General features: G+C 39.4%; 2 protein-coding genes across 14 annotated transcripts; both read right to left on the bottom strand.

Moving 5' to 3' along the window:
• Positions 1-12,363: 12,363 nt before the first annotated feature.
• Positions 12,364-19,137, bottom strand: LOC114877208 (zinc finger CCCH domain-containing protein 28-like). Its single transcript, XM_029189493.2, has 3 exons — positions 19,045-19,137; positions 13,001-13,085; positions 12,364-12,700 (listed from the first exon to the last, which is right to left on the bottom strand). The coding sequence occupies exons 1-3, from the start codon at positions 19,135-19,137 to the stop codon at positions 12,552-12,554; spliced, it is 327 nt and encodes a 108-aa protein (XP_029045326.1). The 3' UTR covers positions 12,364-12,551.
• A 1,654-nt stretch (positions 19,138-20,791) lies between these two features.
• LOC114877207 (mediator of RNA polymerase II transcription subunit 12-like) lies at positions 20,792-225,674 on the bottom strand. 13 transcript variants are annotated; one of them, XM_029189480.2, is made up of 11 exons: positions 224,849-225,674; positions 209,657-210,910; positions 208,986-209,055; positions 208,724-208,920; positions 53,518-53,688; positions 52,163-52,243; positions 50,245-50,430; positions 40,224-40,442; positions 34,724-34,885; positions 30,348-30,389; positions 20,792-29,809 (listed from the first exon to the last, which is right to left on the bottom strand). In XM_029189480.2, exons 4-11 carry the CDS (start codon positions 208,907-208,909, stop codon positions 28,286-28,288), a joined length of 2,571 nt encoding a protein of 856 aa, XP_029045313.1. In that variant the 5' UTR covers positions 208,910-208,920; positions 208,986-209,055; positions 209,657-210,910; positions 224,849-225,674; the 3' UTR covers positions 20,792-28,285. The 13 variants fall into 13 exon arrangements, with proteins under 13 accessions (XP_029045313.1, XP_029045311.1, XP_029045315.1 ...); XM_029189478.2 differs by having other exon boundaries at positions 208,724-209,055; XM_029189482.2 differs by having other exon boundaries at positions 52,163-52,201; positions 208,724-209,055.
• Between the last annotated feature and the right edge of the window lie 9,823 nt (positions 225,675-235,497).

The raw sequence follows: 235,497 nt of genomic DNA, 5'->3' as shown, positions 1-235,497 counted from the left end.
CGAACGATCGCTCAAACACTGTATTCTATCGTGGAATGCCCTATAAGATTCATACTTCAGCGTGGAACAATGGTGTTCGCTTCTCTCAGCAGCAGGCAATTCGCGTTACCAAATCCATTTGGTGTGTGTTAATCGTGTAAAACTGCTAGGCGTTTCTCTCTCCTCTTTCTCTTCGCGTTTAGTTTGAACAACAACCATCTTTTTTCCTTTTTAAATTTGTTTTTACTAAATATATCACAAATCGCCGGTGGCACGCGCAGCCCTCGGATTCGCGCGACCGAAACACGGTCAAATTATTTATTCATCGAAGAGAATTTTCATTTCTATTTTTCGTCATTTCCACTGTAACCAGTGGGTGGTTCGTCGAGATTTTGGACCGTGTTCGGCACGAATACTCGGGCTACCACCGAAAAAATATAACGTTTAAACGGTTACGTGTTACAATAGTTACATCACTGTTGAAAAGACGGAGACCATTCGGTCCACGTCCTCAACGTACAGTTAGCTTTAAATCGTCGAACTAGTAATTTCTTTCTTTTCGTTTCATATTTTTTTTTATCTTTTTCATTTTTCTTTTAATTTCCCCGTATTTGTTATGCTGCCACAGAAGATTCTCTTTCATTTTTTTTATTTTTCTTTTTCATTCGATTGCCAACTGTTAAATATCTTTATAAATTTATTATCTTAAAAGTATACAATACGCAATAAGAATTCGTTAATTTAGCTTTACCTTGCTCTCGCATCGTCCATTAAGATCGAACGGGATTCGACTTTCGAATTGTTTCATTCGTTTCGTCGTCGTACCGTTCGTGATCAATGTGGTTTTTTTTTTTTTATTTTTTTATTTCTGCTCTTCTTTTTAGAAAACTTGTAGTCAAGGGGGCAGGGGGAGGACAATCGTGTGATGTCTGAAGGACATAACAGGGCCGGGGGATAGGACAGAGAAGATCAAGCCACGTTGAAAGGTGTACGACCAGCTATGAGGACTATAACACTGAAGTTCATTGTTTTATACAGGACGAGTCACAAGAAGTGGTCGGAGAAAACGTCGAACGATACGAGCTCTATTTTTCCTCATTTAACCATCTACCTATAGTGTTTACAATGTAGATAAAAGAAATGTGTATAAATGCAAAATAAAGAAAGAAAAGACAATACAGTTTTGTTTCAAGTTATTTGGCCCGATAAAATAATCTACGGTGATCGCTTAAAAAATTACAATTTCTAATACCATTCAAACGTTTCGAAACCTAAATTTATGACTCGGCCTGTATATCACAAACGACACCATGGAAAATCAATTATCTCAACGTTTTTAACCGAGCACCCTACGCATCGTTGACGAATTAAAGACGTTCCAATTTTCCGACTATACGGATTACAAAGTAGGCGACACTCTATCGGTAGAATTTCGTTCAAGGAACTTGATCAGCTAGGAACCTATCTTCGATAACGCCAGCAACGCGTATATATCCGCGTTCCCAAGAGAACAACGCCTCACCTTAATAGCTAAACTGTATACCGTTTGGAACTGTCACTGGGAAAATGTATCGTCGCTAAGTTGTTTATGGCAAAAGAACGTTCGTCTACCGTATAATAATGTTTAACTGGCTCTTGAATAGTACGATCGGTGATTATCATTATAGTGCAACCCTTCGACCTTTCACACCCCTTTTCAAGGATTTCAGCCAATTTGTTAAATTACTGAAAAACTACTAATTAGTAAGATTTTTAATATTAGAAATAATAGAATATTAGCTGCCACTTTGATAACAAAATAATTACTTTAAGAAAATCAAGGGTGAAATTATTAAATCGGTCATGTCGCCCCCCTAATAGAGTATTTAAAAAATATATAAAAGGTGATAATTAACAGAAAAGCTGTGAATATCAGATCGAAGGGATTTCGAGATTACTATATATATTTTTTTCTTTCAAATTTACTGCTCCTAATATCGAACGCGAACGCGTTTAAAACAGCAACGACGCGAGTCTCGACACCGAAGGGTATGAAAACTTCCTAAGCTGCCTACTACGACTATCGTGTTAAAAAGCGTAAATACCTGACGATAAATGTGTTACTTATATCAACAACCACATCCTATAAACTGTAGCCTAGCTTCACACACGCGTACGTTACGTGTACATGCAAGAAGAACATCGATTTAGTATTTAATTAATATATCGGGTGCGTACACGTTAAGAGGTTACAAGGGGAACAATGCAACAAGCGTTCTCGCAAAGGCGCTGAAGCTCTCACGTTTCAAGCTGAGGAAGCGTCGAAGCAACGAATGTCAAAAGCTGATTTACACGTTTTTTTAAAATTCATTTTTCATCATTACGGGCCTACCATTATACGAACGATCAGTTTAGATTAAATATACGATTTCAAGATTCTGCGGTTAAATTTCTTTTTATTTTTTATCATAACTACCATTTTTTTTTTTAACGATCTCTCTATTCGTTACTACATCTAGCTGAGAATACAAGGGAGAATTAGGATTCTATTGCGTTCGCCTACTAACTCGAACCATGATTTTCATTGAACGAATACATGTATGTACCTGGAATGGTTTAGGCAGGGACGCCGTTGAAAATGCATCTGTTACCAGACAAACGACGTAACTTTCTTCAACAAATTGCAAAACAGAGATCGAATCTCTAGTTGATTATCGGTTTTGTTAACGGGGGACAAGAAAGAGAAGCTGCGGTACAGGGTCAGGAAAGTACATAGCATCAAGAAAGTAAAGTTACGTAAAGACTGAAACTGATATCCGACAGCTTCGTTGTACGGTGATGGGAAAATGGAGTGAAGTGTATTCATCGAAGGAGAAGCACTATACTATTTAGATCAGGCATACACGGCGATTAATAAATCGGGCACGGATTCGAACCAGTGGTTGAAAAGTGGGGATGCCCGGCGTTAGACGCGTGCCCGAGGCCCGCATGCCGGGCGCTCGGGGCGCGTTTCGCGTGCATGCCTGATTTAGACGTCTCTTCTAATTACTTTTCGCTTACACGTCTACGTAAAGGAGAAACGGCGGCCGGCCATGCTCTACGACACTACTAGAAGCTTCACTAAACATATAAACTTGGATACACTAATATACGTAATTGTTTAAATCGACTGGTAAAAGTTTTTCTCTTCCTTCACGTCGCTACTTAGCTATAAGATTCGTGTACTACAATGTACCGCTATTTTTTTTTTTCGTTAATCGCTAAACTCGAAAAATACTATTAGTCTTCGATAGCTTAGTTCGAGGAAACGTATTTAATTATCGTTAATATTTCTTTTCATCTTCTTATCTCGTGTCATTGTTTAACATCGAAAACCTACGAATGTTGAACGCGTTCCATTACCATAGTCTTTTTTTTTTTTCATCTTCGTTTCGTTTTTCATTATTTTTTTTCTTTTCACTTTTTTTACCTACGAATGTCTGTCGTTTAATCTAATGACAATCTTCATCGATCCTACGGGCAATTTCATCGTGTTTAATCACGGCTATCTCATTCTCTTTTATTTTTTTCTCACGCATTGTGCTGGTGTCTAAAGAAAAATCGTCGGTTTTCTTTTAGCCGGTAACGATCTGTGTACTCTCTAGTTCATCGGGGGCAGGAAAAAGGAACTCTCTCAAAGAATCGCGCTAGTTTCGAATACATCTATATATACAGATACGTTTTATTTTTTCAACTATGCATGTTTAATTATTATTATATCTCATGCGTGTTTTACGGAGTCTGTGTGTACACGCACACGTGAAAATCGTATAAATACGTGCGTGGATAGTTAAGGTGCAATTCTATGTGTCTGTGTGTGAGAATCCAATCGTTTCTTTTTTTTTCTTTTTTTTTTAAGTTTTCGTGTTTCTTTCTTTTTTTATGTCCGTATTAGAGAGGCAACACCTTGCTCTGCAGAGAAACGCGATTTTTCATTCGTTGTTGTCACTTTATCGAGTTTAACTATCTTTTCTTTTTGGAGCTTCGTTTCTCTTTCTTTGTTCTCGTTAGTTTGGAACTGTTTTTCTTTTTATTGTGAATCTTCTGTATTAGCGCGATATCATTGGCTGTAGTGTAGTGCAAATGCGACCAAGGATGCTTGTCCGTTGCTTCTAGAGTAAATATGTACTATACACGGTCCACTTACGAGTTATTGTAAAATAAAAGTCAAAAATATATATCATTATGTATATTCGTGTATACGGTGTCCAGGAGTAATCCTGGTCATTTCTTGTACAAAATTAAATTGAAAATTGTGGGATGATTCTTTAGAAAATCAAGTTTGAATTATTTTGTGGCAAGCAACATTAACTTCTTATTCTAATTTCAAAATTTCAATTAGTAGTAGTTCCCCAATTTTAAATAATTCTTAATCTATAATTGTATTACTCTATTATTCAACAGATATCAAAAATCGATTTTCCAAGAAAAGAATTCCAGTCTAAATTTCCAATTAATTTTTGCACAAGTCAGTACCATAATTACAACTGGACCTTGTACATGCGTATGTGCGTATACATATAAGATGTCGCAATATGTAATCAAGAAAATAAATCAAAAATGCAGAATGAAATTTTTCGTATATCAGACTTTGTTTCCCAGAAAATTGAATTAAAGAATTCATCCAAACAAAAATCTTCCACGTGATGGATGACTCTATTCGATAACTAATAAATGTAACTATCTTCAATTTTCTCGAAAACTATGATTCGTATAAAAAGATGTTATCCTATATCTTTGATTCATTTTCTCTATGCATACACACATACGTATCCTGTTCTGTATACCATCGTACAGTGTCTAACATTGAGAAGCGTGTACGCGCGAGCTTGTTCACTTTTAGAAAACCTTCTATTTTTTTTTTTTCTTTTTTTTAAACATAGATTATACTTGTTCGAAGAATTAAAGCCCGCCGTGCGCTATCTCTCTTCCTGTTCTCGACAGGTTACACGTTCACTGGGTCGAACAGAATTCCCTGGACTTCCGGCGCGTGATTTTATTTATGTTTTTTTATTTCAAGTATGCATGTATATTCTTGTCGATTTACCGGACAAGCTTGTCCCTGGCGTGGACGGTCTATAGTGTATTATTTAGATATATATATTTCTATATATTTTTATATTTATATATATAATATATTGTATATATTCGCGCTTCGTTTTTGTTCCGCGTATTTAAATTCCTTTTTTTTTTTTCTTCTTTCCTTTTAGTTTCTATATTTCTATCTATTTAAGATTCTATGGACTGCTCTTTCATTTCGCTCACGCGTTCGTACCCGGTGAACGATTCGTCGTCACGGAATAGTAGCAACTATAAGTTTCGAATTTGTTGGGTGTCTGAAGGTGTTCGAAAAATATCAACGATTCGAACATTTCGTATCGGAGATTTGGAAGCGGCTCCCTGCAGAACGGAACGGTGCTCTCATTGGATCATATCGATCTCCATCCTGTACTTATATCTTTTTCGCTTGTTCTTGGGGAACGAGTGCTCGCAAGCTCTCTGGTTCTCGATTTTATTTTCTAGACTTTGCTCTTTCGTAGAGTTAAAGATGCGCGTTAAAGAAGCTACAAGTATACGATAGCAGGTATTTGCGAGCGAACTGAACCCGATGGTACGCATGAACACGTTGGAATGTTTGGAAAAATGATCAATTATTCGAGGGACTTTAAACACTGCTTAATTATCAAAATCCCAATTTCTAATTTGAAAATCCTAAGGCCTTCTATTTCAAGGGAAATGATACTGATTTGAAAATAATTTTGAAGAAAATATTAAATTTTGAAAGAATAATAAATCGCTTTTCTAATTATATAAATTGGAATTTTTAAATTAATTACCTTCTGTATTGCACTGAACTAATCATTTCTACTAAATTAAAAGAATTTTTCTCTATTTGACTTCAATTTGTCATCTAAAAATTCCCATTTCATAAAATACTTAAATAGCTAAATTCGTATATTCGTAAAAAAATTATTATTTTCCACGTTGTTCATGCAAACCATCGTAATTCGTCGGCCATACGAAGCACAGCATATTTTCTTTCATGTAAAGCGACAGCATGATACAAATCATCCTACGAATCCATCAATACCGGACAATACTTGGAGGATTCTTTAAATCTGAATATTCGATTTTCATTTCAAAAAGGATTGCACTGCTTCTAACACGGCGACAGAGCGAGCTAATACTTTTAGCTTGCTTTACAACTTGTTTGCTTTTATTTTTACCACTTTGGCGATCATTTAATGCAGCAATTAAACCCTTGACTCAAGTTGGGAAGCTTCACTTCATGGTTAATTATTTTCATCTTTGTTATTTTATTTCGTTCTCTTATCACTGTAGTTCCTTGACGCTTTTTAAAACGATTTATGGTTGACATTGGTTCCTCTATCTTCGTTTTTATTTTTTATTTTTTTTTTAATTCTCTCTCTCCTCGTTTTACTATCATTAATCAGTCCTAATTGCTTCGTAGTTTCGCTAGAAAACGTTCTGTATCGAAGGGAAAGACTAATCTGCAAATATTCGTTGATTAACATCTAATCCTATGGAAAATTTTCCTCCCTCTCCTCGAAGAGAGACGATGTATTTGATATTTTTAAAAAACGAATGGAAACGAGGGATTGAACATTGGCAGCAATTGGAAGGAATTTTTCAACGTTTCGTGAAGTTTTCTGAAGTAATGTTTTACGTAGCAAGGTACAAAAGTTCCTGAGCTAATTTTGAAGAAAAAAGTGTAGAAATTATTAGAATCTTGAGAAGTTACGTTTTATGCTATGTCTTCAATTTTTATACATATTTAGAGTATTTAAAAAAATATAAACAATTTCATTTTCCTATCCAGACATCGTTCATAATAAAAATTGATTGTAGAATTGTAGGTGTGACAATAAATGAGATGGAAAAATTGTGTTCTGACCCCACTACGTAACTTTGTTCACGTGAAATAATTAGTCGAAAATATCTAGCCTTAGTCACGATCTAAAGTGTCTCACTTGCTTCAACCACTTAAATGGACATTAATTATTCTATATACTAAAATAAAATGTACATACTTTTGATTTTTATCTAAATTCTATATATGTACATTTATCTGATTTTGTTCTTCTTTCTCTTCTTGCCTCACCAAAATTATTAACATTGTATAGAAAAAAGAAAAATACACTCAAAAATATTTGCTCATCACTGAGTATAAACAAAGTAAATAAAAAAAAAAGAAGATAGAAATTTCAGATAATAGAAATTTATGGATTAATTGATTTTTTACCATAAGTCCTATTTTGGGATTTAAGAACTTAACAAAATCACTATACAAAAATTAGAAAAGATATTTAATTGCAAAATGGATGACTCTCAATTTTATATCTATAATGAACAAGTAAATTGCAAATCTGATTGTAATAAAAATCTATCAAGAAATATAGATAGGCAAATACTTTTGAGTAACAGTGTAAATCAAAGCGATTGGAAGATAAATAAATTAATATCTCGCCTTGTAATATTTGCATAAAGTCAAATTGAAATCAAATTATAATTTAAAAGAAAATTAAATAAACTATTTTCGAATACTGAATAATTAATTCTAAACAATTGTAAGACCAGGAAATAATGTCAGATTGAAAAATAAATGAAGTTAACAAAAAAATAAGTAACTGAATTTGTTATTGTAAACCTATCGTTATTTTGTTAACGTTTTCGTAAATCTTTCCCTTCCAATATCAACAATAGCAAACAAAAACAGAAAAAATAATATATGTACAGTAGCGGACAAATCGTTTCCTCTCTCTATTGTTTCAATTTATTAGTACCATTTGAAAAAATTAATCTGATTTTGTTTCACCTTCCTGTTTGTTCGAAAACTCACGTTTTTGTTTCCTACTGAAAAATATATATTTAAATATATTATAAATACATATGTCCAGTATTGCACATGTACAGGATGCCTCAAAAGAAATGTGCATTATGAAAACTGTAATTGAAAATTCTCCTATGGCAAAAGGAATAAAAAGATCCATTATTATTTTGCAAATTAAAGCTCTATTTTTTGGTGAATAATTTCTGATGTACCACCTTTAACCCTCGGACAGTGAACCATAGAGAGAGCCACAATTTTAATTTAATTACATATTTCATATTATTTTATTAATTTTTGAATAGAAAATGAATAAAAGATTCAAGAAACACAGATCTATATTTAATTTTCATTTATAGATTACAAATTGAAATTGAAATACTACAGTTCGAAAGTGAATGAAAAATTCAGTTTTAATTTGTTTATATTTTAAAAACTGAGCTCCATATTGCAAAATAATAAATGACATGGAGAATTTATGGTTTTCACTACGTACACAATTTTTGAGAGAACCTGTACATATTAATCCTTTCCCCCATTTCACTCATATTGTATATACTTTGTCGATAAGAGTGTATATGTACGTGTAACGTGGCCTTTGATTGTTAAATGCCGTACAGGAACATTTAAATCGTTTCATATTTTTTCATCGTTTTCTCATTTTTCTTTTTCAATTTTCTATCCCGTAGCTAAATATTCGTAAAACCTATTATACGCTTACTTCGTGATTAGAGTAATTCGTTACACCTACTCGTTTAAATGATTCATCCTAATCTCTAATTCGATCGAACATTGTTCAAACAAACAACGGGAGAAATAAAAGTGTGCGCAAAGAATCCTGAATCATCGAATACAATGACTAGCTGAATAATAGAGAGAAAACCTATTTCATAGACGAAAATACCATCGTATAGTGTTAACCCTGCTCCTTTTTTTTATTAAAAATGCAGGATCTTCCCTAATTTTCTTTATTTCATTATTAACCCTTTACTGGCAGATCTTTTAATTTTTCAGCTAATTAATATATAATCATCTTTAGTTGCCAATTGTTGAAAAAGAGGCCAGTAAAGTATTAAGAATTCCTGAGAAACTAAAAGAGATGGCGAAGAAAAAATGAAACACTAACATATGAAATGTAGAAGTTCGAAAAACGTATGAAGAAGAAATCTTATGGATCCTTCGCGCGACACCACGAGAAGAAAAATTCAAATGCATATTTCTCTAACAACGTACAAACTTATTTCCTATCTAAACGTTGGAAAAATAAGAATCAAAAAGCTTCAGATCGGAGTTCCTTTCGCGAATGAATACAGGGTGTATCAAAAATTGGAAAATTCACCTTTTATAAAAGACATTAATTTTCCTAAAGTAAAGTGAAAATGAAAAACTTTTCTTTATTAAAATAAAATTCGTCGAACCGATTCACGTGATTAGTGTCAAAGTCCATTTTCTTGAAAATTAGTATCTTTCACTTGTACCACCATTTATGATACACTCTGTATAAAAAACAATTGTCCTTCAACCTTTTACGGTTCTCTATATCCTGTCTTTCTATCTTTCCTCGTCCTCACCTGATCCTTCGTACAATTGGAAAACTCTATCACTTTAATTAAATATAATTTCTTGCCGTGTTAATGTGTATGAATATATACATATTTATCGTACGTATATGTATACATACATTTGTCGTAACGTTAATGATTAAACAGTGTTTACTCGCCTAAGGTGTATAGATTTTCGGCGAATTAAAATAAAGTATCGAATAAAAAAGAAGGTAAGAAAAGTGTGAAAAGTCGCCGGAAATCTCGTATGTAAGGCTTTCTTCCTTCCACGGAAGGTTCTTGCGTAGGTGTATGAAACTTCTACAGGGTTATTCAAAAGGAATGTCTCTGACTCTTGAATATTTGAAAATGTATCAATCGCACCAAATTGCAAATAATTTGATGAAAATTCAATCATTTATCTAATGACCCTTCGATACTTATAAATCATCGTTAAATCGTCTTCGACTGTAATTTAACAAATTTTCATTTCTTCTGTAGTTCTGCTATTTGAAGGTAAAACTCGAGAATAATTACTTGTCATTTGGGTTCATTTCCAACTATTCCAAAGGCAAAGTTCTTCAAAGCACGAACATTCATTTTGAATGACCCTGTACACCAACGTATGTACATACGTCTAATTTGTTTTACTCGACGATCAACTTGGACGTATCTGCACACGTATAAATATATATATGTATATATACCGATATAGAAATAAACTATAAGTGGAATTTTGTGTAATGTATACAAGTATAAAAAGCTTTTGTTACTCGTTACAGATCAATTCATCCTTGTCTGCGCGTTCATCTCTCAAAGTCTTCCTCGACAAAATGCATTTGTCCATTGTTTAATGAATTATTTAGCTCTTTATGCAGTTCATTATAAAGATTCTTTTTTCAATTCAATGTGAATGGAACAATTGCTGTATGAAAAGTTAAGGTTTAATTGCTAAATAAAAGCTAAAATTTGATCGACATTTGTCCGATTACTGATTCCGGGCATTATCTCCTTTCATATTTTAACTAATTATTTATTTTTTCCATTCCTAATGTTGCATTTAACCCCCGGACGGCGGACCATGGAGAGAGCCCCAATATTAATGTAATTAAGTCAATATTCTTGCATACGATTTGTTTGGGTCCGCTGTTCAAGGGTTAAATAAATAATTTAAATATGACTCTAATGAAATTGAAATTTTTTGGAATTTTCTCAATTTCCTATTACTTCCATCGATGTAAAAATTTGTAATAATAAAAAGACAACTTCTGGAAAACAAGACTATCAGAAATTGCTTCATAATTTAAATAATGGAATAATGAGAGTCGTAGCAAGTTGTCGAAAGAAGAGACTACATGCATCTCTGAATATGATTTTTTCAAGTTAATTAATTCAATCGAAGGAGGAAGACCTCGTATAACGATGGATCTTTGATCATTTCGAATTTTTTCGAATATCATTCGAAATGAAAAATTCTTGAAATTTGAAAGTAGTGGAAGTCTTGGAAATATTTCTCTAACAAGACATTGATTGTATCAGTGTTTGAATGAGTCGAAAGTAATTAGTGTAAATACCATAATCGTTATTATTAAGTATAATAATATAATGTGACATAGAGAAAAACTTAAATCATTCAAAAATAATAATATCATAATTATTAACAATCGTTTGTAAATACTGCATTGAGCCCAACGACAGACTCACACATTGTAACTTATATAACAAGCGGTTCCTTTCTGAAAAATATCACTTTAAATCAAATTTCGTTACTACATGCGTAACAAAAAATATATACTTTTCTTCTCCAAAGAATTGGACGCAATCTTTGAAAGACCTATCTCTTCCTCGTATTCGAAGGAACTTCCATTTTTTCCTATACTGTTCGCGAAAATTCCTCTGAGTATCTAATATAGTAAAATTACAGAAAAAATAATGGTACCTTAAATAACCTTTCAAGACTTTCACGACCATCAAATTATCACGTTCTTAATGTTTCGCAAAATTTTCAAGAAAATTTCACCTTAAACAAGTACCAGAGTGATCGGAAACTATACAGCGATTCAATTGCTTGAAAATTTTCAAGAGAGAGTATCGAATGCCCATTATTACTCCTGTATCATCACTCAATAATAAAACGTGTATTTCGATCACGTTTCAATTGATTTTGAATTTCAATAACTACTTGGTGAACCAGGAATCGGATATCGTGGTATACGTTAAAAGTGTTGCATTAAAATCGTCGACAATTATTTCACTGATATCTGTTTTCATTAGAAATTTGGGAGAACCCAAAAATGTCGAGTCCTGGATTGCTGAGAATTCCAACAATCTAAATCACGTTTTGGAACTGCAAATCTGAAACCATGCTGGTAGTTAACAAAGTTACAGTAGATTCTTGTTATATCGCCACGTGAACGATTTAATCTTCACGCAGAATTTCAAGCACTTCTATCTTCCTTCCTCCTTCCAAATAAGAGCTTGAAAGTTTGAAAAATTTTCGACACCCACAACTCCCTTCGTGGCAATATAAAGAGAGTCTACTATAATTCCAAAGTAGAGTTTGGGTCCTCGAAATTCTCGGGAATCCTGATAATAATTATTAGAAAAATTCTATAATCACTATTCAGAATTGAATAAAATAGTGAAAATATTGTGGGAATAGATTTTAATGTAACACCTGTTGAATCACAACACGCGTTCTTTTAATTAAGGACAAAACTGAGTGGGTGTTGAAGAGGCAAAAAGGGGTGAAAAGAGAAGGAAAATCAGAAACGGTTTCGTTAGTTTTTCTATGGAATAGAAACGATTCTATTCCCTTTCTATCGTTTCGATCGCCTCGCTCGTTTCCTCTTGAAATTCACAGAGAAGGATGAAATAAACCGAGTCGATTCTTCTGACGACGACGATGACGAAAATGATGAGAACAAACGCATTCCTGTCGATCTTCTTTCCCTTATCATATATATTTTCTTCTTATTTCTCATCGATCTTGCCTGACTGATCAGTTCAATACGCGATCCTACGTAACGCGCACTCTTAAGAAGTTCCTATTTTTTTTTTTTTCTTTTCCCTTTTCCCTTTCTTCTGATACCTCTTTATTTCTCTTTGTGTCTCTTTCTCTCTGTTCGCGTCGTCGTGATATCCATTGAACGGGGAACGGTTGATTAGGGTGTTGCAGGTGACGTGATCGCCATCAGGGGCGCTGGTGGCAACGCGACAGGTATGTGATAGTATTTACACTGGGGTCGCATGCATGCACCCTTTACTGCGTCCCTGCACACGGTTACGCGATTCTCGATCACCTCCACGTTTCCTGAAACAAAATTAAAAAATAAAGTCAGCTATGGTCTAAGGACACTGGTGTATACCAAACTTCGAACTGAAGTTTCTGACAAATTTTAAATTCCTCGAATACTCGAGTGCCTGAATTTCAAACGTGAAATTCCTAGAAAATTTTTAATTTTTCACCTTCCCGACTACCCAGTAAAACATATCCGAATATTCTTCATTATCCTGGGTGTCACCTGAATAAATGGGTACCCGGATATTCAGGATAACCGTGTTAAAGAAACACCTCTAGAAAAAATTGGAATTTGTTTAATTATAGACTCACCGTCACTGAGATGGATAAACTTGCAGGCGGGACGGTTGCACACTTGTCGATTAAAATCTTGGCACACCGGGAGGGTGTCCAGTAACTGAAAGAAAATGTGTCGAACAATTTTACAACAGATACTTCCACGACTCGGTATTATATAAGAGAAGGAAAAAAAAAACTTTTCAATGGTATCTCACCTCGCATACACTCGCAAATGCACACACTATTATTTTTTTTTTTTTATTGAAACAGACGCGCGTCCACACACGCACACTGTGGGCACAGATGGAATCAATAATCTTTCTCTCAATCACACATACGTATTTTGAGAATCATTGGACACGCGCATTCAAACTCAATTTCAATATTAGAGCACATTCATGATTTGTACAGGGTGTTTAAGAGAAAGGGTTCAAGGGTAAGGGCGAATGGTACTTGTGAAAAGTTTTGTAATTTTTCTTCTTTCGAGAAAATCTACTCTAAATTAGAATCTAATTAAAACCTTCATCTGTCCTCATTTATATAAACACCTCTTCATGAATGATTTAAAAAATTTCTTTCAATCAATAGGCAGTTAAATTTTTAAAAAATCCTATAAAAAATATTAGAGAAGGAGATTAATTCAGAAATTATGATAAGATTATGATAATTTGAAAAGTATTTCACCCACTGGAATTTAATAATATCTGTAAAGAAAATGAAAGATTTTTTTTCTCCATTTCACGAGTACTATTTGCCATTTAACTCGAGGACCATTTCTTCTTAAACACCCTGTATATTACATGCTCTAAAATGTCAGACCGTATACGAATATTAATAGCTACTGGTGCATGAATAATCGACCGTGATCACGAAATTCTATCTATACTCAGAGATCAATTAACTAACTATCGGGCGATCAGAACGGTCGATTATCCATGGCACACGAAATTAAAAGGGAAAATTTGCAGTAGAACTTTTTCTATTCAAAGGTGTGATTCCCTTTGCGACACGTTACACTCTAATGTATCATCGTATTCGCTCGATAAAAGGTGAAAAACAAGACGATCGGTTATTGCTTTCACCGCGATCGTTTCATTTTAATACTTTTATATCGTATCACTTTCTATCTCGGTCTATAATCATCGTAACTCGTTTATTTCGGTCAGCATGCCCAACATTTTGTATGCAAGGAGCGTGCCTATAAACACAAGGATCTAAACGATTCGCAAATTTCTTATTTGATCGAAAATGGAAAAAAAAAAGAAAATTATAATTGTCATCTAAGAAAATATTTCTCTTGAAGCTGCGTTATAAAAAAAAAATAATAAAAGAAAACGAAAAGGAATTTTGATGAATTTGCGAATCGAGAGTGGAGTGCCCTCTTCTCGACGGGCCATTCAGCACGATGGACTAAACTAAGACTTTTATGAGTAACAGAAAAGGGAAATTATCGTTTCCGCTGTTTACAGTCACTGAACACGCGGTGACGTCAAAAAAACCTGGCTGTCGTGATGAAACGCAATAATTCTATATGTAACTGATTGTATGTACAATTTCTACGAACGAAGGAAAAACTAGTTGTCCCATTTTTTCTTTCTTTGTCCTTATTTCCCTAAGTTCGGCGGACGGATTTCCCGGGAACAGAGAGCGAAAAATTGGAAAGAAAAGAGCAGATTAAAATTGCAGAAATATCAATTGTAATCGAGAGGGGAATTGAGAAAGAATCAATTGAAGCGAGAATCTCTACCGGGCTAACACAATTATCATTTCTATTCGTTCCTTTGCTCGTGAAAAGAAAGAAAAAAAAAAGAAAAAGAAAATTAAAGCATGTACGCACGCACGCACATACACACGCGCATACGCATACGCACACAGAAGCACACGTGTACATTCGTATCTACGAGAGAAAAAAAAAAAATAATTATAGATACACGTCCGGAGTGGGGGGTATTATCGCGCTTATACAAATGCAACGAAATTGAGAATCGAAACGGCAACTCTTGTCGGTGAACTAATGTCGTGTTAGCAAGAATACGTTAAATTGAAAGCGTTAACAACCTACCAGGTAGAGTATTAAAACGAGGAAGACAGAGAAAGGAATGTAAAGTTACGTATACGTGATTGTACAGGATGTTTCAGAAATGAAAATTTTAGCACAAGTTCCAATTACTCAGAAATTTTGAATGGATTCAATGATTCTTCCTCTGATAATTGTAAATAATTCATTTACCATCTGCAGACTTTGGCAAGTACAGTTTGTTGAATGATTGATTTGAAAATTCAATTAATTTCTAATTATTATTGATGAGTTATTAATTACTATCATATAATACAAGGTGCAGCAAAATTTGTAGCAAAAATTTTAAATTACATCTCTTATTAATATTTATACTTGAAAATTTAAATAAATATTTTTTTATCATTTCAATAATTTGAATTTACTAATTACATAAAATTTGTCATTTGATGGAATATCGAAGTTTATTACTTATTACTCATTTGTGCCTCGAATTTTGAAGCATCCTGTATAAATAGAACTAAGGGAGAACCGATAGTCTACTGAAAATTCAAAAGAGTATTTTCCAAAGTCTATCAGCAAGATCAATTTTCAAGCTTGATTACTGCTTTCTGAACCACCCAGTACGATAGAAAGAACCAAAAAAATACCGTTACGCGTAAAAATATGGCATAGGCTCACCAATGAAAGCGTGCGTAATAATTAAAAAAAATAAAAAAACAACAAAAGTATAAGAAGAATAAGAAGAAGACACGAAAGAATGGAATAAATATTGAATTAAATGTCTCCTCTCTGCCAAGCGATCGCTGATCGAGTCTCTCGTGCGTTGATGCGACAACCAGTTTGTAGGACAGCGATAAAAATGAATGGAAATCAACGAGTATGAACAACCTTTTACGCGAGAAGTAACAGCTATATGATGAATATAGACAAATTAATAAATAGTCAATAATGGTGAAATAAAAAAAAAAGAAACAAAAAGAAAAAAAAAATAGGTAATAGCTATAATAATCTTAGCAATTGCGAGAATTCGCTACAAACACAGTCTGGTCATGCAAATAATGGCCCGGGAGAAGGGGGGTGGTTTTTTTTTTTTTTTTATTTGGTTCGTTCTGCTTGGGTGATCTACACAATGAAAGAAAATTACGATACTCAGTCTCAAAGGAACGATAGTGTGATAATAAATATTGTTCATTCACCCCCTCCTCGTCACCCAAGCAATTCGTAAGCTGCCAAAAGGCGACTCGAAAGGACCATCCAAGTGGTGTTTGGTTCGCGTGCGTCAATTACCAGATTAAGACACACACATCCACTCACTACTGAAGTTATGAAAGAGAAACAGAAAGATTTAACCCATTGACCATCGTGGCAAAGGTCTAGTAAGATTCTCTTAATTAAAAATCATGAAATATCCAAGGAAACGAGATTGACCGATGCTTCAGTGATCAATGTGTTAAATTTGAACATGGTACGCCAGCGAACCAAACCGTCTATGGACGAAAAGTGAGCGGTTATTGGCATTCGTATAAAAAATATGGAAAATGGGATGTCGTAAAAGCTATCAAATTAATAATATTCTACTGCAAATAAGTTCAACACTAGGTCAACTGCGACTCCGCAACCATAACAACAGAGCTGATTATGAAGGGGGAAGATTGACGAAAAGGGAGAGAAATGAATACAGGTATATTCGATTCGAAGAGAGAGATAGAGAAGTCGAAAGCTTTCTTTGTCAAATGCGTGTTATGCGTTAGAAATATTACGATTACGACGAAACAAAAATATATATCCGTAGACGCGAATCTCTGTCTCGTGTGTTTGCATTTTATATAATAGCTTTCGTCACCGATCAGCCTGCTCGATTGATGCTTCTCGAGTAACGAGTAGGTACACCCACGGGTAAAACTAGGGCAATCTGCCCACTCCTTATAGCACCGAGAATGGTAGGCTTTCCTTAAGAAAAAAAGATAATTTAAAGGAAGAAGGGCCCACCCTTCACTATAATAGTTTTAGTTTTTAAAACACAATTCCCCTACATTGCCATTTTTCTTAGGAGAGACTACCATGCTAGGTACTGTACACTTTGGTGCAATGTAGATTTCTTTTAGCTAAAGATAAAAGCAGAAGGAATACCTTCTTACCATTTGTTTTTGATTTTAAGAGAAAAAAGCTGACATTTGGACGTAAGTTCTAGGGGCGTAATTAACTACTCTTGATAAGCGATTGCCCGGGGCGAGATCGTTGCGCGAGGAGCATCGAGTTGAGCTGGCCTGCGTTAGAAGCTTTCTATACAAGCGACAGAGGATTTCCGTGTTGAAATTTTGCCACAGCGATAAATGAAAAATTAATCTCGAGTGTCCAGACAGCAGGAGGAAATAAAGAAGTGTTGCACGTTATAATTGAAATGAAAGATCACGCCATTGTCGTTAAACTTTTAATGAAATTTGTAATTGAAAGCGTGTTTTTCTAATGTTGGAGATTGAAGTTTGATAGAAAATTCACTCGCGATGTATGATATTTAAACATGCGTTACATGTGTACTTCTTCTACGATTGATACACTGAAAGGTAATAGAAAATGCGTGAAACGAAGGATGCAATAGAGAAGAGATAAAGAATAATTCAAGTACTAAAGCGTTTTAGAATTAAAAAATAAGAGTACTTGCTTGTTAGATGCTATTGCGTTAAACGTAATTTGTTTATCCAAATTTGTAATAAACGTACAAGGAAAGGATCAAGACAATGGCATGATAAGTATTAATGATACGTATGTATAATAATGTATGCAAATGTATTACGTACCGTGGGACCTGAATTTTTAATTAAAAATTAGTTTAAAGTGAACTGAAACAAATATATAAAATATCATATTAAAATGATTAAAAATAAAGCAACTGAAATTTTACCTTTGAATAAATATTAAAGATGAAAATTTGCAAGATAAAAAAACAATGAATGCCCGCTAATTAACTCTTAAATTAATAATATTCCAAGACTTCTCTAAGCTCATCAAATAAAATTTCTAACACTATTAAATCACAATTTTGATCCCACAGTACAGTCACACACAATATACACACGTGTCTACAGAACATGGTAGATCGTTTATAGCAAGATCATACTAATTACTAAAATAAACAAGCGTGCATCTCTTTCTTCGTGAACGGGTTTCTTTGAAACGGTGACGACAACGCTTTCCAGGGAGCATAATAATAATAACCATGATGATAAATGACAATAGTAATAGTAGGTACTAATAATAATGTAATATGCTATATAATAATAATAGCGAGAATAAATAGTAATAACATACAACAATAATTATCATTATTACCAATGTAATAATAATCAACAAACACCAGATAAAAGGCAGTGGTTATTCGCAGTTATAGTTGCGGTGAGCAGTCGTGAGGGAAATGTTCCCAAAAAGCTACGTGTTAGCCAAAGTTACCGAAGGTTCGGGTCTACGTTGGATAAATCATTCAATCGTTCTTAACAAAACATACTAACCCTTCCATTACAGCTACAGTGAAATAGCGAGGATTAAAATGAAAATTAAGACTAAAAATTTCATACGTGTACAGTTCCTGGCATGGATGCACCATAGCGAAAGGGTTAATATTCAACCGACCTCCAACGCATCCTTTCCCCCTGTTAACCTTGAAGGTTAGCAGGATTATAATTTCGGGCTTGCATCAAAGCACCATGACGATTTCATCGTTACAAAAAAAAAATAAAAATAAAATAAAAAAGAGTCAACAATTCGTGGCTACCAGGCAAACTCGTCACCGATGTAACCAGCAAAGAAAAAAAATATTTTTAAAAAAATAGTATGTATTCCTCTACACCACAGAAGTAAAAAAAAATAAATAATACCACACACAAGGTACTCGTCCCCGATCGAACGGGGACAAGTTTCTAAAAAAGAGGTGACCAACACACAGGCACATAGCCACGCATGCATCCTCGAAAACTCGTTTCACCTGTTCAATCAAGCGTCTGGCGCTTCTAATGCAGACCCGAGTGACTGGGTAAAAAACTGGTTACAATAATAAGTCTACCTGTCCGCAGCTGTCTGTGTAGACGACACAGTGAGCGTTTTGGGGGACCACTTGGGCCCCGACAGTGGCTAAGGCTGCTAAGGCGATCCACATGCAGCAAACGAGGCAGTGTTCGGTATGGTTTTTTTTTTTTTTTTTTTTTTTTTCATTATTATCATTATTTATTATTATTATTTAATTTTTCATTTATTTCAAATAGTTGTATTATTTTATTTAATTTTTTGTTTGTTTAGTCGTTCGTTACCAGCCGGTCGAATTCGGTGGAGAAAGCACCAAAATCAAAAGTGAAGCACGCCAAACGTGCCCTCCGATCACCCAGGTACATATAGGAGAAAAGAATTTGAGTATGTTGTAGGTAGTTGGTATTGTTGTTGTTGTTGTTGTTTTTTAATTCACCGTTGTCGTCGCATTGTTCGTTGAAAGGTGTCCACAATATATATATAATTTTTTTTTTCAGTAATGGTGCATTATTTTGTTTGTTCGTTTCGGTACATAATATGTGTATCAAAGATGATCGCAGGAGAAATGGGAGCGCGATGAAGATGAGTTTGTAGGGTGAATAATTTTTGTTATCGTTGTTCATGTACCAGGGTGTACGAATATATAAAAAATCATCGCGGTTGTTATTGTTGTTGTATTGATGAGCGATGAGCGGACACGGAGACGAGAATGCAGCGACGGTGCACATATAATACCAAGCCAGCGTTCGAATGTGTGTGTTTGTATGTGTGAAATCACGACCGGAAGTGAAGAAATACGAAGCATAAAATTAGATCGATTATTTTTTTTTCCATGTTTACGGTGTTGATAGATGAACGCAAGTATAACGTGTGGAAAAGAAAAAAAAAAAAAAGAATGGAACGAAGAAGGTACCAGGCAAAATGATAAGATAAGGATAATGATTACAATCGCCACATGAACATAAAATCGTAAGGATAATTCGGGGTAAGTTTCGGTGGTCGTGGCGAACGTTTCGGAAGAGATCGAGTCGGTGTGAGTGAACCGGAAGTGAAAGCGTTGACGGATCGGAATCAAACAGTATGCATGGTAATTGTTTTCAGTCGAAAGACGTGCGGCGGATATCCAGGCGAGCGCAAGCATGAAACAGAAAATTTAAAGAGAAGATTATAAACGGTCACGCGAGTCAACGTGCATGTGATTTTCAATTGTACGTGGACTACGTAATCATTTTCCTCGTCCCTGTATGAATTAGGTTGCTGCAAATAAAAGCTCTCGTACCATTTAATCAACTACCCCTGAATCGATTTCAAGCTTTGCTCGTATTGAAAATTATTATACAAGATGATTCAAAATAAGAGTTTAAAATCGATGATTATATTATGACTCTAAATTATTTATTTCCATGATTTTATTTCCAAGCAATAAAAGCACTTCCAACACCTAACTTGGCGTTATTATTTTTTTTTCCTTAAATCGACCATATCATCTGCAACAACCTAATCTCGAAACCAAAATGAATAAAAGAAATAATATTAGCTACATCTATAAGTTCTTCATTCCTCAAGAACTGTAACAATCTCGTTCTCGTCTGCTCAAGCTTTCGTCGTGTGAAATGTGTACGACAAGGGTGTAACGTGTGTGTGTACGGTAAGACATGCGGTGTTCATATTTTGGTGGAAAACGGTTAGAACCCCCGCGTTTTGAAAGAACAGAATCGTAAGTACAAGTACGAAATTAAAAAGAGAGAGTGCAAGAAAAAGACATAGAAAAAACAGCGATGAGAGGATAGCAAAGAAACATATTTTTATTTCGTTCGTACAATGATAGAGCGTGAAAGATATACAAAAGAAGAAGAAGAAGAAGAAGAGGGTACGATAGGCTGAAGCGGTAATCTTAATAACAATTAATCTACGAAACGCGTTCCGTGTGTGCAAGCGGATCTTCCAATGGAATTTAAAAGAGAAAAAAAAAAGAAAGAAAGAATTAATTGTAAAAAGGTGTAGGCGCAGCTATACAACAGAGAAGCAGTTCGATCGTGTGATCTACACAACGGATACTAAAAAAGTTCCTTATACTTGAAACAACAACAACAGGTACCAGTGAATATGAATAATCGAGAAAGCTCGGTGGTGCTTGAAGCTTGCGTATGCGACAAAATAAAGTGCTACTGCGATACTTACATCGGAAAGAGTGCTTCACATCGGTTTCTATACGGACGCAGGTGTATATAGACAGAACAGAACCGTACTACTCATAGAGAATAATAATTTTTCTTTTCATTTCTAAAAAAAATCATCTTATAATCAACGAGGAAATCATTTTTTTTTTTTTTCTATCACGGTTCTGTCCATTCATATCCACCGGGATCGTTCGTCATACACGTTGGACACACGTTTTAAATGGTGCTGGCCATTCGAGTGCAGGTTCCGGGGCTTAATTTTACTCCCTCTGTCCGGTATACACGTACACAGATATTATCATCTATATTTTTTTTTTCTCTCTCTATTCGTGTGTGTGTGTCTTACGAAAAAAACGTAACGAAACATCGATAAGCCGCGTTCGGAAACATTTTTCCTGTAGGCTCTTCCCATTCGCTCGACGGGACACGGTTGATATCACTGATTGTATTCACCTTTTTATCGTCATATCTTTTTTTTTTTTCTTTTATCTCTCTGCGTAGCACTCTTCTCGCCTTTGAATCGCAAGGCAATTTTTTTGTAAAGCGATCGAAACAGGTGAGGAGGCCTCGGCGCAGTATTATATATATATAAATAGTACGTGTGAAGATTTGATGCGATCAAAAGCGTGGATTATTCTTTTCTTTTTTATATATATATAGAGGTAATATATATATATGTATAAATATATAGATAGATACATATAAATATGTACTATAATATGCATGTACAGGCTCTGTTTCGGTGACACTTTCCTTTGGCTAGCCTTTTTAGACACCGAGACACGACTCGTGTTTGCAAAGGCCTATCTTCGTGTGCCAAGCAATTACAAAACAATTCAAATACGTAAACGCGCGACTCTTTTACGCAGGCGATATAGCTGGCGAAATAATACATAATCGAAGCTGAATAAGAAGCTGACTGAACGCTGGGTATAACAGTTACCCGACCCATTGAACATCCTTCGAATTCATTTTTATCGATGGAAGAATTCATTTGATCTGATTTTTCTTTTCGTGGATGTTCAACGAATCGAGGAACCGAGGCTTGGTTCGAAGAAGGTCAATTTTCATTATTTTGTACATGGACACTTTCGATATCAAACTACAAAATTATATTTGGCTGATGGAAACTTGCGTTTCTTTAACCCTCGAACGGCGGACCATGGAGAGAGGCTCAATTTTAATTTAATTTTCTATGAAACTTTTTCGTTTAAAAATGATAATATTCTTGTATATGTTTTGTAAGTCAGGGTCGCGATTGACCCAGATTCCGTTGGTCGAGGGTTAATACAACCGTGTTACTACTATAATTACCATCGCTGAATATTCTACTAAACTCTAATCGCTTTAAGTTAAATGGTTTACTTGGATTGTATTAAACTTTGATCATTCTAATTTAACAGCAGAATAACCGAACTGGTGTTAAATTATAGAAATGACTAAGTTCGTCGGAACTTATTACCGAGCCAAAATATGGAAACTGAAATTTTCGTAATTGATTAAGAAACATCGATTCCATTATTGATCTACTTGCTGGATAAAACATTTGTTAAATGTACAATATCATCGACCTTCTTCGCAGAAATTATTAGTAAAGACGTAAGAGAGGAGATGGGAAGTCTAATGTGGCGATTGTTGGTAAAATCATTGGACGAGGAATGATGGATATTGACACGACGAGATATACAGTTAATAATACCTAAATATCACTCCGTGCCTCCGAATTTCGCAACTAAAGCGCAGGAGAAGCTGTGGTAGAGACGAAAAATGTTGAAAATACATATACAGTCCACTCCACTCGACTTCATCGTTTTAAACGTATCCCCTTTATATATTTCAAACAAACGTTCCTAACGAAACGATATCCTTAACAGAAAAAAAAAAAAAACGAAAAGAAGGAAAAATACTTCAATAGTCGTTGGAAAAGAAATTTCACAAGAAACGTTCAATGAAATCCTTGAAACCTGGAAAAACATTCAAAACGATGAAGCGACAAATGGCATATCCTGTATAATACATAATCTTACGGTCAAAAGACACGAGAAAGAGGTAGAATAGAAAATAGAAGAAAACAGATAGCGAGTCGTACGCTCGTTCTTATGGCGTTCGTCGTAATAAAAAAGCGGCTAACATCTACAAGGTTTTAGAAATGACCGTGTGCTTGGCGTCGGCTAGGTGCGCGTCTTATTTCCAACAAAATGTAACAAAAATAATTGTACAAAATCAAAGTAACGGGTTCACGAAAATTGCTAAAAAAAAAAAGAAAATGAAAATTATAACATCATCGTTGTTGACAATTATTTCGATTGAACGACTGAAAAGAAAAGAAAAATATTAATAAAAAACATAGATAAATATTTTTAAAAAAAGTTACGATACAAGCACCAAGTCGAACAGATTGTCGAAAGGATATTAAAAACAAGGGAAGCAGGAAGCGAGGCTAAAAATTGTGAGCAATAATTGGCGTAATATATATGTATATACAATCACGTGTATATATTATATATATTACTCTGTTTGAATATATATATATCGCTATATCATATATATTACAAAGGATTAGCAAGTTCGTTTGGGAAGTTTTCATTTCAATAGAAAGAGATGAAATAAGAAGCATTAATAAAACAAATATTCATGCATTTCTCAAGCATTATTATTACAAATACTGGCTGACTCCTTGACAAACCCCGTGAGCGTGCACGCGCAAAAAAACGCATTCGGGACCTCGAAGACTCATTTGCATCATCGTTCCATTTCATTCGTTCTCTCAGTTACTAAAACAGCGTCTCTTTTCTTTCTCTCTTTTTAAGTCGACAGCGCAGACTACACACGGCTAATTATTAATTTCATATAAATATATATATATTCAATAATAATAATAATAATATATATATATTTATGCAATGTAATGTAATGTATGTATCACTAACTATATCGGTACTGTTTAATTCGTTCATTATTTTTTATCTTCTTCGAATATTGGAAAATGGACGACGTGTTCTATTTCTTTCAGGGTGAATCTCATCGTCTCGCGGGTACCCAATACCATAGACACCGTGCAACACGCGTGTACAATGCAAATTTTTATCATCGGTATGGAAAATGATAAACGTGTCCTACACGTTTGTAATTTTTCTTTAAAAATAAAAAAAAAAGAAGAAGAGAACAGTCCTGTAATGTTTTAGGCCAACACGCGAGGTTGCACGATATCCGTACACAACACTAATAATACGTACGATTTACGTTTATCTTTCATTTTTCATCGTATTTTAAATATAAATATAATTATCATGTAGGCATATTAAACGTAGGTGCTCTCTTAACGTATCTCTCTCTCTTTCTCTCTCTCTCTCGTGTTACTCCATCGTGTACTCTGGTACACGTGGATCGTTTCGTGTACAACGGTGTACGAGTGCGGGGGGAAGGCACTTCCGCTGTTTTTCGATCGATGCCGTACGGAAAACGCAGGACTGCATGTTCTTTTGCTGGAATTTTCACGTTCGAGACCGATCGAGTAAATCTACTCGGATCGACGGTCTCGAAGAAGTTAGTTCTTAATGATTTCATTTCAGGATTCACCTAATTTCGGTTAACAAACCTGTACTCGAACGCGTTCAGAATAATGTTCATAGAAGAGGAGAAAATTTCCCAACGAAAAGGAAGATGCAGTTCCAGGGTTCCGATGGGAATCTAAGAGAAAAAACCAGCCACCCTCTCGATAGTGTACGTACATGTGTAAATAATGAACCGAGGAATAATGAATTCGTCAGTTCGGTGTGTGTGTGTGTGGCTCCTCAGAAACGCTTATAACATGTGTGTGTCTGTTGTACTCCAGGAGGCCATTCGAAGTAATTTACCAACCGTATATGTTAAAACGCGTGTGTATGTGTGTATGAATGCGACAATTTACCCTACCGAGGATTCTCTATCTTCAGGACGAGATTAAAAGGCAATCGCTCCGGTAAATGTCTATGCAAATTCTGTCGCTATGGAAGACGGTATTTCCCGTGAACAACGTTAAAAAATAAGGAAACCACGTGCTCGACGTTTTGTGCGTGTCCGGACACCACCCAGCTGTGCCGTGTGTGATTATGTGTGTGTTTCGCGATTCGGATGAGGAGGCTGCCTTTCAATCTCGCCTTTGCCTCTGATAAATCTTTCCTAAGTTTCTATGGTGTTCTTTCTTTTCACTGTACGTACCAGTGAACAATAATGCGTGGGTGTACAGTGTCGAACAAAGTAGCTTCTTAAAAAAAAAAAAAAAATAGCACTATAGAAGGCTTCATTATTCGCACGATAATGGAGAAAATTGTATTTAATATATTAAATTTGAATGATTATAAATTATATTAATTTTGTTCCAAATTTATATGGCGAGTGATGGAGCCTTCTATATTGCCAGTTTCTTTAGGAAAGTGTACTATGCTCGGTACTGTACACACATACGCGTATTCAAGCGACAAGCACACACACATCGACACATGTGTAAATATATTTATATATATATATGTATATAGGTATGTATAGTAGTTATAATACATTTAAATATAATATACGTGTACACGTGTTATTCTTCTTCATTGTTAGCTACTATTATTCAAATCACTGGCACACACGTGTACGGTTACGCAGAAGGTAAAGATTATTCCTAACTTTTTTTCTTATCTTACAGCTTCGTACATTTATCGCTCCCGGGGACATATCTTCCGTCTCGCTCGCTTCGTAGTACACAAATATTCGTTACTTTAAGACGCATATGTGTATATATATCTTTATGTATGCCTGTGTATTATCTTGAAGGTTTATTGTGCGATTGTATGCCGTTTAATTAGTGAACTCTTTTCGTTCTGGTATTCGTTTTCATTTTTTGGAGGGGAACGTTTCTCCGTCTTCCATCTTCCTCTCTCCTCTCTGATCTTGTTTTAAAATGCATTATTTTATTTTATTTTTTCTTTCTTTTATCGTCTGTTCTCGTTCCGTTTCGTTTCTCTTTTTTTCCGGTTAAATGCGTAAGCTCATGTATCGCAATTGACAAGGTTCACTGCATGTGCAATAAACTCCCCCGAATTGAATCCTTGTAGGACAATTATAGGATACCTCTATCTTTCACACGCTATTACATATTATAGATAAATAAATATATATATATATATATATATATAAATGTTTATGGAGGTTCTCGTACGTGTATGTATGTATATATTCGTGTGTACGTATGTGGTTACGTACAGGGTGTGGCAAAAGGGGCTGATTCTATATCCGAGATGTAAGTTGAAATTATAGAACGAATTTCTCAAATTAATTTTCTTAATTATAAATTGAAAACTAGTTAAAAAACAACATTGAAACATATATTATATAACTACATATATTTAGAGTTTTAAAAACTTTCAAGTAAAATAAAATAAAATTGTTAAAAGTACGTATTATTCTAATTATATCCTAATTATAATGAGAAATTAATAATTTTATAACGTAAGTCATATTTTCATAATTTTTACTTGTTTCTCAGGTTGCACTGCTTTTGGAACACCCTGTACCGTGTATATCTATGTATACATACATAGTACTAGGAGGCTATAGCCCCTACACTACAATTTATGCGTGTGTACCGTTCATTGTACGAATTAAGAGGCCGAACAAACGATGACGTTTATCTTCACTTTTTTTTTTAACATCATCATCGATGTGCAAGGTGTTCATAGGAAACATACGTTACAGTTTAGCTAGTCTCTAAAACTAAGGAGGAAAGGGCAGAGATCGAGAAACGTTATCGGATTAAAAATTAACGACACCATGGGTGTCTGTGTGCGATGTCAAAACGAGAAGCGAAGTCTTCGAACGATATAAAACACATTTAAAAAGTGTCAATCTCGTAAAAAGTATTAAACCTTCTATCTTTCTCTGACCCCTTCCATCGGTGTCTCTTTAAGAGTAACCTACGTTAAATGATAAAAATTAAAATCTAACAAAAGAAAAAAGAAAACGATAAACGAACAATAAGCGAATAAAATAAAATGGACTATGTGTGCGCGCACTGTACCGTATAACTTCTATATTTATACAACAAGATACCGACTAAGAATGGACTTAAACGATTGACCAAGACAATAGAAACTCTATGATTAGTAGGCAAGTACGTGACTTAGGCCGATCATCGTTTCCGTCCATCTTAACACAGGGAACAAACGAAGAAATTTCAATAAACAGGCCGACAAAACTTTCGGAAGGAACGATTTCTTCTTTTCGTTTCTCGACGATATTATAACAATCAGAATAAACATCCGAAACAAAGGTAAAACACGGTCGCGGGATTGCGATAGAAATTTCAACAAACTTAAAATGATTATCGTCAACCAGCGGTGACGAGATAAAATTTTCTACAACCTAAGGAAAGAAAAACGTGGTAGAGGGAAAGTAGTTGAAGAGAAGAAAATAACAGCGATCGAAATGTAATCCCGATCGTTTGTGCAGCGCGAAACGAATATTCGTCTGTTGATAAAACAGAATGAAGGGCACATCGAATCGAGAGTGTATGCTCGATCGAATTATTGTCGCAACGAAAGGATAAAATGAGGGAAAATTCAATGGTTTCTGGGTAGTTATACATCCTTCGTTAGATTAGGTTCGAAACGCTCCAAGTGGAATCGGGTTCAATAAGGCACTGTTCACCGACAATGTCTGACTAGAAAACGAATCTATTTTCAAAACTCTTGTATGCTTGTATGCCTGCTTGTTAATCTCCCCCTCTTTTTCTTTTAAATTTCAATCTTTCGTTTCTCAAATCCCGTTCACTAGACACTTCCTCTTTCGTGGACAGGAACGCGGCGCCCGTCTCGTTCATCGCGAACAATTCCTAGCATCATTAAAACGCTACTTCTCGGCGAAAGAAATTCGATGAAGAAATCGAAGAAAGTAACACATCGAAGCGTCGGAACGTCTCGCTGAACAAGCGACGGGGGGCAGGAAAAGAACGACGCGCAACACGTTCACGAATCGAAAGAGAGAACGTAGAACAGCCAGAAGAAGGAACCAGAACGCTCTCGATGATGGGAGGGGTGCCTTTGGCGAGCCACCCCCATCAACAGGGCAATGTTTCGTTTACGAGGTTTTCATTTTTTTGTAGGGTTGCATGATCACCCCAGAACTGACCGGAATGGCGACCTGAGGTTGCGCGGCGATCGTGGCCGCGTTTGGAATCTGCGGTATCTGAGGGACACCCGGTACACCGGCGGTGGCGACTCCACCGGGAACACTGGCAACACCTGGCAGCACCGTGTACGGGTTCTGTACGTAAGGGCTGCCCTGTACGGCAGCTGCGGCCGCTGCGGCAGCGGCAGCGCCAGGAACGGTCGGTATCGAGGCGTAAGGATTCTGCAGGATGTTTTGTCTCATCAGGGAATAAGGATTAATCGGGGTGCCGGCCGGTGGCCGGGAGTATGCCAAGATTCCAGCGGACAACGGTGACGTCAATGCGCCAGGAATACCGGCCAGGTGGTTCGGGATGACCTGTCTGGGCGTAGTTGCCGTGGCTTGTAATCCAGCCACCGCCGGGTTACCTGCCGCGGCAGGATTCACCAGGGCCTGCTTGTTCAGAGCGACACCTGTGTAATTCAGAGCTGTTAGCTGATTGATACCGTACGACTGGGACGCCTGAGACAGTTTGATGGCCTTCGCGTAGTTCTTCTGGGCCATCTCTTTAGCAAGGGCGGCTGGGTCTAGGTGAGCGGGCAGACCTGACGCCATGCCCAGGCTGTTCAGCATGTTCAAGCTAGCCATGTTCGAAGCGTTATAGTTCGACATCGATGCCATGTTGGTGATCGATGGATGGTTCGTCATGGAGGCCATGGAAGCCATCGAGGCCATCGAGGCCATATTGACTACACCTGGCATCGAGGTCATACCGGCGACCGAAGTTAACGGGCTCATTGCGGACTGCACGCTAGCACCTGACAATGCCAATTGATTAGCTATCGATTGTTGGTGTTGCTGTTGCTGCTGTTGCAACTGGTGCTGGTGCTGCTGCTGGGCCTGCTGTTGGGCCTGTTGGTGAGCCTGTTGATGGGCCTGTTGTTGGGCCTGCTGTTGGGCCTGTTGCTGCTGCTGTTGTTGTTGAGCCTGTTGTTGCGCCTGTTGCTGTTGATGCTGCTGCTGTTGCTGCGAGATCGTCGAAGGACTCGAGTGATTCAATTCGGGGGAATTATGCGTATTTTCGGCTTCGTGATTCTGAGTTGCATTCGACTGCTTGTTAGAGCCGTTATTATTGTTACTGTTACTTTCGCCAGTCGGAGGTGGTGGCGGCGGGTTGTTGCAGGGATCCATCAGCACGCCATTGTTGGCGTCGGCGCAGTTATTCACTGTCGCGCCGCCGGTTCCCTGAGAGGAGGAGGAGGACTGAACCACCACCGCGTGGTGGTTGCTTTGCACGTTCGAGGGTTGCACGACCGATTGGTTAGAGGTTTGGGTGGGTAGGGGTGGTGTTCCAGTGTACTCACATGACACAGGCACGAACGGCTGCTGCAGCTGCATTAACTGTTGATAGGTCGTCGCGCCGGTTGGCTGATAGACCGGCATGCCGGACTTGTCGCACGCCGGTCGTTTATACGGAACCATTCCTGGGAAGGCCTGTAAAACAGAATAACAACAATTTAGAATCGCCAGGACCGTTTATAATCGTCTTCAGGGAGAGGCTTTGAAAACGCGTCAGCTTTAATTTCTTTCTTCCATGAAAAATGAAAGAGAGAAATATTTTTGCTAGTCTCAGCATCTATACAGGATGTTTCTAAAGAGAAAATCGAAAAAATCTTTTACAATTCAGGATTTAAGTAGAGCTGATTATCAAGAAACATCTAGAGTTATTAAATAAATATTCACAGGTGATCTTCTGTGACTCCCTGATCAGCTGTTGCCCCAATCAAGAAATATCCCAGTTCTTGTATCTCAAAAATAAAACTTCCAATTAGAAAATGATTCAAGACTTTTCAATTCCCTTCAACGTGAACAATTCATTGTTTCGAAACAGTCTGTATACGAAAAGGTAGTTCGAGGTTGAAACGCGAATTAAACGATTAGTTGAATGAGATGCGTGTTCTTCATCGTTTCACTTTAATGAAATGAATGAAACTTGATAATTAATGATTCATTGCTTAGATTCGGCACTTACAAAGTTCTCGTAGTAGAACGATCCGACAGACTTCATGTCCATCTGCAACAAAGATAGGATCGGTTTCAACTAGTTTCAAGGAGTTGGTTACGAGTTGCGTCTATATAGTTGGATTTTCATAGGACACGATATGGGGACAACGAGGGATAATTAGACGGTCAATTATGTTTAGGGTGAAAGATGATTACGACAAAACTAGGTCATAGTAGTGGTACCAATAATAGTAACAGTTAATAATTAGTGGTAGCTGGTGGTGGTAACAGTGATAATAGTAGTGTGTCAAAGTTGTGCCGATGACGCAGCTGGCGGCGACGTTCCCAAACGAAGACGTTCGTCGTTGTACAACAAATTCGTTTCATTTCTCATTTTCGTCTGTGCTGTTTCGCTAAATAATAACAACATCCCTGTTCCTATTTATTTAATCAGCGCGTCAGAAAGACCAGCCATACTTATCGTGGATGACCGTGAGAAAGAGAAAACCGTGGCTCCTGTTTTGTACTTGAAAATCAAATTTAGTTGAAGATATATGGGAAAGAAATTTTTCTTTTCATTCGATGAAAGAAAAAAAAGAAAAGAGTAAAGAAATCGTGTTAGACGTCCGTGATGATCACCGCGACTTGTGTGTATATTAAAGAACAGACAATATAGAAAAAACCACGCGATTAATAAAATAATAAAAAACGTTCGTGGCAGCAGTGAGCAAAGTGACGGTAAGAACAGACATTATTAATTAATCGTTTTGGCAAATAGACATGGAGGGAGGAAGCGAAACGAACAGTTCGAATGCAGAAGCTAGAAAAGCTGGTAAAAGTTTATCGAACAGAGCGGAAGTGGTACGATACAACTGCGGTTTACGATAACGCTATGTGTGTACGTGTGTGTTAATGTGTATGTATCTGTGTGCTGACATGACAAGAAAAATTAGTATTCACGGAACAGGAAATCCAGTATCGTTCGAGATACAAAATACAAATCTCATGTGGGACAATTTGCACAATTATCGAAAAATAAAGGGGATTATTTCGCAAGCTGAAAGTAAAAAGAAAATAATTCTGTTTAATTAAAAAATGTTAGATCCATCCGACTGGAAAGTAAAGCAATATCCAGTCTGACGACGAAGAAATTAAAAACGATGGACGGAACAGTGAGAGAGAAAAATTATACTATCGAAAGGATCGTTCCATAATAAACGCTGAGTTTTAATTTTTCAAATTTCCTTTTGTCAATAATGGTCCCAGAGATATTTTAAAAAATCATTGTCACATAGAATATATTTTTAATAATTCCGAAGTAACCTGATTTTTTTTTAATATAAACAGAGTTAGGTCCGCTAAAAAGAATTTGCTAATTGTGACCCATAATAAACAAAGCCCAGTTAATTATGGAAAATCGATATTTATTATGGAACACCCTAATAAAATTAGAATAAAGTCAATGTGTAATATCAAGCAATCTACCGTGTTGTCAGCAGATTCGACGTGACCATTAAAACAACATAAAGATCATCTGGCAAAGAAAGGAAATAAAGAAACGAAATATGGAAGGAGAAATGGAAAAGAAAAATATCGCGTTATCGTGGTCAGGAGACAAAACTTTCCAGTCATTGTCCATAGCATGAGATGACGCTTGATACCATCACCTCGATAGTCGCTTAAGCACAACATGCATCATCGGCGCAAGCTTAGAGTTTTACACAGATCTAACTCCCCATCGACGTAGTACCGATTTGTCACTTGACTTATGATTATTTTGTACAATAACCATAGGCTTTTCACGTGGGAAATAGGTGCTGACGTACGGAGATTAGAATGGGATGCACGAAGCACGCGTGCTCTTTCTTCAGCAACAATTTTCATACAATATTCTCTGATTTTGGCAAAACTACTGCCAACTCTGTTTTGCGCTTCCTGTTGATGCGATCATCGTTTTATTTCAAGGAGGTTTTTATCTGAAGCTGCTGTAAGCATAGGCGTTGAGAGGATCGCGATCCAGAAGGAACAGTGCAGTCACGTTCGTTTTAGGGTTGTTTCTCGAAGGGTGAATTCGTTAGATTATCCCATAAATAATGTGGCTGTTCATAAAGTGAATGAATGTTTGCCATTGATGATCCAGGGTCAGTTTTAACCATGATATATAAAGTTTCAATTAAAATTAGGTAATCGAGCTCGCTAATTGAGTAATGCGAGATGAAGTGGACAAATAAATATTACGAAGCTGAATATTTATGAATCTGAAACGAGCCTATGGACAATTTTTCTGAAGAATGGGACAGAATTATTATGAAAAATATAAAACAAAAACCAATTATCAATAGATAATAATCGTGATGGGAATTCAATATTACACTTTGAACTTTCTGCTCAGGACAAATGATATTTTTGTAATTAAAATTTTATCCTCATTGATCAGCTAAGAGAACATTATTTATGGGATTATTTAATTCATAAGAATCGATCGTGTCTATTGTCAACAACCACGAATGATATATTTTCAATTTGGAAAATATTTTAAATAATTCCTGTAATCATCACAAAGCACACATCATTTTTAATCCACGAACAGATATTGTGCCATTCAAAATTCAGGCTCGTTTTTTCTATTGTAATGAATATTCATATATTTTATTATTAATAAATAATCCTTTATCTAAATCTCCCTTTTCAATATTATTTGATTCGTGGTTGATGATCGAAGAACAAATGAAAAAGCGATCAAACAAATAAACCACGAGACATAAGCTCTGATACGAGCAACATTGCGAAATACCAACGAGTATAAGCGAAATTAATTAACCATCGTGCATTGTTTCAATGAAATTGGCCCAAAATGATTTTGATAAATCATTCTATTTAGGAGCCATTGAAAATATTCAAAGCATTGTATATTTATCGGGTAAAATATTAAAATCTGAACGATGCACAAGGGTTGAACGAGAAAATTCGGAAATTAACGAGCAGTGTTCAGAAGGAAGAAGCTGAAATGTATATGTAATATATACAATGGTAATTAACCCTCTATAACCAAAATTTCTTACTTTTGCTAGAATAAATTTATAAAAATTATTAATAAGGTTGAGTGAGTGAAAGTTCAAATAAAAGCTAAAAATTTCAAAGTTTTAAGTTAATTTGTAAAAAATTGAAAACAAGAGAATGCCATGAAATCTAGAGACAAAATTCCATAGAGGGTTAATGAGAGTAATTACTGTGAGATTGCAAGTGAAACGAAGAAAGAGAAGGTTTGTGACTTGGAACGTGTTTGCACAGCATACATCTTTCAAGATTAGACAAAGCGTATTGAAATTTTGATCACAAACAGGGAGAAAAATAAATATAAATAGAGCTGTCAGTGCGCTCGACAGTGTATTCGTAATTGAAATATACAATCATTAGAAACTTTCGGAAAATGGTCCGAATTTCTTCATTCTATTCCCTCGAACTTTCTTTGAAGAATATTTAATGACATTTGATTTTTAGAGTTATAAACGACAGAATACCTAAGTATAATAACTACTGCTACCTAAATATACTTTGCCCAAAATAATTAAAAAAATCTTTGTTCTAATAGAGGCTCTAAATCGGACATGCACAAAATATAATTGCCCTACAGGCAATTTTGTAAAGAGCTTCTATTATGTATTATCAATGTAAATAAGGTATCCATAAACACTTTCCTAACAGACTTAGATAATAACTTCTAATTCCTTCCAATAGAATAATTAACACTGTACTAAAGATTTGAAAATAAATATTTTCATGAAACTACACCTCATTTTCAAAATTCTTTCTAACAAACCTTCCTATTTCACAACGCTTTTCTCCAAAAGAAAAAAAAACTCAGAACAGAAGAAACTCTAAGGCGCTATTTTATTACTCACCTGTCACAATACAAAGACTATCTATCAAACATTAAAAAAAGAAAAAAGAAAATGAAAGATAGACTAATAATTAACCCTTGGATAGCGTATGCTGGGTCAAAAGCATAGGTAAACCCTAATGCAGGGTAGACTTCCTTTAGTACAGTACCGAGCATGGAGGCTTCCCTAGGGAAGTTGTAAATTAAAATTTGTCAAAATAATAAAGGTCCTTCTCCCTTTACACTGTCATTTTCCCTACAAAGACCAACCGTGCACCGTACTGTACTCGAAGAATTCTATTAAAAATATTATAACATCACTCAAGTTAGAATCCCAACACAATAAAAAGCAGGTTTAATAAATTGCCTCCGGAATCCAACATTCGCCATACGGGGGTTAAATAATAAGAAAAGAATAAAGAATGTTTGATACAATCTACTGAAAAATTCGGGCCAGTTTCGCGAAAATCAGCTACGAAATAAAAACAAAAAGGAAAGTGTACTCCATGCATAAGCCGTGGTACCATTAGCAGATCATCATTGGAGTCGCGCATCCGCTTCTTGCCGAGTTCGATGCTCGCCATACTGGCACTCTGAAGTCCTCCGGGAACCGCAGTTGCCGGCACTCCTGACACTCCGCTAGCCAACGCGCCCATTCCCGCCACGTTCGTTGGCATAGTCGCCGTCTGCTTTTTTTTATTTTTACATGTATTTTTTTATTTTTATTTTCGTTTTTACATTTTTCGTATATCCGTTCAAATATTCCCGTTTCAATCCATGTTTCGTTTGTATATTTGTAGCCCCATCATGATCACCGTACGCCGTGTTCGTCGAAACACAATCATGTGTTTGTCAAAGTTTTTGTTCGTTTTAATTGACGTTAATCGTTGTTAACGTTTTTTTTTTATTTTTTTTTTTATTTATTTATTTCGTTCAGTGTTTGGCGTTATTTTTGCGAATGCGGTGATCGAGGTTGAAAATTATTATTTGTATTCCGGTCGGGCGATAATTTTGCAGGCGTTAATTGGCGGGTGTAGCGAAGCGTACGAAGATTGTTTTTTTTTGTATATATATTTTTTGGTATTTTTTTTTTTTATTTGTCAGCAAGCATGAAGAAGCATCGTCAGGCGGAAGAGGGCAAGATAAAAATAAAAAAAAAAACAGAAAAACAGACCAGTTGAGGCTGAAGCTAAGAAATGACAATAATCACGGTAATCTAAGTATTGAAATAAAGCCATATACGTGTATACATGGCTGTATATTACATAATACTGTACAGGTATGTTTAAAAATGTATACATACATATATCAGGTATACATATGTATTGATATATGTATATATAACTTATGGGGATCGTGTAGTCGAGCCGGTTCGTTTATATTTATACAGGACGTTCCAAAATCAAAGTACAATTCGACAGAGGGTGATTTTAGATGAAAAAATTAGCTGAAATTATAGAATAAATGATTTTTACAGTTAGCTGCGTTTTCAAGACCATAATAATAATTAGAGTAATAGTATTATTGAAATGGTTTGAAATATCTTTATAAAATTAATTAAAATTACTTTAAAAATTATTAAAATCAGAAAGCAATTATAAATTGAAAGAAAATCTGATAAATAGACTTTTCTTAAGGCATCTAAAATTATTATAGAATTCAACTTTATTTATCTCGAAAACGAAGCCATCTATAATACTAATCTGTTCCATAATTTTCACTTACTTTTTCCTGTAGCATCACCTGCTTCGAGTTTGTACTCATCTTTGAAACAGCCTGTATACTACACGCGTACGAATTGGTGGTCAACACGCAGATTGATGTATTTTGCGAGTACCAATATCCAACATATCAATCTCCTCGTAATTCCCATCGATCTCATTTTTTCAACCGAGAAAAAAACCCGTAAACAAAGAACGAGAGCAATTCGATCAATCATGCGTGTAGAATCTTTCATTCGATAAACGCAGTTGACAATGAAAATCTGTGTAGAAATTTCAGCAGAAATGAAATGAAACGAAACGAACTGCGTTTATCCGAATGGAGAAAAGAAAAATATGAAAGACGTTGAAAGGAAAGAGAGAGAAAAAAAAAAACAGCGAAAGGTGAAATGAAAGAAAACAGAAGCACCCTGAGGATCTCCTAAAAGAAACTTGGTAAACATTTTCTTAACAACGATCGCAATAATACTAATAATACACAAGTGTGAAGATAATAAATATCAACAGGTGTATCTGGACGTCGCCAACAGCAATCTGCGAATTAATTGCAAGAGCCGCCGTTTGAAAATGGTGGAAATAAAAAGTGAGAAGATGAGAAACGAGGAAAAGAAAAAGGAAAAAATATTCCATTTCATCCGTCCAAACAGGATATCGGCTGGCGTTTCTGATTCCGGTAAATACCTGAAATAATGACGGCTAATCTATCGAAATGTTAGTTTCAAATCTATCCTACTCCCTCGGCTAATTGTTTCTTTTTTTTCCTCGTACAGACGAAACAAGGGAGGAAAATAGAGTATTCGCAACAGGTGAGAGACGTTTCTTCATGGCATCCTGAAAATTCAACGAAGAAAAATGTACATTTAATTCACGCAATCAGCTTCGTTCCACGGTTCTGTTAAAGGGTTGCAGGCCTCCACCTGCTGTTCTCGGCACTCTTTTTTTCTTTCTTTCAATATTTCGACTGTGTTAGACAAAGTGTGCTTGCAGATGAGTGTTACAATGTGATCGTGTGTATTTTGTACGAATATCGGTTGCTTCCGCGAATTCGAGCAACACAGTGACTGATCCTTTTTATCTCTGCACATGGTATCGAGGGGGAGATCTCGTATCACACATTTGACAAACACACAGACATAGGGTAGCAATTCCAAAGAGTGCACTTTGCCGGATTGACGAAACAAATCCATGCTTTGCATCTTAAAGATTCACGCGAAGAAGACGTTCTTTAATGTACACTTACCGACTATTGTTGAGAAACAATGGGATTTTTTCATTAGAAAACATTGATGATTTGTGACATGGGACCAATTAAGTTAATTATTATTAGTAAAATTCATGATGAGGTTAAAAATTTAAAAAATTAAATAAAATTGAAAATGAACTAGTCTTAATGTGTTAACCTTCGGATGGCGGACCATGGAGAGAGTCCCAATTTTAATTGAACAGCATTGTTTCTCAACAATTATCAAACCGTATCGAAGGAAGACGATTTACCGATAAGAAAAATCGAAATTTTGGCGGGAAAGTTAGTTGATCGAGCCGCGGTATGCACCCTTGGGAAATTGAAAACCACTTTTAGAGAATAAGACTTCCCTGCCAACAAGCTGGTCTGCCGCAATCATCTATGCGAGACTTTTCTTCCATTGTATCCGGACGTGGCTGCAGCTCTCTGCGCGACGTTGCTGAAAATATCTTTCTCACGTTTCCTCCTGTTTCTATCGTTTCTTTTTCTACTTTAGTCTCTCTAGTTGTACCACAGATAACAGACAATTCTATCCTTCGAGAGAGAGAGAGAGAGAGAGAAAAAAAAAACGTAGGAGCTGAAGAATATATATCTTTCATTGTTTGCTCTTAGCATGCCTTTCTTTCAAACGACACTTTAGTCTTTCCTTCCCCACCAATTGTCCCTAAAAAGTATCTGAATAATTCCCCCAGAATAATTTTGTAGGAATGATAAGACAAAGACACATGCATAGACGAATTTTCCATAAAAATTCGAAGCCAATTTTCTTGAATTATTTAACACGTTCCGATGGCCAACTTGTACTCGATTATAATTGTGTGCTTGTTGGGATAGGAAACGTGTTAACGAGAAATTTAATTGCCATGTTAAAAATGTTCGCGAGCAAAATTCTAAGTCGAGGCATCTATGGTATAAAATTTCCCTTCTTTTTCTATACTCGATAGCTCTCATAGTGTTTTTGTGTGGGACAGCAAAACAGCAGCAGGGGTTGATAGCTGGGGTTCGTGCAACACAGCTTGTCAGCAGAGTGGTGTACGTGTCATTCATAAAAGACATGTCACTTTAACTACAATTTATTTACAAAAACCGTGCTCTCGTTCCATTTCAACTCGAGGCTAATTTTAAATAAAACAAGTACAATCTATTCCCTTGTCTTATAGGAAACAATTAAATTTCAATTTTCTTTCTTTAGTTAGTCTCAAGACAACGGTTGTTAATTATTGGAAGAGAGAAATGGAACGACCACGAGTGGCTGCAAAAACGTATCTGTATACTCATTAGAACCTAGGCACCGAAAAGGTGATTAGTGTATTGCAAATTAGTTGCTTTGCACCTGGATAGCTGCGATAGGCTGCTAGAAAGAGAGAAATAGAACAGTGGTGTTTGGTGACGTTGAAAAAAAAAAAAAAAATAAGAATTGTGCCTCGTATACTACTCGCTACACAGTACGAGGACTAGCTGGAAATATCGTACAAGGAGAATGTAAAAACGGACGAACACAAAAGCGAGAAACCGATTGAGTATGATCCGATTGAGAAATGTGAAAATGATGATAGAGAAAGAAAACACGAAGAGACTGTACCGTGGACAACGGGGTAGTCTGTTGAGAGGAAACGGTGAAACTTAAAAAGGAATAAAGAACAATCGATATTATACAGGTATATAAGGTGTCCCTGAAATAGATAGTCTCTTTAACAATTTATTAAATAATTTCAAATAAGATCATTCTGTCAAACTCGATTTTACAAATGTTAGGATGTTAAAGTGTTAAGAAAGCAACGTCAGTTTTTCAACTTTCTCTTAATTTTCTCAAAGCATTTTAGAAACATATTACTACAGATTTCTCATTTTCTAAGAACAATGATAATTAATGATTTTTAGGAAATTTGTTACTTTATTTTACCAACCTTGAAGGAACCTACCTTAAGAAGACCATCTTTTTCAGAGACACCCTATATATTAATGACAACCGTACAGAGTGTGACGTCTCGTTTTAAAATAATTTAAAAGGCAGAAAATAAGACGCCTTGTTTCAAGGAATTTTTCTTAAATGAATAAAAACTAATGAATTTTATAATTCATATTCAACGATACACTTCTGTTACGGCTATCGCGTGATTCGAGCACTGCGCAACTGTTGGCCAATTTTACACTGCGGTTAAGTAAAACCTGTATCACGTGCGACAATGCTATCCATGAATATCCATAAATATCTCGTAACCATAATATATATACGTAGAAACAGGGGACAGCTCGATACATGTACAATTAGCGCATATATACAATATACACAGTACGTGGAATACGTAAGAGTGTGAACAAGCATCAGACACTGTTAAGAACAATTAGCCTGATGCTCGTTCATATACAAGAGGGACTAGAAAGGAGAAGCTCGACGTATATACTCGACGTAGATTGGCGAAAAGCAGCGCAGCAACGAAAGCTCCTTTTTCTTACGCAAACCCAGGAAACTGAAAGATCGTGACGATACACGTGAAAGATTGAAGATAGAATAGAGAATAGAAAGAAGGGATGATCGATTAAAATATCCGTGTACTTCGAATGTTTTGTTCATTCTTCCTACCGATAAAATTATGAAGAAAACCATTTCTTTTCAAATTTAAGTTTCACGCAAATTATTCCAATTGAATCAAATATCTTTTTAAATAGAGAAAGACAGTACAAAATATTCATACGAAGAACACGCGACATAAGATGAAAAAAAAAAGAGGAAGAAAATAGATTATAACAAAGGTTAAGAGGTGACAATGACATATTTCCCTGAAAACAGACAGGAAGTGTCAACACCGGTACACTCTCCTCAATACAGACAAAAAAAAATCATATCAAGGTAAAAATAAGGTAGAAAGAAAAAAATGTATCCAGGATAATGACAGAACTAAACAAACATTTTTAGTGATACAGATTGTTAGATAGACAGATAGAAATGAGAAAGAGAGTTAGCGATGATAAAAAGACAGACACACAAGATGATAGAAATAGGCAAAGAAAGATAGAAAGTAAGAGAGAAGAGAGAGAGAGAGAGAGAGAATGCATTACCGCAATGCTAGCCCGAGATTGTGCGGCCTTAATGTGGGCTTGAAGGTGCAGAGGGGGGTGGAAATAGCGGCAGGGGTCCCGATTGCATCGGCCCTTGACAGCGTCCATGCAGACCGTCACAGAGCCGTCCTCGTTCGCCTGCACCGTCTCGAGGGGGTGCGCAAACCGGCACTCCGTCTCGCCGCGTTTGCACGCCCCGCGTTGAAACTCGCGACATACCTACAGCAAGAGCGAACACGCATGGCATGGCACTCTATCTATGTGTCCAAAGGGGGCTGGCTAAGGGGGCTGGAGATGGGGCGCAAAACCGGCGGAAGATTCATCAGGCGTATCCTGTTTTTGTATATGGCAGGCATGCACAGCAAGTAGCCAAACGGGCGACCGAGGTTGCACGCGAGCTAATTTTTCGATGCGTACTCAACGTGAAATTTTGTAAATTGAAATAAGAAAAATTAAGAAAAATTGGGGTTGCTAACTGAATTCTAGAGGTCACTGACGATGAGGAACCCTTCAGTGTTAAAATGGCTTTTCATTATCCAAGAGCCCACGATAGAGTAGAATCGATGCACTCGGCCGCCCGTACGGGCAGTTACGTGTGCATGCCTGGTATATAGTATATTTGGAACTTTTTCGATGATTTGAGTTAGTCATTATGATTTTTCAGGTTCCATTGTACTGTTTCCAACGTTCTGTGAACACTGTAGGTTACTTCTTTAAGGCTAGGTAATTGATGTTTAAGGAATTAACATTTCTCGCCTTGAAGAAATACGCTGCAATGTTTACGACACATCGGCAAGATAATATTAGATTGGCAATTAAATCCGCGGCCTTCGCATTTCTTTCCTTATAGTAATTCGCCATATTCCTAATGTAATAGAATTCTAGCGATTCTCAAGTAAAGTACGCGAAGAGTTGCGAATTTAATTGACAATCTAGTGGAGAAAGATAGTACGATGGATAGCTGAAATAATCGTAACGACGGTATGTTTGCTTGTGTGTACACGCCTGTGTGTATGTGTGTGGGTAATCTTGTTTTGGTATGTATTCTTTCTTTTTTTGGCTCTTCTTCGAGATATAAAAGCTGATAGATATAGGACAAACTAAGCGGTTCTTTGATTTTTTTAACCCTTTCAGTGAGAACACTATGTGTATAATAAAATATTTGCTTCAATTATTTCACGGTATAGTTGTAATTTTTCTACGCTCAATTAACTAAAATTTTCCATTCAAAAAGATTGGAAAATATTTCTTTTATAAACATCAGTCCTGCAGAGCTGGAGCTTCTTGGACAGCAGTAGATGAACAGAGACTCTGGTCAAATATGATATCACAAGCCATATGTATTTTTATTATTTTTTAATTTTTCAACGAAGTTTTGCCTTTTATATGTCTGCTGTCCTAAGAAGCATAACTTGTGCAGGTCCATATATGGGTCCTCTAGGATTCATATATAGGTTCATAGTCTTGAAAGGGTTAAATTTTGACATTAGAATGAAGCAAAGGAACATTTACTAGAGAATAGAGAAAAAAGTACTGTTATGCGAATGGAAAATAGACAAGGAAGAAATTATACAGCGTGAATTATTTCTGAAATACCCTGTACAATACAGCAGCTTTACTTTGGAAATAAGAAATAACTTAATTCATTCTAAAGAACACAATATGTACAGTTAGATTAAATTTCTTTTTCACTAAAAAGTCTGATTTTATTGGAATTATGTGGGTATCAATCGTGAAAACAATTTTAAATTAAACTTACTATTAGATATGAAAAAGATTGTTTATAAGTTTTAGAAATTTTGAAACATTCATGTGTTGAGTCTTAATAAATTTGTTAAATTTTGACGATGAATATTCAATTTTTATATGTACCTATCTCTTATAAATTCTCAAACTCGTCTGAAATTATTTTATGTGTAACCATACGTTTCTATATCGAAAGAAAAATACTTTGTAATTAAAACCTGAATTATATTAATTAATCTTCCACCTTTAATTTATTTTCAATTTGAAACTAAACTCAACATTGGTTGTTCTAGTGTTAATAATCCACGTTAAGCTGTATCGTGCCGTGGCAATGAACGTGTTAATCAACTGTCCAATTAATTTCCGCAATTATACTCGCTGCTACACTGTTTTGTAATTTACATCACTAACTGTGAATTAACGTAAAGTTATTTTTACTCTCCCGTTGATATCCCATTACATTCGACTTCACTATAAATCGTATGGTTTCACATAAAACTTCAAACAGAAATTAACAAACTTGATTATGTTTTCACGATAGAAGGATTCTAATTAACCGCAAAAGAAAAAAAAATAAGAGAATTGGATTTGTGTGGTACATAAAGCAGCGACGAAGCAAAGTGTTCAGAGAAGGTGTGAAAAGGAAATGCGAAAGAAACGTGTGTGGAAGAATAGAAAAATAATACTAAAGAGCGCCCTAATTCTGGAAATAGGGTGTAATTTTGGGAAAGCATAAAAAGAGCCAACCTGACTTTTCTTCGATTCCTTTCCCTTTTCATTCTGGCCATCGATATTTAAAAAAATATTAATACATGTTTCAAGATTTTTCAAATTTTTCTTCGTATTTGTATCAATGACCAGAAACGAAGAGACATCTAATCACTACTCTACGTCGAATTAAATACCGTGTTTCTGTGAAAACAGGCGCTGCTCGTTGGTTTCGGTGTACCCTCGCCCCGCCCAATAAGGTCAATAGGATACGGAAATCGGACGGCTATTTGAGGGTGAAACAAAGAGTGGTGTTGTAGGAGATTGATATCTCCACGGGCATACCTTTCAGTGTTCTATCAGTTCGGTTAATTCGTACACAATGTGTTAGAGCAAGGACGAGCATTAAGGTAACCGCTCGTGAAGTTTCGTATAAACAAGAGTGATGTGTCATTCGAAATATTCAAGCAACCGACACAATAAGACAAACATGCCATTTGATCACTTTAATAATTCTTTCAATTATAATAATTATCGTTTAAATTATATGACTTGTAATTTTATATATATATCACGTAGTTTTCATCAAAAAATTCAAATGAAAATTATTATTAAATATTAAATCGCAATTAATTTGCAATATGAATTGGACGTACCAAAAAGTTGCATTCCACAGTTCAAATTTGACAGCAGGAACGTAGTATGAGTGACCAGTGACAGGTACACTCGCGGTCAAAACAGGCTTCCTCGGGGAAAGGGTAATCCTCCCACGCACACTCGTAAAAACACACGCGCACACACGAAGGGTTCCCCTTCTCCGGACTTGCGCGCTTCCTCGTAGGCGGTCGCGAGTAGACTGACGATGGAAGGGGAAGCCTCCGAGGTCTGGGCCCCCCACCGCTTGCGTAGAAGCGTATGCGTGGAAGTGTATGCGCGGAAGAATTTGAATATCTACTTTTCTTATTATTCTTACTTTTTAGATATATACTAAGCCTGATTTAATTGTGAGTGTACTATAAATTAAAAATAACGTAATAATATTTAAAATTATTAAAAATTATTTGCTGATAAAACAGAACCTTAATATTTGTCATATTGCACCAGTTGTTTAAATACTTCAAAAGACACATTATTCTTGTTTGCTTGAATTTCATTGCGACATATTACTCCGAACAATTTACCTTAATACTCGTTTTTGTGTTAAAGGAATTCTTGCGCATGCACCACACATGCTTTTCTTCAGCCATTTCGCCATGTCACAACGCACGGTGTTTTGGGTGAAACATACATATGGGAGTTAATCTGCTTTTAATTAACAGTAGAAGCAGAAAATCAGTATTAAAATGTATCGAGTATTTAGAACCATTTTTTTTCCTCGCTCTTTAATTACTCGACTAAATGAAATTTGTAGTACAGAACATCAATGACCTCATGGCAATCACGGTGGTAATTAACAAACTGTGTAAACCCTAATTAACGAATCGTTAATTTACTGCTGGGTTCAATACTTTACAAACTGTCTATAAGGTATTTTGAAGCTCTAATTAGTTGAAAGCGCTCATTGAATGTACTATTTTTTCCTTTAACCAATTTTCAATATTTTTACTTCAACTTCTATTTAGAAATATTTCAAACTATACGAAGTGTTTTAAAATACATATAAAGTACTTTAGGGATTGAACGCTTGAAAATAATTTTTCCAAAAGTTAATTAAAACACATTTCCTCTTGTTCTGACAACCTGTATATGCTTACCTTTACAAGAGGTGTTCAAAACGACCACCTCTAGACTCCTTACTCTCTGCGTTCAGAGAAACATTGCAAAGTGTTAATGAAAAATTCCAATTCGAAGGATGGCCTGGTAATGGATAAAAAAAAGAAATTATTTTACATTAACCTATGTAGAGAAGAAAATTCTACTAGCTCGAAGGATCAACAAATAAATGATTTTCAACACCTCTTACGAAGCTGAACAGACACAGGTCGCCAGAAACACAAGCAAAAATTTCATGAAAAATTACTTTCAAAGAGCTAACTCCTAATTACTCGTCAAGGGACACCGGGTTGTATTTAACACGGTGCATTGCGAACTGACCCAGCAAGAATCATGCGAGCTTCTTACATAGAAATGGGACAGCAAAAGCCATGTAAGGGTAGCAAGCTTTGTGAGTGTAGAAGCAGAAGGCTGAAAAATTTGTCTAAAATTTTTTCATTCAGACGTGCAAGCCTCGAGAAGCAGACGATCTTGTTATTTTATTGTTGATGCTGGAAAAATATCAACGACACGCACACCCATCCATCCACCCACGCACACAAGTACGTACACAGGCGATACATGAATCAGATGCAAAACATGTAATAAAAATGTTTCAATGTACACGTAAGACACTCAAGTGTTTCGGAAGAGACCAGTAGAAAGATGAAAGAAAGGATTGACGAAGAATAGAGAAAGAGAAATAGGGTAATAGATGATGAATACACAGGATAAATGGATCTATGATCTATTAAATACTGATTACTAGAGAATTATTAATTATATGGATAACTCTTGTCATTTTTACAAGAATGAAAATTAGAAAATTTTTTGAAGATAAACGTTTCGTAGATGACAAATCAGAATAATTATAATTTTAAGTATTTTGACGAGAAAAATTATAATACATCATTGTGTGTGATTTGCAATAAAAATCGATGAGAATGTCGTTGACGAAACGTTTATTAATTGCGATATAATCCTCTTATCGTGTCGAGGCCACAGGTTCGCGCAAAATTTTGATTGCATGTCAAAGAAACAGGACGGACTGAATGTGGCTGTCGAACAGATATACGGGGCGTTTCAAAAAAGATGCACACCGTGAAAAGTTTACCATTTTGCCATTTTTCAATCTCAAAATAGAAACGATTTGAGACTCGACTTTTAGAATATTCTTAGACGACTGAACGATTAGCTGATTCCATTACAAAATTTAAATTTTTAACAAAGTTTCCAAAAATATTAATTAAGCAAGTGCTTCCATTTCCCATATCGCCATTTTCCCTGGGAATTATTAAAGTAACAAGGGATCACGCGACCAGTTGTTCACCCAGTCACCCAGGAAATGCCCCCACCACTCCGGAAGTCGAGTCCCCAAATTCAAATCGCTCATATTTAGAAAACTAAAGATGCAATTGAAAAATGGCAAAGGACCCTTCGATTTCCCATTTTCACGGTGTTCTTTAGTTATCGTCAGGTTATCTGTTATGTGTGCTAGTGTATGCTTGATGATCTCTTAAACGCGTCTCACCGTACAGTACCAGCTTTGTGTTAACAAAGATCAATAAAGGAATATAAGACAAAGATAGGATTCAAGATACGTGGACTGGTTGTTGAAGCACACACCCAGATAAAAATCGAACAAAATGATGAGAATATTCTATTGTAAAACGTATCGTTAAATGTGTCTGTCTGTGCGTGCACGCGTGTGTCATATGTGTGGGGGTGTATGTATGCATGTAATATATAAAGAACGTGAATAAAAATTCGCATGCGATCGTATGCATAACGTTAAAGCACCTCCTCCTAGCTGTAAAAGTAAACACATAAATCGCAGTTCTTACGTTCAACGATTAATAAGAATTAGTAAACAATTAATGCTGGCAAAATATATATATATATATATAATATATAAGTAGTTATGCTGAAAATATTAAGTACACGTGGGTGTATGGTTTTGTAACTGCTAAAATATCGTATATGTAAGATATACATATATGTAAAAAACTCGAGTAAAAAGTAGAAAAAGCTGCAAAGAGCATTGCAATATGCAATTACAGTAGACTCTCGTTATATTGCCACCGATGGGGCTATAGAAGCAGAAAATTATTAAAATTTCCAAGCGGAAATGTATTATTATTATCTGTGAAAATCAAATTGCTCACGTGGCAATATAACGAGAGTCTACTGTACATCAAAAAATTGCGATCCAATGTTTTTCCAATAAATTGAAATATTTTTCTTTCGTATGGAAAAGCATTGTATGCTGCTACGAAAAAAGAAACGAAAGAAAATCAATATTAGTCAAAGAAATGAGATTAATTAAGATGGCAAATTAACTGACGGAGAAGATTGATATTATAATCGAACGGCTCGAACTAAGAAACAGAAGGAAATAATGAAACACCGATACCAATTCGTATTAAGATAAGAAATGAATTGTAAGATAGGGACATTTAATTAAGTGCCGGCCTGTGAAAAAGAAATCTTACGTAGTAAGGTGCAAAAGTTCTCGGTTGAATTATTTTTAAACAATCAATGAACCTTGACTTCTTCAAGAACGAATTTATAAAAATTAAGTCACGATTTCAATTTATTCTTTAATTTTGCAATTAATGTCTTGTGTAAAATGTACTATTTTTTTATTCAATTATTTTAATTGATATTTGAAGTCAAAATAATAAATAATTAAATATAAATGAAGGCAATATTTTGTATCAATAATAACTGTGCACTGACCCTTTGGTGCATAATTTAATTAAAAAGGTCTCATTTAATTTTACTTCTGTACCTTTATTTAATTAGTAAAATGAATCAAATTTCCCTCTTGTAAATCCGAGACTTTTGAACCTTACCATATATAATATTTAATTGTCAGGTACAACATAATATGTTATAGTGTCTGTATATGTGGCGTAATTAGGTAAACATCGATCGTAAATGGTTAAATGTAACCAAAGAAAAGAAATTACAGACTAAATTAATAAACATTGCTACGCTTCATTCATTCTAGAGATTATGACACTACCATGACTGGAAAAAATAAACAAACGGTGTTATCGTCTCCGTTCTCTACAAACATTTGTCCCTTGATTGGTCTAATTACTGGACTAATTACGCGCCAAAATTAATTGCTTCAGAAAATTTCTCAACAACATCTCGACCAATCAAGGTGCAAAACTGTTAACGTATCTAAGTAGCAGAAATCTAAACATATATTTGTTGGTTGAATATTAATAAACATTTTGTAAATATATGTGTGTCTGTGTGTATGTGTAGGTGTAAGAGAGAAAAAAAAGAGAGAAAAAGAGAGCAAGCAGCAGGCAATTAATTTAAAAACCATTAATGATGTAACGTCCGGGAGAGTATGCATATTTCCTTTTTTCTTTCATCGAGGAGCAGTGGAGCGGAGATTTTGGAAATTTCAAAAGGATTTTTCATGAGAGACAGAGTGAAATATGGGTGCATTCGGTTTCGTCGTCTAAATTCTCACTCACGTAATACGTATTGCGATCAAAGAAAAAAAAAGAAGAAGTCACTTTTGCATTTAATTCCTTCTTGCAAGCAACTACGAAGATGTTTGTAAAAGAAATACAGTACAGTTTGAGCCATACTTTTGAAAAAAGCAATAGGCATATTACATTGAAATCAGAAACAAAGAAAAACGAAAGTGGCGTTGAAAAGAGAAAGAGTATAATTGGTGGAATACAACGTACACGAATACTAAAGGTATATACATAAAAAGCGTACAAAAATGTTCTTTTAACTCGGTTTCTCTGACTACTAAATGAATTCAAATTGAAAAAAACAAATAGAAGAAGATTCAATAAACAGTCGTGTGTGTTAGATATTTCTTTTCAAATTTCAATTGTATTTCTTTTATTTCGAATAATTCAATTTTATACTGGCACGAGTCATCGAGTAGTGTTACATCACAAATACGTATCATTCATGAATAAATAAGATAATCATCATCGTTATCGTACGTTAGCACACATATATAATAATAATATTAGACCAATTGCTGATTAATTGATAAATAGATTCACGATTTCACAGAATATTTTAATCAACGAACATCACATCGCTTATACTCTTTTTTTTTTTTGTTTCTCCTAGTGGAAATCATCAATTAACAACCCTAATATTTGTGAATCACTATAGACGAAAGAGAAAGGACGCACAAATATTTCAAACATACTCGTGGTTCGGGAGCAAGAGGAGAAATGGAAGGAAAAATGTTCGCGATATCATAGAAATATCTCAAGAAAGTTCGAACAACCCGTAAATATACTAGATAAAAATGAAACAGACGTGTTTTGAAATCCCAGGCTGGAAGAACGAGCGACTGATCAGACTAATTATCCATACACGTCATTAACCCTCGAATGGCGGACCCTGGAGAGAGCCCAACCAGTATTAATTGATTTTCATTATTTTGCGCTAATATTATTTACTATTTTCTTTGTTGAAATTATGCAACGAATGGTCTGTAAACAAAATGTATGAACAGAATTTTTTGGCAAAGTAATAAATGCCTCAAACTAATTAATTTTGTTCTTCATTAATTACTTGCTCTGAGATCAATTAATTTGTTAACCTATCTACTATGTACATATTTTACTGTATTTACATTAAGTGTAAATAATACTTTGACATGTTAATATTTAGTTGTGCAAGATTGTGTAACAACCTTCTAAATTAATTATTTACTTTAATACCGTTTGGAAATTGCTACTTGATTCTGTGACTCGTACAAGAGACAAAGAATAAAGAAGTTCTCTTCAGTAGTTGAATACACCAGAAATGTATTAAATTCGCTTGTTTCTTCGTAAGGAAAGCAAGTTTTATTTCACAGACGATCTATCAGACTTTATTTATTTTCTCCGAAGAAATGACCCGTGCGAAACTTGGTAATTTCGCCGCGGGCTGGAAAAAGCGGTACATTCTGAGGAAATCTGTAAACTTGTACATTATAAAACTTACGGTTCCCTCTACAACGAACAGACGAAAGTTTCGCGACATTTTTCTCGCAACACTTGGCAGCGACTGGCACAAGAAACATTATTGTTCCCGCTAAAATGTTTTCTTACGCGCACGTTTATCGACGCGTTGCCTTTCGGTGCTTGCATTCGCCGCGGAAACTCGAATAATTTACGGGTTTAAACATTTTTCACGCGACAGAGTATAAATGCTACATATTAATAAATGCTACATCACCGTGTTTTTATATCGTCATGAATAAATTCATAAGATTAATTAAGATCTCCACTTTTCTCATCCCCTTAATCTAAATACCTAGAAGAACCACCGAGACTCTAGATCTCTGACTTCCAGCCCAGGTTCTCCTAAATCTCTTCCCCAACTCGTCACTGAACTCTAACCTCGTTCTTAGACCAAAATCCCCCCGAGTCATCCCTCCGAATCGCGTTCTCCAAGTAGCTTTCGCGTAAACAATTTCAGACGACAACAAAATAAATAAATAAAAAGAAGAAGAGATTAATAGAGACCCGATCAACTTCGATAATACGCTTGGATCAGTTAGATCAGATGATGAATCGGATAATGGTAGACCATCGGGATTGTGCAACGGGATGTAAAAATAGGTGACAGGAATGGGGGGGATGATTTGATAGATTGCATCGGTGGATATAGGCGACACTTAATTGGGGGGACCAGCCGGCACTTGGTACACGGTATCGGGCGCGGTCATTAGGCATCCTGAGGCCCCGGCTGTGCCGTCTTGGGCCCCATGCTGTTGTTGTTGTTGCTGTTGTTGTTGTTCTTGTTGAATGTAGTTTCGTAGTAGACATACCTCGAGGCGGTCAGTACGCGGCATCTTCTGCGGCATCGCCACCGCTTGCGGCACCACGCCAAGGGGGCTTCCAACTCCTGTGGGATCAGCCGGTCCCATTATCGCCGGCATGATGGGGCTGGGCGCGAAATACGGGCTGTAGGTGTTGCCAACCTGCGGCATACCGGTCAGGTACGGATTCGTCGCCTGTGGAAACACACACCCGGATTGTATCCAGGTAAGAGGGATTAGAATGGATCTGTTACTTTGATTCAGAGATCCGCGCGAGTCTTCGATTACGCCGTATTTCTTTTCATTTTTTGCTTTTTCCTTCTAGCCGGTTAGTCTGGCACGCTAGCCACCCAGGGAAGCACGAATGAACGAATTCGAGGCTTTGCGAGGGTTTTGATTTTTATATTCAATGAAGATTTATCAACGATTATCATTGATTTTTTTATTATTTCTCGCAAAGTCTTGATCGTTTCTTTCTCGTCGAATTCCATGTTTCGATAAGAAGCGTTTGATTTTGCGTAGAACTGATTCTCCAGAAGCGAAGCCAGGTAATTTGAAGCATAGTCGAATAAGCTAAACTCTTGTCTTTTCGTTTTATATGAGCACAGGTGTGCTTCTTAAATTTTAGCAGCAAAATTTGGCAATCGTGATCAAAAAAGTTTCCCAAGAAAAATGAGGGGTGGAGGCCCCAAGTATATAGGTGTAAACATTTTCGCGGGAAAATTGAATCAATATTCTTACTTTCCAGTTCTATACTAAAATTCATAATATCTAATAATTTGAAAATTATATTATTTTTATTTCTAAATTACTTTTTATATTAATATCGTCGAAATTAAGATTCTAAGAATTTCTATTTCCCTGTAACGCCATTTTTCCTAAGAAAACCTGATTGAATCTGTACAAATATCCGATTTTTGAAAATATCCGAAAATTTTGTAGGACCTTCGGCAAATACTCGACTGTGCAATGAGCATTTGATAGCTGATAGTGCGAATTTTGCCGCATACTAACTGTCGAAAAGCTTCATCGGTGCTCGAACGAAGCAAGAATGGCCATTGACCCGGAAATACGTTTCTCGTTAGGAGGGAAATAATAAGTTTCCTCCGGGAAGCTACCGTGCCTCGATCGTTTCATCGTTTTGCGCGTTTCCCTTCCTCTCGAGCCGATTTCGCGGACGATATCGCTCTTACAAGATCCAATTATCATTTTTCAAACCACTGAAGATACCAAACGATTGTCTACAAGAAAATTATTCCATCCGAAAACGGAAGTACCGTCGTTGCATTTGAATCCGCTGCAAGGTTATCAACTGGAAGAATTATAATGGAAATTTTCAATTTTTCTAAAATTAGAATAATTTTCAATTAATTGAAAAGTGATTCTATGTATACACTACACTGCTTTAAATTTTCGAATGTTTGCTTTTGTTTGCCAAAATGATAATTCGAAGGTATCTTCAGGTATTTAAGAAAGTTAGGAAAACGCGATGATCCAAATTGACCGCGAATTAACTCATGCTTTATCTCGTCCAAAGGAAAACCCTCAAAACATCTAAGAAATTTTCTATTCTCTCTTTTGCTTGTTCTCCTTTCGACGCGGGAAATCAAAAGTATCTCGTGAAGCATGCAAATCGCATCTTCTTAATTTACGTGTGCGACACTCTTTTAAATCAAATCGAAGCTTTCATACAAACGCTCACTATTTTTACAGGCAAACTAACGCATGCGGTAACGACGAACGTTCGATAAAAATCTGATAAAAAATTTCAATTCACCACCTGCTAAGCAGACGAATTAATAAAGAAAAATAAATAATCTGTTATGTCTGGTGTAGCAGGTCGTCGTGACCGCAGCGTGGCGATTTAAAAAAGACTTTCGTTTAAAACTAAAAAAATTAGTGGAAGCCAACCAAAACCAGGAGTTACCATAAAGGCGTGGGTAGCGAGAAGTTGCTGCTGGATTTGCTGTTGAAGGTGATGGTGTGGTGCCGGAGGTGCCGGTGCCTCCTTGTTCACCAATGACGTAATTGGAGAACACACCAACAATCAACCACAACCACGAGAGCCACAGCGGCAAACATAGGGGACAGACAGGCAGTCATACGAGTAGTATAGGGTTCGATATCACGTAGCAACGACTATGAATATTATGTCATGAAATAAAAAAAGGCGAGTGGGCGTTGATGATTGTGCAATTTTTCTTCTATAGTATCGCCAAAGAAATAAACAGAAAAAACGGGGAACAAAATTCTCGATTCACAGTGAACAACAATACTGAAACGATAATATTATTTTCAAAGATAATTATTCCTATACATATTAACAGAAAATTAGAAATTCAACCTGTTCTATCATTTAACGATCAGTTCAGTATAAGAAATTAAAAGAAATTTTACTTCTGCAGTAAAATTAACTGAGTTAGAAGTAAAATATTAATTAAACAGGTCGAGATATTCTATTACTCTGTATTAATACATGAATAAATAATTTTCTGGAAAAATGGTTTCATTGGTTCAGTTTTGTTCCTCACTGTATGCGAGCACGCGAAAGAGAGACAATTTTTCTTTTTATTGAAATTATATATCTGTTTTCTTTATTTGAAAAACGTAATGGGTTGCGTGGATTCGCCATACGAGTTTGTGTATTTCATTGATGCATAGGAATTATTATTAATTGCAGAAGTAATTAACTTATGCTCACAAGAAAATTATATTCGATAAACAAGACTATATTTTAATCCATTTCATATGCATCAATCTAATACAATGATTGAGAGATAAAATTTTGACGAACCAACGAAACGACCATACGTTTCGCGTCGACAATGCAAGATACGTAACTACCGTTTTTAATTGTTATATTGACTGTCCATCAAAAATTATGAATAAATTGAAGAAGCAGGAGGTGACACTGACCAAACACATGCGGCGTGCTAAAATTTCTTTTCTGAGGTTTTATCTCTCGGTGCAATGCCCACAAATAAAGAACGCTGGTGAATAAAAACGATGCAACGATATCTCTTTAATGAGAAAAAAGAAAAAAAAAAATTTCCAAACATTAATCCTCTAATCATCTGATGAACTATATTTATTATAAAAGTGCACACGTTGCATCTGCATTTATTTACGCAGCGTTACCTACCATAAAAAGGGTAATATCTAGTGGTAATCGTTAACTAACACAGACAAAATCAAGATCTCTCGATTGTGATCAAAGAAAATGTGTGAATGTGTGAACAGCAGAAGACGTGGTGCAACGAATGTTTAAATCTTTCGACATACCACTGTTGGTACCTGGCCAGGTACGAGTGGCTGGGCCGGTGTCAGACCCATTTGTTGCATTAGCGCATTCTTTAACGCCAAATGATTGCGCCCATTTATCAAAAGCTGGTCCTTCAGATGTTGCGGTGGATGGAAATATTTGCAGGGTGGTTTATCCCGATTACATCGACCCTAAAACATAAATGAAAAATCCTGTTAGTACAAAGTATAACATTTACATATCACTAAAACTGGGTCTCTCTCCATGGTCCGTCGTCCTCGGATCAACGTTACAACAACCAGCGTTCAATGTACACTGAAATTCCAATGAAAAATGAAATAAAGAAATAATTAAGAAACTTGAAACCTATTATTTGAACCCCTTTGGTGATTCTAGAGTTAACTATTAAATAAGAAAAATTAGAGATGGAACAAGAGTATGTAACAAAGTGAAACCGTGTCAGGATGGTACTAATTAGGCCCGAACGATATTAGTTCAGGAGCATTAGGCAGGCATCCGTGCTTTCTTACGGAAATTCAGCGGCTTTACGTAACAGCAGCTCGAAAGCATAAAGCCGAGCTCAGAAGCTCGTAGCGAAGGGATGCCTGCTCAAATATCGAGTAATTAAGCACATTCGAGAGTTTCGAGGAGTAATGTATATCCCTAAGCAGGAAACTTTCGACCCACTGAGAGCACAATTGCCGGGGAACACTATCGTACCATACTGCACGTCTACAAAAATATTCAGTTCAAACATTATGCAGCTCGATGCATATTAACGTTCGAATAAAACGGATGCATTTTTGAAAGCTGAATAATTTTGAAATTTCTGAATTCGCTATCTTCTTCAAGCTTAGTTTCTTGAATTTCATTCGCACAGCTAATGTACGGGACGTTAACCGAACTTCTGTACGACATGACAGAGTCTCACGAAACACGGCTCGTAAAAGAGCAATTATCAAGAATAGAGTTTTCCTAGTAAAATTATTCCTCGCGACGCGAATGACAAAGCGTTTGAACTTAATAGTAAACAGAGAAACGCATTATCATCGGAGTGCAAATAACGGGTAGAGTTTGGCGGAATTTAAAGCAGCGTATATTTTAGGCGACGCTAACTGGCGAGCGTAGTATTAAAGTTGATTTAAAGGGTCTACTGATAAGAAACAGTATTCTCAGGGGAGCCATGCGAAACGTTTCCCCCTCTAATTTTAATGAAACTTTAATGATATTTAGAGGATCTCCAGAGAAGGAGCCACGTCATAAATCCCGGTTGCAACGACATAATATCTTGGTGTATCCTTCGTCGCGGCTTTCAAATTCAAAGAATCAAATATCGTAAAGCGAAGAATGCAATATGTCGAGCTTACGAAAAAAAGAAGGGTTTCATTTTTTTTCTGCACAAAGTCACTTCTAAGCGTATAAACATAAACTTGATGAAAGCTTTGAAAGCTGCCAGAAAAATTCGTGCAGCTTGCTGCTATGATACTGTAAGCGAACGGTACGAAAGAGGTTTAAAAAATTGAAAGGTCGCGATGAAATTCTTCAAGATGAACAATCTTCTGGGTACGGATGGTGCAAGAATAGTTCATTTTGAATATAAAAATAAAAATTTCTGATTTAGGACACATCAATTACTGTTAAGAAAATAATAAAATAAAAGATTTCGTCGATATGAGAAATTCTGCTAATTATATTTAATAAAAATATTCCATCAGACCAGAGTCCACGTGTAACATCTTCTTTGTCGTCTTCGAAAACCTTTCTGATACTCGGAGGAAGCCGAACCAAATGACATCAGGGGCTCCGTTTCATTATGTCGAGGACCTGAAAGCCCAGCTGAGTCAGTGGCTATATCCTCGGTGTAAAGGGAATTCCATTATTTTCCTTCTTTAGCCCCTTTTTTTCCTTCTCGTTTCTCTACCGTCGCAGATATTTACCGAACGTCCGCGATTACTTCCATTGTCTTACGTATCCGAAGTTATGCTACCCCCTCGTTTCTAGCTAACAACATAAATGCCGAATGAACAGGAAGATCCAAGTTTAAATTAGAAAATAGAACTATCAAATTCTGGAATAATTATAGCGTCTACACGTTCTCTATCGTGTCGGGATTCAATGTGTTAGGAGACAGTGTCTAACTCGTCCACCAAGAAATAGGAAACTAACGTTATACCAGTCGGTGTCTATAACAGAGGGAATCTAATAGAGTTCGTGATCCACATGAAGGATCGGCAGGATCGAAATGAACTTTTACGCATTAATATGTATCGCGAGGTGGCTCTGCTTTACGGACTTCCAAGGCGGGCCACAGCTCGTGCGCGACGAAATTTGTCAAGATATAATGAGGGGAACCCGGGCCAAACTCGTCGTTCTCTAATTTAGTTGGAAAGTGTTGTTCACCCTGCTACCTCTTACCTTGCAACTGTGTCATTAATAATTCCGCGTCGTTATACCGGTGGTGCGTGCGTGCACGGGATGGAAGTTGAAGGCACCGGTGATGCCTTTGCATATTATGCGGGTGTAAGGAGGACGCGACGCGTTTCGCACACGGTCCAAGGAATATGATATCGCTTGAAATTCCAGCAAGACCAAGATTTCATTTCACCATCTTTCCCTGATACTCCTTGGGATTCCGTTCCTCTTCGCCTAGGATTATTGTATTTCTGATGAGAGTTCGCTTCGCTCGTGAATAATCATTTTCGAAGATGCGCCACCTTTTGAAATCGAGACAGCACTGTCGTTTCGAATAACTTTCAACGATCGATTATTTATCGAAAGGGTAAAGCGTTGTTTCAGTGAACACTGAGATAAAAATTGAGAACTTTCTTTTCCGGTCGGTAGACTGGCGAGTCAGAAGTCAGCCTCCATGGTCGAGTGATCGTTTTAATAAGCAATAACGTTTGCCCTAGCCTGAAAAACGAATAATAGCGAGCGAGAAGAGGTAAAACAGCGAGACGAGACAATGGTAAAAGGCTTGCCAGCCCCAGCCCCTCTTCGCTTTGAAATTGTCGGCGGCGAAGGGCACATCGACGCCACTTCTCCACTTGAAGGGTCAACGCGGTTAGCCGCGTGTATTGTTAGCAATTTCGACTCCCTTCCTCTCCCTGATTTTCCCCCTTCTCACTGTTTAACCCTTTCAATTGGGAAGACGAATCGTTGTCTTCGTACAAATTCTTAATTCCAATGAACAAGTACAGTCGTCGAAGGAAATATTGAAATTCATAAAACTGATGATATCGCAGTTGAAGAATTATTATTTTCATAACTGAGCGAATTGCAACATCTCAAGAAATAAATTTTCACGTCGAATAGAAGAGGGTTGAAGCAACGATCCCGAGGGTCGGAAGTAGCCAGCATTGTGTCCAACAGCTCCCTTATTCGTTCGTTTCCGGCCAGCAATGTTTCGTCCGTCTCGCGAATTTCGAAGGTGGCCTGGCGTTAGCAGCAGGTGGTAATGCACCTGGAGTTACGGCTGTTTTGTGCGATTGTCTCGTATTTCAGTGAAAACGGTATCAAGGGATTCGTGTCTGAGATATACGACGTACAACCTACCCTTAGGTGGCTAGGTGCTTCGCACTTTGCGTTAAACACGCGTCCATTAATATTATACAATGTTCAAGACGCGGGTGATTCAATGAAGAAGCAGATAATTACGAGTGGAAAATTAGATCACAATTTGGAGTGAACATTTTTTTTCATACCCTTTCGAAATGATTGTAATTTACCAATTTTTAACTAGTCGTTTGCATGAAATATGAAACATTTATACCGAACGAGTAGAAAGACGCGAACTAAAATAAACACACTTGGAACGCGTCACAAAGGGCTCTTAAGAAATACGCAAAGACTTGAAATGGCCTGATACAATCTTCTGAGTAGTGGCCCTCTTGTACAGAACTTTGGTGCTTTTCTTAAATATTTCAGTAGTCTTCATATTTGCGGACAGTGTTTCCACTTGAATGTTTAACAACCGTGTCCCATGGCTTTTCTTCGAGTTTCTTAACTAGCTCGTTACTATCTTAAAACCCACTATTTCCGTCCATTTTCTCTCGTTTAACTGTAAACAGCTTTTCTATTTTTTTCACGAAATCATCCAACTACCATTCGACGGTTCCCATAAGATGGTTACGTTGTTAGAGGTTTTAATTAGATACCATTCATTTTAATTCCGCCAGCTTCGTATGATAATGCGATCCGTCGACAGGCGCGGTATAAAACTGGCACCGGGCTCTGCGCCTCGGATCTCGTCGCGACGCTGCGCGCCGTCTTTATTCAAATTTCCCGTCACTCGATTAAGCAGTCGATTTGCTCTGGATTTACTTTCGCCCAAGAACTTCAACGGCTGTGACTTTGAGCACGTGCAAATTCGCGGGGATCCGCTCTAATAGCTCGCGCTTAGGCGGCCGAAAGAGGGTAGACAGAGGCCAGGGTGCTGGTACGGTTGGGATACGTAAACTCGCTAGCCCTTACCCACCCTCGATTCTCCAAGAGTTCGTCGACGCCATGCCGATCAAATGTCTTTCCACCTCTGCGCAATCTACTTCGACTACTTACACGAATCCCTGACAGATCCCTATCAGACATGAGACTTTTCTATCTGCGCTGGCCTTAGAAATTTTTTTTTCCACCCCTATGACTCATTTATTCAAATGCTAATTTTATACAAATTCTCCGTGTTCCTGTTAATCAGCACTTCGTAACGTTTATCTCTAAAGCGCGATGCAGGTACAGTTACTAATTGAAAGGGGTAGGAATCCGAATAAACTTCTTTTCATCGACCAGGCTGCATACAACGAATCGGTGATTGCGGGGTGGATCGACGATTTAACAAGACATTTCTCCGAGTGTGAGTTATCGTTTAATGAACTCTTCGACTTCGGAACGTTGAAGCACCCTAGAGTCTAGTGCACCGTACAGGCCTGGCCTTGCCACTCGAGCTAAGGGCTGCCAACCGCCAATTCCGTCTCTCTCTTTCCACCATTTTCACTACTGCGAGCTCGTACCAGTTAACCGGGTCCGAGGAGTCGCGATAATTTGTGCAAAAGAGAGAGAAAGAGATAAAAAAATAAGAGCAACAGGCTGAAGGAAGAGAGAGACAGCGGAGGTTTTAGCGTTCGATTCGTCGGCACAATTAAACGAATTAATAGGCGTCGCTTGACTCGTTCAACTTCCCTTCGTTTCACCACTCTTCATCCCCGTCACACTGTCGATTACGATCCCTGTCGGTTGTACTTTCGCTACAAGCCCGATAACAATGAAAGTTTGCTCGAGATGCACCCTGTTAACAGAGTTCTATTTTTGACAGCCTCTAACCCCTTCGACACGTTCGAACGTTGCGAAATGTCAGATGTTTAATGAACGTGGCGAAATTTTTTTGTTTAAAAAGTTTCCAATGGTACTTTGTAATTATTGTAATATTCGATACGCCAGAGGGGGATGAATTCTTTCGATGTGCATTAAGACTCTTAGGACTTCTTAGAAGGAAGAGGGAAAAAAGTAAAGAAACGGAAATAGGTGCGATAAGGGTAGCAAGAAAAGGGAGTAAGAAACGCGTGGAAAGTAACACGCTACGAACTCTAATGCTTTCTTCTTCGATCGCTCAGAAAAATTTCCTCCGCCTTTAAACCTCTTATCGTCCCTGTTTCTCGCATTTTCTTAGCCCGTTTCTTTGTTCCATCCTCGTGTATGTTTCTTTCACTGTGCTTCCGACGGTTCGGCTCGCCTCTTGCTTCCCGCGATACCTTTGAAGCCCTCTAATTCGCTAAATTGTTATTTTATGAAAGACGAACTTCCGTTCTCCTTTGTGTCGAAATTCCCACCGCATCTCGACGGAGGGAAAAAGAATTTTTGATTACGTCTGAGCTGAACCATCATCCCTTCTCTCTCTTATTCCGCTTCGTGCCGCGTTAATCTTCCATCGTTTGAAAATGTTTAAGCAGAAGGAGACCGAACGAGGTCAATGATCTGCTGGTATATTTTCACAAATAACCGCTTTAAAAAATTTATTTTTGCAAAGAAGAAAATAAAAAGTATCGTTAATTCGATGACGAAGAAGTTGATCGAAACGACGAACAGCAATAAAATATTTCCAGGCTTTTAACGGCTCGAATTAAAATAAATCAGCCCGTTTAATTCCGTTCCGATTATTGCGATCGGCGTTCGAGCATATTCCCGGGTAACGGGTCGACAAAACAAATTTTGAAATCTGTGGGATCCGATCGTCGTGTTGGCGATGTTCATGAACGCATTACATACGTTTCGATGGGCCCCCATATCGCATGCACGGTACATTGATTTAATCCTGGATTCTATATCGGTCCACGGCTAACGCGAGCACGCCACGTAAAAAAAAATGCAATCGAAGGGATGCTGTTCGTCATCCACTTTCGATCTGGATTATCCAGGCCTAAAGCGGAACGCGTCTGATAACGAATCCTGATCAACCATCGCTAGGTAAGAATAGACAATCTCTATTCATAATAATAATACAGTAGATTTTTGATAAATTTTCATATTCGAAGTTGTAGGAAAAGAAATTTCTATAAAATGGAAACTGAACAAAAGCAAAACCAAATAGCTAGGAAAACAGTTTGGGAACAAGAGGTGAAGACAAGAATGAAATAATATTTTTAAAGGGTGAAAAATTATACTGGGAATAAATGGCCTTTGCAGAAAATTAAGAAAATTAATTTTGCAAACTAGATTTTTCTATGATAATATTTTGACAACAGACGTTGGTGACCACTGGAAAAATAGTATCTCGACAGAGAGAAAGAGATTTCTTTTCTATTGCTTCGAAAGTCGTCGGAAATCCTAGTTTCATCAAGACGAAGAAGAAAGAGTTTGTTACGGTCGCATGTGAATTCCGGGGAGGACATTTGAAGTTGATTGCGCCAAGGTGGCAAGACATCTGCTCCTTTATACACATCGAACAGCTTTTGCATGAACTGAAATTTCTTGAAGGGGAGCCAAGCAGAAAGATGGATTCTACTCGGCTTAAAATGCCGTCGTTTTCCAGGAAAATACAATCCTTCGGAGATTACGCGAGCCAACTTGCCTCTTCGAACAATGCGAACGATAAAACGACGCTTCGTTCTAATTTCAAAAAAAGAAAAATTAAAAAACCTCGATTTTTCCCATCGGAACATCGGCATGAACGGTCGCGTAATCAACGCTAAACAGAGGCAATAATTCGACGGTGAAGAGGTAGAAGGGCGATGGAAGGAGGAGGTACGCTTATTATCACGCGCGTAGCCATAGCAGGAGGATTGTCAAGAAGAGTAACGAGCTTCCTCGCGGTAAAACGGAGAAACGGGAATGGCGGCTGGTTTCCGCGGCCGTTTATTTCACGGAAGGTCGGCGTAGCCTCTCGTCTGGATGGACGCTTCTTTCAATGAATGTTGAATTGCTTCATCCACTGCAAAGCCATTTCCATTTAGGACCACCGAGTGGCCAGTCGTCGTCGTCGTCGTCGTCGTCCACTTTACCGGTGCCGCATACACAGACGTCCGATGCGGACTGTCGTCGACTGGCTAACGTATTGTACCGTCACATGCAACCTGGCTACGTCTCCGCAACATGTAAATTTTCCCTCGCAACATACGCGTAACTTTAAACTGCCCGGGACACCAGGATGAATACGAGTTTACGGCCGCGATCGGATACGGATAACGATTCCGACCCTACTTTCCTAATCGTCCTAAAGCACAAACTTTCCTAATTTCGTGATAGTTCGAAAACTTTTCTATTAACATGGTATTTTGTTAAGGAGAATGATTTCCTTTTTTTCAGCTAAGAAATTCAAAGTTTTATTCTGAACGAAGTTTCGAAAACTTGTTCGGGTATGCTCGAACGCCCCCGAGCGTTTAGATTATAACAAAAGCAGGAACGACACAGGGGGTAAGATCTGGGAAGTTCAGGATACACTTATGTCTCTAGGATAAAGCTGGTCGACGAGAGAGCGTGAGGAGGCGTAATCGATGGAGAAGAAAAGAGAACGAGACATACAGCAACAGGTTGCAAGTAGAAGTTGCGGATGTTAAACGAGAGAAGACAGCAGAGTGGCTCAAGGCGATCTGTATTGATTTCCTTATGAATGCTTAAATTACAAGTGTATCATTTCGCTTCTAATACCTCTTATACATTCTTCCTTTATTTTCCGTCTTGCCAATGAAGAATTTATCAAGTTTCATCGCGAGCATCGTGTAAACAGGATCGATTACAAGAAACGAGGTAACAAATTGAAAAGATGAAAAAAGAATTCAATGATCAAATGAAAAATTCACAAGTATAATTTAATATATATCAGCTATTGTGAAAGATAAACCCGTGTAATCGTAGAGTCAATGAATTTCCGATGGAACTGCCGTAATATTGAATTTCTCGAAGCAGCAGAAGGGAAAAACAGTTTAGTTGCCGGTAAAAGGTAGAGAAAAGCGAAGCGAAAGGAGAACGAGTGTAGCGAAGAAATTGCACCGAGGGAAAAAGACCTCTTCTCGACCTGAATTATGGTATAAGAATAAAAGTAATGCAACCACCGGCACGCGTACCACCCCCTAACGTGAATTCCACGTAATTACGTGGGCAAACAGTGGCGGCAGCTGAGCTCGGATTTTCCCTTACGAAACAAGAGGGAGAACTCTCGTGGCTAGGCAAAGTTGGAAGACAAAACCTACGGTGAAAAAGAGAGAAAACCTGGTTGGAAGAACAGGATACGTCGAGCATGAAGCCGGAAGTGAATGAAGGAGAGAGAGAGAGAGTTGCTGGTTGGAGAACGTTGGACGAAAAGAGGGCTCAAAGTACCTTGCTTAATTTTCATAAATACCAGCGTACTGTCTGGATGAATTCTCTTCAGGATAGCCATCCATCTTCTCGTTACGACGTATACAGGGCTTGGACGAAGTAATGGAAACACTTGTTACTCGTACAAAATTATTAAACGTACTTATTTTTCAATTTACAAGGGTTGGACGAAATAACAGGATACCAGAAGAATATTTTAAAATACTTGATTCTTATGAAGATTAATGAATAGAATTTTTATATACTTTTAGAAGATACCAGTATTTGTCATTCGCAACATCTCGCGAACGTTTTGAACGAACAAAACCGTGAACCCATCTTTCCCCTTTTTCTCTGATTCGATAGTCAACGCCAATCGCGAAAGCCACTCATCTTCGCTGCATTCAATTTGCTCCGAGTGACTTCCAATTATCCAGAGCACCAGGAATGAAATCCGGGTGAAGGTTGAGATCGTTTGTCATATACCGGTTCTGTTTGTCTATGAATATTTACGACAGGCCACCAGCCAGAATGCAGATTCTTTGTCGAGCGATGGTTCCAAAAAAGAGAGAAGAAAAAAATGTCGGAATAAGGCATCCCCTAAACCGAACGTAGACACTGGGGTTCGTTTTAAAATTGCAATTCTGAGATTCTAAAAAGAAATTGAAATAAATGAGAAATTTCGTATTAAATTCCAGTCATAATATGGCTTAATTAAGAATTCGATGCTTAATTAAATTCTAATTTGATTTTTGAAAATGAAAAATGAACTTATTTAAGAATTCTTTTTTTCTAATATTAAATATTGCAAGATTAAAAGTTTTCAAATTGCCGTGAATGGAGAGAATATCAGAAGAAAAGAATAAGATTTGTAATAAGGCGTGTAAATGAGGGGTGCAGAGAGTCGTAGAAAGCGCGGTATTGGGAGGATAGTAACTATTCGAGGAAGAAAGATAGAAAGAGGGTAGGGTATACGGTGTGCTGGCTAGTATATACCCCAGGGGTGTGATAGTCGTACGATGTATGGTTATTGGGCGGCTGGCGGCATCGATTCTCACAACGAGGGAGCCACAGATCACCCGGAAACTAAAACTCCCGCCGTACCACCCTCACCTCCATCGGCTTCCGCCGGTTGCCCTTCCTACTAGACAGATCACGCTTCCATCCCTTGGCTAAATACTTTATTAGAAAGTTATACGGTTTTCCCCTGGTGTTTCGGATTCGAATTCAGCCACGAAACACCAGCTGATCCGTGAAGCACTGCGAACTTGTTACACCTACAAAGTCCTACCGGTGTTTCACAGATTCTATAGAATTTACGTTCAGACATCACTTTTAGGGTGTCTGGATGGAGGATTTAAAAAATTCATATTTCTATTTAATCTACTGTATTACAGATTAATTAATAAATCAGTAGACTATCAAATTAAAATTGGGAGTCTCTCCATGGTCCGCCGGACGGCGCACAATTCTATATATTTATTCAATTTTTACAGATTCTAAGGTATTATCGTTATAATCCATCGCAGATTTCTCAGATTCCAGATTATTAATGACAACAGTGCTAATGAAAACCGATAGTTTCTTAATTACCGTGGACGAATATGCTTTCCGGTGGAATTGAATCTAATATATAGGATGTAATAGGGATGGGATACGGGGTCAATTGCGCGGCAATACTCCCGTCATCGTGTACAGAGTTTGTCAACCTTCTCGTGTTTGCGGATCCGTAAGTAATGCGAGAAGCAGGATACGAACGGGTGGTTCCATTCGCGTGTACCGCCAATAACGACGACTGAGAACACACCAAGCGTCAACAAGGAGTTTGCCAACGTCCCAGCGATCCATCGCGTTCCGCACCCTCGATCGATCCGGATCGCCCAATTGTCCACGCCTCGAATCGTTCTGAAACGTCTTAGATCGTGGAGTTTCGACAGAGACAATCTACACGACCATCTCCCAACAGCCTTTGTCTCGACTTCGGTTAAACTATCGATCCGGTAGAACCAAGTTACCTGCCTTTGACCAGTCTTCTTCCTTCCTTCTTCCTTCTACCAGACTAAAACTCTATTTATCAGCACCGATAACAAGATTACATGATTTATTATTGGTCTGAACCTTGGGATCCATCTGGATATTGTTGACAAAGAATCTGATAGTCAGTGACAAGAATCGCGTGGGCGATTGTCAACTGTTTAATAGCAAAAATATAAGTGGCATGAGGAGGAAGCTCAAAGTGTACCGAAAATAGCAATGCTATAAATGAGAATCTTGAAAGAATAGAGTGATAGAAAAATACATAAACAGGATTATCATTTTCTAGTAATATTCAATAATATATTGTAGTAAAATAAATTGGAGTAGAATGGAGAGGCTATTACTGGTCAACGCAATTGTAAGCTCATTATGCTTCGTGACAGGGTGCAGCAAAAGCGACAAAGGATATCATTCCCCCTCGAGCTAGGAAGTTCTCTCTGACGCGACTGATTTGTCAGAAATAACCCCACTGGATTATCGTTTGTTTAAATCTCAACATCTCACATCTGGCGAATACATAATTTTGCCCTTAAGAGATTCCAGATGAAAAGAACAAGTAACATTCCGTTCGTAATTGAAAATTTTCAATTAGTCAACGTTGTACTTAAAAGTATCAAAAATATTGTTTATGGAAAATTATTGATCATCGATTCGTTTCATTGCCACCCGTACATCCGTGAAACATACAAATGTTATGTCGAAGGGACATACACGGGTATAATTCGAATAGTAATTTAAGCACCGTGAATTCACAATAACCGTTACAATACGCCGCGAATGCTGTTTAATCAAATATGTGTTTACCTGGCAAATAACCTAGTGTGTAATTACTAATTACCTACGGAGATATTATACAAGGTACATTACGGATCGGTTGGATATTCATGTTTAACTGCAATACCCACAATTACTAAAGCGATCGATAGCTCATTCGTTATGGTTGTTTTAGCGTTGAATCTCTTATGGGTTACCTTTCGTTGTCTTCTTTTTAATTAACCACCTGGGAAACTGCTAATTATTAGGATCTATCTGGACACTTACCTGTAACAAACAAAATCAAATAGGAATATTAATTATTTGTTCATTCGTGTGTACTGTTTAAAATTATTAGAAACATGGAGGATTGTCCTAATTGGATCAATATTTTAATTTAGAGACAATTTATAGTTTATGATAGGTAAGATGGATTTTCTAGATTCCAAGTTGGTCGATTTGAATATTGCATTTCAGAACTGATTTATCCATTAGCTATCTAACATGAATATTAACCTCTGCAGTGCGGAAGTCAGCCATAGATCTGTCTTATATTCAACCGAGACTGTGACGCATGGGTCACAGTGGCCCCCTTTCTACAAATCACTTCAAGGATAACAAGACACCCGAGTATCGAAAAAAAAATGCAATATTTAATAAAGCAACGTTTACCTATAATAAATCTTAATACAGAAAAAGGATGTCTAATCGAAATATGCTTTGTTGTTTCTCGAGCAAGGAACAACTGCTTTATGACTCGCCACTGCAGATATACGGAATTTCACTATGACTTTCCCAACAGGTACCGTAAAATTAGAGCAGTCACTTAGCTACGGAAATTCTCCAATTTTATCTAATTAGAAGAATAATGCCAGCCAAATTAATCAACTAATCGAGGACACGCCTGTCTCCAAATACCGCGGCTCTTTGTGAAGGATAATTTTGCAAAAATCGGATTATTAAAACAAGTTAAATAAGTTTCTTAATTATTATCTATATCATTTTCGAACGATTACTACAATGAGCGTTAGTTGCGAAAGGGTTAAAGGGTGTAAAAGGTGGCTCTCTCCATGATCCGCCATTCAAAGGAGTTAGAAATAATCTTATCAGAAAAATACTATCTAATGGAACTTTCCATAGTTTTAACGCGTTGGAGGGTTAACGAATGACCATCGAATAATCGTGTAAAAACGCGAACGTGCCAAACGGAAGGTCTATCCGGAATCCTTCCCTCTTTTTCCCAGCTCGTTAAAAGATCGCATAAAGATTACTAATGGAATTCACACGGTTCTATGAAAGTTGGCCGTCATTGGTTGGTTAAGTTACCGGTGAACATTGGTAGGTTACATTAGCGAGTTTGCAGGTGTTGGCTAGATGAAAAATACGGGTCTCGAAGTGCATTTTAGCCGGGTGTAGGCAAGCCGAGGCTGGCTGGCTGATTGGAGAAAGCCCACGGGAGTCGTTTCGTTGACGTGGAGAGTCTTCGTCTGGGTCTTTTTGGATTCTTATTCCACGTATCCCCCGTTCCAGCGTTCTATCCTTTCCACCGACCGCCCTCTTCCTTCGCTCGGATCGTTTTACGCACCGAGTACACGTTTACACACGAAACGTGTGCAAATGGTAGACAGCAGCTCGGCCGAACCACTGGGGTACGCTTTTCGTTGCCGTTCGGTCTTGTGAAAATTTTAGAACCGGAGATACAGCGGCGAAGAAGTTCGAAACACGGTCGAAGAAAAGAGCCGGAGAGATGAGATCGCTGTGAATACGTACACACGTAGGCTGCAACGAAACGGGAGTTCGCGTTCGAATTTCGCGTCTGCGACCTTTTAATAAATTAAAGGACCTTCTTGGCCGAATGGCTGCGCCGGGAATTGTTTATACCGCCTTCAAAATGAATTTCTCATTTTCCGCCGCCCCGAACGACCGAACCGTGTTGACCTTTTCTCCTGTGTTTACAGGAGGAGTCAAGAAAAATGTATCAATTTTACCTTTTTCTTCATTGAAATATTAATACAGAAGATTTAATCAGCGCAATTTTCTAAATCAAATATCCGATAATAGCTTTGTATATTAATCAACTTATATCGTAACACTACTGTTAATTGCAATTATTCATTAAGCACCCTATGCACCATGAAAATGCATAATAATTTTATGTAAATCAATTTAAATTTATTCATTTATTCGCGTCGATAATATTTTTTCATCGACTTTGCATAATAATGCAGGTAAATATATAATACATACATTAACCTTCGGATGGCGGACCACGGGGAGAGACCCAATTTTAATTTAATTTCGTATTTTCCCTCTGGTGCAACTGTAATAGTTGCATTAAATAAAATTGTCGATGGTTAAAGGAAGAACGAAAAGAGGAATCGTAAACTTGCTACTCGAAGGTAGAACAAATACCACCCCGATGCATCTTTGAAAGTGCATAGCGAACCGAACCGATCTATTTTAGACAATATCAAAGATTCTTATATCGTATTCAAACAATTCGCTCTTGAGCATACAACGTACTCCGTGTATTTCTCTCTTTGCCGAAAGAGGTTTCAATAAAATTCGCGGAGAAGAGAGCTAGCAAACGTTGAAAGAGCGAAGAAAGACGTCCTTTGAAGTGGTCTGTATGTACCTGTCGTTATGGAATTCCTTCTTTTGATATCATGTTGCATTCATCTTGTCCTGATAAGCCTCGAATAAGCTAGCATAAAAAGTGGCTTAACGTAAGCCGGATGGAAGTGACGGAATGTGGGACTAGGAAACCGTGGACGTTATCTTCGTCCTTTCTGTCGGATCCCCCGAAAAAAATTACGTTTCATTCGCGAAGGATAAATAAATACGTCGTTTCGATAAATAACTCTCAATTTAAAAAACGTCGACGGAAAACGGCAAGGTTCCTTTACGAGTGCACTTGTTCGTGGTACATCTATTTACCGTGAAAAATAAAAATTGCCCCGACCTCTCAAACACTCCATTCCCAACGGGAACAGTTCGTCCTTTTAATTTCTTCCATGTACAGTTTATTCATTACAGGATGGAGTATCCTCCGCGAAACCGAATTTACCATTTTGCAGCAAGGGTTGAGAATGAAACCGGGAATCTAACCCAGAAATTCGTCGGTACTGCTCGACGAAACAGGAACAAACGAGGGTCTTTTTTTTTCCCTCTTCCTCTCTCTCTCCCTCGCTCCTTGCCGTGCTGCAAGGACCTCACAATATCCAATTCCGACGGAAGCACGCCGGCTGCAGCGAAAATTATTTCGAAACGACCGGCTGAAGCTTGCTTCGAATTCGTAATAACGACGACGGTGAATGGCAACGGGAAGTCGCTATTGACGAAACGGAAACGAGAGAGCTGTGCACGCTGGGCGTACGTACGAAGACACAGAGCTTTCTGGAAGAGAACAGAAAATAGACATGGACGAAAGAAAAAGGGGTGAGGGAAAGAGAGAGAGAAAAAAAGTAGATTGTTAAAGCGTATATAGGGCGAAAAGTTGGATGGGAACATCGGTTCAGAAATGAACGAGCTTCGAATACAATGAATGCTAATCAAACACCGATACCGCAGATTTGTTTGAAAACAAATTCTCCAATTTAAAAAAGGAAAACAAACGATACCTATCTGCCCGGGAATCGAGAAATTCTAATTTCACGTACGCGATCAATTGGCCTCTAATCGAGCCAGGTAGCAGCGCGTGAAATTAATTTGCAGAGGGGCGGTTACCAGCGACCGTGCTTTATTCTCGTTATTCACCGACACAAAGAAGGTTTCCAAGGAAGTCGCGTGCGAGCATCAGCATAGAGGGACAAGCTGCCGTGTTTTATACGACTCGTTAGGCGCCAGGATGGCTGATCCGGCCGTGGAAGTCGTCGTGCTGGCGCGGTTTCCTTTCCGCGACCCACTCCTCCGTGGCGAGCGTTCTCTATCGTTCGCTTCCGTAGCTCGGTTATGTGTATATACGGTTACGACAGAATGGAACCCGGTCGAGGTCAAACCTCGACACCGTAAGAAGTAACTGGTAACCTGCAAATTATTTGCCAGGATGGTGCAATCGTACCGAGTCCGCGTGCACCCATCTCCCTCTGATTCGCCCATAAGAGAAATCTTTACCAGCATGCAAACAATGCCTGGCGATTATGTCCACCATCCAATCGCTCGCTGTTTGCCGTAAGAATGTTCCCCCGGTCGAGAGCCAGGTGGAGGGATGCGATCGACGAAGGGTGTTCAGGTTACCGAGTGCAGCCAGCCAGGTCTAGAAATGCAGGCAGAAGCCGCGGTGAATCCGGATCAGGGGGTATCCACGGAATGTGTCCCTACCCTGTTTCAACCTCTGCACCGATTGTGCACTCGTGGACCCTTGGGCTCGCGGTATTAAGCGCGCGCGAACACGCACGCACCCATACACGGTCTCCCTAAGACGGAACGTGGACAACGCCGGTATCGGGGCGTATAGTGCGTTTCCGTGTGTACGGATGCGTTTGTGCCCGCTCGAACGCACGGGAACAAGGAGCACCGGGCGTGTAAGTGGACTAGTAAATGCGCAAGGGATACACGTTGGACGGAACAGTTGGGGATACACGTTGGTGAATCGTAGGGGGGTGAACGAGGTGGCGGTGAACGGTCTGTTCAGCGAGGCGGGGTGCGGGCGGCAGGCAATAGCCAGAGTGGCGCCGCGACTCCCGTGACGTCTGTCGGCGCGTCGGCCAATCAATAGCATCCCCATGGCAACCACAGATAACATCGAACACACACCGTGCCGCACAAGCACGCCGCCTTTCGGCCACTAGCTACTTCCTTCCACCGATATGCCTGGACGAAAGGTCCTATCCAGAGCTACCAGCTTTCTTTCAACCCCCTCGCGCGCGCCCACCATCCTTTCTATCTTCTATTTTTCACCCTTTCTACCCTCGCTATACCACCCTCAACCCTCTTGCTTACTTTCCTCGTAATCGTTTCTTTCGTACCACTGCTGGATAGCTTCGAGTACGTTCAGTTTCATTTTTAACCCCTTCGCTAGAAACGAGAATAGAAATAGAGTGTCCTTCTATGCTTTCAGTCAGCCGACGAAATTGTTTTTCAACGATTGTTAGTCAGGAAGTTAATACGGCTTTACGCTTCTCGATTTTCGTGGATCTGATCTAATTGTCAGTTAAGGAAGCCTTTTAGGAGCAGCATCGAACGAGCTGTAACTGATCCTTCGCTGAATATCATACCAATTACCCTTAATGTCTCGGGTAGCATTTAGTCTCGTTCGAAACTCACGTGTCTGAGTCTCGCGAATGGTGTAGAGAAACTTAGGAGGATCAGCCTTTAAATAAAATAAAATTGTCGATCGAGAAATGCAGTTCGAATCGTCGAGCACCGTTGGGAATCGATCGATCGCTCACCGACTCTCATCCCCCGTTGCTTGTTGCTTTCTATATTTCATTCGCTCGAAATGCAAACTTAAGTAGTTCTTTCCGCAAATAACGAACTGTCTCGACTTAATCGATTCCGTGCTCGAGCTCTCGATTTTCCTCTCGAGATTATTCCACTCGTGCATAAGGAGAGTTTCTCCGTTTTGCTGCTCCCGGCCAAATTGCGGCGCTGCTCTATCGCCTAATTGCGTTTACTCGACGAAAAGTTCATAGACGGAATTCTTAGTACCCGATGCTCCTCCACCGAATACCGTCTTCTATTACGAATCGTTTAACATCTTCAAAAACATTCCTACCGTCGAAAGTATCACTCGAATATTAAGTGTTTACACGGTGGAAAAAGTTGCAAAGTGTACAAATGGTAACAAGACGAAGGCTGTTACGCGAACGTAAATTAAAGAGGAAAGGAGGAGAATTTGATTTTTATGTTGCGGTGAGATAAGATAAAGGGAAGCATAAAATTTCCATGTAAATGTTAGCAATTTTGAGTAAGGTCTTTCTGGACGAAGAAACCCAGAGCCAAAGTGGACGGTGATTTAACGGGTTGTTTTCGCAAATTGTACCCGCACCCCTGGCCTGCTAACTAATAATTCGATTTTAGGAGCGACCGTGTTGAGTGCTTCCCTCCCTCGCGTGGGTGCGAAGCGACGCGACGCGACGAGCAGCTGGAAAGCGTCACGGCGCCACTCGGGCTGCCGCCCCATTCCCCTGTCGCGCTCTATAGCCTCGCTCGTTCGTTCTTTCATCTGTTCGTTCGTGCTGGCCGATCAGCTGGTCGAAAACGTCAGGATTGCAGAATGCCTGGACTTGGTCCAACCGGGTTACTGCTTTGCTTTCACCATATCCCATCGGTTTCTACCAACTCCCCCGACCGCTTACATTGGCTCGTCTTCTTTGTTCAACATTTCTTGCGTCTCCCTTTCGCCATGCATTTCTCTACCAAATGTGTAGACGCAGCGGTGCGCGTCGACGAATATTGAATTATTCTGTAAATTTTTATTACACCATGCTGGAATGAATTTTTATCACGATTCCTGTTCTACTTCCACTTGATGGTTTCATTTGTAACTTTTATTATTATTCTTTTCCTTGTAATCATTCGTTTATTTAAATGCCGATTCATTTTCCTTTATCTTTCTGTCATATTAACGCCAGGGGTTGTTATTTTCCTATCTTCATTTTCCTTGCCCATTTCAGAATCAGGTCAAACTACTGACTAATCACATTTCCACTTTAAACGCCTCAGCTATGTTTGTCTCACTCCTGTTTATACCAATCGTACGTTATATTTATCTAACGCTTTTATCAGCCTACGTTAATCATTGTCTTACCGCCTTCTCGTTCATCATTTTCATTATCTTCAATGTACTAGAGCCCAACCACTTCACCTGTTATCTGCTTCTTATTTATTATTATGATCTAGCTGTTACTTTTACGATTAAAATCGCCTGTTTCGCTAGAAAATCCATTTGTTACATCGATCCCTCAAGTACGCATATATATAGCGTGTTCATATTTGATACAATATTCAAGAGAATTTAAAGAAAAATAGCGAAAGAGATTACTAATGCAACCTATAAACTGAAAGATACTGAAGCACGGACCTCAAAGAGGTACTTGTAAATCAAAGGCTTCCGCAGGAGTTACAATACACCCATCCCTGTTTCTACTTTATTTTCTGTCCCAGCTGCGCATGTACGGTAACCCACATCGAATGCATTTAAAAAAAAAAAGAAAAAAGAAAAAGAATTTCAAGCGGAACGAAACTTTCGGTGCTTTATCAATAAAGGGAGGAAACGTTTCGCGAGGAAATAAGGGCGAGGTAGAGAAGAAAAACACGAAGGCACCTTCTTACAAGTCGAACCGTGCGTCGCTGGAATTCTAGAATAAACAAAAATGGATCCCTTCCCCAGCCGCTTTATATCCCGTGGCGAATGTCTGACGCGAAGAAGAATCCAGAAACACGAGCAAGCTCGTAAATCAAACGTGTCTGCACTTCGTACCACGAGAGTCGAATCCGTAAACCTTGCGCCCCTTTAATCCCACATCCATTATTGGTACGTCACGAATAAGAGGGTGCTTTCTTCGCCCACCGAGAGCACCGCCATTACCAACGTCATCGCCAGTCAGCCAGTCGTGTTCGGGATGCGACGTACCAAGGATGGTTGGCGAAGGAAAAGGGGGGTTTCTCGATGGGACCAGCCATTATTTCCTCTCCTGGCATTCGATGTTGAGGGCCCAGGGCATTCCAAACGTTTGATTGAAAATTTCTTGAGACTCGACGATGGTATGCGCAATAGGCATCGCGTGGTACGCCGTCTGGCGAACGGCTTTATCCTTCGATGGATAAAAAAAGAATCGAGAAGGGAATCGATCTATTTAACATCCAGGATCGTTGACTTAAATAGAATTTTTTCTCTGAGACGAGACAAGTTGCATTTAGCAATTTTAACAGCTACTTTCGTCCATTACCATAGACATAATGAAATTCAAAGCTGGGAATAGTTAACTGTCAGCTCTATTTCGAAACAAAAGGAGCGAAAAGTATCAAAGACAATGGACTAATCCGTTATGTGGCTTATTACAGTTTTTTCCCCCCTCCCTCTCGTTCGTTGCATCTGCCGCACTTCCTCCCTTGACGGAAGAACAAAAGCTGTTTCTTCTGCTTGTAACAAGTTGCCGTCGGTTATACGAAAAGTTCGGCCAGAAAGTAACGTACCATGGATACCGGCGAAATTACCAATAATTACACCCATGATTTATTACCTCCCCGAACTATTTGCAACAAGTTTCTGATATTATGTATACAGGAATTCTGAATATTAATAAATGTTCCGACGTACATCTGTGCTATCTAACAGGGCTAATAAATAAACGTTTACTAGTGAAGATTGAATAACATTACCATTTTACTGGTAATTTAAGGCAGAAAATTAATAGGAAATATTGAAAAATTAATTCTTCCTATCTTTAATAATTAGAACTTCAAGATGGCAAATGTTATATAATTTCTTCTGATATTGGAATGATATTGACGGCAGGATACGCGATATCCTGATCGGGGACGATGAAATAAAGAAGTGTAAATAGGCGGTTTACCTTCGGGTCTAATTGATTCTAGTTAAGCGTTTAATCGCTAAGCGAATATTGCTCAATCGACGGCAAAGCAATAATAGTAGATATCGAATGATCGTGAAGCAATCGATCTTGAACGAGGTTGCGTTAATGGAAAATGAAATTGTGGTCCGAGTATTATCCAGAGAATTTGGATTATCCTGACGCGCGTAATAGAAACCCCATTAGCACCGGCATACTGTTTCTAGCCTCGTCCAAGATTGCCCGTATCCGATTAATGCTAAAAGTAACGATAATTGCTATGATTAACTGCTCTATATCACCGAAATTCGCGCAACCTCTGGCCAGTTACGGAAGTGACGCGACCACTGCGAACCATGACCAATTATGCCCGTCCATCGACGAGTGGTTTCCGCTGAAGCGAAGGAAATTGTGAAAAACCGCAACAATTTTACAGCTGCGCGCGTGTTAACGCGAATACGAATGGTAAATTGAACGATCGAAAGAGCGGACCATGGAGAGAGACGGGATTTTTAATTTTCTAATTTAAGCTTTAGAGATGCATATCATATTTTTTTAATTACTAAATGTATAATAGAGATGATTGGAGTGCGTAATTTTCGTCTGACCACCGAGTAAATTCTAACGATAACTTCAATAAGCAATTTACTTGGGAGAGCTACTTACGCCCTAGAAGGGAGTTTTCTCGATGGAGAGGAGCCCTTAATCCGTATATACCGCATTGAGAAACGTGTCCGAGAAAGTCGCTCGTAAACCTGCTGACTCAGGATACGATACAGATAATTCCATTAAACGCGATCCAACACCGACGGATACACTCTGAAAATCTTTTCCCTCTTGCTCGTTTCAAATGTGGTCATTACTTCAAAAGTAATTGAAATTGAAACCCGTATCTTTCAGGAAATAAAAGTCAGAAAAAAAGAATTACTTTTGATCTAAAAAGAAAATTTTCTACAAATATTTATGATTGCTTAAAAGTTGTTTCTACTGGTGATCTTTTAGAATAAGAAATGTTGCGACAGAGATATAAATAAAAGATGACTATAAATATCCATAACTCGAAATCCCTTTATTCAATTTTACGTTTTATCGTCACGATACCGCCGCGATGTCCCAAACGTAAATTGGTAGATAGGTAGAAGTTTACGGGCAATATTATCTAATTTACGGTAAGACCAGTCACAGATACGATTAAATAGGCTACAGTCACGCATTTGCCGCGTACCACGACAACCTTTCGTAAACAACCACCATTTAATGTTCAGAAAAATTAAAATTTCACTTTTCACGCGTTTATATTTTTCTAGAAAAAAATTCTATTATCTACTGTTAATAGTTGCAATTAAATTGCAAAGCTAAGTAATTGTATTTTCTTAAGAATTCTTATTAACGTCTGCCGCACCAAATATTGACTACTTCTACTGCGGCAGACAACGCGCCAAGGGGTAATTCTACTGCAAAATTTAGACTGAATTGTTTTATAAATTAAATTAACTTGCGAACATTAGAATTTGATTATTGACACGTTCATGTTTTTAGAATGATTGTTTTCCAATAATTCTTATTAAGATCTGTCGGAATAAATATTGACTTCTTCCACTGCGGCAGTCGACGCGCCTCAGGAATAATTCTATAATATAATTTACTGTAATTTTTTTGTAATGAGGAGTATTGTTAAAATAAGCTGTCTATATGTATTATTTTTTGAAGTTAATAAAGTTATTTTATAACAATATAAGACTGAGAATAATTCACTCCAATTACCCGAACGATCTAAATAAGAGTAGTACAATTTTTTCCTCAAATTCATTAAACAATTAGCTATCTTCATAATGGTTGAACGAAAGAAATATTGAGAAAACAAGGAGGGAGGAATTAAATGAGATCGCCGTCGGCTTGTTAGCCCGAGAAACGCGTGAATTGGTAACTTTTTCACCGCATCGTACGAAATGATTTATAGCCAACGAGTTTTTACCTATTCCAGCTCTAAAATGACAGACCAGCTAATTAACTCCGCTATTGTTTGCCCCCTCACCACCCACCGTTCCCTCGTCCACGTAGTCGCAAAACTATTATTACTCACGCTACGTTACTTCCCGGTAATTAACGAACACAATCCGAATGTTCTGACAGGAAAGGGGAATGACTTTGCTCTATCCTGTTCTTTGCCACGACCACCTTGGTAAACGTTCCTTCATTCACTAGGGATACACTGATACTAATAGTATCACTGAAATCGAATAACAAGGCCATACTGAAAGTACATTCAAAGTTAAAAGCGAGTATTCGCGAAAATTCAGAATTCGAACGATATCTATCCTCACTTTTTACTTTGACTACAAATGACTAAAATCTCACCTATTTTCTGCTGAATTTTTTTATGTTATACCTCCAAGTGTATCGAAAATATCAGCTTACCTGAAACAGAAAAGAAATTATTTTGTTAGTACTATATTTAATCGAGTATCGTGATATTATCATTGAACAGTGATAAGATCGGATCCGAAACAAGAGCGATGAGTTTAGATGAAATAATAGAAATCTCGTTACGGTGTGGCATAAATTCGCAAATAATTAATTAGTAATATGAGAAAGGTTCGCTAACGGCCAGTTAGCCGGGTCCTTTCTATGCAAGCTTTCCTTGATATCGGAGTTTGAAATTGGAGCACCTTTCTGTACCCTTCTCCAATTTCCTTACCGTCATCATCCTCTGGTTTTCCTAGCTCCTCGATCCTCCACCAAGACATGGAACGTGTTATCAGTTTGATATCGGTGTTTACCTCATTATACTAATTATTCAAATCGTCCGATAAACATTACGTTAAACCTCAACGCATTTGATAATGTCCGGTTGCTATTAATCATTGCCTTGCCAATTAAGCAAGGTAGGTTCATTTTGCTAATTATAATATTTTGCTTCTAAGTAAATTTCAAACGCACTTGATATTTTCACTGACAAAATTATGAAAACTATACGATATTATTGAAAATGAATTACAATTAACGAAACAAGGTAGAAAAATTAGAGAGCCAGATCGGAATATCGAAATTTCATTAAGAGACGAAACGACCCCCCGCGAAGAAATTTCCTCTAACACGGATAAATGGAAATAAAGGGAAAAAAGGTATTCGACGAACACGAACGAGTGCAACTTCGTTGAGACACTGGAAGCAGGCAAAACGTGAGAGAGATACGCGCCAAGGGGTCAAAGGGCGTCCGTTAAGGGTCCTGAAACCCCTTAGTTTTAGAGATGCTCGACGCATTTCGGAAAACTCCAGTTCAGCCGGGCTTATAGTTGAAGTTTGATACGACGTTGACGGTGTGCGCGTTTAGTGAAACGGGTGGGACTCTGCACGCGGTATGAATAAAACATTTTCAGCCTCGTAAAACCGTATTCCTCCTTCTTTCTTCGTCTTTTCTCCTTTTCTTTCTCTCTCTCCTTTGGACAGACTACGACATTACTCTCTCACTCGTGTGATCACGAAACCATTAGCGTGACAGCGTGAACAAACGTTCCGGTAGATCAAGTCTGGATAACTCGTACCCTTTGGCATCGGGCACCTCCCGGTTGCCCTTGGGCAAAGGGATGGCCAGAAGGCGGTGATGTTAAAAGCCATTAAAGAAAGTAGAGAAACTATTGGAATTTCAATCTTAAAATTGAAATAAAATATAAATTCTTTGAAATTTGTTAATCAACACAGGAGATTCTACAATGTTAATTGTAAGAAGATAAATTCTTCTGTGAGAAGAAGAAAAATGATTCAATGTTTCGCAGGTTTTGAAAGGAAAGTAAATAGAAGCAACAATATTACTGTACGTTCAATCATGAAATGATAAGAGGGAAGGGGAAAAAGTGTAACGCGCGAAAGTAGCGCACACATAATAGATAACGATATCGGTTCAATTGTTCGTGTAATATAGCGTAATATCGTTTCTCAGATCCGATTCAAAGTTTTCGAGGGAAGTGGAAACGAGAAGTTACAATGGAAATTATAGCCGGTGCACGGCTGAACGCCGCAGCTGCAAGGGAAACAGGGTGAATCAAACTTAATAATGCCACTGAAACACCTGTTTGCCGGTTCTACGCTTCCCTCCTACCTTCGTTCACCTAGGTGTAACGGGATTGCTCGTAAAACACTATTGATCTTATTTTATTAAAACTTACCTATCTCATCGAGAAATATTGCTCACCCCTCTGTCACAAATTTTCTTCAATCTCTTTACACGATCAAAGAGAAACGAATTTTTCCTTTAAATTTCTTATTTCTTATTTATTATTAGGTGTTCAAATTAATTTGATACCTGTAGCATTTCAACCCTCGGATGGCGGACCCTGGAGAGAGCCTCAATTTTAATTGCAATCTGTACTTCATATGATTTTAATTTTCCAAATTTTATACTGTTTCTTTAAAAATTATATATTTAACTTTAAGTTAAAAAAACTTCAATTAAAAAAAAGGCACACAATTAATTTGTACACTCAATACACCCATAATTCATCCATTAGATATCCATGTATTAATTATATTTTTGTAGAGTTCGATTTGAAACATAAAAATGATATCTTTTATCAGATAACTGAAACTCTTATCAAATGTTATCGCCATATCTATTTCTCTGAGTATCACATTTGCTACCGAATAGCTAATTAATAAAAATAATCGAAGAAAGGCAGCCGTATCGGAAGTCGTACAGACGGTGTATATTCAGAATAATAAAAATAATTATTCAAGATACGATTTTCCGTATCTTCGTCGAATTTACTTAACGCGAAGGAGATGAGGTATCGACTGGAGAATTCAATTACCTCGGCCATTGAAATATCACGTAATCTCGCCGTTCGGGAGATCGGTTGAAAAGTTTCCAGGGCAGACGAGTTTGCTTGAAAATTACGGTGGTCGAGCGATTCTACGCTGGTACAGCTGCTAGCAAAGAAACGGAATCAAACTTAATTTCGCCCCAGACACCTGGCTGCGCCGTAGGCCGTGCGAGGAGTATCTCTTACCCATGGCGTTTCATTGCCAGCCGGGAACCTTAGACATCCCCCAGCCCACCTAACTGACCGTGAAATATCATTCCGCAATTTCGTTTAATTAAAATCTGATTCAAAGTTCGCGAACGACCCGCCCGTCCTGGATAATACTCGTTACGCCGGCTGCGGTTAATGCATCAGCGGAACAGTTTCGCTTACTCCTGCTCTTAGAGCCAGCCTATTTCTGTCAGATCACTTCTGAAGTCTTTGGAGAACTTTATTGTTAAATTAAACATCTGTTTCCGTGTTTTACTATCGTTTCTTCCTAACATTCCAACGACCAAACTTGGCTACTTTTGAATTAAAAACAAAATTCTCGTGTTACGTTGAAAATTTTGATTTTAATTAAGGAACTAACGTTGGAATAAAATTTCCAAGAAATTACACGTGTAAACTAGGTGCAGTGGCACGTTTCTTCAGAGGATTCCTCTAGTCCCCTGTCATTTGGTCCATCAGTGTATATCTCGTAAGTACACATCGGACTCCCTTAAGAGATGTCCTAAAACTGTCGCGTAATAAAAGTTCGAGAGCCATAAAATATCGTCACCAGCACTTCGTTCCCCTATCAGTTCTCTATCCATGGTCCCTCGACAGATAGGACTCAGGTACATAAAGCGAGTATTCCGGTCGATTGAAATATAACCGGGAATATATTTCTTTACGTCACTGTCCAATACCTATACATATTATACGACACGGTGCCCCTGTACGATTAAACTTTGACGTTCGTATTGCCTCTCGACTACCGTTTCATGCCGTGGGGGGCCCTTCGGATCTTTCGGAATTATTGAAAAATATCTGCCGTAATTCTTGCCGAATAGCTCTATCCCTAAAATAAAAGCCACAAAATAAAATTTATACCCCGGTTCGGGGGTGCCTACTTTTTGAAATTACCGAACATCATTCATTTTCATCGATTAAATCATGTATCATTTTTAGGAAACTGTGACTTCAAATCTTTGGAAAAATTAATAAGAAAATTAGGTAATTTTTTAAAGAAGCTACGTGAAGATATAGTCAAAAATTTGGAAATTAGGCGGACCATGGAGAGAGCCTCTTATTCCATTTTCTAAATTTTACACCGTTTAACCCTTTCTGTAGTCATTGTTCAAAAGGTAACTCGCGTGAAAATGGAGCAAGATTTTTCTCATTTTCAGAAGTCGTACATTATGTTCAACGGCAATATGCCAGCAATAAATATAAGGTAATGTATTCTATGCGCATGGTTTACAAACAGAACACGGGAGCAGAGCTGAATCGGCCTCAGCGACGATTACCAAGGGTAGTCCGCCTGGGTATTAAGGCAATAATCGTATAACAAAGGACGGTCACCTGATGGTCCTTCCGGGTGGAATATGGACACGCTTTGTTGGCGGAAAATTTGTACGGTGGATCTATGAAAATGACGAAGAGGATCAAAGTCGGTCTGCAAATTATTCACAAATTGTCTACGTGACAAATGGACATGGGAATAATCAAGGAAAAAGAAAAATCGCTGCTGTTTAAGTCTCTGCTTTGTGCACCAAGTACAAAGTACTTAGAAATGGTGGCAAGATTTTGTTACATATTTTATTTTACCTTTGCATTTTGCAGAGAATTTTGCTCGCCTTTGGGAGAAATTTACAGGGTTGAATATTTCAGAAAATTATTAAATACGAACAGGATTTATTATTAATATCTGTTTACTTTGTTTCCCTATTCAAACCAAGTTTATGTGTCCCTGGTTGGCCCTTTGTCGCCGTTTAAAAAAGGATCAGAGAGAGAGGAAAAGAGACACGGCTAGCGGAAGAGGAAACCGTTCGAAGAGTGAAGTAAGCCGACGAATTTATTAACTTTAAAAGCTGGCTGCAATGCCGCCTTGTTGGAGGCGCTTTCATGGCTTTACGAGTTACCCCCTGCTACCTTCCCAACCGACTATCACCATTCCCGTGCCACCCCTATCCATGATGCTCAACTTATAATTTTCTTTGAAGCTTCGTGGCTTATCGATTAGCCTTTATGATTGGAATTTGTAATAACTTTCGATCCGTTCGTGCCGTTTCACCGCACGATGGTCCCGCTTGCAGCCGAGAGTGGCTGCACCTTTCGGATTTCATATCGGCCCGGTGCTACTCCAACGACAGGGTATGGCCAGATCCAATAATGGAGTCACAAAGATTTACTTCCTACTTTACTGGTCCTTACGCCGTTTTAGTCGATAACAGACTGGAAGAAAGAACTCCAATTACCAATGGTACCATTTCTCTTTCTTAGAGACTACAAGCATGAATCTTATAAAAGTCCACCTCGAGGACCAGAGTTTAAGTCCCGTGCGTTGCCGACCTTCCGGAAGAATTCTTATCGTGGGGCAAGTTTGTAAGTTTCAATTTCATTTATCTAATGGTACCGAGGGCCAAAAATCTAAGTCTCATTCAGGAAAGGAGGACCAAAGCCCAGAGGGATTCTTGGAATCTATAACAAGTACCTTCAAACAGAAGGAACTATTTCGAAGTCGCTAAATAGTTTCACTTCAAAAAATGCAATAAAATAATCAAAAGGTAAAGATATATATATCCGTATCCATGAAGATGTTAGGCAGAGTTGGTAAAGGGAAGTTAGGTACTCGCAACGCGGAACAATGTTTCACGCAAGATGAATTGTGGCTCGAAAACGGTGAGGACGAGACGGTGCGGTCAGCCGCGCTCGAAAATGAATCCTTGAGGAAGATATTATATCCGGCTGATCCCAATCCATTCCAAAGGATAAGAGAATGATGTAAGGAGGCACAAGGGGTTGCCTGGAGGAGGAAAGCGGTCGGTGGAAGAGAAGGAGGGACAGCAGGAGGTTGGCTTTACGAGGATACCGAGTAAATGCCCCATGAATGAACGATGAGCCTTGGGGCCACCGATCCAGCCCCACCTTCTACACCTTCTTCGTTTCTGCCGCCTTCCGCCGGTCCTTTCTGCGGATTCCAATCGGATTTTGATTCGTCCATCGTCTCACGGCATCCGCGGAATCGCAATTACTACCTGATGATCCGAGTATATAAATAAATGGACAACATCGAAAAGTACCTTTTTAATTACATTACACATTTCAATCCACTATCTAATTATCTTTGATTTTACAAACAACGAGCACTGAAAACTAATTAAACACCTATTACATGTTACAACGACGTGAAAAGAATGGATAATGCAGTCGAAGCTTGTTTCTCGAGGAACCTTTTCTGTTTCAACGGGTCTCGGATCCAATTGACCGGTCGTGTACCGGAAACACGTAGTGATTTAATGTCTTACGATCGACCGAACGACAGAGGAAAGGATTTATTGACACCTTCGCTGTTGTTTCGAACGTAAACCGAAGCCATTATACACACTAAATTTTCGCGGTAATTACTTTACCGTACAGAACCGGTCGACCCAGTTTAATAGCAAATATTCTACGGACGTGGGTAATAATGAACAAGATTACACGGACTAACCAAATCCTTGGTTAATATGCTTTGATACACTATCGTAATCAGTTGAGAATCGATGGTACACTATTACCATTGTTGACATCGACTGCTGGAAACGATGATCTTCGCTTCTAAGGGTACCAAAGAGTCTCGAACGATTATCGTTGAATAGAATTTATGGGCATCGATGCGACCCTTAAAATTTAATGAAAATGAAATTTACCAAAGAACTATGCGTTCGTAGATGAAAGAACGAAAGGGTTAAAACGCAGACTGGGTAAGATTTCTCGAAAAGGGAAGAGGAAAAAAGGAAAATGAAAGAACGAGGAGCGCGAAACGAAGGTCGAAAATAAAGAAGAGAACGATTGACGCATGAAAGATTCATGGGCTTCACCGATGGCCACATCAGAAATGCCGCGAGGCGAGCTTCAGCTCCGATTCTCCTTTTCTTCGAGTCCCGAATGGTAGCTCGAATTATCGTTACCAGCTATTCGCTTGCTGCTTCAGCTACCTCGCCTCTTGTATACCGTCTCGTTTCGATGCCAGTTAAGTTCCTTTTGGTAATCGAGCTACGTTCCTCCTGCCTGATTCGATGGACGAAAACGAGAACTGTCGCTACAGATCGATGGACACGAACGAGGACGACTGGCAAGGAGAACTCTCCAGATTTGAACCCAGTAAAATAGGATTCTCCAAAGGCAAATGATTTTTAGAATTATTCTTGAGAAAGCTACCGATGATCTGATTAGTTATTATTTTTGGAGAAAATATGAGACCATTTATGATAAATTTGAAATTTTATACTTATTGTTATTATGGTATTTTGTGTTTAGGATTCATTTCAACTTAGGTATATGAGAGAATTCATATGATGTCGCGTTTGCTAGAGTTACGTACTGGAGTTTGAAAATGGCCGACCCTCTTATGAATTGGTATTAGAGGATAATTACGACGGTGATCCCAAGACGGCGATATATTACGCTGTAACAGGAAACCGGATGGGAAAGCAGCTACGAGAAGCAATAACGTGTAGGTAGTCGTAATTCCGTCGAACTAACTTCAAATTAATTTAAATGGCAACGAAATGCAACCTATCTTCTTCGCTTATTCAAATTTTATTCATTTTGTATCAAAATATTAATTAATCCTCGGATGGCGGACCATGGTGAGAGACCGAATTTTCTAAATCCTACTCCACTGTTCAAAAAATAATTATTAAAATTAACAGAAGTAATATTGAAACGATTTTGGAAGTCATCCAGTCGACCCACAAAGTATTTGACTTATTTTGACATTTTCTGAAAGATCCTCTTTCCTCTCGAACATCTATAAAATCCCGAGGTGACCTAAATGACGCGCGTTCCATCGCGAAGAATTTCAAGACGAAAAAGAACGCTTACCAACGTTCGAGAACGAAAGAGAGAAGCATAATGGCTTGCCAGTGATTTGTGGAGGGTGCAAAGTTGATTCAAGGGTGAGAACGGTACAGCTTTCGAGCGACGAAAATGAGCTCTAAATCAAGGATGCCTTAGCAAACGGGCGTAATAGAAAGTGCTGCTCGAAGGATATCAGAAAGTAGAAAAGGAAGAAGAATCGACGTAGACAGATCTGCTTAACCCGTTAAAAATCAAATTTTTCGTTCGACTGCAGTTTGATAATTGAAATTTGAATAATTTTTTCCAAATATCCATTCACCGACAACTACCATTTTCTTTCTATCGCCATATTTTTCAATATAAAGCAAAATTATTTATATCTGAACGATAGATCCCTGTGGAAATTCACGTGTCACTCAGATAGGGGATACATGGCAGCCAAAGGATTTCAGAGAGGATATCCGCTTTTAGAATTGAAATAAATGAACGTTTCGTAGATTTTTTGTAGCGTTTAGAAATATTGGATTCGAATGCATATTTTTGATGGTCATTTTTTTAATAAAAATTTCTAAAATATTAGAAAGGACTGCTTTACATTTTAATGAAATTTCTCGGTACTCTAAGTGGTATTAATTTTTTGTTAGGTATACCTTTCAACAGAAAAGTTAAGTAAGTCCAAAAGTGGAGCAAGACGATAAAAAATCAGCTTTTTCAGGCAGCTAAGTTCGGAAGGAAGTAGAAACTTTGACGAAGAAGAAAATTTTAAAGCATAACGAATAATATTTAATTACATGCCGATAACTCCGATCACTATATTTCAACGTTACTCAGATACATCTTCAATTGGTCGAAGAAAGAAAATTTCCAGATAGAATGAAAAGGTAGTAGATGTACGAAAAGGAAAATAAGAGAAAGAAGAAGATAAAAGGGAAGACTGCAACGGTCCGTAATCCGCATCGAAGCGAAAAATACGGTTTTTATCTTTAAAGTAGATGGGGAGGCGAGAGGGTGGGCTGGATAATTGCGTAATTAATTACAGCTTTTATCCTGCGGGCCACGCTGGTTCTTGGAAGTTCAGACCAGCCTGTGTTACGTACTTTGCCGACCGAGCACCTGGGCAATCGTGATTTACGTTCGCCTCAGTAATTAACATAGATAAAAACCGGTGTCCCGTCCAACGAAATTCTGCTTCAGACCGATCTTCCTTCAACTTTCTTACTTCCCTTACTCCTCTTACTCTTCTTATCGCGAATCGCGACATCTAAACCTCGATATCGTCGACTGCTTCGAACCAGATAGAAATAATGCTTCATTAAACTCTTTCCTTTCGAAAAGTTATTGTAATGACTTTAAGGATGTCCAGAAATCAAGTATACAAATTTTTGTCGAAAGAATGTGAAATCTAGGAATTTTTGGTACCCAAAAATTTGAGTCGAGGTTCGGGTTCCCAAAATTATAGATATCGAATTTGTTTTTGAAGAAATTTGTGCTGGGAAAATTTTCGGGGTTCCGTCAGACCCGACCTAATTACTGCCCGATTCGACAGCTACCCGACTCGAAGCTCAGGTACCCGAATCTAGTGAAATTACTTTGAACGTAAAATAAATAAAAAAAATGTCTATGAATATAATCCGACTACTTTTGCAACGGATCGCGTATCTATTCTCTCTTGACCCAGACTTTATACATGTAGATGAAATTGGATCACCTTTCTTCGGATGATGAATAGCGGTCGGTGTCGGGCAATGTAAGTTTTACCAAATGTTCGACGATCAATGAGAAAGTATGGCGCGAAAAAGGGCGAAGAAGGGAGTAAAGGACAGTCGGAAAAATATATATCTTTTCAGCTGGTAAGCGCGGAATCGAGCTTGTCTCGTTCGTTCGTATGGGTTGAATGAAAAATTGAAGGAACTCTTGGTAAACAACGCGATAAATATCGTCAACTCTTTACTACGCTTTGTCGCAAGTAAAGTTTGTTATTCGCGAACTGGAATTGGGTCGCAAAAAAGGGAATGAAAATAACGACGCTGTTCTCGGTTCCATTTTCTCGCTAGATTCTTCGTAATTACGATGCCATTTGGACGTTTCATTCGCGTTATAAAGATATAGCGACTCGGATACCCGTTCGCGCGAGGCTATTATTTATTTACCTAGAATAATTATAGTTTATCGTTCTTTCAAATTATAAAATATTTTATAAACATCTTTTCTTATTTATTCGATCAACAATGATGTATTAATACCCGATGATTATCAGGTAAAATGATTTGATCGTAAGCTCGTTTGATCGTTCACTGGAAGGAAGGAAGGATAAAGCCGGGATTCGAGGGTCAAACGGCGATGAGAAGTCGAAAAATCGCACCTTAGCGGGAGGGGTCGAATCCCAGACCAATTGGATTTGCAACCAAAGAGTTCACGATGTAGTTCGATGCGACCCGAGAGGCAACTTGAAAGGACCCGAACACGGCTTATACACTATGGGACGAAACTCGAAGGTGGAAGGAAAAGCTAGTCTGTGTTAAAAAATGCGAACGAGGCAGAGTTTCGGTGGAGACGGTACGCGTTCGAAATCCTAACCAGTCTTCATCCTCGACCCTGACTACTTTCTTCTACTCTCTACATCTCCCTTTACCCGCCATTTTCCTCGTCCTTTTATTCTACTCGACCCTGCAAGCGAGTTCCTTTGATTTCCCCTCGACCCTCCGAACAATAGACAGGTGCAAATTAAAAAATTCTGAACAAATAGCAATCACGACGATCACTATTTGAAGCTAGGAAAAATATCTGTAATTTAATTTTTTCAAAACGAAGAAGTCTGGACCCTTAGGTAACCTTCCCAATGGTAGCCGGAGTCGGCAAGTTTGAAACGTTATTAAAGTCGAGTTGCCGGCGAGTTTCGATTCTATTCAATAGCCCGATGGGCCATTGAATTTAAGATAAGCACCGCGATCGATCAGCCCATCCGCGTGCGTATATCCGCGGAATAAGAAACGAGGCAAGGAAGTCGAACTTGAATTGCCAGCCGGGCGGAGGCTCGCGACGTGCCGGGCAATCGGTGTCGCGGAAAAGTTATCTGGAATAATAAATTTCGCGGCTGGAAGGGATCGAGACAAAATCCCTGGACGATCCATCGGTCTCGGAAACTTGGACTGCCGGAATTTGAATAAAGCGACAAGGCACGCGATAAAGAACCGTGAAAGAAATTATGCCGTTCGAATGTACGGGTCTATCGGACTAGGGAAAGGCTTTGCCGTATTCCCGTACGCTCGCAACGGAAACGATGCTGACTGTGTAGTCCACTTTCAGGAGAATCAAATCGTCGGGGAAAGAGAGGGCAGAGGGCAGGTATCCACTCTGTTGCCGTGTGTATCTCGGACGAGACATGAAAAATGCATCTAACGGCCCTCCAGGCGCTTCGCCATTCAAGTCCACAGCTATCCTCTGCCAACCTGCCACCACTTTTCAGATCAAAAGTTACCTGCTGGCATAACTTTGCCAGCGAATCCCTTGCCACGCGTCCTTCTACCCGGAAAACCTCCTGTCTATCCTTTCGCTTAACAGTCTGCCAGGGGAGCCCGGTCAACTTTCACCGTGTTATTTTCTCCTTTCTGTTAAATATCGGAGGGTTGAAAACAGGGCTTTCAGAATAACCGTGGGGTCAATGGTGATTGACATCGAGAAGATTTTTAGAAATTATTTATTATAATTTAAGTGTGATATTTCGACGAATTTATGTAATTGCATTGGATAATAACTATGGAGCCCATTTTAGGGTGCACATAGAACCTTCGATCAATTTCCAGTTAAACTTTCAGCCTTCCAACTACAAGTGCTCTCTCTTCGTACGAGAGGTTCGAAGCAAGAGAATACATAGTAGTGCGACCTAATAACTAAATCATGAGGATATAATAAAGCTTCCATAGAGGAGGAACATCGCGAGATAGTTCCATTAAAACTATATTTATCTCGTTACAGTGCATCAACGTTGCGCTTCGATGAACAAGGAGGGTAATTTTTGGAAAAATTATTATTTTAATAATATTATTCTCTTGAAAGCGAAATAAAGTTTTGTTTTATAAAGAGCTGCTGCGGAAACAGGTGAATTCGAGGAAACGAACCAGCTAACTTTAGCGACAATTCGGTGGTTAGCGGAAGCATACACACGTTGTCGAGCGATTTTATCTGATTAGCTAGAGTTTGTTAATTGGCAAATTGCAAAAGTGAGTCATACATGGCGTAGCAGGTTCTGGTGAATCAGCTCGTAATTCTCCCTTTATGGTTCACACGCGATTCTGATACAGACCGATTATTACCTACGCAAACACGTTGCATCCCCCGAGCTGCGACTGAACTTTCAGTACTCTCTGGCTTAAGAATAATTAGCATAATTAAGAGTTCCTCGAATGTGTCACCTGGAGTTTACAACAATACGGTATTTCGGTGAATTTCAATCTGTCTGAAGATTGGAATATTCGAATAGCTTTGTTTCTGAATTTTTGTCGGTAATTGTGTTCTATAAAATGAAATTTGAAAACGAAGTACCAGCAAAGCTTAACGAATTCTCTTTGAGATTGAATTTTAACTAAAATTGTATTAAAATAATAAAACACGGTTTAAAATGAAAGGGTTGCTGTAGCCAGGCTGTATCGAACGAAATAAAACTATTATCACAAGTTGAATGAAACTTTAAACGAGATTTAATTTACCAAGCGAAATAACCGTGGCAAGCAGAGACCGCATAATTACACCATTATTTTTGCACACTGTTGAAATTCTTTCGTGTACAATGAAAAATTCGTCCCTGTACTTGAAACGTGTTAAAGTTCTCGTTAGAACTCGTTCGCTTTTCAACCTTTCACTCGACTTTGCGTTTCATTTTTCATTATTTCTGCTCGAATTAAGGATCCTGATCGAATCATCCCTTAGAATATTTCAACCCTTCGCACTTCAATCTTTTTTAACGAGAAGTGCCCTCAGACTTTTGTGTTGATTAGGAACAAGGCACGCTATATGTAAGTAGAGGAAATTCGTCTGATTTCGTGGAAGAGAAAATAGGAGTAGAAAGTTCAGCTAGCGTTCACCATCAACGTTTGAACGTGTTCCAAAGAAGCTGTAGCTGGTGACAACCAGACAAAGTCAAACACACGAATTTACTTTTCCCTCCGGTTCAAAATTTTCATCTCATCCGATCGATCGAACGTATGACTTCTCGTTCCTTTAAAATGCGCTGACTTTTGTTAGCGAAGTTAAGTGAAGGAAGAAATTCTATGGAATCTTTAAATTATGTTACAATCATCGGATTTTGTTGGAATTTCTAAAAATATTTCCCTGAATTTCTAATCAAATATATTATATGTGAAAATGAAAGTACAGAACAATAATAATAATCGAGCGACGTGTTAGCAAAATGATTACCAAAACTGAGCAAATTTCGCAAATTTGCTCTCTCTGTTTTCATGATAATTAGCATGTTGTACGAGTTTCCCTCGACACGTTCAAATTAGATTCGTGTTTACAGTTGGCTCGCGACAGCGGGGGCTTCGCGTCACCACCAATCAGAAGGTACGTCTGATTAGAGGCTCGCAGAGCTCATTAATTAACATAGCATCGTTTCAGCTTGATCTTATGCCAGGGAAGGTCCTTTAGCGAAAACTTGCCCTGTCCATGGACATGAGAACGCTAATTATCCGTAATTAACGCGTAAATAAAGATAGAGTTTCGATTTCAAAGGGGTAGCTTCAAACCCTCCCCTTCGATCCAGAATGCGTGGCAACGTTATCGATCAAGAATACATTTCATCATAATATTTTCTACTAACCCTCGAACTGCGGTTCCTGGATCAATCGAGACCCAAACTTACAAATCAAACGCAAAGTTATTAACCTTGAATTAAAATTTGGGCTCTCTCCATGGTCCGCCATCCAAAATGAAAAATTTTGTTATATCTTGACAATTATGTAACTTTAAATCTTCACAGCATACAAAATAAACTTCTATTTATCGTTGAAGTTGTATTTTCAATTTGTTAACAAATTTTTCGGACGGTGAACAAAGAATTTTTATTAAAAATGTTTACCTTGAAATTGTGTGAAAAACACACATTCGAGTTTCATAGTTCAGCAAGAGGGGCTCTCCAAAAAAGCGTTTACTTTTTGTAGACTAAAAAAGGAGAATGCAATTTTCCATGAGCACATAATCAACAGAGAACCATAGAACGGTATAATAACAGTTTCGCCGGTTTTCCGCGCGAGAACGCATTTGTTATTTTAATAATCGTGGTTCATTCCTATTTATCATACCCTCTCCCCCTTCTCTGTTCATATTTCTCATTATTTGCTTGTTTTTCTTCTTCGTTCTCTTTTTTTTTCTCTGTTTGCGTATTTTAACAAGTACAGTGGCCGGCGAAAGGTCGAAAACGAGGCAACGGCCGGTAGTAAATACTGAGAAAAATGAGAGTCGTCGAGTTTCTGGTGTATCTCACGGTTAGGTGCCGGCCAGAATACCACGAATCGTCGTAAATATTAATAATCCGAGTCGACGCTGGAGGTGGCGTCGTGTAATTAGTACCCCCTTCTTTTCGTGAATTCGTTAACAGAACGTTTATACTCTCCCCTTGTTTAACGCTCAAGAAGGAAAACCCTTTCCCACTTTTTCTTTTTTAATTTCTTTTCCTTATTTCACCATGAATATTGAAATTTTACGAGAACCTATCTTCCAGCTTCTAAGATTTCTCCGTAATTTGTAGGAATAGAAACGTCTATCGAACTCGGATAATGAACTCGCGAGGGGAGGAAGAAAAGTCGTTCGAACGAAATAAAGAGAGGCTGATAAAGGAAAAGAGAGGAATGATAGGAAGGTCCTTGTTGGTCGCGCGCCGCTCAGCAGGAAACTTTTAATTCCGTAACTCCCGGATTAAATTATCACGCCGAGACGATTGTCTCAGGAAAGATTAAGAAAGGACTCCTCTCGGCCGCCACACAGGCGTTTATTCCACGAAGCACCGGGCAATCGTGCCAGTTGAACGAACCAGGGTGAACAAGGACGGCTGGAAAAGTAAAGGGAAATAGGAAAGGAAAGAAACAACGACGAAATCCCTTTTTCGTCTGCAGGCACCGGTTGTTGCGCTCGGTTTAACTTGACTACAACTCACAGCCGGGAGAAAGAAATAAGGAAACACGGGACGTTGGGAGAGGGAGGGCAGGAGAGGAAGGAACACGGAAAATCCACTCAACGACAAAGAAGGTTGGATAGAGGAGGTGTGGAAGGTTGCAAAGGCGCGACCAGGTCTCGTCCAGGCTGGAAAGGCGCAAAGAAACGGCCTGAAACAAATGGATACGGAATTCATTTTGCAGAGAAGCCAAGAGGAGATGGATAAAGAACCGACGAAGATGGCTGAGGATTCGTTCCCTTGGAATTCTACGAACAGAGTCACGACAGACAACCGTGAAGGATAAGGGAATCGGTTCTCGTTCTGTCGCTTTCCTATTCCCATCCTTCGAAGAACATGCGAAGCTTTCTCGTGCTTTGAGTTTTGATTAACTCCAAGATTGACTTCAGGCCTGAGATCGAGTTTCGACGAATCGTTGTTCATCTTTGAAGAGGAAACGAGCGAGAACAACGACGAAGAACAGAGCGGAAGAGAATTATCGTGTTCCGTATTCTATGCTTGATTTAGGCACCTGACAGATTATTTAACAGAGTTTGTTTAAAATAAACGAGGACGACGGACCATGGAGAGAGACCCAATCTTAATTTGATTTTCTAAATCTTACACTGTTACTTTAGAAAATTATTCTTCTAAAATATATTTTGTAAGTTAGGCTCTGAACCAACCCAGACTTCACTGTGGTAAAAATTTTTGGAAGAGAACTATAATTACCCCTGTGTTTCTACGTGGAAAAGATTGCCAAAATTTATCCAAAATTTTTGCAAAATCTCTTTCCTCGAGAACACAGCGTTAGACTAGAAGAAAATATTGAAATACTTTCGTAAGCGAGCATGATCGAAGAAAATTGAAAGGGAACAGGGTGATCCGAAAAACAAACGCGACTCCGTGTGACATCGGAGAGGAAGGATCGATTGGGCATCGAGGGAGGAAGTAGTCGAAGATGGTAGGATCGTCAAAGCAAGAATCGTTTCACGGTTCGCGTGTCTTCCACACGACGGATCCATATTACAGGGCACCGTTAGATCGGCGTAGAAACGCTGCGAGCCATATTCCCGTCGCCGATCGGCCGCAAGAAAACTCTCTTCCCAAGCCGCTGGCAACCCCCTCGATCATAGAGTCCTTTGAGCGTCCTCTTCCGCGCGACTTGACGCGCCCCATTGTTTCGGTATCGCGTCTTGCAAAAGCTCAGCGAAGCGACCGCGCGACGCTGCGCTCTGGCAATTCGTAATCCCCTGAAGCGGGACGAGGACAAGAAAATGGTGTGTTCAAGCGTCGCGCTTCCGCGGCTCGGATAAGAAGAAGCCAGTATACGCGGCGACAAAGAAGAAACTATGCTAACCGAATCGCGGGGCGAAGGTAGACGGATACAAAGCGACCGGGAGGATTCGTGAACCGGGGACGAACGAGAAGGGTGGAAGTGGAACGAACGCATCCAAAACAGGGATTTCGAGGAAATCCTCGGACACGGTTGACTGAGTAAAATATCCTTCATTGCTATTCCCAAGGTTTCGAGGACTCGACAGCAGAGGATTCTCTCGTTAGCCTGAAGGAAAGGCTCGCGAGAATCGAAGGGAAAAAGAGCACGGATGAAGCGAGACAGAGGGCGAGAAAGATGGGTGAAGGGTGGAGGAAAGGTCCTGCATTGCGACAACTAATGAACCATCTTGGAACGGACCCCCGAAGTCCCGTGAGACGTGACGGCGCAATGCAGTCGCCGTCAGCAGTGGTAGTGGCGACGACACCACCGACGGACATGCTGACCGGACGTACAGCGACGGAAAGTCTCAAGAAATATCAGGAAAAAATCTAAATTTCATACTTATCGCATATACCTTTTTATGTATAGAACGTTTCGTTTATCTTGCCTACCCTTGACATTTCACATGCTATGTCATCCCTATCTCAGCATAAATCCGTCATCCATTTTATGGAGGATAATATTGTATAATTTTATTTAATATTTGAGAATAAACTAATGGAAAATGAAAATCAAGCTGACTTTTTATTATTTTTAACGTCGTCGATGTAATCAGGTTACTTCCTGCTCTCATCATCCCTTGCCACCCTTCCAATTTCTCTTACACAGATCGATCCTATCTTTGGATTCCTTCATCGTGTTCTTTCCTCACCTTATTTCCTTAAGACGTCTTCCTTCCCTTATAAAATCTTATTTGAATTTTCTTCCTGGCTGACCAACGAACCCCGCCGCTGGACCCTGTCGCCGTCTCTCTTTCACCCCTACTTTCCCTTCTTTTGCGTTTTTCTCATCTCAACACGCATGACTAGAATTCGAATAAGATCAGCGAAACGAGATTTCGGAATCCTGAGAGAACAAAGACGACGTGCAATAACTTTTCAACAAGAAAATGTTGAGAGAATTCATTATAGAATGCAAAGTACTCCGCTCCATTCGCTTCTAGAGATTTTCCTGATTATTATAATTCAATGGATATTGAACACAATTTTCTTTCCCTGATGTATTAAATTTTAAAAATTATGTTATAGATGATTAAAAAAACTGAAAAAAGAATGATCAGTGATCATCGATAACTAATTGATCTTAATCGATCCTAATAACGATAATCGAACTCGATGATTCTTTTCGGAAAATAATATTGATCTTCAAGGAACAATTTAAAAAATCTAATTTTCCTACCCTCTGTATTTTGATTCGAAATTTCGGAAGCTTACGTGCACAGCCTCGTATATTCATCAGTAAAGGGGATGCTGTTCGCAGGCGAGGTCCCACGGCAACAAACAATATTCAAATTATTCGGAAATTTATGTCCCTGCGAGGAGCGTTAAATTTTGCAGTAATAAAGAAAGAAGGATATAAAAGGAGAAGAAAGGAATGAGGTGAAAGCTAGATCTGGTGCGCCGTTAACGGACCGGAAAACAAGTCGAGGGCCTTAACTTTCGTTAGCAAGCTGCTGAGAAATTTATTATTCCGCGTACGAAAAAAGGGTGGCTCTTGTGTAACCCACGTCCACTGTAACGCAATTACTGCATTTGTTGCTGCCTTTTTGCGAAGGGAGAAAACACGGGAAATTCTCTCAGAGTTTCTTACACTCTTGATCAAGAAATGTTTAGCTATTACTCCTTGTGATTAATATAAAAGTATCTCAAAATAGTATTTGTATTAATTTGAAGCTCCGAGTTAGGATTAAAAATAAATCAGTTTAATTAGTACTTTAATTAGAAAAGTCTATCGAAATCTATTACTGTTGTTTCATAAAAGAAAAAATTCTAGTTAATTTATACAAAAGTGAAATGAAGAAAATAACAGAATAACTGCGAGTCGACGTTTCAGGGTAACATTGAAAATTCCAACGGACAACAAGCCCCTGGACAAGACAGAATATCGAATTTACCGGAAACTTAGTTGAATATTGTTCGACTGGGGATTTGTGCTTGAACGAGCACAACCAGCCTGTTTGCCGCCTTTCTTCCCCCGTCCAATTCTCGACTTTCCAATAAAGCAGACAGAACGAAACAGCTTGGGAAAAAGGAAGAATCGACTGATAAGACAAAAGGAAAAAATCAATGGTTCATAGAGGAGAGGCGTGAACAGACGATAAGAACGGAAAATGGCAAAAATCGATCGATAGATAGTAACTGTGTAATTAACTGTCCGTTCCTCCCTTAAGTGTAATAATTTCACCCGGAATATTTATATATATTTTTGCAAATGATTTTTAAGAAAATCGCTTTTAAAGTTATCTACCATTTAGAGGCTTGAAGATAAATTAAAAAATAAATTAAAATTAGGGTTCTCTCCACGGTCCGCCATCCGAGGAACCTGCATTAGTTCCAATAATTATCTTTCAGAAACGATTATTTTAATTTTTACAGTCCTATCACGATTACAGTTAGCACGTGGTAGAAGAGGAAGGACGGAAGAGGGTAAAAGAGGGTAAATTCGAACAGAGGTAGCAATACAGAAAATGTATTTCACGAAAGACAGAGACTCTGCTGGCGTAGCAGCGTGCCGCGCCGGGTCTATATGGCGGGCAAGCCGTTTCACGCTACGTTTACCGTTTTATTTTATTTCGAAAGATATATATTTTAAGATTTTATTGCTCGTCTCGAGCTACGTGCGGCAACGGGTGCACTCGAAACACCTAACTCTTACACGGGCCCGTCGCGAAAATTTATTAAAACTTTAGATCCCCCCGTTTGATATTTACGACCCAGATTATGCACCTTGGCCAGGCCCGAACCAATGGATTCCTATATTTCTACCCCCGTCGAGCTATCTATCTCCTCGCGACAACTGCAAAATATTTCAATATACCGCCATTATAAACGATAGAGAAGAAACGGTGTAGAAATAATAGAAAATTTCCAAATTCAAAATGACAAAGAGCCGAAAATTAAATTTCAAATTCTAGATATCCCAGCGGTACGCCGTCCGATGCTTTAATTCGACGCTAGATTAAATTCCATTTCAATTTCTTCAATCTTCTCAGTCGAGAATTGTATTTGCAAAATTGGAAACATTTCAACGAGTTTTTTAATAAAGACATTTATTTAAAGAATGTCTTTTTTAAAAAGAATAAGAAAATTTGATTTACTTATATGCACCAAGAATACTTTCAAGAGGAAAGGGTTAGAATTCCGTAGGAAGGATGTAGAGCAACTGCTACAATGCCATAATTTTCTTTCCAATTTATGCGAAACAAAGGGTTAACGTAATTCACTGAGATAGTAGCAGAGAAGAGGAAAATTCCCGGCAGAGATTTGGTATGTTAGCTGAAGGCAACAAGGTAGCATAGAGGGTTAACTAATTTCGCGGAGGAACGATGGAAGTTTAGCGAGAAGAGGAGACCGGGGCGTCTTACTTTTTCGTTAATTTCGCGGAGACACCGCGAGCCTTGTACCCGAAGAGGTCGAGTAATAAAGTAAATTCATTTCCATTTCTCCAGAAGAGCAGAGGCAGTGGCAATGCAGTAGTGAAGTTTCCGTACCGACCCCCCATTCCCGTTGGCCAACCCCCCCGACCCTTCGTGCAACGCTTTATTATCTCGAAAGCTATTTCGCCGGCTGCCTACTCGCTAATAGGATTGTCACTCGTGTGCCTTTTGCCAGGCCAAGGGCGGCTACTTCCAATTCTCGGTATCGCTATCGTTGGTCGAAGGTATTCCACGTTCGTACTTCGTTACCCCCTTCCCACTTCCTATTCCTCCGGCAGGGAAAATAAAAGGGAAAAGATAAGGAGAAGAAGAATAAAATTCGTTTGGATCGCGATGGGGAATCGATGCGAATGTAATCGTAGTTTGCATACATTCGCTCCTCTTTCAACGAAACCTAACAAAAGTATCAGATCGTGTAATTTATTTTTTTTAATCTATTTTAATCATTATATATACGACGATTTATTTATTCGTTTTTTTCATTCAATTTCAAATTAAAGTTCGGTATATATCGAAGGGTGGTTGTTCCGGTATTAATGGAAAAAAGTTGGTCGCGACGTAAGACGGAAACGAACGTCGAGGAAGCAGTAACGATCTGTCGAATAATTCTCCCCGGTCGTCGTAAATTAACGGCACGTGAACGGTATTTCGGATCAGATCGCTCGACAGAATTCGACGCACGATTTCGAAACTTCTTCGATGGCTCAATTTCGTCAACGGAGGGCACTCCATCCTCTAACTTCGTCTCATTCGTTCAATTTTCTATTTTTTTTTTTCTCCCCTTACCTTTTTTTCCTACCAGAGAAACTGTTGGGTCCCAGTTAATTTTACCGAGCGAAAGATAAATTATCTCTGGCAAAGAAATTTTGCAAAAATGTTGCTTGAAAATATAAAAAGTCGAAAAGTTAAGAAATTCTTCCTGTGCATCGCCATTTTTCTAGAGAAGCCTAATTCGATCGCGAGTGAAGAAAAACAATTCCCAAAGAATCCCTCGTATCCAAAAAGCAAAACTCTTTTATTAGAAAGATAATCGGTAGTCAAGAAGACCTTATTAATCACAAGTAGTAGAAACTAAGAGTTTCGAAGGAAAATTGTGCCAACACTTAGTCCGTCATCCAGAAGATAATGTTTCACGTATCCTACTTTACTACCCTCTCCTATGTGCCCTTCTTTCTTCTTCCTCAGCGAACGAAGAAAAACCCAATCCTACTTTCATAAGTTTCTCCAAGTTTTTCGGTAGCTAGTTTCCGTCTAATAGCCAGCGTACTTCTTCTCTTTCCTTTTCTTTCTATCTACTTTCTGTTATCCGTTCCACGTTCCTTTTTCCCCCTTTTCTCTTCTTCTTCTTCTTGCTATCGCGTTTGCGAAAGTTCGCGGATGCTGCCTCGAAAGCAAGGCACGGAGACTTATCGATGAGCCACGACGTAATTCACCGCGAATATCCGGTTAGACGTTCGTCGAAATTACGCGTTCAGAAGCGGATAGATCGAAGGAAGAAGGAATTGTCGGGTGATTTTGGAATTCGACTAATCGACCGTGGACTACTTCGATCGATCCCGAGGAGATCGGTGAAATCGTTGGGAAAAGAAACGATTAAAAGGAGCAATTGTAACTTCTTCGCTGATTGCCAGTCGTTTCGTCAAACGAGGCTACTTGCTTCTCCCATGTAAAAATAATCCTCGAGATACTAAGGGTGAAGGGGATTAGAAAAAATTCAAAAAATTTTTAAGAAAATCCTTAGAAATCATATTAGAATTGGGACTCTCTCCATGGTCCGTTCTTCAAGGGTTGATGGTGTTTAAAAAATATATTGAAGATTATGGGATATGAATTGAAAATAGATATGTCTGAAACGTTTGTGATAAACGACATCTCAATCGACGTTATATTGAAATCTTAAGGGACGGTTATATTCTTCTTAACCCTCGAGTGCAGACACCATATGGTACCAGGAAGACGTGTCATTACCGTTGGGACATCGAGGTATCAAGGAAAACTGATACAGACGCGTCCATGGAATTGATAAAGTTCTTCGAAATTTTTTCTCATCTTCCGAACGTGTGTTCCCTAAACGACGACTTGAAATTACACCCCTCCCTGTAACTTTTGCTCCTGTAATCCGACAAATTCTTTCGTTTTGCTTGGAAAGACCTGTTTGTCTTTGTAAAGTTAAACCAAATCGATTAAAAATAAATTTTTTGAACGAAGAAAAAAATTAATAAAACACCTCACTCGCTGTGAAACGGATTTAAAAATCATTGTATGTTTAAATAAGCTGCAAATTATGATGTTATTTGAAGTTCAACGAAATGATATTTGAATGAACGTTTTCTGAAACGATGTTTCAAATGATTCCTCGCGTAAAATGAATGTGTAATAGACACGAGTAAACATTAATGATGGTTTACGGTTGTATTAATTATACCATGCAAATTAACAGTGAATCGGTGATATATCTGACGTTGAGTTCAACAGAAAGCAATGCGAGTATCAATATTAATCGTGATTCCTTTGAAAGTCGCAACAAGGAATAAATTAAATTATAATATCGAGCGTGCAATATCAACAAACGAAGAAAATATTGAATATTTCAGAGAACAGAAATACTACAGCAACACAATTTTCCTAACTGTAGATGATAAATTTTTCATTTGTTATTCGTATAATAAGGTTACTTTTCATATTCGAGCAGATTTATCATTGTTTCCGAGCTTCAGTTTTCTCTAGGCGGCTCTTTTTCTTCTCGATCACCTTTTCTCTTATAGACACACGATAAATCGTCCAGTCATTCGGCCGCCGGTAAGTCCAAAAAACTGAGAACCAAGGGAAGATTATGAAGCCGTCGATCAGCAACTAAAGAAGATTAAGTGGGTTGAACGTGGTTTGTAAGTCTCTCCACCTTTTAGACACCCCCGTCGTTATCCGAGCTTCCTTTAAGACCGTGGAAACGCGGGTTAAACGAGCTAATAAAAAATGAGTCTCGAATGATCTCTCGCGTAACTCGTAAGACCCAAGTGGATTACTAGCTTTCGACAGGGACCAGTATTTAATTCAATCGTTCGATCCAACTGAGTTTAACGATCAGTTTATACACCGTGAAAATAATATTCCGAACAATTCAAAAATACAATGATAACTGTTTGGCAATGACTCCTTACCGCCAGGTAACTTCAAATTCTAATGTTTCTGATTTTCCACATTACCAAATTTCTAAATTTTTAAATTAGGAAATTTGTAAGCTTGAAAGTTTAGAGATTAGAAAACTAGCGAGTTGGAAAATTTGAAAATTAGAAAATCTGAGAGGTAGAAAGTTTGGAGATTTGAAAATTAGAAAATGTGCAAGTTGGGAAATTAGAAAATTAGAAAAATCGCAGGCTGGAAAATTAGAAAATTTGCAAGATGAAAACTTTGGAGATTAAAAAATTTCCAGGCTGGGAAATTGGAAAATTAAAAAATTTGCAGGGAGGGAAGATTGGAAGTTAGAAAATTTGAAACTCATAATTTCACTGCTGCACCACAGTTCTTAGACGATCTGATCCTACATCTACATCACCTACAACGATATGCAAAAGGAAATCTCGTACATACATGAAAAGTGAACTCAGCCGGGTGAATTTGAAGGAAGAAAGATGGTCGTTCGTCGACGACCTAGCCAGCTACGAGGAGGAGGTTGCTAGTTGTTCCTGAGCGAGAATTGAAGCACGTTTCGGCTGCAGAGCTACGTGACGAGCCCTCGCCGCCTTTCCTCGGAACACAACACGACGAAACGGTGGAGGCAAGGTACAAATCAACCGAAACGTATTCATATTTCGCGTGCCTCGGCCTGCCACGCCGTGTACTTCCTTCTGTTCGAAGCAACTTCTTCGCCCTACCATTCTTTTCTTCTCGGCCGTCGCGAATCTAATAAACTGCCGCGTAAAGCTGCTTATATTGCGGCACGTGTGCCACGCACACCACCCTTTGCGGAAAATTTTCGTACCCGTCAACGGGATATGCCAGGAATTCTCGTATTCTGCAAATATACCAGTCATTTCCAACTCACGCTTCCGTTTCCTCGGAGGGGAATCCACGTTATAGGTGAACTTTTGTTTTTCACACCTTAATCCAATCGCGAACTCAGACATTTTACTGTAAATTTATTCATTTGCATTCATGTTTCCTTTACATGATTTTCAATGTTTTATTTGCGATCAGGAGGTTCGATAAGATCAGGCGTTGAAACTTAAGGCTTTACGAGTTTCTAGGAGTTTAGGAGCCCTAAGCCCTTCGAACTACCCAGCAAAGAATAAGAAGCTTCCTCCATCTTGTCTCAGTTTGTAAGGCATAACGAAACTAAGTGCAAGATTTCGAAGAGAAGCTGTTCTTTTTTTCCTGAAAAATTTTCCTGATTGAAGAATTCGAAAGAAGTATACCATTTTGCTCGGTCGCCGGTTGAAATTTGGAAATATTCCCCCGGTAAGAAATAAGATTGTATAAGCTTTTGAAAATCTCTGAGACATCAAAGAAACTTTCGGGTTAATAGAGGGAAAAGAACCAGAAGCCCTCGGTGTTCAAAGGAACGAAGTCACGTAGTATTGCAGCCAGAACGTGCTTCAATCTTCGGCAGAAGTACGCATTGCTACACGACGTTTCGTTCGAAGTTTTCAAAGAGTTTCAACAACCAACTCGCGCGTAGTTTTCACGAGGGGGAAAAAAAAGGAGCATAAAGTGGAACGCGACTCGAATTTCCGTCGCTGATTACCCAAAACTGTAACGAGCAATTAGCTACAGGGAGCGCCGAATTAACAGGGGTCGTTGCCCCTTTTCTCTGCGATTTTTCAACCGAAGGAACCCTCGAAGGTTTAATAGAACAATTATTATATTTTCAAAAAAAATTTAATTTTTTAATTTAATATTTGTGGCAATTTACGTGATGCTTTTTCGACGTTAATAAATTCATTTATGAAGAAGTTAACGGGGTTTGTAACGGGTCAGAGAGCAAGCAGCGATTGGAAAAAAATCGTGCGTGAACGCTTCGAAAAGTTGACTTTTCCCTCGACCCCAGGAACTATCCAAACTTCCAATACCAATACCCTCTCGTTTTTCTCGTCCACCCTGCCTCGATTGTTCATTTTTCCTTTTTTTTTTTCCTGACCCAACACAATTTGGCAACGTTTAAACCGCACGCGCCACCGCATCATTAAAAATTTTTCTTTTTAGAGCAATGTTTCAACCGGAATACTTTAAATTGTTTTCCAAATTTTGATACCGACCATAATGGTCATCACTGAAAATGAAATTTATTTTCATACCCGAAGAAAGTGAGATAGAAATAATTGAACTCGAAGAAGGATCGATATGTTTCCATAACTGGCGCGTACGTTTAATAGAAATAATATGGCCAATTGATCAAACAGCAACCGATCAGGCGTGATATGGCATCAATGACGAAGAGGGGGATAAAATGGTGGTTTAGAGAAGCGAGAAACAGAGATCATTGCTCATCGGGAAAGGACTGTGGTCACCACAGTGAGTCTAATGGAAGAGCACAGGGAACAAAACGAACAATGTACCGGAAAAAAGAATGCTTTTTTCCCATTGAAACGGCACGATAGATCAATAGACACGTCATAGAATAGCAACATTTCGCTGGTCTCGAATTTTTCTCTCGACTTCCCTTCAAATTTCCCATCAACACTGTTGATTCATGTGCATGCACTCCTGGTCGTAAGTCTTTCGACACCGTATGGTTACAATAAGTATTACAATTGATTTATTTTAATTTAAAAAAACTACCAAGTCTAATTTACATCTGGTAGGCTCTCATTGTATATTGCTACGTGAGCGAATTTACCTTTACAGGAATTTATAATGTAATTGAAAATTATTTCTATGAGAAATAAAATCAACTATAACAAAGATGGACTAGATAAATTTCCCAATTTTCCCCAATTATCCAAATTTTCCAGCTTTTTCAGGCTTCTCAAATATCCCAAATTTCTCAGGTTTCCCCAAATTTTCCAAATCTCTTCTACATTTTCATCGAGACTCGTCCCGTTTGCCCGAAACGTTTGTGCCTCTTCCGAGCGCGAGGCTTTGTACCCGCGGCGATTCTGTCGGGCATCCGTGGAAAAGTATCGTCCGGCCATCGAGCTATCGATCGGTGTGTAAATATTGAAGTCGAAACGGGGATGGATTGCGAGGGAAATCGAGAATGGACGGAAAGAAAGGCAAGAGAGGAAGGATCGTCCTCGTTACCGAGGCCTCGCCTTTCGTATAGTCTTTCGAATGCAGATGGATTTAATGGAGTGGCAGCCTCTCGGTACGTTTCCCATCGGTCCGCAGGCCTGGACGGGAGGACCCTTAGGATCAATTAAAGGAAATCCTTTTGGTGTTTAAGCACCGATGAAATTGTTAGTCGCGCTAGAAACACTTTACTGTGTAACTCTTTTCCCAACCCGTCCCTCTCCTTTTCTCTGTCGATGGTTTTCTTTGTACCGACCGATGAAACGACAAGAAAGAACCATTTTTAACCGTACCCATCCGAGTTCCACGGCAATTAATCATTTCACCATTCGAGGAATTGAATCAAATCTTGACTCGTTAACGATTGCATCTAACAGGAATAATAACGAATCGCATTACTGTACTTTCGTCGAATCACTTTCGTATCATTTATAAAAATTCAACACTATCGTTATCGCCCTTTACAATCAAATTCCCATATTTTGAAATGAAGATCCATCAAACGCGCGTGTCCCATAATTTGCAAACATCGCTATTAGTACGTTTACGATCTCGGCTTAATGTAGAATTACTGCAGGATGGTAGGAACTCGCGTCGCTTAATCGCTCAAAGGACCATCTCCTCCTGATACAAGAGCCACCGTTTGATACGTCTATGTGCTTGAACTTTGAAATGCAATTTGCGTCTTCTGCTCCTAACAGCAATCCTTCCGGTTCTTCTCTATTCCCGATGATTATTCTAAAATCGAAACGGATTGCATCGAACTCGACTCGGCTTTCAAGGTAAAGTGACTCTCCCGGTGTATAAAATAAAAAAGAATAAAAATATAGAAAGGAGAAAAGAAGGATGAATGAGGGAGGTCGTTGCGCTGATAGGTTTGCACAATACTGATTCAATAACGGCTGAATTCCTCGCCGCTTTCGAAGATCCTGTGTATCGGTGTCTCCGCGAATGTTGAAAAGAGGGTTGTAGAAGAAGGGGGTACACGGTAGTATTTGCGGTACCGGAGGTTAAGGTGGAGGCGATGGTTGCAAGGCAGAGATACTGGCGTGCGTGGAGTAGGTGAGGAGCGAGGCGTGGTATTTCGGCTTCATTTCATCCTCGGTGCTACGAGGGAGAAAGGTGGCTGTCGGTTCTCCTCGAGATAGAGAACGAGGCACGCTGAATTACAACCCTTTGCGAGATACCGCAGAATTCGCGTTCAAGATTAAACGGGCGTAAGTCATTTTACCCTGCAGCATTTAACAAGGTAGCCACCCCCCTCGCGCGCCCACACCACCCCCGCGCGTGCTACCCCATTTGCGGTGCCGGCCCGCAGTTACCGCCCTCTATGATACTGCGAACACCAACCGCTTATTCTTTTCCCATTCTACCTGGTGTATTCTAAACGAATCAGCTGCCTCGTAAATCCGGCTACGCGAATATACACAGGGGGGTGAAAGCGTGAAAATATTAAACATGGAAACAGACCTGAATTCTTCCACAATATTTTTTTTTTAAACTACCCTGATGCTCCTGGAACGAATGCCCCAGTGCTCGTATTTTCTGCAATGCTGCTCTGTTCGTTTTTACAAAGAAGAAAAAGTTGAAGAAAAAAAATGATTTTCTTTTATCCCCCGCTCTGTAAGCTTGAAATTCAAAGGAACGAATCTATCGGGGGCATCATGAGAAAATAACGCGGGTCGGAGCAAGTAAACTCGACTAATTTATAGATACCGTCTCATTCGAGTCGGGAGACGGTAGAACGGCGAGCAACAGAGAAAATATGGGTGTAGGTGAGGGTAGAAGAGAGGGGTTTGGATGGGGGGAGGCGTGCAGTTAATCTTCCCAGTCCACTAGACGGTAGGAGAATCTGGCAATTAGTTCGTATCCACTGCATTGTCTTTCCGCCTGCGCCCATCCCTTCTAATACTTCATACAGGCTCTTCCGGTCGAAATCTCGTGGCTGTGTGTAACGCAGAAGGCAGATAATGTCTTTCTAACTGTATGTAATTAACAGGTAGCTTCCTATTGTTTGCCCCTACATTGCATCCCTGTATTATATTGTCTCTTTTTCGTTCGTACCACCCATTTCGTGATAGGATGTATTATATCATAATAAAACAATAAATGGTTATCAAAAATATTTTGAGATCTTTTAACTCTTGAACTTTCTTTGTTCATTAACACTAGAACTACCAAAATGATTGATTTCAAGTTCCTTGTTTTAATTTATAAATTTTAAAAATTAATTTCATACATTATTTCCAACTTAAAAATTAATCGATAGTTCTAGCGTTGATGCAATATTAAGTTTATCAAGTCTTTAGGATGCTGTTCGATATTCACATCTGTTATTTTCACGCCAAGATAAGATACAGGGAAATTTTCCTTAATAAGGTTTTGTACAAAAGGATTTCTATATAACAGGCCACGAATTTCCCTGGCTATACACGATGGTTATCTGTATACAGTTTCGTGGTGGCGAAACTGGGACCTTATTCCAGGCACGTCACATAAAGTATTCAAGATGAGCGGTATCAACAGCGAGTCCTTGCATAAAATAACCCCCCAATAGCTAGGCTGCTACACCGTTTTTACGACTGTGCAAACACCGAGACCTCTTTCTCCGCTTCAGCCAGCTTCCTTTTGCCCACCCTTAAACCGCCTTCCATTCGTGGAAGATAATAGCGGTGAGAACGGAATGCTATTAGCATTTCTCATTTCTGCTTTTTACCACTCCTTATCTATATCTAGCCGCGTACAGGTCCGCGACGGGAAAATTTTCCCTCGAAAATGGAAGAAAGAGTGTGACAGTTTTTTAGCTGTCGCTGGTTGCAATTCAATTAGGTGACGGTAATTGTCAGGTGTCGGGTGAACAGCAGAGTTAATCAGTAGTGTACATCAATCATATCTGACAGTAACACGTTTCAGTCGTTCCTTACCATAGAACCATGAAAAATTTTTTAAATATTCTCAACAATCGTGTGTCAGATGTAATCGAAGAAAATAAGGAAAAATTCTATTAATTTCTGTCGCGAATACCAAGTGTTAAGAGGAAAGATAATTAAAACGAAACGACAGTTACAATGGAAACGAGTTGTCCGATGAGATAACTTCACCGGTTTCGAACTTCGGTCATTAAAAAAGTCAAACAGAAGGGGGGGTTGTCGTAGGAATGATTTTCCATAAGTTCGTCGGCGCGAATCGTTGTTCCAATTAAACAAGAAGAAAAATAGAACGATGAAGATCTTTCCACGTAAGTTGACGTTGATTTGACGGGAAACGCGAAACGAATGGTAAATTGTTGGCGCGGATTCGTTGCAATTTCGCGGCAGGAAAGATTAAAACTGACATTTCTTCGGGAATGCAGATTCGCTTGAAACCCTTTTCAAGCATCCAGCTCGGAGATTCGGTTTCTGTATCGGCGAAGCAGCTAGGCAACAAGACGAACGTCCTTTGGAATTATTCATTACACCCCCAACCATCCACCATCGCCACCACCGTCCAACCTACCCTCCTCCCCCCCACTCTTTTCCAAGCAACCGTCTGCTTCATTCGCTGTACTTTTCATCCCCGACGGTTTTCCCTTTACCCATTTCGTGACGCTCACTTTTCAACTTCATCAGCGAACCGGCGTGGCTGCTGAAAGTTACATTCGGTTAACGGGGAGGGGGTGAGTTTGTGGCAAAAATTGAGTTGTTAAAAATTCATCTAAAAAATTCCGCCCATGGAGTTGCCCTGGCTTACAACGTGATTTCTCGTTTTCTTTTTCTTCGCGACTATCTAAACAAGTTAGCACGGCACTCTTTCAAATTCTATCATTAAAAAATAAATGTTCCATTTGTATGGAATTTTTCCACGAAATGTGAAAAGAGAAAATTATACGGAATAGAATTTTTTCGTATGGAATTAGAAAAATTGAATTATAATTACTTGAGCCTATTAATTAGATAAGGGTTGAAACGATACCATTATCAATTTTCTTCGATTGTCATTCGGTAAAGTCAACGTGTACCCCTCGAATAATAAACCTTTGTTTTATTATCATTTATGTTAATGGACATTATGTTTTCGTATTGAATTAAAAAAATTAATTGAATTATAATTACTTGAGCCTATTAATTAGACAAGGGTTGAAACGATACCATTATCAATTTTCTTCGATTGTCATTCGGTAAAGTTAAAGTGTACCCCGCGAATAATAAACCTTTGTTATTTTATCGTTTATGTTAGTGGACAGCCGTAGGAAGATCGAAATAGTGGAAGGTAGCCAGTGTAACAACGAATGTCGTCAACGTCGTCGGTATTATGGCAGAGAGACAAACTATCGTGGCGTAACGGGACACGGGATACGGTGGTCAGGGTCCTAAACCAGGAAAACTCGACCGAGAGGGAACAATGACGACGAGGCTGGCATTGTTCTCCAAGTAATTGAATCCAGCCTACCATCTTTTTTGGCTATTCGATGCTTGCCTCACTCTCTCTCTCGTTTCTCCTCCATTCCGTTGTCTCTCTTTCTGTTCTATCTAATTTTTTTTTTCGTCATCGTTTGCTTCAACCCCTTTCCATATTTTCCGTTCATTCTACCCTCCTCGCCCTTCTTTTTTTCTATGGAGAAAAATTTCATGAAATCTTCTACAATCTTGAACGAGGCAATCTCTATTCTCCTTGTTTCTGAATCAATTCATCCCTCCTTAATCTCAGAATTTCTTTTAGCCGAATGCTAAAGAAATATTTAATTAATCACAAGAGTCGTTTTTAAATGAAATATTCTAAAAGTGAACGCAAATGTTGATATTTAATATCGTGTTTAGATTTGATATCGCGTTTCACTCAACCTGAATTGCGGTCGGTTATTTTAATACATTCTTTACGTACTGGTGCCGGTAAATGGTGATCGTCTGTACGCGATAAAGTGTTCCACGAATGTCCTCGTATGCGGTTCACTCGGCATGGAAAACCGTGGAAACGTCTCTGCCCTGCTTGCAAATATGACACGCCAATATCAATATCTGTTTACGACATTGGTCGACGCCGATGTCCGGGGTTAACGTTCCCCTCGTTGCACCGCCATTATTTTATATGGATACTGTACAACGTACCAGCGCCGCGTCTTTTTCCACGTATCGGCCGCGTTTGTCAAGAACAGCCTCCTACATTTGCGTTCTTCCGCGGAATACAACCCTCTCTCGTTCCATTTACAGATATTATACAGCGGTAACACGTGGCACAATTTCCATTTCACTGATTAACTCTATGGAAATATATAAGGTTCGTTCAGACTCCGATGGAACTCGTTTCAACCGAACACAATCGTTACTGTTCCTTGTAATTTCGATAATAAATTTTTCTTTTTTCTTTTTTTTAAATATCATCAGGAACGTATGCGATTCGTAGCAGAAGAGTTAACGACGTACTTCCCTGTTTCCAGGTAGACAACTAATCGTCATTGTCCACTGTCTGACATCAGCGGTGACCACTCCTTTGTATGCCCGCGATTAACAATCGTACTATAGTTTGCCAACGAGCGCACACCGGTGCCTTTTTGCGTTCGCCTAACGTACCGTAACGAGGACCTATAACTACACGAGGACGGATTATGAATACGCGTAGTATCCACGGGGAAAGAGGAACTTTTGCTTGCCAAAGGCGTGTACAGCATCGGGTATAGGCGTTCTTTTGTTTGCCACCGGAGTACACCTACGGTTCGCGTAAAAGAGGTCGAAGAACACGAGGGGAAAAAGGATGGAGGCTCGGTTACCATTCGACTATCAAATTTCATCGAGCCGCCTATAATTAGAGCAACAGAGCGACGTTGATGATCAACAAGTAACAGGAAGCTCGCCTCCTAATGACCGAAACGTGGACATCCGCGAACGATTATGAGAGAAATAAAGCTAATAGAAATTACTGATTTTCAAATTGATTTATCTTATATCGAACGAATATCTAACGGGGTGGTAAAAAAAAAATTGTCGAAAGGGTACAAAATGAAACTAGAATTGCCGTCCATTCGATGACTCGAGGGATAAGGAGATGGTGCGGTAACAGAGTTAAAAAGGGGGTGGAAAGTACGCGTCGTTAGTAAGGAGGTCGGGGTGAATCGCGTGGAAAAATGTTCCATGTCGATTAGTTTGTCGCGGGGGAAGAGGGTTGGTGAATTCAACTCCCTTAGGGTTGCATGCCTTATCGACTGGTGGATGCAAATTTAGAAATACGTGGTGACGTCCTGTCTGCGAGCTTTGTTGCACGCGAGCCTCGCATCGCGTACAAAGTAGCCGTGAATAGATATTTCTGTAATTGAATTTAATCGCTCGCTATGTTTGTTAGGAGATTAGAGAAGATATACGAGTACTCGTGAATATTCAATATATTCGAAGTTCATTAATATTTTCTAATGAAATCTTTTTTCTCTAATTCTTATTTCTCTAATCTCCTTTGGAAGAGAGCTACAGCCTGAGTGATTCTGGTTACGAGAGAAAACTTAGCAGAAGTAAGATGCGCAAAATGAAGCAGCTGATTTGTGAAATAAGGTCGTTGCGGAGGTCTTTACCTCCGGAATATGCCGTCGCGTCAGTCTGATGGGAAGCACGCCTCGGAGATGTCGGGTGATTATAATCAACGACGGGGACTAAACTTCGTATTAACAGAATTTCGTCGCGAATTATATTGTAATAAACATTTACCGTGATTTTTGAAATAAATCCTATCGAAACGATAGTGTCTATGATTATTTTAACCAGACTGTAAGCTATCCTTATTTTAAGATAGAGGCAATGTGTATTCATTAACTTCATGCATGTTCTTTGATTAATTACTTCTACTTACTCATCGTTGTATTCGTTAATGAGAAGACACAAGAAGTTCCAATTACGTACCTGAAACATGAAAGGATAATGCAACGTTAGTTATCTGTCCATTAAAATTTCTGCAATTCCCCAGGAAAATATTAATTAAAATTTTTTTAAGTTTTAGACAACTGTCGTAACTCAAACAATTCCCTATTTTTAATAAAAATTCCTAATTCTCATTATTGCGCATCGTGTTCTTCGGTACAATTGAGAAAAGTTAACAAGTACCTCGCACTCCAACTTAATTTCGTGCGAGTGATTAAAACTGTTCAGTTAAGTTACGAGAGTTGTTCGCTGCAGTGCGTTGTAAAGCGTTTTATTTTAACAGACAATGCGGATGCTCGTCGCGCGCTTGTTTCGACTAATCTCTAGCCTCGCAAAATTATACACATCGGGTGACAAAATATTAAAACGCGTTCAATTTTATAATAAAAATGTCACCTAACACAGTTTTCGCTTAACGTAGAAAAATTCGGTTTTCCACGAAGGTGTCTTCTTCCTTCTTATTACCTTCGAAATAAGTTATCACCTTGAACGGGTAAAATGGACAAGAATTGCAACCTGGCCCGGTAATATATAAAGGGCAACGAAGAAAGGTCACGTATTTAATAACGTCATGGATAAGCCATGTATCAAGATTAAAACACATTGATCTTTGACGAAACAACGGGCTGTTTAACGGCTGAAAATAATCGCGTTGCTCGAGTTCTGTTCAGGACTTTCCATCTTGTATTATTTTAAATCGATGCACACGTATATACGTACACAATATTAGCAGTTCCACGCGAGTATTGCATTTGCAACAGCTCTTTACCTTCTTTCTTCAACCCATGACATTTCAGAGCAGCGCTGATGTGAAGCGATATTAGACAGGGTAACTTTCATTGCACTGCTAATCTTATTACGAAATCAACGTATTCGTGCCACGTGAAGTATCAATTATACAGGCTGTCTTATAAATGGCTAACTAAATTTTAATTAGACACAATTTTCTAATCCTTTGATTACTGATATCACGTATTTGCGAGATTAACATTATTTATATTTGCGTTATTAACGAATTAGGTTTATGGTACGCCTACTGATCACTCGTATGATTAATTAAATGAACTATTAGAAAAATAATTCTAATTTGTTACGAAAGGAACAGATACATAAATGTATAAAGAAGAACGAAGGAAATTGTTGGTAAGAACGAAGAAAAGAGAAGATACGAGTGGCCAGGGTAAAGATGGAGTGGGATGAGAAGAGAAACCGGAAGAGGAAGAGGATAGAGGAAGTCGGGAGGAGAAGTAACTTCCTAACAAGGCGGTTAGTTGCGGCTTAGCAACGCTATGAACGCGAAATATTGCTAGCCGTCTGCCTCCTCTTCTTTCTCCCCCGCCGTCTTTCCTAATATCTAACCGACCCGCAAACTTTACCTGTCTGAGTATGTTTCCTGAACATTTAATACGGAAATACTGCACTTCGGCATTTCGATAATTGATTTCCCCTCCGTGTACCATACGAACGAATCCTGATTAATGTTCCCTGTATTTCTCTCCCTTGTTGCTGATAAAATAATAGATTTGTATTTTTTAAATTATTTTAAATTCAATATATTATACTTTTGTTGATTACCTTTTCCTAATTATCGATTTTGCAATTTTTCAAAGATATTATTATTATAAAAGCGTCTCGAAATGGCGAAACGTCGGGTTCGCTGTTAATAGATAAGCAGGTGTTCGATTTTCGAACGTGGTCAACGAGAAAACGGAAGATGTCGTGCACAGATTCAAAGAAAAACCGTCACAGGGAATCGTCGATGCCGGAGGGTGGAAGCAAGGGGTGGAAATATAGGGAGATTGGAATATCTGTCTAGGAAGAAGTCAGAGAGACAGAAAGTAGAAAGGGAGGAGGATAACGATCGAAGAAAGAGCAGACGGAGAGCAAAGAGAGAATAGGTAGAGGACCGAGGGCCATGGTAGAGACACTTTCGTGAGATTGAGCTCGAATTCAATAAGGGATGAATAAAATATAAACCAACCGGCGTTGCGATCCTATGTCGAGCTTCGGGGTGCCTTGTGTAAATAAATAAAAATTGTATCCCAGCTGGAATCGTACATAACTGGACGCGATGCGATTCTTTCCTTTCCCTCTTAAGATTCCTTCCTGATAAACCTAAACAACTGTCTTCTGAAATTTACTTCCAAACAAATTTTATCTAATGAAATTTTATCTTTTCTAATTTTTATATTACATATATCCATTTCGTGACACGGGTGACCTACTTTTGAAATGATTGAATTAAAATTGGGTCTCTCTTCGTGGTTCGCCGTCAAAGGGTTAAAGGAGGCAGGGTTTATACTAAATATCCTGTATATATCTGATAATATTTTTCGTTCCTTTGGAAGATAGGACAGCGTTGAAAAATGCAATTTACTGGTCGCGGAAAGAGGCGATGTTTCCGTCTGAATATTTCATCGAATCCCCCGTCTGATCTTTAATTCCTTTATCCTCTCAAGACTGCTTAACTGCCTAGCGAGCCTCGAGCCCCAGACAACGGCGAATTTCCTTCCTCCCTCGTCTATTTACTCTTCCTATGCACCATCCAGTCGTTCTCGCCTTGCAATTTCAGAAGTGTCGAGACAGCACTCGTATCCAGACGCTATTAAATATTGAGATACGCCCGCTCGGCTTCGAAGCTATCGTTCAACAACGACCCCCGACGACCCGAACGTCACGTAAAAGCTGGCTACCCGAAAATCCAGCACGTAAAAGTTGCACCAAGGCTAAACTTGCTCCGCAACTTTGCCACGTTAAAAAGGAAGAAAATGTGTTTCCCAAGTGAAGACAAAGTAGACGCTCGTTGTAAGTAGAATGTCACGTATTTCTGTCTCTAAACCTTCCTAGCAGATGGAGCGAGAGTTCGTGAGCAGCCTCGGGATCGCCGAACATAATTGTCCGACGATGCAACAGAGAACCGTGCTCTTTTTAACTTTCTGTTCTTTTAGAAAGAAGATTATTGTGTTGGACTTTAGAAAGACATTCGCCTCGCGTTTCAGCGTACCATCGGACACCGGTATTATTCGTCCGAAGGTATTTCTATTAGAAGATGTTCACGTTATGAGACACGACAATTAGGCTTCTGTATAATAGAATTCTCTCTAACGACATAGAAGACTAATTTTAGAAACTGGAGAATTTTCTCTGGATACGATATAAAAATTAAGGAAAAATTTAAAAAAAAGTTATGCGCTTGGAAGTCGTTTGTTTCATTGTTGCGCCTCGATTGCATTCGAACCCTCTGTACAACTTGATTCGCGAATGAACCGTCGGGTGGCTCGTTTTACCAGACAGCGAGCAGAGACGTTCCGTTGGATGGGAACGCCAAAAACACGTACAGAGAACGGAGTGGCTCGCAATTAGAGAACAAGAGAATGCTCATCTGAAAGGGAGAGGGTGCGAAGAAGCCGGACGAGACAGAAGGAGAAACAAAGCTGAACGAGGGAAAGAAAGAAACGTCGGTGCATGCTCGGCACAAAGACGAGAGGGAGAGAGAGAAAGATATCTCTGGATGAAGCAAATTCCGAAAGAGATGTGCTTTTAATTATACTAACGCCCGGTGTCCGATTAAATGAACAGAGGAGCCAAACTCACGGAAGCGCAGTGCAAATTTAATTATAGGGCACGGATGGAGGGGAGAGACGAGGAGAGTACGAAGCTGACGTTGGCTGTGCCGTTGCTGCTGTTGCTTGCACGAGAGAGACTGGACGAGGTAGAAATCCAAGTATTTATATGACGGCAGTTTGTTTAGGCCGCTTATTAATGGGAGAGAAGAGGGTCGTTGTAATTAAGGGAACCCGGATTCCATCCGCTAGCACCACCCTTCGAGGATGCGCCTTGCAACATCATTCTTCCACCAACACTTGTTCTTAAGATTCTCTTTTCTTAGAGAATCTATCAGGTCGTTTCAAAATTCTTACACTTCGAAATGACTTAATGTACACTCTGGTACAACTGTACAGATTTCCTTTTGTTGAGAATAAGAATAAAGTGGGAGAGATATTGTTGCAGGAAATATACTGCGATTATAAAATCGAATACCACAGTATTCGCAAAGTGTAACGAGAAAAAAAATATTCCAAGCAATAAAAAAACTAGAATACTAGAACTACCGACGTTCGATGCACAGCTATTTTTAAATTGAAAATAATGTAGAAAATTAAATAGATAAAGGATGAAACAGAATTTAATGTACACAATAAAATGTATGTAATAAAATACCGATACCCTTTCTCGTTTACCTTTCCCTCTACTCTTCGCTCATTTTCGTAACGAAAGACGGGGGAAAATGGAATTCGTTTACCCGCCATCGAATACATTTCTTTCAACGTCGGACGTCAATTAACTGTGCCCGATTGAAAGTGACGTTGAACGAGAACGTCGCGGGAAAGGGGCAGAGCTCGAAAGAAAAACGAGACGAACGCGGTGCTCGCACAGAAATTCGAAACACAGGACAAGTTTACTCCATTTAATTATGCGACTCGAGTGGACAGGTTGATTCGGTCGGCGTCGACATTTTCGCCGGGAAATTCACTCGACCTATTTTACATTTCGCCTGGTTCGATCAAACGAAGGAAATTTATTTGAAGAAATTTTATTTGTAAAAATAAATTTTTCATTTCCAAGTGCTCTTCGTATCGATCGACCTTTCTACTCGAAAAAGTAAAACCGATTCGCGCGAAACAGCTGCCTCTTCGAAACACCATGAATAGAATCATCTGGCAAAGAATTAAATCACCATTAAATCCGCAGGACGGCGGGAAGAGCGACACGAGGCGCGTCTTTAATTCCATAAACGATAAATCCTCGAGCCGAGAGTTAGACCGTGCAATTTCCGGCCGTTTCCGATCTCCCGCTTCGTTACCGTACTCTCTGGAACGTTTTAAAGCCGCCAGCGTAGCTTGGCGACCGAGTAACTACCACTCGAAAATGCGATTCGTTATGCGAGCAATTAGCGGAAGGATGGTAATTAGCCGGCTACGATATCGCGGCTCGTCGATCGTATCGAACTCGAAGGATGCGCCGCGATTTAGCGGAACTGTTTCACGCTGACGATTCGAAACTACCCAACCGAACAATCTCTCCTTTGTTCTTTCGATCAGCCAGCGAACGTGCATCAAGATGTCAGTGGCGTATCTAGAATATTTGTTAAACGAAGACCAGTACCCTGAATTTTACTAAATCAATCACCCATGTTTCACCAAAATGATTAAAATGAACGCTGACGGTGATAGGTAAGCGTGATTGAAAAGAACGCGTATCAGATCCGTTGAAAATGAAATTACCAGACAGTCGTAGATTCAGCGAATTCAGCATGGCAGTCAAAGTGTTAAGGTAGCCAACGAAGCGTGCATCCGTGTGTATACAAGAGCCACTCGTGAACGCGCTCGTTCCCCCTCGCCTCGCGTGTATTTTCCACGGTAAATGTCTGCGGCCGGTGTGCGGCTGCTGCACACGCTCGCGTCATTATTACGTCTTTCGAGATTACCACAATTGCGTTGATAAACGTCCGAGCATGAATTCAAGCCCGGTGACTCCTCCTAAATTGAGGCTTTCCTCTTCGCGGCGAATTCGAGGCGGCTTTTCGGCTTGAATAATGGACGCCTCCTGCGGCCAACTTGGATACGGTTCGACCGCTGTTACGCGACACAAAGAAGATATTAACGATTTTTCTAAATCTAAGGCTCCTGGATCGATCGCCTTTCGTTAGAAGGGGTTAACTCTTCCATCGACGAGGAACGAGTATTTTTCGAAAATGACTGGATCCGTAATCTGGTGGAAAGCGAAGAGAAGCCTAACGCGACCTGGCCTTCCATTGTAAGGTGGTGCTAGGTTTCTCACTTAAAGATAGCCAGCCAAGGCTGTATACGTATAGCGTGTAATATGGTAGGAAGGAGATAAGGACGACATGTATGTCGTCAAGTCAGCCAAGATAAGCCAAAGAACCGGCACGGTTACCGTGGGGTGAACTTCCTCATTTCTCAACCCCTTCCGCACTTATCGTCCGGGTTATGCGCCATTTCCATACACCTAATGGTGCACTGCGAATAGCGAAACAGCATTTCGTTTTAATGGGGAACGATGTACATACCCTCTTACAACAGGGTTTTGGCAAGTTTCTGTCGTCGTTCCTCGTCATTCTCGTCTCTCCTACGCCATACCCCTCCAAAACTTCCTGTTCGTTAAGTACTTTGGCAACACGTCGTTCAGCGTTTTTGCAGTCGCGTCGAATTTTCTCGCGTTACTCTTTAAAAGTTTCCCCGAAACCGCTACTACCAGACGTTCGTCGTTCGGTTGATTAGCGAACGGGATTTTTGTACAAACTTTTCTCTGCGAGTGTTCTCGATTCGTTGACGAAAATAAATATTCTTTCAGCTTTAGATATTCTAAATTTAACATTGTGAACTATAAATTGCAATCTGTTTGAGAATAGCATCGATAAGGCTGTTAATTGAATGGCGGACCATGGAGAGATTAATCAAGGATTAATTAATTATGTTTTCACATCCCTTAATAAAAGCTCTTGTAAAGAGGAGCATTTTTGAAATATTTTTTCATAAATGATACTGTTATCAATTTTCTGTTACACATGTAAATTGCCAGTTTCGAATATTTATCACAGAAAGACTATTATCGGTATATTTCGGAATATCGTTACACCGGACAAAAACGATTTCCCCGGATATTTTTGAAGCGTTATTTAGCTGGAATATCGACGATCGTCGAATATCGACGTTAATGACGTTACGATCCAGTTATTGGCCTCTGATTAACATACTCGACCTATCGATCGCGGTGGATTCATCGAGCAAGCGAAACCACTTAGAACCGCGCGATGTCGATATTCCATGGTCGAGAATTCAATGAAGGGTGTCCTCTGGAATGTGTTTAATTGAAATTATGGCTCGTATATCTTGTCACACTAGTGAAACGAGCTTCCACATTTCTCAAATCATTGAAATCAAGGACAGTGATGAATGAATTCTATCCGTCTATCCTATTTTCAATTACAATCCATCATTAAAATCAGTTTCTATTATTAAAAAAATACCGAAACAACAAATTTTATAAATATTTCATCGAATAAATTTCCTATTTTCATAAAACCTCAAGCTTTAAATTGATACAGCATAAGTGTTATTTTGTAATCAAATTATTTCAGACTATTCGTGTTTCGAAATTTAATATTTCAGCATGAAATTTGCACGATTCGCGATGCAATGATATCAGCCTGACTAGTGTCTATTTAATTAATAATAATAATTTCATCAAAGGGCAACGATACTAATCAATGGATGTAGTTTATATTGTACCTAAGAAGGATGTACTTCAGCATCAAATTTGCATAATTGAAAGATCTCCGAGACAAACAAACATTGGTTAGAGTAAATATCCACGTGTGTCTATGTGAATATGTTTACCGAAACATTCAACTGCTGCAATCCATCAGGAATTAATGTGACCCCGGTTAATTAATCAAAGCAATACCATTGCCAATAATCAGCCGATACGATTACAGCTAATGATTATCGCAAAACGGTGATTAACGATTACAAACTCGCACCCGTAACAGACCCAAATATATATACAAATATATTCCACTACTTTTAACTCTGAAACCAATCGAAATTACATGCTCATTCTCTGAAAGTGATTATTAATTAACCAGTTCAATAGAGAACCTATTACATTATAAATATCTAACGATTCAAATAAAAAGGTGTTAATTAGTTTTACCTAAATGTGATAATTTTCCAATTACAATTGGAATTCTTTTTCCGGGAGAAATAAAAACTATGAAATGGCGGTTCGATCCGGTACAGAATCTATTGCAAAATTCGTAACATGAAAATCGAACTGAAAATGGTGTGCACGTAGCAAATGAATCGGTCGGTTAAACGCTGTAATCACGAATCGGGATCTGTGATCCGCGACACGCATGTAAACGTACGCGATTACCTACGTGAGTTCGCTAGGTACACACGACAAGCGCAAACGAAGACGAAGCGAACGTGACGAATGAGGGAAAGAGAGGGAGAGAGAGGGATGGTAGAATGGGAGAAAAACGAATGGGTGAAGGGAGAGCCACGTGGAATGGGTCAAGTGGCTCGAACGCTGTATAAAGCACGGTAGGGTTAAATTCACATAATCAACGTGGCTAATTGTCACAGTTTAACTGCTACTTTTCTCCGATTCAAATTTCAACCCTATTCTTTCAACATACGCGGCCACGGAAAGATATTCAAATTTAAAGCAGTAATTAACCCTTGAACGACGGACCATGGAGAGAGACACAATTTTAATTCAGTTTGTATTTCATATTATTTTCATTTTACACTGTTCCTCTGAAAATTATTTTTAATTATTATTAAAAATTATACACGTAACTCTCAATTGACCCAAATTCCCCTGTTCAAGGGTTAAAAACGCACCAAATTAATTTGTACGCTTAATAAATTAATCCTTCATCTTACACAAAGGACTAATTGCAAATGAAAGTATGACAAACCTGAATCATATTTGCCACAAAATTACAATTTGCAGAATCCTGAAATTCCAAAAATATTTCTCCCTTTGACACAAATATTAGTTTATCTCTAAAATGAATAAAGATACGCTAGATAAGTTGTACTATATGTTAATAATTGGTTGAAAGGTTAATGCGATTAAATAGAAATTTTCGACAGAATGTACAGGACATTTCCTCCCTGTTTTTAACAGGGCGGAGAGGAAGGCAGAACAAATGTTTCAGCAATTTAATTTCGCGCTTAAGTTACATCGTATTTCCATCAAACGTGAGAGACAGAAACAGCGACTTGCCATTATCATACGATTGTGCAATACCCGTTAAAGCTGAAGCTGCACGATCGGCAGTAATTGGACAAATTATTCGTCATGAACGGTACCGTGCGTGCCACGCATTCATTCATGAAGCTTCTCATCGCGAGCGATTAATTCGAACGAACTGGATCCCTCTGCTTCCTCTCCGGCCCCCTCCATTTGGCCATTCCTTTTCCGACAAACGTTTGCATCGATTTGAAGGGTTCGATAAGGGCCACGGAAACGTCGTTCCAACTTCTACACGACCGAAACCCTCGTTTTCATCTCGGAACTTTTGGCAAACTTTTCGAGTTTAAGAATATCGCGGTTCTCGAAGAAAATAGCTATTTGTATTTCTGCATATTTTCTGTTTATTTCATTGAAATTTTGCCGAATTACAGAAGAAATCGAAATGAATAATTTTTCGACTTGAAAAAGTATGAAAATTAATTGAAACTAAACTATGAGTTCAGCAGAAGACGAATTTCTCCCTTATTTTTCCAGAATTATTAATTTAGTAATCCGGTATAACGGGAAAATTTTAGCCGAAATGAAATTATAGGAAAATCCGTGGGCAGATATTCTTCGAAAATAAAGCTGCTTATGAGAAGGAAATTTCACCGATAATTCACTAATTATTCGGCTTATTTTTTCATGTAGAACCACCCTCTTTTGAAGTACCCTATATAGGAAGCAAGAAAGGGATGGTACGGCCGATAGAGCGATTAGGGGGGAGGGAAATTTGCAGATTACGGTACTTATGGAAATTAAAACCGCTCCCCGACAAATATTGGCACGAAACGACTTACGAAACTTCCAAGTTTAATCTTGAATTTGATTAAACTCGCTGCTGGGAAAAGCGCTGCAATCCGCTGCTCGTTTTTGAAATTAACCAAGACTGCTCGAAAATATTCCATCGATTCGGAGAATTGATCGGATGGTATATTATTTAAATTATTCATTTGATATTATAAATTTCTGATCAGCTATTATAATAGTAATTTCTTTTTTCTCAAATTCTTATCGAAGCGTTAAGGGATGCATTGGAATGCATTCGCAAAATTTTCAAGAAACGAAAGGATTGCCTTCTACTGTACATTCGCCCGTAGCAGTACAGCTGATTAAATTTCACGTGCAGTAAACCACACCTGGCGACCGATTAAAGATTTCCGTAAAAAATGAATTCTCGCGAGAGAGGAGCAAAGAAATTGCCGCTACTTCCTACCAAGAGACGCATGAAATTTATATTCTCATAGTACTCGCTCGTATATTTCCGCTCGCGAATAACTGCATTCGTGTTTTATGATTAAACGCGAATCTAAATTGCTCTTGGAATAAATAATAAAATACCGTTTCGTGATAAATTAGGTTGTTCCGTGTCAAACGGCGCTGCAATTTTCTTTATGGCAAAGAAATTTTCTTTAAGCGAGGAAAGCTTCTCTATCAAGATTTTCATGAAAACTTGGCGAAAAGTAAAATAATTTGCATTTATACCAAGAAAATAAAAAGATATGTTTTGATCAAATATTAGAAAATTTAAAATCGCTGAGTGGTTGGTTCTGGATGTTGAATTTGGATAAAATTACGCGAGAAAATTTGAATTAACCCTCGGACAGCGGACCCTGAAGAGAATCCCAATTTTAATTTGGTTTGGAATACAATTGACCCAGGCTCTACTATTCAAGGGTAGTACTTTCTAGTACTACACTAAATTTTCAAATACTTAATAATTAGAAATTACATTATTTTCTTTCTAAATTACTTTTAATATTAATATCTTTAAAATTAAAATCCTCTATATCACCATTTTACCTACAGAAGCCTGATTTAATCGCGAATGTACAGATATTCAATGATTTCGTATCTCATTGTATTTCTCCAATTCCGTATTATTGTACGTTGTAATGATTCTCAAAGAATGCTTCTTGATACGCAAATGGCGAAAAGAGACGGTCGGAGGAGCGATAATTGAACAGTCTCCTGGCTGTTGTACCGCGTGCAATTTGCTTGAGAAATGTGGGTGTGAAATTACCTAGCGAGAGATACACAAAGGGAGAATTAACGAAATTTCATTTGCTCAAACTCGCACGATACAAGGCAACGGTGTTGTTCGAGTCGATGAAGCCAGCCCATGCAGCCAGCCCGGTCTGACTTCTATTTGCCGTTCAAGGCAGTTATTACGGTGTTATTTCACCCCCGTAGCCACGAGAATGGTATTAAATTCTCATATTGCCACCAGCCCATGGAACTCGCTAGTTACTGTAATTTTTATTGATGGACCAATAGGGTTTAACGCTGGAAAAAATGGATATTTTCAAGTATGAATTATGTACAAAATTGCCGGAGTTACAAACCCACCAACTTCAATGGGATACTGTTCAGCTGTTGGAAAACTAACGTTACACTAGAATTATTTCAAATAAATTCCATTTTATTAGAAACTTTCAACCCCTATTCAGATCTATAATTTCAAAGCACATTTGCTTTGAAAATGTTTGACTCTGGAGACCTTTCTTAACGATAAAGTTGCAATAAAACGATAAGTGCAGGTGATTGTGTACAATGAAATTAGGTTACTACGAGGCTGGTCATTTGGGTTCCGAAAGGATTAAAGGGAGCCAAGGGTCACGAAACACGAATTTCACAGGGCGAGCAACAGTTTCATAAGTGTTCGGTGTCGCTTTTTTCCCTCCCCCTGCAGGAGAACGGTGTGTTAATAATCCGTGAGCGCGACACAGTAGCTGAAATTATCCGAAATTTCAGCGCAATTGGGAGCGGAAGCGGCGAATGAAGGGCGTGTACAATGAAACGAGGAGGAGAGAGAGAGAGAGAGAGGAGGGGAAGAGAGGATAATTTCGGTTCTCGCACGACAAAACATCGTGGTGGACCCTTTACGTAATTGGCGTCACATTGTTGTTTATGGTATCACAACGAACCCGGTGGCCGGCATTATACACACCTACACAGGTACACATCTCTCTGCCAACAAAAGTGGCGATTTACACGCGAGCGATTCGGTTGATATAAGGGAAACTCGGCGAAATTCTACCACAATACCCGTTCGCTAATTCCCTCTCAGAAACTCCTCGCGTTCTCTCCGCTAGATAGCTAATGAATAAATGAACGTATGCTATCGAAAAACCCGAATCAGGAAATTATCGAGCACTGTATTCAGTATAATTTTAACCGATGTAAGGAAAAGAATTAGAGATGGAAATTTTTCGTGCGATCTCGGTACGCAAAGGGACAGGATGAAGAGCGAGATGGCGATGAACGGATGACGAGGTGGTCCGAGAAGCGAGAGGGCAGCGTTATCGAGAGTACCCGGTATTGGCAGACCGTTTCCCAGCAAATAATTGGAAATGCAAACGGAACGAGCCTCCCAGTGATAGTTCGATAATTGAGTCTCTTATCAGTGTTTGAATCCCATCTCTCTTGCCCCTTTCTCTTCATCTTCGCCCGTCTTCTCTGCTCTCTCGATTCCCGATTCTTTGTTACTCCATGCATATGAATCTCCGCGTTTATTTTTTTTTTTCTCGGTCTTCTTCTCGTTCTTTCGCTCCTATTTCTCTGTCCCGCTTTCCTGATTTAGCATTCGTTTGGCTGGCAACTCGTCAGAAAACAACCGGGTTATGAGACCCAATCGACGACGAACGTGTTGCTTGACAGCTAAATTTATGCTTCTTTTAAATCAATGCAGAAACTCACCATCGAATGTAATTTTATTGATTAATAATTTGGAGGAAATGTAAATAACTGGATAATTTCTCTCGAAAATATTTTCAGTGATTTGAAATTGAAAAACGGGGATTTTCTGTTAACCCTTTAACAGCGGACCATGGAGAGAACCTCTTTCAATATATGAAATTCTTTTGTTTAAAAGTTATATGTCGAACTTTAATTGTTAATATTCTTGCGTGGATTTTGTAAATATGGATCGAGATTGACCCAGGCTCTGCTGTTCAAGGATTACAGACAAGTAATAGGGAATAAATTAGGAGTGCAGTTGCGAGTGATACAGATTCATTGCGTAAGTTCCAAGGAAATCTCTCTGGGTTATTTCACGGTAGATTTTGGAACGCTGACAAACGGTTCTACGGATCAGACGAACAAGATATTTTCGATGCGTGACGTTCGATGCAGAATATTCGAATAATCGTCGACAGTTCGCGCAAAGACGATTTTCTTTGAAGTGAAAACCGGCCCACTTGAAACTCTCTGACACGCATCATTTACCATCTGTACCGTTAAACATGCCACGTTATTTTCAAAATGATGTTGAGCAGAAAATTATTTGAAAAAAATAATATTTCAACCAAAATCAGACGAAATTGGATTAAATTTGGAACGAGAAAATGAAAATGAAAATGAAATGATCCATGTTCGAGCTGCGTTACTTAACACTGAATATTCTTCAAAAGTATATTTTATTTTCATTCAGCTTTCTATAAATGCTCGGTGAACACGTGGACCAGGAGTCGTCATCGTTGCGTTCCGGCACAGGGTTACGGGACATTAATCATGGGGAGTGACGCGAAGTGACATCAAACGCGAATTTACAGCGACGAGCTCTTCGATTTCATGGGGGACGAACGCGAAATTTGTCAACCGATCCTTCCTGTCTCCGCTCGACAGGAAATTCGTTATTGCGTATTAAATCTGAGCGCGTGAATTCATTTTTATGGGATCCTTTTACCAAGATTCCGATTCGACCGCGTAAATCATTTTGCGGGACCATTGTGGCTACTTATGCTGAAAAATTAAATGAAGCGAACTGCATATCAGAAAATTTGCTAACTGACCCTTCCTTTTCATTATCATCCCCTTATAAAATTTTTAGAAAAATGAAAAACAATTTTTTTATCGACTCTTTGCAATAAAATGCAGATCAGTAAACTCAGCTGCTGACACGCAATCTTTGTTGAATTACAAGTTGTACGATTTGTAACTGATAGAAGCGGAAGAAAAGGATGAACGCGAAGGAGAAAAGATAGGAAGAGGGTGGATGGTAATAAGAGAGCGACTAATCTCAGCTAAGAAGAGTAAATAATCAAGCGGAGTGAATGACTGGCAATTTAATCAGACGTTGGCCAAGATTTTGAATTAAATGGACGGAGATGCCCATTTAATCTGGATAGCAAATTCAGCCTCCAACGACTGTTAATTTGAGAGAGAAACCTCCTTTCAATCTTGATACTCCTTCGATACTATAACTAGTTTACTAAAATTTTTGTCTGTTCGAAGAGTACACGTTTGATTAAGATTTATAAACGATAGTCGCCAGATTATCTGGAACACAGTGGACAAACGGAAGATCGTAAGTTCGTAAACAATCGAGGTTCGTTACCAGAACTCCATCGCTGTTCCTTAATGAGCGTTTTCAGCGCGCTGCTTAAAGAAGTATTTGCACAAAACTGCGCAGCTAATCGGAGCCTAATTAAATAAGGAAGGGACGAGCTGTGCCGGTAAGAATGAAAAACAAACGAGCAGCTAGGTAAATAGCCGTTAACGAAGCGTTTGTTTGGGGCCAGAATTACAGGGGAATCGATTTGTTCTATTTTCGAGCGATTAAAACTACAGTTTCATTCATTTTTCGAATGCCAAATCGTTTCAAACAGCTGAAATACCCAAAATAATGAAATTCAAATAAAATTTGACGATTCTCCAAAAATTATCATAGAAAATGGTATTTTTAAAACCCTAATATCTTTCCCTAGGACTACACCAAACCGTACATTATTAATTAACTAACGATACGTGTCTTTCTGTTCGAAAAGCGAGACGAACGAGCCATGGGAAGCGTGAATTGGTCTTATGCCCCTCGATTTCTGCCTACGATAACCGGTCATTGACTTCCTGTTCCACGTGCAAGGGAACAGAAAGGGCAGCAAAGTGCTGGCCGGCTGAGAATTCGGTGCCCAATTTAAGGAGGTTCGTTTTTAAGGGTCTCGAAGGGATGGCTGGCCGATAGAACGAGATAACTTGAATTGTGAGCGCCAGCCACGGTATTCTTCTCACGACCTTTTTGCAAAATCCTGTGCTCATTATCTCTCTACCTCGGAGCGTCGTTTCCATTTTTCCCTTTTTATTTTTACACCGAAAATTTGCAATACGTTTGCAGAAAATTTGCAGACTATCGGTTGCCGATTACTTTGAAAATCAATTATATTTTTTAATTAAAAAAATGAAATAGATAAATACTGCTTTTCTTATCTAAAAGGATAAATGGAATTTGAACCGCGTTTTCCAGCAATCCTATCCATCAAATACAACTTTCTCTCTACAAAATGTAATGATTCATCGAAGAAAGTAATTGGCCGGCTCGCCTCGGGCCACGGTTGTTCGTTGATAGAAGAAGCAAAAGCTTGATGGAACATTGAAAGTCAGGGCGCGGGATCGCGTGAAAAACGATCCTCCTGTATCGCCAGGTGACTCGGCAGTCCCAGCACGCTCTGTTCTCTGTTCGCTCGAGAAATCACGAAGGCCACGGTAGTAGGAAGCAAACAAAGAAAAGAAAAATAAGTTTATCGCGTATACCTGGCCGCTACGGGGAAAATATAATTCGTCTCGACACGGGATAACCGTACACGTCCGACTGGACGCGGCTTGCAAGTCAGGGATAGAAAGTTTACCCCGAGTCCTGTCCAATTTGAAAACGGACGAAATTAAGTTATGACCGTCGGAACATCGAGGAAATCAAAAGACAAGGAAGCAATGTTATTAGTTACTTCGTGCTGGTACAGACACCTGTCTCATACTTCTTAATAAAAGAAATTGAATGACTCACCAATTAGTGGACATAAAATAATTTGAAACACCTTCAGAATTTTACCATGATAGCAGGAGACTCACCTGAAACAGAAAAAGAAATTGCAATTTAAATAAAACATAGAATTATTATTAGATCGTTTTAAAAATTTTCTCTAAAATTCAAAGAGAAGGCGTTAATGGCTAAGAATTTAAATGACCAAAGAGGATTTATTCTTGTCGTCTCGATAAACAAGAAACTATGCTTCCGGTACCAGCGAACCACAACTTTAAACCCGTATATCCTGCGCAACGTTTTGATCGAAGCTAGTGATCGCCAACTTCTCAACCGCTTTAACGATTATTCGGGAGAGAAAGAGAGAAACGCCGGAGTCGTTGTGATTACCCGCATGGGGTATATGGGAACTGCAAGAAAACACAATATTGTCCCGGGGCTATACGTGAGTGCTTCTATATAGCCTTAATGGATGGACCGATATCCTCGGCTCACCCTAACTACACACTTTCGCCGATAAATCTGGAAAAAGTTTGGAAATCTCATTTATATTTTCAATCACTACGATCATTAGAAGAATTCTGACGAATCGTTCGTTTTCTTCGGATATTATTCTAACATGTTTCCGAAGAAATAAATCATCTTAACTTTCGGATGACGGACCATGGAGAGAGGCTCAATTTAAACAATTAAACAGTCTAACTTTGTCTCTAATAATCCTTCCATAAAACCGTAAATAATGAAGGTATCTAGGTGTTACCATTTAAATACCCAGACTGCATTGCGAAATACACCTTCCATCCTTATTTACCGCCGTTAATATGTACGAATGGGATGAAGAATGGCAGCAGTGCGAATGATGATAGAGAAATTGCTGTGGAGAAGGCAGACGGATGAACAAACAGAGAGAGCAGGCTTACTGACGAGGCTGGGTGTGATCATCGTATTGTTCGATACCTCAATTTTCCGTACTGTCTCATCTACCCTGCAGTCTAATTACCCTCGAGGCTTACCGCGCGGTTTTAACATCGCTGTACGAGCATGTACGAGCGATATGGAAGAGAGAAATTGGGGGACCGTGCGTATAGGGTGAGAGGGAACGAGAATACGATGAGATAAGGTCAGACGCGAGTGGCAGATTTCACGAGAAATTTATGGCGTTTCATTATGGGGCATAATTATCGTCAGATCACCGAATCGTTGAATGCTTTATGTGCACGCAGACTTAAAATATTATTTCAAATGTAACATTTAAAATGAGACTATTATTTCGATTATTTAATCACGATTCGAAGGATAGAAAATATTTGTTATAATAATAATGATGGTTTCGATGGATACAGAATTCAAGGAACGCTATTGGGAATTGAATAAACGTGTTTTTTCGAAAATCTTCCGAGTTATCGCGAACGTGACAACGTGCGAAATAAGTGAACAGCTCTCGAGGGCTGAGAGGTAGAAAGGGCGCGGCGCAAAGTAGGCATCGAGGGGAGTGAATTTTGTTTACGAAACGCTCCGAGTAAAAAGGACAAAGGGAAGAGAATGTTAGAGAAAAGTAACCAGCAGGAGAAAACCACTCCAAGTACAATGTTTCCCTCTGTTGCGGCGGAATTTGCCTTCGAAAATATCGTTTAGATCGGCTGGGGGTTGCTGGCAACGGGGTGGCCCAAGGAAACGAGGAGATGGCGGATGGAGAACGACACGCTTCCACCGATTCTACAAATACACTGTCTTTCAAAAGTAGATTATCCAAACGAATAGACAGAAACAAATATTGTACCATTATAATATTAAACAATAAATAAATAAATTCCCGTAGTACTTGATTTTTTAATTTACTACCCTCTGTCGTGATTTAAAAATTTTTTATTCGATCACCTAATGATTGATTTCTGAATAAAGGAAAAATAATTTATCAAAAATTTGAAGTACCCGAGGAGTTTTCAAAGAAGCAATACTTTATCATGATAACGGATGAATGATTGTCAGTTAGCAGATACAACAATGAACAAATACTTTTGAGAGGCATTGTATAGAGAAACGAAGGAGTAGAGCCGAGTGAAAGTGAGCAGGAGAGGGTGAAAGGGGAACGGTAACCCGCGGGTCAGGTAACCCTGGATTGCCCATTTCCAGTTTACTGCTAATTCATTCAAATTGTATTTGTTCCCAAATATACATTCTATTCTCCGGCTTTCCTCCTTCCATTCGTTCCTACATTGAACTGAACTCGTGTACGTGTACTGGAACGGAATGTACACACGTACGCTAACCGGGAATACACGAAAATCGCGTATATCCGCTTCGAACACGCGAATTATTCGAAACACAGAGACGAGGAGGAATCCTATTTTCGTTCCAACATTTTCTTCTATCGCCTCTTTTTCTTAGAAAATTTCTTTCAAGTACAGAAGATGGCACTGATCATCGATAACACAAACTGCATTGAATTAGATAAGATTGGTAATTTATTAATCCTAAGTCATTTATGCCCAAAGCAAATTGCAATTTTCTCAATTAATTCTTCAATATTAAAGTAAAATCCTCAATAAGTATCCCAGAATTTTTCCAGATTTTTTGAAAGCCAAGAACAGGAGAAAAAGTCAGTACTAATTAGGCTAATAATAAGGGCTAATTGAAAAATATATTTTTCTTATCTAAAAAAAATTCCAACAGATTATTTATTACGGTGATCACGCGGTATTTACCTCTTTCTTGCGAAACAACGAAAGGGAAAATTTCTCAAGCACGGACGAAATTGCTGGAACAACGGAAGTTCGCGTTCCAGGATCGATCAGATTTTAGTCGCGCCCTCCCCGAAAAGGGCGACACGCTCTCACCCGGTTATTAATTCCGGCGACTCTCTTACGTCACGTATCGATTACGTACACGGAAAGTCTCTCTCGGCTGGTACGATGATAACCCAAGGAAAGTGGATAATGCAGAGATTGAGTTCGACCTGACTTACGTTCGCAGGAACTATTTGAAAACTACTTCGAACTGTCGGATTAGCTGAAAGTATGTGGCGGTGAGGATTTTTATCCAACAGAGAGGTGCATTATTCATGGGGTAAGCAGCAGCAGCGTGAATTTTTTTCCCCTCGGGACTAATGCAAAGACGCTGCTTTCCATTTCCTATCAGATTAACGAAAAAAAAAAAAATAAAACACTGTCAACCGATGAAAACGTCTAAGATTTTCATTCTTCAAAATTATATTCCCTTCTTAAAATAGCTTTCAGTTATATTTGAACGTTCATACTTTATTATTAAACGAGTTTAATTCTCTGATGGCGCGCGGACCATGGAGAGAGGCTCCCAGACTCCGCGGTTCAATGATTAACTTTGATCTTCAGTTAAATTAATTAAATAATTTAACTAAATTAATAAAAGTAGCCCTTTTATGTTATCGAATGATTGCAGAAATCCTCCATTTAATATGTCGCAATCTAATTACTCAGAGTTTCAAGTTCAAAGTAGAAACACGGTAGCAAAGTGTAACTAGTCGGTAGAGAATAATTCAAAGGAAGTTTAAGTACGAAGATACAAGCATAAATACAGTATCAGTGGGTACTGGACTAACTTCCAGCTTAACCTGCTAATAGACTCGTCCATATTATAAGATATGCGAAATTTCAATTATGTATGTGCGAATGAGTAAGTATGTTTGAGTTTAGTTCTGAATCAGCATACAAGTGGGACTGCCGAGTTATCTGGGTAAAGAGTTGGCGGACTAACTGTACAAAGTTAAGGATTATTCAGAGTAGTAGAATGTACAGAATGTTTCAAAGCATCTATTTTAATGAAAATAAATTCTAATCTCAATTTACAACCAAATTCACTGTACGACATTGAAATTTAGAACTTGATTTTCCATCTGAAAACGAAGCAATAAAATTTACAAGGAATATCGAGGGATCTCATCAACGTTTCAAGAAACGTTCAGAAGCATCCGTGTACCATGTGTTCGAGAATGCTTCCTCCGTATTATTGGAATATAACGCAGAATAAAAAGGAAACGGCTCTAAAACGAAGCGATTCCTTTATTCGCGTATCCGAAAGGGGATACGAGAAAAGGGGGATGGCGAATCGGGAAATAGAAAAATTCGTGATTCCCAAGTGTTCCTTATCGGCATGGTCGATCGATGGAAAGTCATCGTGATTCGGTTAGCATAACAATACTCTTCTCGACACAATTCTCTGCCCTGAGTGGACGGCGTCGAATCAATCAAAGGCACGTTCGACGTCGCCAGAGAATCGAGCCACGAAACCACCTGACAATCCATATTTCATTCTACCACGTGCTTCTCCTGGGGTGCAACCAGCCTAGGTGTAACCCAGTAGATGTACTGGATTAGGTATACCCTTAGGTAGATAGAAGAATATTCTACCATTCTTAAATCTCGGGAGAATCTTAAGGATTTGGACTTTCTCCGTGGTCCGCCATCCGAAAATTAATATTAAACGATCCTCAAAATCTAAATAATAATGATGCAGACATAAAAAAAGCGTTAAGGAAGCGATAATCAAATGAAAAGAGCATCGAAGCATATTTCTCTCCCTTTGATGTCAGGGAAAATATTTCGAGAGAGCAAGAAAACGACGGTAAATCCAAGACTGTTCCCGTGTTTCCCGATATTTCACGGCAGGCCGAGTTCCAGCGATTTCCACGAGCAAAGTTCCATGCGGGAAGTTAAGCGCCACGGCGTCCTTCAATTTCGGTTTTCACATAATTTATCCTGGCCACCGGTTCCGGCAACTTCCATCGGCCAAAGTTTTCCCCTCGTTGAAATTAGTAGGTGTCCCGGCTCCACCCTCTCGCTCCCTCTTTGTTCTCAGACATCCGTCTGTTGACATTCTCTCGGAGGAAGACAACGTTTTACACGGCCGTTCTGTATCCGTGTCACGAAGCGACCACGATGCCCAAAGAAAGTGGTAAACTCGTTGATCTTGCCTCTTTTCGGGGATTAACGTTCCACTCGAGGCGAACGCGATTAAACCAGGAACATTTTTCCTCGAGTTTCTTCGAAATTGATCAACTTCGATTACGATGATGAAAATAATTTGTGTTTTTTTTTCGACAATCTCACTTTTGGTCAACCGATAAAATCATTTAGGTATAATAAAATAAAGGAGAACTCATTAAAATCAGAGTCGATCGGGTCGAGATGGAAGCGATCCACGCGATGATAGAAATAATCGAAAATTCCGTGGAATATCGGGGATGCCAGATGTACCGAAGGCATCAATAAAATATTTACTCGTCGTGGAATTTCATTAGGCAAATTCCGTGGACGACTATCTACGGCGAAAGAATCGTGAAATAATTTACACTGGATCCTTGCTACGAGACAATAATGCCGGGCTAGAATTGAGTCGACACGGATGCTGTTGGAATATGCGAACGAGCCAACGGGTAGAGTGCATCGCTCAATAATTCACGAGCAATAGTAGATCTTCGAGACGAGAGTTCTCGCCTTCCCTTCTATTCTCTGTTTCCACTTTCCTCAAAGCCTCTCGACTTTCTTGTCAGTCGCGTGCCAACGATTTTTGATACGTTCTCTGCCGACTATGGATTCCTACAGGATGAAACAAAGGATCGTTTCAGAAAGACCGCTGTTCCTTAACCCTTTCATGCCCAACCACGACTGTACGTCTCATTTAACCCTTTCATCGTTGAAACGGTTCACGGAAGTCGCATTAAAATCAGGAAATTTCAATTCAACGAAGGACATTATTCGGTAAATCATTTCAAGATTTTCGTTGGCTGCTTTGTTTAATTTAAAAGTATCGCATTATTCTCGTAAAAGTTCATTTAAAGTTTCGATCGCGTAGATCGATTGGTCGACTTTCGTTTATTTCATGTCGCGAGCAAGTTTAACCGGGAAAATCTATTCCTATACGTGGCGCACATAAATAAGAAAGTTGCGAAAGTTAAAAACTTGAAAGCGGCGAATGTTGGAGGAGTAAGAGCAAGCCGGATTTATCACCTCGACGTCTCGCAAGGTGTGCGAACCTTCGTTTTCCACCCCTCGATTTTTGTTTATCGCGCCCCGTCAGACGGACTGACGTTCGGCTTTGAATTACGCGAGAATTTACAAAACCAATAAACCAACGGCTAATGCCTTTCCAATTTCTTCCTGTTTCGCGATCAAATCTGATTTACGCGTCGCCGATTGACTTTTAAATTTGATGAAATTTTCATAAATTCCAAAGGTATCACTGAAATTGAAAGTTGGAACGATGTATCGTCTGTTTGAACATTAGCGATGGATCCTGTGTTTTAATGTTAAAATATTTGGTAACAAATATCGTGCCGGTGGATCGATACAGGGAGAACGATACACCGAATAAGCTTTAATATTGCTGATTGAAAAGCTGAATCGCTGAATGGCTAGTCTATCCGGCCGATGATTTCTCTATGAAAACGTTCTCCATCCCCTCTGTTCAAATCTCGGTTTACCACCGTAACCACCAAATATTAGCTACAGAAATTCACATTCAACCTGCCTCTAGATATATCTTGTAAAAACCATCATCTTTCTTTCCATCAGCCCCCTAGAGATTTTTTGCTCATCAATTTTTCCTAATAAACGGTGGAATAAAATTGCCAAGAAAATCTTTCGAATAATTCTATGCCTATGATTTACGAGCTTCGAGATATAAAATTAATTTGATTTCGAAAATATTTCCAAAGCACTCGATAAAAGTTCCAGGAACATTCTGCACCGGTAAGATTTAATAAATTAATCGACTCTCAATAGCGAGCGTAAATAAATATAGCAAGTACTTGAAGTAATATTCCTCGTATCGTTCCCAGTAATTGAATATTCGAAATTGATTCCCTGGAAATCATAGCCTAATGAGAGAAAATTTTATTACAAATTGATGTTTATATTTCTGTTTAATAACATGTTGAAATTATACAAAACTTGTCCAGAGGATTTCTAAGGAAATTTTTCCTGTTCCAATTGATTGGAAAAAATTCCTCTTCCAATTGATTGGAAAAAAATAATGAAGATACATTTGGACACGAAAAATCTAATTTGTAGGTGTACTCTGTTAATACGGTAACGCGGCGTCGCGTCGTTTCTCAATCAGGCGACAAGAAAAAAGCGAATGAAACATAGCAACAGCAGGAGGATGGCAATGGCGAAACAAAAACCATTTTGTCGCGATAATTTTCACCGCCAACGCATTTTACTTGTCGGCCGAGGGAAAAAAAGTGAGCTGACCACGCGACGAATCACCATGGCAAATGACAATTTCGCGGTGCAATAAAGTGCCGTCGAAACGCTTGGAAAAATTGCATTTAACGTTCAACGAATTCCACGATACATTCAGGGTGTTTCAAAAGTTAAACGATCAAACTTTTCTGTTACATTTTACGAGAAGAAAGAACGGAAAAGAGATGCACAAACATACCATACGCTCGTGGCTCTTTATTAAAAAAGTTATAACAAAAGCATTGTTACGCAAATGGCGTTTGCTTTTAAGGAAAATCAAATTAAATTCTTTATCATAGAAAAAAAGGTATTTTTCCAAATATTTTTTTTAGAACACAAATTTAGAACGAACCTGCGTTCCCTGCAAGCCTCCACATTTGTGCTGTTAAATTAGATTACTGGTTGAACCGTATTGATTCTGGATTAACTCTGAAGCTTTCCCTTTATTCCCTAGTAACGGCACTGGCTCGGCATAGTCTTCGTCTACGATTGTAAACATCGTGACGTCACCGGGAATAAGGGTGGGTTTCGATAAATAGGCAAAGATAATTCAATAAAAACGACTTAGATTGCTTTCTCCATATTTTCGGATCGAAGATACGGAAGCTCTAACTTCGCTTCTTCTTTTTCCTCGCAATTTTTCTATACAATACAGGGACACGAAGAATGGAGTTACCTCCTTATTACCGCAAACCCTTCAATCCCAATCACGTAAACTTTCCACCGCTATCATAGCGGGGAACATCTCAAGGAGACGTCTGGCTGGTGATCATGTGGAAATGGATAGCCGATCGATCGTCGATCCAGACAGGCGAACGAAACTCCGGTCCAGAAGGACTGTCCATTTTTATTTCTTTCGTTCGTTCACGGTAGAATGGACAACGAACAAATGGCTGGCTACGTGTACGTGCGCACGACTTCCAGCCGAATTGGCAAGCGAATACTTTGCAGCGAATGCAGATTTCGCGAACCATTTGTCAATCGAGCCGGTGCCGGTGCACGCTCCTACGACTGGGGGACACTTTAATCGACAATCATTTACTATCCCCCCCTCAGCCGCCACCCTTTCTAGCTTTCTTTCTCTTTTCTACCTATTCGCCGTCCGCTACCATGATTTCTCCCAGCAGACTCCATGTCCCTCCATTCGTCCACCCTCGTGCCCTCTTTTGCCCCTCTACCCGTGGACAGTGTCGCGATTAAAACGCCATCTGTTGATAGTGGCTACCTTCGACCTCTCACCTGTATCCTTCTGATCCTTCTATTTTTTTCTATATCATCCTTCGTAGGGAAAGGGTTAAAATTTGACGAGGCAAGGGGTTGAGGATATCCATAGGAAGTCGGTGGTAGGAACTACGTTATAGGTTATAGTAATTAAAAATACCGCCTCAGGGTGGGTGGTAGATATAGGTAGAGGAAACTGTAGTTAAACTTAACCCAGATCCATTGTAAGAGCATTGAACAGTCCCTATGCTCCTTGGTAAACGAGAGGGGCATGAATGTAACATACGATCTCGGAGTACAAGCAGTCTGATAAATGGTTGATGGATAATAGAGAATTTGAGAGAATGGGAAATTATAAAAGAAAGGATGTGAAATAGATAACGGAAGGTCGATCGCGAAATTATTCATTGGTTATTGAAAAAAATGACAAACACCTGGAACCATTCGGTTCGATAAATACACATGCGGAACGTAACGCGAAACCATTCCGCGATTGACATTTGTTATCGAACAACAATCGAATGACTTCTCCCCGTCGAAACATTTATCTTCCGATAGAGTGACGCGACGCTGGGGTTAATTTGCACCCACAGCTCGAACGTCTACTACTGTATTATCACGTACAAATGATCGACCCTTCCTGTCGTCCCTTCACGAAAATACTCCGATCTATATTGTAATTGCAATGATTTGAATTTTCAATGAATAATAATTTTTCTACACGTTTGTAATTATTTGTTCAGAAGGTTTTTGAATAAAAGATATGAAAGATGAATTTAATTAAAAAATTATTATGAAGTGAAAACAAAATTTAGAATATTAAGATTATTTATTAATGGAAAAACACGTAGATAGGATTTAATTATTTTACGCTGCGCGAACATTATCTAAGATAATTATTATTGAAGAAGAAAGCGATACTCGGTTTCAAGAAAAGTAAAACCGCAGACAGAAAACAAGGTTAATGCGGTGACTCGACGAGAAAGCTGATACGCTATATCTTCTGCTAGTTTTCCACGTCGTTACTCCGTTCCCAAGGAAATTTTATCATAAAAACGGTGCCGACTTTCGCATCAAGTTCAATTTGCCTGATCAAAATCAAACTTCTCGTCGATGGTTCAGGAAAGAAATCTTCCTAACACGGAATCGACTAATTTTCTATTAAAAATAATAATTTTTAGAGGAACACTAAAATTTAGAAAATTAAAATAATTGAAACTAGGATTCTCTCCATGGTCCGTCGCCAAAGGTTAACTTCTGAACCCGGTCATCGTGTATCGACGCTCAAACTTCAATGCGACTCGTGTGAAGAAGAAACAATCGAAAGAAATAGGGTGTTACGAAGATGGAGGCAATTCGAACAGGATAATAAGATAACACTGTCGCGGTGGGAGGAAGCCAATACGTAAGACGGTTCTCCGGTGCAGTTTTCCGCGCCGTCAATCAGCTTCCAGGAGAAACTCATTGCGAAGGAGCGGCACGGATAATAACGTCTTCCCAGGAGACCAACCAGTAATAACCGAGTGGCGGCTGGAGATTGGGGGTTGCCAGTTCAGGGTTGAATTAGAGAGGTGGAGGGTGACCGAACCGGGCTTCTTGAAAGTAACAGCAGCGTCAGTAGCCAAGCAGCGGGCAGAAACAGGGTGCTCTGGGTGTGCCGTTCCCTCCCCGTACAACCGGGAGCATCCCTCTCTCTACCGTGACGCCATGGATGTCTGCGTGGATGGAAGACCACGTGGAACGAGGAGGACGATGGTCGAATGGTCGGGCTTGGAGAGAAGCAAACAGCCGCATATTGCCCTCGAAAACTACCACCCTACTAGCACGTTTTTAATAACGCCCTTACGTGACTCCACCCCTCTGCCCCAACGTGTTCACTCGCAGCCGATACGCCCTCCGCGTTATTTTCACTCCGCGCTTTGCATACGCCGCCACCGTTGCGAAGATATTCGTCTGGATAACGCTACGCTACACCTCGTTTTTACATCCCTATTTTTGCCTATTTTTTTCTTTTCTTTCCTTCAACACACCGACGCGCTGTTTCATCGCGACGTCTATCTCGTGAAATTATGCACTTTGAATAGTGTGGAGGAAATTAATTATTAATTCCTCAGACCTGACTTTGGTACACTATAAATATCACAAAGGATAATAATAATTCAAAATAAAAATTTGGTAACTGCATTCAGGAGTTACGGTGGACCATGGAGAGAATCCCAATTTCAATTATTCTCATTTTCCAAATTTGGCACACTATAAATATCACAAAGGATAATAAAAATTTGTTAAGAATTAAATTAATTCTATTCACGTTTTGATGGGAAAAATCTGACCCCCTTAATTTCTAAGAGGATCTAATAGGAAGAACAAATAGCTCGTTTGGGATGGTCTTATCGAATCTCCCTCGAATTTCTCGTAGTCATGGCGAAAAAATTTGTACGAAATACCTTTCTAATGGTTCGATCCTCACATATTCAGTGGGACGAAAGAGAAATACGCGACCGTCTATTTCCATCTACCCCCGCTGTTTGTCGGTTCCTCCACATTTTCTCGCCGCCCTATCTCTTTCTTTCTCGTTCGCCACGTCCTCCCTATCTCGTCCCCCGAAACTCGTAAAAGAGCCATTCGTTTGACTTACGTCGTTGCCCGTTTGTTATTACACCGCTCGTTACAGAGTCAATTCTGGTACTCGTATCCGCGTGTATACCGTTCTTTATGGTCGTGTCTACGAGGAAGAAGGGGCTCGAGGGGGTAACATAGAGGTCAGAGGGAAGAACCGAGGAAACTTCTCTTAAAGCATTAAAATAAAAGGGTTCGAGTTCCGTTTGAATGCCTCAAGTGGCGAGATGGTAAGTTTCCTTAACGTGCCTCTTGTTTTGGTAAAGGAATAATTAAAAGAAACGCTCGCGTGTATGTATAAATAATTTCAATTCTCGAGAGCCTCGTAGACTTTACGTAGGGTTTTAACGTGCCAATATGAACCCTCTTTACAGTCTCCAAGGGTTAAATGAACTTTTCACAGGTAAGTGGACATGGAGGAAATTTCGTTAGAAAACTTTACATCTTGGAGGCAATTAATTAGAGATACATAATAATTTACATAATAAGAAATTTTTCCAAATTTTATATGGGAGTTAAGGAAACGGGAATAGAAACTGGCGAAACGAGTAGAAAATAGAACATAAGAGCGATTGAAACGGGTAACTTGATAAACGATGCATAGACATTTCCCCGCGTGCCACAATATCCATTATGCTCTGATACAATGGACCAGATACGTCGTTTAATATACAACGAACAGTCATCGCCATTGTCGTTATACGGTAGAAAGTAATTAGTTCATTGTCTGAAATAAATTGCCCGCCGCTCGACACGCGTTTCGTACGCTAATAATTAATGAACGTGACAATGAGAATCGAGATCTCATCGCGCGTGTCTCTTACTTTGCCCGGCGACGAGTGTCCATGAAACTTCGCCGCATATGGCCAAACTTCATAACAATCGGAATAATAGACTCGTAAACCTGACGCTTTTCGCTATTTCATATTCACATTCCAGAATTCGCGAGGTTCGTTGAACGGCTTCGAAGGTGGATCGATTGAAAATGAAATTGAACGAAAGAAACCGAGTACGTTTAAATAATTAAGTAATTTAGATGTTACCGGTGGAAGTTGGAGATCCGTCGGAGCAGGTTGAACCGATTTCTCATCCTAATTTGTAGCGACAAAGTTTGAGAACGGAGGGGGACGGAAAATTTTCCTCGAAAGAGGGAAAGAGTCGGGTAACAAGGGACGAGGATCGAAAACGACACATCGACGAGGACTCGAGAAGATAGTTTTCCCTTTGTCGCGTCTCGCCACACGCTCCAGACGGTCCTCACCGCCGGAAATAAATTACCACTCGAAATCTCCAAAAGCCTTTCAAACCCCCCCTGCCCCCTTCCTACCGTTCCGAGATCAAGAAGTCGCGAGGAACAATTTTATTGTATTTCTAAGCCCTTCGTTCTGGATGAACGAACGGCAAGGGAGGGAGACAGAGTGGACGAGGAGGAAGAGGAAGCGAGAACTTTCGAATCTCGCACGATTTAAACTTATGAAAGGCGGAAAGACGGTCTAATATGATTGTCGAGGCTCCAAGTGGTCGATGAAGGCGAATAAAAGGAGAAGAGGTTTGGACAAATATTTGGGTTTAACCCTTTTTCAGAAAAGTGAACGAATAAAATAAACGTCTAATAGCGTTCGAGGGGAGAGTCGAAACGGTAGTGGTTTTAATCTGGTTGCCAAAAGCACTGTAATTGCGAAGAAAGGCAGGAAGGAAAGGAAAAAAGGATTAATACGAACGGTTTCGTGCTGAGATGGAGAGAGTTCAAGACGAGCTTCCGCTGCCTCGTTTCTACGGATGAAATGTACAGGACAATGGGACACCCTTCGAGGGTTGACATGACCGAAAGCTGCGGGATATCTCGATCGTTTCCAATGCCAGCAGCCAAATACACTCGATGAACAAAGCTTTTCAAAAAAATACTATCACTAGTGTTACGATATTACATACGTATTAACACCTTCACTGGTGCACAATTAAAAAACTAAAACTATTAAAGAGATTAATTTTCAAATTTAAGCCCAATATATAACAATAATAATATGTACACTCGCGAGAAATGGCGATGCCTCGGGTCCCCACCTTTCTCCTTAGGCGTTCGCGAGGAGACTGAAGATGGAGGGGAGAAGGCCCCATATATATAGGTCTGTGGCCCCCCACCATTTGCGTGTAAAAGTTTACGCGGGAAAATTTTATATCTAATAATTAAAAACTATATTATTTTGTTTCTAAATCACTATTAACATTAAGATTCTGAGAATTCTGATTTGATCATGAATATCAATATTACCATTTTAGTCTCCGGAAAAATAGGAAATTTCGGTTCCAGCGGGGTTAAAGTTACCGATAAACGAGAAAAGCGTGGGTTTTCAAAGTGCATATAGGAAAAAGAAAAGAATCCGAAAGGGTATTCGTGCATAAGAGGCTGGCGTAGGAGCATCCTTGCGGCAGAACAGTATATCATTCATGAAGTGAAAAATGTTCAGCTTCTATCCAATTCTCCCTACTTCAGGGCTCGCGATAAGAGTATTACCGGATGATATATCGTGGCGCGTGTTTACACGGATATTAAAATTATTTAATAAAAGTCGTCTAGACACGACCCCTCCTCGATTATTAATACCGTAATAAATAATAAATGCAGTGTCGATTGATATCGTTGCCCTTTGTTTTTCTATTATTATCAACGAGTTTCAATATTTTTATTTATAAAACCCTTATAAATCTAATTTGAAGAATTCATAAAAGAACGCTAGACACATCATCAAAACACTCGAATTTGATTCTCATATTTCGAACTCTCATCTTTACCTTCTAACATCGACGAGGGTAATTGTACCAATACATCGGTGGTTTAATCAAAAAGTGTAATTTCGCTCTGCTACCATGCAGAAACCGCGCCTCGTTTCGCGAATAGTTGTTCAGGAATAAACAACGAAACAAAAGGAAACATTGGATGCAGGTGTACGTTTTCCTAATGTTAGGAAGCTCACGGTGGAATCGAATGAAACAAGTTCATCGGTCGAATTAAAATCGCTGGTAACCGAGAGGAACGGGTTCGATCTCTCCCCCTTATACCATCGTGGGTATCACGATCTCACGTTCCACGATAAAATGAGGCGAAGTGGTAAAATCACGGGCATTACGGTGCACCCTCAAAGAGAAAATCACGTGGGAGACATAATAGGAATGTAGGTACCAGCGAAAGCACTATCCGCGGAATTTTCAAACAACATAAGTTAGCCAGATATTGCGAGCACGTAGAGAACGGCAGGCAAGAAAGTGCTGAATCCGATTTCGTCATTATTTTATTTCGGCCGACGCTATCGGAATATCCGGATGGCATCGAACCTCTCTGTCGAACTTCACCCCTTCACGAACAAACAGGACAACGTCCACTTCCTATTAACCCGTTGAGTACCAACAACTCGAATGATTCAAGGAAAATATTAGAAAAACGTCTTTTCGAATAGCAATAACCCTTGAATTAAAATTGGGGCTCTCTTCGTGGTCCGCCGCGCCGCCCGGGGATTAATATTATATAATAGCATTTATAATTTATAGAAGCTTGAAAAAATATGCAAAAAGAAATTCAAAAATCTGAATTCTAAGTTAAACAAAAATGAAGCAAATCGAAATTTCAACCTGTATATCTTCTTTTTTCACACATTCTATGTTTCTATATGCAACTTCTCTGGATTCTACATTTTTGCACGTTGCTAAGGATTTTTTTTCTTTCTGTTCGTACATTTCAACTTCAACGGAGAATGAAAAAGGAAACGTAGAAACATTTATTCCAAAATGCAAACGGCAAATTCATTAAGAAACACTTTTTCTAATTACTTTCCTGTTTCGCTGAATCCTCCTTTTTCCTTTGAATACTTAACGAAGCGTGCAACACTTTCATGTATATCCAAGTTCGAATTAAGATCGGGTTAAATAAAAAGACAGTAAAACCGAGGGTGTTTATCCGATCGTCTATAAACATTGCTTCGTTTACACATGCTTTGATGGCGCGTGTAAAATCACAAAGGATCGAGAGGCGCGTTTGCTTGGAGATGAGAAAAATAGAGGAAGAAGGAAGGAAGGAAAGAAAAGAGGAAATTCGAGTTGTGCGGTCTTTAAGCGCTGGAAAGCGCGGAACTGTTTTAAAAACTTGGTAAAAGTTTTATTCCCGTGGTGTGTTAAACTCTTCCCGGGAAACTTTGCGCACCTGTACCCCCTGTAAACTTCTTTATTGAAAACTATTTGTTGTGTTTTCCAATTCGTGGCCGGCGGAAGTCGTAAACGAAAAATTATAAGACAGACGCCCGTTTCTCCCGGCGCAAAGACGAAATTGAATTAATCTGTCTAAAGTTCATTGCTTGCAAAAAAAAACAAAAAAAAAAAAATACAATCTGAAATTAATTCATTTTGAAACATTTCAACAGGAAGGTAATGGACTTGAAAAATGCCGAACTCGTGTAAAATGTTTCATTAATTTATAAATCGCCGTTTAAACGGATAATTACTTTCAACGTATTCGAATTTCCTGCTGCTCGATATCGGTATGCAATTGAATAAATCCCCCTCCTATTCCCCCCTCGGAAAGCTTCAATTAAGTGAGCATAATTTTGAAGAATCGTCGAGAGGAAATGATCGACCGAATGGTAAACAATTTACATTTCATTCAGCCGCGCAGTCTCGAAACGGTAAAATGAGTTACGCCTGACGTGCCATGAAGTCCGTAATAATAATAATAATAACGAAGTTAATTTCCCATGGACGGATCGTTAAAGCTCGACAAACTGTCGAGCATGCTCGAAAACGGTTCAGGCACCAGCTGTAATCGGAACAAAAATAGAGAGAGAAAAAAAAAGAGAAGAATTTGAAAAACAAAAACGGTTGCCACTCCACCGTGAGATAATGATCGCGCGTGGTACATGCTCGTCGAAAAGGACGCGCGCGTTTGCCCTCGTTTCGTCAAATGAGACATTTCGAAGCGTTTATTACGAGAACTATCGAAGTTTCGACATTAAAATCCCAGCTTTTTCCGCGGGCTCGCTCGTTACCAAAATTCAACAGCATAAGCGGCCTTAATTGAAGCGCGAACCTCGAGAATTCTCACCGACCACTCAAACTCTGAAGCGATCGTTGAACTAATGAAAACACGTGACCGAATACAGAACGATTCAAAATACGTGTGCACGATTTAAAAAAAAATGAAAATTTCTTAACTCTTTCTTCGTCACGGGAATTAGAACCGTGGCTCTCTCCATGGTCCGCCATCCAAGAATGACAAATCCAAATACCCGCGAGAAATAAAAGTCAAAGGCTGCACGGGTTTCCGATTAAAAACAAAGAAATAAAAAAAGAAAAATGGCGTAATTTTGCGTATCTACCGCGTGTTCCAACCTTTCTTCCTGTTATTGCGTTACTTTCACTCTGTATTTCATCGGGCACTTTATGCACGCGTGGCGAAGCAGAAGCGAAGAGAAATCTATTACTCTGCTGATAGATCGTACACACCAGATGGTTCTTAAGAAGCAAAGTGGAAGAAAATTGGATTTTTTTATTTATTGCAGCGGCCCGTGCAACGGCGCTATATTATCTGGATATCGTTCAACGAAACAACCGTACGATCCATTATTTCAGCCACGGTTTAAACTGCCGTTAACGACTTTTCGCGCGAGATCGTTACGCGAAACGCTCTGCTACGCAACAGACCGTTTTTTCTTTTTTTTTTCTCTCTCTTTTTTTTTTTTACACTGCTCATCCATACCTGTTTATCTGGCTAGACCGTGGCAAAGCAACCAGTTTCAGCGTTAATTGCTGCGTTATCATGACCTGTTGTACGCTACTTCATGCAACTGATAACGTTACGTGTGTACTGGACTTACCTGGAACAGAAAGATAACAATATGTTAGATAATTATTACGATGTTTGAGTGGAAAATAGGGAAACGACGGGAATAACAACGCGACGGTGATAATTATAATCTATTTGCTTGATTTTGTTTTAGAAATGAAGAAAAACGGAAAATTTGAAATATTACAAAACAGCGATTATTCTAAGTTGAAAATTAGTCAGTTATTTAAAATAAATAGTAAATATCAGTCCTTTGACTGCAGACGATAGCGTCGTGTTTGTGTTAGAGAAAAGAACATCCGAGGAAGGATATTTCTTTCAGGGTCCAGCGCGAATCGTGAACGCCATTGGAAGGAAACGCAAACAGGCCGCAAACGACGTCCTTACGGAGTCCAGTTCTTGAAACGTTACGCTGCTGTGAGCAAATTTACCATGCAAATTAGCAGATGTATCTCCGTTGCCCGACGAAAATACCGTCGAAAGATCCCGGCAAAAAACTCGTTCCACGGCTCGAACGGAAACGTCCGTCTCGCGGGAAGAATAATTACGTAATCACGAACGAAACGTTTCTACAGCTGGTAAAAAAGTAGCCACCGCGGGCTGCGTACAACTTTAATTCCACGAGAAAGCACGTGAGCCAGGAAGAAGTAGCCAAGAAACGTGAAAATCCAAGGAAAAACGAAATCCCTTCGAAGTTCTTACTAATTCTTTAATAATTCTCTACTCGCGGTTAAAATTAATCCTTTCGTTACAATTAATCGTAATTATTAATGTACACCTAAGAGAATGGATACGCTTCGGGACGTTACGTGAGTCTTCGGATCCTTCCGCGCTTCCCCCTCCACGTTCCACTACTCGCCACGCCCTCCACTCCCACTCCTCACCGCGCGACCAATCACTTTTCAAGCGCCCTTTTATAATTGCCCTTTCCGATAGCTGATAATAATTGTTCACAAACATGGGAAGGAAACAAGTGTATTCTCTGGTTAATTTGAAGCATAGTATATCAGAGGTGAGGCGAGAAGAATGGAGGAACGAGAAGAGGGATGATATTACACGCCGGTGATTTTCAGGGCGATACAAATTTGAAATTAAAGGCCGGGGCGGTGCGGTGGCCAGAAACGCCGAAGATAATATGCAAAAGAGAAGCTTAAAAAGTAATTACCGGTGAAGAGGGCGTGTTGGTTAAAAATTGGCGTACATACAAAGTTTTCTAATTTCAGGAGGCAGGGATGGCATAGTCGAGGGCGGAGAAAGTCGACGGAGGAGCGTAGTTACGTACTCCTGGCATGTACACGCAATACTGGCGGAACCGCTCGAATAATTTAATATACGGATATTTCACCACCACTCGAATACTTGCGAATGAACTTCAAATATTTTAGTATCCTCCAGATACTCGGCCAACGAAATGTCTTTACTTCTGCGATCACCCAGTGGCGCAGTAAATATCTGCAGACCAATAATGTATACAGGTTGTGTCTTTAATTAAAATTAAATAATTAAATTTTTTAAATTCTAATAAAAATCAACATTTTAATTTCTGCTAAGGGCAACAAATTTTTTACCCCATCATAAAAAGTAGGATTACTCCGTTGTTTGAGTAGATGAGCATAACTTAATATACCACTTTGTACTGTTAACTATACTGCATTCAATGTTCTTTATACTGTTATTGCTATACTTTCTACTTTATACCGTTGTTTTAGTAGTTGTAACTTTTTATGAAAGCGGCTCATCTAGTAGCAAGAAAGACACGAACGACAGCCAAAAATTTTATCTTCTTTTTATTTATGAAGACACCGCCTTATGATTATTAAATGTTCTGTAAAAAATCATCCGCCTCGAGACATGGTTCGTCTCTTCCGAAATTATCTCAAGTTAATTAACCTTTTCGCTACGATTATCGCTTTCGTAAGAATTTTTTATTTCACATTATAAGAATTTAAGACGTGAGATATTTTTAAAATAAACTTCGAGATGACAGAAAATTTTGTCGATTCACCTTTGACCCAAGCCAGTGATTTAAATCGCGAATTCGTCGAAGTGAAACTGCAATTTCCATTAAAGAGTGGTTCATTACCACAAACTTTCACAAGACGGTTCGAGAGAGCATTGGAGAGCATTTAAGACGTCTTTCCAATGCACGGTATCGAGGCTATTCACGATCTTTAACGATAATTGGCGTGGCACACCTATTACCGGAAGTTTCACGGAAAATACCTCTTCTGACTGTTACACGGCTTTCTGCGAGTCGACAAGAATGGGAATTTATTGGACGCGATCGGTAACATGTACAGCAATTAGGAGCACCGGAGCTTGAATGATAGCTGCAATCACGTTAACTTTGCCATTAAAGTTTGGAAGAGTTCGCGAGCGCAGCCTACGAGTTCTCAACGAAAAGTTGCCGATTCCTCGGGCGATGATTCTGAAAAAAAAAAAACTTCACTTTTAAAGATGGAAATTCTAATAAACGAGGAAACTGCACGATCGATGTTCCATCGTTTCGAATAAGTATCCATTATTTGTTTAAAAGATCAATAATTTTTTGATTAAATCTAATCTATGCGTTCGGTGCAGTGGAAAAGAAGAAATTTTCGGAGGAACTCAATTCGAGAAGCGACACAAAACATTCTCGAGTATCCTATCTATCTATTGCAAACCATGGAAACTACCTTCTCTTGCTTCGATGCGTTCGAACTCCATATAAATTCGATACGTTCTATGTCCAAATCTGGCAGAATCTTGCCTGAAACTCTAACAACGCCAGCTTACGAAATACCATGTCATATTTCTCTTCTCTGACGCGAGAAGCCGTGTAGACACGCGGGTTATTTAAATAAAATTATCCGGATAACAATGTCTTCAAGTATATTCTAAAATCTACCCTGAATCTTATTATTCTATTCTGCATTCGAAATAATTTTTCTTCGAGCTCGTTCATCTTTTCGGTACCTACGTACAGGACATTTTTCAAATGTCCCTCCGCCAGAGTAAAAATCTGATGGTCTAAGGATCAGATGATCCTGCGACACGGGGCTATCCTGAAAAATCCTCACGAACGAGCCATCGGTTTAAGGATACGCCAACTATGAAATGTTACAACGTGCTACTCGTTCTTTATGCTGCTTGAATTGCCAATATAACGCGTAGTATTAGAACTAACCCCGTAGCTGAGAAATATTTAACCTAAGAACGGCGGACCATGGAGAGAGGCCCGATGTGAATTTAATTTTGCTGCGCTTCAACTCGAAAACATTAAATCTTTCCTTGGGTATCTATCGATCAAATTTTAAATCGTCAGTCTTTTATGAAACAAGGAGTAATGAAAGCCTATTTCACGTGTAATTTGAAAAAGAGACAGGATGAAAATCACAAAGAACTTTCAAGTGATCGTAACTCGTCTCGCCGTAAGTCTATGAAACCTTTCGTGCAACAAACAAACGAGTACAAGATTTTATTTATCAGATTATTCGCCGGCAATAACGCTGAATATTTTATACCTTGTAATTTGTCAGACTTCGTATTGTCGAACTGATCCACCCGATGAATCCCCCCGTGGATGAATAGAAAATTTTATACAGCCATAAACCGACGAAAGCTAACGCTAATACGTATATCGAGGGATTCCGCTTTATCCTTCGATGAATAGCTCTGTTTCGTGACTACTGGCCCCTTCGTCTGGCAACAAAATCCCATTAATTAAATTTTCAATGCCCGGTGAAATCGATTTCGTTCAATACAAGGATCCTTTAATACGATCTTAATTATCAACCGACCAAACGAATCGTTTCCGACTTCCCTTACGTTTTTATTTTATTTTCCCGTGGATGTAAGTATGAAAGAAAACATCGCGAACTCTCGTTATAAGGGAGCCTCTTCTGAGGATCGCTTATAATAAATTCGTGAACAAGAGAGGAGGATACCGGGAAGGATATACATTTTCTTCGCGGAGGAAAAATGCGGTTCTGTTGGCCGACGCGAATCGACGTAGAACAAACCGAGTCCTTCTCTGAGCCCACCAGGGCGGACAATAGGAAATGAGGAAACGGGAAAATAAACGAGGGAACCGTAGAAAATTAGGAATGAGTATCTAATAACTGAAAAATGTGTCCTGGTATCCCTGGCGGTCTCGGAAGAACGTGCGGGGAAAGTGAATGAGGGGCTCCAGCGAAGAGACGCAGGAATGAGAACCATACGAGAGGAATGACAATGCTACGGGGCCATGGAGAGGCTTTAAAACTTCAACCCCTCGTGGAAAATTTACAGTAGGCTGGATCCGGCGCGTCATTAAACACGTTGTTTCATAATTCATGCTACGATGTATGTATATAGGGTGAGACGTGTAATCTGACGACTCGAAATTTCTCATAAATTTGTTGTTCTACCGAAAAATATTTCAAGGAAAAGTTTTGTGATATGAGGGAAGTAACATAGCGATAATGATTTTTCTTTTTTAGAAGAAACATTTTTAAACATTTCAAATTTTCCCTTGTTCCTTTCCCAATTGCCATTTCTATTTTCCACTTTCCTCAAATATTTGAGATATACAATTCTGACTGTATTAAACGCAATAAATAATTATTACTAAAATTGTTTACAGAATTAGTAATGAAAAGAGAAATCTGGGAATCGAAATTTTGAAGAAGCTCGTAAAACTTTTCAAATTATAGCAATTAAGTAGTTTCGACTGGAAGGAAGAAGAACTGGAAAAATTAGCAAAATTATGAGGAGTTCGAGTGTTCTTTGAAAGTCGGATCGTTCGCGGTCGAAAACGAATGGGGTTGTGCCCATTTGCAAAAAGTACAAGCGAAACCGGAACTTCTCGTAAGTCCACGTAACCAGTAGTCGAGAAGACATTTAACGAGATAAGTCGTAAAATATTCAATTGGACGGACGACAGAGTAAGCGGATAGCCCGCTTTAGGAGACGGTTTCTTACCTGGTCGAAACTTCAAACTGCTACCTGATCCTGTTTCCGTTTGTCAATGAAATTAACTTTCCTGTGTGCGGATCTAACTTGTCGCCCATTAATATACCAGTGCACCTGATACAAAATGAAACTTTACCCCCGACCTCTGGTTGATCGTTGAATTTCAAACGATTTCTAACGACGAAACTTATTACACGATTTCTCGTTCATTTACAAACTTTATGTAACAGTAATTATTTTAAGTGGAAGATAACTCGTCTTCGCTGATAAATAAAAAATAGCAAAATAACAATAAATCAATAATTTCCTCCTATATTTATGGCATTTTTGTCCGATATTTCTGTACTGGAATTCGGATGGTTTTCAGATGAAATACGCGGAGAGATCCTGAATTTAGTTACCAGCTTAATACATTTTTACGAATCAAGTGATCGCCTTCAAAGTAGATCCCTTGAGAAAAGATACACCGATGGAGACGTTTTTCCCTTCCCTCGAGGCAAGACTGAAACTCTTCATTCTTCAGAACGTTTACTTGATCGGTCATAGCTTTTTCAATATTTTCCGTATACTTTCAAGAAGAACGAATTTAAATTTTCTGTATAATTTAAAAAATATCGTTTTTCAAATGTTTCAATTTTCCTATTTTCCATCAAAGTAATTGAAAAGCATCCGAATGGTAAGTGAAAGTGGCAGAGTAAGAGAGAAAGGGTAGAAATTTAGCAGCTATAACAGTGATAACAGTGACAAGGTTGGTACAACGTTTCAGCTACCATACGATGGCCGTCAGCTTTGCAAAGCCACTTTAAGGACGATATCGGAGGACAGGGGAGTCCATTACGAAGAAGTTGTGGTTCACATTGCCTCATCAGGAAGTCGTTAGCCTAGCCCACCAACACCTTCTACCCTCCGATGCCCTTTACACCCTTTACGTTATTCCTTGCCAGCGGAGTCGACTCTTCTCCACGAGCTTGATAGAGACCATCTCAGTAACGTATCTGGCGAGATGGCCTCTATAAACTGACGGAGAAACTTTTAAGAGAACAACGCTTGCTGAACTTTCATTTTTAGGGGTTCGCGTTTACCTGCCACAACAATTTTCCATGTTTCCACCACAAAGAATATTACAAAATATTTTTCTAGAACGTGTCTACCAATTCTAGATTTATTTCATTTAGAATAGAAACAAATTTCAAAGTACAAGTGGAAAATTTTTAATTTGAAACTTAAATTTTAGAGAAAAAGAAAAACTTTTATTCGACCTACTTCGAGTTGTAATTTAAATCAGATATTTGAGTACTTTCAAAGGTACTATTTTAACATTTATTCTCGCAAATATAGAAAATTTCGACTGTAGATTAAACGAAGGGAATTCAGAAGCTTATCAAACGATTCTACACGCGGATTGAGCTGCTCAAACAGCGAACGGGTCAGTTTATATCCTCTTGATCTTCAATTGGAAACACAATCGGCATCCTGTTTAAATACAGCCAGACCAGACGGATGGATACCTCAGGCGAAAAGGGACGAAACTTTCGTGGAAGTTAGCGCCATTAAAAGAAAACTTTTCGGCTTTGATCAAGGACAGTTAAATGACAGTAGTTGTGAAATGAACAACTGGAAGTAATTTATTGTACTTAGCGTAAAATCCTTCCTTTGATTCCTAATTCCCTCTTCAATTTCTTCCTTCGAATGTTGACTCACACCTTTCATTTCTATCTCACATAATTTTCTCTGAAATATTGGAAATCTCGCAGCTACGAATGAAATTAAAAAAGCTTCCACTTTTCGAGCCAATTTCACGAGCTTCTGTATAAAGGAGACATAAAATATCGTTAGGATAGAGACGTTACCGTAACGATCGCGATAGAAATTGGTTATTCCCCCCGCGTGAGCCGATATTTGACAGAAGCTCCCTTCGAAAAAGGGGATTTCGCGCGTTGACCGAGATATTCGTGGCGCGTCCGCGCCAGAGACCAAGTTTCGCGAGGAAATCAACTAGAGGCAACCCTCGGGGAGAGTGCACATCAAAGAAAAGCAAATTTCAGTAAAGTTTTATCGATGCAAATATTCTTTTTGATTTAGATGCCGTCGAAACACGTCGCGTTCGCCTCCGTGCCAGCGATCACGTGCGGGGGAAACAACTGGCCCTCAAACCCCATGGGACAGAAAAGATAACTGAATTCCAAACTCGTGCCATGGAGTTTCATATTTTTCGCCACTATCGCCCGGCTTCCACGGAAATATTGTCGCCGATGCTCTTCGGATGCTATCGCAAAAGTTCGATGCCAGAAATTCTTCGAAGCGTTAGACTTTGGTATCGTTCGTGAGAGGAATGAGAATTAAGTTTATCATCGAAACAATGATCTTTATGCACTTCAAAAGTACATCTAATTTACATTTTTTATATATAAAAGAGATCAATTACACTGGTATTCGTTATTTTCTACGAGAAACGTGGGGAAAAAGAACGATTGTTCAACTCTCGGATGCGGACCATGGAGAGAGCCCCTTCAGCTTTCCATCTTACCAACACGCAACTCCTCGTACTTTCGCTACCCCGATACCTACTCATTCGATACACAATGTCAGAATTTTTACACACTTCTTTTGATCCCTCGAATGTGGTGAACACCTGAAAGTCGAGCAGACGTCTCGTATTTCACTGTCGCGAGTCAAAACTCAGGACGCGGTTCAAGTGAAATAATGCACGGTCTGAGGTTATTTATGAGAACGCCAGAGAAGCAATGGTTCTGCCAGTACGACTGGTGAATTGTGAAAGTGCCGTTGGAGACCGAGAATTTGCTGGTGCACCGAAAAAGAAGAGGAGAAGTCGGAGGTGGAGAAAAGAAGAAGACGACAACCGCGACGAGCAAAAGCCTTTACGCTGTTCGAGCACGACTTTTTCACGTTACACAGTTTCTCGTTGCCGCCAATTCCACCGACTATTGGATCTTCTTCGTGACTGGAAAAACCTTACCTCCACGAACCTACCACCGACCATATGTTATTTTCTCATTATTTCCTGACTTTTCCCTCTAATTCCTCCCACGCGCCTGTGTCTACGTAAGCCTGATTCTTCGTGTCGAAATAAATTGAAAATTAAGCTTAGAAATTTTTTTGAAATTATAAAATAATTTGTTCGCAAGTTGTCGTCTCGTTAAGAAGGATGATAACATTTTATCTACCACGGAGATTGAATGCAATCGGAAAAATGAATCAGTCTTAGCAGCAGTCTCGAAACGCAATCCGTGTTAAATTTTGCTTACTCGCGTTTCACGCCAGCGCAGCGTAAAGATAGCCAAGCAGATAGACGCGGCTCGGTCTAGAACAATAGATCTCTGTCTCCGCTAGACTCGGATGCGACCATTTAAAATAAACTGTTCGAATTTACGTTTTCGACCGGAGGTAGCCAGTCGTTATAAACGGAACCACGTAATCGCGTGCCAGGGTGAAAAGTGTGCGTGCGTTGCTTCGTGTTTCAGGAATGTTCGATTCGACGAGCTCTAATCCCCTTTTCAGCTCGTATCAGAAGCATCGCGATGCTAGTGCCAAATCGGCTTACGGGGAACGCGCGGAAAGCTAATCGTCGATACGAGATCCCGATCATCTTACGCCTCGCTGTGTAAATCATTGTGGAAACTGGATTCAGGGAAAAACCACTGTACCGAGTTACTTTGCCCTGTATTACGGAGGAACGTTAACGAACGGATCGAAAAAGTCAATTAGAATTAAATTAATAATGATTTTCTGTCTTCTCTTCTCTTCTAAATTTGATATTTCAAATAACCATTGATAAATGTGATAGAATGACAGAAAGAAGGAAATGACACTGATACATTTGAACGCAAATCATCGAACTGGAACGATGGAATAAAAATTGCAAAAATTTCTCTAATTTCTCATACGGAGAAACAAATTTTCAGGCTGCGACAGTTACCGGAAGTAGATCGATAACTTCGTAATCGTGCGCGCAGTTATTTATGATACACCCCAGCCCCGTATCTCTTAAGAAGGATAATTCAAAAAAGCAGCAGCTTGCTTGCGCGGAAGAACGATAAATATTCCAACGAAAAATTCCAGCTGATTTATCGCTGCTCCATGAAAGCGCACTGCTTCGATTTCTGCAAACAGACTTTACCAAGAAACTTTGGATTCAAGAAAATGGGACGAATCCTTGATTCACGCGAGAAAAGATATGTATTTTTCTTTCCACTCTTTGAATATAAATTATTGTACCTATATAATGGTATTCGAGAATAAGAAAATTCGAGCTAGAGAAATAATTTCAAGCGGTAGTTCTCATGTCTGCCACCAGAGGGATACTCACCAACGACTTTCTCGCTAGTAGTCGCTCGACTATTCGTCACAACATTGTACAAAATGTAAAATAAATTTCAACCTCACACGGAGAATCAAAAAAAGACAAATTATCATTAAAATAAAAAAAAAAATTAAAAAAATGGGAACCAAGGATTTGAACCGAGGACCTTTAGATTGCGAGTCATGTGTTTAACCACGGAGCGGATCCATGACTCGCAATCTGAAGGTCCTCGGTTCAAATCCTTGGTTCCCAACAATTTTTTTTTTTTATGATAATTTTTATGTAATTGTTATTCGAAAAGAGACAAATTATCATTTAAAAAAAAGATGTGGATCTCTAGATTGCGAGTTGTATGTGTGAATTTGTCATACTTCAGAATGTAAGGAGTAACTAACTGTAATTTTTAATATCTTTTAAACAATTAGCCGTCTGCCCCCAAAAGGGGGTATAGGCGTGTTCAGCTCGCAAAGTTTCATTAATAAGTGAATGTAACACTTGTATAGTTCCCCTTGCCAGTGTATACAGCTGTAATTGGAACTTTTTACAAGTAAATATCCAAGAATATTGCGACACTGTCGCAATTACTAACTTTTAATAACGAAGAAGATAAAGTTATAATTCAGCGCATGCATCGCGGATAATCCTGACCGGAAGAAAAGTTCATACGACTCGGTTCCATCGTGTTTACGTAATCCAGCTGTAATCAGTCCGGTAAGTAAAAGCATTTTCACGACAACTTTTCCATCGTACGTGGAAACCTTGTAATCCACGAGAAGCACGATGTCTCACGTACAATGAGCACCGCGTAACGCATACAAAATAAATAGCTGTCGATACGAGATTGAGAGAGAGAGAGAGAGAGAGAGAGAGGAAGAGAGAAAGTAGGAGAGGAGGGAAAACGAGAGGTGGATAGTCTGACGGTAAGCCAACGGGTAAACTCGAGTCCAACGACGCCTGGTTCGCTCGATAAGAGACGTTTACATACGTCTTAAGACATCGTTACTCGAACGTTGATCGCACCTATCCGCTCGGAACACGAAACGCACACCGCAAACTACGAAATCGGGCTGAAAACAATCCTCGTTTCCGTTTCGGATCGACTTATCACGGCTCTCTGGATTTTTATGTCCCTCGATACACTCTGATTACGTTCCTTGGGCGCTGGTCAATCTACCGCCATGATGGCTGAACTGCACCCATGCTGAGTCAAAGATGTCTACTCTTAGTCACCATGGGTGTTCCGACAGAAATTTTATCAAATTTCTAAATAAAAGACAAAATTTTAAACCTGACAGCGAATAATGCCAAAATGTCTCCCTCTACCTATATCGCCGTTTCACCTAGGGGAACCTAATCCTTCTTTGTTGGTACTATAATTCCTTCGCACGTATCCCCGCTGTTAAATGGCGCATGATTGTACTCTTGGCTCGAAGCTGCGACAATTCAGTCGGGTTCGATTCGAAAACAGTTTCTCGTTGTCGATCAGGTTTGCCCTACACACCAGACACAATCGTCGCGAGGATAGAATCGGTAACGCTTCGAAGTTCGCGGCTTACACGTCGCGCGAGTCGTCGGATAACGTGCAAATCAGCCAGCATAATGGGCCATTATGCAGGATCGATGCGATGGAAGGGCTGTTGTACGCCGCGCGAACGTTTCACGGCCCGTGCATATGGAGATGGCCGTGTGGGTGTATCCGTATCCCGGCACATATTTGCCGGTGGATACACGGCAACGGGTGATACATAAAGGCAGGACGGTTTCGTGGTTGTGTTCGTAGCCGTAACGGAAGACTCGCGTCCCGTGAAATTAAAATCAACCATCTTTAAAGAGGCAATCTCCATTTCTCAGCCCGCAGCCTTCCCTGGCCCTTCTATCCGGCGCGTTTTTACTGACACACACAGCACACGCAAAATTTTTATTTCCCTTTTTTTTTTTTTTCATTTTATTTAATAACCGTACGAATTGCTCCCTATGGCGGCAAACTTGAACGCTTATTTATTGAAATAAACATTTTCTCAGCGATTTGGAAATAATGGTAACTGTCTCAAGGACTCTATCCGAATTTGATAAGAAAAATTCAAGGATCCAGTTTACGAGTACACACCCCGATATCCCTGTGCTTGCAGTAAAAGGGGGCGAGAAGCGCGTTTAACGCTACCACGGCAGTCTACGTAAGCGTCCGTGGAAAGAGCAGAAGGAAGCGTGCGAGAAAGAGATGGAGAACGGGATAGAGGGTGAAACGGAGAAAGATAGAGGCTGGAGGAGTGATTGATGGGGTGGCGTCCAAGCGTGTCTAAATAATTAGCTGTCTCTGTTCCGACCCCACACCGTTTGTAGCGACCACCCTATAGATAATACACCGTACACGACGCGTGTATTCACTGACTGCGCCCCTCGTTGAACAAGGACGAAACAGGGATGGCGGGGCAACGGAAAGAGAAGAACAGAGGCTCGTTTATTACGTAGCAGAGAGAAAGAGAGAGGAGAGACAGTGTGATTTGCTGAGCCGGCCGGTATCGTGAATCATCCGCGTCGCGTATGTAAAATTCACGTAGATTCACGACACGATACAATTTCGACCAGTTTTCGCTGTTTCGTGGGTAAATTCGACGCTCGTATATCACGACGAACGGAAAAGAATATCGCGAGCCTTTGTCCCGATACGAATTTTGAATCGTTCTTCCTGCATGATGCAACCTGTCTCCAGCGGGGTCATACGTGCTACTGAATTTTCGAATTTTACCACCACCGTGTCGGAGTGACAAAATTCACAGGTGTCTTATAACTTGGGAACATCCCAAGTGCATCGTTGAAATTTTTATAACACTCGTTTCTCATGAATATAGTTCTGTTTTAAATTATTTAATACTGAAGTTCCAGTTCGGGCTCGGTTATCTCAACCATTCGAGCGCGGACCATGGAGAGATCCTCGATTTTAATTTCATTTATCTGATAGTAATATTTCTTGGGATATCGCTGTTAAATGATAGTTGTAATATTAAAAATAAAATGAAAACGAGTTAGGAATACATTTCCATCCACAATGGTGAGAATAGATAAGAAGTGTACCTTCAAGTGAAAGAAATTACTGTCCCAGTCCGTGTACACTGTCTGCGTAAGTTGCTTCTTCTTCAACTTGTCAGCTGAAGCAATCAATTTCCACGATTACATCTACTCGATCGTGACTCGTATTGCAGCGAGAAAACGCCATCGCATTTCTTCGAATATATCTGCAGCTAGCGTGCACGTTTCTTCGTATTCAAATTTAATTTTCCTACCGAGAGTGCACCGAATATAGTGCATCAATTTTCGATCCCGTTCGTTCGTTTCGTTGAATTTCGCCATTTTTCACTCGAAATTTTATTTTACGGTTCTATGTACTGCTAAAAGTGCGGTAATAATTTAAAATATCAAGCTAGAGTATTAATATTATCTTTTATAATGCTTATTGCAGTCTGTCGGACTTATCACAGGTATTTCTACTGCGATGGTATTTTAAGGAATTTAAAGATTTTCTTTCAATTATTTGCATATATATTTTCCAGTGACTCTTATTGCAGTCAAGGAGTTAATGACTACAACTGCAGCATGTCCATTCCCATTGTCACATTCTCAATGTGTTAATAATTGTCATCAAAATTCACCCATTTATACAGTGATAATCAACATGTTAACTCATACAAAGCAAATATTATGTCGCTTGAAATTTCACGTAACAAGAGGAATAGGCTGTCAAAACATAGTTAATGCGTTCGTCGTTGGTACGAAAATAAACAGCATAAAGAAATATTCAACAAATTGGCGGCTGTTCAAGTACTCGATAGGCTTTGCGAATTTTCTCAACTATTCGAACCATCGACTTGTAATTAAATAATTATTAAGCTCTCTTAGAAAAAACAATTAGCCTCTAATCTTGTAACTTTTAGAGGAACTCCATCCATTAGAGGCAACTATTCACCGCCGTAATGTTAAGGCAAATTAAGAAAGTTGAAATACCATGCATACTTTCTGCATTCTGCAAACGGCAATTAGAACGGAGGTTAAATTAACTTTACTACAAATATCGAACTGTAAATTTCATTACGAGCCCAGCTCGATATTCGAAGGAAGTTAAAATTTCTCAACTTGACACTAATATTCGAACTCGGCCGCGTACTTCGAAAACACGTTGCAAATCGAAAGTCGAATTTCGATTGGAAGGAATAGCGCGATATCGTGCGCTAAAAATGCACGTCAGGGCCGGCTATGTAGAAGATATTGGTATTCCCACGGGGGGGACACGTTGAGCCAACGAAATTTCACCGAAATAGACGGAAGGGAGGCCTTTAAATTCGTCAACTCGGTCGAAAGAAATTATGCCAGGGGACGAATGTAACCCGCGTGCATACTTTTTCTTTTCCGAACCGTACGACCTTTCCGTTGTTTCGTTTCGCGGGAAAAAGTAGTTCGAGAAAGAAAGTCGTGGGAGGTGATCGAAGGTGGAAACGCGTATACGGATGGAGAGTGTACAGTCGTCGGCGCGAATTCGCCGAGATACCGTATAAAATATACTTAATCTGTATTCGAGACACGATCCTTGCCCAGCCAGCTGCCTAGCCGGCAGAATACAAAATTCCCGTATTCAGATGCTTTGCGACAGAAATTGACTTTATTGAGGTTTATTGATCCGCAATATTGTGTTCCCCCCTGGCTCTCTGCGCGTTTCCTGCTGCACGTGTGTCGAATCTGCTCGCGTGTACATAGGGAAACTAGTAGATCTATCCCCTATACCTTCTCTAATAAATAAGTACCTGGACACTCACGTGATTGTGGGTCAAATACTTGAAATCAATGCCTGTTAATTTTACTCCTTTTTTTTTTGAATCATTAACACGCTGTCTCATTAATTGGATTAATCAAAGAGAGTCTAATAACGTGGCCGATTGATCGAATATGTAAATTCGAGACTATGAACAAAATGACGTCAGAATTCTGGCAGATCGTCTGCTGAATATACACGACTAAGCGATTCGTTGTTCGACGATTTTATAGCGCATAATAGCCCCGGGGCTGCGGGATTATAGATTGCAGGTACAACGTTCAATCGGTGTACGAATCTGTGGCTCGATCACCGTGAAATCTGGGCATCGTGGCCACTTTAGTGTGAGAACTAAAACCTGTTCGCCAGACAGGAACCACGTACCGGAGGCTTTGCAAGTTGGCGAGGTTCTAAAGGACAATGGATTTCTTTGTTCTCGTCCTTGCGATCTTTGCTCGAACGCCTCTAGCCTTTCGTTCTTTCCCGCGAATGTTACCCATCAATTTTTCATTCGTCTAGGGAATAATTTAACTCGTCGATTTCGCGCATCTCCGCGGCTATCAGCTTCGAAAATCTTCCTGTCTGTTTATCTGCTCCGGTGAATTAAAGTTGCAACAATCAAAGCTGAAGCGATGGTACACACCGCGTATGTCGGTGTGTGTACAAATTTTTCAAACAGTTATACGCGATCGATTAATTACACACGTTCGAGTACACGCGAAACGGAAAAGAAACTAAATCTGATTACGATCGGTTGTGCGTAATTTTCCGAACGAATCTAAAAATAAAACCGCGTACCGACGAGCAGGAAATACATAGCGGGAAAAGCAGCCGCGATTGCGACCAAATATTGACGCGTCGCCCATAAATACGATTTTCGCTGGCCGTTATAAACGTCGAATTATCGGCCGCCAGAGGACGCACCAATAATATCGAATAAATTCCGTGCAGGTACGCGAGAGCATTTTCATTAATGCGATTATCGAACCAGTTCGAGGTCGTGCAGCCGTGGTATAATTCATTATTCTGGCAGCGGACAGTGCATTTCTAGAACGAGCTACACCGATCGTCGCTGAACTCGATCTATGCTAAGAAGCTTCGTTTATGTCGATTTTAGGGCTTCTGATTCGGACCGGGTACTCGAGGTACCGTGGTAATTTTGGATGTCGTGATAATTTTTGGACACCGCGATAATTTTTTAATACCGTGGTAATTTTTGGATACCGTAGTAATTTTTTAATGCCGTGGTAAATTTTGGATACGGTGGTAATTTTTTAATACCGTGGTATTTTGGGGGCACCGTAATAATTTTAGGATGCCGCGATAATTATTGGATACCCGAGTATTCCACGGATAATTCGAGTACCTGGACATCTGACGAATAATTTAGGTGACCCGAGTATTTCATAAGTTAGAAACCTAGTCGATATTATATTTTATTGCCACGTAACACACGGGTAATGGCGATCCGAGTGCAATATAATTTTCAGTAACCCAGTTTTATTATTTACCAGGCACACCTTGTAAATATGTAAGTTTCTACATCTAACCCGTGGACGAGATACAGGCTTGGTACAAGCGAATTCTGGTCGCTTTTACGAGCGCTCGGTGTCGTCTCGTAAGTCGTACGCGAGCATCAAGATTGTACTTTAGCGGGCTCGAGAGTTTGTCGTCGTTCGTAGAGCTGTGTGAAAAGGGGATCGAAAGGACCACTAGTGATCCCATAGAGGCATAAAACGGCAAAACACGGATGGAGAGAAAAAAAGGGGTTACACCTTTTTTTCATGGTCCCTTAAACACGCTTCTAGCTGGACCACCTAAAGCACTAAAATTTACACCCTCTTCCTAGGGACGCAATGACCGATCAGATATGCACTGGTATATAATAAAAAAAGCAATTTCTGTTTTCTTGGAAACCAGAAGGGTAGAACACCTTCTTTTTCTCAGGTGATTGCAAATCTCTTTATAGTCGCAAAAGCATTAGAAAAATTCATGGTCCAATAAAAAATTGTTCTATGTTTACAAATAATTAAAATGGCTTAAATGACCTCGCCGAAAAATACAACTATTTTAATAATTGTGAGCGGTGACCCATAAAGTGTTAAAAAAGTAATGATGCAGCATTGAATGCACAATTGCATTCCTATTTACCCAAAACACGTAATTCCATAGAAAGGATTTCACAGTTGCATGTTGAGAGCAAAGTGGGTGCAGACTACTTTTCCACGACAAATTCCTAGGCTGCTCGTTTCCTCGTTTCAGGAACAAAGCTTTGGGGAAGTTTTTCAGCCCGCTAGGCGAGAGAATAGCAGCGCAAAGAAATTGTGAATTAAACAAGAACACGCCTTCCTCTTTCCTTCGGCGAACAGTGGCGTTAGGGGGCGAGAGAAAATTACCGTCGGAGAAATATCCTTCGGTCCGAGAAGGAAGGAGAGTGACGCTCGTACTCCCTTAATTCCCAATATTTTTTCGAGACACACCCTTCAGCTCGGGCTCAACTTGTTGCGCTTTACGAGCACGTCACCGCCGCTGAAATTCCTATTTGTTCCGGCATACGGGCTTGGCAACGACCAAAGGAAAGAAAATACTCGGACGAAAAAGTCGCTCAACATCGAGAAAAGAAAAGGAAAAGAAAAGGATTCGAATAATATCTTTAACAAATTTGTCGATTTAACACATTCGTTGCTGCCCCAGCCGAGCCGCGCTTCAATTTCTCAATTCAAAGATTTTTAGGAAAATCGAAGAAAAATTATTTCTACAGAATGTCCAAAGAAGGACGTTTAAGAAATACTTTCAGAAACCTAATCCATTACCCCAAGAAATACTGTGAACGAAGCTTCCTTTCAAGAAAAATGTCTACGTTTTCGCCACCCTGTACGTTCGTATATGCAAAGTAGAAAAGGAAGAAGGAAAGTAAGGTAGAGTCCAAAGGAGGAACGCCTTCGCGCACAATTCCCATTGGACGCGTCTGGACCGGTTCGAAAGGGTTCACGAATCGAGTCTCAAGGGCGAATCGAACGTCACTGGCTCGGAAAGAAGAAGAGAAATAATAAAGGCGGAGCAGGGGAGCCCTAACAAGGGAAAAAGTGGAGGACAATGAAGGAAAGGGGTGCTAGCTGATATGGAGGCAGAGGTTCGAAGGAATGGGAAGGCGAGAGGGAAAAAGAAAAAGTGACAGGATTACATGTATCATGATTAATCCTCTTTCAATTAACACTGGGTCATCTTAATTTTCTATCACTCTGAACATAGTATTTTTCTCTAGATAAAACGACGCTATACGAGAAAAATTTTTATTTTTTAAGAGTTTGATTTCCCCTACTCCGTTTTCAACTTTCGGTCGGCGGACCATGGAGAGAACCCCAATATGTATATCTTTGCACAAGTTTTATAAGTTCCACTCTCCAAGGGTGAATATTCCTCTTCTTCTACTATCCCATCGCCTCCCAATGGTACTAAACTATTTGCTCCCTCTCGCAGAAGGTAGAGAGGGATCTAGTGGAAGGTGTAAGAAACAAATTACAGGAAAGGGGAGCAAGCCCGACGAACGGTAGGGACGTTTAATGACAGAGAATTGCGAGTAATGGTGGGTGGGTAACGCGCCCTATTTAACGTCTCCGCCTCACCTTATCCTATCACACGAAATAACCTCTGCATCCCCGTTAATATTTTCTTATCGCTACACCCTGGCCGCCTGCCTTACGTGCATTACACCTCGACTCGACGCTATCTTCAGCCTTGCTCGTCCGACCGAATTATTACGCTTACAGGACACACTATTTAGCACCTACCTCAGGATAACGATTTCATAATCGGAAGATAAAAATTTATCATTTTCGCAGGCTGCGATGGCAAAAGGGTGACACTTGTACGTTCGAAAATATAACGATAGTCTACGGTAAAATTTCTTTTTTTCAAAATACAATAAGATGTTTCTCTTTTTCAAAGCTAAATAAAGCAGAGTTGTTTATAAAGGAGGGAAAAAATCGTCCCATCGAACCGTCAAAGGAGGCGGGAACCGAGGATCTCGATGAATCAGAGCCTTTACGAGGCATCCAGTGAGAATCGTTGCGAAAGACTGAAATCGCATTAAGCGAGGGACGTAACGAAGGTGAATGCAAACTCGGCGCGAAAGATGCGAACGAGCTGGATAAAACGAAAGGTGATGGGAAGGGAAAGAGGTCGAAAGATTAAGAATAAAAAATATAGAAAAGAGAGAAGAGGAAAAGAGTTACGAACGTCGTGGCTTCGACGTTGAGTCTCGAAGCGTGTACTCACGTGTCAGAGCTGAAACGAGATCTGGTTTCATGAGCCTTACATAAACTAATCTCGTCTCTCTTCTATCGAGCTACAGTATTAAGCTTCGTGTACATAAAACCTTTTTAATCCCATATTTCCTGCCTTCCTATCATTTGCTTCAAGTATTCCCTTCGATCCCTCTCCCGTTAATTGATTAACACGACTGTAATCATTGCATATCGAATAGCTGATCTCAACATCATTAATTTAATAAAACATTCAATGTAAACCATAATGGATGATTCTGATATGTGAGAGTTAGTGAAAATTCTTAATTTCTCGAAACGGCGGACCATGGAGAGAGCCAATAATAACAAATACACAAATTTCAAAGAATTCAATACAGAAATAGCAAAGATTCAATAAACTCGAATATGAGAAAATTTTGGCAATGTCAACAACTTGTTTTTTGCAAACACTGTTAAAAATATTTGATTTCTGAGAAAAGAAAGCGAGTGTTTTCTTCTCCGAGCACTCAGCACATAGTGTATCTATCCTTCAGAGAAAGGCGAAAGGATTCTCAACTTTACACAATTCTTATCGAAGTATAAAATAAAATTCAAACACGATATTTTTTGATAATTTCAAACAATTAAACTGTTTACCTGTAGGTTGAATTCATTTGAATGTGGAAAGCCAAAATACACAGCAGACACTTACCTGAAACAGAAACGAAAAAATGTATGTTAATAACAGTGTATCAATTGGACTTGATAATTGATTGTGAAAATTAAATGAAATATTATTGCAGTGAAAGTGAATTACACGTTCGCTCTCTTTATGACTTGATAATGAAATAAATACTATTCTTTGATATTTCATTGAAATTTCTCTCAGAAATTACCAAATCAAGCACTGAAATCTATGATACACCGAAAAGGGAAAAGATACATAAGAGAAAGTGATACGGAGAGATCAAGAATGGAGAACCACTGTCGAAGGAACGAAGCCACAATGCCAACCGATTGATTTACGTTGCTCGTTACGCGGTCCACTGCTCCGAAGAGAGAAAAATAAATTGATAGAGGGAGGTGAAGTAGCGGGAGAAGAAAGAGCAAGAAAAAGATAAGAGAACCAGTCAATATAAGGAAGAGGTGATCGCCGTGAAGAAGATCGTGCTTTTCCCGAATGACTACGCGAAAAAGAAGGATAGAGCTGAGAAACGAGGAGCTGTTGATGAGAAATGCAAAACGAAGGCGATTCAGATTTTGCCAAAGAAATGGTGGACTTTTACGATCGCGTTCCTTTAGATCGACTAATCGCGACTTTTGTTAAGATCAACGCTTCCTTTTTCACTTCCTCTTTGTTTCTATGCTAGAAACGAACCTAAATTTATCCAATAAAGTTCTTGATTTCTTCTTTATATTTGTCACATTTTCGTGAAATAAATTTGCATAAAATTATTGATGAATTTGAGTAATAATTTATAGCCATTAATGTGACATTACGACGATTTATTAGAAATTAGCAAAAATTTAGGTTGCCCGTGTTTAAATTGCTATTACGCTTGACACACTCGTAAAAGCAAAGCCGAGTGAAAAATAACAGGAAGAATGGAAGCCGCGTGACGCAACATGCCATGACTCACGGTTTTGTTTAAACAAGATTGCCGCATTTACTTTTTGGGATCGCAGAGGCGTGGTGTAAATTCGTGATAGGACGAAAAATGGGAACGTATCTCTTCGCGATAAAATAAAAAACGTGTGATTAAATTTGTTCAATCCTTCATGAAAAAGCTTGTTAGCGGAGAATAAGAATTCTCGTAGAATCGGGTTCTTTTCGCGCGAGTTGTATGTACAGATGTGATTTAAAATTCATTGAAATATGGTAATTACCTGATAATTTACGCGCGCTAATTATCGTTTCTTTTTCCATCCAATCTTTTCAACACCGAGATGAATCTCCTTCATTTTTCACGACGGATTGTTCACCTTTTTCTGCACTGCAGATTTAAGAGTTTAGAACGTGGAAAAATAAATCGTATTCTGAATAATTGCAATTATAACGTGTCTACCTGGACATCCATCCATGAGGACACTTAATTCCGAATAAAACAAACAACGATGATAAAAAAAAAAAAACCCGAAAGAGGCTAAAAGCTTTCAATAAAACCGTGTCACGAATCGACCCATTGACTAGCTCTCTAAAGCTCATCGACCTTATCACTTCCTTATCTAAATCCATCCAAGCTGGCCTGACACGAAGCCCCTTTTCATTGCAGGGGCAAACGTGGAATGAAAAAAAATAAAAGAAAAAAAAAAACGATGATAGACGAATAAACCGAACGAATCTAGGGAGGTTCGTTCGGTTCATCGATATTCGCAGTGGAAACGCGTGAGAGAGCAAACGGAGCAGCGGAAGGTTCGCAACGTCTAACAGACGAGAAGGGAAAACGGCACGGACGACGGATAAAGGAAGAAAGAAGGCAGCAATATCTTCAGAGAAGTAATCCTAGTCATTAGTGTCCCGATAGGTTTGCTCTAATACTGCCAGACTCCGAGACTCGACTCGTTCCTTCTCTCTGCACCCCTGGAAACCGATCCTCCTCCACCGTCAGGTGACTAATGGATCCGAGAACTGGTCTCGATTGTAATTGCAGATGCAGTCGATACACACATTGCCGAACACCTACACATTTACACCTGTACATCGAGACCATCGTTTCCTACTTAAAGGGCTTACATTTGCGAGGCTGCTTTTTTGCTCTAATTGTCATAAGAAAATTGCACCCTTACTTATTAGTCGTGTCACAGTTCAAATGTGCCAAATTTGGCTGAAATTTTAATTGCAAGATATTTCAATTTTCTTTATTTGTATTAAAATTAAAGCTCTGACTGATGCAACTATCGAAGGGGTTAAATGTAAAACCTTTGACTACTGTTGGCACCTAAAGACGCTTAGTAAATTTTATATTGGTTTAATTTCAATCTACCTTTTCAAAAATGCACGACTAACGAAAAATTTCGCCCTTCTCGGTGCAACTGGTACGTCTCAAAGTCCGCAGTAGTCAAAGGGTTAAAAAGAAATAATAACTCCAAGAAAAAAGGGGATGAAAACGTAAGTTATCCAGAGTTCCCCACTGAATACCTGCATCTTTACTTACTTCTTCGTTGCTCTTCGATTCTCGCCACCCTCGGGAGCGGCGAGGGAGGAAGATTGAAAAAAAGGCGAACGTAAAAGATTCAATGGGACAGCATAGACGTACGAGATAACCACGGATAACAGCGACGATAGGATCATTCCCGCGTTCGGTCCCTTGCTTTATTATCGTCCGAAAAGCCAGCTATTAGTCGCGTTTACGGCCGCGAGGAGAATAAAAAGTAATGCCACGTATATAGGTGGCGAACAAGAGCAACTGGCCAACCCATCGAGCTACCAGTGAAAAAGAGCGACGCGTATGGGTGACGGTGGTTGAAGTAGTCCCTGAAGAGAGGGTTCCACCGGAGAGGAGGCGAGGTATACGGACGTGTACGAAGGGTAATACGGCTTACCGTATAGAGCAACAACCACTTTTACGACGGTGCTCGTATTCGTTGGGATATGGTTTATCCGAGCGGGAAAGACGCGAAGGTTACGAGGAAAATCGAACAACATCTTTTCCAAGAGGTCGTATAGGTGAGTTAAGGTTCTACGAGTCCTTAATTTGAAAATGAACCAAGTTTCTTCCGGTCTAAAGAAAATAGCTTTTTTTCACTATGCTGGATACAGGGGATGTTTTGATGGAACAATGGAAACACTTGTAACACACCTCGAACGATAGCAAAAAAAAAAATAACTCGTCTATACTATTTTATATGTTTTACCAGCGGGGGTAACGTTTACAAAACTGAGAGGAGGAAAAGGGGAAGGTTTTTGTTCAGGTTCGAAAGCTAGGTTTTTGCACCCCGAGGCTTGTTTACCAGGCGCACGCTTTTTATCATCCATAAATTTAATCAAGCAACGATTGACACGGAAGGGGATATAAGGTGGAATGTCTTCGAGCAGCGGAAAGGAAAAGGAAGAGGGGTAACAACGAGGCAAGAAGTATAGGTCGAAGCTTTCAATCAATGTCTAGACCGCCTCTTGTCACGAAAACTCGCGGCACTGACTGGCAAGAGTCGATTAAACGGAGGGAAAAAAATATTGATAAAACGCGTGCTTCGATTCCTTAAGGAAGTACCCTAAGCTTCCCTAAGGAGAAATGACGGTACAGGAAAGGGAGGAATTTTAAAAATTCCAAAATGAAACTAAATATCATTTTTCTAATCGATATCTGTGAACTTGAGACGCTTTGAGAAACGTCAAACTCCTATCGATATCGAAAGCGATTAATATCCCAATCAGTAGGAACGCCCTTAAAAATGAATTCGAAGGGTGCAAGGGGATAAAATCGATCGCCGTTAAAACTGCTGACCTCGATTCCATAGTACGTCAGTCACGCGATGGATTTTCATGCTTCTCGGCTTATTTAGCGAGCATTGTTTCACGATTTCACGGGAAAAATCATCTGGCAGTAGTTTTGTACGCTCGTTTCAATCGTGAAATTGTCGAAACGACGTTGTCGTTCCATTAGAGGCACCGACGTTATTAACGTCGTCGAGACGTTCAAGGACACGGTTAATTAAGAAATAGCGTCACCATTACGGTACATCCGTGCTAAACCTCCGCTTGTAAACTGGAATACTCGTTATCTAATTGGTAAGATTGTCTTCGTTCAACAAATATTTATCACACATTTCTCTTCTTCATTTTTATCAACGTTGGACAGAATTTCAGCGCACATAATGGAACTGTTCTAATTAACAAGAAAATTATTTTTAAAAAATATTTGGAACTTTGCAAAAATTTCTGGAAATTTTCATTTATTTATTTCAACCTTGTTACCTTATTTATATTCGTTTCATATTCGACGTATCGTTTGCTCGTGTCTGAATGAGTGGAAGAAACTCAAGAAAATTTTCTTGCCTTTCCATTCTACTTTACGTATCGTTCGACGACATTTCCCAACAAGTTTCATGGGAACGACCAAACGTGCAACTGCAACGACGCGTGTTGGACGTTTGACTTACTGTCTTACCGTCTTGTTTATTTATGCGCGCCGAAGTAAACCCGTTCGCGAAAGAGAAATATGCGACGTCGCGAGGAAACTCCAGCACGCCCATGGATATTCGACCGAACCGAAACTTTTCCCAAGCGAGTTGACGATCCTAACTGCTTCCACGAATCGTGCTCGGTACCTGGCCAATTTACATGCTTCCTCGCACTTTCCACCATCCTGTTTCTCCATTAAATTAATGATCGAAAAGTAAACTGTCGTCGAACGTTTTGTGTGATCTGGCTGTACGTCCAGTCTACCATACAAGACTTTCTTATTTGTTTTCAATTTAATAAAACGTCCAAATTTGAGCTATGATAAATCATTTTTATATGCGACAATTATTGTGAAAATTCTCGATTAGGATAAAACAGATGATAGGTTATTAACTTTCGGATGGCGGACCATGGAGAGAGAATCACAATTTTAATGAAACCTTATAGTGTTAACCTGCTAACAGCTATTTTCTAGACGTTGTTATTTCACGAAATTTATACAAGGAGAAAATAATCTGGGTTAACTGGATCGAAGGATAAATTAACTGGAGATTTTCCATTGAGAAAGCTCGCTGTATAAATCTTGAAACATACAACTTTTTCCCTGTCGATGAGACGCTGATTTATTGCCACCGTTGGCAAAGTAAACATCCTTCTAGCAACACAAAAGCATTAATCTGTAACCCATTAGGCGTGTCGACTCTTAATTAATCACTCGTCGTTCCATGGAAATCAATAAAAACTTTCAGATGATTATCTCGATCTTGTATGTTTTTAGGTCACCCCAGCGTCTAAGAGATGATTTTTCAACAAGACCATTTGATTTGAAATGCCGGAAGAATCTTACCAGGGAAATAAAGTGGAAACGTTTCGGAAGCATCGATCATCCGGGAGTGATAATTTTCGATTTTTCCCCTGATGTCGTTGAAAGTGTATAAGAATCCTGTTTGTCATTCCGCTCGCCCCGGGATCTTTTCTCTTTTTCCGTGAACGCTTTAAACGAAAGCCCAGGACATGTCGGCTTTAATGCCTATTAGCCAGGACGGAAATTGGACACACCATAAAAATTTCAACGCGGAGAAATGACAAGAGGTGAGACCGTTGGGGCCTCGCAGAATGAGACGAGGGAACGAGCGAGGAAAATATTATGAGAGACGGAATAACGAAAGGCGAGAGGAAGAGGAAGAAATAATAAAAAGAAGAATAAAAATGCGAACGATCGATGAAGGATGAAAGATGAACTTTGAAAGAAGAGGAAAAATTTTCCATTTCTATGTCGATCGATTTGTCATAAGCACCATTTGCAGAAATCAGAAATCGAATCGAATGAATATGGAGAACATAAATGTATAGAAATATCCGACCGTCGATGTTTCAAATAAAATACAATAAAGGAAATTGTTTTGCTGGCTGATTTTCCAACAGTGATCTTATTTGAAACAGAGCATCACGGGAACACGATGAATCTAATAGCGGCAATGCATAGAGCAGCGTCGAAGTAGAGCGTAGAAATAAATGAGAGCTGAAAATCCTACGATAACAGACTCCGAAATTAGCTGGCCGTACCGAATTCCCAATGGAGATTGAACGGGCTCGTTGCGCCTCTGCTATCGTGAATAACTACGTTTAGTACGTTGCCAGTAAAATGGGCTCGCTGGTAAATGGGTAAACGCGTATGTACGGGGTCGCCGGAAAATCCCGGTAGCCTGGAATTGCTGGGAACAGGTGATAATTAAAGTTACAAAAATACTCCGGTTAAAAAGGGGGCGAGACGATGGTGGGTAACGAGACACACGAGGGGAAAAAAGAAAAAAAGGAAGAAACACATGAAAAAGACAGATGCAACTTTCGTTCTAATTATCTTTCTAATTATTCCCTGCTCGCTCCGTGGTCCAAAAGAGAATAAAGGCAACGATATCTCACCCGAGCTTCGTTCTAACGATTCATCTACCATTAACGTCGGAAATATTGGAATACTTATTGAATTATGGAAATATTACACCTTTTCCTTAGGTATATTTATCTTGTTATTAGAAAATAGGTGAAAAATTTCAAAGACATAAAGGAGATTTTTCTATTGTCTAGAATTATCTTATGAGAAAATAAAAAGTTCAATAGAAATACAAAGGTTCCATGAAAATAACTAGGGCTTCAAGAAAATCTGATAGAAACAGAAATATGAAGCTCCAACGAAAATAACTAAAATCCAATAAAATTTATTAGAAATATAGAAGTTTAGAGATAGAAATTTTATTTTTAAGAAGCATCGTCTTTGGAATTTCAATCTATATTGAGTGAAAATTGGAAATTGGGCGGTGTCTGACTAATTATTTGGTTATACTACTTAATTGTCTGACGTCTGACCCAATCGTACTACTGATTACTATTAACCCTCAAAAGATATCATAAAATTAATAAACTAAATAATATTTCTTCTCTAAAATTGTATTTTTTAATGAAATTAAAAAATCGTGCAAAGAAAAATTAATTTGACAGACGAGTACTTTTGAAATCCACTGTAAATCACCGTAGCCAGTAAACGTATTCTGTCCATCTCTTCCTGTCCTTTTCCATTTTCTCCCTTTCTTTCCTTTTGTCTTTTCTATCATTTTCCCTCTCGATTCTATCTAGCTTTGTCTCGTGCACTCCGATTATTTTCAATGTTCGTCTCTCTCCTCTCGCGGAAAATGATGTCCTGATTGCGAGGAGAAATCTTCCGGCTGAGTCTTTAGAGCCCTCCCTTTTTCAACCGTTTTTTTTTTTCTCCTCTTTCTCCTCTTCTTCGATTTCTTCCCTCTAACCGTATACGTCGAAGAATTTTGTAGCTTTGGCTCGTCTCTACTCTCGTCTCGACGAAGGGACCGCACGCGTTCGTCTGGGACAGAGTAATCGTTTCGACGAACCAGAGAACCGATGTTTCCCGTCGTTGATTCTCTGCAACTGAGATTCTCCAGATGAACACTGCTATCGACGAGTATCACAGAACCTTCGGATTTTTCTTACGGTAACATTGATATGTTCGAAACCTTTCTGTCCTCGAGGGTTGCTCGAAAAATAATACCATTCAACCCTTGTCTGGCTGGTTTATTTGAAAATTGATAACGATGGTTACTTGAACAATAATTGTAATAAAATTCAAGAAGATACGTAGAAATTAAACAACGAATGTGGGAAATAAGGGTTAACCCTTTTCCTATTACAAAAACTTTTTAGGGTACAGGGCTTAGAGCTCTGTCAATTGACTCAAGTGTAATTTTTTTATCTTTAATATCATTAGATGGATAGAATTAGAGCTTAAAAGCTTTTTCCTCAGTTTTCAAAGTCCTAATACCACGCTCCCCAATAAATGTGAAGAATTCCTCCGGAAGGTCGGCGACGCACGGTACTTATACACCAATCCCTTTGTACTTTTAAATGAATAGAATTTGGATTGAAATCGCAGGAAAATCGGCAATTTTTCCATTGCACTTTTGTTTTGAACCTCCCTGTATAATTTGTTACAGTGAAATGGCGGTGTATCTTAATGGTGGACCGCGAAGTTTCAGCAGCTAGTCAGGCGAGCAGGTTTTCACCGTTTCAATTTCTATTTTCTCGGTGTTCGCGTTCCCTCAGTTCTTGCAGTTTCTCGTTCTCGTGTGCAGGAGGTGGCGGAAGGTGGCGAGGAGGGATGCGCGAGGGGAGGTGAAGGCAGCGTCGTTACGGAGGAAAGCGTCGTTCCCGTTGGTTTATCGGGGAACGTCGATCGGTGCCGCGAGCAGAAGACTGCAATTTTGAAGCGAAGCTTTTCGCACGGTTTTTCCTCGACACTCTCTAGCCCCTCGTGGTGCCCGCCTTCTCTTTCATCCGCCTTTCCTCGTCGCCGCCGCTCTCACGCCTCTTATCGCGTTTATCGTGCTTCTCGTCTGACACGTTTGCGCGAAAGTCATTCCCAATCGATAACCAGCGTCTGGCCACCTTCGTTTCGGTGCATGTTTTCGAGGAACTGCGTCTTCTCCTGTTGTTGATCGCCTCCTCCTTTTCTCCTCCATCGATTTTTCCAGCAATTTTATGCCAACCCACCGAAGCCCTGACAAACACTTCGACGACACGTTGATGTACCCCTCGTGTATGGAAATCTTTCCCGAGTAACGTTTATCTCGAGTCTTGCGAAGAATCTTTATCGAATAATTTGTATCGAAAAGCTGAAGATCGCATAATGGAAATTTAGTTAAGGGTCAAAGGTAAGCCGGTATCGCGTCGCTGCGAGGGTTAACTTCACTATGGGGTATCTCCCTTTTTCCAAACATTACACTGCTCTAACAGCGTAGCGCCCTCGAAAGGATCAGCTTACCTGAACAGCGAGGGACCTTAATTAGCCGTTACAATTGAAACTCTGCCAAGTATACAGAGTGTACGAGAAGTTTCGTTGATTTCTATACCAATTGTCGACGAAACAAAACGATCCATCGTGGGAGTCGAAGAAAAACCGTAGCCAACGGAGGAACCTTTTCACTACCAGCGCACGCAATCGCCAGGAAGAGTTTTCTTCCGATTGTTTCGACGGTGTCCGTCACTTGTGTGTCGGTAATAAAATTTCCTATCGCCCGGAGCGACGCTTGGCCCAATCAACTTTGCAAAACTCAAATCTAATTACCACGGTCGCTTTGAATCGGGGAACAAAGGGCCAAGGAAAGAGAAGCCTTTTCATCGACTGCCTGGCGACTTTACGTGGCTCAAGAAACAGCGAAGGAGAGAGGATGAACGTGGATCGGACTCAAAGGAATTCTATTCTATATCACTGAACCAAAACGTCAGAAACTAGCTATTCCATGGTACCACGACGAAAAGCTTTCGAAAGGTCCTCGATGCCTTCGAACAATGGACAACGTTATCGTTCATTCGTTCCGAGCTTTGTATCGAAAATTGAGAAAAATTTCAACCTCCCTTTGTTTCAAATTAACACTCGAATACTCGAGTTTTGGGATAAAGGGAATGTTGCCCTGCAAACACGGAGCAACGTAAGCTTTCTCGTCTCCCTTCCTTCCGTAATCGCGAAAAAAGGATTATTCAGTTGAGAGTAGACAGGTGTGCAAGCCAGGTTGAACCGTGAGTCGCGATTACGCTTTTGGTGGCAGCTCAAAGTTGGACGGAGCAAAGTGGCCGTGGGCTATGAGCATTACCGCAATTAGACCCAATGAAGTCGTCCGTCGAGAGACTACGCAAACAGCCTGCATATTTAACCTCGCCTCGACAGTCTTTTCCCCGGAACATATACTTTGACGGGCTCGACCAGAAAGTCAGCCTTTCTTCGCGGACAACCATCGAGCCCAGGGATCGATCTTTCAAAGATATCATCCGGGCTGGCTGGTAAAATGAAAATTCGAAGAAGGGTTATGAAAGGTAGCTCCTTTGTTCCCCGGCTCCTTTTTTTTCACTTTTCGATATTAAATCGCTATTGTTCGCCGATCGAACGGTCCTCGGAAAGTTTGTCGATGAATTTTGAGAAATGGGTATGTAGAATATAAAGACACTGGTCACCCTGATTTTCAGTCAGAATAACTGAGAATTATATAATAATTAATGCTGGAAAAATTGACAAGTTCAAAGCTGAAAATTTCTAATTTTAATTTTTGAATGACGGACCATGGAGAGAATCCCAGCCAGACACCACTACAGAAGGTTCAAATTCAAAGTACAAAGATACCTTTGCTTTCTCTATCTGTACAAAGGTGTGATAGGAAGAAAGACAGCGAAGTAGATGGGTGAAGGGGAAAGTGTTCGAAAATGAAGCCTTCTTAGAAGAGTGGTTCAATTCGCTTCAAATTGCTTGCCGGCCACAAATTCGACGGAGATCCTGCATTCCAGTGGATTCCAACGTGTTACGTGGTTCACCGATATTAATGAACCGCAACCATCGGTCGGATAGGACGAGGCTAAATCACCGCTGAATTCCGTTCATAATAAATGGCGTTTCCGGTCGGACCACGTGGGGTCAACGAGAGAACAGCATCTGACCTCGTTCTTTAACGAGCGAACGAACGAAATCGTTTTCGACGGTAAAGAGAACTACTTATACAGTCCGATAACCAATTTTTGTCCTGATAACCATTATGCCTTCCTCACAAGAGGTTTCTCCACTGATTACAAATCTGCAAACTCTCTTTTTACGTTTTCAAGAAAAAAACAAATTCTTCCATCATCGAATCAACTATCAGCTATTAGCGATTTATTAATTTTATTTATTCTCGTCCTTCAAGAAATTCTGACTAACAATTCCGCGATTTCCACTCGAACGATTTCTTCCATTTTCTCGATCCGCCCGAGCCTCGAAGAGAAACTTTAACTAACTCCACGTGAAACATATTATACATTATAGTTGTGCAACACGGCGTTGAACGGATGCTAGCATAAAGTGCTCGTCGCTGCGAAACAACTCATGCAAATGAGAATACGATAGACCGAGTGATTTTCAGTTACCAAAAGACTCGCTGGCGAAGGAGGAAGGAGACGAGGGAAGACAGAAACCGCCAATAGGAGTACAAAGATAGGCACGACCGACGGATTCTCGCGGGTAAAGGGGGAGGATCTGGGAAAAAGAGCAGTTAGTACGACTCGCTCCGTTGATTCCTTAGACGAAATACCTCTCCTCGATCCTGAGTCTGTCAGCCGTCTCCTGTCCGCCATGCTTCTACTTCCCTCTATCTCCCTCAATCCTTCTTTCTTACTTCATCTTCGCTCAATGATTTCATCCTGAGATACCACTGCGCCTCATGGATGAAGAGTTTCATATATTGGGAGAATCATTTTTAAAAGGAACAGTATAAAATTGAGGCTCTCTCCCTGGTCCGCCATCCGAAAATGAAGAACGACCGCAGTGAATCCAAGAAGATTATTTCACCTTTCTCCTTCTATCTCGTTACTCTACTTTTATTTTTATTTTCTCCTGTTTCGTACACTTTCTCGACCGAACTGTCCTTTCTATTTCACTGTTCACTCGTCAGGACTGTTCTGAGAGAACGGGCACGATTACACCGGCCCGTCAGAGCCAGCCAATTTCTAACCACCGCGTTTTCCCCGCTCTCCGTCTCGTGTTCCTGAAGGAAGAAAATCCGTGTCGCGGCCAGTTGCAAAGCCTACTTCGATCTCCGAGGCTTCCGACTTTGACGCTTAAACGAGGAGAAACTGGCTGACGACGCCTGCAGGACCGTCAGATGCACGCGAGTCTGCTCCTTCGGGGTACAGAACACGCGAGCTAATGCGATCGGTTCGAAGTCTGCGAGTATCGATTCAATTCTTAACCCTCTTATTTGAAAAGTTCCGCAACACGCTTGCTAATTCGACGACCATAATCACCCTTAATAACGAAACAATTAATTATCAACGAGATCCATTAAAAAATCTCTGACCCAAAGGCCTGAATTTCAAATAAAAGGGGCTGTAAGTTTCGATCCGTGGGCAATCTCGGTTTATAGGGAAGTTCCTCGCATGACAATGCGACCCGATTCGGCAGGTGGCGTGTTGGAAGCCTAATTCGGGCAGCAGCACATGCCGCTCGTAAAACAACGAGACGAGAACTAGAACTGTTAGCAATGGCTTTTGTCATCTGTACACGTGTTCCAGCCGCGCTGCGAATCTAATCTCGACAAATTGCGAGGCGATAACATCGGTTCGTGATCGAGAAGAAAAGTACGAAACAACCGGTGACCTCATCGTTGACCATAGGACATCCCCCTCGTTGTTCAATCGCACCCAGTGGAGGTTTAATCTGAGAAAAGTCTGATTAAGTCATCGGCCACGTAGGTCAGAAAGATTTTGAAGACACCTCTGAAGTACCAAAGTACACCCACGTTTCTCGACGAATCAAGGTGCGAATTGATCGCGATGATGATGACCGAAGCGGAAGACACCCAGAAAGCTTTCTGCAGTCTCGTCGAGGTTGCAGAGGTCGAAGGGTGGTCTGGTAGCGCCTTACGGCAGAGTTTGCTCGACGAGGAGGTGGTGTACAGCGGTCAGGCGTGGCCGGCATACCAAATCCGCGGGGTATTCTGGTCATGTAGCAGTTACGGGGTCCTAGCTTTCCAAGGGGGATACCTCGGTCTCTCTCTATCTCTCTCTTCAGCAGTCCCGCTTTACTCGTTCGCAGGCTAGCACTCGCCTCGAGGTGGGAGAGTATTAATTGGCTTACGAGGCGACACTCATTAGCACTTTGAGCACCAGGGGCTGTGAGAGGAAAGGGGCTGACACCCTCTGGAGGCGTTACTCTAGGGCGTCACGCGTCTACCTACCACCCACTCCTTCTATCTCTCTCTCGCTTTCTCTAATCTTTCTTCTCCAAGAAAATTGTCTTCTTCTTCTTCTTCGCAATCTTCCCTTTCTTTGACTCCGGGTACAAGGTGTCTCTCAGGGTGGGATTTCCGCTTATCGAATCCAAAAAGAAGATTTCTTTTTTCTTAGATAGCATCATTTAGAAGTATGATACTTAATGTTTTTTAATGAACTTCAAGGTTTCTTGTTTTATTATGTTTATGTTTAATTAATTCGATGGGTCGATGGAGAAATCCATTAGACCATGAAGGAAATTTTCTATCATAAAAGTGATAAATCAGCCAAGAACAGCGTGGGCGAAACTTGGCAATCTTCTTCGTCGCGTTTCCTCTTTCGATAAAAATGCAAATGGCCTTTGAGTCATCGATGATTGTTAGTTCGTGGAAGGTCAGCGAGTTTCCAGTATCAACGGTGTAACAATCTTGTACGATTCACGTGCGAGATCGATCGTTCGTTATTCCGGTATTATTCCCGATCGGAGACTGGCTATTTAAAATAACGATGAATCATGGCGGACGTAGAAATAAGAGAAACACATAGCCGCCTGATGGGAGGGTATTGATGGTCAGGAGCACTCGTAATACTGATCGCCTGAACAATGCTTCATCAAGTTTAACGCATCTTCGTTCGTGGCTGTCGTTTCCAAACTCCGAGCCACGTTGAAATTTCGGCCACGTCGATATTACGCGAGATGATAGGGACATTGTTGTCCACGAATCAACGATATAAATTGCATAATACGGACTGATCCAATTAAAACAGGCCACTTAATTATGCTCTATTACCCTGACCTATTTATCCCCTTCTGCTATATATAAATTAATAGTTTCAAATAGAAGGATTAGGGAGAAATTAACAAGTGCCATTTTTTACGATGACACCTTATCTACGTTAAAATAATAGTGTCTATCTTTATGTCGAATTGACTTTGGATGTAAGAAGAAACGAAACAGGGAGTTTACTAAAAGAAGGAAATTTGTTTCCTGTTGGTTTCAACGTAGATGGCGTTCAACCGGTAAATTGCATCTGGACGTAACCGTTCCAATATTATGTAAAGTATCCGGGGCGTAACGTCGAATCGGCATTTCCCCCGGAAAATATAGGAGCAGTCGGTTTGTGGGAATGAGACAGGATTGTGGGTACGGAATATTTCGTGGTTCCCGTGGATTTGCACCGCTGCGGTCGACCCGATACTCTGAACTCTCAGTAGATCCAATTTGATCGGAAGACCGCATCGTCTACAATGTCGGACAATGTGTGCACGCTATGCGCAAGATCACCCGTTCGGTTTATACACGATGTAACTTAACATTTAGGAAACACTTTGCGTGCATGAATTTTCACTGGGAATCTATCGCCTGTTCTTCACTAAAACAACCCCCCTTTTGAATGAAGAAAATTACAGGACTTTCACAATTATTTAAAAATTTGTCTAATTCTCTGTTATATTTATTAAATTTTTAACAATTTGGTTCCTAAGACAACCCCCTTTTGAATAATGAAAATTGCAGCTCCCCTCGCAATTATTTAAGAATTTATTTAATTCTATATTATATTCATCAAATTTTTAAAAAATTGATCCCTTTCGAATGATGAAAATTGCAACAGCCTCACAATTATTTGAAAAATTATCTAATCCTCTATTATATTTATAAAATTTTTGACAATTTGGTAAAATTCCTCCAAAGAGGTATTAGTCATAAGTTCATAATCTACATCCCTACAAATGATTTTCAATTGACTCTTTTAAACAGAACTATGGAAAATTGTTGTTTTTCTTTAAACCTTAAGATATGAGTAGCAATGATTCCAGTTTACCCAGCAATGTCCGCTGAAATATACAGGATTCGAAAGAATCTTCTATTCCACGTAGCAGGGGTATGACGAACATGTTATAGGGGGAACAGCGGTTTCGAACATTACATATTGACGAGTCTACAGTCTGTTTCCCTCTCGTAGAAGCAGAGGAAGAAGAGGAAGAAGAACATAGAAAGAGAAGGTTTTCCAGAGAGAATCTTCCGTAGTGCAGCCACGTAGTCGCCGTTTGTCGATCGTACCGCAATAATTCCTTATTGCTCCCCCAACCCCTAAAACCTGACCGTAACCCTAACTCCTTCCTGTCTCTTCCTCTCGGTTCCTCTCCATCCACCCTTTCATGCTTTTTCCCTCTCCTTCGCCTTCTCTTCCGTCTCCTCCCGACGATCTTAACTTTTCAGACGAGTTTTCGAATATTAATGGGGAACTATTAAATCTGTCAAACCCAACGTATTCGAAGAGATAACGAGTTGGTAATTGCGAGTTTGCACGATGCCTTTTGCTCCCATTATCCTATGCTTCGCTACATTTTCTGATTCTTGGTGAAATTAAAGAGAAGCAGATTTTCGAACATAAAATCTGCTGGCTAAATTTTCAAATTTCATTAAAATGATAAATAATTATCGACTTAAACGCTTTGCTTCGTGCAACTCTTTATTATTTCAACCCCCTCTGAATTTATTTTTCAAATACTACGACTTTCGAATATGACTATCAGTTACCGTATTTTAACCGAGAAACTGAATACTCGATTCTTTCTTTTCTCTTGCAATATCCAGCAAGGAAGAGTTAATAAATTAATTCGATAAAATCGAGCCAGTCGTCCTGAGCGAACGAACACGCCCTTCAGAAGAGAGATACGTTTTACCGCGGTTATGTGCCGACGAAGGAAGGTCGTCCTTCGTCCTCCGATGATATCTATCCCTGTATTCGAATATACATTTTTCCTTTCACGAGGCTCTGATTTCTCTTACAAGTTAAACGGAACTGCTCGTAAATTAGGGTGTCTCCGAAGCAACTTTTCGTTACGCAATTATCCTCAAGAAATCTCTATATTTTTCGTATAAAATTTGGTCAAATTATTTCAATAAAAATTACTTTAACATTATAATTGAACGATCAACCAGAAATGATTTCTTCGTATTTGAAATAAAAGAAGTTCTAAGTCAAGTCGCTTAGGTATATTATTGAACGAGTCAATCATCGACGATTCTGGCATGCATTCGGTTCACGGATGGTAATCGAAGTTATCCGACTATTTAATTGGTCGTTAATGGACCGCCACGGTGATCTAAGCGGCCGAGAAATGCGACCAATTGACCGTAGGCGAAAATGATTGTTAACCTCCCACGCTTAGGCACGTCTACGACACTAAATACGGAGAACAAGTCGGCTGACATTGAATATAAATCGACCATTTAACCTAACAATCTTCCTCGAGTGCTACACCATCACCGTTCTCGCGTTACATCTATTTCTTTCTCATCGCACCGTCATTTGCGATTGTAATTTCGACAATAACAATCGCCTTATAGGATGTTTCAGAAGCAGACAGACGTGCACTCTGTTTCTAAAACACCCTGTATAAACCACAGTCATAAAGAGAACAGTAAAGAATATTATCACTTACGTTTAGACGATAACGTAAAGGAATGTTCGCTGGATTTCAACTCACCTGCAACAAAAAATAAAAGTTTTTATTAGAAGAGAAATAAAATATTCAAATGGATGATTCAACTGTTCATAATTTATTCAGAAAGTTTTCTTTATACCCTCCAAAATTCTTTCAACTCCTAATGGATAACGTTCGACTTTACTAATTAATTCAACTCAAAAATACACTGGCTGAGGATTGAATTAATCTTACTAACGTTAATTCCCTTTTTTCAACCATTCTTCCAGTGATCGAGTACCCCAGAATTAATTAACCCTTAAAAGTAGAGGAATAAAGGGAATTTTGCATAAGATTCTTTTGAAAATTCTCAACTTTCTTCATTTAAATCGATGTCTAATTAAAATTTGACCGATTCAAAAATACTGGAAAATTGATTTCGCTGTGGCACTAATGAAACTCGTGATTACTAAAAATAATTGCAGACTCTAGATTATTTTCGCAAATTTTCCGACCGTTCTGTACAGCGAATCTCAATCAACGAACCTTACTATACAACGTTACGTAACACGTTTCTGTGATTGCGCTTTCGTGTCACCGATCCAGTCATCGGTCGGCTGTATTGAAAGGAAAAAAAAAAGCTGTTCGAAGCAGCGACAACGTAAATATTCGTTATCAATGAGCCGTTTCTCTACGAGGGGTGGTATCTTATCGTGCGAGAATGATAATACTCGATCGTGCGAAAAATGATAATCCCGGCTGATTAAAAGGAAATCAACCTCTCGTGACAATGTATACAGTGACAAAAAAATATACATCATAAAGAACTTATGATCTTTCATTTTATAACGTGATAATGAAAATTAAACAGCGTTAGTTGAAATGATTAGCGATATTTTTATGTTACCAAATCTTGCCTAGACTTTCTATATTTCGAAATCTACCGTTCGACATGCAACACAACCTAATAACAATTAAATGCCACGATTAGAAGGTGTACACTCACCTTATACTCTGAATGTACAACACCGAGCATGGTACAGAACAGAGTGGAAAGGGTTGAAACAATTCTGTCTCGAAGGTCTGTACAGGTATAAATTTATTGGGACAGCCTCCAGGAATGGAAACAATAAAGTTGGGAATATTAGCAGTCGGAATTACCAGTTAGGATTACAGCGACGATGAAATAGATTTTCCTTGCTTCGTATGGAGCCTCGTATTTTCGTAAATTAAATGTCCCTTAATCCTGTGAGCTACGACTGTGTTTTCTAGCTTCCCTACCCTTGAGTTTTTCCGGCTACCGATATTAGAACGGTTTCAATTTTCATTTGAAAATACTTTGCAATAAGTTGATACTCATTAAACAAAAAATTGCTTGAAAATAATTAATCATGTTTCTATCTTTGGCATTTTCTAATAATAGAAAATAATTTCGTGTACGAGGTAGATAATTGTCGTCATAAATTGGCTCATTAATTAGTGAAAAAATCATTAGGGTACATTGTTTCATTATGAATCTGTAACGAGGTACCAAACAGTAGTCCCATTTCTGGCTGAATATTTTTAAAATTATACATTTTTTTTCGACCAAATTTTTACATGTAACAGTAGAAATATGCTTGAATATCAGGCTTTGAATATGAGATAGCACCGCCAATTTGGACAAGGAAAGGAACAAAGTAACCAGGATAGCATTTCGTTGTACGATGGACATTATCGGAACGGTAGAACACTTTTATACCATGTGAAATTGCGCAGTACATGGCAGACTTCGCCATAAGCTTCATTGCGTAATCCTGGAACATTTTATTGCACGTGGGAACGATGTACGTCATGCACCGCGTTGCTTTTAACAAGGACACTATCCCCGTAACTGTTTGCGTTCCTATCCTTCGATCGATAAAAACGTACCAGTGATTTCGGTGGAGAAATCACGACCAAACGAATTAGCAAATTTCCTACATTTTCTGGTGATACAGTCAATCGAAGAATTATTGCCGTACTTGGAAAGTAGATACAGAACTTTGGAACACAAAGATGGAAAGACAAAGACCGACTGGGTTCTATGATTTTTCTTTTCCATTTAGGAAAAGAATCTTTCCTAAATGTTTTCAATCTTTAATAATAACTGTTAGGTTCCCATTAAAATTAGCAATAATATTTATAGAAACTCAATTCATTGTCTATTAATTAAATTGGCTTTCTACGAAAATTAATATTTCTATGAATTCTCATCATTTTGATACGTAATTTTTAAAATCATTCTTCTTAATTTTATTTCTTCCTATGATTTCCAAATATAAAATAAATCATAGTAAGTTATTATTCTCTTTCTCAAGAAATAAACCGAGAAATAAAGGGTGCAGCATCGAAGGATTTAGGGTGATAAAAAAAGAGGAAGAAGCAGAAGAGAGGGAGAGTGAAAGAGGAAGGTTGATATAGGCGATAATGGCACGGTACTGGAGCGCTGCTCCATTACGATTTGCAATTATTGCATTTCCCGGTAAATGGGTTGTGCTCCTAGCAGCCATCCAGAAAGGGACGTCTATGAAAGTGATTACATCGGAATTCCATTGAACGGCTATGATCGGGGCAAAAAAAGCTCATTGAATAGCCAATACTGCTTACAATAAGTACTCGGAATTTCTGTCGTACCTGCTAAATACATTGTTTGTGCAAATTCAAACGTCGTTAGACGATACTCTTTCTTCGTTAATACCAACCAAATGAACTCTGCTTTTTCGAAGTGCACTTTATCGCTGCACTTGAAGAAATGCATTTTTTATTAAAAGTGCATCGACGAATTTATCGATTCAAAATTGCCAAAAAATGGTGATTTATCAAAGTGTTTTCGTTTCTTTTGAACGAAACTCTACATCTAACGATTCGATCCAGAAAAGGATACAGATCTGACGTGAAAGAGCGCGATTCGCGGCGGTTAGATCGTGCGGTGCCCATTTGTCCAATTGCATTTAAATGTCGAGATACTGTTGCAACACCGTTATACGGAGATCAATCTTTACCCAGTGCTTTGAAACAATCTTCTCATCCCCGTTACAAAACCTTTCAAACCTACGTTGAATAGTAGATTCTTTAATGACCCCTCGACCAAACAGAGTATTAATCATCTTAACCGTTTCACATAACGTTATGCTTCGGAACTATCATAAATTTTTAATAAACAGTGACTAGAAAAAGAAAAATTTGAAAATTATCCAATTCCATCGCAAATAATTAGCATTCTAACGCGGCTCGTTAGACGTGCACGCGTTGAATGGCGGCATTGAACGCGTTAAAATGTATAAAACGAATCTATCCTTAGAAATTCTTATCTCGTCTACAGAGAGGCGACATTAATTATGGAACAAGCTCATACATATCTCGGGAACGAGTCATTGGACCAAGTGCTCTATGAGAAGAGTAAATCGAATGCAACCGAACAGTTGCCCCTCGCTTCTGGTACAGCGATGCTGTTTCCAAAGAGAGAATGAGAAAGGAGGAAAGGAAAAAAGAAAAGCGCGAGTATAAAAGGGGTAGAAGCGAGGTAGAGAAGCGTGTAATTACCACGAGTGGGCTATCTACTTATCTCCGGCTTTCGTGGTCGCTGAAGAGGACCAGCTTGAAGACGAAAGGATGTTTCTCGCGGGCAAAGCCCGGCGTGAAAGAGAGTCTACGAGAAGTGTACGAGTTTCTTCGTTGCATTACGTGTGGAACGAGGCAACGGAGTTATCGTGAAGAGGCTGTATAGACCCACGACCGGAGATAGCGTCGCTCGTAAAAGCGACCGTACACAGCACCGCCGTTGCGGTTACCTTAATTAAAAGGGCTAGGAAATAATAGAAAGGGTTAACGAGAGACCAAGTGAACGACAGCCAATGAGAAATGCTCGAAACACTGGATGCGAGAAAATTAAGGGAATTATTCCTGGCTAGGGTAACGATAGATATTTGGAAAATTATAATTTAAGGATTTAATTGAAATAATTTTCCTGGCCCGAGGAATGTTTATTGTTAACCTTGGGTGAGATAGTTTTCTGGAATTCATAGTTCGTTTCGCTGATGGAAGAGGCGGAAATGTAATATGTAACTAGGAAGCGCGATTCTTTCCAGCGGTTCTAGTGTGTTAAGTGACGGCCGCAGTGATTTTTATCGCGTGGGTGTTTATTCCGTTTGTTCGCCAGCCAAACAGCAACGCTAATTGCCACTGCTTCGCACGCTGTTTCTTCCTCCTCTTTTCACGAGCTTGTTGCTAACTGTATCGATCTACCGGTTATTCGACAACGATATAATATAATAGAAGATTTTCAGAGTAATTTGAGTTACATTTTTCTACAACAATATGATCATTTTAATTCTGGATATCTTTTATTTAAATCACAGAATTTAGTCAATTTAATCCTAAAATTCTTCAAATTTGTTCGATGATTAATCGAGAAAGAATTAACAGAAACTCGACGAGCATTATCGCCAATTAACCGTGAAATTCAAACGAACGATACGTTTACGAAGGAACAAGTCGAGAACAAATGGAGTAAAGGCCTCTCGACACGGAAATTCATCCTCGATTTTCCAGCTGGCTCCCAACGGAAAAGCGTCGGGAAGCGAGGAAAGGTGAAAGATGGAAGAGGAAAGCTCGAAGAAAGGAAGTATCCAACGAATACAAGGTATATCCCTTTACTGGTTGCAAGCTGAGGGGGGAAGGTGTCATTTGTACACAAAAGAGGGAGGCGTTACGCGGCACGTGCATTTAGGGGAAAAAGGGAAAGCCAGACGACACGCAAAGAAAAGAGTGGAACGTATATTTACGCTCTCGAATGGAACATGCACGCGTGTCTTTCCATGCTCGGATCGAAACACCATTCAAAAAGATAAAGATCAACCATTTATCTACTTTTATACCCATGTTTATATGATTCATCCCCTTGATTCCTTTTGGTATCTCAAAAATTATTCCATTAATAATAATAATTTATTAAACCTAACAAATTTACAATTCCATTACCATTTTGATAAAAAATTTAATATTCCCTGTAAATATAATGATTCATTATTTATTCCTAAAAATCAATCACTTTTTTTATTTATAAACATTTTAACCCCTCTCTACTGAAAGAAGAAAAAATTGATTTTTTAGAAAGGAATTTTAGAAATGACTTAATGATACAATATGAATAATCAACTGGTAATGGTGATGTCGTATCGAGTTGAGGGTACAATAGTTGTATGCATGCATACGAGAAGGGGTGGTATTTTCTGGTACGTTGTTACCCTGGATTATGGTACGCGTCTTCAACCCTGCCAGGTTATACGACTGGAAGTTGAATGGTCTCCACAAAAGTTTCACCGTCGCGAACCTCCATCCTCGTTAATTCCAAAGTTTCGTGAATCTCTTTTCTCTACCTCTTCCCCCTATTTTTTCCTTTTTTTTTTTTCAAAGAGAATCACCACACCCTCGTTGATGGCCATTCCACTCGCAACAGAACGCACCCTTCTGTTTATTCCCGAATGACAAAGAGAGAAATCATCATCGTTGATAATAAAATGATTGTCGTCGGAATGATGGCACTCTAACTTTATTACTAGACCGGTGATTACTGTGCTTTTTCATTGTCGAGTGACTCACTTCTTCGCGCGCGATTCAGGGTTTACTGTTTCGTTCAAAATAAATGATAGAATTCAGGAATCTGTTCGATCGAATTAAACAACGTTTAATTGCATTTTAATAACAAAGTCACGCTTCGAATGAAATTACTGAAAGAATTATCATTATTACTCGCGTATCTAATTAATTCTGAAACAACAATCATTATCAAAAAATACTTCAACGATTTAAAATCATTTATTCCGAGCGATTATTTTAATGAATTTTGCATATCATAACTTCCCACGAATTTTCAATCAGATTTATGTATATCAGGAGAGCATGGAGCCGGTTTCAAAATTTGAATATTTGAACCGTTCCCTTGCTTTCCTACCGACGTGAATTGTAGTATTGTCTTGTTGGGAAACAAGTGAAATTCGGCAGAATTTCATGAGATAAGTTTCTAAATATCTACCTTCTTTTTTCCAGACTTTGATGCAATCAACGTATCTCGTTTTAAACAATACGAATTGAAGTTTCGAGTTAAACGTCGTCCGAATCATTACGTTTCCAACGAAATACCGAACAGTCACGATTCAGCTTGTAATTATGGAACACTTGACAATGGGATTTTAACCAACATTTTATTGTTCCCCTCGCCGATAATGAAAATGTCTGACTCACATAATAACATCGCCTTAATTGTTTTGTTTTCAACAACCGTTCAACTCGTACAATTATGAGCGACTTAACTTTTAACGCAGACTATACATAACTGCTGCACGAATGTTAATGAACAATTAATGTCTGCATTATTTTAATTGCCTCGTTAACACTCAGCTAACTAATTGAAAGTTTCAATTTGTAAATGAACTATTCGCATCCCTAACTTCATTAACCCTCAAATGGCGGACCATGGAGAGAGGCTCAATTTTAATTAAATTTTCTATTCTATATTATTTTTCATTTTCTAAATTTTACACTCTTCCTTGAAAAGTTAATATTAATGGAAAAAATTAACAAGTGGGAAGCTTAAATTCAAACGCACCGATAACCAATCAACCCTTAGCGGTCGTTTTTCGCAAAGGGGGTAGTTTTCGTAAATTAACTATGCCAGGTATGCGCTGGCGACACAGATGCAGGGATGAAATTGAGGTTGGAGCAGCTGCCGAGTGAACGCAATTAGTTATGTTGATTAAACCGAATGTCGCAAAGTGTGAATCTATCTGTTACCACGAATATAAGCTAACTCAACTTGAGATCAATTTTTAAATAACAAGAATGCTAATAACTGACCCGAAGCAAGGGAAAAATTAAAAAGCTGACAATCGGTGCGTTTAATCCGACCGCGATCGGTAATTAATATTTCCGTTGTGATTTTTCAAACTAATCCAGACAATGACCGTTGTCGTTGGCTGGCTGCTCGTAATTTCGAATGGCGTTAAGTGTCAACCGATTTCGCATTTACGCCCTCCTGTCAGTTATTACCGAACAGAAGTATGACGCAGCCGACAGTGTAAATAATTCAGAGCTCAATTACGCAAATTGCGAGCCAACGTGCCTCTGTCTCTCTTCTCCAATCCCTTTCTATCGACCCCTTTTCGATGCACGTTCCGCATCGGATCGCATCGCATCCACCCTCTCCCTCTGCCGCTCTCTGCAACCCCCTTTGCTACGTGACTGATCGCTAGCTTTTGGAAAAAATTCCAAAATTCTCTTACTCGTCATTATCGAACGCGAATAAACCACTTTTATCTACATATATTTGGAATAACAGAGAAATGCTGTTTCAAGTATTTCTGAAGAAGCGTTTGTCGCGATACTTCATCGGCTTACAGATCGCAAGAGGATTCTCGAATTTTTCATCCGTAAGTCATCCGCAAATTAGCAGAACGATTCGTTGCCGAAGGAAAAAAAAGAACTTCGAAACGTAGCGTTTGCACAACGTTGCATTGATGTGTTTGCAGAACGGATGTAACATTTACGCGCGTCCCTGAACAAGCACCGTTTACTTAGCGATTCACTTAACGACTTGCCGAGAAGTAACTTCGTCTCTGCTAATCTGCGCGCGAAACACAAGCCCGCGATAATGTACTAAGGCAATCCCTGTCGCAAATCAAGATTTACACGGCCTATCGTCTGAAATTGCAAACTCGTATTCGCTAATACTGAGAAAGAGGACGAACCTTCCCTTATCCCTGGGAAATTTATTTTTACAACGGAGACACTTTCCGAAGCGAGATTCAAGGCTCGTATTACAAATTAACCTTTGTACATGCTGTGCTTTCGTGCTATCATTTTTCCAATTAGAAAATATTCAAGAATATTTCACACCGGTGGAATTACATAGTGTTGGATATTTTTCTGTTAAAATGTTTAAAAGAATATCAATCGTCTGACGCGAATATTCGTCTCTTCATTTTCGGTTCTATTTCTATTCGCAGCTGGAACACGAATATTTCGACGAATAAGATAGGAGGCAAATGAAGACTGCAATGTACCCTACAATCACTAGGGAAATCGAAGGGCTGCCGGGAAACACGAAGTACACTGCAGTCAAGAATTTCTCGGATTACTTAGCTGTTTGTGGAGATATATTTCTATATTTTTGTATTACGCTTTTAAATACTCTTCCAAATACAGTATTTCAATTATAACATTTTATTCACTGCCATTGGCTACAGAAATTCTATTAAAAAACTATTCTCGGACGGCGGACCATGGAGAGAGCCCAAATGATACATCGTAATAGTTGCGTTTAGGTCGCGATTGACCCAGGCTCCTCTGTTCAAGGATTAAAAAAAACAATCGAGACTAATAAAAGAATCTATCCTCACGGATAGATCCTGTGAAAGTTTCCAATTCCGATGATAGCCGAGGTGAATCGCGGGGGTTCAAAGCTTTGGCAGTTTCGAGTGAAACAGAGGCGGCCAGGAAAAAGGTGTTCGATTCAAACGTCAGTCGAAATGCTGATGAAAACCACGCGCGTCTAGAGCCAGAGGATTCGTTGCAAATGGCGTAGGAAATTTGTTTCTGTTATCACGTTTGGCTATCGCGATGTCACTACTCGATGCATTGTCAAAACGAATCACCGTCCGCGGGATCGATAACCTATTTCCTCGTCGAGGCTTCGCGATCAACCGCTCGCCAAAGTGGAATTTCAACGAATGCAACAAACAAAGGAACGATATTAATCGCCCAATGAAAGTCCATCGGGGGGTAAAAAGGAACGAGGTTAAAAAACAAGTTACAGCCGCTAGTAATCATCAGAATGGAGTCCCGACACCTTTTTATTGGCGTCGATCGATCACCTAAACGTTACAATTTTACAAAATAAATCTTGGTCAAGTTTTAATTAAGAAATTGAATAACGATCGTATTTTCTAGATCTGAAGTTTTTAGAATGAAGAAAGAATTTTTAATAAATCTCTCTGTTGGATTTTCAAAGAAATTTCCCTGTCTTTTCGTTAACACGATCAACGGTCACGATTTTCAGCAGCGCGCCGTCAGAAAGCGCTCGGGGTGGGGTTAGTCAGCTGACAGACAGCACTGACGGTGCATCGGAGGGATGTGGCCAGAAAGGGCGAGGGGAGGGACGGAATTGTTAATGGAAAGCCATTGTTCTCTAATCAAACCATTTGCTCACCGACGAGAAGGGGTGCTAGCATGTACGAGAGAGGCCCTCGTTGGACAGAGTGAAACGAAGACGAAGGAAAATGGTGGTGGAACCCATAGGCAGGGTTGACAGCAGGTGCACGATCAACCCCTTCCCACCTTGCTACGTTTAATGGCTTTCAAAGCTTTATTTTATATTTGCTTGGATACAAACGGCTGGAAAAGTTTACACGATACCCCATTCGAAAGTGACTACACTGGGATACAATAAACATCGTCTGGATTCGATATTGATATTCAAATTCTTTTATAAATACGTGCTTTGAATTTTAAGAAATTTTACACAAAGACAAAATTAAGGTCCCTTGTTAAGTCTAATGAAAAGAATTGAAAAAGAAAATTGCAAAAGTATTGTTTGAAAATTTGAAATAATTTCGTTCGAATGAAACCGCGAGGTGATATGGTTGGAACAGAGGGTCTGTTCCTTTATTTTCGTCGCTAGCCATGACAGTTTTCGAATATTCGAGGCGAGGCAACTCGCGAAAAGCTGATCCGCCATGCATCAGCTCTGTACGCGTTTCGAGGACACTGTGACTCACCGTGGTGACTGATTAGATACCAATCCATCTACCGTCGCGAACCGATAGCCGCGTCGAGCAAGAGATTAATCACATCGGATCTTCCTGATAAACGACTGTGGCAGCGACGCTAATGATATCACCGATCCTCAACTTCATCTAACGCGGGTCAGTCGCGTTGAAAATCGTCGGAAAGCTTGCTAAACGATACTGTCTCTCCATAGAAAACGGTCCAAGTAATTCCATAGTATCCCAACCCAATCGAATCGTCGTTTCTCGACACTTTGAACACCTTGTAACGTAACGTAATTGAATAACTAATAGAAGGAATAAAAATACCGAGTAACCTTGCTAATGTGGAGCAACCGGACGATAAAGTTACCTCGATCGCGAGCGTAACCATTGCAAGCTCAACGATGCTTACATTAGCAAGCGGCAGCTGTTAGTTTCGTCATCGATTCGTTGGAAAAATTACGGTGAACCGTTCGTGCAACAGTACACGAATGGTTCCACGTAAACCCAGAGTGCATGTGTATATTTAGCACAGGAAATTCTGACGTGCAACCAACTCGAACCGTTTCGCGAATAATTTTCCAACGAGTGTCGCATCAATTATCATTCCCAAGAAACGTGAAAATTTGAAGAAAATTTCAAATCAATTCTGGTGGAACGATATTCAAGTACAAAATGGTGTACCATAAAAGGGTGGATAAATTTAAATGGTCCACCTGGTACATTTCCGTTATCTCTAATTGCATGGAAAAAATGTTTTGCACAAAGCTTGTGCGGTACGAATGAAAGCGTAATGTAATGCAAATGTTTTTTGTGCGCGCGGAGGCGTGAAGGAAATTTGAAAGTCAGCTTTGTTGTTTCAAATGGAATGCCATGTACGGGGTGTCCAATCAGAATCGATCGATTTAATTATCCGGCGGTGTATTAATTTTACGAGAAACGTTTGAAAATCCGTTTTCTAATCGCGGGGAAAGACCTAATACCGCAACAACGGCTGGAAGACTGTCCCCGGTTGGATTAGAACGAAAAGCAGGAAACGGGCTTTTAATTTTCCGGCCTGGCCTATTTCTAATCGACAATACCGCGCGCTTTCATATAGTCTCGGTTCGTTTCGAAACGAAGCTCTCAGATTTCGGCCACGCTATCACAAAGCTCGGAGGCGCGTGGAAACGACCGGCTGGGTCGTTGAACCGTCTAAAATTGGGAACAGGCTTGTGATATTTCTTACGCGCGCCAATTTATATCCTGCAATTACTTTTGTTTCCTGTTACGAGTTAATACGCGGTGCTCTGTTACGTCCAACGACCCGGCGACCACCCGTCACTCTTATTTGAATAAAATTATTGTTTTCTAGCGTATCGAGTGAACTACGATCAGGCATCGTTGCATCGCGTACAAGTGGCACAAAATAATTAAATAAAATTACTGTATTTTGTTAAATACACACGTTCCTTGTATACGATACCAGATGTCATTTAAAACAAGTATAATACAAATAAATTTATGCTGATTTACCTGCGCACCGAATTAATCTCAGTCTCGAAATCCCAAAATGTATAAGAGACACTCACCTGAAACAGAAATAAAGAAATTTACATTAATCAGATGCATCATTTGTATTTGAAAATTAAATCAATTATGAATGAAAGAGAATGGTAGATCTTCGAGAGGTTAGGACCTCCCGATTTAACTCGTAGCTACCCACCTCGTGTTTCGAGGGCTTGACAAGTTCGTATTCTTGGAGCACTATTTGCAGTAAATAAAATAGAACGTTTGCTAAGGGCAACACTTTTATTAACGATTTAACAAATGGAAACAAACTAATTGTGACACAACGCACTAACGAAGTAATGGCGGCAAATGGCGACGCAACCAAACGCAACCACCTTCAGAACGATCCGGCACCGGATCGGTTGCCGCGCGCTGATTGGCCCGCGGCTAGGGACCCGGAGTAACCAACTCGACCAATCAGAACGACCCGCGTCGATACAAAATCCTTCTACATCTCATTCAAAAATCCGCCTACGAGAAATTTAATTAAATCCAATTAACCTTTCCTCGAAACATTCAAATTTAATTTATTTACTTTTAAAAAATCATCAATATTTTAGAAGATATTTGACGCTTCAAATGAAACACTCTGTATACGAGTGGTTGCACCGCTGCAGCCCGCGCTGAAACAATTCCGACGGTACGGCCGATGTCCTAGGGCATTTTATTGCATTCGCGTGGGCACACGGTGTGTGCGACACAGTGGGTCGAGCAGATCTGCGTACACACGCGTGTACCGATCGTTAAAGAGTGCTGCTCGACTTCCCACGCTGGCAACAACAGTAAAACCTAGCCGTGCCATCTTATACCAGAGGTCAGATCAAGAAGCCGCCAAGATCAGTCAAAGATCAGTGGAGGTGAGAAAGAATCAGACTTCCCATGATAACTATCTCGACTGTTCAAAGGTCATTTCTAACGTTACGTTTATTCCGTTTAACAGAACAACCCATTTGCGAAAGAAAGCTTCGACATTTGCTATAATACAAAGGAGTTAATAAAGTGATAGATCTCGTTTGTACCGCGAGAATCGTTCAAAACATGCTCAATTCAAGTTTCTACAATCGTCCTCTTCATTCGTCGCCCCAGTCGTCGACGACTTTTCGAGCTGGCGTTACGGAGATTTACAATCGTCGTTTCGGCCACCGTAAACGAAGCATTTTCGGGAGCAAACGATCGCAGTTAAACCCTCTCTGGAACGCCGCCGGGGAACATTTAAGGTACCGGCGACGAAATTTTCGAGCGATCCGCTTGGATATGTTGCTCGTAGGAGATATCGCCCAGGATAATAGCATCGTTTTATACCGTACTGATATATCGCGGCTAACAATGGATTCAAGCCACCAAACACCAAATACAAAACCATACTCGCGTTATTTTTTTCACCCCCGTGTTCTCGTGATAAGAAGACAAAGGGCAACGGTAGAAAATGGCCAATTTTCCACCTCACCGTAAAACTGTTACAACACTTGTATTTATGGGCTTCTCACATTAGAATTTTAGTTTGAACGTTTCGAACTTCAATTATTGGATGGCAGACCACGGAGAGAGGCTGAATTTTTATTTAATTTCGAAATTTCACTTTGATTTTAAATTAATATTCAAAGGTTAACATTCTGCTAATACTTATTTATAAACCAATGATCGTAAATGTTACAGAATCGTGAAACGCACGATTCGCGGCAAGGTTTTCAGCACCGTGTGAAATTGCGATAAACGATCGGAGAATGCATCGAACCCGTGCATTTTTTTCCCCTTCTGTTTCATAATATACAATACCAGTCTGTTCTGAAGTCGTTATATGCAGCACGTAGCGAACGGCCAACGAATAGCTAATGAAAACACATCACCGAGAAATTTCACGGTGCAAACCGTAACCACCACTCGTAAAGCTATCTTTTTCCAGACGATCGATCGTTTTTCGTCATACTTCGATGTACTGATTCATGCTGCAATATTTTTTATACAATTTCTGATTATCGTGTCGACCTTTTGTTTTTATTATTAGTGTTTATTAATATCGAAATATTATTTTGAAACTTCAAACTTTTATAAAGAATTTCTTGAATAAAAATGAAACAAAAAAGGATTTTTATTTTTTAACCTACTTTTTAACAATCTGTACCTGCGATTTGAACCCCAATAACTAAAGAAAACTAGAGAAACGAATAAAAAAAAAATAAATATGAAACAACAACGAGAACAACGATGAGCACAAGAACACGCTCGTCCGTGAAAGCAAGCGGCTTACAGCGTGCAGGGTATAACAGGATTTAAGCCACTGTAAAACCGGTCCTCCCACTGGATATACTCGTGCGAGACCAGCAACGGCCATCGCGAAAAATCTCTGCCATTTCTGTCCGCGTCGCGTCGCGTCGCATCGCGTCGCGTCGCCGAACTTTGCTCGCAAAAAACTTCCACCCTGTCTCCCTCTTTCCAGCTAAACTTTTCTCTCGTTTGTTCGTGACCACCATTCTGTCTTTCTCAATGAGTCTCTCCCCGGCTCTGCCAATTCAACGAATCGATTGAATTCTTCGTTTAACTTTGATCGACGGTTTTTTAATTGCAAGGGTAATGAGGCGCGATTTGATTCGACGAGGTGGCTAGCTTCGATTCTTCCTTTTTTTGAAAAATCCGTTTATTCGAAGATACGCGAGCTTTAATTCGATTTCCAGAGTAAGGGTAGGAACGAAGGGTTTTATTTTATTTTCAAGGGTGGAATTTGGTTTATAAACAGCGGGATAATAAACCTGCGACGGCGGACCATGGAGAGAGACCCAATTTTAATTTAATTTCGTATTGTGTATCATTTTCATTTTATAAATTTTAAATTATAGTAACAATATTTAGTAACACTGAAATTATAATATTTTATTCAAAAATAAATGAATTCAATTGCTGTATACTAAATAAATTTCAATTTTCGATGATGTTTTTAACGAAGCAGAGATATTTGATCAAAGGTGACATTAATATTCTTTTTATGACTTTAACCAATTCGTCCCTGAACAAGTTAAACTTATGAATCGAGTCGAAGAAGTCTACTTAAATATAACTTGCCAGAAATTCTGTAAGATGAAATTACCGAGCTTGTTATCGGAAGAAAAGCATCGGCCGTAAAATTTCAAACTATTTCAATCCGACACATCCTCGGATCCTCCCTCAAAATTTGTTTACAATTACACGCAAAGGGTTAAGGAGCAATTCCGGCGGAACAGCGGCGGACTTTGCAGTTTCCCGACGTACACGGAAGACCCGTGTTCCCGTGTAATTTCCGCAGTGGCGCAACGTGCCGCGTCGAGAAATCGAGCGAATCGAGCAGCAAAAGCCTTCGTCTACCTCCTTCACCTTCTGCTATATACGTTCCACCTATATATATATATATTTCCAAGTTCGCGAACAAACTATATTCACCCTGTCTGAACGTCTTGAGATAGCTATGGATAGCACCAACAGAGATAGACTTTGCAAACCGTAAAAGACGAGAACTTGTGGGTTGTTTCTCTTCAACGGCGACCACCACGATATTGCATAGTAACTGCATAGCAGTGCCTCTCTGCTTTGAAGGTCACGAGTCGACGACTTCAAGAGAGCCTGAAGACCGGTTTCCTTCCAGGCCCACATCGCGTCCTCATACAGGGTGTTCGTGAAAGTATACGCTGGACCGAAAAGCAACCGGGTACCATCGACTCCCATGAAATGATTTTACTTGGAAGAACCGTGGATCGCGCCGCCATTACGTTTATTATACGGGGTAATGGACACCTTGAATCATTTTTAAATTATTATCTTCCATGAAGAATCGCATCCTTTCAGGAGGGTGCATCAATTACCAGCACCAATTTCTTTTTTTGAATAAATAATACCGCGCAACCTAGCCAGTATATTATAAAACAAAGTTTATTATTTAGAAATATGTTTATTATTTTATAAAGGAAAAGAATTGCTATTTTGTATGGAGAAAAATGGTGCCTTCTGAAGTTAAGAATTATGTTGTACCAGGCAGAAAATGAAGGTTCGAAATTGCGAAAAACGGGGGTTAAATTGAAGGATAATCAGAAGGTGTGATATCGCGAGGGTGGAAGGAAAGGATGCGTTAAAAATAGGCGGGATAGACTTAGCTGTAACTTGAAGCATATCCCGAGACAAGCTTACAGTCTCGAGAGAAGGGTGAAACACGGAAGTCTCGTGATCTCCTCTCGTCCGACCTAAACCACCGAAATCCTTCCGACGAAACGCTTCTGTCGTCCCTCTTTCCAATCCTCGCCCCTGTTTTCTCACTCTCTTATCCCTTACTCGCCCTCTCCCTTTCGCTCGATTACAACTTCAACAGAACCTAGCCACCGTTTCTATACATCCGAATGAATGGACTTTAATACGCATTCAAAATGAAATTTTCTTCAAATCCCACCTATGTTGCAATTCAAACGAATCACCTTCTAATTACTCGCTTAGAAATTAATTAAGAAAAAGCTAGTAGATCTTCAAGAATATCTTAAGTATCTCTTAGAATTTTTACAAATGATTTTATTCAAAATTATGTGAATCCTAATTGATCAATTATTATATATAATATTGTTATAGTTATTGGAAAAGAAAAATGATTGAATCGTTCGCATGACTGAGCGTAGAAATTGTGCAGTGGTAAGTAAACCCTTTGGAGAAACGTCAGCGAAGGACAAAAGAGTCCTAAAACAAACCCTTCCGAGTTCTCTCCTCTCCCTTTGTACCCCCTAGACATCTTGCTGAAATTTGATTCAGCCAAGAGCCTCTCCATCTTCAGACAAGTAAAGAATAATACCAGAGGAAATATAAAAAGCTGCTCGAGTGTGCTGGTACGTGCATTGGTGGTCAGAAAATGACACAAAATTAGAGGCCATTTGAACGTGTCTATTCGTAGAATAACAAACAATTAATTAATCTAGAGATTACTCTCTTCAGTAAATTAGATGAAAATTAATTAAAAAAATAAAATTAGAAATCTGAAGAATCTTATTTCCAAGAATTATAAATCACGGATATATCGCTGTTTGAAAAGAAACTTTTATAGAGAAGTTTGGAATGAAAATTTGTCGACAGAATCGACCGTGTGTCGTGGACGATCACAATGCGATCACGAGTCGGAGGTTCTTTCAAAGGTCCGCTATTTTTTTTTTTGATAAATCGCAACCGATCGGGTTTATAACGTAGCCTGGATCTCGGCTGAAACGGTTTGAAAGTTAATATTTGCAGTATCCCGCTGGACAAAGTCGCTCGGCCCACAATATCGAACTCCTATACGATTCAGGGAAACTCGTCGACGACGCAAGTTTCCAGGCAGACGTAGGCAGGAGAAAAAAAAACAACGTGTGGTGAATTTTCAGCGATCGAGACAAACGAAAGCGACGATATAACTAAGAAGAGAAGAACAAAAAATGAAAAAAATAAAAGAGAAGGGGGTAGGAAAAAGCGATGAGCAAACGGCAGAGAAGCCGAAGAACCACGAGCAGTTTTCTCTGTTCAGCGTATTTCAGCTTTGTAACAACGTACGGAAGCCTGGCCAGTCGGCGAGGACGGATTTCCGCGAGGTAATCTAGAATCCTCTCCTCTGTTCCCTACCACTGCCGTTTGCCTCAAGCTCGTTTCAAATGGGTCATCCTTTTTGCCAAAAGATGCTCCACTAATCGCGATTCTCTTCCAAGTTCGTTTGAAATTTTTTTCTGAACAACTTGAAAGTCTTGAAAGCTGTACCGAGTATCGATTATATCGGGAACAGTTCGATGATTGAAAAAATAGTTTCAGTTTTCGTGAAAATTTTTGGAAAATTTTTCAAAGTGAAAATATTGGACGCTGATATTCTATTCGGTTTTAAGATAGAGCTGTGTTTTAATACGAAACAGTCGATTTCGACGAGCTCGGGTGCGCTACCGCTTCACGGGGTTAATTAAAAATTAAACGAGCCCTCTGGGACCGTGACGGCCGCCAAAATTCGTCGACGCTCGCTCCATAAAGCTCTTCACAATGACGTCTCTTTGCAAACGAATCCTCTATCCCTATAGGTCCTAACCATTTCGACGCTTCCTATCTCTACCCTACAGGCTGTTTCAAAAATAATGATTTTAGATTGAGAAAATGAAAAATTATGTACAACTACTATTTAAAAGAAAAATTAGGTATCTGAAATCTAAAATTTTAGATTTAGGATCCAGTCACTCTCCAAAAATTTCATGTCTGCCTTTTGGAAAAGTTTGCTCTGGAATTTCCTATGTTTTCAAATTTATGTTATCAAATTTGTTATTCGTTATGTGATAACGTAATAGAATTCCTCGTTTTTGAGACAGCCTCTATGATGAAACTGGAACTGGATACGTATTCTGAGTAGATTAAGCTGAGTAAACTTCGTTCTCCGGATTGCTTGGATTTCTTTCGGCTGTTTCATAAATCGCACGATTCTCGTCACCTGTCGGTGATAGTTTCAATTGATTTCGTTCGATTTGAAATATACCCACTACTCTGACAGAATCTGAGAAACAATTATGTGGTTGCGATAGACTCTTGATAACATTCCACATTCGAGAGTGTAAAATTTCTGGGAAATAGAAATTTAAGAAATGCAGAAAGTTGACAAATATAACGTAATATTTCTAAATAGTTTAGTGAAAAATTAATTTCTAATGGTATTAATAGGTACCGCAGCTGCTTTTGAAACGCTCTGTATTTGCTAGAGGCAACGACCAGCATTTGGAGAAATGGAAATATCGAAAGGTCTTAGAAAGAGGAGTACGATTTTCGGATAAAAATCGTTCGTGAAACAGACCGTGCTTTCGATACTTTGACCATCGCGTCGTTGCTCGACACTCGAGGGCGACGATCAAAGGATCGGAATCGAGCTTGTCCTGTAAAGATATTCCACCTTATCGGATCCTCCTCGCTACGTTTGTACGTTAACATCCTAGGTCTAACGAAAAAAAAAAAAATTACCGAAGATGGAGGAAGAGATCGAAAGACGTTTAAAGGATTTCGAAGGAATCGCAAGAGCTTCTATCGAGAAAGGATTTTATCTAGTCTCTGTCCCTCGGCTACTTATTTCACTATGTAATCTCAACATTGAATACTTCTTTAGAAGTCGAAGAATTCCAGACAAGTTTATATCTAAAATACTACACTTTTAATTATCTACACAAATTTCCTACTTCTCAATAAAATATTGCACTGAAATTTTTCTAAATAAAATAATCTACATCTTTAACACGTTCATTGATAAATTTTCAGGAATAATTAATGGAAGAGAAGAAAATTCGAAATAGGATTAAAATTATTTATACATATCCCAGGTATAATTACTGTCACTGTGACAGTGATCGTCTTAAAGCTGTTCAAGTTTCTACGCCTTGTCTACTTTGTAATTTCTCGTTTGTCATTCGCGATACATTTTCAAACCTGCACAATACGCTATTTTCTCATCTAACAAGAAGTATGTTTACTTTAACCCTGAACATAGTGCTGTTTCTGAATACCCCTTCTACAAGTATAGGTACAGCAATATCGACCTTCGCATCGCCTTAGAAGTTAATCGGATTTACCGCACAGACACGATCAATGGTCCGATAAAACATACTTTCAGGAAATATATAAGGCAAGTTTTGTCAGAGAAAAACCACGGTGTATCGATCGTCGCGAGGCTTTCGTGCTTTTCCCTTGACGCAGTTCTAAACGCAGTCTAATTTCAGAAGCATCTACTTATAATACTCGGAAGAATTTAACCCCCTTTGGAATCAAGGCCGACTACCATTCAGAATTATGGAACCTTACAAAAATTCATTTATATCGTAAAATTACTTAATTATATCGCTTTGTTTTAATCAAATAAATGATTATGTATTTCTAGAGTTAATAAACGAATTGCATCCCCTATATTACCATTTTTCCTGGGGAAGAAAATTAAAAAGAAAATTAAAAAACACACTCAGGAACATAACATGTAATGACCTGGTACCCAGGTGTCCATCAAAGGGTTAACCAACGAGAGTTTTGAATAAATCATACTTATTTACTTGCTGAAACTTGCCTTACGATTCCTTTCGCGACTGCGTGTCACAGTTAAGCAGTGAACTGTTTCCATACAGGAATCCTCGTACAAAGCTTCTTTGTTTGAACAATTACGTAAGAGATTGAAATAAGACGGCAACGTAGAAGCTTCGAAAAAAGGCTGCTACGAGTGTGACTCAACGTCGAAAAGCAAACGAGTTAATCAATTCGTTATTTTAATATTTATCTAAAATTCATTTTCCACTGCCTAAAATACATAACCATTCCCGTATTTTACGATTATTTAAACATATTTACAACCAGTTTGCTAACCGTGAAATAAGAAGAGGATAACAAAGTATCAGAGAGTGAGTTAATTAAAAATTATTGTAGAATCCGAGGAAGAATATCGATGCGTAGGATGGTTCGCCGCAAAGTTTAAATCGCCGTAAGCACGGTGGCCCCCCTCTTTCCTTGGCGTGTACGATTTTATTAAATCTCCGGGCTCGATGTAATGTCTCGGTTGCTTGTTAAGCGCAAGGCGAGTCTCTCAACGCTGACGTAATCGTGTTTCATCCCCGAAGAAAGGGATGAAAGAGGAGGAAGAAGGTGGAGGGACGGGGAAAAAAGAAGAAGAGAGAAAATTCCTCGAAGGAAATCCGTGAGCTAGCGTGTTATCAGGCTTGCTATGAAACTTTCCAGATTCGCGTATAAAGCAACAGCGATCGGATTAAAATAGAAACGAGACGTTGTATTTCGAGTCGTTTGCACGGCTAGAGTTTCTCGCGGGCAAACATGGACGCCATTACTATTTCTAATATTACGCGGAAACTCTACTAATATCACTGTTACTGATATTCAATCCTAAACAATGAACATAGACAAAGTCCATGCACGGTGCATCGTATGCACTTATCCGTCGGTGCATAACAGAATTGCAAGCGTTGCGTTGTTTCGAAATGCTGAGAACGTTAACAAAGTGTACAGATATGCTCTGAATTTACCGAGGTTGAGTTTAATAATTGATAGATAATAAAAGATGAATGAATTTTAAATTTAGAAAATAAAATAGCGGAGGATGTTCGTGAAACGTCGTTCTTGAAACTCGCCTTTGCGCCAACTTTCCCGTCCCGAAGAATTCCCAAAACGACATTTGGTTAATATATTCTATCGTTACCTAAGCTCTCGATGTTCTTTGAAGCCACTCTAAGACCGCTTCAAAGCAAAGCGAATGAATCTCACTTTTAGCGAGCGAATGCACCAGCTTGCTTAACGATTGCAAGTGAAATTGCTATTATAACTTTATATCCTCGTTAGACTTTCCAACAGCATCAACTGCGATATCTACCTCCCAAAGGCACGGGGCTTTATCTCTTCTAGAAAAATAAATGTTTGAATTCAATCTACAAAAAGAAATCATTTTTTGCTTCGATACATTTCTCGTTCATTTGCTGAAAATCAAACATTCACCTCGAATAATCCACTGTTAATTCAACAATTTCCAGGAATAAAACGTGCGATCATCGAAGCGTTAATATCGCTAATGCTTAATTAAACAAAAATATCAATTCATCGGATTCCATTCTCGTTTCGAATGGAAACGTAAAAAGAGAGAGAGATAGAAAGGGGGCCAGTATCGAACGGTAATTTCTCTAAAAACGCGACGAAACGTGTTCCAGATATTTTTCGCTGCTGGAAACGAATTAGCTGATTACTTCTCGTGCTGCAATCACGCGATTCAAAAAGCTTGCAAACGCGTACCTATATAGAGAAATTCGTGTAAAGCGGCTCGCAAGCGTTCACTCTATGGTACCCGGTTAAAGGTTCGTCCAACGTGACTGATGAGGATGTAAATGGTCTAGGTTCTTTTGTTCGACCCTTTTATCGTTAACGAATTTCAAACCAGCCAGCGAAAGGTCGATATATCGCGATGAACGATCGCGATGCCAGCAATACATCGAAGAGGGAGGGAATCTTCTCAATTGGCCATTTGCCAGTTCACTGGTACAGCATTCGGCTGGCTAGATGGTAAACAGCCAATAGGAAACTTCCAGCGACTCATGATTCTGCCTTTGAAAACCTGCCCTTCCTGTCTAACCATTGTACTGTGATTGAAGAGGCTAATTTAGATGGACGCGCGTACACGCTGCCCACCGGCAAGAAGAAACTATCCTCGAGGAGTGCTCCTCCCTGCCAGACGGATCATTGCCGGCTGGACGTAGTCACGTTCTCCTTGTTCAACGCCAAAACTCCTTAGATTTTATGCGATGCATTAACAATCGCTTTATAAAGTGCTTTTGCATTACAAGAAACGGATTTCAAAGTCGAGACGTTGATAGACAGGAATGAATTAATATCTTAGGGGAAGCACCCCGAGTGTCCTCGTTTAATTTTAATCACTTTCTTGGTATTGGTAGATAGTATTTAAAAATATAATTAGAACGGAACTCGTTATGAAAGAATTTTAGATGATTCACTTTCGCCCAACACTTTCACAGTAGAATAACTCAGTTCTCTTGTAAAATGTTGCAAGTAAAAGTATCTAATTTATACATTGTTTTGCAAACAAAATACGATATGCCTAATGAAAACTTTCGCCTGAATGAAGACTTTCACTATTATGTCTACTCAGTACCTATTTGTATTTATAAGTTTCACTTAATTTTGCTAATTATTTATACCATTATGAAATATAAACTACTATTAGTCATAATAGTGAACGGGTTAAACGTGAGAATCACGGATATGTAATACTGACCATCAAAGTGTCAAGTGTTGAATTGATTCAGCGAACAGATTAATTCGATCCAAAGGAGCATCAGGTAATTTAATCAGTTACGAATAAAAAATACGTCTTAATGCTATTATAACAAGAGCAATCTATTCAGCTCGGACTATCCGGCAACCTCAAAGCGGAATTGATCTTGCTACGGTGTTATCTCCTATTCCTAATGATCCTCCATTGTAGCCTGTAGATGCTGCCTATAATGGAGGCAGAGTAATACTATTGATTACGCTTAACTGAAACTGGCCCTTGCTCCTTCGCCTCGAACATATCCTTCAACCTCTCGACTCTCGTCTATTCAACCCTATACATCTATTTCTATGCTAAACACTAAGGCTAAAACCTAATTCGCTTCGGTATCGTTACGTCATCTGAATTCTTCGAGCTTTCACGAGTCAAGGTTTCGTGTAACGACTGTTTATTAGTCGGGGCTTCTCCGTGTAAACCTTGTTCAACAGGATAAGTATCCTATGTAATCCACTATTTAACATAACTTGGTCGTTATTCATGAAGAAGAAATAACTGTTCCTTTCTTTTCTTTCTCTTTCTTCTTGTAAAATTATTACCGTAATTTGGTTGATTCAACGACAACGTCTCCCCGTGTAATATCGATCACGACTACATAATTGATTCCCAGAAGCAATCACTTTATCGATTGGCCACACCTGTTTCGCGAAAATGAAAAAAGGTGTATAAATCGAGGCATTTTGTTGATATCGATGGGTGGAGAGAGAGAGAGAGGAGAGACAGGACGAGTCTATCCGGTCTGGCGAAGATTTTCAGCCAACGAAGCCACCCTCTTGTCTCAGAAAACAAAAGAGCAGCGGCTGTTGCTCGTTCGTCCCTTTCGACTTCGTCCCTTTCGTCGCCGCCCTTTTCCCTCTATACTTTTCACTTTCCGTCTCACCTACCCTTCTACACCTTTTTCTCTCCCTTCACCAACACACACGCCACCTTTCATTCAGCCTTCCATCGAACGATATTTCCAGCTTGTTCAGCAAAAATATAATCTGTTAAACATTTATTTCCCTCGGCCGTCACGAAGGTTCTCGTGACCGTTCGTAGATGGTATTTCTTAAAATTTTTAAAAGAACGATCTTTATTGGAACAACGTCTAAGTCTATTTAGAGCAGGAAAACATAGCCGTTCGTGGAAACGGCGAAGGATCACGCAATAAATAAAACGAGGAGCCGAAATTGAAATAAAAGTCGAGGATCGTGTGTGCCAGTGGGTTTCGAGTGTAGCTAGCTTTTAAAGAAATTGCCCGACACGAACCACCTTTCGCCTCGAATACCGGTACGATACGATATGTGCAAACACGTTTCCCGCTCTGCACACGCGATAGTTTCGAATAAGAATTTCCACGTGAAACGCTGGAATTCGTGGGAAATCTTTTGATCGACGAACGCTTACGCGTTCGTAAACCGGTGCTAATTTATTTTTCATATTGAAATTTGCAATTCCAATCGAAACTATAAATTTAGAAACATTCTACGAGCTTTTCAGGGGAACACAAAAAAAATTGAACCGAAGGGAAAAAACGAATCTTGAGAAAATTCCTTCGATGAGAGACGAGTCTATATATAACAAAGTTTTTAGTGGATACATGTTTTTCTACTCAAGCACCATCCCGAAGACCATTTTAGCATCGAATGATGCAACTACTCGTGGACCACACGCGGGAAATATGGCATTTTCTAGCGTACCAAGGAGGGACAGACTCGTACTATTATTAAACCGCATCGTCTACCCTCGAATACACTGACTCGTGTCTTCCTTCTATCAGCAAGTGGCAAGAAGTCTTATACGAGCAATCACAGCATCGCTCCGGCGAAACTTTCCACGAAACTTCTCTACTTAACGTATTTCACGTTCCGACAGCTTTTGATAAACTTTCAGATTCGATGGCTTATGATGGAAACCTGTTTCTAAACGTACAATTAACTTACCGAGCCGGGTCAATCGTGACGGAGACGCACGAAACGTTTACAGCGGTTCTTAGATTCAAATCAAGACGACTAATTAGTTTAGAAATTTTTTTTAAATATAATTAAAAAATTAAATATAATTAAAATTCTCGTCGCTGCGAGATTGAAAGTGATGCAGAAGGAAGTTCAAGGCATCGTTCGTCGTCGACAATCGCGAGTGATACGTGTTCGAGTTTGAGCGAAAGTGAAAACGTTCATCATGGTATGCTGTTCGCTACCGACAGGAAGTTGAAAGCAATTTTACTTTCCAAGGAGCTATGAATAGTTGTACTGGCAATAATCAAAGGACATCGCTTCGTAAATTAATTAGATTGATAGACGAATTTATTTAACCCTTTGACTGCTGGGGATTCTAGGCTTGAACGCTCTGTGTGTGCTAAATAAGAATCAAGATAATAACACTCATTACTTTTCTTTTTATTCCATTTCATTTCTCAGTTTATTTTTTCAGTGTTTTGTCATATCATTATAATGTGATAACACATGGTGTGTAATTAGTAATATGCGTTGATAACTTTTATTTAATTAAAATTAGTATATACAAGAAATAATCTATGGTCGCAGATACACGTCCATAGCAGTCAAAGGGTTAATTGAATTTTGACAAAAGTTTCAATGTTCAAAATTAATTCGATCAGCTGAACTTTGTAAGGAACAGAATGTTTCTTTCCTACAGTGTCATAAAGAACGATGACTCATAAATGAATTTCAAAGAGCAGCGTTTTTCCGCTCGACGATAGACCAGTCTCGTGTTTCGCAACAGTATTACTTAACTAACCGCTGTACGGACTGGTGTGCCTCTCTTATTGTATTTAAAAACAGAGGACGTGCTGTAACAGGCATGAATAACGAGTAACGCATGGAATCACGCAACGCGTACACGCGAGTCACGCGCCTAGTACGCGTGGCCATCGAGATCACACGCGGCTCGAATTTGAACAAGTCGAATGATTCGACCGCATAAACAGAGGGTGGATCGAATGATTACAACCACCAGGACCTCTCTATTCAACGTCTTCATTAATCCCCCAAAGATCCTCTTAATCATCAAATTGCAATAATTAATCCCAAGATATATAACGAACTTGGGTACAAAATTTTAATTTAATTATCGTTTCCGCGATTTATCTATAAACTCCACGTTTAATACCAAAATACTCGATTGTGTTTATGCATTAAAAATCACCTGGATGAAGATAAGGATTGATTCGAAATACGGATCCATAGAGACGTCTAATAACTAGCCAGCCTACGGGGCAAACATTCTCCCAGACAGATAAATTGTACCGTCTCTCAAATATCTCTAGCCATCTCCTCCTTGGCGGATGAAGATTGCGAAAGAAGGTAAGAAATAAAGGAAGAAAGATAGTCCGGAGAAGGGTTCATCTGGCATAGTTGAAGAAGAGGCAACTATAGAGTGTCTAGCACGAAGCAGGGCTCCGGGCCAGGAATCGATAACACATGACGGCATATAGGCACATACTGGACTGACCACAGAATGCCATCCCCTTCACCCTCGATCCCAGCTCGTCCTCGTCCCCCCCTTCACTCACCCTCCTCTCTGGGCAGTTGCATCCACGGAAATGCACGTCCCTGCACGGATAGGCACGGCAACCATCCCCTTTCCCGTCCCTTCCTGCTGGTTCTACTCTTCCTTCAACTCGTGTGCAACCGGCCACCCTCGACGCCACCCGTTCCGACCCCCTCGGACCCGTTCTATTACAGGGACAGGCATTGCGGCTAATGCCGTTCAGCCGTAAATTACGTGAAAGCGATAGACGGTTAGCTTGCCTAGCCAGCACCGCACCTGTACGATTTTTCGCCTCACCATCGCCATCCTCCTCGATACGTTTCTGCGTGGCCCACCCCCCTCTGTGACCGCAAACGTACACACTCGCCTACTCCGCTTGTTTCTCTACCCTGTGCACGCGGCTGTATAACCGGGATTTCGAGGGGCTTCGAAAATACGATGAAATCTGTCTATAGTCGTACGAAGCCCTCTACGCAGAGCTGAGCAACATCGTTGAACCTTGCCAGGCTTTAACGATTGTGCCTCTTTATTTATGTTATGGAAAATCTGTCTCGTTGGATGGAACCGGGTGTCCTTGGAAACACAATAGCTTACACGAGTAACAGATGGTATATACTCGGTATACTTGGATTTTCGCGAGATTTCGAGATGACTTTGATTCGGAATACTTGGAAGAGGCGAAAATATCTAAATAATTTTTAAATTTCCACGATTTTCCCCTGAACAAATATGAAAAGAATTTTTCTACATCATATTCGAGTGTCTCTTCGTTGAAATATCCCTTTCCTTCCGCGACTAATTAATCAATGAAAAGAGAAAAAAGGAGAACCGTTCGAATCGTTGGTTCAACAGCATCCGGGACAGCATGAAAGTCGGATCGGTCTCTGTAAATCTTTCAGAACTCGGTATCCACTCGACAATGTACACGTAATATATGTGAAAAGTGCTCGCCTGGTAGGGCGGTGGATGAGAAAAAAGGAGGAGCGCCGTGAGGCAAGAGATACGGCAAAGAAAGAGAAGAGCTCTTGATCTTTCGAGGCAATTAAATGAATTTCCACTCGGCTGGAATGGCAAACGTTTAGACGGTTCCTACGTAAGATATTCCACCGAGCTCGCCGAGATATCAGAGAGGTAATATCGGGAAGGAGAAGAGGCGTAGTTTGTGGGCTAGAAGTAATACAGGAGAACCTGCCAGTCTGGCTGCTTGCTTGCCTGCCCGCCTGTCTGTCGGTCGGTATAGAAGCCCATCTGTCTGTCTGTCGCGTGTCGTCGACTCGAATCGATTCCGAAACTCTATGCGAACAATGCGCGACTGCAAACGAATCGACTCGATTTTCTTTATCTTTATTCTTCTTGAAGGAATCAAAAACAATCGATGATTTTAACATTCGTATGAGACGTCTGCCATTTCCAGCCTCCAAATTCGAATTTTTTCTAATTACCTCCCTAGGGATATATTTGCCTTAGCCCTAATTACTGTTTTCTCAATTTCTAATTACCTGAAGATGATTAGCACCTTCAAGGCTATTCACACAAGTGAATCTTGAAAATCGAAGCAACGTCAATTACAAAGTTATTGTTAATTACCGAGATTAACTTGTCCACGTAACCCCAGTTTTCTATGGGGCCGTAAGCAATTCAGTAGATTTCTAAACGGATGACAGCGCGAAGACAGGGCTTCCTGACGCCAGTGCGACGGAAACCTTCTCCAAGTCATTCTATGTAATTGCACGTACTAAACTACGGATTTACGAGGCGTCAATCACTATACGGTACGAAGAAACACGTAACTTTGAAGATGTTAAGATTCACGAATATGCTTTTGTATTCATAAATAATACAAAATTTTAAAAATCATATGAATCTGAATCCCTTGCACCCTTTAGGCTCCCTTTGATATTTCGAACAAAAATACCCCTCGCATGTGCCCAGACACGTATGTATAAATAGAAAGAACCTAAGGCAATCGTGTGGTACAGGGGTAGACATTGTAAGTCTGGACAAGCACATCGACGTCCAGCACTAGGGGTCTCCAATTTCCCTAATGTACCTACACTCGTGCACTCATTAACCGCTCCTGAGCTACGGTACACATGTGTACGGGTGCATGTACACTCATAGAAAGGTGATGGAGTCACCTGGTACAAGGAGCTCCAATGCACTTTGGGCTCCTCTATTAGCATGGGTCTCTGTTCTATTGAACTTTCCTGAATACATTTAACCCTTTTAGCGAATTTTTGAACTTGCACCAGTGGGCCATAAATTTCATATTAAAAATGTTATAATGGCAAAACGGTACAATCTTGCCAATAGCACATTTATCTTAGTGGTGGTTACCATGGCCCAAATGAATAGACCGTGGCAGCGAAAGGGTTAAAGAAAGTATCCTCCAGCTTAACCTAAACTGTCCCAGAACAAATACTCCTGAAATCATCCTCGGTTAGGGGACGGAGTCTTAAAAAGAGGCAGGAGGAGAGCTAGATAAATATAAATCCGGTCGTGTTTCTCGCGGTGCAACGTGCAGCATCCACGGGCAGTGCCAACGAATGCATCGAACGAGCCCGTGGCACGTCGGGGATCGCGTGCCTTACAGGAAGAAGGTCAAGCGCTTCGACGATGCGTCGGCCTTTGACCTGTGCCGAAAGACCGGTCTAGAAAACCTTCGCCCCTGAAACCCGGACTCGACGAAAAGCGTCTCGCGGGCCAACTGCGCGGAACGTGAAAAACGAATTTCTCAAAGTCTCCTCCGATTCCTCGTACGTGTCTCGTGGCAGACTCACCCACGACGAAAGGGTTAAGGGTAATATCGAGGCGGGAAACATTTTCGGATGGTCGGAAGGCAGTCGAAGAGAAATTGGTGGGTAGAGAGATGATGTTACATCGGAGGGAAGGTTCCGTGAAACGATTCCGCTCACGAGAACACGTCGTTTCGTATTTTAGTCTCGCGTTAACGGACGCGACAGGTGCAGAGCAGGGGTACGAAAAGAGACAGAGGGAGATGGCAATACGGCGACGCCGACGCCGATAGCGTCGCGGCGGCGGAGGCGACGGTAGCAGCTGTTAACTATGTTTTTCGTGTCTGTTACCATGAAAAGCCTCTCTCCCTCTCTCTTCTCGTTTTCCCAGTCCACCAATACGATTTTCCGATTCCGTCGCGGAAATACGACGCGCTCGCTGCCCGCAACGATCTAAACTTACTACACCGCGATCCGCAGGAACGTTCGTTTATATTTCTGCGAACTTTTTGCAGCAAAACTTGTACCGTTTCCTTATTTTCTTCGCGTCGATGGTAATTCCGTTACGTACGGATTCTTTCAGTAATATGGAGACTAGGAATTCTTTTTCAGACACCGAGTAATCGCGGCGACGATGATTTGCATTTCGTCGGACGCATCGTTTCAAGCGAGAACGAAGCTTTATCGTTCCGCGTAGTGGACGCGCGCGAATTGGAAAGCGATCGAACAGGGAGAGAGAGAAAAAAAGCATCCCCGTAGAGGGTGGAAAGAGGGATACAGGGAGAGCGGATACGAGTGACAAAAGAAGAAAGAAAGTTCAATCGTCGACGGGGCATGACGGACCGATAAAACAGCCGCACTGGCAGCAGAGTTTTCGACGGGGAACCCGCGACATCTGCGACCGAGAAATGGCTGGCATCCGATCTCGTTCCACGACGCGTAAAACGCTTGACAGTCAAATTAATTGAAAGTTTTAAGGTAATTGGAATCGATAACGACCGGATGAATAAGAGCCTCGGAAAGAACTTCGAATGGCAGAAGATCGAGGAACAGACGATTCGCGTTCTCCTTAAACCTTCAGAAAAATTTCTGTTCTCTTTATCATTTAATGAAATGATTCGAAAAGTATTAAATAATTTCATTTAAATACAACCACGACAGAGAACAGAAATTTTTTTTCAAGGTCTAAGGAGAATGCGAATCGTCTGTTCCTCGATCTTCTGTCATTCGAAGTTCTTTTCGAGGCTGGAGAAGAGCTTGATACTACAGAATCGAATAATTAATATTGAAATAACAAGGTTCTATAGTATGTCATCCTGTGTATATCGAATGAAACAGAGCAGTGAACGACGTCGATTAAGCCGAAGGTCTACTTTAATATCCAGACCTTCCATCCAATCGGCCTAATTGGAATCGAACGTACGAATTTCAAGCACGGGACGAAGGAACCCGGTTTTACAACCGTTTATAATCTAACCGCGCCTTACATCCTTCCACAGCACCATTTTTAATTAACTCCGACCAACGGTACTGTGTTAATTGCAAATTGATTTAACCCATCTGCATCAGAAGCTCTTATCGAATCACCTATCAACGCGGTTGCACGTTTCACCGTTTCAATGAAACAGTATCGCAATTATCAGAGATCTGATCCTCCATCATCGGATCTCTATTTCAGCGAGCATAAGAGAGAAAATCAAGAAGAATTCAGAAGACTGTTGTAGCTATAAGATGAAACATTGGACGATACAATCTGAGAATTGTAGAATTTTGAAATTTTATGATCTTAAGGAGCCAATAATTACAGGTACCGCGATATTATGAAGTTAAAATGATTCAGCAATTTTTAGCAATATTTATTTATGTACCCCTTATTTGGTAGAGCATTTTAAGACCACCTTTCGCGGGGTTGAAAAGAAGAATTTATTCATTTTTCGAGCGCAGAAGAAAGATTTTTCCTAGATGAATCACGGTAGATGAAAATAAAGAGGCTAACTCGTACAGACACGCGAATTACCGGGTGCAGAATAATGTACACGTAAAAGGGATCGTTACTTACGCATCATGAAGCCCCCCCAGGCGATTCTCTGGACGGCAGACCAGAGAATGAGCTCGATTTTCGGGCAACAATTTCCTTTCCGGCAGCGAATTAATCTACCTCTTGCCCGTACGATACTTCTCTAACATTAAATGCGAATGGTAGACGTACGAAACGGCAATGTCTGCTCTCCCCTTTTATACCCCGGCTCGAAAAATGAGCCTTTATTTCATCGGTGAAGCGTAAGGAGAGCCGCAGTTCTGCCACCTAAACGGCAGACGAAACGAGCCCAGACTCTATAGAAGTAGTTCGGCTGCCTTCCCTACACTCCTCCTATGCTTTATTGCTAATATTTCTTCCAAGTAATATCGGTTCGTGCCACCTACATTCATGCGGATAACCCTAACAACCGTCTCGCCCGGCTTTTATTACTGATTCACGTGTTTGCATACCCGTTTAACCCCCTAGGCTCGCCGTAAATGAGCATACCACTTTTTCCAATTATTCTATGGCTGGGAGAATTTGTATTTCTATAAAAATTATATTACTGCGCGGTGGAACGTGTGCGTTCGATTAAAAATTGGAATTATAAATGAATAATATTAAGTCTAGAAGGACCATGGAGAGTTAATGAAGATAATTTTATTAAAGAAAACAGAAAATCTGCGATCCAGCAGTAAGAAAAATAAAGAATAAAGTGTAAAATATTTCTGAGTTTTCAAGAGAAGAGATTAAAAATTGAAAACAGGTGATAGAAGAAACACTGGTCGATCTAGACAACTGTTCTTTAGTCTAATTAACTGAACGGTAAAAGCTCCGTAAATTCTTCGACTTATTAACGAAAAGGTTTTCCAATTTTCATCGTAATATTCCCCAGCCAGTCAGTTCTGATTCATCAAACTCGTCGAATAGTTTTTCATCTCCCCTTGACGCGTTGAGTAATTGTCGCAATTAATAACTGCAAATTCAATTTTCCAGTTCAATATCTCCGCGACGAAGGAGACATTCGAACCCCGCCCTTTTTTTTCGCGTTCATTCGTTTAATCATGCCCTCGTGTACAGGGTGTTCGGACATGACAGTCTACACGATTTATCAGTCGATTCCTAAGAAAATGATATTTTATGCAAAGAAGGCTTCGAATTCGTTAATAATCTCTCGAATTGAGGTAACTTTTATCCTATTTCCTTTCATCGTATCACGTGCACATTTAAATCATTCGATCGAATAATAAATTAATTATTAACGATGAAAGGTCTATTAGTCAATTTTCAGTCAATAACCAGCCACATAGGACAATCTATTATCACGCTGATTGCCATGGAATCAAGCAATTACGAATGGGAAATATAGAGAGAATTCTAATAACCATCAGTGTTAATAATTAAACATTCATTTCCTTGATAATTCGAATTTTACACCCTGTGTATCGTCATTTTCACTATGCCAATCAACAAGTTACGTTTCCAATCATTAAAGAATTAATTACTTCAAATAAGGAACTATAACTAACTATAAAGTCACAATGATAGTGCTATTTTTCTAATGCCATTCTTCGTTTGCATTTTTTTTTTTTTTTTTTTTACATTTTTACATTTTTCCTTGAGATAAGTGATTGCATTTATAAATATACTAATACGTTGTCCCGATTCTAATGCTAGACAAACTAAATATGAGTACATCTCTACTTCGAATATTTCTCATTACGATTTACAGAAATTAAGAAAAATATTTCATGCAACGATTTACTGATCGAATTATCCATTAAGAAATGAAACAGTATTAGAGAACAATGGCAGAAATTGATCAATTTGATAATGAACGAAAATTTGTTTGACATTACACCAATATTTTTCTATGCAGTATCTTTACAAAATCCTGAGGGAAATTTTCAAATATCAAATTTGTTAATATCTAACATGGGGTGCTGATACGTTCAGGTATCGATGATCAATTGTAAAAATTTTATAATCGTCAGTGAGTTAACAATTTTAATTTCTACCATTGTTTCTTATCTTTTTTCGTAATTCGAGCAGTTCATCAATATAAAAAAATGTCGAATTACCTTAATACTGTCGTAGCAAGCAGTGACCCGTCCATTCTGCACCTCGACGTTAGCTGGCGGATGAGCGAACTTGCACTCCGTGTCAGGCCTAGTACACTTGTTGCGTTGGAACTCCCTGCAAACCTCAAGCTGCAGCCATCGGGAGTCCTTGCCGTTCAGTAGGTTATTCATGTTGACCATTGCCATACTTCCAACTCCTGGAAGACCAACGGGGGAACTCCTCCTTACTAGGGCTACACAAAATCCGGCTTTCTATACCGACTTTAATTTATCCTCTTCGTCCACTGATCTGCGTCTCCGTGCAATGCCTTGCCTCCTTTCGTTCGCGTTCACTGAATTCACCAAAGGATACAATTATTTTCTGTTTTTCCATGCCCTCCGTCTTTTCAACTCGCCGGCACTCGTGGGAAATTTGCAGGATTTTCATTATTTCACACTTTAACCCTTGGACGGCGCGGCGGACCATGGAGAAAGCCCCAATTTTAATTCAATCTTGTATTTCATTTTCTAAAATTTACTCTGTTCCTTTCGAAATTATTCTTCGAATATATAAAAATATTTTGTTTCAAAATTACACATTCAACTTTGGATCTCACAATACTTTGCATATTAATTATCTGTCCAGGTGTTAAATCTCGAAATTTCTTCAATTGATATTAAATTGATTCTTGTAATTTTATATTGATAAAAAGACCGCTAAGAAAATTATGAGTGTAAGAAGATTAACGTCGACGAGACTCGAGGTATCTTTCAAGGTGTTAATAATTACGAAACACGAGTGTCACTCGTGACCGGTGAGAAACGTGTTAATTCTCCAGATTATCCAAAGAGTCTGAAGATTTTGAAGAGTCTCAAAGTTATCCCGAATCTCCGTATGTTTATAAATCCCTCGAGTGCCTGGATCAAACGATACTAAAGAATAAATAATCGTACCTTTCTCAACAATCTCTTTATTGTTCCATGAACGCGTCCCTTTTGGCAAAGCTGTCGGAGGTCTTCTATCTTCCTTGTGGACTTGATGGAAAAAAACACGCGCGGCGATATATTCGCGGGGAAAAAATAACCGTCGGGATCTCCCTAACTATTCGTTGTCGCGTTAGAATTATCGGAACACCGTATGGAGAAATGCTCGCGATACAAGTCAAACCGAATCGAACGAAAAAGAACTGAATCTATACGAACTACTTAGAAACTCGTCACCGTTCTTTTCTTTCCTCTGATTGCTCTTCGTCAACTGCATACACCGGGCCAGCTGAGCCGTTTTCAAATTATTTTCTCAACAAACAACAACAACAACAACACACGGAGAGAAAGAGAGAGAGAGAGAGATTGAGAGAGAGAGATAAAGAGAGAGAGCTTCTTTTTATATATATATATATCTTTTTTTTTTTTCGTTTCTTTCACGGTGGATCGATGGTGTCGGGTCGAACAGGATTGCAGAGAGTAAAGAAGCGGCAGGAGGCGAAGGAGATTCTCACCGTTGGAAGAAAGTGTGAACAAACCCCAAAGTACTCTACTTGTTTCGCTTTTTGTTTTTTTCTTTCTCTTTAACCGACAACGATTAGGCTTTAGGTTTGTTCGATTTCGAGCTGCTTTTCTTCAGGACAACTCTTCCAATCTTCCGTCTGTAATCTTCGCGCGATGGAAGTCGAGCTTTAGCTTTAAACCGAAGAGCGTGTACTTATTTTTCGCAGGGAGGAAGGCAAAGCTTGAGAAAGCTGTACGTCGACCACCAGCCTTATTGTACGTATGTTTTCTTAATTATCTTTTTTTTTTATCTGCTGATCGTTGCGTGTACGTGTGTGTGTATAAGTGTGTATATATATATATATATCAACAAACTCGAATCCAAAGGAGGAAGGATGTCGAAAGGGGGAGTGAATTTCTAAGGGATGAAAATTGGTTGATTAGAAAGAAGATAGATAAAGAGATACAGTAAGCGCTAGAAGGCGGTTCGCGACGAAGCAGGTGAAAGACAAGGGCAGAGGTCAGGTTGCGAAGGGTCGTGAATCGTGGCTAAAGGGAAGGGAAAGGTCAGAATGAGTGATTGGGGAAGGTGTTGGCGAGGGAGGGAAGGGGGATTGCGAGTTAGCGAGCGACGTTGCGTTTCCGTTTCCTTCGATTCACGTCATTTATTCGAAGCGCTCTCCTTGCTCCTCCCGCGGTCCACCTCCGGTTTCTGCTGTTCTGAAAACATACGAAAAAGAAAGCGAATATTCGCGTTACTGCGACAATTGCAATAGGGGATTTAATTATGCTGCTGTGTAAGTGTACGTGTGGCTGTGTTTTACTCGTCGCGGGTATCGCTTTAAAAGATTCTCTACGATTTTTCTAGACGCTGGATTCGGGTACCGTGTGAAAATAGATGATTTAAGCAGAGGCGAAGTAGAAAGCGCAGACTACCAATGCAAGCACGCTTTAATTCCCACCGACCCGACCTTTCGTTTGGCTAAAATTGACCCTTGCGATTCGACATTGCTATCAAAGGCAATCGCTAATTAAAATTCTACATGGATGGATAATTTCATGTATATCATCTTATTTGTAAAAAAAATAAGGTAGAAAAGCCTTCCTCTGTACAATAAATTCAAATAAATTAAAGTAAATCTATAGAAATAAATTTTCACGCTATTTAACAAGCTCTGAAAAAATATGCAAATTCGAATGCATTCGAGAATTTATTACTGAAGCCAATGAAACCATTAAACTATTTAATCATTTCGTTTTTATTCTCTTTTGATTACAAAATCTTGCGATATTGATTAGATTAGATAAGAAATTATCAGAGGTTGTTGTACAACCCCTTCCACCAAGTTCCTCTCTACTATCTAACCGTATTTACATGGCTCTGTACGATTTCTGTGAACGACAGGTTTTTTCCATGTACTATCAAAAGAAAAGCGACGATCTCTATCGGAATGATATTCAAAGGCTCAGAAAAATTAATAAATTTTTACTGAAACTCGTTTCATGCAAAAGTCATTAACGTGGATCTTTTTCTACAAATATTCATGTTTATAAACTACGACTATCAATTCTATAACACTCTGTACAAAAGTCAAAGACGGTTAAGATAAAGAAAAAGAAGCTCGTGTATGGGGGGCTCTTGGAGGTACATAGCACAATTTTCCGTCGCGGGAGTAAGCCGCTTAGGAAAAGCGGGCCCGAACCGCTCGACTCGTTTCTCATGTTACCTGGCAAGAGTTATGGCCACGTATGCGCGCGTTCAACGCACTAGAAAATACCGGAAAGAGGAAACGTTTCCGGTCGGGTCGTTTGTTTTTCCCGAGGATTTCCAGGCCACGGCGAAAATCTTCGAAAGAATCCTCTTTTTCGCAAAACTTGCAAATATTTAGAAATTAACAATTTCTATACCGCGTTACAGAAAATCTGACACAATTTTTGTTTAATTAATTCTGAGCGTACTAAAAAATTGATACCGGAAGGGATTTTAGAACAGTTTTAAAAACGAATAGAAATTCTACTTTCAGAATATAGGTTCTTCAAGAATGAAAATCGATACCTTAACTATTTTCAATCTCTCCCTAAATAACAGGTGATACTATTCAGGTGAACGGTATGTGCCAATATTCTTGAATAGATAGATCCTTCAATTAACCATTCATCGCGAACTATGGACATTCGCCGAGTGAATGACATAGATAAAAATAAGATTAATATTAATGACGATGATCGTTAATGGAACGCGTTAACGCGTCTCGCTGCGAACTGACGCTCGTCGACATGATGTTAATATTGCTAGTGATATAAATCTGAATAATGTTATTAATATTAATAATCGAATGTGACACGGATCTGTGTCGTCGCGTATCATCAGGATCACAACCGACGTTGTATTCTAAGCATCACTGTTCACCTGTTAAAAGGTTCGATCACGCGATATCGCGTGCCTAACCGACTCTAACGTATTCACATGAAATGTAATCGAAAAATGGGATCACAAATGAGAAAAATTCCCATTGTAAATCGCGAATGTGTTGACAATGTTACGAATATTAAAAAAATTTTATTCTTTTCATTCGTCTTTGTTATTTGGTCATATCAGCGACCCCCCGGGGGCGGCAGTGAACGTATTAACGCGACGATTTCGCGTATCTTCTATCCGTGACTGGTATTTCGCGTGCTCGAAAGACTTCCCTTGGCTCTCGGTCGAATCGATACACGTGCACGAATGCGGCTTCGAGCTTCGTCCACTTCTTTCACGTGACTACCGCAGAAAAAGAGGGACGAGCAAATCAATATCTCACAGAGACTTTTCGTGATCGTCGTCGCCACCGTCGCTACCATCGAACAGTCTTCTTAATATATTATTCATTTGTTTATTTATTTTAGACCGTTCGATACAGGACACGCTAACCCTTCGAGTACGTACAGGGACACAGGTTGATCGTATGGTCAACAATAGTTTCTGATTTTTTTATAATGTTCAATCAATTGTACCGTTTTCCACGACGATCGTGAAAAATCACTATTTTAACCCTCGGGCGGACCATGGAGAGAGACCTGATTTTAATTTATATTTTCTCTTTCATATTACTTTTATTTCCTAAATTTAACACTATTTCTTTAAAAATTATTCTAGGTCACTTCTTTAAATTTGGGCCACGATTGACTCAGGCTTCACTGTTCAAGGATTAATCAGAAGTGTAAGGAATACAAATTTTCAAATGCTAAGGGTTAACCCTTTCACTAGGGCGGAGTTCACTGACGATCGTGAAAAATCACTATTTTAACCCTCGGGCGGACCATGGAGAGAGACCCAATTTTAATTTAGATTTTCTCTTTCATATTACTTTTATTTCCTAAATTTCTTTAAAAATTATTCTAGGTCACTTCTTTAAATCTGGGCCGCGATTGACCCACGCTTCACTGTTCAAGGATTAATTAGAAGTGAAAGGAATACAAATTTTCAAATGCAAAGGGTTAACCCTTTCGCTAGGGCGGAGTTTACTGTTAATATACTGATATTATAATTACTATATACCTTTTCAAATGACAATTTTTTTTTTTTTTTTTTTAAATTAAATTAACGACGTCTAATTAGGTCAAATTAATGTAATTTATTAATTCTAAAAAGTATTTCAAATAAGTCCCACAATAACGAAACTACTAACTATTAAATTTGTTATCGAAATCAGAATAAAGTTTCAACTTAAATACCGTAATGTTTAATTATTAATGGTCGCCAGTGTAGATTGCGCCTACAGGCACGTCTATTTATAATGCCGCCACTAGAACCGCTTTGCCGCGTGATTGTGGTCGATTGTAAAAGTCCAGTGATCCGAATAACCATGCCAATATATACACGGCTGGCGTCATCCAGCAGAGAGTAAACGTGAGAACAAAAAGAAGACAGGAAGGGTAGGGTAAATGATTTTTAACGTTTCCAATTCGCTGCGCTTGGTTATCCAGCTTGAAACGAACGGACGCAAGCGAGCAAGCTCGTTCACGCTTGTTCGACGATTTTTCCTCGTCGTAGCGTTTTCACTTTGAATTCGAGTAAAAATGACCCCCCGTTCAGCGTAACTAGTAATACAGAGACGAAACTTTGGATTCTGTTTGACAAATGACACGATATTTCAAATGTTATGTGGAAATTTTTATTTCGAAAACTTCTGATGTATCAAAAGAATAGAGATTTGGAGCACATCAGAAAGTAAGAAACTGTTCAAGGAGATAAAGAAATCGACGTCCTGTTCTCTATGTAACAGTTAATGTTATACACTTCTGACTGTATTCTGTTTGGATGTTTCAAGTAACATTTGTCATCAAAAGCAGGTCGATCAATGTTGGTCCAGTTACTGAAGAAAACTTTGGAACATTCTTTGTCCATCTACTCGATATAATCCTTTGGATCTAACACATGGTTTCCTTTCAGATACCAGACATTATTTTCCACCCAGTTAAATTTGTTTAGAAAATAAGAATAACGTGAAATAATAGATTGAATTAAAATTTAGCCTCTCTCCATGGTCCGCCGTTCAAGAATTAATGCTACTAAAATGTATTATCAGCACCCAACGCTAAAAAATTCCTACGTTTCCTCGCGTGTACGTAAATACGTGCTGGCAGAGGTAGAGATAATAATAATAATTTCTTTTTCGTTATCAAAATGACAGAAGACATTGATTTATAAAATATGCGAGCGTCAGCGAAAGCCGTATGGCGAAGATTGTGAAAGCTGACGCCACTGAACGTCTCTGGAGCCTAAAAACACGGAATTCCTGTTGACAAAAAGTATTACCGCTCGTTCGTCTTTGCATATGCATCATCTGGCATTCCGATGTATCGCGATGCTATCGTTAAACTTAGAAACTTTCACGAACTATTCGTTTCTTTCATTAACACGCTACTGTCGCCCGTATCTGACCCCCTCGAGATGTCTTCTGTATTCCACTTGGAAATACTTGGTTATTTATGGAGGTACCCCTATTAATTGCGCTAAGTAAATTGATCATCAAAGGAACAAACTGCAGAGAATAATTTCCAACTTTAATAATTATACTATACTTTTACTATACTATTTCTTCAGATATTATTAAGAACATTGTTTAGAAAAATGACATTTTTGCAAGTGTTCCTAATTTGATAACCAAGTGTTATTGCACCGCTTAACTTTGATGGGAAGAAAAGGATAGAAAATGATCAATTATGGTGTTACACGTCAACGATAATCGATTGTTATTGTCCTACACCTGTCATAATGCTTCGCCGTGAAAATACGTGTCAAGCTCGGTGAATGCAGATCGATGGAAGGATCTACGATGGTAAAGAGACCTTGAAGCTTTTATTGCTCCGCAGGCAGAGGTTTTCCCTGCAAGGTACCTCTTCCTTCTATGCCCGCTGCACAAAAGAGCACAATTCTATGGAGGTATACCTGCTACCCGACAATCTTCTTAAAAGGCTAGCAAGAGTCAAACATCACGGAAAAGTAGAAAGCGAGCTCCCCGGTTTTGATTTCACTAGGAAAACATTTCAGACGACTGTATTGTTAAGCCTGCGGTCCCTTCTATTGACTCCTCCATTGACTTCCATCCACAATAATGATATCACATCATCTGCACGATTAACGCTATACAACTACTGAATCACTGGAAATGACTAGTTACAGCTATCTTGGAATATAATACATGTTATTAGTATTGATCTTTGGACGGCGGACCATGGAGAGAGACTGGATTTGTATATCATATTTTTACACTAATTCTTTAAAAATTATTCTTCCAAATAATTATTCTAACATTTTTCATTATTTCCAATATTTTTTTAATTAAAAAATGCATATTCCATATTATTATCATTTCTACTAAACATACCGTGATCAATTGTTTCTAAAAGCAAAACAACATCGACCTATTTTTGCATAAGCCCGCCTTTTCCAACTATTTAACACGAAAACAAATGAAATTTTCCCTGGCCAACTAAGGTGAACGAGCAAACTTCCACAATAAGGTTGAACGTTATATTCTACCAGTTTGAGGTATTATCAGCTGAATAGAAAACAATGGCGATATTGATCGACGATTCGAGGGGATCGGTTCGAATTAGACCATTTTAATACGCGAATGTGTACCCGCGCTTTTCAGATTTAAGTACCCACGAATAAGTTATCGTATTCAGTAAGATTTCATGATAAGAGCTATTTCAAACGATGTCTGATAGGTAAAATGTTAACTCACAAACGACGAATCCGAGTTACTTATAGAATTTAAGATAATCGTCTTGCATAAGATAATTAAACAGAATTGCTGTAATTAATTATTGAACAGTAATACTAATTTCATTGTATCATGAAAATCGATCCAATTTAAAAATATATTCTTAAAACGTCGTAATAAAAGAAGCTCTGCCAACTTTAAATTAGTCCAAACTTTAGACTTCTAAAATATACGTACGAAAAATATATAGGGTGCTCCAGAAAATACAAATTGCAGAATAAAAGATCTTTTAATCTTTAAGAAATTATTAAATAAATCGAATGAATAGAGTTCAATGAAAAAATAAACAAAAAAATGATAGCAATAAAATAAAAATAAGCTTTCAAAAATGTTATTCTGCAATTTCGATTTCTTTTTATTACTTGTAGAATCGTGTTAACACGATACACCCGGTATTTATCATGAGGTTACATTAAGAAAAGCATGCGCATCGTGGCGTGTCGCAACGCAGTATCATTTTCAGTAATCTCGAGAATGGCACTGCTATCCCCCACAGTTTCGGTAGAAACGGCCAGGTAATTAGACTGAAAATATTCTTCGTCGAAACGAGTTCCTATGTTCCAGCATTTTCAGAATCGAGAGAACGAGTGGCACTAATTATTACTGCGAATTTTTTTGCAAAATAAGCTGAATGCCTTTAAAATATTAATAAAACGCGACCAGACAGAGGCCATTAAAAAACAAGAGCAAATAATTCAACCACTAAACAGTACTTCATATGTGATTATAAAAATAAAAAAAATTAAAAGTTACTATTTTTAATCCACATTATAGCGCATTGTACTAAATAAACCTATTTGTACCATGACGATCAACCTGTCAATCACCTTATCATAATTAAAAACCTATCATAAACTAACCTGTTATGTTCGTCGAGTCGTGCCAAGCGAGAACAAAGGTAGAACCTCAACACGTGGAGTAAAATTAGAAGAGTAGGTGGGGACAACAATCATCACCAACACAATTAAAGATACACTATAGACGCGACGCGAAGTACCGTCCTACTCCGAGTCTAAACGGGGACTGAGAAATGGTGGGGGAAGGTCCGCTATCTGTCCCCCACTGCTTGGGATCTGACGCGCATGCGCACTCGATACATCGCTCTCGCTGGGCATTATACATATCCTGATTGAACAATGTGACATCATATGGCAACGAAGTTATGTCATTTTTACACGTAACTTTAACATTAATTATTAAATTAAAGATGGAGGTTTGTTGAGCCTATTAATTAGAAAATATGAAAATCATATTACTTCTTATTTGGAATGAATAGTGAATGATGAAAACTGAGCATCAAGGGACTTGTTTTCAATTTAAAGAAATGAAATATTTAATATGTTAAACTAATTGAAATTTGTTTATATAAACTTATGAATTACTTATGAAATGAGTTGATATAATTAGTTATAAAACTGTCGGCGGATATCGTCAGTGGGTGGAATGATAAAAAAACCGGTGGGAAAGCAATTTGACGCCACAGAGTAGATGCATCGGGACGCTTTGAAGCCATAAATTTGTACGGAAGGGCGAGGGCGCGACTACGGAGAGAGGCAGCCGTCCAATCGGACGTTGCGCTCGGCTTGCTCGTTCATGCATTTCAACGCTTGCAAATCATTCATTCTGACTCATTGTCGAGAAGTCGGCCGCTATACGCGCACTGTCACAGCGCAAAATGCTCTCAACGATGAAATTTCATGGAACATTCTCTGCACAACCGTGCCCTCGTACACACGATCCCCACCGACCGTATGCCCTTGAATATTTATCGTTTTCTGTGAAATCAAATTCTATCGCGATGAATGTACCATCAGCTCGTGGCTAGTTCGATAGGAAAAACAAAATTACCATCGGTCCATCGGTTTTCAAATTAAAACCTCCAACAACAGTTTTCTATCCTTCCCCACTGAAACGCTTCTGTTGAAATTAACAGCACCGTTTTAGGAATTTTCATATTTTTATCCCGTTACAAAAACGTGGATTCCCGATGTTCCATAAAAATGAGCCAAATTGTAATTTCAAAACGGTAGAAGATTCAAACAGATACTTTGTATCTGAAACAAAAGAAACTGTGCAGATTCATTTGGAAAAGATTTACCATTTAGACCTTGAAATCTTTGAAACACCTCCACTCTCGGAGTCGACACATGCATCATATTACGATGCACCACACGTGACATCGTTTAATTCTTTCTTCTACCGTTTTGAAGTTATAGCTTGACCCAGTTGCATGGAACATGCTGTATGTACGATTCATTAAAACAGAAGATAAAGGTGTGTACGGGAAATGAAAGTATACGGGAAAAAATAAGATCCCAAATTATTTTTGATCCTATCCGGATGTATCCCAGGGACGTAAAACAACAATGCATTCTTAGATACCACTATCAGCGATCAGTCTTACAGTATAAAGATAGGTCAGCTGTGAAAGAACGAAAGCGGAGAGGCTGAAATATAGAGTATCCCCGGAGATAAAAAGAGGTAAATGGAGTAAGAAACGTCGTATCTTCAATTCTTAACAAATCATCTGCCTACGCTACTGAAAGACGTTCCACTGGAAATGAGAACAATACAGCGGTGCTCCTACACACCATTGTTCCAGTGAGACATTACAGAAACTTGTTCGTCCATTAACGATTATATTTTTATTTCATTTCTCAAGTTTATTAGATAAGATGTAATATCGTTATAAAGGAGAACAGTAATGTTAAAAAAAATGAAGAAAAGTTGAAAACCTCGAGCTTTGTACAATAGTCGCTCGATAATTTACGCTTTCAAGTTCCAAACACGGCTCTTGAAGAAACGGAAAATTATCACGCGTTAATAGAATGCGTGTTCCTTCGCAATCTGTTTACATACATCCGAGTTGAACGCGACGCGCAGAGAAGCCCACACCTGAGGCTGAGCGATGCCTTTGAATTATAATCAAGTTAAATCTCTCTAACTTTTATTTACTTTCCTACTCGAGTCCCCGAATGAAGGTAACGATGAAAAATTAGTTAATTTGCATTCTCGGTGTTGATCAGAGCCGCCCTGCGGAAAGTTTCAGCGAACGAGGGTGGGGAAAGAAAACGTCGCGAGACTATAAGTTGAACGAAGCGTTCGAGTAAAGGGGAACGTTAAGAAGAGCCGTGGATTTTCGTTGATGTATCGTTCCACGGCATATGTGGGGGCTGTGCTTTAAAGAGAGAAAGACGAGGATGGAGTCGAGCGACGAAAGGAAAAAGCAGAGAAATATTTGTAGTTACGTTGGCGGGTCAACGCCACCTATCTCTCCCTCACGGGAGCAGCCTGTCACGAGACTAAAATTAAAACGAGGCGCACCCACCCCGCCTACGCGTACAGTGTACGACGTGCACCAACACGTACAGGATGCTCGGAAACGTTCAGGGACAAAGACGAGGAATCGACCTTAAGGCTTCGGAGCTTTTTCTCCCTTTTTCATTCCCATCGTTAACACCGCCGCGCCGGTTCCCGCTTTATGCTTTTAACCTCGACAATTGCCGCCCTTCAACGTTACGTGCGTCCCATGAATTGCGTTGTTGCTCCCTATCACTCTCTCTCCCCGTTCCTCCGCTTTCTTTCCTAAGCTTCTATTAACAGCGTCAAGCTACACCGCATTCTTCGTTCACCCACACAGAAATACGATATAAAAGTCCCTAAGACTCGACCTTATCAATTGATCACGGATCAATGATCTCTGTACAATAGAGCAACCGCTCGATAATTCCTCGCTTTTCAGCCTCTAAAAGGAGAGGAGTCGATTGGCTATCCAGACGAATCATACGGCGACGAATTATCGAGCGGCCACTGTACCGATGCAGATTTTCGCATGGGCCAACTGCAGAATGCTCCGTTTAAAAGCCTTACGCTTATTCATATGGGAACGTTCGCCGTTTACGACCGCGTGAGCCTCCAAGGTGGAGGTAGATGTTCCAGGAATTGACCGGTGTTATCTGATCCGTGCTCGTTCGCCTTCGAGCGCGTCGTCGACGAGAACGAAACGGTGCCCGGGACCGACAAAGACACTCGTATGTACGGAATTACATACTGTTCTGTAATTTAAGTTAAGATTACTCGAATATAATCGAGTTCGGTATCGTTTTACATAACAATCCCGACGATTCGATTCGTGTAACCTAATAACGATCCAAGGAAAAGCGTATGAATTTAGGATATCCGGCCAATTATCGAACCGCTGCTTGCTATAGTAGAACGACAGATATACGAGCCCAATAATTATTTCAGTTCATTATCGTGTAAAAATTAATGTTCCTGTTGGTTAAATCTATCCATATCGGAAAGGCTGCGATTTAAAAAAAAAATTGAACCTTTAACCCTTTGACTGCTGAGTACCATACGAAATAAGAATTAAGTCGGTGAAACTTATTTTTTCTCCTCTCTTTTCATTATTTTATCACATCATTATAATCTGGTAATATACATTGATAACTTCGATTATGAGTAAGACATACAAGAAACAAAATGTGCACCGGCAACTTTCACCTGACGCATACGTGCGTCCATAGCAGTCAAAGGGTTAAAGAAAGATCCCTCCATAAAATATCTGTCTGGAAACTCGTTCTTCAACGATCGAACGAAAGTTTTCCTGTAACGGCCGCGAAATCGCGTAGGTTATAGCGTATGTTTGGCCTAGAAGAGTAGGCCGACGACAGAGTGGAAATATGTAGCACGATTAGAAGGACACATTTTCCATGACGTCGCGTGCGAGCGGTCGGACGATCCGTGAAACGATTTACGACTTTGTGAACCGTGCACCGTTATAAATCCTTTCAACGAACGAAAATTCGTCCGCGTACCGTTTGGCGGAATTGTAAATTAACGACACTTGATATAAATGTGGATTTTATTGGCAAACGACCAGAGAAACAAGAAACCGATATAAATAGGATTTTCTTCGCTCGGATATATACATACACGACGAGTTACCGAGTTTTGTAACTCTATACAGAGAATTTTCGGTCCGGTTTTATTTTCGTTGGATCTTTATTTTCGTTTTCCCCGAGTTGGACCGTGACAAAAACGTGGAAACGCGGCAAAGCTTCGAGGAAAACTAGAACTTAACCGCCCGCGTATATTATCCGGGATAATTTCGACATCGTTACGTCATGCAGTCCATAATACCGGTTTCTCTTTATTCCTACCTCACTCGACGTAATACGTATCCACGCTGGCTAACTCCACCATTCCGACACTATACATCTCTATAATTTATCGCTTCGTACGATGAAGAAAGTTTCGAGTATAGTTGGTAATAACACGTCAGGTAATTATGAAAATGGTACGCAGGAGAAAAATTATGTCGCTCAATATTCGTCGATTGAAGTTGTCAACTCCGAAATAGTACAGGTTTACTTGGTGACAATATTGTACAGTGATTAGAAAAGTGGTGTAACGAAAATTGAATTTTCTCCATATCCATATAGGTACAGTAGCTCGGAAAAGTATTCCTCATAGGTAAGAATACCTCATTTAAAATTGGACCAAATGATTTGAGGATTTTTCAGAAGTTATACAAATTAATTTAAGATATGTGCTTTTGTCGTTTTAAAAAATTACAATTTGTTGAAATCGTGAAAGAAAATAGTGAAGGATAATTTTATAATGAAAATAACTTATGTGTGTGCTGAAAATTTCATCGAGACCGGTCAATGCACTTAGAAGTTACAAATAATTAAAATTTCCGAAAATTGCGACTTTTCATCTAACAGGAACTAGTCATGTATCTCTAATTTTTTAATGACCACAAAAATATAAGATTCAAATTCTCCAAAAATATCCATTGTATAAGTGTTCAAATATCTCATCCTCTATTCTTTTAGATTAAAATCTATTGAATCTATTTCAGATCGAAATTCCTCCGAGAATTTATAGAATGATTCAGTAACGATAATTCATTTCAAGTTTTCATAAATAAAACAGAATTCCTTAATATAGTAGAACATTAATTCGAAACTTTTTTCATCGGAAACTAAGCTATTATTAGAGTCACGGTAATCGACATGCTGATGTCATAGGATAATTACCACTAATCACGGAACAACTGTTCACACAGTGTTTGTTAATGTAACGTCATGTCCGAATGAATAACAGAAATTGCTTAATCTTCAAATACTGAAATTCAACCTTCGCTCAACCTGCAATTTCTGTTTTTGTTTAGGACGAGCTGGGTCCTCTAGTTTTATTAAAAATATTAAGTCTACCTTGCTGCATACTTTTAACATAATTTTATGAAACAAGAATTTTAATGGAATACTTATTTTTATGAAGATAAGAAGAAGCCAGACCCACCTGGACCTCCTACAAAGCTACTCCAATGTTTCTAACGTGTACTAATGAAAGAACGGTTTATATTTTACCGTCCATTCATATTTTTCTTTGTAACCTATTTTTTGAAATGCACGGAATCCACGCGTCGCCGCATAGGTGTGACTTCCTGTAGACGTTGTAAACAAGTGGAAACAAGGACATGGCGTTTAAGAAGGGTTCGCGGTATATGAAGTAGTATAGTGTAAAGGTTCAATAGGATAACAGAAACCGAGGTCAGAATGTTAGTGAGACACGCCCACGAAGGTACTGTAATTTGATGCGTTACCTTCCATACTGATACCTGAGAGATGCAATGGTATTTACAATAGAATTCCTTTGACTTCTTTCACACCTTTCTAATTGATAGATATGGGTGTCCTAACTCAGTCTAACTTTGGTTCAAAATGATAGAAGATAGAAGGAAATGAATTTCATTAGGGAGAATTAAATGCCCTTATATGGGGTATCACGTGATGAGTGTGAAAATTATTATACTTCAACTCTCGAATCATTCAAATAAAATAGAACAGTCATAAAATTGTCTAAAAATTAACCATTTGTAGCTCTCAAAAAAATATCATCTTAACCCTAGGACAGCGGACCATGGAGAGAGCCCAAATACTAATTTAATCCTATATTTTATATTCTAATCTATTCTTTTAATATAAGAAATTTTTCATTTAGAAATGATATATTTTACTTTGAGTCACTGCTGTTCTACCTAATAATGTTCAAAACAAATTGGAGTGAAATTCCTCCAAATACATTAAAGTACCATAATCGCGGTGATTATAACGATAACGGTTTACAATCTTGGAATTATCAACGAAACTTTATTACACGTGTATATTGCTTGATTGGTAGTCCATGCTTATCGCATACCCGACAAATTTTCTTGAAAATTTGTATCGATGGCTAATGAAAAATGAACGCGGATAAGATAAAGAAAAACGTAATTCGATCGTTGGTGAAAATACAGTGTATTACAGGTAGATGCTTTAAAGGTAATTAGTTTTGCGAATGTTCTTCTCACGCATTATATTATCTCGTTTTAGAAACGTGCCCGGTACAAGTGATGCATCTATATCAGTAACCACGAGCCCTAGGGGCAAACCGGGTTTCCCGAGCCGTCTGCGGTGTATTTTTGCTCGCGGAAGGAAAACTCCTAGGGAATTATATCGTCGAGCACTTTGTCGTAAATCACGGGCAAGCTTAGTCATTAAATAAGATTTCCAGCGTGAAATCAGCGAGCGAGACAAAAATTCATGAGAGATAGAAAAAGAAAAATGAAACTTCCGAATGATACCGAACACCCGTTCAAATGTATCCGAATAAAAAATTAACCGCGCCACGGATCGTTGCTCCGAAACGTTCGAACCGACGTGAAGTTAACGTCACGTGGTTGATGCGATACGATCACGTGATTTTAATTCGTACATTTTAAAGATGACACAGATGTCGATAAAAGTCGAAAGTGAAACGGTCGACGGTAAAAGGATGAATTTATAACGATTATTGTTTGGCCTGGGATTTTTTTTACGTTTCGATGGTAATGAAGAAAACAACGATATCGAGGCGAATTTCAGATGACAGATGTACCGCCGAGTCGAAAGTTACGATTATGTATCGACTGCGTTCGATAACGTAAAGTATGCAATGCGAAGCAACGATTAATCGAATGTCGAAGTTCATCGAGTATTCGCGTAAAAAAACGTGACAATTTCGATGAGTCGACGACAGACGATAACGTGAAACCAGACCCGGATGAGAAATTAAATAAAATGATTCCTTCGAATAATCAGCATCGCTGGTGATTAATGAAAACAATGAAACGGAACGGCGTCGTTTTTTGCAACGGCGTAAAAACGCAATTATGGAAACGATGACGTCACCGGGATGACGACGTGAACCGTAATACATGTCGATGCATACAGCACAGCGCCCACGCGCGGGCAATGGCGTGTACGACTTATTGCTTTATAGCTATGCGCGAACCTATATAGATGTAAGCTTACACGTTCGTATATATCGTAAAATAGAGAGAGGTCTGTACTACCTTGCGCCGGAACACGCGGAGGTATCAGCCGCGATCTCGCCGTGATGTCGGTCACCGTGACAGGTTAGGCGGTCGGTGAGCCTTCCTTCGTTGCTTCTTGAAAACTTGAAACTTCTCTCACTGTTGTAACGAATAACACACCAAGGAAATATATATATATATATCTTATTTGTCAGCACTTATTCCGTCGATGACACGATTTGCTCTTTTAACGTGTGACATACGAGCTCGAATATTGAAACGGTGCACTTGCTCTCTTTCTCACTGAACGTCGAGAAATGGCAGAAATTCTTGTACTCTCACTGTACTGTTCCGGTTAATCAGCGGGATCGCGACACAAAACCACGGTAAAACTTGTTTTCACTTTTAACAACGTTGGCCCGGATGCATGCTGAGCTGCTCAACACCGTTCAAACTCATAATCAGCTTACTCGATTCACAGGGTCCCTGGTTATATTCGTATATTCGCTCGCGTATTATTTATCCTTTCTACAAAGCCGCTGCTATGTGAACCACGCGCGACTGGACGACTATTGCGAGGGCAATAACGACGACGTACTGCGTGTGCGACGATGACGGCGGCAGTAGGCAGCAGCGGCGACGGCGGCGGTGGCGGCGGCAATGGCGACGGTGAACGACGATAGACGACGTCGGAGGGACCGGCTGATGGAACGGGGCAAATATATGCAGCTGACGGAAGCCTCGATGCGATTTTGTAAGAGGGTGAAAAGATAAGGCGAGCAATGCTGGTTAGGCGACGGGATTGCGACTGCTTGCTGCTTGCTTGGCTAGCCGCAAACGGGGGCCTGGCGCGACACCGACTGTCCGACGGCAGCGCCCCCTCACCCCTCTCCTTCCACCCCCCACCTCGTTCATCCCACCACTCATCTATTCCCTGCCCGCCTTCCACCTTTCTTACTCTTTGCCCTACCGCACGCACACAACCTATTTCTTCTCCTTCTCTCTACTTTTCTCTTTCCCGCTCCTGAACATCTCCTTGCTCCATTTCATTCGTTCTTTAGTATTCGCTTTCATCTATCTCGCTTAGTCACACCTACGATCCTACGTTTCACGCATTCTCCCTCTTTCTCTCTCTCTCTACCCTCCCACCTCGTGCTCGTCATTTATCTCTTTTCTTTCTTTATTCAACGCGCAATGCCTCTTTCCTTCTCTTTCTATCATCTATCGCGCAACTATGCATCCTCTAATTCGAACTTCCCTCTTTCTCTCACCATTTCTCCTTTTCATTCTCTCTCTCTCTCTTATTCCTGTTCCCTTGGCTTTATCATTCTCTCTTTATCTTCGTTGAATCTGCCGACTGTCTCCCTTAATCGTACGTACGAACTTTCGATACACACACCATCGCATTCTCTCAGTCTGTCCTCGTTCGATCATCATTTATCTTCCTTTTTCCTCCTTTCCCCGACTACGTGGAGCCAGGAACCCTTCCCCCGCATAATATGAGTCGCTCGTCTCGCCCCTCGTTGCAGCCATGCGGCCGTATACCATGCCACGTCGCCGTCACCGCCGCCGACGATGAGGCACCAACCGCCCCTCTCCATGGCTCAATAAGCGTTGTTCGGACGCATGCGCCGCTTCGATCCCCCTCCATTTCTCGATCCTCCTCGTTCCGTCTCTTTCTCTCCTACCAGCTGGCGACCCAGCCTGCTTACCTTGCTGGAGAACCGGCAACGGAGTTAGGTTAGGTTTGGTCGCGCATCGCCCGCTGACTATCACGCTTGCCGCGGCTTGGAAAGGGTTAGTCAATTTCTCTTTCTCACTTTTTCTTTCCTCTACCCTTCTCGTTCCTGCCTACAGGGAACAGAACTTCCAACGCGTGTACTGTACATCGGCGTAATCTTGTTTCTCCATGCGTTCAGGCGCACAAGACAGCAGTGGAAGAAAAAGATCGGGATGGAAGGAAGGAGTAAGGAGCTTAGCGTGATTCGAGTAAAATTCTTTGCGTTCGATGCCGATACCCTTTCCGCTACAATGCATAACGTAGAATGATACCGACGTCCACAATAGCGATACATCTATTTAATATCCTTGACCGGGCTCGTTTCAATCTTTCGTCTACCGATCGATTTCTACCGTCACCTTGATGAAACTCACTTTCACGCTTTACCGTTAACGGTTAAAACATAATCGGTGAATCGTTGAAAACAGGGTGAAAGAACTTCTGGCGCATACTGTACACCTGCTTAATCTCATTCCCTCCGGTGTATAGGATGGAAGGGGGCAAAGTGACAGTGCGCGAGGGAGGCAACGAATGAGATCCGTAGAAAATTCTTTATAGTGACGCCGATGGTCGCTGTGTGCTACGGTTCGCAGCGGGAAAAGATCCCGGTGTCTGATACAGAGGGACCGTGCATATCGTTTGCACGAATATTTCTACGGTACATTGTACATACGTGCATTCTGTATGTACATACTTATCACGACTCGTTGTCACGATTCTCTCTTCGACTCCCTTTTGTATTTTCGAGTTACTGACTTTACATTTACTTTCAAATAAATCATCTTACGATATTTACCGTAACCGCAGCCGCACGTTTCGCGAATGGTATAACTATAGCAATTTTAAATTTATTTAATAAATTATGGAATAATAGTTATAAAGAAAAGTCTTTTAGTATTGAAAATGTCGATTAACTCCTCCGCGTGTTACGGATATCTTCGGTTTCAAACTCTTTCTTCAGAGATCCTCGATACTAACAGCGGAACCGGAAGTACACCCTTCTCGTCTCACTGGGTCTGATAAGAGGAACAACTGCTACCTATACACACAAACGTACTTTATTTTCCGTTTCCGAAATCGTTTGAACGTGTTGGATCGATAGAGAAACATTTTAACAATTTTTCAATTAATTTTCTAAATTCATTAGTAGCGTTAATTGATAAATTACCGTGCAAATTTTCTCTGTTGTTACATGTTAAATTATCTAACGTAGCACCGAGAAACGAAGAACTCGTTTCCAATAGTATATCGTGGCAATTCGAACGTGTGTTCGTATACATAAATAAAAAAGAAAATAGAGAAACAGAGGCCGCTAAGGTGTGATACGAAACGTCGAGGGATACAGGCTCATATTTCTCGTGAAACTGAACCGAATAAATTTTTAACAAAAATTGCTGACTCGCTACATTACGCTGCCGTTCTCTTTACAGCTACTCTGCTGCTATCTTTTCTTCTTAGTACCCATTCCTCTCCCTTCAAGTGTTATCGTGCTGCCAAATATACGAGAGAATAGTCGGGAGAAATTTATATGCATCCTCGATTCTGTAGATAGAGAAATTTCAAGAACCTTTTTACAATTTATCGAAGGAAATTAACGAAGTAAAGTCGTTAATGCAATCATGGGTTTCCTTCGTAGCAATGGTATCATTGTAACCGCAGACCGCGTAAACGGAAGTGAAATACACTTACAGATATATTTTAATCTCATCTAATTCTTATTTCAAAAACATTATCTTCCAGTTTGTTTTATTTAAATATTTTTAATTGAGAAATAAGAGAAGTTTGCGGTAGGTCTTTGGACTTGGGAGTTGTACCAAGGTCCCCGTCTACTCTTATAATAATTAAAATCATCAGATTTGTAATTGGTGCTTAGGAAAGCCGACAAATTGTAAGAAACGTACCGTTTAACGACGCTGGACCGATGCTTCTGACAGCATTCCGGTAAAACAAGCATCATTACGCAACCAGTCATCGGTTTTTTTGAAAAGAAGAAAGTTTCCCTCGGTACCATTGTGTTCCTCGCAAAGGTGAAGCTAATGAGCGGGCGCTTTTATACACGGAAAGAGAAGAGAAAAAAAGAAGGGAAGGTAGGAAACAGGCGAAACGAAGGGCCGTGGACGGGGTGGTAGGGAAAAATTTTCAACGGTGTAAAGTAGAAATAGGAAAAGAGCGATTCGATCTGTTCACCCTCGGAACCATTTCATTCCAGGACCACGGCGGAGGATCCTCCGAATCGAGAGAACAAGCGTAACGGCGAGCGAACGAGGAGAATGAAAGGAAGGAGAGAATAAAAACCCCCTCGAGGTTCGACTCAGCATCCCACGATATCTACATCTATTTTTGGCCACGGTCAGCTGTAGTTGCACGGCATTAGCATAATGAAGACAGTTCGTCTCGTCTCGTCCTCTTGGCCAACGCGTGCCTACTCTCTTTCGCTTACTATGCCACATTACACGTGTACACACACGTACTCAACCTTTCTCTCCGTCTATCTTTTCGTTTATCGCTTTATTCGTTCCTTTTTTCAACCGTTTATACAGGACGCTTCAGAAGACGATGAAAAATTTTATTCAGGAAATGAAAAGAATTTGAATTTAATCTAATTTTCGAATGACTTCACTGGCTAAATAAGAAATCCTTGTGATGCGATTGTAGAATCTCGGTAGGGGTCAAGATTGACCCGGACACCAGCATCTGAGTAGGAACGCAGTTTGGGAATGAGGTGAACGTGTAGGGGTGAGGGGTCGAATAGCTCGAGGAAAGGAGACAGCAGAGGTGGTCAGGAAAGAGAAGAGGAACGATGACAAAGCAAGAAGGGTGCTGCTACAAAGAAGCAAAAGAGGAGAAAACCTGCTCCAAGACAACGTACTAACGATACAATAAGATAACAAGCTACAGGGAGGGCCCTGACTTTCCTGGATAACTCGACGCCTGTTCCTCGAATTTACTGTATAAATGTTAGGTTGTTTCGTGATAAATATCGGTTTAATTTAATTATTTAATTATCAAGAATAGTTAATTTTAAAATTTCAAATTTCTGGCTCAAGAAAATAATATTTTTTCATTATTTTCTCTTAATTATTTCAGTGTATCTAATTTATAGTGCCTGATATCGATTCCAGATTGTTTATTTTATATTGTAAATGGATATTACATTTACCACGAACAACCTGATCTTAACAAGAAAACCTTTTACTCGTAATCCTGTCGCAACGATCAAATTGACCATTATTCCAAGCGTGATCGTATTATTGGTATCCTGTGAAAATGTGTATTCACCGTAATAACCATAACTCCGAGTGTTAACGGGCGTCATCGAAGAAATTGCGTGCTCACGTCTTCTATAATTGAATTAATCGCGTCTGTTTGCTCCTTTGTGTACAGTGTGTGACACATAAGTCCACCCCTACGCCGATTTACCGGAGACAAATTAATAAGACCTCTTTGATATTTTCGTTGCTTCAACACGTAACCAATAATTGGTATCCTCCTCCAATCGTGATCTTCCAATAACGTTAGATTAAAAGAAATCTTTGACTTTTGCTAATTTTATTAAACCCATCAATTATGTTGAATATAATTAATGATAGGGGGTATCGTTTGCCTTTGTCAGCTTCTTCATTAACAGACTTCAAAAACAGTTTCTTTCCCTGACGGAATATCTTATTGTCAAATTCCTAAAATTTTTTCTTTCCAAACGTACATCGGATATTAAAAACAGCTGCTTTAAATAGATATTTCGTGTAAACTGTTTCAGGCATCGAAGTGTTAATTTGATTAGTAGTTTAGGTTGGTTTGCGAGTGATGAACGATCCAGTTATTAATCAATTTGAATTACGTTGAAGATGATCGATTAATCGACGTACACTTTACACGATAATTAAGCGGCTGGTCTTGAAGCTGGCAACAACGTTTACTCGTAAATCTACATGTAATAATCATTTATCGTATCAAGCTGCCTGAAAGAAAATACTATGAAATTCAAAATTGAATCAAAATCGGGCCTCTCTCCGTGGTCCGTCGTCCAAGGGTTGAATATACTGTATATACAGAATTCATAGAAAAGCGAACGTACACTGAAAGGATAAATAACGTTTGCCATTGCGAACACGCCAGGCTTCGACAGAAATTGTTCTCGCTGCAGTCACGTACGGCCCTCGTGTCGGAACAACATAAAAATGTAATTACTCCTGTCATGGGGAACGAGCTCGAGAAGACGGCAAAGAAGAGGACGAGGTCGGCTGAATTAAAGGAAGGACGTGATATTTAGTTTGCCGATGAAGCAGAGATTCATAACGATAGATAAATTTTCGAGAAATAATATTAACCCTAGAAGGACGTAGCTTTCATTTTTATATTTCTCGTCAGGGTTGATTTCTTTTTTTATTTCTTAAAGCATGGATCAATGATGACACGACATCGGATAAGGAAGGATTAAATCTAGTGTCATACCTTCGAGTAATATTTCATAAAGAATACAAGTCGAGGCACGATATAAGAAATTATAAAGTTTGTCATCGAAGGAATTAATTGAACAAAGTCTTAATTTAAAGAGTAAACAATGCGATGGCTGCATAGAATCGATCGCGGTTATTAGCGATAATTTGCTCCGGGTATAATTAATTCCCTTGATTCTGCTACCGCCGGTAGGAAAAAGAAAGTTAAGAGGGCTGAAGTAGTTTCGATCGATGCGACGGACTTTCGTGTAAATATTCAGTAACCACTCCTTCGCTTGATCATTATTCTGGAAAAGGAAAAATTTCAATATTTTATCCGGAGAATTTTCTTACCAGCAAGCATTTTCCTTCAATTTTTGGTGTGCCAAGAATTCAACGATCCAAAAAGGGATTCTAAAAATAAAATGCGAATTGGGTTATATTTCCTTTATTTCCATGTATTTTCAATTATGGTCAGGTCAGTTGGTTTTGCTGACCACACTGGAATTTTTAATTACTACACCCACTGTATAAATTGCAGCGTTAATTTTAATTGTTAATGCAGCGTTAATGTTTGTTAATTTTAATTGTTAATTTTCTGGTCTGGATAGGATGGTTTTTAATGTTGACGGGAACGTTAGACGATACGTGAAAGATTCTGCTGAGATTGTTGGGGAAAATTGATGAAAGATCAACTGGATGGGAAAGATTCCGATGTTCATCGAATCTAACGATATCAACCCCTCGAAGAGCGCGTGAAAGGAATTAATATTAGCAAAGCTACTTTGTTTTTTCTTCACGTGAATCGTATCTTCAGAATCATCCTTTCGTTAAAATATCAAAGACCGATGGAATTTCTTTCGACTTATTAACACTTATTTTCCTAGTTATCTTATCTAAAATAGACACCCTCGATTAATCCAATGAACGGATTTATTTAAAACGAAAACACTTGTTTCGTTTCGTTCGGAATATATGTTCTTTTCAATATTGTACGAGTATCAGTTTTATTTGGGAAAATTTTATCAGCGACAATTATTCATCATTGTCGGTATTATTTCGTTTTGGGTACAGTTTTTCATGTAAATTATCAAATCGTGAAAGTAAAACACATTTGTAGTAAAAAAGTATCAATCGAACGCATAAGTTTCGTTTTGTGTTTTATTTATTGTTTCATAAAATCTGAATCCCTTTGGCGAAGAGAGGATTAAAATTTATTTACAAGATAGCAAAACAATGTCGACGGTAACGATCAATTTGATTGAATAAATGTATGTTTTTCGAGCCTGTCATTTATCGTATTCTATGACACGTAAATGGACTTGCGGGGTTTTCATCGAATTTTTTCCGGCAATTAATTAGAAATCGCGACCAATTTGTTTGACTGACGATAAATATCGATACGAATGTCCAGCTGTTTTACTCGTCCACAGTACTCGATGAATTAAGAAGTTACTACATTCCTCGACAGAGATTTGATTTCCGTTCACGTGGTCGAAAAGATTACCGATACTATCCTAGCAGAGGTCTAACGAGATCAGCAGCAAGAGTAGACACGTGGTGAGAATAAATTTTCCACAAAGACGTTCTGTCATCCAGTGTCATCGGGCTCCCAAATGCGTTTACGATAAGACCGACACGATTTCGAGGATTCCTGCCAGGAACGAGTGGAACCGTAGCCTTACTTCGTTTGTTCGTTCATGGGTACCACGGATCGATCGTAATTTCCGTCAGTGACTCACGAAAAAGAAGAGGGACTCAGACCCGTCTATGTATACGTATATAGTATACATGCAACGTGGGAGAAAAGACACAGGGTGAAACGCGAGGGCTGACTAATCGCGAAGCTAAACTACCGACAACCCCCTTCTGATTACCAACCGTTTTCTTAGAATCGCTCTACGCTTCTCCTTGTCGATTTTGTATAGGGCGTTCACGAATTAAACGATCAAACTTTGCCGGAGTGTGTTCTATGAGTGGAAAGAACACGAGAATGGTATACCGTAAACGTACGAACCGAGGAATTACGGTGAAAGTTTCGGAAACGAGGAAATTAGAAGTAGAGGCATCAAACGAATATAGGAATGAAGAAACCCGAAGAAGAAGTAATCCTCTTTTTAACTGTTCAAAAATTGGTAAGCATTGATGGAGTAATTTTGACAAAATTCTAGAACTACCAAAGGGATCAAAATAGACTTAAGGTTCCTTATTTTAAATTATAAAATTTATTCAAATATTTTTGTTCAAAAATTGGTAAACATTGATGAAGTAATTTTAACAAAATTATTAGAATCTTCTAACACTAGAACTACCAAAGGGATCAAAATGACTCATTTCAGGTTCCCTATTTTAAATTATAAAATTTATTAAAATATTTTTGTTATATACTAGTTTATGTTTCACTCTTTATTTATTTTATTTTCAATATACATTCAACACTGGTGGTTCCAGTGTCAACTAACAAATCCTCTTGTTTATTAGAGAAGTTACTGTCCAGTGACACTTACTGTCACCAGGAAACTTGCGGTGCGTTAGCATATTTATGAAGGTTACATGGCCGTACATGACCCTTAGCCCGGTGTCTCTGCCCTTTGATCGCTCTCAGATTGCCTCTCGTTTCGGTGGATATTCAAAGAAGAACCATGACCAGTCTCAACGTTAATTCTTTCGATCCGGTTCCTCGAGTTACGCTCGTTGCAGCTAGGTTACTACCCCTCCGAAATGGAGAAAGAAGAGAAAAAAATGGAGAGAAATAGGGGTGTGCTAGCACCTTTATTCATGCACATAATTCCTTGCGGACAGGTTACTGCAGAGGCTGCAAGGCATTTAATATAAATCGAAGGAAGTATCGCTGGTGTCTCCTCGTTCCTTACGATAAGACCAGTTTTGGCGCTACTCCAGTCTCTCGTATCCATCTTATCTTCCCACGTAAAGACGTTGACAGGATTCGAACGAAGCATTAAGCTGTTTTCCGAGCTTACACAGACTCCATTCCGTCTAGCGTCCCTCGATCGAGATTGAACGGAACTTTTCTCGAATGAATTGTAGGCTGAGAAACAGTCCACGATGAATTAACTCGGAAGTAATCAACTCGCTCCCGGGTTAATTAGCTTTCGGATGATGATAGTAGGTCAAATTTGAATATTTTTAAAGAAGTCTAATGTACTCGTTTCTTGACAGGTTTTGTACCCTCTAGATCTGCGGTGAAAGCATGAATTTAATTTAGCAGGAGAAGCTAAACAAAGCGAGGGAAAAACGAAACGAAGGTGTAATAAGCGTTGAGTATTACGCTTTCTCTACGGCGAATTCTATTGTCTAGGCAGGTAATTGATCACTGATTGAAACGACGAACCTGTCGCTCACTTTTCATTTGTACATCGCGATGCTATGTAGTTTCATTCTTAGCTGTGATATTTTATGCAATTTGTCAATTTTCTGTTTATTTTAATTCAGAAAACAGGAATCTTTTCTGAAATGAATGAATATCTGCATTGTTTATATAATAGGTTTTAATTGAACCTGTAAGGTGAAGCAGACTAGTGTGTACAGAGGTAGGAACAGACTGTTCTGTTCGACCTATTAGACCTATTAGACCTTTGCCAGGCTAGAAGCCAGAAAGGTTACACAATTAGGAAATGGCTGGAGTCCAGAACTCTGGATACACTTCTAGTAACCACCTACACCTTCTTTCACATTGTACTCCTCTTCTTGTAGCCTCTGCACCGTAATCTTTCACTACAGATAATCCATTGTGAAAGTCGACTTTTAGAGGGAACAATTTTCATTGAAACATTTTAAGAAAAAAATAATCATTTAAAAGAAATACAGCTTTGAAAAATAATTATAATTATAAATACTTCTTCTTTCTCATTTAACTCTACCAAAAATAATTACATATACTCGTTACACGCGGTATTGCATGTCCGCGACGCACAATTTCGTTTAATGAATTTTGTTGAAATTAATATGAACGTGGAACCATTTATTTTAAATGAGTGTATTAAAGTTCAAAGAACGTTGAAACGCTGTTTGGTTCACTCCGCGTTAATTATTATATATACTAGTATTTAACAATGTTACACGAGATCAATTAAACATCATACGGTTTCAGGTAAATTAATTTTAATCAGAAAATTTATTATTTGTGGCCTTTGGAAAGATTTACTTCATATTTTTATGAATCGTTTAATGCCGTTTTGTTCAAATTATTGGCTCTGACTAAGGTATTATATTTTACTATGGAAAATAAACGAAATGTTATTTTATTAACGTAACTCATGGCTGCTTCTCGTTCTGACCGAGAAACTTTCACAACAGCCTCGTTGTTCCTCGAATCTAAAAGGTACTTCAAAGAAACTCGCGAAGAGTAGGAACCTTCAACCTCCAACATCGTCCAAAATATTTCGATGACGTAACACTGGACGAACGAGTGGGGCTGACTGTTTTGCATATTCCCTTTCATTCGATCTCTT

This window comes from Osmia bicornis, chromosome 8 (assembly GCF_907164935.1).
Source record: "Osmia bicornis bicornis chromosome 8, iOsmBic2.1, whole genome shotgun sequence".
NCBI classification, from domain to species: domain Eukaryota; kingdom Metazoa; phylum Arthropoda; class Insecta; order Hymenoptera; family Megachilidae; genus Osmia; species Osmia bicornis.
The sequence above is the reverse complement of the archived record's forward strand: the minus strand, read 5'-3'. Positions and strand labels throughout refer to the sequence as shown.

Coding starts and splice junctions, on each gene's coding strand:
- LOC114877208 (XM_029189493.2), bottom strand. CDS start 19,137: ATGTGGATCGCCTTAGCAGCCTTAGCCACTGTCGGGGCCCAAGTGGTC. Junction 13,086..19,044: donor ACACAGACAGCTGCGGACAG/GTAGACTTATTA, acceptor ATTTTCTTTCAG/TTACTGGACACCCTCCCGGT. Junction 12,701..13,000: donor GTTTATCCATCTCAGTGACG/GTGAGTCTATAA, acceptor ATTTTGTTTCAG/GAAACGTGGAGGTGATCGAG.
- LOC114877207 (XM_029189478.2), bottom strand. CDS start 208,909: ATGGCAATGGTCAACATGAATAACCTACTGAACGGCAAGGACTCCCGA. Junction 53,689..208,723: donor CTTGCTACGACAGTATTAAG/GTAATTCGACAT, acceptor TTTATGTTTTAG/GGTCGATGTAATCGGGATAA. Junction 50,431..52,162: donor TCGCTACCCACGCCTTTATG/GTAACTCCTGGT, acceptor GTGTTTCCACAG/GCGACGAATCCGTACCTGAC.